Source organism: Pelophylax lessonae, assembly GCF_965119305.1.
Source record: "Pelophylax lessonae genome assembly, chromosome: 1".
NCBI classification, from domain to species: domain Eukaryota; kingdom Metazoa; phylum Chordata; class Amphibia; order Anura; family Ranidae; genus Pelophylax; species Pelophylax lessonae.
In genome coordinates this window covers 568145465-568385279 of record NC_138768.1, presented here as the reverse complement: position 1 = coordinate 568385279, position 239815 = coordinate 568145465, and the positions used below count along the sequence as shown (strand labels likewise).

The 239815-nt window shown below is 45.1% G+C and overlaps 3 protein-coding genes across 3 annotated transcripts; 2 read left to right on the top strand and 1 right to left on the bottom strand.

Moving 5' to 3' along the window:
* Positions 1-4521: 4521 nt before the first annotated feature.
* On the top strand, positions 4522-25975 carry MRPS18C (mitochondrial ribosomal protein S18C). The gene is made up of 6 exons (XM_082274397.1): positions 4522-4680; positions 10413-10459; positions 21740-21823; positions 22694-22751; positions 25721-25780; positions 25870-25975. The coding sequence occupies exons 1-6, from the start codon at positions 4572-4574 to the stop codon at positions 25932-25934; spliced, it is 423 nt and encodes a 140-aa protein (XP_082130523.1). The 5' UTR covers positions 4522-4571; the 3' UTR covers positions 25935-25975.
* Positions 25976-28212: 2237 nt separating this feature from the next.
* On the bottom strand, positions 28213-107768 carry ABRAXAS1 (abraxas 1, BRCA1 A complex subunit). Its single transcript, XM_082275822.1, has 9 exons — positions 107596-107768; positions 85204-85294; positions 65632-65668; positions 65008-65074; positions 59194-59387; positions 41385-41504; positions 40408-40492; positions 35665-35773; positions 28213-28702 (listed from the first exon to the last, which is right to left on the bottom strand). The coding sequence occupies exons 1-9, from the start codon at positions 107680-107682 to the stop codon at positions 28305-28307; spliced, it is 1188 nt and encodes a 395-aa protein (XP_082131948.1). The 5' UTR covers positions 107683-107768; the 3' UTR covers positions 28213-28304.
* An 8175-nt stretch (positions 107769-115943) lies between these two features.
* Positions 115944-226970, top strand: GPAT3 (glycerol-3-phosphate acyltransferase 3). The gene is made up of 12 exons (XM_082244193.1): positions 115944-116190; positions 129491-129557; positions 173217-173511; positions 183950-184024; positions 202405-202494; positions 205215-205308; positions 207977-208092; positions 210713-210768; positions 213455-213540; positions 221196-221324; positions 223734-223813; positions 226655-226970. The coding sequence occupies exons 1-12, from the start codon at positions 116047-116049 to the stop codon at positions 226764-226766; spliced, it is 1344 nt and encodes a 447-aa protein (XP_082100319.1). The 5' UTR covers positions 115944-116046; the 3' UTR covers positions 226767-226970.
* The last annotated feature ends 12845 nt before the right edge of the window (positions 226971-239815 follow it).

Genomic DNA, 239815 nt, shown 5'->3' with positions numbered 1-239815 from the left:
GTAAGTGCAACCCGGGACAGATCAGAGGCTAGCCATTGTGGAATGCACTAGCCCTGACTGTCCCGGGGGTATTAAAAAAAAAAAAAAAAAATCCAGGGTGGAACTCCGCTTTAAATAATAACATTCAACTTTTAGAGAAGCAGTGCTTGCTAAGCAGAACAGAAGTTTCCAACACCTGCCAAGCACCTCCAAATGGCTCGGCTTGAAAAAAAAAAAAATAAGGTGAACAGTGCACACTCGTAGGCCATACACACTACACAATTGTCTTTAGATTTTTTCCTTTAGATTTACCAAAACCATATACAGTAATGAGGTCAAATCTAAACACTTTCAATGTGTATGCAATCTGGCAGGCCTTGCACTACATAACTGTGCTGGGAACTCAGCCTGCATCCCTCCAATAATCAGACTTGTCCTGACACACCTCCCCAGCACAGCCATTTACTGGGAAGCTCAGTTTTCTGTTGCTTCTCCTCCCCCAGCTCTTATACTGCTGAGAGCAGAGGGAACGGGGGAATGTGATCACTTATACAAAAAGGAGATTCTTTTATTTATCTACAAACAAATGTTTTGCCTTTCATTTCTATTTTAACCGCTTGCCGACCAGCCACCATAGTTTTACAGCAGCAGGTTGGCTCTGTCCCGCAAAACGATGTACCTCGTGGGGGAGCGCGTGCACCCATTGACCCACTGACCAATCAGTGGGTCCGGCGGCCGCGATTGCTCCCAGTGGAGACAGAACAGCGGTCTGCCATTGTAAACCCGGCAGACCGTTGTTCAGTCAGTTATGAACACAGGGATCAGGTGTTCCTCTTATTTAGGAACACAGGTCTCTGTGTTCATGCAGAAAGCCCATACAGTTAGGAAGCACCCCTTAGGAACATATTTAACCCTTTAATTGTCCCTGGTGTCAACCCCTTCCCTGCCAGTGTCATTAGTACAGTAACAGTGCATATTTTTATTGTAGTAATGTCACTGGTCCCTCCAAAAGTGTCAAAAATGTCAGTTAGGGGTCTGATCTGTCCGTCGCAATCCCACTGAAAATCGCTGATCACCACCATTACTAGTAATAAATAAATAAATAAAATTGACATAAATCTTTCCCTAGTTTGTAGACACAATAAGTTTAGCGCAAACCAATCAATATACTCTTATTGGGATTTTTTTTTACCAAAAATATGTAGCAGAATACAAATTGGCCTAAAATGATGAAAAAATTTGATTTTCAATTTTTTTTAAATTGGGAATGTTATATAGCAGAGAGTAAAAAATATTGTTTTTTTCAGAATGGTTGCTCTTTTTTTTGTTTATAAACGCAAAAAATAAAAATCGCAGAGGTGATCAAATACCACCAAAAGAAAGCTCTATTTGTGGGAAAAAAGGACATCAATTTTATTTGGGTAAAGCGTCGCATGACCGTGCAATTGTCCGTTAAAGTAACGCAAAAAATGGCCTGGTCATTAAGTGCCGGTTCACACTTGTGCGGTTTGCGAGATTGCATGTAATTCGGAACGCACTGCTCCTTCATTACATGCAATGCTTTTTTTGAGCCGCATCAGGATCGGATCGCATAGTGGTTCACACTAGTAGGATCCGATTCTGTGAGAACTTGCAGATCGCACTGCAATGTGCAATCGCAACTGGGGGTGTCGTTAACTTTTAATTGACACCCCCTGCGTATCGCATATGGCAGTGTGAACTGCCAGATGTGCGGATGCGATGTGGGAACACACTGCATATTCGCAGCGTTCCCGCATCGCACAAGTGTGAACCGGCACTAAGGGGGTAAATCCTTGAGAAGTGGTTAAACTGAATGGGTTGTTTTACAAGGTAATTATTTGCAATCACTTTAAACCTCATTCTCATGTTTAGTTCAGTACCTAAAAGGTTTACTGCTAAAGGCAAATCTTTTTCTTTTTTTTGGACAGAGTAAGGGAGGGTTATAACTGGTGATCGACCGATATCGGTTTTTCGTTGCCGATATGTTGGCCAATGCAGATCAGTATTGGCCTATATGCGCCGATATTTTTGTACATTTAAAATAACATTTTTTTTTACATAATTATTTTTCTTTACAGGTACTCTTGTGGAGGGATCTGGGGGTCTAAAATACCCCAAACCCATCCTCCGCACTTAAAAGCATTCAAAACGCCAAGTTTGGCTGTTTTGAATGCTGTATTTTTTTTTAAATCTGGCGCCGAGTACATGGAGACTGATCAATGCGGCTTTGATCGGGTCTTCGTCGGCCATGCAGGCTGGTTGCCCGGGTCTCCCGATGGGGCGGGAGACCCGGGCAAGCTGCGGAAGGCGGCAAGAGGGGGGGGGGGTGACTTCCCCTCCCGCTCCTTGTAATGACAGCCGAGTGGCTTCTCAGCCGCATCGGTTGTCATTGCAAGACAGCCGACCGTTGGCTATGGACGTTGGTATCGGGGTGATGCCTCTAGCTGCAGGCATCACACTGGTACAAGCACTTTCGGAATCGGCCCCCGGCGGTTACCAATATTTTGGGGGAAGTGCATATCGGCTTTGCCGATAATCAGTCGATCCCTAGTTATAACCACTGTCAGATTTGTTTTGCCATCTGCTTTCCATTTGGGGAGATTTCCCTTCACTTCCTGTCCCTTGGACGAAACAGAAAGTAAAAGGAAATTCCTTCAAAGTGATTGAGTCCTGGGCTGTAGCGTTACCACCTCATCCCTTTAAACCCAAACACACAGGTTTTAAAGCTAATTTATTGCAGATAAGGCATCACGTGAGTTTATTTACCACCTTAATCAGCTGCAGAACCTGTGTAATTAATGTGTGTTCAGTTTTAAAGGGATGAGGTGCCAATAGGGTTGCCGGTGTTCTAAAATTTTGTCGGACCCGTGAAAAAAATCGGACCTCGTCACTTCCGGTGACAGAGCGTCACAAAACAGTTGATAGGAGTCGTCCGTGCGCATGCGCAGAAGACATTTTTCGAGGTTTGGCAAAATTATAACAGAGAACGGACAGCTGATTGTGAGAAGGCAGGGCTGATGTGCGACGGGACGGAGGCACATATGCAGAGCTGGCGGAGGAGGCGGGACGGAGGTGCGGCCGTGTAATATATGCAGGGCTTAAGCGACTCCCTGTTTTATTATCTTTAGTAATTATCGTATTATTTATCCTTCGGATTTCATGACATTTAGTATTTCTATAATGCAAAATAAGAAATACTAAATGTAATGAAATCCTAAGGGTAAATAATACGATAATTAGTAAAGATAATAAAACAGAAGGAGTCGCTAAAGTCCTGCATTTATTACACGGTCGCACCTCCGTCCCGCCTCCTCTATTCAGCTCTGCAGATGACGCGGCGGTGTCTTCCGTCCCACCTTAGCCCCGCCTCCTCTCATTCAACTGGTCGCTCTGTGTTATAAGTTTATCAAACCAAGATAATGTCTGGTGCGCATGCGCACTTGAGACTCCCATAACCGGAAGTGACGAGGTCCGATTTTTTCACGGGTCCGACAAAATTTTACAACACCACCTCATCCCTTTAAACAGGTTCTGCAGCTGATTAAGGTGGTAAATAAACTCACGTGGTGCCTTATCTGCAATAAATTAGCCTCAAAACCTGTGTAATTCATATGTGTTTGTGTTTAAAGGGATGAGGCGGAAACCCTACTGAGGTGTCACTAGAACTAACGTCCCCATTAGAAGATTTTCCTCTATAACTGTTCTGGGTACAACCCAAAATGTGGAATTTTCTTTTACTTTAGATCAGGGATTCCCAAACTATGGCCCTCCATTGTTCAGGAACTACATTTCCCATCATGCCTAGTCATGTATGTGAATGTCAGAGTTTTACAATGCCTAATGGGATGTGTAGTTCTGCAACAGCTGCAGGGCTGTAGTTTGGGAATCCCTGCTTTAGAAGATAACAATAAACAGATAGAGAGAGTGAATCTCCATAACAGTAGCACAGACAGCAATAAAATCTGACAGGTGTTCTAATCCCACTCCACTCCAAAACTAAAAAAAAGCAAAAGCTGTGTAGTAGTACAAGTGTCCTGTGAGCAGACACAACAGCCCTAGGGGGGCTCGGCTGCAGGTCAGATCTATAGATAAGGCCCCCTGTTCACCACCTGCTCCATGGCCATCTTTGCAGTGCTCAGAAGGGGTTAACTTCCCGCTCACATGTATTCCAGAACTTTCCTCTCACCTCTAAACACTTGCTGCCAGGCTCTAACCCCGCTTCCAAAGCCCCGTACTTCACCCTCAGCCATTGGATGATGAGGTTTGAATCTAGACAGCTGTTTCCAGGAGACGCACAAAAATGATGTCATTAACCAGGCAGCCATTTTTCATATGGGCAAGGAAAAATAGCAAAACGCAAACGATATCAATTTTAACAAGAGAATGCATTTTCTTCTCTATGTGGCCAGTTTATTTCTGCTCATTAGAGACGGTCTCGCCAGCACATTCTGACCGAGGTGGGCTGTGGCTGCGGAACTGTAGTGCACGGAGCTGTGTTGTGAGTCGGAGCGGTGCACTGACCGGAAACAGTTTGCTGCGTTTCCGCTCCCCCTGCAGGTCACAGGAGGAAGATGAAGATGCTGGTGTTCAGGTTATTGCAGGGTGCTGTGAGGAGCAGAGCGGTGTCACCGTCATGGTGCAGTCCTGTCACTTTGTACAGTACAGGGACAGCCAGCCCAGGTGAGCCTCCTCCATTCACAATCACACTGGGGTCACTGAGTACACAGGGAGTTCTGTCTGTGCCTGCAGGCTAGATCCACACCTGACCATTATGGTGCAATGTGATAAAGTGGAAGTAGAGTGACAAAATATAGAACTAGTGAGCATGCAGCTGTGTATTGTAGGTATGTATCTTAGACTTACCTGCCTTTTCACCATCTTCTGTATAATGTACACTGAGCCGCACAGCTTAGCAATCAGTCATGGCACACCTCAGTGCAGAGTGAATGGACTCTGGTGGGAGATGTTTAATTCCTATCGCCTGACGCCCGGGACATGCAGTTCTGGACATCGTGCAAGAATGAATTCTTTTACATTTAGCCCCTGCAGACAGCAGAGTTTGGAGTCGACGGTTGTCTTTCTTGTAAAAGCAATCCGAGCTGCTAATTAGCCGCTGGGTGACTTTTACAAGCAGAGGGACACGCAATCAGATTGCTCAATGCCGTCCTGACCAATTAGAATGCCTCCTATCCGTACATGCTAAAGGGTACCGATATGAAAATTAGCCACAGGGTTTTCATATCCCTGGATCGGTGAAGTGACAACCCAGAGTCTGACATCAGGTAAACACGGGACTCCGGTACAGCCAGGGGTGGACTTACCCTTTAACTGTTGATTGTAGGTGCAATTTAAGCCCAACAAAGCGTATACCACCTTGTAGACTTTTCTCTTTTATTTACAGCTATTGCTGTACTCACGGCTCTCTTGAGAGGAGAGATGTGGCTGCTGTATGACTTCCAGACTCTCTTCTCCCATTCACTTTCATTCTATCCATTTACAGAATTATTTGTATATTTTGGGTTCACATAATAGAAAGTGACAAGTGACTGGGCAGGAGGAGAGGAGGGGTGGGTAGAGTGGCTGCAGATGACTGCAGCTGTAGGATCGGAGAGACAAAGGCCCAGTGTTGGAGCACCAGGGCTAAAAGAATATCTGAACTTGAAGTGTAAATAGTAAAAGAGATCACTCAACAATATGGCATACACCTTCCTCACGATCTTAAAACTGCATTTCCTCGATTTCATACAGTGCCGAGCTGTTCTCTGCTCACTCACAGCTGTCAAATAAAAAAAAAAAAGAGCCTCCAGCAAATGTTTACTAACATTACCAAGCGCATGGAGACAACTATAAACATGATTTACAATATGGGCTCTTTGAGGCCCCGTTCACACTGGGGCGACATTGAAGTCTATGCAGGTCGCTCCGGGTCGCCCCAAAGAAGTTCAGGACCCTTTTTCTAAGTCGGAGCGACTTGTGTCGCTCCTATTAGAACGGGTCCGCACCTTCTCTATGGAAGGCGACCTGTCAGGCGACCAGGTCGCCTGACAGGTCGCCCCAGTGTGAACGGGTGCTCACACGGTCTGCCTCCGTAGGCGGATGACAGCTCCATCTCCGCTTGCAGTGCGGAGAGGGAGGTGTCACAGCCCCCGCTGCTCTCTATGGGGAATCAGATGAGAGCGGACCGCCTGTCCGCTCTCATCCGATCCCTGAACGGATGGAAAAATAGGGTTTCAATCCGTCCAGATTTCACAGACAGGATCGGATACGGATGGCAGCGGGTGTCAGCGGAGGTGTCTCCGCTGACATCCGCTGCCCCATAAAGCTGCATGGAGGATCCGATCAGATCCGCCTAAAAAACTGACAGGCGGATCTGATCGGATCGCCCGTGTGAAAGAGTCCTATATCCTTTTTTTTTAAAATTCTTTTAGATCAAAGAAATGAACTTCGGTTTGTAAATAAAGGCAGTTTAACCTCTTAGTGCGTTTGCAGAGATCGCATGTAATTCAGAGCGCACTGCTCCTTCATTACATGCGATCTCATGTGCGGATGCGAATTTAGCCATACACTTTTTACGGCTGAAATTCGCACTGTATCCGCACCAAAGATGCACAGGACCCTTTTTTTCAGCCGCATCAGGATCGGATCGCACAGTGGTTCACACTTGTGCGATCCGATCCTGTGGGAACTGTCAGTTCGCACTGCGATATGCGATCAAACTGGGGGTGTCGTTAACATTTAATTGAAATCCCCTGCGTATCGCATATGGCCGTGTGAAATGCCAGATGTGCGGATGCGATGCGGGAACAGGCTGCGAATTCGCTCAGCGGGGGATCGATCCGCCGATCCCCACTGAGCAGGCGGATGACAGCTCGGTCTCCGCTCTGTGTGCAGAGACGGAGCTGTCAGATCCCCGCTGTCCTCTATGGGGAGATCAGATGAGAATGGACCGCTGCCCCATAGGGATGCATGGAGCATCCGATACGGTCCATCAGTTTTTCAGGCGGATCGGATCACCCATGTGAAAGGGCCCTTAAAGACCAAGCTTTTTTCTGATATTTGTTGCTTACAAGTTAAAATCTGTATTTTTTGTTAGAAAATTATTTAGAACCCCCAAACAATATATATATATAATATAGCAGAGCCTAGAGAATAAAATGATGGTTGTTGCAATATTTTATGTCACACACGCAGCCGTCATTCAAATGCAATCTGTTTGGAAAAAAATACACTTTTATGAATTAAAAAAAAAAAAAAAACTAAACAGTAAAGATAGCCCGATTTTTTTGCAAGAATGTGAAAGATGATTTTACACCGAAATTTGTGATCTTTATTTTAAGCAAAAAAACCATGCTTCTCACTTTATCCAGAATCATGCAGCTTTAGCATGCCTTTTATTTATGTAAGGTACTTGTATAGCACCAACAATTTACACAGAACTTTACATATACTGTACATTGTACATTTTCATCAGTCCCTGCCCTAAAGGAGCTTACATTATAAGGTCCCTAACTCACATTCATACCATTTTAAAGACTGGAGCCAACAAACTACCTACCAGCATGTCTTTGGAGTGTGGAGAGGGCAACAGAAGTGTAAACGAGGCCTAAAAGAGTGTCTCAGTATTGGGTGTCAAAGATGTTTAATTCCTATCGCCTGACGCCCAGGACATGCAGTTCTGGACATCGTGCAAGAATGAATTTTTTTACATTTAGCCCCTGCAAACAGCAGAGTTTGGAGTCGACGGTTGTCTTTCTTGTAAAAGCAATCCGAGCTGCTAACTAGCTGCTGGATGACTTTTTCAAGCAGCAGGACACGCAATGGACCAGCTGGCGCTTTCACTGGCTGATCATAGAGGCAAACAAAGACCGGAGCTGGAAACAGGAACCAATGAACATATATCACTTCTGGATTACCTGGATGTAAACGGCACCATTTTTAAAAATGAAAAGCATTTGATCTCACTTAAAAGCATTTGATCACACCAATATAAGGGCAGAGAGGGGATCTGGGGTCTTATTGACCCCAATTAAAGAGCAAATAAAGAGTACCTGTCACTGCCTATTTCTGTCACAAGGGATGTTTACTGTCCTTGTGACAGCAATAGATGATCAAAAAAAAAAAAAAAAATTAAAGGGACAGTGTAAAAATAAAAATGAATAAATTATTTTAAAAAAGTTCTTAAAGCACCCCAGTTCAAAGGCAAACGCACCTGTCAGTCCGGCACACATACAAACAGTGATCGCCCCACACATATTCATTCGCCAGCACACTATGGATCTTCAGTTGCAGTCCAAAACTTTTATTGTAGAAAGATCTCATCACAAAAGAATCAGTGCAACGTTTCTGAGGTCAGGTATGCCAAAGGGGTCCAGTGTGACTTTCGAAACGTTGCACTGATTCTTTTGTGATGACATCTTTCTGCAATAAAAGTTTTGGACTGCAGTTAAAGATCCATGGTGTGCTGGCAAATATGTGTACTGATCTGTTATCTATCCAGTGTCCAGCTGGTAATCACTACAGCACCCGCTACTGATGAGCCTGTAATCAAGGAATGTTTGTGATTGGAATATGGACAAGATGTCCCATACATGTATCACTGCAAACATCAGATCATGGGCAGAATTCTAGCACCAGATTTCCTGTGTATATCTAAAATGGTAACCTGTAAACTGTCGCCTATCGATAGCAAAATTTACGTTGTGTGTTGCTGTTGCAGTGGCATGTGCAATTTTAAAGGTTTGATATGTTTGGTATCTATTCACTCCACGTAACATCTTTTATATTTTACCAAAGAATTGGATTATTTATTGTATTTTAGCCATTAAAATGCAAAAAAGTGTATCTTTAATAAAAAGATTATTTGAAAAAAGTATGCGCAAATACCGTGTGACAAAAATTGCAACACCCACCAATTTATTCTTTAGGACCTGTGCTTTAAAAAAATATTTAAAATTTGGGAGATCTAAGAAATTTTCTAGCAAAAAATAAAAAACATTTAAAAATTAAACAAAAGTTGTCATAAAGCCCCTTTTATTTTTAGAAGCCCCAGACATTTTAAAAGCACCTCTGCCTAATAAAAAACTTCAACCTCTGCCTAATAAAAAACTTCAACCTCTGCCTAATAAAAAAAACTTCAACCTCTGCCTAATAAAAAAACCTTCAGCCTCTGCCTAATAAAAAAACCTTCAACCTCTGCCTAATAAAAAACTTCAACCTCTGCCTAATAAAAAAAAACTTCAGCCTCTGCCTAATAAAAAACTTCAACCCCTGCCTAATAAAAAAACGTTCCCATCCTGGGAAAAATTATTTTTCTTTTATCAGGACAAGTATATTGGGACCCCGATTTAGTCTCTTGGACAAGTAGTTTAAAAAAAAAAAAAAAAAAAAAAAAAACATTTCTACACCCCTGGGTGTGTACCAATGTAAGACTCACCTGATGCTTATCGTCAAATGGACTTCATCAGGGAGAAACAAGTTTGCTTCCATGGAGGGGAGATTATGAAGTGTTGTTTGACTTGTCTTTAAAACCACATCCCGCCCGGCCTATAGCAGAATGAGGGCCGAGCAGGGGATCAGTTATCCTGACTGGGCGTCATATGATGTCCTGCAGGATAAGCCACTTGTGCGCACCCCCTGGGCCACTCTTGACACACTGCATTTTCAATCTCGGTGAAGAGCCTATGACGTAAGCTCTTTACCATTTGATCAGCTGTGACCATTCACAGCGGTAACCTGGAAGTGCTGGTAATCGGCTTCCCTCAGCGGCTCTCCTGAAAGGGGATCTGCGGTGATAATCAGCGCAGTCCCCATCAGAGGTGTCCACAACAGATGCTAATTAGTTCCCATCCGTATTGGCTGCCAGTGCTGCCTATCAGAGCTGCATATTAGTGCCACCTCATCAGTGAAGGAGAAAATGTATTTACAAAATGTTATAACAGAAACTTTTTTTTTTTTTTTCAAAAATGTTGGTCTTTTTTTAATTTGTTTAGCAAAAAATAAAAACCTAGCGGTGATCAAATGCCAGAAAAAGAAAGCTCTATTTGTGGGAAAAAATTATAAAAATGTAATATGGATACAGTGTAGCATGACTGCGCATATGTCATTCAAAATGCAACAGCGCTAAAAGCTGAAAAATAGTCTGGGCAGGAAAGGGGTGAAAGTGCCCTGTACTGAAGTGGTTTAAATAGGTTACTTCTGATGTAGTAAATTTATTTTACACTTATTTATTTTTTTCGATATTGTTATGTGCATTGCCTATTATTTCATAATTTTAGTAATACAGGAGTGTTTAAGTACATTAAGAGTATAGATCTGTGCACTGATACAGTATGGACAAAATAACATCCTTGCTCATATAACTAGAAACAAACCTTGGAATGGAATTGATAACTCTTTTTAATTTGTCTTTCTAGTAACTCAAGACACCAGCCAGAGTTCACAAAATAAAAATGATAATAGGGTAAGTATAAAGATAGTCCATCACAATACCTGTAAAGCAATGGTGGTTGTTCTTTAACCACTTAAAGCGGTTGTAAACCCTGTTAAAAAAAAAATAAAAAAATAAAAACCTGCAAGACAAAGGCATAATGAGCTAGTATGCATCGCATACTAGCCCATTATGTTTAACTTACCTTAAAACGAAGCCCCGACACGGACCCCCGGACATCGATGCGGGCGCTGCCATGATCCCTCGGCGTCTCTTCCGGGTTCGGCGGCTCCGGCGCGCTGATTGGCCGGAAGAGACGGCTCCAGCGCGCTGATTGGCCGGAGCCGCGATGACGTCACTCCCGCGCATGCGCGCGGGAGTGATTTTTCCGGCAAGCTCCCGGCAACTTAATTGAAGGTCCCCCCGGACCTTCAGAGCGCATGCGCCGCTCGCTCGAGCGGCTGCATGCACTGTAAATATCTCCTAAACCGTGCCGGTTTAGGAGATATTATTTGTACCTACAGGTAAGCCTTATTATAGGCTTACGTGTAGGTAAAAGTGTAAAAAAGCGGGATACAACCGCTTTAAGCCCCGGAAGATTTTACCCCCATTCCGACCAGGGGGTATTTTGCGATTCGGCACTGCGTGACTTTAACGGACAATTGCGCGGTCGTGCGACGCTGTACCTAAACGAATTTGACGTCCTTTTTTTCCCACAAACAGAGCTTTCTTTTGGCGGTATTTGATCACCTGTGCGATTTTTTGATCACGCGCTATAAACAAAAAAAGAGCGTCAATTTTGCAAAAATAGCAATATTTTTCACATTTTTTTATATGAAATTCCCCCCAAAAAAAATGTAAAAATCAAAATTTTTAAAAATTTTCGGCCAATTTGTTTTATGCTACATATGTTTGGTAAAAAAAATCGCAAAAAGCGTATTTTGATTGGTTTGCGCAAAAGTTATCGCGTTTACTAACAAAGGGAAAGATTTTTGTAATTTTTGTTGTTTTTTTTTTTTTAACGCGTAATGGCGGCGATCTGCGATTTTTTTTGCGGTACTGCGACATTGCGGCGGACAGATCGGACCCTTGACTGACATTTTTGACACTTTTGGGGTTACCAGTGACATTTCTACAGTAATCAGTGCTATACATATGCACTGTTACTGTAAAAATACACTGGTAGTGAAGAGGTTAACTTTATTTGGGAGGGAGGGGCTGTGTGTGTCCCTAGGGGCGTGGTTTCTACTGTGATTGGCTGTGGCTCTAGCTGTAAGGACACTGATCAACGGATCTACATACTAGATCCGAGTGATCAGTGTCTTTGCAGCGAGGAGAATGACAGGCAGTTTGTTTACACAAGCTGCCTGACATTCTCCCTCTCCCCCGCCGATCGCCGAGTGGCCGGCGGACATCGGGTCCGCTGGTCACACGCGCGGGGGGGTCCGTGACCACGCGGGAGCGGGAGCGCGCGCTCGCTCCCTAGACCCTCACAAGCAAGCAACGTAGCCCTACGTTAGTTTGCCTGTGAGGGGCTGACCGCCGACGTAGATAGTCGTGCGGCGGTCGGCAAGTGGTTAACGTGGAACTAAACTCAATTATATTAACTATTTTTAATGCTTATGCTGCCAGCATTAGTCAATTGATGGGGAGGTATATTATATTTATCTGTTCATTTTTTTTTTTTTTTTTTTTTACACTTCTTCAGTTGGTTTTCTGGCCTAGGAAAAATTGTCCTACGTCTTAGTCGTCCTTAGGCATTTTTTTTCTTTCATCTAGAGGAGGGAAGGAGGGGATTTCTCAGCTAAGGGCAGATGGATTCCAGGAAGTAAATGCTACATGAATCATCTGCCCCTACTCAAAATGTCCGTGGCCAGAAATGCTAGGGGGGTGTTTTTGGAGACATAGATGGATTGGCGAGTTTGCTTTAAATATTAAAAATGAATCAAATAGCGTTTTCAGTTTGTGGTGCTCAGATACAGTTTCGTTCCACTTTAAATGACCAGACTAACTGTAAGATGAAGGTCATTTTCATTTCCATTTCCAATGATTTTTATTAAGTATTTCAAAATACAAAAGCCATTATGAAAGCATGTGGCAAGGGAAAAATGCAAATCCATCTCCAGATACATTCTAGAGCATACAAAGGCATAGTGAACAAAGTGGAAACATTGTGGTATCCAATGATTACATAACCAACTGTAATACAATGCAATTGTCTGCAATAAGTAACTCTACAGGTGAATACAACCCAAGCAAGTATCTTCTCCGCATCACCATTGAAAACTTAGCTACGGAGGTTATAGAATAAAACCAACAAATATCAACCTTATGTCAAAAGAAAAGAGGGAAAGGACCAAAAACCTTGCTGAGAACGTTGCTTGTGGTGTGCACCACACTGGCTGTGTGGGCTAACAATGTTTTCATATTGCACACTATGTGACAAATGTTAGCCTATGTACAATATACAGCATTCAGAACAGGGAGACTAACTCAGAAAAAGAAAAGTCAGGAAAGAAATAGAATAAGGTTAGAGTAAAGAGAAAGAGGTCAAAATATAGTAATGTTATCCATCTCCATCCATCCAGTTTGTCATGTAGGATTGCCGACCAATGTTCATTTGCCATGATCCAAGTCAACTTGGCCCTCAAAAGATCAAATTTGATCACAGGGACTTCCAGGATCTTGCAATTGAGATTTTGGCTGCTGTAAAAATGAAAGGTATTAATCGATTCACATGTCTCGGTTTCCCCTCCACCATTCGTCCTAGAAGGGCCTGTTGTGGAGTTTAAATGAGGTTCACCTGAGTAAGGGAATGAGTAAAATTATTTGTGCGAATCCAAAACCGCTTCACTTTTGAGTTTGTCCACCATATGTGGAGCACCGTACCCTTCTGACCCCAGACTCTGAAACACAGTGAGGAGGCTCCCGAAACGCAGGATTCTATCCTCACCAGAACCATATACCATCTTAGGAAGACCTTATAATTCACCTCGATCAAGGCAGTGTTTATGTATGATTTAGAATTTTACTGAGCTAGTTTGCCCCATTCCTCCACTTCCATTGTCTCGCCCACATCTTGTTTTCATTTTTCCATTGAAGATAACTTGAAAGAACCAGAATGTAATATAATAGATATCTTAGAAATGTGCGCAGTGTGCTTGTCAAAATTCCTGCATAAGTATTCCACTGAAGTGGAGAGGGTCAAGTCGCTAGTGCATTTTAAAGTGGCTCAGAAATGCGTTATCTGAGAGTATTTAAACATTTCAAGGTCATTTTAATGTGATACTATCACTACAAAAAATATTGCAGTAAAAAGTATAATATTTATCTTCCTGTGTCTTGAATCTTTGCTGTCTTCAAGAGTTTCAGCCACTGAAGAAAATGTCTCATCCTACCCACTTTGGGATGTGTCAGCTGCCTGTTCCTCTGCTGCTTGCTGTGGTTACGTGTGCTGGCCCCTACATTGCTACTGTGTCCCAGATAATTCTTTGGCGGTCAAAGCGCTTTAACATAGAAAGGATTTTGGGCAGATCTTTATAAATATTGGGCTGATTAATTGAAAGATTTGAATCTTCATACAATAAATGGTGTGAATAGTCCCTTCCACATCCATTAATGTGCAGATGAAATAAGTAAACAGGAATTTGCATTTCACATGATTGGATCATTTAAAAAAATCACACAATCACTCCTATTACGTTTTAGTCTTTTTATTTATTTATGAGCTACATCAGTCAATGTGTATTATTAGAGCGGAACTTCACGCAAAAGGGGAGGTTCCTCTTTAAATTATCCCCCCTAGTTTTGATAGGTACCTGCTCGGAGGTCTCCACCCCTCAGTCTTCTGGGACCCATCACAGGTCCCAGAATACCCTGGGACCATTCACAAAGCACAGGGCAGCTTGCTGTGAAGCCGCAAGCAGCACAACTGGCTGCCCACAGTTCTGATGCTAGTGAAGAACTAGCCAAGGTGAGGATGGCACTGGATCCCTGGACATGTAACCGTCCTGCTATTAAAAGTCAGCAGCTACAGGATTTGTAGCTGCTGACTTTTTAATTTTTTTTTTCTAGATTGAAGAACCTTTTTAAAGTGTTACTAAACCCAGGACCCTGCATTCACTATATCTGGTCTCCCACACTACACAGAACATAGAAATGCAATTAGTTTCAAATATACTGCTAAATACCTTTTTCTCATTAGCAGTATATAGCAGTCTTGTGAATTCTATCAGTGTCTGGCTGAGCACTGATAAAGCTTGTAGGAGGAGTTTTTCTTCTTCTCTGACTGTCCTCTGAGGCTGCATGAACCCTGACCCTTTGTCTGGACATTGCTGATTGGACCTGTGCTGATCACATGTGCCCTCCCAAAAAAAAAAAAAAAAACTCTCTAATAATTCACACACCAAACAGAGCATGTCCAGAGTGCCTCCAAGGCTCTGTGCTATCAGCAAAGAAGACAGGATCAAAAAGCATTTTCTCTTTCGTTCATTGACGGACACAACTCTTTATCTTCTTGACCATTGGGTTATGCTCCCCCCTACAGGAGTAGGACACTAGGCAGGAAAAAGCTTGACTATGCCTATGGAGCAGTCCCAGGGGGTATACTCCCACTCTCAGCCATAGGCAGTTTATTTCTGCCTAGTCGGGAGTAAAGACCTAGTTCCTTGCTGGAATCTTTGGTCCTGGCAATTTTTTCCTTTTTAAATGGAATTTTTTCCTATCTTTGTTATTTTGTTCCTGTGAGAGAATGTTATTTTGTTCCTGTGAGAGAATCTACTATCAACTGCTGGACTGGGCGATTAACTGGATAATCTAGATCCAGAGGGTTCCTCCAGTCTGGCCAGCGAGCACGCGCAGGCCTTCCCTCCGTGCTAGGTCGGCTGTGATATAGCCCCACTGGACGGGGGTTGGCCTGCAAGTTAAAAGTCTAGCGAGGGTGCATGTGACCTGGCCTCGGCCTGGGTCGCAGCGTTCCTCCTGGCCGCCAACCTCCCCTATTCCGATGGAGCAGTGGTCTGTCAGGAGCGGTGCCCACCCTGTTTCTGGTATGGTAAGTAGCTAACCCCCCCCCCCCCCCCCCCTCTGACCCTGGAGGTTTTTGGGGTGGACGTTGGCCCCTCCCTGGGGCAGTCGGACCCCCGGGTTCCCCTCCTCACGCAGCCCCCCCCCCTTCTGGTGGTCCTCTGGGGGCTTGTTACCCCCCCTTCTGCCCACACCCCTCTCCCTCCCATGGGGTGGCCATACCTTTTAAATCAGTCTGGGTTGTCGAGCTGGCGATAGGGATGGAGGGAGGGGAGCGTGCCGTCGGCGACCGGACGATTGACCTTTGGGAGGGGGCTGTACCTGGCTTGGGGCCCCTTCCTGCTGGGATCATTTTCAGTGCTTTTGGGTCCCCCCTGGGAGCCGTGTGGCACTGCCATTTTTTTGTAGCCTTTTGTGCTGTGCCTTGGTGGACATTTTCTTGTGGTTTTTCTCATTGAAAATAGTGACGGCCATGTTTTTGAGGCTGTATGACAGGGATTTTGGGGGTGGGAGCCCCTTCTCATCCTTTAGTGCTGACTCCTGGATCTTTCTCTTCCAGATCGCCACATGTTGTGCAGTTTGCCTGGTACCTTGTCAGTGGTGGTGGGTTTTTTTGTGGGGTTTTCTTTCCTTTTCCTCTTCTCTAATGGAGTCCATGAAGCACATTTCCCCACCTGATCCCCTCCCAGAGGCTGCGGGTCCCAACCATCAATCCATCCATGCACTGACAGCGGTCCTGGGAGGTTCCTTCGGGTGATGGACTAGCAAAAGCGCCCCCCCCACCCTCATCTGCCTTTTCAGATCCTGCATCTGATTCAGCCCCCACGGATGTGGGTCACCCTGCTGGGTCTGCTACCACTCATCTGGAATCCTCTGATAGTGAGGATGATTCCTCCACGTCTGCGACCGCGCACAAGAAGGCGCTGGTGAATGCACTGATTGTATCTGTGTGGGAAACCTTAAAGATGGAGAACGCAGCTGAAGCTGCAACGGTGGTGCAAGTACCCTATGGCACTCACAAGCCATCCAGAGCAGCAAGGTGTTTCCTTTCTCTGCCTATTTTGACAGAATTGTCGCTAAAGAGTGGGGACGCCCAAACCGTCCCCATGGGATTCCTATGCGCTTTACTAGGCGTTACCCCTATGAGTCCCTTCTTAAGATGTGGCCTGTGCCCCGCCGGTGGTGGACCCTCCGGTTTCCAAATTAAACAAGGCAACCATGATCCTGGTTGAAGAGTCCCCAGGCCTTAAGGGATCCGGCTGACCGGTAGGCGGAGGCTGTGGCCCGCAATATGTACACTCTGGCTGGTTCGTCAACGAGGCCGGCATTCACCATTGCTCTAATGTCACAAACTCTGACCGAGTGGGCTAAGCTCTTACGCTGTGACCTGGAGGGGGAAAAGCTTCCCCTGCCTTTGCCGAGCTGGCGGAACAGCTGGTCCAGGGGCTGCAGTTTATCTGTGATGTCTCTTTGGCTGCGGCTCCCCTGATGGCTCTCCTCTCTGTTTTAGCAGTGGTCATTTGGCGTGTCTTTGACTCAAGTGCTGTTCTGCGGATCAGACTTCAAAAATGGCCTTGACTGATCTTCCTTTCTAAGGAGATCGCCTGTTTGGAGCTACCCTGAATGACATCATTAAAGGTCTCACAGGGGGAGAAGAGTACTTTTCTTCCACAGGCTACTAAAGGCAAGGAACCTCGTCGTAGCCGTGGGCCCTCCTTCGCTCATAAAGTTTTTTATTTTTTTGTTTGTCTCTCAGGGTCGACTGACAAGGACTCAAAGCCTTTCAGGGCCTCTTCAGGAGGTTGCAAACGAACCTGGTCTGGTAAGCCAAGCTCGGGCTTCTCCACACCAGTGGACAAGGCTCCTTCTGTATGAAGGTGCGCCCTCACCCGTATGGGCTGTGGGGGGTCCTCTTCCCTGGTTTCCAAATCTGTGGATTTCCCTGGTACAGGACAAGTTGGTCCTTGAAGTAATTCGGTCCGACTACAAGATCGAGTTTCACTCTTGTCTCCAAGCAAGGTTTTTTCCTTCCAACTTGCGCCTGTCTCTAGACAGCTTAAGGGCCTGTTTTGGAGCAGTACAAGACCTGTTCCTTCAAGGGTGATTATCCGGTTCCGACTTAGGAATGTTTTCAGGGTTTTTACTCAAACCTGTTCACAGTCCCCAGGAAGGAAGGCAAAGTGCGTATAATCCTGGACCTCAAGGCGCTAAACTGCTTTGTGCGGGTACACATTCCAATATGTGCCAGTCACCAGCGTTTTCTCACTTTGCTGTGGGAGAAGAGCATTATCAGTTTGTGGTGTTACTCTTTGGTCTCGCCTCTGCTCCTCGGGTCTTCACAAAAATGTCAGCCCCGGTGCTAGCTTTGCTACGCTAACGGGGGATCGCGTTACTGGGCTACTTGGATGATCTCCTTCTGCGAGCAGAGTCTCCCTCTGCTCTGGTGCAAAACTTGGAGATCTCAATATGAACTCAGCGAGTTTGGCTGGATTCTGAATTTTCAGAAGTCTGCTCTGGCTCCCTCCACAAAGCTGAACTATCTGGGCCTGACTCTGGACTCTGCCTTGGCCAGAGTACTCCTACCTCTGGACAAACTTCAGAAATTGCAGGCTGCGTGTCGCCTCCTGCTGTCCAACAGATGGTTGTCCCTCCGGACTTGCATGCGGGTACTAGTCCTGCTGGTGTTTACCTTCGAGGCGGTTCTGTTTGCACAGTTCCATACGAGGTCCCTGCAAGGGAGATTTTGACCAAATGGGCCAAGATTCTGCATTCTCTGGACAATCAGACCTGGCTGAGTCGGGGAACAAGGGAGTTTCTGATATGGTGGCTTTGATTTCCTTCCTCCCCTTGTATTGGACAGTGGTAAACATGGATGCCAGCCTGTCCGGTTGGGGAGGCTTCCTCGGCAAGCTTTCTGCTCAGGGGATCTGGACGCTGAAAGAGTCCAGACTACCAATCAATGTCTTGGAACTCCGAGCGATCAGACTGTGTCTGGATCATTGGATGGATCATCTTCAGGGTTGTCCAGTGTGCATTCAATCGGAAAACGCCACAGCGGTAGCTTATGTCAATCACCAAGGGGTCACAAGAAGTATCCTGGCAGCTCTGGAGGTAGCCGGCATTCTAAGGTGGGCGGAATTGTTGGTTCCAGCCCTCTCTGCCGTACACATTCCTGGGGTGGAAAATTGTCAGGCGGATTACCTCAGTCGGCAGGCGTTGGACCCAGGGGAGTGGTCCCTTTATCTGGAGGTGTTTCATCAGCTGTGTCACCAGTGGGGCACCCCCGAGGTGGTCTGTTGGCGTCTCGGCTCAACAGGTGGTATGCCGATCTGGTGCGGCTGGTTGCCGATGTTTCCTTAGAAGCTCCCCCCCGGGGAGGATCTGCTGTCCCAAGGACCGATCTTCCATCCTGCTATACAGTCGCTGGCTTTCATGGCTTGGCTGTTGAACGCCAGGTGCTGAAGGATAGGGGTTTATCTGAATTGGTGACTCCTACACTGTTTAAAGCTAGGAAATCTACTTCTAGGAAGATCTACTATTGTACGTGGAAGATTACATTGCATGGTGTGAGTCGCTTGGGGTTCATCCTTGCTTCTCGGTGGCTCAGATCTTAACCTTTCTTCAACAGGGGGGTTGAACAAAAGTTAGCCTTAAGTACCATCAAGGGCCAGGTGTCGGCTTTGGCGGTAATCTTCCAACGACCTTTGGCTACTCACTACCTGGTGCGTTCCTTTTTTTTAGGGTGTCCGACTTATGATCCCTCCAGGGCGGGCTCTGCTGTCGCCTTGGGATCTTAATTTGGTGCTTTCAGCTCTACAGAAGCCTCCCTTTGAAAATATTCGGGAGATTTCCCTGCTTACGCTGTCCCAGTAGGTGGCCTTTTTGGTGGTTATCGCCTCTGTGCACAGGGTGTCAGAACCGAAGGTGAATGACAGTATAACGCCCTTATCTGGTGATTCACAGAGATAAGGTGGTTCTTCGCCCCGTCCATCGTTTATTTCAAAGGTTGTCTCTGTTTTTCATTTGAATGAAGACAATGCGTTGCCTTCCCTGTGTCCCAGGCCTAAAAATCCAAAGGAAATTGCCTCTGATGTGGTTTGGGCAATTAGGGTGTACCTTGCAGCTACAGAGTCTTTCAGGAAGTCAGACTCCCAATTTGTGCTCGCGGACGGACCTCAAAAAGGGTTGTCCGCTTCCTCTGCGACCATTACAGATGTATCAGACAGACGGTGGTTCAGGCCTATTCCATCAGGGGTCAGGTTCCTCCTTTCCCTGTAAAGGCACTCTCTACTAGGGCGCTTAGTGCCTCCTGTGCCTTCCGTCATCAGGCATCAGTGACGCAGGTTTGCAAGGCGGCCACCTGGTTGTCTGTGCACACTTACATAAAGTTTTATGTGGTGGATGTGTTGGCAACTGCAGATGCTTCTTTTGGTCGCAAGGTTTTACAGGCTGCTGTCTAGAGGACCTGGTCCTCTTGAGGGTGTATTGTTTGTTTTTTAGGTGGGCTCCAGTTGTTTATGGTTGAGCTCCATGTTACCTGGTTGGCTATGGTTTAGCCTTGGGAATTTTTTTCTTGCTGTTCCCATCCCTCATGTTTGATACTGCTTTGGGACGTCCCAATGGTAAAGAAGTTAAAGAGCTGTGTCCGTCAATGAACAAAAGAGAACATGGGATTTTTAGCTTACCTTCAAATCCATTTTTCTGATGTTCATTGACGGACACAGCATCCACCCCTCTGTGGAGTTGGCTTTCTTCTGACGCTGCTTGTAACAAAACTGAGTGCCTATGGCTGAGAGTAGGAGTATACCCCCTAGGACTCCCCCATAGGCGTAGTCAAGCTTTTTCCTGCTTAGTGTCCTACTCCTGTAGGGGGCAGAATAACCCAATGGTCAAGAAGATAAAGAGCTGTGTTCGTCAATGAACATATGAGAAATGGATTTTACGTTAAGTCAAAAATCCAATTTTTACACAATGTGGAGGATTAACCCCTTAGGTTCCACAGCGAGTATATCAACCATGAGTTACTGCATATGCAGACTGATTTTACTGTTGTGTTTACTAAAACTGGTGCACTCAGAATCTGATGCAGCTGTGCATAGAAACCAATCCGCTTCTAGGTTTTATTGTCAAAGCTTAAATAAACATGTTGAAGTTTGAAGCGGATTGGCTACCCGCTGCCTGTTTGCTGCCACTTATTATGTGCATGCTCCTGCAGTGGCTACATGTCATTGCTTAGAGCTGGCTTGGTGATGGAGACAACAACCGAACATGCAATGAGCCTGGAGCATTTAATATCTCTGGAGGCACATGTGGTGGGGTGACAACACAGGAACGCATTTGAAAGAAAGGTCCAGAGCATTGTCACCCTAGATCAAGCCAGGCAATCAGCATTTCCATAAGGAGAAGATGACAGTTGTAGACATTAAAATCCAGCTAGCTTGATATGTGAAAGAAAAATCTTACCTTGGTGCTTCATTAGCATGAATTTAGGCTATAGTCAGCAACTTGTCATACAACCAGTGGTAAAGCAATGGTTATGTCAACTGTCAGAAGGAAGTAGGGGGTCTGAATTTTAGGCAGGGCCAGTCAGCAGTTGTGCCTGAAGAATATTCCACACCCTACTTTCAGAAACAGTAATATCTTTTAGATATATTACTGGGGTTAACAGTGGCTCTTTCTCCTGGTGGCAAACCTGCATTTCTGCTAGGCAGTAATTAAAGACATACAGCACAGATACTTCAAACTATGAAGGGTATGTAGGTTATTTTGTAGGCTGACTAGTATTTCTTAGCCTGACTGGAGTGAACCTTTGAGGCTCGGTTCACATATATGCAATGCAGGAAACGCAGCGAATCCTGTGCATTTCCCACATTGCGTTGACATCATACAGTGTTCATGCGATCTTCTGTGAGTGTCGGTTAAATTAACGACACCCCGAAAACAGCTCGCAAAATGCAGTTTGATTACCTGAATTGGATCGCATGGGTGTGAACAATTCCAATACGGCAAAAAAAAAAAAAAAGGGGTACTGCACCATTTTGGTACGGATGCAGTGCGATGCGATTTGAGCCATACAAAATGAATGGGCTCAAATCGCACTAAAAAGAATTGCTTGTGATTTGAACAGGAATGTGGTTCCCTGCACCACACTAGTGTGAACCTAGGCTGTGTCTCGGTTGCTTGCGTTTCATTATACTGAATTTGGCATGGCAGAAGCATATTCATAATGTAGAAAAGAAATATAGATTAAATAGCAGCCACAAATAAATCTCCTTGTTTTGTCTGTAGCTGGAGGCACTGGAAAATCCTTTCAAGGAGCCCCCCAAAAAATGCATCTTGTGTGATGTGCCAATCGACTACAAGAATGTACAGGTATGTTTTTTTTTTTTTTTTTTTTTTTTAAGAATAATTTGTACATTATATAACCTTAAGGCGCACATGAAGATCACTGGTTTGAACCTACTTTAATTTCAGTTTATTCCCTGCTGCCACAAGACAATTTTTAAAGTTTATTCCACCAAACCGTGAAGGTTCATTTGTTTGGCAGACAGGTAAAGGGTCAGACAAAATAAGTCCTGTTTGACTTCGTTTGACAGGCTCAGTCAGTGATCTCTTTTATATCCACATTAAAGTTTGGAGTGTTTCCACTGCTGCTATGTCATTTTCCATAATATAAAACAATTTAAAAAAAATCAGCAGAGAGTAAATGCCCCTTATAATGGCACGTGCACATGGGCAGGCTATGGAACTTGAGTGTGCAGTTGTTTCTAAAACGTTTGTTTTTTAATTAAATACATTTTATGTACATCCCCTGTTCTGGTTTGTCTGACTGCAGAGAAGTTTTGCTTTAAGCACTTTAGGTTGATTTATATAGAGCTTAGTTTGCTGTGGTCATTTTAGCCCCCCTAGTGTTCTTAGCTTGGATAAAAAATAATCTGGTTTGCAGTTGTAGAATTCAAGTGCACTGCTGCAAGCGCTCCCTCATATGCTGGGAGGATCAGGCGCTGCCTTGGTGTCTGTCTGTTATCCACACATAGCTCAGTATAATCCAAAGCAAAAATCACACACTGATGATGTCTTCACGGACAACAAGCTTCATTACATCCTTTGAATTATTCTGATATAGCTGAAGTTATTTACTCTTAGCACTTCAAATGTTATTACTGTACAATGTAGTATCACTAGGAGAATATTTTAACATTGAACTTATTTTACAATACCTTTTTCATCTTTCTTCAATAGCTGCTGTCCCAGTTTGTGTCACCACATACTGGTCGGATTTATGGAAGGCATATAACAGGTAATTATTTCACTGTAATAAATGGCTTTTAAATATAATACTTGTGCTTCTCAGAAGAAAGCCAGCAGGCTGGAGTATAAAGCTATTTTATAAAATTAGTAAAGATAACATTTCTCATGTGCTTAGAGTTTTTAAGTTTACAGTATTACAATCACCTCTATAGAAAAGGAATTCAACTGTTGTTTTACCTTACTTTGGGGGAAGGTAACAAAAAAACCTTTTGCATGTAGCTTCCCCAAGACAACCCTCCATTACTTAAAGAGGAAGTAAACCCTCCTCTGACACTTTTACCTATAGGTAAGCCTATAATAAGGCTTACCTATAGGTAGTGTAAATATCTCCTAAACATGTACCGTTTAGGAGATATTTACCTTACATGCAGCCATGACGTCACTGGCGCATGCGCTCTGAAGGAACGGCTGCTGGTGCCGTTTCTTCAGAGCCCCGTGCCATGACTGTCGGCTCCTGCACGCGTGCATACTAGCTCATTGTGTGTTTCTCTTACAGGTTGCAAGAAAAAAAAAAAAAAAAAAAAAGTTGTATGGGTTTACAACCTCTTTAAGCCCTATTGCAATCCCAGGTCTCCAATTCCTTATTGGCTGAGACACAGCAGCGGGAACCAGAGACATTGACTTTCAATCACAGCCAGAGAGTAGGGGTGGGACTGAGCCACGCTCTGTGTGTCCTATAGACTTAACTACTGGTTTGTTCACTTGGTTGCCAGTCAAGCCCTGATGAAGGGGACACTTAGTTCCCCAAATGCATTGGCTATTTTCTTGAATTGTACCCTTGACCTTTAATGGAGTAAAGTTGTATCTGTACCAGCGCTTAAATTTCAACCCTTCTTACATAGACACACAGAGGCAGCGGGCATGTGAGTACCCCCATAGCAAGCGGTCGCTGGCTATGGGGGCACTTGGCAGGGGGGGGGGGGGGGGGGGAGAGAGCCCAGGACACTGGCAGTGACCCGTGAAGCGGAGGATTGGGGCCGCTCTCTTCAAAACCACTACACAGGCAAGTATAACATGTCTATTAAAAAAAAAATGTTTTTAATTAGTTTTAGTAATTGCCTGAAATAAGTTTTAAAAATACTGGTAAATGTGTGCCTGTTCCTGGACATTTTTGTGTTGTTAGAAATCTAGATGGTGCTTTTTGGTTAACGTAAATCTACACGGTTACCACAATAATCTAGCCATGTTTGCTATCATTGCAAAGAGTTTACATTTACATATAGTATTATACTGCATGCCCACTGGGAGATAACCAACTTAACTGAGTAAGGCCCCTTTTACACTTGTGCAACTTGGGACATCAGAGTTGCACGACATGTCATTTCCCATGTTTTTCCAATGATACCCATTCTTCTATGCGCAACTTAAAGTTGTTCATGCACTACTTTGGTCCAACTTTCATGCAAATTGAGGGCCTTAGACTTCAATGTTAACCTTTAGAAGTTGCATGAAGTTGTACCTGAATGTTATACAATGCAATTTGTGTGCAACAGTTGTCCATTAACACTTATCAAAGCTAAAGAGGTATCCAAGTTGCACCCCAAAGTCGGCGCAAGTTTGGAGTCGTACAAGTGTGAAAAGGGTCTTAGCATCTATTCTGCTTATCCTCCTTCCCAAAATGACCCCAAAAAGACAATCTGCTCTGCGGATTAAGCTTGTTCTTGTGTCTTCCACAGGCAGCAATCACTAGAATGAAAATATTTTTGGGCTGTGTCAGAATTAAATCTATAACCTCCTTCAACACTTTGAGTAACAGTGCATTAAAATACATTTACAGAGAAGTCTATAATAAAGCTTTTTATTGCAGTGTCTGTAATCATTAGATGTATTTTGAAGCGGGAGCCTGTGTCTTGTCAGACACTACAGCCAGTGAGCCAATCAGGAGACTGAGGGGGTGGGGGCCGAGCCTCCGTGTGTGAATAGACACACAGAGCCACGGGCCAGGAGGGCGCCTGCTTGGGTGACCCCAGAGCAAGCAGCTTGCTCTGGGTGCACGCAGCAGGAGCGCAGGCGTGAGAAGAGGAGGATAGGAGCTGTTCTGTGCAAAATCATTGCACAGAGCAGGCAAGTATGTTTTTTTTTTTTTTTTAAATTAAACAAACACAAAACAAGGCTTTAATATAGTTTTCACCCCCTTCCTGCCCAGACCAATTTTTAGCTTTCGGTGCTGTTGCACTTTGAATGATAATTGCATGGTCATGCAACACTGTACCCAAATGAAATGTTTATCAGTTTTCTCACAGACAATCCAAGGTATTTAGTAAGAGGCATGGCGAGTTTTTTTTTTTTAAGTTTTAATTATTTTGTCACAATTTTATGGAAAACTAACTTCCCCCCCCCAGATACGGTCACTGGTACAGTACATAACTGGTGACCATGTGTATAAAGAAAAAAAAAAAAACTTTCTTTCTGTAAGATTTTTTTTTTTTAACACACTGAGCAAAGCAATACAGTGTTACCATTGTACTACTCTGGGGAAGTGATCAGAATTATTTTTGTTTTACAAATAATTGCTTATACCAGTATTTTTGCAGAATGAAATTAATTCATTCGGTGTGTATTGTGATTGACCACAGCGAATCGCATGGTAGAGATGGGCTGTGATTGGCCCTGTCTGTACCATGTGATCAGTGACCAATCACAGCTAGCAACACAATTGTATATAATGAATGGCATGAATCAACACTATTCATTGTTTACAATTGTAGTGTGATCTTCTGTGATTGGTCACGGCGATCAGTCACCAGCTGTGTTCTGGGAGAATGTCATGATGTCCACCCAGAACGCAAAGGGACCCACCCAGTTGTAATTTTAATAGGCTGGGCAGGAAGTGGTTAAAGCTCAGAGAATGACCTCAGGCTCAACATCAAGGCCATATCTGCTCTCAAAATGTATTTACTGCTGGCAAATATGCTTTTTTTTTAGTGTTGCGAATTATACATATTTTTACTTTTGCAGGGTTGTGTGGTAGAAAACAGAAAGCTATTGCAAAGGCAATTAAAAGAGCACATATTATGGGTAAGATTGTGTTTGTTTTTTACAACCCCAATTCTAGATTGTGTGTTGTACATCAAAACCTATGTAAATGTTTATTTCTTCTCTTCCAGGTTTTATGCCCGTCACATACAAGGACCCAGCATTTCTCAAAGACCCTAAGCTTTGCAATATCTGAAGCTCCTATATTTTGTGTTTTGTTAATAAAATGTTCTTTTGCCATGGTCTTCTGGCTGTTTTATTGCAAGTTTATAATACTGTGCTGCAGTGAGTGACCATTTCTTTTAAGAGGTAGTGGCATAAAAAGTGAAGAAAAGAATACGGACAAAAAGTTCTACATTTTTATTTAACCAAAAATAAATCTCACTTATTTTCTTACACTTGAAAAATATATACAACTAAAATGATTCACAAATATCCCCTTGTTAAGAACACTGTCCCAAATATCCTAATACATTACCTCATTTCACGCTGCCTGCAACTCTACATCATGTACTGTACTTTTCCCATCTCGTTTTTCAAAATGCTTATTCTTTGGCTGGATTAACACCCTTTGCATTTTGGTCACACAAGCTAAACTCGTGTATTAACATTCATTCTGAATAACACCCATTGTACAGTTGAAAGAAAAAAAAAAATTAACTATAGCAAACAAATCCAAGTTGCTCAGTGGAGCTGTACATGGGTGTTTTTTTTTTTCACTTAGTGGCAGGGATGCACTAGTGGTAAATGTAGTACAGCACAGAACGCAGAGAAAAGACTGGTTAAATGGTTGGTAAGTATTAGGCAGGGAGGCAATAAATTGAATAACCATAGATCTATTTATTAGATATTAGTGAAATTTCACAACCATGCAGTGGAAATGTAAATGATTGCAGCGATGTGTATTATTATACAGGATTTATATAGCGCCAACAGTTTGTGCAGCGCTTTACAATGTGAGGGAAGACAATACAGTTACAATTCAAAACAGGAGGAACTAGAGGGCCCCGCTCGTGTACACAGAAAACAAGACTGACTGACATGTAACATGAATAACAATACCAGCCGGTGTTTAAACAGTAGTGCAAAAAATATCTGGGGGAAAGAAAAGTTCACATGGAGTGGTTCTTTTGTAGAAATATAAATTGAGCAGTAATTCTTCCCTGATATTATCCTTATGGAAGCTCGGAAACTAGAGGATGTCTTCACTCTGATGTGAAAACGGAAGCAACCCACCACGCCAGCACCCAGCTACAGAAGTGATCAACAGCATGGGAACTAATGGTACTACAGAGGGGTGAAGAGACAGCTAATGCAGCTGTAAGGTAAATGAGCATCGTTTTTGGCAATTTGAACATTTCAAGCTGTGCAGCAGATTTAGCATATCCATTACTACATAGAAACCTTTGGGACATTCTCCAAACAGCTCATTTTACCTTCCATAAGTCCCCTAGACCGACGTACCTCCCGTTATTGACCAATTCATACCCAGCCACAATTTAGCAGCTGAACATATATACAATTCTGAGCACCACTAAGCCATTATTTCAAGTCAGCCTCCCATAATCACCAAAACCCTCCATATTGTATTCTATTAGAAACCATGGACTAACCTCACTTCCAAAATCAGTTCCCGAGCTATTTCATATGAATGCGGTATACTCAGTTATCCATCATCCATAGCCGGAATTAACAACAATGGAAGTATATTCTCAAAAGACAAGTGTCACGATCACTACACATGGTTCCTATAAGACACTATGAGAAAACTCAGCTGCACCGATATTCAACATACAATCTTGCATGTCACAGCCCACATGGGAATGAGATTGACCACTCCCATACATGTTGCAATATCGGAACTTTACATCCTCTAGTAGCCGAGCTTCCATAAGGATAATATCAGGGAAGAATTACTGCTCAATTTATATTTCTACAAAAGAACCACTCCATGTGAACTCTTTTTTTTCCCCCAGATATTTTTTGCACTACTGTTTAAACACCGGCCAGTATTGTTATTCATGTTAAGAGTCGGTTCACACTAAGGCGACACGACTCTGCACGACTTCGGGGGCGACTTGTGCATTACCATGCACCACGACTTCGGAGCGACTTGTGTCGCTCCTATTAGAACAGGTCCTGTAGTGGTCAATGGACCGGCTGACAAGTCGCGGTAATGTGAACCGAGTCTAAATGTCAGTCAGTCTGTGTACACATTGCTGCAATCATTTACATTTCCACTGCACGGTTGTGAAATTTCACTAATATCTAATAATAAATAGATATATGGTTATTCAATTTATTGCCTCTTACCAACCATTTAACCAGGCTTTTCTCTGCGTTCTGTGCAGAATATTTTTTTGATATGCATCTAGGTTAGGTTGGTACTACCCAATATACAGGGATAGGTTACCACAGATCGATCGTAATTATCCCCTAACCAACATTATTGTATATCATGGTAAATGTAGTACAGGCCTGCAGTGTGCATCTCCCCTAAACCCAACCTGACAGGTTCTCTAAATACAGTAGGGGAAATTATGTGAAATTTTGTTGAAACCAACTACTAAAATGTTGGTGATTGTGAAACTAAACAGTCCATTGTTAACTGTTGTGAATCATCTTCTGTTTCTGTACCACTATTTAATATTCTGTCATCATAGCGGTTGGCTTCCCGTGTAGAAGCTCTTGTCCTTGAAAACATTAAGCCAGCTCTCTTTTTTTGTGGTAGTCTTTTCCGCTTGCCGGCTTTCCTGAAGCTTACTTCTGGCTGGTCACATTCTTCGATCATTAAGGTAAGTTTGTCCATCTCAGTGCTTTTATGGTAAGTATTACAGTCGTGTGGTATTAGTTTCCCATTTAAAGTTAGGCAACATGACTGCAGGCGTGCAGAGTGAGGGAAAAAATGGCACAAGGCCTGACACAGGAAAGTATTTTCTTCTGGGCCTGTAGGATTTGCTTCATCTAAAAAACAAAATATATATTATTCAAAACTTTGTTTGGGTGCCTTTCAATATATAATCTACACAAAAAAAGTGATAGTTTTAGGTGGAACTTGGATTCCTTTAACCTGATTCTGGCTACTTCAACAATGAAATCTTGCAGCTCTGTTCATTAAACCTGGCCGGTGCCTATGTGTCATCTCTCGTTCATCATAATATAGCAGAAACCAATCTAGCAGAGAGTGGAATCCCACCCCCATTAATGACCACAACAGGGATGCAAATGCAACCACAAAAATCTCACCAGTAGTTTCCAAGCAATATAGTTCTGGCCAAAAATCTTGGCACCTCTGCATTTCTGTCAGATAATGCACCACTTCACCCAGAAAATTATTGCAATTACAAATGTTTAGGCATTATCATGTTTATTTCTTTTGTTTGTTTTGGTATGCCAAAAAAGTGGGGAAAAAAAAAAGCCAAAATCAAACACATTCTATGCAAAACTCCAAAAATGGACTGGACAAAATTAATGGCAACTTCTGAAAATTGTATGAAATAATTGTATTCCAAGTTTGATGCTCCCATAATTTGTAATTAAATCACTGAATTGATTAACAGGTGCTGACAATTTAGAAATCTCACCAGCAACCAGTTAATATGGTGAAAAATTGACTCTGTTGCTCGTCTCGTCATGTTCCGTATGGAGGAGAGAGAGCAAGAAAGAATTGTATGAGAACAAAAATTGTGGAAAAGCTGAAGGTTACAAGTCTATCTTTCCGTCCAAAATTCCAGTAGAGGGGTGCAAGAAACTCATTGATGATTACAGGAAGTTATTGATTTCAGTTATTTTTCCAAGGCGCACGCTACCAAATTTTAACTGGAGGGTGTCCACTTTGTCCAGTCCATTTTTGTGTCAGATTTTGCTTTGCCTCTGTGCTCACTTGGCAATACTGGCCCTATATCCTCAACTGTTTTGGGCTCCCTGTCCACAGAGGTTCTCAATATGCTCCAATGCCATCCCCTGCAGAACCTGTCTCTGACCTCCCAAGGCCTTCCCATCAGGCCAGGCCAATGGTCCTGTTACTGTTAGTAGTCTATTTCTAAAGAGCCTGTCGGAACCGCCAGTCTAATTGAGTCACCCTAGATTTGCTGTTTCAGACCTCATTGATGCAGTGCATTTGACTTTACATCTGGATCATCAACCTGTTGTCCAGATTCTTTTAGAATTTCTGTGTTAGCAGTAATTTTATTCTGTCAGTTTCAAGATGGGTAGATTCCCTCAAAAGGGATCTCTCCAAACTCCCAGTATGTTTTACTTGGTTTCGCTCTCTGTCCTGCGTTAGTGATTTCAATCTGTAAGATTGCTTCAGAATCCAATGGATTCCCTCAAAAGAGATGTCCCCTTTCACAGAGCTAGGTTCCTGTGTCCTGGAATAGTTGGAGCAAACAGCCACAGCTTTGTGATTTTAGTTCTCATGGTTTGTCACAAGCATCTAAACCTGTGTCTTATCGGATATTATTTCAGATACACAGAGGCCTCTGACTGCATAGTTTGAATGCCAATGCTGCATCCAAGCCTGGCCTTTGAAGGATATGGTTTCTAACCCTGCTCTTTACAGAGTGATCAGCAACAATCAGAGTATGCTCCTACCACAACAAAGCTGGTAAGGGGAGGGGGTTAAAATATTCCTACATTTCTCCCTCACCTACTTCCATAGTAGGTTTTCACAGGCCTTCAGGCCTGACTCCCATTCAGCACGTATGAGTTGTAGCCAGAGGGCTGTGGATCCTTCTACATGAAGGTTCTAGGGTGGATCTCCTCCCTCAAACTCAGGTGCAGGAAGCCCCCATATTAGTCCAATTGCTAATAATTTTCCTGTGATGCCCCTTCGGTTGCACTTTCTTACTTCCCATGTAAAGCTGCACAGGAACGTGCAACTTCTCCTGCTCGTTTGCATTCCTTTCCCCCTAGGACCCCTTGCTTAGGTCATTCTGAAACTGTGCTCCATCAGGCCTGCACTCCCTTTCTCAACAAGTACCCTGTCCCTGGAACAAGTAATAGTCCATATTCACATCCCACACGTTCCTGGGGAAAGCTCTAGGACAATGGGTGCTGTAGCAATCACCAGCTGGAGACTGGTTAATGAAAGTCACAATGAATATATTTGCCAGCACACCACGGATCTTCAGCCCATCACATGCTTGATAAAGGGGTACTGCGTAACTCCATATGTTGCACTCTCTTGCTTGTGATGTGCTGATGCTTTAATAAAAAAAAAACGTTTGGACTGAAGGCCTGTGCTGTGCTAGCAAATATAATTGTGGTACTAACACCTGAACCCTTGGAACAAACCATTCCCACCACATCAGGGGACCCCCCACTAGTATACACTATATTGTCAAAAGTATTGGGACGCCTGCCTTTACACACACACACACACACACACACACACACACACACACACACACACACACGAATTGTAATGGGATTCTAGTTTTTTTTTTTTCTTGTGTATATATATATATATATATATATATACAAAGTTTATTTTCAAATTATACAAAATATTCCTGAAAAGCAGAAAACACTTTCATATAATTTTAACCCTTCCTGCCCACCTCTTAACCTTGAGAAGCCTCCCTTTCCTTCTCGTCTTAAGCACCTATTAATTCAACATATCGCTTTGTACCCTTAAACTCTCTCCACCCTTTGCAGGTATTAATAAATGTTCCAGTTTTATTTTCACCCATATGATACAGTTCTTCTATGTTGTACTTGCTATCTTTCTGACCCAGTCTCTTACCATTTGGCTTTCTGGTACCTGACAACTCAATTCACCCCCGCCCCCCCACTACGCTCTCATGCCCGAATGACGCGACAGCTACTACCTGCATGCCAGAGACTTGGGATGTTTGGCTAACACACGGGCGATATCGCGGCTATCTGCGTCAGAGCTCATCTGACAGAATGGAGCCGATGCTTCCTGTGTAGTTCCGGCTCCGTTCTGTCACAGGCAGAGTGAAATCAAATGCACTCCGCCTGAGAGGAGAGCTGAGCTACAGAAAGCATCGGCTCAGTGCCACTCCTCACACTTTGCCAGCAGTTCCCACCAACCAACAGTACCCAGGGATAATCCATGACAGGGGGGGGGGGGGGTAATCCTAGGCACAGCTTTAGTTCAAATGAATAATAAAATATTATTTAGTTATTAAAATAAAAAAGATTTTGAGAATCTTGATCTTCATTCTAAGCAAAAAAATCGTGATTCTCATTTTTGTGGGAAGGCTCTCCACAAGGTTTAGAAGTGTGTCTATGGGAGCACACAGTGTGTATGTTTGAGCATTCTCCCAGAAGGGCATTTGTTAGGTCAGGCTCTGAGGTTAGCCGAGAAGGCCTGGCTCGCAGTCTCTGCTCAAATTTATCCCAAAGGGTTTCTATCAGGTTGCAGTCAGGACTGTGCAGGCCAGTCAAGTTCCTTCACCCCAAACTCGCACATCCATGTCTTTATGGACCTTGCCTTGTGCACTGGTCCAAATCATTTGATGGAGGGGGATTATGGTGTGGGGTTGGGCTTGGCCCCTTTGTTCCATTGAAAGGAAAGCCAAAGGCGTTCCCATACCCAAACATATTGGACAATTTCATGCTCCCAACTTTGTGGAAACATTTTGGGGATGGCCCCTTCCTGTTCCAACATGACAGCGCACTGCTGCAGGAGTTAGGATTAGACAGAATTATTCTGCAGACTTCAGGGTCACTTAGGAGTGGTGGAAAGGAAAAGGTGTTGGGAGTTCTCATCCTCGTTACAGTGGTGGTCACTCCCTCACCAATGAGGCCTAAGTTCTGCCTACGCTTGTGGTGGTGTCTTCCTGGCACCTTCGCCCATTCATTATATAGAATTTGTGCATTCTATAGGGTTCTCTTAATACCCTTCTAACCTTTTTTAGAATTTGTTCTAATTCAGTACATTTTCTGGTGTACCTCACTTAGCAGGTCAGATGTCTGACCAGGCAACCTCTTCCAGGTATAGAGTTTTTGTCCCCTTGCTCCTTAGGATTTCTTATGTTAGATTTCAGGCCTTTCTACATAGACCAGCATGTTTGTTTACCTATCTTTTGTGCCAAGTTCCCTTTATTTATTTTTCTTCATGTTTTTGTAAATTTATCATCTTCTCACCGACTTGAGTTCGGCTTTTTTACTTTGTGCGAGTGCCGGTTCACACTTGTGCGGCTGCCGAGATCGCATGTAATTCGGAGCGCACTGCTCCTTCATTAAATGCGATCTCATGTGTGGTACGAATTTCAGCCATACACTTTGTATGGCTGAATTCGCACTGCATCCGCACCAAAGACGCACAGGAGGCATTTTTTTGAGCCGCATCAAAATCGGATCTTACAGTGGTTCACACTTGTGCGATCCGATTCTGTGCGTACTTGCAGATCACTGCGATATGCAATCAAACTGGAGGTGTCGTTAACTTTTAATTGACACCCCCTGCGTAACGCATATGGCAGTGTGAACTGCCAGATGTGCGGATGCGATGCGGGAACACGCTGCATATTCGCAGCGTTCCCGCATCGCACAAGTGTGAACCGAGCCTGAAGTCGTTCCCCTGTGGCAGTGACCTCATTTCTGTCAAATTCAGGGATAGGTCCTTCAAAAGAGGATTGGGACTGCTAAAAAGGTCTTGGGTTGCTTCTGGACGCCCCGACTGTATCTGAATTCCTGTCTCTCTCCATGAGCATGAATGATAGAAGGAATTTTGAAGTTACTGTGAAATCTATTTCTTGTTAATTGAGAGACACAGGTAACACCCCTCTGTTTTGCCAGTGTCCAACACTCCTGTAGGCAGTAGAAAAAACTCAAAGTATCTTAATGCCTGTGTCCCGCAATGAAATCCAAGAAATGTATTTAATTTTTTTCTCTACTTGCAGAAAATGTACTACAATGTAATTAAACAAAAAAAAAAAAACAATACAGCCATCACATCCAAATACTAGTAGGCTACAATATATAACATTTTTGTTCTTGAATTTAAATAAACTTTGAAATTAGGGTGGGAGAGAATCATATTCAAACTACTACAAAAAGGATTGCATGCTACATGTTCTAAAAGTGTCTTCAGTAGGAAACCCTTATGTATCAGTTTTAGTAAATATTTACAATGCATTTAAAAAGTGTCAAGCAGATTTCTTGAAGTTCTTAAAGTGGAAGTACAGCCTAATACCTTAAATTCTCCCCTGCAATCGTTAATGTAAGCGGAGTTCAGCCTTATGTGTCAAAATGAAAAATATCTCAGTTTTTCTACCTAAATTCGTCAGTTTTCAGTGTTGTCACACGACTTCAATCCCTCTTCCTTCTGAGTCCAAGAACAGCAAGTGGGTGTGATTACTGAAAGCTAGTAACATCACTTCCAGGGAGGGACACTGTTCCTGTGTAGCCAGTGGGTGTATACAGAATGGGAGGAACTGATCATAGGTTCCTGCCTAGTGTTCTCTCATCAATAAGGATGCATTGTACATCATTCATGAGAAAATGAAGAGGAAGTACACCTATACAGTATAGCTGTCAGGGCTTTGAATGAAGACTACCATAGGAGAAGGAAGCTTGACACAGGGAGGGGGGACTGCCAGTGTATCTGGAAGTGCGACTAATCAATGACATCCATTCCCATCTATGCGACGTTGAAAATCAGCAACTTTGAAAAGGTACCTGCACTACTTTGATGCAACTTTTGATACGACTTTGATCCAGAGAGTGTAAAGTTGCATCAAAGTCGCAATAGTGGAAACATAGACTAAAGCTCTGTTTCCTCTAGTGTGTGTCCAAAGTCGCATGACAAATCACAGCCCATTGATTTCAATAGCACCCATTCCAATCTGTGACTTTGAAAAAGGTACCTGTACTACTTTGGATCAAAGTTGCAACAAAGTAGTGCAGGTACCTTTTCAAGGTTGCTGATTTTTAAAGTTGCATAGATGGGACGGGTGCCATTGAAATCAATGGGCTGTGACTCTTCAGGCGACTTTGTGTGTCCAAAGTTGCATGACAAGTCACACTAGTGGAAACGGAGCTTTAGTCTACGTTTCCACTATTGTAATTTAGAGTGCGACTTTGATGCAACTGGATCAAAGTCACATCAAAAGTGTACTCACTTTTGTTGCCATCCAGGGGTGTCAAACTGGCGGCCCTCCAGCTGTTTCGGAACTACAAGTCCCATCAGGCCATTGCCTGTGGGAGTCATGCTTGTAACTGTCAGCCTTGAAATGCCTCATGGGACTTGTTGTTCTGCACCTGCTGGAGGGCCGCTAGTTTGACAACTGTGGTTTAGACATTAATGGCTGTGTGTTGAGTTATTTTGAGGAGACAGCAAATTTACACTGTTATACAAGCTGTTCCCTCACTACTTTACATTGTAGCAAAGTGTAATTTCTTCAGTGTGGTCACATGAAAAGATAGAATAAAATATTTACAAAAATGTGAGGGGTGTACTCACTTTTGTGAGATACTGTATTTAACATACTATTAATAGGAAAAATTTCATTTTTGACTGGAGTTTCCCTTTAAAGCCCAATTCCAGGTACCTTTATTTTAATACTTTCGGAAGGTGTAATATTTTTAAAGCCCAGCCCTTTAATATTAAAAGCTCTGCCTTTGTTGTCACTACTTGTAAATAATTGTAAAGTACTGCAGAAAAGTACTTTACAGGGAAGGTAAATGGGGCATTTAGGTGGTCACAATGGAGGCACAGATTTCAGTAATAATGGGCCTGGGTTAAAAAAAAAAAAAAAAAAAAAAAAAAAAAAGCTATATAGATATTAAGCCATGGGGCTTTTAAAGCAGACGTTAGCTCCATTGTGGGAGGTCTGAATGCAGGAACCTAAGAAGTTCTGGCTGTAGCTTAAAGGCAAGCTAAAATCTACAGCCTTTTAACCCCTCTGTAAGGTTGCAGTCAATATGAGCAGTATTAGAAAATATAAAATTACCTTTGTTTAGAAGCTTTTTCTTTTCAACAATTTGCTGTTTTAGTTGGTTAACTTGTTGTAGTAGTTGCTCCACAGAATATTCACTTTCTACAACACGAGAGCAGGTTTCCTATAGACATAGCAAGCTGTTACTTTTCACCGTTTTTAATTAACACTATAAGTATTTGCTAATACACTGGCTATTTGTGCATATAAATGCGGGAATGTAGCAATCATCTGTAAGAAATTAAACACAATCCTTGCAAGAATTTAACACAATTTTCAAATTATAAAATAAAAGAATTACGGGAACTGTACCTATTTTGCCATATCAAATTGACCAAAGTAGAATTTTAATCTGACTGCTGTACTTATTGTGTATTTATTACAATTATGTGAAGTCAGGGCACATAAATAAAATGTGAATCAGAACACTATAATGACTTTAAAGTGTGTTACTATATTTGTAGATTGACCTCTAGAGGGAGCACACGCTCAATAAGTTGGCCAATGAGATAAACTGGGACATGTAGCCGTGTGTAATGAGCATATGGCTCAGTTTGCTGTAACTGAAGCTAAACTCCAGCTCACACTTTATAAGCAATTTGATAGTGTATTTAAATCAGCTAGTACATTTAACACTACCCTCCCCCCAGACTAACAATGTTGCTGTCTGTTGTGCCTCTGTGCTCATTCAGAATAGGGGCACTCCAATACAGGAGGTGTGTTACCAGCCAGATTACCAAGTTAAACCAAACCCTCCCCTTGCTTCATGTATCAAATTAGGGATGGAGGTGTGATTCACCAGCTTTTTATTACTATTCTTATTTTGCATTGCCGTTCATTTTTTACATCTTTAATATGACTTTGTTATAAGTTATATTTATCCATTTTTCCTCCTAAGGTCTTTTGCAATATATGTCCTATTTCTATTTTTCATATTACCAGTGGGGTCACGGTTAGATTCGTGGCTCTGTCCTTCCCCGGGAGCTGCGATGCGCTCCGTCCGTTTTCCTCCCCCCCTCCTCCTCTTCCTCCTCCCACTCCGGTGGGCGGGGTTGACGGCGTGGGGGTGGCTGGCGGCCGCAGCGCATCGGCGCCACACATCTCCGTGCGGGACGTTACGTCAGTATTGACGCCGACGTCCTGTCACGTGTTTTCCAACCATGCTCATAAGGGAGAGTGTCCGCCCGGCTCACTAGTTGGCCCGGCGGCTTCCCAACGTTTGAGCATTAGTGTGACGCTGGGTGCGATTCTCGCTGTGGATCTATGCAGGTGAGCACATCTTCGGCTGTTTCACTCTTTACTTTACTCCATCGTATTCTTCTCATCCTTTTCACGGCAAATTGCCACCCACTCTTAGTCTCATTGTAATTACCTATTTCAGATATCGTTCTCACCAATCACAATCTTAGTCCACGGGTCATTCCTTTTTTCCCTTTCACTATCCTGGTTGGTTTCACACGATCTCACAGTCTCACAGTCTCTTGTCTGTTCACTATGGCTATATTCAATTGGCTATTTCCTAGTCTCACCTACCCTTGATATGTTTGGCACGGCTATAATCACTACATTATACCTTATTTCACTTTTTCGTGGCTTAGGCTCTCCTGGGGTTTCTACCATATGTATCCCCATATTATCATGCATACTTTGCCTATAACATTTACCCATTTAGCGTTCATATTCTTACAGACATACCCAATTACTATGGTTAAGTTCTGGGATCCCCCCATGTTTGAGAGCCGCCTTCTACACTCTATATTATATACACCTGCACGATGCACGGGGGTTTCGCTCCCTCAGCTCCCGGGTTGGACATATTCCCGAACAATCTGGTTACCCCTTGAAAACTCAAACTGATATCGCATTGTAAGTTACATCACTGTCAGGTGCCTCAGGTCTACCTGCTCACTGGACATATATTGTTATTTACCTTATGTATTTCTTTTTTCAGATTTTTGAACTGTACTTACTTTTACTGCCTACTCCTGACGAAGTGAATTGTGTTCACGAAACGCGTTGAGTTATCTACAGGCAATCCACCAATTACAATGTTTATTATGTATCTTTATTTCTTGACCCTTTTACGAGTTCTACCATATACCAGAATGTATTAAGTCTAATTGTATTATCTGATTACCATTATTATTGTCTTTAGATCACTTATACCCATATGTATTTCATTTATGTAATTCCCACTACCATGGGATGCATGTGTATAGTGAATACTTTGGTTCTACCTATATGTGGTCCATAGACTTTTTAATAAATGATTTACTTTATCTCTACCTATCTGGTTCTTTCTACCATATATTTATAATTTAATTTTACAGCTGGACACACCTCATTTAAAGTCCCACATTGCTTTTATCTTGTGTAAACCAGAGGGAAGAAAAAAAAAAATGTAGCCACCACATCTAATGATTGTTAAGTTGCTATATATTACATTTTTGGTTTTGGGTTTAACCACTTACGGACCGCCCGCCCGCCGCAGTTTTATGTTGCTATTTTGACGTTAAATACCGGGGTTATGGCAGCAGATTTTTACAGGGAGGGCAGTCCCCTTTCACATCAAAATGGTCCCAGTGGCGGATTTGCCGCGGAATCACTTATGGGCGGGGGAAAAGGTGCCCCCCACCTGCTGCTTCCAGGTAGTTTTCCCCACTTACCGGAGCCGTCGGTAGCAGGTAAAACGATCCGGTCCTTTCCCCTCCCAGGCAGGAAGTCGAGTGAGGGCAAGCTGGCCCCTACTCGACTCTATGGCCTTGGAGGACTGGAGCAACATCATACGTAGCTTCCTCCCAATGACCTTAAAGGGCCCATTTTTTTATTTTTTTGCTTTTTAGTGTAGATGTGAGATCTGAGGTCTTTTTGACCCCAGATCTCACATTAAAGAAGTTCTGCCCTGCTTATTTCTATTACAAGGGATGGTTTGTTGTAATAAGAATAAAAGTGATTAATAAAAAAAGTTTTTAAAAAGGGACAGTGCAAAAATAAAAAAGGTAAAATATATTTAAAAAAAAAAAAATAATAAATTTAAAGCGCCCCGTCCCTCCGAGCTCGTGCACAGAAGCGAGCGCATACACAAGTCAAGCCAACATATGTAAACAGTGAACAAACCACATGTGAGGTATCACCATGATTGATTGTTCGAGCGAGAGTAATAATTCTAGCCCTAGACCTCCTCTGTAACTTTAAACTGGTAACCTGTAGACATTTTTAAAGTGTCGCCCATGGAGATTTTTAAGTACCAATTTTGAAGCATGACATGTTGGGTATCTATTTACTCGGCCTAACATTATCTTTAACACTATAGAAAAAAATTGGGCTAACTTTACTGTTTTATTATTTTTTTTATTCAAAATTGTATTTTTTCCAAAAATAAAATTGCGTTTGTAAGACCGCTGCTCTAAGGTCTCTGCTAAAAAAAAAAAACGATATGTTTGAGGGTTCTAAGTAGTTTTCTAGCAAAAAATACAGATTTTAACTTGTAAACAAGTGTCAGAAATAGGCCTGATCCTTTAGTGGTTAATACCGCTTTAAATAAGTTACAGCTGTATGTATGAAGTTATATGGGATTATAGAGTAACATTCTATATTGACAGCTTCTGCCATTTGATGACAGTTTCTTTTTTTTTTCTCAAATTATTTTTAAGCACCCCGTTCCACAGACCCAAGAGATCTATCTGCCCTAATAGCTTCCTGGGAGGCCTTCCCTCACTTCTGTAACATGAGACAAGTGGCACCCAGCTAGCTTGCAGAGGAGCCATCATGAAATTACTTAAAGTGCTTGTAAAGTCACATGCATTAATTACTTTGATTCTCCCTGGTTTAGAACCCTGTTCAGTGTGTGCGTTTCCTTAAATTATAATGCTAAACACCTTCTTTGCAGAGCTCTACTGTCCCGTCATGTGACCTCCCTCTCATTCCTTCCCAGTGACTACAGTGGGAGGGGCTGAGATTTCCCTCTGATAAATGCAAGCTGGCAGAGGGAGGTCACGTGTCTGCATGAAAAAACTCTGGGGTTGATTTACTAAAACTGGAGTGAGAATAATCTGGTGCAGCTCTGGGTAGCCAATCTTCTAACTACATCTAGTTCAAATAAGCTATGACAAAAAAAAAGAAAAAAAACCTGGAAGCCGATTGGTTTCTGTGCAGAGCTGCGCCCAATTTTGCACTCTCCCGCTATAATAAATCACCCCCTTTGTATAATCTTTTGCATTAACACTTGTGCAGATTTGCTTACAAGTTGTTGGCACACTTAACACATTCGTATACACATCCAGGTACAGATTTAGGTTTTTTAGGAGCACTGTATTTACACAGATGTCATTTTTCATTTGTTTAAGATACGAGTGGTTAACACTTCAAGTGCTGTGCTATATGAGGTTGCAGTAGGCTTCATGACTTTTACGATCATGTAAATAAATTCGATGCAAAACTACCCTTTAGTGGCCACATGCAGAAAGGCATATATATTCCATTGAGAAAAAAATACATAATTTAAGTAGGGATAAGTAAATTTAGTACATGCTGGGTAAAAAAGGATGAAAAAAAAGTCTATTGGTTAGAAGTGTAATAGAGTAAAAATCTATATAGTGTGTACACAGTCTTACACAAAATATTTCCAGTATTCTGATGACATGTCATTTTGGGATTACATGCTTTGCAAATGCTCCATATTTTTAAATCTATAGCCACCTTTAACACAGTAGTGAAAACAAAAATGGGAATCAAACTTACTTCTATGCCATAGCTTACCTTCAGTTCCTCCTGTAGACTTGTACACATTGCTGTAATTTTACTTACTTCCTTTAGAGTTCCATCTCTCTGAAAAAAATCCAACCTTTAAAGATAAAAAATAAAATTGCTTACAATATTACTTTAAAGTTAGGCTTTTCTATGTTATAAGGAACATTTAGAATTGTCAATTGTGTCTACACAGTACGCTATAAAACGTCCGCTTCTCTAGACTATATATCCCATGGTACCTTGCTGTTTGAAAGCAGTGAATCTGTACTGACTGTGCCCCCTCAAACTGCTCCTCTCAGCATGTCTGTAGGTCAGAAGACAGGTTCTGAATTCTGTGACACAGCAGTGCCTACAAACAGGGCACACAGAATGTGTGTTACAGAAATCACGGAAGTAAAGGTGTGGGATTTTTCATAAACTATATGTTCAAACTTCAAGGCCATTTAGTAGAAAATGTGTAGGCAATTCCTAACTTAAATACAGTGTGGAAAAGAAAGCTGTAATAAACCCAAAAGAAAAAAAAATGTATCTGCAGCTGACCAATTTGTAGGTGTGATGCCTGCATTCGTTTTTTTTTTTTTCGTTTTAAGGTTTTCTTTCCTTTATCTTCATCTGGTCAGTAGGTCAGTTTTTCAAAAGAACAAACTCTAAGCAGATGTAGTAGAAAGAGGGTTGAGACAAACTACTTGCCAGTGGGTGGGGGGGGGGGGGGGAGAAATCAACTTTTATTTTCGTTCAACCTTTTTTTTTAAAAAAAAAAAAATATTATAACCTTATTTGGTAATATGGGTAACATGCTAGCTGATGGCTTAATGTGCTGTATCTAAAATTCTAATGCACAAATGTGATTTGTTACCTTCAAGCAACCTAATGCTCACCTATGCTTTTTTTTTTTCAAATGGATTTTTATTGAAAATTTTGCAAAATATAAATTTAGAGCGGTACAAAGTATAGATAAAGACAAAATAACTTGATGGGATAACCACCTATGCTTTTTAACAGCTTGGTTAAATCCAAGAGACACACATGATCCAGATAAGGTTTTGTATCCTTGTTGCTCTGACATTCCAAGGTTGGAAATAATTAGAGGAATTTTCTGACAATCACTGGAAAAAATAAAAAAGTACCATTATTTTGTACATGCGGAATATATAATGTCTGCAAAACCTAAACTTGAACTTTCAAAGAGGCAAGTGGAAAGAAAAGCAGGACATGTGAACTTAAGTAAAATCACTAAAGACTGCAATTAGAAATTTGCTATGTCTAAGACACATTGATGGATACTGAAATACTGCATGGCTGATCACTGGCTCCCTCTGACATGGAATGGGAAGATAGATTTGGGATTCTTTTATAGTATACACAGCAAACAAGTGGAGAATTGAGAAATGCAGCAACAAAAGAGAATATTCAAAAGGCTTTCATAGTTGTCAGATCAGAACCAGCAAAGCAATTGTTGAAGGGAAAGTGAATTTTTTTTTTAAGCTGCAACAAACCGTTATTTTCAGAATTGATTAGTTAGCTGATGTATAACTTAGTTATTAGGTATGTTTAAAAAAAAATAGATTTTTGTCTTACCGTAAAATCCTTTTCTCTGATGTTCATTGACAGACACAGCTCCTGATCTTCCTTGACCTGTGGTGGTTATGCTGCTCTTCCTAGGAGTAGGACACTAGTCAGAAAAAGGGTCAACAAAAGTTAATAAAGCCTAACTACGCCTATAGGGCAGACCCAGGAGGTATACTCTTAGGCTACGTTCACATGTAGGCGTTTTGGGGCGTTTTTCAGCTCTAAGGATCAGCTCAAAAAACGCCCAACAAGACAAATCCTATTCATTTCAATGGCCCCTGTTCATAGCTGAGTGTTCCGACACCTTGAGCAAAACGCCCAATGCTCCAAAAGTACATGAGCTTCTTTTTGGGTAGATTACAGGTGTTTTTGCCCCATAGACTTAATGCAAACGCTGGAAAGGCGATATAGAGCATTTTACAGCCGTTTTACCTGTAAAACGCTTGTAAAAACGCCTATAAAAATGCCTGGAAAACGCCTGAAAAACACCTATAAAATAGCAACACCTAGATGTGAACGTAGCCTCACTTCCCACTCTATAATCTCAGTTTTGTAAAAAACAGTGTCAGAAGAATACAGAGGGGTGGGTGCTGTGTCTGTCAATGAACATCAGAGAAAAGGATTTTACGGTAAGACAAAAATCCAATTTTTGCTTTCGTTCGTTAACAGACACAGCCCCATATCTTCTTGGACCCGTGGGACATCCAAAAGGAGTGTCAACATGAGGGGGTGGGAAGAACACAGCAATAAATATACTTCCCAAAAGGCTAAACATAGCCAACCAGGTAAAACAGGAGCTCAACCAGGAACAACTGAAGCTCACCTGACATAAAAGTACACCCTCAAAGAGGACTAATCCTCTCCAACAGCAGCTTGCAAACCCTTGCAGCCAAAAGGAGTCATCTGCAGATGCCAACACATCCACCTTATAACATTTTGTGAAAATGTGCATGGACGACCAGGTGGCCGCCTTGCAAACCTGCACCACTGACGCCTGATGACGGAAGTCCCAAGAGGCACTAAGCGCCCATGTAAAATGCACCTTAACAGGGAAAGGAGGATCCTGACCCTTAATGGAATAGGCCTTCACCACCGCCTGCCTATCCATCTATAAAATGGTTGCAGGCGACGTGGCCAGTCCCCAACAGGGTCCATCCGTAAGGACAAATATGGAATCCGAGTTTCAGAACAGCAGTTACTGAAGAGCCAACAGCACCAAGTGGAGATCCCACAAGGGCAATGAAGACTGCATTGGCGGAGCCAAATAGCGAACCCCCCGAACAAAGGTGTGAACCACAGACAATGTAGCCATAGGACAAGAAAACCGCCAAGGCCAAACCTGGCACTCGGTGGTACCTGAGGCCAGATGCTGCTCCACACCTCGTTGGAGGAAAGCCAAACTCCGAGTCACTGAAAAGAAGCAGGGGTGGACACCAGGAGATTTACACCCACAAAGTACGCTCTTCAAACGCAATGGTAAATCAAACTAGAAGTAGATTTACTAGCTGACAGCAGCATGGGAATCACTGATTCAGTCAACCCCCTAGCCTTCAGCACCTGGCTTCTGACAGCCAAGCTGTTAGAGCCAGCAACTGTAGAGCAAGATGGAAGATTGGCCCTTGAGCCAACAGATCTCCTCTAAGAGGAAGTCTCCAAGGAGCATCGGCGACCAACCGTATCTCATCTGCGTACCAAGACTGGCAAGGCCAGTCTGCTCCTAGGATGGTCGTAATCCCTTTTGCCTCTAGCCTACACAGGGGTCTTGGCAGAAGTTCTAGAAGAGGAAAGACGTATAATCAGACAATACTGGACCCAAGGAGCCACCAGTGTCCAGACCCCCTGAGCACATTCCATGCCAAAAAACCGCCACCCCACTCGGACAGGCTGGCATCCATGGTGACCCCAGTCCAGTACGGGGGAAGGAAGATTTACCCTGTCAAAGCACTGGAGAGCGAAGCCACCGAATAAGAGACCCTCTCGTACCCTGGCTCAACAGGATCAGAGACTGTGGATTCTTGCCCCACATAGCAAGAATCTCTCTTTGCAGAGGTCTCATGTGGACAGATTTTTGAATCTCGTCCCATGGGAGGAAAACCCTGGCTGAGGCCAAGGCCAGAACAGACCCAGAGCCAATACCTGGAAATTTAATTTCCAACCGAACTCCTGCAGTCCCCACAGTAATCTCCAGGCTGTCCTTGAGGGCAGTAGGAGATTCTGCTCGCAGAAGATCATCCAGGTACTCCAGTATCGCAATTCCCCGCTGGCACAACAATGCCAACACCGGGGCCAACACATGCGAAAACCAGAGGAGGTTGAGGTAAGACCTCTTGATAATGCTCCTTGGCCACAGCGATCGGAGGAAGCAAGGATGACCGACATATTGGAATATGAAGGTAAGCTCCCTTACTCTCGATAGAGGCCAGAAGATCCCACTGATGTAGGGATGCCACTACCATACGAATGGACTCCATTCGAAACATCTGTACCCGCACAAATCGGTTCAGAGCTTGAAGTTCAAGATTGGACCAACCTCGCTCCTTCCTGTGACCTGCAAACACGAAACAAACATACCGAGATCTAAGACCGAAACAATCACCCCCTGTATTAGCAAGTCTTGCACCTCCCCGAAGAGACCTCACAGGCGGTCTTGGGATAAACACAGGTTGGAAGCAAAGAACCTCTCTGGAGGAGAAGACCAAAAACTTGATCTTGTAGCCGGGCCGAATCAGCTCGTGGACCCACTTGTCTTGAATAAAGGAGATTCACGGTTCCGGAAAGAAAACGAAGATGTCCTCCCCCCCCCCCCCCCCAGATACGGATGAGAGCACCCCTTTTAGGCAGAAGGGGTGTTTGTCTGCAGATCTGGAAGAAACCGCTCTTGGCATACCAGACCAGGTCCTCATAGAACTTTTGAAGGAGGTCTTTCCGGGGAGGCTCCGAACAGAGGATTCCCCCACAAAGGGAAGATCACATAAGGCCATGTGGAAAGTCTGGTCTGCAGACCAGCATTTTAGCCAGATCATGCGCCGAAGGATCATTGCTGCCACGGATAGCCCATAGACTAAGGGAGCCGCATCCAGAGAGGCATCACAGACTAACTGCAACCCTTGGACCAACTAGTCTACCGCAAAAGCAGGAGGAATATGTTCCCCCTCCAGATACTGGCGCAAAAGCTTTGCCCACTCAGGAAAGTCAGGGACACCATGCTATGGTGAACACCGGCCTAAGGGCCGAACCAGCCACAGAAAACATGTGATGGACCAAAGTCTCGGCTCTCCCCTCAAAAGGATCTTTTAAAAACCGGAGACTCCTCCACAGTAAATAGGGCAGAATTATTCAGTCTGGAGACCTGAGCCACAGGTGGGACTGCCCACGTACTCAACAGAGACTCTTCACAGGATACAGTCTATCGAAACGCTTAGGCACTGCCATATTGCATTTAGAACAACTCCACTGACTCACGACAATTTTGTCACAGTAGGCGAGAAAAGGAAAATACCTCCCTTTAGGGGATCTGCAGCCCCAAGGGGACCAGCGCCTCTGACGCAGCAGTAGCTGCATCCCCAATGTTTAAAGTTTTCCTGCATCGATGCAGTCAGTGCATCCACCAGTGCCCTTGCATGCGCATGTGCAGTAAAAGAGGAATCATCCTCGCTGTCAGAGAACCCAAAGTGCGTGGACGCAGACCCAGTAGAGTCGCCATATGCTAAGCTCAACCTGAGAACATAAGCAGGGGAGGTCGCCGACCACAGTCCTGCAAGGAGACCCCAGCTAAAGGTCCACAAAAGGACCACCTATTAGACCCAAGGATCACCCTCCATAGAGGACATTAGAGCTGCACAATTAATCGTATGAAAATCGCGATCTCGATTCACCCCCCCCTGACGATCTAAACCTGAAATATGCTCGATTCTTTGCATAGCTGCATAGCAGAGAGAACAGCTGTGGAAAAAAAAAAAAAAAAAAGCCTCCCGGCAAGCCTATCAGCATTAAGTCTCCCAGTAACTATAAACAAAAATGATTGCATTGTATCTTTTCCTTCCCTCTGCCGGGGAGAAAGGAAGTTTAACCTCTTAAAGACTGGACCTTTTTCTGACACTTGTTGCTTGCAAGTTAAAATCAGTTTTATTTTTGCTAGAAAAGTACTTAGAACCCCCAAACATTTTATATATTTTTTTAGCAGAGACCCTACAGAAAAAAATGGCGATTGTTGTAATATTTTATGTCACACTGTATTTGCGCAGCAGTCTTTCAAACGCAATTAATAGACTTTAATAAATAAAAAGAAAAAAACGTAACAGTAAAGTTATCCCAATTTTTTTTTTGTTACACAGAGAATCGTGATCTTTATTCCAAGCTAAAAAATCGTGATTCTCATTTTGGCCAGAATCGTGCAGCTCTAGAGTACATAATAGGACATAGCCCCCTAGAAAGGGGAAGAGGGGGCCTGCCGTGACGCAAACGCGCTGGCAGATTACCCTCACACAAAAATGGCTGCTTCACTTCGCTAAAAAATGAAGCGCCCCAAGGCACCCCCCGGTTCAGGGGGGAAGCCAGGCAGACCACATGTCAACCCCCCTGAGGGGGGGGGGGGGGGGGAGGCGTACGACTGCTCCATCAACCCGGTCAGCAGCCTAAACAGCCTGGTCATTAGCCGCCAGTAGGCCGCAAAGCCGTGGCCTAAATTTGGGGTCCGATCTGACTGCAAGAGTCCGCCGGCAACTCCGTTAGCTTGATCGACAGCTTGGTCAGTTGCCTGGAAAGCCAGCTCTGTCAGCAGCAGGTAGGCCACAAAGCCACATCCCCAACTTGCGAACCGGACCTGCCGCATGAGGCGTGCATCCATCGGCCATATCGCCTGGAATGGCACCCGGACAGCTGCGGCCTCAATTTTTTTGCGCGATCCGGCCTCGTGTTGCGCGCATCCGTCAGCAGTACCGTCCGCTATATCATCAGCTCGGTCAGGCACTTGGACAGCCTGGTCAGGTGCTCGGACAGCCGTGAGTAGGCTGCAAAGCCGCGGACTAAATTTTTGGCCCGATCCTGCCACGTGAGGCGCAGACCCGCGGATAATGAGACATCCGGTCCCCCCCACATCCCAATAACCACCACAGAGAGTCTAGAGGACATCCCTGCCCCAGTCACTAACCCCCAGGAACTTGCTCAAAGACCCCAATCCACCCCCCCTTACAGGAGCAAGGGGGGGGGGGGGGAGAGTAGGGGTAGGTTGGGCCAAAAGGCCACCGTGACTGTTAGAGGGGTTGGGGGGAATCAAAGGGAACCCGGAGGTCTGACCATACCAAGGAGGGGCCTACGTCCACCCCGAGGGGCCACAAATGGAGAAGGGGGACACTACTTACCACACCATGGAACCGGGTGGGCAGGAAGCGGAAGGGGCCGGACGGCCCTTCAGCTTCCGGGGGAGATGCGTTCCAAGGAACGTCATCTCCGGCGAAGGCCGATTGACGCACTTCCGGTGCGCCGCGGCTGACATCTGGCACCTGTGCTGATTAGCGGCCGGTGTGTGGGGGCTATTTAGGCCACTATACCACCAGGGGAGAAAATAGGACGGCTGGGATGCGGAGACAGGCAGAGCTACATGTGAGTACACCTGAACCTTGTGATTATAGCTAGCATACACTATCACTAAGTACGGCTCTGAAGCCCTATCTGGCACCAAATATCTACATGCTATCTTTCTATTTCTTGCTTTTAGCATTTGAGGATTTTTTTGCCATCCTAGTGGGACACGGGATTGCCTATTCTTTCCTAAACTAAATCTCTGGGATAATTTTAAATAAAGACACCCTATAGTGCCTAAGTTTGACCATACAAGCTATTTGTAAGTACTCAAAGTTAATAATCTTTTGGAGAAGGCTTTAATAGGACATTTTTACCTAGCTGTAAGCCATATTCTTATATGACACCTCTATACGATTCTCCCACTATAGATCTTACGGAGATAAATATCCAAAAGAATATATTCCAACAACACGGACTCCCGTTCGTCCGCTGTCACATACACACCCCCCACCTTTTCGCCTCCCCCCCCCCTTTCCTTTTCCCCTTTTGTCCCCCCTTCTTGTCCCCCCCCCCCTTTTTTTCCTCTCCCCCTCTTTCTTTTCCCTATTTGGGGTGCTATATGGAACCTACAGAACAGCTCCACTCTAATCTCCTTTAACACAACCTTCAGGTAAACATAAGTACTCAATATACCACATTAATGCGAGTAAAATTAAGAAATCACAAAAATCAAAGTACCACAAACATATTATTTATACCTAGATGTAAAGTGCTCATTTGATCCAAGTAACATCATCTGCCACCCAGCCGTCCCTTTCTTCCAATATCCACCAACTATCCTAGGTAATTACGATCTTACTATATATATATACATATATATATATATATATATATATATATATATATATATATATATATATATATATATAAAAATGAATACTTCTTTCACAAAACATATCTAATTAAGACAATCTAGAAAACTCATATAGTACTAAATATTAATTCATCAACCTAGGTGGTCTTGGTCTGCCCCCCCATCGAGTACAGCCCCCGGTGGATGGTGCGGCGCATGGCATTTGAGGAAGTGGGTTTGTGCACCGACTATTTAGTTGCTCCCACGATCACAAATGCAAAGAGTGTTTTTCTATGGAATTGATATTATAAAAATTGTATGCATGAAAAAGCAACTTACCGCATGTATTTTTGTTTTGTTAAGAGGTTACCCAACCATCTGGGGTCCTGAGGAAGCGTAATGTGAAACGCGTTGACCCTACCAGATCCGTACAACATCTGTAACTCTCGCTAATTATATACAAGGCCGCTCCAGTTGACGTCATTGTGACGAAACGCGTAGGGCGGAGTCTCCGACGTCAAACGTCACTTCCGGTTGTCGGCCGTGGAACGCGGAAGCCTCCCGGCAAACACGACTATTCTGACCCTGATCTACTGTACGAGTGAGTCTACTACGCCGCTTATTTACCACTGTATGTTACTTTTATTCACCATGGGGTTTTTTCCTTTCATGTGAGCACTCAGGGCACCCGCCGCTGACTACTCTGACTGCTCGTTCATCTCGAAAAGGAACATCTCCATACATCAACATACAGGTTGTACCAAGCTATTTGCGCCACCTAGTGGCCACTCGTGGAATTTCACTTATCCACTTTTTTATTTTAATTTATATGTTTTCTTTCACTCACGTTGTCACAGACCAAGTGGCACATTCATTTGGAAATCACTCACATATCTTCGGTTGTGGGTCTTTTGTCACAACATCGGTTTATATATATATATATATAAAATTTCTTCGCATGTATTATTTGATTTGAATATATCTTCGTTATCCATTTATTATTATTTTTAGATATTGCACCATTTGTGGGTATTATCTACCAGTACACTTCCCCTTACACTTCACAAGGGGCATTCTTTATATTTATTTTTATTTCAGAGGTAGCGCCACCACCAATCTTCACACTTCTTCTATAACACTTGCACCTTAACCCCAAGGTCTGATTGGGGCAGCTTACACCTCTATCTAATATATTTCTCTCCCAAACATCTAGTCCGTAGCGCTGGTCATATTTCTTTATAATTATATACAATGCTTGCATACTTTCTTTGAATCCACATGGAAATCTTTACTTTTTTATATGTTGTTAACGGTTTTCTTTTAATATAAATTTTCAATAAAATGTAATAATTTTAAACTATTGATTGTGCTTACTCAGTCTGTGCCTCTAAAGTCCGCCACCATATGACTGGGCAACCTAGGTTGCACCATTCATTCCCCTTTTTTTCTCTGTAACTATTAGGATTATGGCACACAAGGGGTAGCTCCCATCCCTTAGCTAGTATATCTCCTGGAACTGCCCCATAGGCGTAGTTAAGCCTTGTTAACATTTGTTAACTCTTTTTCCGCCCAGTGTCCTACTCCTAGGAAGAGCAGCATAACCACGGGTCAAAGAAGATATGGAGCGGTGTCTGTCAATGAACGAAAGAGAAAAGACAATTTTATTCTTGAATATCTATATGCAAAGGTAAATATAAATAAATAACCAGCTATTATATGGTTTGGGGAAAAAACTATCTAATAAACTCTGAGAACAACAGACAGAAGAGATGCATATACTATTCGAGGTTGAATCTGGTATTCATCAGTCGCAGATCAAATTTTTTTTTTTTTTTCTAAAAAGACCTCACTGTTTTGCAGATTTTCAGACAGGACTGTAATATAATATTATGCATGACAGACTCCCTTGATACAAGCTTCCTGCTCCTTCTGTCACTTAAGCCTGGTACACACAGGTTTTTGTTTTTTTCGCTCACCCCAGTGGACTGAACAAAAAAAAAAAAATACTGAGAGTGTGCTGTACTAAGCGATGTTAGTGCAGCGATCTTTCCATTTGTGCCTTTGTGTTCTGACAAGGTGATCCCCCCCCCACCACAATACACTAACCAATGCTTGTTTTTCCTGCATGTCCGGCCGCTATTCGGACTGTGTCCCCCAACTTTATGCTGACCATACACAAACATTTTCATTTTAAGCATTTAAATTTTTCGAATTGTTAGTGGGGTGATATTCTTTTTCAAGCACAGAGACGGGAAAATTCGGCCGAGCAGAAAACATTTCTTGATCAAACTAATTTTCGGACAGTGTATGTGGTTTTTGTTTAGAAATGACATTCATTATAAAATCAAATATTACCACTTGCCTACTGGCACTTTCACCACCTTCCTGTCCAGGCCAATTTTCACTGCTGTCACACTTTGAATAAAAAATACACGAGACATAGAGCTTTTGTTTGGTGGCATTTAAACACCACTGGCGTTTTTATGTTTTTGCTAAACAATCAAAAAATATCAAACATTTCGATAAAAAAAAGGTTACTCTGCTTCAGTCATAACATTTCGTAAAAAACTGAATTTTTGTAAAATCTTACCTGTAAAATTCCTTTCTCTGAGTCCTCCGACAGTCGCCGCCTCTTCATATTCGTCACATATGGGGTATTAGACTTTGCTCCGAAGGAGTAGCTAGGCAACAGAATATGTTAACATTAAAGCTTTTAACATATCCCACCCTCAAGGGGTGGTCCCCTCAGTCAATACCCTCCTACTTCCTGCAACCATATCTCAGTTTTAGTGGAATAGCAGTAGAGTATACAACCAAACCCCAAAAGAGGGGCGGGGGCGGCGACTGTCGGAGGACTCAGAGAAAGGAATTTTACAGGTAAGATTTTACAAAAATTCTGTTTTCTCTTACGTCCTCCGACAGTCGCCGCCTCTTCATATTCGTCACATATGGGGACGTCCCAAAGCAGTGCAAACATGAGGGGTGGGAAACGCATCCGCGCCGAAAAGGCAACGCAGTCTCCGCATCAAAGAAAGGAACCTTACCAAAGGAAGGAAACCAGCTGGGCAACAGGAAAAAACAAGTGCTCAACAGGAGCAACAACCCAGGAAAAGACAAAAAAACCAGGGGATACAAAACTTATCCCAACAGCCAGAGGTCCCCAACAAGGGACCCTAGGGAATTGCCGCACTAAGAACCTTGCGGCCAAAGGAAGCATCCGCCGATGCCTGAACATCTACTTTGTAGAATCTTGTGAACGTGTGTACGGTCGACCAGGTCGCCGCCTTACACACCTGGGCTACAGAAGCCCCATGACGACAGGCCCAAGACGTACTCAAAGATCTAGTAGAGTGCGCCTTCACAGGCACAGGGGGAACCTTCCCCTGCAAAGCATAGGCCTGTTCAATGGTCTGCCTGATCCATTTGGCGATGGTAGAGGCCGAAGCCGCCATGCCCTTCCGAGGACCCTCTGGAAGAACAAACAAGGAGTCCGTCTTTCGAAAAGACTCAGTCGATTTAAGGTAAACCCTTATCGCCCGAACAACATCCAGAGAATGCAATCTCACCTCCTTTGGATGTTTAGGCTTCGCGCACAGCGAAGGTAAGACAATATCCTCATTAAGATGGAATTCCGAAACTCGTTTCGGAAGAAAAGAAGGATTAGGTCGCAAGACCACCTTATCCAAATGAACAACCAGGTACGGAGACTTGCAGGACAAAGCTGCCAGCTCCGACACTCTGCGAGCCGAAGTGATCGCCACCAAAAAGGCGACCTTTTTGGACAACATAGACAACGAGATCTCCCTGATCTGTTCAAAAGGAGCACGTTGCAACACAGACAGAACGAGATTCAAGTCCCAAGGGGGCAAAGGATCCCTCCTAGGAGGAACCAGATGCCGCACACCCTGAACAAAAGTGCCAACCAAGGAGTTGGAAGCCACGGGACGTTGAAACAGAACGGCCAGTGCAGACACCTGACCCTTTATCGTAGCCAGCGCCAAACGCTGATCAACACCCGTTTGAAGGAAAGACAGCACACGGGAAACCGAGTACGTGCGGGGTGAAAACCCCCTGGACTCACACCAGGCAAAATAGGCCTTCCAAGTACGGTAATAAACCTTCCCCGAGGAAGACTTCCTCGCGTTGATCAAAGTATGAACGACCTCTGGAGAGAGACCCTTCTCCTTCAGGACCTCGGTCTCAACAGCCAGGCCGTCAAAGGCAGCGACTGTAAAGCAGGATGGTATATCGGTCCTTGAGACAGTAGATCGTCTCGAAGAGGCAGACGCCACGGGGCGTCGACCGCCAGATTCACGAGGTCTGCGTACCAGGACCGGCGAGGCCAGTCCGGTGCCACAAGAATCACCGTGCTGCGTTCCGAGTGTAACCTGCGAAGGAACCTGGACAGCAACTGAATCGGTGGAAACGCGTACATCAGCCTGTACTGATGCCACGGGGCCACTAACGCGTCTGCCCGAGGGTCGCGCGTCCTTGCCACGAACCTTTTCACCTTGTTGTTGAGACGAGACGCGAACAGGTCCACATCTGGAAGACCCCACTTCGCGCACAACATCTGGAAGACAGCCGGGTGGAGAAACCATTCCCCCTGATCCAGGGTCTGGCGACTCAGATAGTCCGCCTGCCAGTTCCCCACCCCCGGAATGTGAACCGCCGTTATCGCCGGGACATGAGTCTCGGCCCAAGACAGAATGTCGGCCACTTCTCGAGCCGCTCGGGCACTCCTGGTGCCCCCTTGGTGGTTGATGTAGGCCACCGCCGTGGCATTGTCCGTCTGCACCCGAACCGGGCAGCCCTGCAGCCGGTCCGTCCAGCGATGAAGACAGAGACTTATCGCACGCAATTCCAGAATGTTGATCGGAAGGGAAGACTCCCCCTCCGACCAAGTTCCCTGGGCGGATAGAACGCCCAGAACACCACCCCAGCCCGACAGGCTGGCATCCGTGGTGATCACCGTCCACGAGACAGGACGAAACGACTTGCCCCCAGACACCAACGGGGACTGGAGCCACCACAGAAGGTTTCTTCTGGTGCGATGACTCAACAAGATTTGAAGATCCAGAGATTGAGGTCGCCCGTCCCACCTGGACAGGATCTCCGCTTGGAGACCCCGCGTGTGAAACTGGGCGAAGTGAATCGCCTCGAAGGCCGAGACCATCAATCCCAGACATATCATGCACGTCCGCAGAGACGAGTGCGGAACGTCCCTGAGGGACCTGACTTCCTCCTGAAGAGTTCTGAGTTTGTCTTCCGGCAGGAAGACCTTCGCCTGCACCGAGTCCAGAATCATTCCCAGGTAGGGAAGACGAACCGACGGACTCAGTGTCGACTTTGGAAAATTTATCGTCCAACCAAACTCCTGCAGAGTTTGCATCGTGACAGACAGGTCCTTCTCCAGACCCTGGCTGGTCGCAGACCGAACCAGAATGTCGTCCAGATACCCCAGGACAGAAATGCCCTGGGCCCTCAATAATGCCAGAACCGGTGCAAGCACCTTGGTGAAGACCCGCGGAGCCGAGGCGAGACCAAAAGGCAACGCCACGAACTGGTAGTGATCCTCCGCAATGGCAAATCGAAGGAACCTCTGGTGACCCTCGAAAATGGGGATGTGAAGATACGCATCCTTCAAATCGATGGAGGCCATGAATTCCCCCGGAACCAGGGCAGCCACCACCGACCGCAGGGATTCCATGCGGAACTTGCGAACCCGCACAGAGCGGTTCAGAGCCTTCAAGTCCAGAATTGGACGAACCTTGCCCTCCTTTCTGGGCACGGTGAACAGATTGGAATAAAACCCCCGAAATCTGTCCCGATGAGGCACCGGAACCACCACTCCCTGAGCCCTCAGGTCCCGCACCGCCAGGTGCAGGTCCCGCAAACGCTCTGGAGACAGCTGAAGATTTGAGGGAAAAAATCTGCTCTCCGGCCGAGAGAGAAACTCGATCTTGTAACCAGATCGAACGATCTCCTGAACCCATCTGTCCCGCACACGGGCCAACCAGGGCTGAAGAAAACCGAGCAAGCGTCCCCCCACCCCAAAACTGGGTGAGGGTGCCCCTTCAGGCCGAACTGTTATGGGCTGCAGATCCGGATTGGCCGGACTTCTGTTTCCCAGACCAGGGCTTCTTCTGAGAGCCTTGACCTTTGAACGGCTTGCCCTTGTAGTGCGGCCGAAAGGCACGAAAGGACCCCTGAGGGGGACGAAAATTAGCATGCTTCTTCCCAGAAGCCCCCTTAGCCTTGGGGAAATGGGGCAAGAGAGTGCTCTTACCTCCGGTGATCCCCTTAATCCACACATCCAAGGACTCCCCAAAAAGGCGAGACCCATCATAAGGCAGATTGGCTAAGGTCTTACGTGAAGATTGGTCCACCGACCAACATTTTAACCAAACCAGGCGGCGAGACAACACCGCCACGCTGTGCACACGTGCAGCCAACGGAACCAGGTCCAGGTCCGCATCACACAGATACATGACACCTTGGTGTATTTGATCCACCATATCCAGGGTCGCCGGCGAGGCCGAATCGGCCACTAGGACGCGCCTAAGCATCTGCGTCCAACTTGCGATCGCCTGGGCCGCCATGAGAGAAGCAAACAGAGCCTTAAGCATAGAACCCGTAACAGAATAAGTATGACGGGCAAGAGACTCCAATCTCCTATCCGTGGCATCACGGAACACAGGGGAATCCTCTGCAGGAATCGCAGTGGCTTTGTTTAAAACCGCAATTGCGTGATCCACTGGGGGAGGCACACACCACCTTTCATCAGTGGAAGGCGAGAAAGGATAACGCAGCTTGAATCTACTTGGTACAGCAAAAGGTTTGCGCAGATTGCGCCATTGTTCCTTAACAGCGCGCTGAAAATCATCATTGCAGGGAAAAACCTGCGGCGTCCTGCGTTTTCTCTGCGTCCCATAAGCCGCCAAGGCGGCGGGGACACACACTTCATCCTGCAAACGCAGCGTTTGCTTTATGGAAGCAATCAACTCATCCATACATCTTCAGGCGAGCCAGGGGGAGAATTATCAACCCCCTCAACTTCAGCCTCCACCTCGGACCCCACTAGATCTAGGGAGGAGCGGGACCCCGATAAGGAGGCCCCCGCCATAACAGCCCCATCACCTTCACCCTCAGAATCAGAGGAAAGAGCAACTCTGGGCCTTTTAGTAGATTGAGCAGCCACCAGCATCTGTACCTGAGCAGCAAGGCCAGCCACAATAGTGGCTAAATCCCCCCCTGGGGGGGAAACAGCGGTCCCCTGGCTTTCCACCAAGGCGGTAGGAAATTTGCCCTCCTGAGAATCCATTGCCCCTGTAATGCCGGACAATAAAGGGTTAACTGCCCCTTTAAGCAAGCGCGGCAAGCGCAGCCCACCGCACCACACTCAAGCACAATGAGACCCCCACAGGGAATATGCAAACTGAACACAGGCAATGGATAGCAAGAACAGAAGGATAAAACCTGAGGAGACCCTCGCCGCTGCTGCTGCCTCGATCGGTGTTCCTGGAAAGAGGAAGTGATGCTGCCAGGGCGCTCTATGAAAGCCTATGGAGGCTACAAGAAAATGGCCGCCATGCATGTAAAACATGCGGCCGGAGCGAGTGTAGGCAAAATGGCGCCGTTTGGCGCCGAAACCGCCGCTCCACATTGCAGTATGCACACGTGACATTCCTGTATAGGAATACATGTCAGATCGCCGCAGCGATCGCTGTATATGCCCAAACATGCCAAAAAAACATGCCCCACAGCACACAGCTTCTCACACTGACCAGGCTGACACACACAGTGTCACACAGCTCCCCCCCCCCCCCTTGCAGCCCACAGCATGCAGCCGAGAGATAGGGAGACAAGCAGTGTGAATAGAGGCAGGTTACACAGTCCCAGACTGACACCCCCCCCAGACAGACAGGTCCCCACATAGATACACTTACCTCTCAATGGCGTGGGGGACCCGCACAGGCGAACAAGCCGCTGCACATGAGGCAGGGAGAGTCGCAATTCAAGACGCACAAAATGGGGGTTAAGAAACCGCACAGCGTCCAGTGAGGTAGCCACCTCACCAATCATCCCTGCACCGAACAGGGATGGGTCGTTCACTGTGCCAGGAGCGTTACCTGGCTGAACGCTCAATGGCAGGCTGGGAAGCCACTGACCCACGACCTGCGACCAGGGGGATCAGCCCGAGACCCAGCCCGCATGATCCTCTTCATCAGAAGAACTAACTAACGCTGACAAAAATAACAGCTAAGTAAAGGTAGAGAGAAAAACTCAAACAAAATTTCAAAAAGAAGAAAGAGTCTGGGGCAGAAAGCCCCAGCACAGAAAAAGCCAGCCACTCCTGACAAGCTAGACATTAAAACTGAGATATGGTTGCAGGAAGTAGGAGGGTATTGACTGAGGGGACCACCCCTTGAGGGTGGGATATGTTAAAAGCTTTAATGTTAACATATTCTGTTGCCTAGCTACTCCTTCGGAGCAAAGTCTAATACCCCATATGTGACGAATATGAAGAGGCGGCGACTGTCGGAGGACGTAAGAGAAAAGTAATTTTTCTCCTGAGGTGCGCTGAGGAGACTGCACTGAAAGGTGGCACTGGTGGGCACTTTGGGGCTGCACTGATCATCAGGACACTGATGATCAGTGCCCTGATTATCAGTGTAGATGTTCCCTGTGTGGATGCGTCGGTTAATGGCTCACTTCCCTGCTGTCAGCGTGAGGAGGGGATTGCTGATAATCAGCTAATTCTGTTTACATTGTGGTCAGCTGTGACTGCACACAGCTGATCATGTAGTAAACAGCCGCCATGATTGGCTCTTTGCCACGATCTGTGATCAGCTGCGTCTGAGGGACGCAGAGATCACAGATCACTGCCAATGAGTGCCGCGGGGGCACACAGGCAACGCGAGCACAGGATGTCATATGACGGCCTTCCGGCCAACTGCGACTGCGCTGCTGCCGTCATTTAGATATAGCGTGGTCATAAATAGGTTAAAATCAGGTGAAATTTTCAAACATTTGTTTGTTCATCGAATGCATAATTCATTTTCATACAAATCTGTGAACGAATAATCTCATACGAAAATCGATATGTGTATAGCCAGCATAAGACAATTAGTAGAAGCAGCATGCTTTTTTTTTTTTTTTTTTTTTTTTAAATCACCTGTCATGATGGGCTTAAAAAAAAAACAAAAAAACTAGCCCTTTATAGTACGAAAACAGCAGATAATCCCTTTTATATTAAAGTAGTACTTAAGGCTGAGACTTTTTTGCATGGATATAATAATTTTAAATATAATGCACAATACTGGTAACCCTTTAAATGCAATTGTAATGCCTTATATTACCTCCAGTCTATCAGCCTCCACCTTCTCTAGGTTCAGATGCTGATCCTCCCTGCACAGAGCCCCTAAAGTGTAAACAATGGCTTTTTTTTTTTTTTAAACAACAAACTTGTCATACTTACCTGCTCTGTGTAATGGTTGCACACAGAGCAGCCCAGATCCTCCTCTAGTGGGGGTCCCCCACTGGCGTATATGGCTCCCCTATAGCCAGTATAGTCTAGAGTGTCCTTATAGCAAGGTAAAAAAATAAATTTCTGCTTTTAGAATCACTCACTTCTGCTGCTCCAAGGACTATATGTCCCATGAGGCATTGCTCCTCACATTCACAGGCACTTACGTGTATGGACAGTGTACTACTGAGCTATATGTGTGCTGCACTGTGTATCCTGACATGTATGGATGGTATACTGAACTGTATATGTGCTGCACTGCATTTTCTGCTATGTAAGCAAACAATGTATTCTGTATGCAGGCCAACTAATTGGCTGACCAACTGATTATGAAAATAGTTGACAACTATTTTCATAATCGATTAGTTGTTTCAGCCCCAATACATTTTTTTTCTTATAATTTTAAACTAAACCCGTGTGTATGGAGGCCTCTTTTTACGTGGCTGTCATGCTGATCATGCTTCAGTACTTTTGTAGTCACGGACCCCCGAAGAAGCATGCATTTTAGAAGTTATCCGTCCTTGTATCCATGCTTGTTCTCTATCAGTGACAAAGTAATAAAGCCATCTGACCAGCAAAACAGCCAGGCACCTAGCACAGGTATTCTATAAGTGCATGAGTACAAGTAATGAGAGGCAGCAGGATGCCGATCCTTAAAGTGGTTCTAAAGGGATTTTTTTTTTTACCTTAATGAATTCTCTGAGTGCAGCCCTCCAGCACATTTTACCTACTTGAGCCCAATCTTGATCCAGGACTATAAATGAGAACTGCGGCTCTCTCCACTCTCTCCCTCCATATAGGCTCTTGTCTTCCGCTGCTGTCAATTAACACCAGTGAGAAAAGAGTGTAGCTGGGGAGCGAGCTTGCACGAGTGCTCCCATAGCAAGTGGCCTGCTATGGTGGGCACTCTGCAGGGAGGAAGGCGCAAGGAGCACCAGCAGGAGACCCCAAATGAGGAAGATTGGGGCTAATCTGTGCAACCATTGCAAAGAGCAGGTAAGAATGATAGGTTTGTTATTTTTAATAAGATTTACAATCAATCACTTTAACAACTTGGGAGCTGCCAAAATGTTACAACAGTCACAGTGGGTGATGACTAGGAGAAAAGCTATTCTTCTGACTGAAACAGAATGGAAACATCACCATGCTCGCAAGATGCTCTTAAACAAAGTTAATTGACTGGAGTTCAAGGAATGCTGTATATTGTGGCACCAATTTATGCACAGAGAATGACTTAGAAATAACATACAATATCAAACACTATTGTTACGCACACACAATTCTTATTGTTCGCATAAGAAAAAAAATAAACAGAACTTGCCTGTCTTGGGGTTTATGTAAAGCATACTCCATGCGATGGGTTGATTCTTTCATTGTTGTACAATGTGAGGTGACTAACAAAAATACAAGACCTGGATTTGAAAGGCTGCTTTGCAAGTTTTCATGTAAAAGTTTCTCCCTTAGAGTCATTGTCTGACTTGTGTTATCTCGAAACTTGTACCATCCAATTACATCCTGTATTAAAAACAAAGAAAATAAAGAGGGGAAAAAAAACAGTAATAGAAGAATAATTACAAGTTAGCATCATAGTTCACAAATGTTAAAGAGGAATTCCAGGTATGGATGTTTTATACAGCTTGGACCAATGTACCTTTGTATATATATATCATACCTGGCTGATGCCCCTGGAAGCTGAAAATTATTGAAGTAGACACCACATCTCCAGTGATCTACACTTGCTTCTGGGTCCCAGGCTGAGCGGCTGCTCTGCTGCATTCTAAACAAGTCAGCTGAGCATCGGTCAGAAAATGCTTTGCATCTTTTAAATAAATGCAAAGCATTCTCTGATTGGATTGATCTCTGAAAGAGTGCCATGACCGCCCCACCTCTCCACCTTGTCCATTCAGTCAATACAAAGAATTCTCTGAATGGCGTCCGTCCTGAGTGAATGACCTCCTGTGTTAAGAATGCAACATGGTAACCAGAAGCATCAGGCAGGCAACACACGGTACATAGACCTGGAATTCCTCTTCAATGCAGAAGACAATACAGTGATCACTACTCCATAAAAAGGTTGAAGCTCTGCTTTTGTAAAACATAGTAAAATGAGTTCCCTTCTTTAGTGCTATTTGACTACAGATTAAAATACAACCCCACAATGACTTCCATGGTACACAAAAGTATTAAGAGTTCATGTTTAGTATTTCCATAACTATATGCCTGCAATCATTAATATTTAGAGTAAGAATACCATCTCTGGAGTTCTGATTTTGAGCTCCTTTTTTTTTTCCCCCTTAAACGCTTTTATTGGAAACAGGTACAGTGTGTTACAAAAGATATTTGATTTTTAAGACTTTGTTCTAGAGGTTTTGTGTTGGCCATCAAATCCTCAAGCATCTACCTTTCTGTGATACATATCCTATATAGAGTGGTCTACAGTAAATCTCACACCTAGTCAATGGGAGCCAGTGGTAAAGAGTTCCCTAATGTGTAAAACTATACTATACACCCATCCACATTTACCCAAGTGGGATTTTAAGGGCAAATACTATTTTCTTCTTCTTGGACCCTAATGGAGGATTTTTGTGTCATCTACATTCTTCAATAAGAAATCTGCTTTACTGGCGAATTACTGGTTTATTTAATGATTCACCACTGACTGCTTATAAGGAAATTATAGAAAGCCAATATTTAATATTTAGAATGAACCTTCATTGGAGCTAGGTGAAGTAATAGTAGGCTTTCCTTCTCTCATCACAATCGGGTCTATCTATGCAAGATCAACTTTAGTATTAGGTATACAGCATCTCACTAATAGAAGTGTCTTAACTAGGAATAGACGATTATCGGCAAGGCTTATATATCAGTGGCCGATATGCACTTTCCCCAATTTATCGGCATCGGCCCCGGAACTGGCCGATATTTTTGTGACGTCATTCTGCTTTCTTAGGCCGCCTCCCTCACCTTGGACAGCCTCATCTGGAGTCGGGACTAGTCTCGCGGGAGTGTATCACAGCCATACACCCACCCACAGCAGCCCGGTGCCAGCCACCCACTTCCACAGGCCCTATACCAGCCAGCCACCCACAGGCCCTGTACCAGCCAGCCACCCACCCACAGGCCCTGTACCAGCCAGCCACCCACCCACCACAGGGTGCCAGCCAGCCACCCCCACAGGGTGCCAGTCAGCCAGCCACCACAGGGTGCCAGTCAGCCAGCCACCACAGGGTGCCAGTCAGCCAGCCACCACAGGGTGCCAGCCAGCCACCCACCACAGGGTGCCAGCAAGCCAGTCATTAAGCATTAAAACACAAATGAAAATGTTCAGTACCAGATTTGTGTCAAAAATTGTCTATTTTTCAAAACTTTAAATGTACAAAATATCGGCGCATATCGATACGTTGTGACCAAAATATCGGTATCGGCCCTGAAAAAATCATATCGGTCTATCCCTAGTCTTAACCAAGAACATCATCTCCTACCAAACAGATTAAAACTGTAACAGAAAATGACAAAGAATGTAAGTTTCAAACTGACAAGTTGCTAACATATAGGGGTTGTTTACTAAAACTAGAGTGTGAAATCTGGTGGAGCTCTGCATAGACACCAATCAGCCTCTAACTTCAGCTTGTTCAATTAAGCTTTGACAACAATCCTATAGGAACATTATATATTTCTTTTTAGCAGAGGCCCTAGAGAATAAAATGGAGATCGTTGCAATACTTTTTGTCACACCGTATTTGCGCGACGGTTCTACAAATGCATTTTTTTGAGAAAAAAAAAATACACTATTTGAATAAAAAAAAATAAGAAAACAGTAAAAGTTAGATCATTTATTTTTCTATAATGTGAAAGAGAATGTTATGCCGAGTAAATTGATAGCCAACATGTCATGCTTCAAAATTGCGCACACTCGTGGAATGGCAACAAACTTTGGTACTTAAAAATCTCCATATACAATTTAAAAATTTCTACAGGTTACCAATTTAAAGTTACAGAGGAGGTCTAGGGCTAGAATTATTGCTCTTGCTCTATCAATCGTGGCGATACCTCACGTGTTGTTTGAACACCCTTATACATATGTGGGCGCGACTTGCGTATGCGTTCGCTTCTGCGTGCGAGCTCGGAGGGACAGGACACTTTACATTTTTTATTATTATTATTTATTTTACCATGTTTTATTTTTACACTGTCCCTTTTAAAAAAAAAACAAATTCAACACTTTTATTCCTATTACAAGGAATGTAAACATTGTAATAGAAATAAGCAGGACAGATACAGATACACCTTAATGTGAGAACTGGGGTTAAAAAGACCTTCGATCTCACATCTACAATTAAAAACAAAAAAGTCTTTTTTTCCTGCAAGAAAAAAAATTGGGCCCTTTAAGGACGTTGGGAGGAAGCGACATATGATGTCGCTCTGGTCCTCCAAGGCCAAAGAGTCAAGTGGGGGCCTGCTTGCCCTCATTTGTCTTCCTGCCTAGGACTCCATCGGACCGGATCATTTACCCGGCTACCGACGGCTCCAGTAAGCTGGAAAAACGACCGGGAAATGGCAGGGGGGGGGGTTGGGGGGGTTTCCCCTCTCCCGCCACCCATAAAAGTGATCCTGCTTGGGCCACTTTTATGCCAAAGCGGACCGCCCACCGTTTAAAAAAAAAATACCTCGGTATTTAATGTCAAAGTACCAAAGTAAAAAGTTATAAAATAAGGCAAAATTGATTCTATGTAATTCCATCTGGTAGATTCAAAGCTATAGCAGGATTAGGTTGTATGGAAGTTTTGAACATTTTAGAAGCTAAATCAAAAACTGCCTTCCAAAATTTTGGGCTATTGGACAATCCCACCATATATGGAGTTTGGTGCCAGGATCTGAACAGCCGTGAAAACAAGCTGCAAGGTAAATCGGGATCGTATTTCTATATCCTAGCAGGAACTAAATACCAAACGAGAAAGCACCCTATAATTTGTTTCCATTGTAACAACATTAGAGGAAGCAGATTTAGTGGCTAACCATATACTGGGCCATTCAGAATCATCGAATGAGAGGTTTAGATCTTGTTCCCATTTAGAAACATAGGGAGGGGGGGGCGGGGGCTAGTATCAAAACTAGCTAGAATTTGTTTACAAAGAATCTAAACAAGTCCTCTGATATGTGGGACATAATTACATATATGCTCAAAACGCGACATCTGAGAAAACAAAGTGCCTGATTGTAGGTATGGTTGGAAACAAATTTTAATCCTTAAATAGTGAAATAATTCTGATTGAGGAAGTCCACAAGATTCATATAGAGTAGGAAAGGAGGGTAAAGAAGATGCGGACACAAATTTTTTTATATTCCAAAAAGAATAGCTGCACTCCAAGCATTAAAGAAATTACGGAGAATCCAGGCAGGGTAAAAGGCAGGGTTTTTAAAAAAATAAAGTAGTTGTATATGGGGCGATCGAAGGCCGAAAATGGTTTTGAATCTATTCCAGATGGCTAAAGAGTGATAGGATTGCGGATAGAGGTATGATCAACTCTACGTAACCATAACATATTATTTACTGAGATAGGGTCACAGTCGACAGACTCAATTGCTACCCATTGCGGAACTTCCTTTACTGCAAGGTATTTAGGTAAATGTGCAAGGTGAGCTGCATGATAATAGGCAGAAATATTGGGGAGACCCAAGCCTCCACATTGTTGTGGAAGACAAAAAGTGGATTTAGAAGTACAGGGTTTAGCTGTGCCCCAGATAAAGGAGAGAATTCTATGCTGAATAGGTCATAAGAAATGGGATGGTACTGAAATGGGCAGGTCTCTAAAAAGATAGAAGAATTTGGGTAAAATAGCCATCTTGATTATATTAATTTTGCCTATTAACCACTTGCCGACCGCCGCAAGTACATATACTGCGGCGGTCAGCCCCTCACAGGCAAAGTGACATACCGGTACGTCACTAGCCTGTGAGGCTCTGGGGAGCGGGCGCGCTCCCGCGCGGTCACGGACCCCCCGCGCGTGTGAGCGGCGGACCCGATTTCCGCCGCTCACTCACGATCGTCCGTGACAGCAGGAGAAAGGCAGGCAGCTAGTGTAAACAAGCCGCCTGTCAGTCTCCCCTGTGTAGGAATAGTGATCATACAGTTCTATGTAGGACCATTGATCATTGTTCCTACACCTCAAGCCACAGCCAATCACAGTTAGAATCACTCAACTAGGGACACACACAGCCCCTCCACCAGTGTCATTTTACAGTAACAGTGCATATATATAGCACTGATTACTGCAGTAATGTCACTGGTAACCCCAAAAGTGTCAAAAATGTCAGTCAAGGGTCCGATCTGTCCGCCGCAATATCGCAAAAAAAAAAAAAAAATCGCAGATCGCCGCCATTACGCGTTAAAAAAAAAAAAAAAAACAAAAATGACAAAAATCTTTCCCTTTGTTAGTAAACGCGATAACTTTTGCGCAAACCAATCAAAATACGCTTTTTGCAATTTTTTTTACCAAACAAATGTAGCATAAAACAAATTGGCCGAAAATGTTAAAACATTTTGATTTTTACATTTTTTTGGGGAATTTCATATAAAAAAAATGTGAAAAATATTGTTATTTTTGCAAAATTGACGCTCTTTTTTTTGTTTATAGCGCATGATCAAAAAATCGCACAGGTGATCAAATACCACCAAAAGAAAGCTCTGTTTGTGGGAAAAAAAGGACGTCAAATTCGTTTAGGTGCAGCGTTGCACGACCAAGCAATTGTCCGTTAAATTCACGCAGTGCCGAATCGCAAAATACCCCCTGGTCAGGAAGGGGGTAAAATCTTCCGGGGCTTAAGTGGTTAAGACATTTCATTTTCAGACGTTATGATAACCAGGCACATTTTAGTAAGCTAAGCTTTGAGAATAATAAAGTCATCTTGGTGAGGTAAGGTTACAAGTCTTTTTTTTTTTAATGTCTGGGTTTCACATGCAATTTGTGGTGGTTTTAATTTTAACCAATTAATCTTCAATAAAGCTATATTTTTTGCTCTGTGTGGGCCGTAGATCAAAGTCATTTTTTCAGAGTCTGTATTATATAGATCTCATGTTCTCTTTTCAAGGTTACAAGTCTTACCAACAAAACATGCCAACTTTGTATTCACGTACCTTTTCTTGGCCAGAGAGTAGATTTTGTAATGCAGTTTTGTCCACCTCACCAAGGCCACTGTAAAAACTACAGAGTTATATGCCATTAGATATAAGAGTTTGGGATAGAAGTGATTTTTAGGCAAAATATATAGGGAACCTATTATGTTTATAAAACCGTTAAAGCAATGAAGAGCAAAGGTTGCCAAACAAGTAAGCTCCTAACCGCAGTTCATGAAGAAATACAGCTCAAAGAGTAACCACCTATCCACATTCCAGTTGCTTAATACTAAGCCCTGATGAGGGGGATTTGTGTGAAATCCCCAAAATGCATTGGCTGTCAACTTTTAGGAAGATCTTGATTTACAAAAAAAAAAAAAAAAAAGATATCTGGATCAATCCCTATAGCTTAGTCCCTACAAACAAAAAAATGCAAGGGATGGAACATGCAGCTTTAAATAGAGATATAATCCCATCTGACTGACTTGTTTTCCTTCATAGAGAAGGGCACTAGCTCCAGGTCACCAGGTCTAGCTGCTTATGAAAGGAAATCAGCTGTACAGGGGACTACCAGAGGTCCATAGGCTAATGACTGAGAACAAGGCCATAAAAGAATCTCTAAAAGAGAAATCCCCAATTACCAACCTGAATAGACGATAACAGGGAACGTGTCTTTGAATATCTGTAAGATAAAAACAGAAAGTGGTCTCATTAGTGGCTGCATACAGGCATACCCCACTTTTCAGTTCATAATGGGACCAGAGCATGTATGTAAAACGAAAATGTACTTAAAGTAGGCAATACCTTTTTTTCACTTAGTGCATGTAAATACACTAGCTCTATGGGAAATCTTGGTCAGCTTGACATGGCACTGCTCCTGGATTTTAACATTGGAGTCTTTAGAAAATCTTGATTAAATTGACATGGCACTGCTCCTAAACCATAAGTGACAGGGACACCAAACTTGGGGAGCACATTAAGGGGACCCAGGACTACGACATGGTAGATTACGTGGGCAAGCTAGCGGACCTCAAAAATCTGATAGGTTGTAGTCCTTGGCCCCCGCTCGGTGCTCCCCAAGTTTGGTGTCCCGGTCACTTATGGTTCGGGACCAGAGCCATGTCAAGCTAACTAAGAATTCCCATACACGCCAACGTTAGAGACAGGGAGCAGTGCCATGTTAAGCTGATCAAGATGTCCCATAGACGCCAATGTGTCCGGACTCCCGAGTGTACGTAAACCGGGGTATGCCTGTACATGACTGCTAAACTTAATAGTATGGCTGCATCAAGTATGCTATTTTATAGTGCACAGAATGTTGAGGCTGCATTCACACCTGAACAGTGATTGTCCTTGTTTTTATCTGAGCATTTATGCCAGTGTATGAGAGTTTTACATGTGTTCAAGTTTCAGGCACCAACTCTTACAATCCAAAAAAACTGAAATATGCTTGGAAAAAAACACTCAAGTATGCTCAATTCAAGCATTTACAGATGTTTACACTTAAATCTATGGGGCCAGAAACACTCAAATCAGCCTCAAAAGTAGCTTTTCAAGCAATGGTGCCTGGACGCTCATATGGGACAGCCACAATTGAAGTACAAGCGATTTGGCATGTTGAGAATTTTGGAGTTTAGAGCTATAAAGTGCTCAAGTGTAAATGGAGCCTTAGTATACTTTGTGGGGGCAGTAAAAAAAAAAAAAAAAAGTTTACATTTCTCTATGACCAGACACCATGTGATCTATTTAACCACTTGCCGACCGCCGCAAGTAGGTATACTGTGGCGGTCAGCCCCTCACAGGCAGAGTGACGTATCGGTACGTCACTAGCCTGTGAGGCTCTGGGGGGCGGCGCGCTCCCGCGCGGTCACGGACCCCCCCGCGCGTGTGACCGGCGATCGTCGGGGGAGAGGGAGAAAGGCAGGCGACTAGTGTAAACAAGCCGCCTGTCATTCTCCCCTGTGTAGAAACAATGATCATACAGTTCTACTATGTGGGACCGTTGATCATTGTTCCTACAGCTCAAGCCACAGCCAATCACAGTAAGAATCACACCCCTAGGGGGACACACAGCCCCTCCCTCTCAAATAAAGTTAGCTCCTTCACTGCCAGTGTAATTTTACAGTAACAGTGCATATATATAGCACTGATTACAGTAGAAATGTCACTGGTAACCCCAAAAGTGTAAAAAATGTCAGTTAAGGGTCCGATCTGTCCGCCCCAATGTCGCAGTACCGCAAAAAAAAAAAAAAAAAAAAAAAAAATCGCAGATCGCCGCCATTACGCGTTAAAAAAAAAAAGACAAAAATCTTTCCCTTTGTTAGTAAACGCGATAACTTTTGCGCAAACCAATCAAAATACGCTTTTTGCGATTTTTTTTACCAAACATATGTAGCAAAAACAAAGTGGCCGAAGATGTTAAAAAATGTTGATTTTTACATTTTTTTGGGGGAATTTCATATAAAAAATGTGAAAAATATTGTTATGTTTGCAAAATTGATGCTCTTTTTTTGTTGTGCATGATTAAAAAAAAAAAAAAAAAAAAACCCACAGGTGAACAAATACCACCAAAAGAAAGCTCTGTTTGTAGGGAAAAAAAAAGGACGTCAAATTCGTTTAGGTACAGCGTCGCACGACCGCGCAATTGTCCGTTAAAGTCACGCAGTGCCGAATCGCAAAATACCCCCTGGTCTTTTAGCAGCCAAATCCTCCGGGGCTTAAGTGGTTAAAAAGCACAAAATTGGACTTTTACCACCAAGCATTCTCTGGTGGAGAATCAATGACTGTCTTAAAAACAAATCATCTCGACGATTCCCTACCAGAGAATGTTTGGCAAAAAGTCACATTCTATGCTTTATAAACATACCCCCATATGTCAAGAAACCCCTATAATTAAGCTTCTAGAGGTGAAATGAGTCAATGATTGAGGTCCTGGATTCCACCTTAACATACAAGAAAGCCTTCTACATGCTGAAAGAGGGAGCGCTAGCTGTATTATTTGTATTGTTTGATCATGGAAAAGAGTTGACATTCAATAGTTTAGCTCTCCTCACCTCCTAAAGTAGCCGGGGGTTCCTGCAAAACACGTCAACGTTTTTTACCCTTGGAAGACACCTCAAGTTTATGTTGAAATCATGGGATATGACATTTCTATTGTACTGTGATGTGCCGTGGTGTTTGTATATTTATGGGTTTGAACTTAAAGTAAAACTGCACTTCATCTGAGCACCACACAAACCAAAAACGCTGTTCAATTCATTTTTGATATTCAATGCAAACTCCCCCATCCATCCATGATTTCATGCTTTATTTTAAGAAATCACTTTGAAAAACACCTTCCTAGCACTTCTGGACATGGCCATCTTGAGCAAGGGCAGATGGTGCATGTAGAATTTACTTCCTGTAATCCATCTGTCCTTTACTCAGGCATGCAAGCAGGAGAGGGTGTGCTTAACTGAGAAAGACCCTCCTCCCCTACTGAAGACTCCAGGGATGTATAACAGTCGCCTAGGCATGGAAACCCGTAAGTAACTGAAGAAATAAAAAAATAAAAAAAAAAAACACAACAGGTGTCTGGTAACTCCTTTTCTAGGAAGTCTTCCAGAGCAGCATCTGAGAGATAGGGCTCCTCCCACCTGTAAAACAGGAAACACAATGTCCACCATTATAAAAAGATTGCACATACCTGCTTGCCACAGTAATGTAAAAGTGCTGAAGGAACAACAGGTTATTATGCCTCTTCACTGAAACCAAATAATTTCCCTCCCCACTTTATTTTTTTTATTTAGGAAGGGAACGAGTGCTGCCCTGGAAGACTTCCTAGAAAAGGAATAAACAGGCTCCTAACACATTTGAGAGGATGTAGCAAGGAATACTTACTGGGGGGGGGGGGGTCTACCGCCTTGAGAACTTTCCTACAGAAAGTTTGATCTTGGCTATACAGGCGGTCAATACAAAAGTGCCTTACGTAGGTCTTAAAGCTTGACCATGTCGCTGCCCTGCAGATCTGCTCCGGATTAGCCCCTGTTTATTCTGCAAAGGAGTGGGCCCAAGCTCTGGTAGAGTGGGCTGTGAAACCCTAAGGCGGATGTAGACTTTGGGACTGGTATGCCAGTGCAATGCCTATTTTAATCCATCCCGCTATTGAGCTCTTCGTAGCTTGATGACCTCTGTTTTTTACTGAGTATAGAACAAAGAGCGAGGAAGTCTTGCGCCAGTCTTTGGTCCTTTCCAGATAAGCTATCAGGGTTCTCCTGATGTCTAATTTGGAATAGGTTTCCCTTTTGTTGCTATGGAGGTTAGCTAGGAAGGAAGGTATAAGGGAAGGTATAATGATGCCCTGTGACCTATGGAATGTTGAGGGGACTACACCAACGACACCAATACTACAGTTTTTTAGTGTGTTGTCTGAGCATTCATCTAGAGGCTCAAAAGGAGTAGAGAAGAACCCCTTTAGAACTGTGGATAGATCCCCCCCGAGGGGAATTTCCTATAACTTGTCAGTTTTTACTTTTTTACCTATCGGAGGAAACGTTTTATGAGCAAATCTTTCGCTAGTCTTTCATCAAGAAAGGAGGATAGTGCTGCGACCTGCACTTTTAAGGTGTTATGCGATAACTTGCTGTCTGCACCGTCTTGCAGAAAGTCCAAAAGGGTTGGGTTAATTTTTTTCCCCAGATCTCCTCCATTCAAACGCCATGATACAAACTTTTTTGAATCTTCTCATAAATCGCTTGGGTGACTACTACTAGCCAAGATGGTATTCACTACTTTGGTAGGCCTTTGTTCTGTAACCTTATCCTTTTAGGAGCCAGGCTGAAAGCTTCAGTATTTTGACGCTCGGGTGCCGTATTGGCCCCCTAGTTAGTAGTTCTGTTTTACATGGCAACAGGAGGTGTGTCCCACTGCTCATATTCTTTAAATAGCTGATACATGCTTTTTGATGCCAGTAGGGGGCAATCAGGATGACCGTGGCCTACTTCTTGATTTTTTGGATGACCCTGGGGGGGGGGGGAATCAGGATTGTTGGGGGGGGGGGGAATGCATAACATAGCGGGAAAGACCAGTTTTGTGCCAGAGCATTTACCCCCATGTTCCCGGCCCTTGGGGAGAGGGAAAAGAACCTCGGGACCTTGTTATTGTGCTTGGATGCAAATGGGACTACCGATGGTACCCCCAGATCCGCACAATCCAAATCGAAGGTTGCCTGGTCTAGGGACCATTCCGCGCGTCGCACAATGTTTCTGCTCAGGTAATCTACTAGGACATTCTTTGTCCCTTTCAGGTGTATCGCAGATAACAACTAAGTATGCTTCTGCCCATGTCAGAATCGTGTCTGCTGTAGATGTGATTTGAGGGGGATCTGGTGCCCCCCCTGTCTATGTATGCTACAGTTGTAGCATTGTCCGTTTGTATTTGGACAGGTTTGTCCTTGATCAGAGCTTTGAAAAATTTTAGTGCTAGATGCACTTCTTCCATTTCCCTCATATTCAATGAGGTTAGAGACCAGTCCTGTCTCCAAGTGCCTTGGGCCAGATGTTCTGCTAAGTGCGCTCCCCAGCCTGAAGTACTGGCATCTGTGGTGATGCAGATTACATTTGTTTGTGTCCACATGCGCCCCCTGGCTGTACATGTGTGGTTTTAGCCACCACTGCAGCGACAATCTGATCTCTTGTGGGATTGTGATGCAACACTCCATGGATTGTGGGTTCCCGTCCCACTGTGCTAAAATGAAGTTCTGTATTAGTCAGTTGTGTCCACGAAGACATCACGAGGCCCAGCACCCTCATGCTTTTTCTGATGGTGACCGCGTTGGGGGAAGACATAAGGTCTCAACCTCTTCCATTAACCTTACTATCTTGACTTGAAATAAAAAAAAAAAAAATGGATTTTTGTAAAATCTTACCGTAAAATCCTTTTCTCTTAGCTCATCGACAGACGTAGTCCTCGGTGATACACCACCTTCGGGTTATGTTACCTCCGCAGGAGCAGGACTAGACAGGAAATTAAAAAGCTCTGGCCACACCCTAGGGGCAGTCCCAGAGGGTATATCCTCTCTCTCTCTGCCTCAGCAAATCAGTTATGTGAAAAAGCAGTGCTTAGAGAATTTAACCCAACCCAACTCCAAAACAGAGGGGCGGGGACTACGTCTGTCGATGAGCTAAGAGAAAAGGATTTTACGGTAAGATTTTACAAAAATCCATTTTTCTCTAGCGCTCATCGACAGACGTAGTCCTCGGTGATACACCACCTTCGGGACGTCCCAGAGCAGTATCACAACTGAGGGGTGGGAAAATGGAAATCAAATCCCAATCTAGAAGGCCCAACCGGTGCCAACTAGAAGTTTACAATGCTCATCCTTAATGATGAGACTCAACCAAAAAAAGAGAAAACAAATTTTTTTTTTTTTTTCAAACAGAAAAAAACCCTCGAGGTAGACCACCGGTCTCCTCAAATTGCGGCCTGCAAAACCTTGCGGCCAAATGAGGCATCCGCCGATGCCGTCACATCAATTTTATAGAATTTTGTAAAGGTATGTACCGACGACCAGGTGGCCGCCTTACATACCTGGACCACTGACGCCTGATGGCGAAAGGCCCAGGAAGTACTGAGCGCTCGAGTGGAGTGCGCCCTAACAGGGAACGGAGGACTCTGACCCTTAATAGAATAAGCCTGTACCACCGTTTGTCTAATCCATTTGGCAATGGTCGCGGCAGATGCAGGCAAACCCTTTCTGGGGCCATCCGTGATCACAAAAAGTGAATCCGTCTCACGGAAAGATTCCGTAGCTTTCAGGTATACCCTGATTGCCCGAACCACATCTAAGGAATGCAACGCATGTTCCCGATGATGCTTGGGCTGAGGACACAAGGAAGGTAGTACAATATCTTCATTCAGATGAAAATCTGAAACCACCTTGGGAAGAAAAGATGGCTTAGGATGAAGTACTACCTTATCCCTATGAATCACTAGGTATGGTGACTGGCATGATAATGCAGCCAGTTCTGACACCCTGCGAGCAGAAGTAATAGCCACCAAGAAGGCCACCTTCTGGGATAGAGTAAGCAAGGGAATCTCCCTGATGTTTTCAAAGGGAGGTTTCTGTAGAACCGACAAAACCAAATTAAGATCCCAGGGCGGTAAGGGCGCGCGGACTGGAGGAGCCAGGTGCCGCACCCCCTGGATGAAATTCCGCACCAAGGATTTGGTAGCTAAAGGCTTCTGAAAGAAGATTGCTAATGCTGAAACTTGACCCTTGATGGTGCTCAAGGCTAGCTTCTGCTCAACCCCTTGTTGCAAAAAGGCCAATATTCGAGTCACCGAATAGGTACGTGGAGGAAATCCTAAAGATTCGCACCACGCAATATAAGTCTTCCATGTGTGATAATAGACTTTGCTGGAAGTCGCTTTCCTTGCTTTAATAAGGGTAGGAATGACTGAAGTAGACAAACCTCTGTCCTTCAGTACTTGGGTCTCAATGGCCAGGCCATTAAAACCAGCGACTGTAAAGCACGAAGGTAAATAGGTCCTTGAGACCACAGACACTCCCTGAGACGAAGTTCCCACGGAACGTCTGCGACTAACATGTCCAAGTCGGCCAGGCCGGCTTGAGGAGGCCAGCCTAGAATTTCTAGGACCACTGGCGCTGATTGGATCTGAACCAGGCGTCCCTAGAGCTATCTGGCCCCGACCATCCGAGAAAGTCTGGTCGTTTTCTGTTCCCACACATTTATCAGATACCTGATAGTCATCAGGAAAGGTGATCTTTTCTGGTTGAACCTCAGGGACCGAAGTCACCCGACTAGAGGCTACTTGGCCTATCTGGTCAACCAGATCCGATTCCTGTGAGGTATCGGGACTAATTTTAGGAAAAGGTAAAGGAAAAGATCTTTTCAGGGAACGGTAACTACCGCTTCCTGTGGTACTTAAATGTTGGAAGGGAAGAATCGCACCGGTAGTAGTGGTTGATGCTCGATCTAATGTCCTGAATACCGGTGAAAACGTCCCCCCACCCTGAAACCGGGTGGGGGCGCACCTTCAGGCTGTGTACTCCTTTGCTTCGGGTTTGGCTGGGTTGGTCCCCTTCTTGAACCCTCCTGGAGGAGTCTTGCCTTTCCCGCTAGTACCAGCCGGGCGCCCTTTATGGGCGGTAAAGAAAGGTCCTCGCTTGTTGCGAGGTCCCTTAGCTTTTGCCGCCTGTGGCAAAAAAGTGCTCTTGCCCCCAGTGGCATCCTTAATGATTTCATCTAGGGTGGCTCCAAATAGACGATTCCCCTGAAAGGGGAGATTGGTCAAGGTCTTTTTGGAACCTAGGTCAGCTGACCAGCATTTTAACCACAGCACACGTCTGAGGATCACTGCTAACTTAGATGCATGCCCTAATAGGGGAGTAGTGTCCAAGGCTGCGTCACAGATAAACCGTAGCCCTTGTATGATCTGTTCCATCAAATCAGATGTCTCCTGGGGAATATCTTTTCCCCTAAGATCTTGGCGTACCATTTTCGCCCATTCCGTAAGTGTCTGGGAAACTAGACCAATAACGATTACTGGTCTAAATGCTGACCCTATCAGAGAAAAGATAGTGCGGGACTCTGCTTCTATCTTTCGATCCACCGGATCCTTAAAGGACGAAGTGTCCTCCACTGGAATAACCGTGGCTTTATTCAGCCTGGAAATAGGCGGATCCACGACTGGTGGTACCGTCCATTTCTTAATGATGGATTCCTCAAACGGATAGCGTCTAGCAATACGCTTGGAAATAGTAAAGGTACGTTTAGAATGCTCCCATTCTCCTTTAATCTGATTACCAAAACATTTAGGTACAGGAAAAGCCTTCGCCGTCTTGATGGGCTTATTAGTCCCAAAAGGCCTCTCTGTTTCAGTTGCCCCTGCCGGTAAAGCCTCAAGTTTTAAGGTTTCTTGCACTGCCACAACTAGTGCGTCCACCAATGCTTCTTCCTGAATTATAGCAAGAGAAGAAGCGTCCTCCTCACTGTCTGAGGGGGCTTTACCTGGGATAACAGCCCTTGCAGAGGAACCTGCAACTGCCGTGACCATCTCTGAATCTGAGTCAGAGGTGTCAGATGGTATAGGGGTAGGCGGGGGTCGCTTCCTTGACCCCCGTCCCTGACAGGCCGCCTCCACCCGAGCCACCATAGACTCCAAAATTGCTGTAAATGACTCTATATTCTGTGCACCGGCGGGTCCCGAGGCCCCCTCGAGGGAAACAGGTGGGGGAATATGTGTGGCAGGGTCCATAATAACTCCAGTTACTTCCTGGATAATATAATTCAAAAGTAAAGAAAAAAACTTTTTTTTTTTTTTTTTTTTTTTCTGACCCCCAGCGCCACAAAAAAGCCCCTTAGTGTTACCTGCTTAGGGATCCCTATCGATCGAGAGAGAGAGAGATAGACCCCCAGGCTCACCACTTGATGCTCAGAGTTAAACTGCAACAGCTTACAGCGCTGTCTTGACAAACAGGAAGTCTTTTGGCTGGCTGCCCAGGAAGAAAGGAGGCGGCTCCGCCCCTCTGCACGCCTTCCGGCGCCTCCCCCAAGCTCCACGAGGTGTAGGATCACCTCAAACATGGCCGCCCCCATGCTGGAGACACGAGGCTACGCCAAAATGGCGTCTCGTGCGATCCAGCAAAAAAAATGGCGGCGGCCTAAACTGAATAGCGGTGTGCTGCAGGGCACACAACACTCTCTCTGCATGGGGATATGGCGTGGTTGGCGGTACCGGCCCTGGCGGACCGCGTGGCCGTTCGGGAGGCCTGCTAATAACTGGAGATCTGATTTGGAAGGCAGTCTACATGTCCGTGGCTTCTGACTGGTAGGTAGCTTATACTTAACCCATAAGATTCCCAGAATGCCACAGATTACATCTTTAAAACATGTATACAATAGATTGTTAGCTCCCAAGCCAAGCCTCCTGGCTTTTGCACACATAAATCACACTCAAAGTAGGAGGATTTGTGACACGTTATAGGATAGAAAGGACTCTTTCTTACCATACAGAGAGGGGCCCGCGTTCACCACAAAACCCGTCAGGGAAAAAGGGGGAACATACTACTCACCATACCGGAACCAGGCGGGCACCAACTCCTGACAGTACCCCTCTCCACCGGGGCGGGAGGGCTGTCGACCGATACGGACGCCGTGACTCATGGTCTTTGGCGTTTCGGCGAGACGTTTAACTCGCGTGGACAGTCCTTTAATGGGACTTTTGTCGCGGCCGACCCAGCGCGGAGCTATGGCCTGCACGCGCTCGTAGGCTGAACTGGGGTGACCACCGGATCTCAACATCCAGCCCGTCGCCCAGTTCAGCTTTCTTGCTTGAAGATCTCACAGGAACACTGGAGAAAAAAGCTGTCTAAAAAAATCCTTTAAGAAAAAATTCTTGCCAGGACCTAAGATCCCAGCAAGGTGTCTAGGTCCTTACTCCTAACTAGACAGAAAATAACTGATTTGCTGAGGCAGAGAGAGAGAGGATATACCCTCTGGGACTGCCCCTAGGGTGTGGCCAGAGCTTTTTAATTTCCTGTCTAGTCCTGCTCCTGCGGAGGTAACATAACCCGAAGGTGGTGTATCACCGAGGACTACGTCTGTCGATGAGCGCTAGAGAAATCTTTGTTTTCTTCTCATCCAACACATACCCCTGATAATATACCTTTTGGCTGGGGATTAGGTAGGATTTTTGTTTGGTTATTATCCATCCTAAACTTTTTAGATAATTGATACTTAAATGGAGGTTGTCTGTCAGGGTTTCTTTTGTGCTGGCAAAAAAGAGAAGGTCGTCCAGGTATGGCATGACTCCTATGCTCTTTAGCCTTAGGCTCTTTAGTGCCTCTGCCAGGATTTTGGTAAAAATTCTGGGTGCTGACAAAATGCCGAACAGCAAGGAGGTGTACTGGAAGTGCAGGGTAGCTTTTAGCTCTTGTATCGCGATTCTTAGAAACGTATGGAGCTCTCTCTTTATTGATATGTGCAGGTAGGCATTCTGCAAGTCTACCGTTGCCACGAAGGCTTCTGGCGGTAGCAAGTTTCATACCAAAAAGATGGACTCCATCCAAAACCTTTTTGTTTTTTTTATGTTCTGGTTGAGGGGTTTTAGGTTCAAAATGCATCTGTACTTCCCGGAGGGTTTCTACCTGGCAAAGATGTGCGAGTAAACACCCTTTCCGGAGTCCGTCCTGTGGGGCCTCAACAATGACTTTGTGTTAGGAGGTTTTCCAGGGAGGACAGAAACCCCTCTGCCCTCGGTCTCTGGAAAGTGAGGTCACCAAGATACTGGTTGGGGGGGGGGGGGGGGGGGGGTGGAAAATTCTACGTTGTAACCTTGTTCTACCGTGTGAAGGACAAACTTGTTTGTGGTAATTTCTCGCCATCTGTGTGTAAATGAGGGGAGTCTGCCCCCCATCTACTGGACGTCATTGTCTTTTGGTGTTGGGCCCAGGAGGCTTACGTAAAAGGTCTTCCCTATTTTTCCACCTTGGAAAGGACCATCGCTTCCTGGTTTCGTTTTGCTTATAGCTTTTTTACAGCTGCCAAAAGGGCATCATGCTTTGTTTTTTCTTCGCCCGCAGAAACCCTTTTTTCCTTTCTGCTGACCTGTCAAGTACCCGAGTTCTTGCAGTGCATGTGGATGCAATTGCAGGGTTAGAATTTGATGCTCCTGCTTACCATGCTCGCTTTAGCAGTGATTCCACTTTTTTTATCCATGGGGTCTTTTAGGGTTCCGGAATCTTTAAAAGAAAGGTCCGACCTGTCTGCCATTCTTGCTAGTGATGCGTCTACCTTAGGGCATTTGGCCCAGGTCTGCATGTCTTCTTCTGCAACCAGCTACCTGCGTTTTATTGCAGGGTGTATGATGGTGTATTGATGGTATGAACAAATTTCCTCTCTGGTTTTTCCCATTCTCTCTTTTAAGGATTGATGTACAGGAAATGTCCTGGATTTCTTTGGTTGCAGTCCCTTGTACATTTTGCCATGTAAAGACAATTCTGGGTTTTGTTCCTTTATTCCTAGTGTGTCTGCATATGCCCTCAATAATTCCTCTGTATCCTCTGTTGGAAAGAGTAAACTTTGAGAGTCTTCATCTTCAGAATCTGAGCATATTCCTAACTTAGAGGCAGGGGATTCTGAACTTTTTTCATGGTCAGACCTGCCTGGTTGTTCTTTGCTAGTGGATGGGCTGGCTGCCTGACTGGTGGAAGAGCTGCTCACCGCCGCCAATTTGGCCAGGTGCGCAAGGGGTTAAAGTTGTCCCACATTCCTCCCCTCTTTTCCCTCCCTCCCCATCTCAATGGCCAATATGGGCTCAATGACCCCCCCCCCCCTGCTTCCCCCTTACCTATTAAGCAAAAAAAAAAAAAAAAGCATTTATTTTCCCCATGGCATTCATGTTTTGTGTTCCTTTACATGCTCAGTTTTTTTGTTTTTTTTGTTGTCCCATGCTCCCCGGTGTATTTTCTTTCAGATTACGCTTTTTTGATCTTATGCCACTGTTCTGAGAATTGCCACCCCGGTTGTGGCACCTGTTATTGACACGCCTTTCTCGTTGTTTAGTTCAGTGAGTACTTATTCTCTGTACTGTGTTGCGTTCCTTTGATACCCCTGTTTTTGTACCTTAACATAGGTTGATCCATGCCGAGTATGCTTTATGTTTGTATCTACTGCCTTTTTTACTTTAATAAAGGAAAGAATTCGAAAAAAAAGTTGTCCCACATTTCATTTTTGAAAGTTTAAAGCACCCCTGCAACTCTCTTGCTACCAGCTTGCTGATACATTTTTGGCATAAGGGTTTCATCCAATCTGACAATTTCTGATCGCATGGCTTTTCTCTCCTCTGGGGCTTTAGTCTGTAAACAATCAAAAAAAAGGACCCAGCGTGAGGAAGCTGAAGCCTGCCTGCTGCATACCACAATGCCTAGGGCGAATAGTGGTTAGTAAGAACAGAGGTGGCCTGTGCATGCTCTGGCTTACCTTGGAGCTGTCCTGTTTAGCAGATCTGCAGGGCAGGGTGATGCAGCTTTTAACATGATTAGCCCACTGAGCTTCCCCCAGGTGCTCTTTTTAAGGCTTCCTTGCCCCTGCTCCAGCCCCGTCCCTAGCTGTCCTGATAGAGGTATGAGTGGACACATACCTCTTCGGTTCAATAGTCTTTATTGAGTTTCATATAAGATAACCAGAGAATAAACAAGTGAGCATAAAGCATTGGAGTCGTGCAAGACTGCAAATGTAAGTAACGATAGAATGTATAATTGAAACAGGGGTTGACAACAATATTGTTACAGAACAATCAAAGACTGACTAATTTAACCCCACAGGGGGTCTGGTGCTCCATTTAAAATATTCATCTTAAACGTATATAAATAACACGTGTCTCCCCCCCATCAGACACCCCTACGGGAGCATACTGTGTCCAAGGGGAGAGGCCACCCGCTAGTCCATGGTTGCCAATTAGACTGCAAGTGTGCCAAGGTTCCGTTGCTGGCTGCCATCAAAGTTTCATAGGTGTAGTGAGTAAGTGAGTTCTATCGTATCCCAGAGTGTTGGGGGTGTAGGGGATTTCCAGCGTCTGGTAATGTTCAATTTTGCTGCAAGGAATATGTGTATAGTAGTATTTCGTGTGTGGGTAGGGAGAGCATCCATATCTAGATCCAGTAAGGCCATTTCCTGGGTTTAGAGGTATAGAAATGTGGACAATGCATGTCAATAGTACAAAAATGTCGTGCCAAAATTTTGAGATTAAAGGACAAGCCCAGAATTTGTGGTAGATGTCACCTCTTTGACCACAGTTCCTCCAGCATCTGTCTGAAGGATTGTCCCTGAAGTGAGAGATTTTATCAGGTGTTCGGTATCATCCAAGAAGTAGTTTTTGTGAACGTTCCCATAATTTGATGCAGCATGTAGCCTTACACATCGCCCTGCATGCTCGGGTCCATTGAGCATCAGTGTAAGTGTGCCCTAGGTTGCTTTCCCACTTGGATATAGCATCATTCCTAAAAAAACTCTTTTTTCATTTGAAATAGGTTATAAAAGAGAGATATACCTTTTTGGGAAGTTGGGGGCAGACAGTTGAAAGTGTAAGACTCGGGAAGTGCACAAGTCCAGTTGGGGATTTTGCGCAAGCAATGAAGTATATATGTATGTGTAGATAAAGATCAGTGTTTGCAATTTGGTATTCGTGCTGTAATTGTAGGAAGGTTTTGGGGTGCTTAGAAAAGAACAAGTCTTAAAGGAATTGGATGCCCTTGCAGAGCCAGGTGGCGAGAGATAAGTTGGGTGTTAGGTATTCAAGGGTTGCAAGTAGGGTTTTAAAATGGGCAAAATCCTTGTGTGTATGTGATAATTTCAATACGTTTTGCCAGGCCTTGATGGAGGCTAACATAGGAGGGAATAGGATTCCCTAATGGGTTGCTGAATAGCCAAGGGAGGAGTGATTTTTTAGGAATAAGAGAGGGTTCAATCGTACTCCATAGTGTATTCGGAGTGGGTGCAAACCAGTCTGAGTTGAGTGAGGATAGTTGCAATATAATCATCGTGAAAGTCTGTGTCCCATTCCTCCAACTGATCTATGTTTTATCAGTTCAATATGAGAGCATCTTGGCTTTTTGCCCTGCCAAATAATTTTCGTTAGGATGGATTGAAGGGATTGGAAATATGTGGGTGGAATTCAAATTTGGCTAGTTTATTTAGATTGTTTTGGAGTTTGGTTCTGAATGGGATGTAGTAATCTTGGTAGAGTCTTTTTGTGGTATCTGACAGCTGTATGCCAAGGTAGGGTATACTGTGTTAAGCCCATGAGTATGGGAATTGTTGCTGGAGTGTGTTACTAGTTATACCGTCTATACCGATGCCTAGTATGGAGGATTTGGCTTCGTTTACTTTGTAATAAGATACTGCGCAAAGCCATGATAACAATCTCTGGGCCTCAGCTAGGGAAGTTTGTGGATTCGTCAGGATAAAGGATAATGTCATCAGCAAAGAGGCTAATCTTGAGTTCCTGGGAGTCGACTAATACCGGAAATTTCGTGGTTAGTTCTAAAACGTTCAGCCAGGGGTTCCATGACAAGGTCAAAGATTAATTGGGATAGGGCGCAGCCCTGCCTGGTGCCGTTGGTGATCTGGAAGGGAGTTGATAGAATACCAGAAGTGAACACCCTGGCAGATGGGTGGGATTAGAAGGCCAATTTGGCATTGCGTAGAAACATACTTCTTCGCGTGTGTCCTTAAGAGTTGCTGTATCCAGGTTGCTGACTGCACCTGAAACGTCATTGCTGGGTCTTCATTTTCTGTCCCTTTCCACATCCTGGTGTTCACAGCAAAGATGGCGCCAGATGGAAGTGTATCACCGGAAAGTCTGCCCACCGAAGTGATACGCTCGGCATCCCAGGCTGACGCCATCTAACACCAGCAAGGTGAGGAGAGGGGAGAGCGGATGGTGGCTCGCAGACGCCCCAGGAAATGCTGCTGCATGCAAATGCTAGAGGATGACTCAGAGGCATCAAAAGATGCCTTGTCGGTTGTGGGGGGGGGGGGGGTTGCTTACCCCCCCAATGGGAGCGAAACCTTAGGCAGATGGGATCCCTGTGTGGGTCTCTGGAGGCCCTAGCCTGTGTCGCCTGACCCCTCAGAGGCAACTGAAGACGGCCAGCCAGGGAGTCCCCTGCAACTAGCACAGGGACTGGAGCTGTACTGATCCTGTTGGTCCAGATTAAACACAAGAACTGAGGCAGTCAGATATGTGCAATCTCTTTATAATGGTGGACATAGCGTCACAAGAATAAAAATAAAAACACAAGCAAATATGATACACTTTTCTATCCATTTACTAATGCTAGCAGCATAAAGATTAAACATAGTCACTGTTGATTGAGAGAGTGAAGTTCCGCTTTAAGGAAGGTATTGTATAAACATATTGCATGTACATTACTATTTTTACAATGCATTTTAATTGTCTATGTTATATGTGTTAATATAAATGTAAAATAAATCAGCTCATGGTGTAAATGGCACCTTAAAAGTTCACCTTGTTTTTCTTCCATTTCTGGCTATCATACAATCGCACCTGACAGAAACTGGTAAGCACGGGCCTTGCCTGGAGCGGTGTTCACAAGTATGCTTTGCACCATGTGCACACGAGTTTTGAACTTTGGATCACTTTGGTAGCAACCCAAGCAAAACATTTTTCTAAAGTCTTCCCTCCCCAAGTGGATTGTAATCAGTTAAACAAGTCAGTTTTACTGCACATAACACCTAAAGCTGGTTATATGTGGGTAAATTTAAAAATGCTCTAGGACATTAAAATTAGGTTGGCTATAGCGGGCTAATTTAAAGGAAACAAATGGATTCCCCATCCCCACGAGGGAGGATTGAAGAATTCTCCTTGCTGTGACATTGTATTTGGAAGCAGAGTCTCTTCCACTGTCAGAATACACCGATCAGTGCAGCAGCCGCTGATCAAATTAAAGTTTCCAAGAGTCCCATTTGACAGAAGTTGATGAACAGGGAGGGCCACACAAGTCAAAATTTTGTCCAGTCCCTGCTGAACCGGCCAAATTTTGATCCATCTATGGCAAGCTTTAAATAGGGCTAACTATTATCCTTTTTGGACAATTTGCAAAGATTTGTTTGACATACACATTTTTAGTATAATGTTTTGCTATATTATCTTAACTGTGATTTATATATATATTTTTTTTGTATTTTAACTTACAGTATATAAAAACACTGCTCAAAAAAAATTAAAGGGACACTTTAAAAACACATCAGATCTCAATGGGGAAAAATATCATGCTGGATATCGATACTGATATGGACTGGGTAATGTATTAGGAACGAAAGGATGCCACATTGTTGGAAATAAAAATGAACAATCTACAGAGAGCTGAATTCAAAGAGACCCTGAAAATCAAAGTGAAAAAAAGACATAGCAGGCTAGTCAATTCTACTGAAATTTTATTGCAGCAACTCAAAATGGTACTCAGTAGTTTGTATGGCCCCCACGTGCTTGTATGCATGCATGCTATGTCCTAATGTGACGACGGGTGGTATCCTGGGGTATTTCCTTCCCAGATCTGGACCAGGGCATCACTGAGCTCCTGAACAGACTGAGGTGCAACCTGGCGGCTTCGGATGGACCGAAAAATAATGTCCCAGAGGTGTTCTATTGGATTTAGGTCAGGCGAGCGAACTGGCTGCATACTCTCACCATACAAGGCTGGGCATTGTCGTGCACCAGGAGGAACCCAGGACCAACTGCACCAGCATAGGGTCTGACAATGGGTCATAGGATTTCATCCCGATACCTAATGGCAGTCAGGGTGCCATTGTCTAGACCCGGGGTTCTCAATAGGCGGACTCCGGGCCACCTCCGGACCCACACGGACTTAAATCTGGACCGCCGAAGCGCCTTCTGTCATCAGCGGGGGGGGGGGGGGGCAGAATGGAGAGGATCGGAGTGGCTGTGTCTTACACTGGCAGCGCTGCATGATTACAAAAAGCCGAGTTCTTCTGCTTACCCGGCGGAGAGGCTGTCATTCGAAGTCCCGCCTCCTGGGCCGGCTCTTACCTACGATAGACAGAACACTGGTGACGTCAATCATAGGAGCCGGTGTCCAGGAGGCGGGACTTTGTAGGACATCCTCTCCGCCGGGTAAGCAGAAGAACTCAGCTTTTTGTAATCATGCAGCGCTGCCAGTGTAAGACACAGCCACTCCGATCCTCTCCATTTCCCCCCCGCTGATGACTTGACTTTTTATAATCATGCGTTGCTCTAATCCGCACTGGTCACTCTTCATTAATGGGGGCATAGGTCACTGGTCACTCTTCATTAATGGGGGCATGGGTCACTGGTCACTCTTCATTAATGGGGGCATAGGTCACTGGTCACTCTTCATTAATGGGGGCATGGGTCACTCTTCATTAATGGGGGCATGGGTCACTGGTCACTCTTCATTAATGGGGGCATGGCTCACTGGTCACTCTTCATTAATGGGGACATGCACACTGGTCACTCTTCATTTATGGGGGTACGCACACTGATCAATCTGCATTAATGGGGGCATGGGTCACTGGTCACTCTTCATTAATGGGGGCATGCACACTCGTCACTCTTCATTTATGGGGGTACGCACACTGGTCAATCTGCATTAATGGGGGCACGCACACTGGTCAATCTGCATTAATGGGGGCATGGGTCACTGGTCACTCTTCATTAATGGGGGCATGCACACTGGTCACTCTTCATTTATGGTGGTACGCACACTGGTCAATCTGCATTAATGGGGGCACGCACACTGGTCAATCTGCATTAATGGGGGCATGCACACTGGTCAATCTGCATTAATGGGGGCATGCACACTGGTCGCTCTGCATTAATGGGGGCACGCACACTGGTTGCTCTGCATTAATGGGGGCACGCACACTGGTCGCTCTGCATTAATGGGGGCACACACACTGGTTGCTCTGCATTAATGGGGGCACGCACATGGTCGCTCTGCATTAATGGGGGCACGCACATGGTCGCTCTGCATTAATGGGGGCATGCACATGGTCGCTCTGCATTAATGGGGGCACGCACATGGTCGCTCTGCATTAATGGGGACACTCACATGGTCGCTCTGCATTAATGGGGACACGCACACTGGTCGATCTGCATTAATGGGGGCACGCACATGGTCGCTCTGCATTAATGGGGGCACGCACATGGTCGCTCTGCATTAATGGGGAAACGCACACTGGTCGATCTGCATTAATGGTGGCACGCACATGGTCGCTCTGCATTAATGGGGGCACGCACGCTGGTCACTCTGCATTGGATGGGGGCAAGTTTTGGGGAATGCCTTTTCTTGTTGTTGGCGTTCTGTATTTGGAATTTGACGGTCACTTTTCCGGACCTCGGACTGAATGGAAAATTAGTAAGTGGACCTTTCAAGTTTACATTTGAGTACCCCTGGTCTAGACTGTAGATGTCTGTGTGTCCCTCCAAGGATAGGCCTCCCCACACTATCCCTGACCCAACACCAAACCTGTCATGCTAAACGATGTTACAGGCAGCATAATGCTCTCCACTGCTTCTTTAGACCCTTTTAGGTCTGTCACATGTGCTCAAGGTGAACAGCACAGGGCGCCAGTAGCGGACCTGTCAATTCTAGCATTCAATGGCAAATGCCAATTGAGTGCAACGATGCCGGGAAGTGAGCACAGGGCCCACTAGAGGATGTCAGGCCCTCATGAAGTCTGTTTCTGATTGTTTGGTAAGATATTCACACCAGTGGCCTGCTGGAGGTCATTTTGTAGGGCTCTGGCAGTGCTCATGCTGTTCCTTCTTGCACAAAGGAGAAAAGTAACTGCCTGTCTCCTGGAATCGCCTCAATGCTCTTGAGACCGTGGTGGGAGACACAGCAAACCTTCTGGCAATGACACGTATTGATGTGCCATCCTGGAGGAGTTGGACTGCTTGTGAAACCTCTATAGTGTGCATATATCCCCTCATGCTAATAAAACAGGTGTGTATTATCCCACGCTCCCTAACGAATGTGTCCCTCACTTCTACCCTGTGTCTGATGGCTGCAACCAAATAATTGTGTTCCCACAACTACAAACAAAATCAAATCAAACATGTGGGCTGCGCCTATCCGTGTGCAATCCAATTCATGTTTTTAAACCAAAACCTTATTTTCAAACCACAAAACTGCTATCATTATTCAGTGACAAACCTTGTGCACAATAGAAGTTTAGGCATTATGGGCTGTGTGTTGAATTATTTTGAGGGGACAGCAAATTTACACTGTTATACAAGCTGTTCAGTCACTACTTTACATTGTAGCAAAGTGTCATTTCTTCGGTGTTGTCACATTAAAAAGATATAATAAAATATTTACAAAAATGTGAGGGGTGTACTCACTTTTGTGATAGATAGATACATACACACATTTATTTTTTTTGTATTATAGAGCCCTTTACTTTTTTTATGGTATACGAGTTTAGGAGTGTGGTGATTGCACTTTCCCAGTGGCAGCTACTGGTGTTTCAGTAATTGCACAGGGTGTTTTTTTCCTTACATTATAAAGCATGGTATACCAGAAGGGACATGCAAAAAGATACATAGACAGCAAGTGTTCCAACCCAAAATTGGCACATCTTTCATAGTGGACCTACCTGCAATCTATATTCAAGTAAGAAACATTCACTGCCACCCAAGAAGACTTACCGATTGTATAAACTACTTCAACATCACTCATTTGAGAGTCAGTTATGCAATCCTTTGCTTCCCCTTTCACATCTCCAAAAAGAAATCCTTCCTTTATGATATAAAAGAAAAAAAAAAGTTAGAAAACATTACTATATGTTCATATTTCACTAAATGTTAACCCTTTTGCTGCCAGGCCCTTTGCTCCACTTTTAAACTTAGCTGGCCAGGCTATTTTTTGCAATTTTTCCATTGCTTTTTTATTATTCCCTTACAGCTTTCAGAGTTTGTTAAAGACCCCCCAAACCATATATTTTCTGAAAGCACATGACCAGCAGAATACAAATAAGGTGCTACTGATTTTTAGGGCACAAGGATATTTGCCAAAACAATACCTACATGGATTTTAAATTGGGAGCAAGGGCTCTGTTCGTGCAGTTGCTACATCCCAAATGACATCAATGGGACTGCCTGCACAGCGATACACAGAACACCAGTGCTTCCCTGTAAAGATACGTTCTGTATGCCCGGTGTGAACAAGGCCTTAAGCCCCTTTCACACAAGCAGACAAATCGGGTCTGCCTATCTGTTTTTAAAGTTGGCCCAATCGGACCACCCATTGTTTTCTATGGAGAGGCTGATGTAAATGGACATGTGTCCGTTTACACCCACCTGCATCGGATCCACTAAAAACAGATGGATGGGGATCCCATTCCCCATCCATCTAGAAGAGGGGTCTTCAAACTATGGCCCTCCAGTTGTTGAGGAACTACAATTCCCATCATGCCTAGTCATGTGTGTGAATATCAGAGTTTTACAATGCCCCATGGGATGTGTAGTTCCACAACAGCTGGAGGGAAATAGTTTGAGGATCCCCGATTCTAGCAGATCGGGTATCTGGTAAGCAGGTATCGGGTAAACAGGTGGTCCATTTCCATCTGACCACCCCACAAGTGGGCTGTGTCCGTGTCTGTTCTGCATCAGCCATTCACCTGCTCATTGGGGATCAGCAGAGAGATCCCTTGCTGAGCAGGCGGATCTGCTTGACAAAGTCCATTCCTTTTTTTAACTTAAAATGTTTTTTGAGACAGAGAAAGGGACTTAAAGTCCCTTTCTCTGCAGCCCTTTACATGAATGAATAGGGAGTCTGTATAGACTCCATATCCATTCATAAACTGACAGCCTGACATAGTAAACTCTCAGTTTACTATGATCATCTGTCAGTGGATAAGTAGCGATGGCTGCCTTGGTCCACTGTACTACAGGGAGGAGGCTGGTAGGCACATGTTTACCAAGCCCCCCCCCCATAAGCCCCAGCTTCACCTGCACCACGCCCCTTCTCCAGCTCGCCAGAGTGCCAGTCAGCAGTTGCAGGTGGTGGTAGGGATGCCGCCAGAGGGATGGATAAATCAGGAGTGCGGGGGCCGGTACGGTGGGAGGGAGAGAAATCGCACTGGCAGGGGGGGGGACATGCTGATATCCCCTCTAAGCCCCTCCAGCACCTGGTGGGAGAGGCAGAGGAGGGATTCCGGCTTCTAGAAGTAGCTGCAGGAATGGGGTATTGGGGGGGGGGGGTGTGTGGGCGTTAAATCAGTGCTGGGGATGAAGGGGATAGGAAAAGAGGGTGGGGGGTGAGTAGTTTTAGGGGACAGGGAGCGGGCAGGAGGTGGAGGATGCTCGGGACAGGGAAGCGGCAGCATGAGGGGGCACATTTCAGGTTAATAACTCGGATCAGCAGATTGTAATCGCTGATCAGAGTTATAGAATTGTTCAGCAGTGTCTGAACAATTCTATGGGGCATCAGATGTCAGAGGAGACATGTCCGCTGACATCCGATCCATCAAATCTGGACGGATGGCAACCCTGTTTTCCATCCGTCCAGCAGATCGGATGAGAACGGACAGACGGTTCGTTCTCATCCAAATTACCCCCATAGAGAAGAATGGGGACCCGACAGCTCTATCTCTGCACACAGCGTGGAAAAAGAGCTGCCATCCGCCTGCTCAGTCCGCTGATGGACTCCCCTGTGTAAAAGGGGCCTAAGAGGTTAAACTGGCCTCACTCTGTGCCAGTGTTCCGTGAGAATAACCTACCCCGTGAGAAATGCCTACCCTCGTCACTTCCTGTCAGGAACAGCTGAGCAGCTCAAAGCCCCGGATACGTCATTGAACAGCTGAGAAATTGACAAGTGCGCATGCACGGAGGGTATGGATTGTTCACGGCAGTGTGTGTAACGTGGTTACATTAAAACAGCTCGGCTGTAATATGAATCATCTCCGCATCCACAGCACAGGCAGTTCACACTGCCATATGCAATACGCTGGGGTAGGGCTGGGCGATTTTGCCTAAAAAAAAAAATCTTCGATTTTTAAAGAAAAATTTGAGTTTCGATTAGATTTTTTTTCCAATGCACTTAAAAAATTACTGCAGAGTCTGGAGGGAGGACTGAGGAGAAGAAGAAGCGCTGTATATGTGTGTCTGACTCTGACGGACCACCGCCGTGCCTGGATGTGACGTCAGCTGCGGGCGGTGCGTCTGTACAGGGGCTGCTCTGTGATAGGTACAGTCCAGAGAACGAGTCCACAGTAAGGGCTCTTTCACACGGGCGGTCCGATCAGATCCGCCTGTCAGTTTTTTAGGCGGATCTGATCGGATCCTCCATGCAGCTCTACGGGGCAGCGGGTGTCAGCGGAGACGCCTCCGCTGACACCTGCTGCCATCCGCATCCGATGCTGTGCTGAAATCTGGACGGATGGAAACCCTATTTTTCCATCCGTTCAGTAATCGGAGCGGAGCGGATCTGCTGAGAGCGGACAAGCGGTCCGCTCTCCTCCGATCCCCCATAGAGGGCAGCGGGGGCTGAGACACCTCCCTCTCCGCTCTGCAAGCGGAGACGGAGCTGTCATCCGCCCGGCTCAGCGGGGATCGCGGATCGATCTCCGCTGAGCAACACGGATCCGCCTACGGAGGCGGACCGTGTGAAAGAGCCCTAATCGGCCACCTTTTTTAGTTTGAATTTGAAACAATTTTTTTTTTCAAACGAGTTTTTTCTACAATTGTTTTTTTTTCTGCTTTTTTCCGCCTTTTTCCGCCTGCCCCCGCGTAACTACACACACCTGGGCTCAGCCAGCTACTAGTCCGCCGCACAGGAACCGAACTCTCCCCAGTAACGGACCACCGCCGCCGCGCCTGGATGTGACGTCAGCTGCGGGCAGTGCGTCTGTAAAGGGGCTGCGGCGCGCTGTGATAGGTACACAGAGAACTCCCCGGCCTGGATGTGACGTCAGCTGCCGGGAGAGGAAGGGGGCGGTGCGTCTGTACAGCCCCTGGCCTGTACAGACGCACCGCCCCCTTCCTCTCCCGGCAGCTGACGTCACATCAAGGCGCGGCGGTCCGTTACTGGGGAGAGTTCGGTTCCTGTGTGGCGGACTAGTAGCTGGCTGAGCCCAGGTGTGTGTAGTTTCGCGGGGGCAGGCGGAAAAAGGAGGAAAAAAACAATTGTATAAAAAACTCGAGTTTAAAAAAAAAAAAAAAAGCGTTTCAAACTACAAAATCGATAAATCGATTTATCGCCCAGCCCTACGCTGGGGGTGTCAATTCAAAGTTAACGACACCCCAGATCAGTTCGCACATCGCAGTGCGATCTGACAGTTCGCACAGGATCGGATCGCACTGGTGTGAACCACCATGCGATCCGATTCTGCTGCAGACCAAAAAAAGGGTCCTGTGCGAGTTCACTGAGATTGCGGTGCTAATTCAGCCATACAAACTGTATGGCTGAACTCGCACTGCACAGACATCACATTTGATTTTAGGAGCAGTGCGCTCCGAATCATATGCGATGTCTGTGATCGCAGAAGTGTGAACCGGCACTTAGGGCCGGTTCACACTCTTGTGAGTGCGGCGATCGCATGTAATATCGGAGCGCACTGCTCCTTCCTTACATGCGATCGGATGTGCGGTGCAAATTCAGCCATACACTTTGTATGGCTAAATTCGCACTGCACCCGCACAAAAGTCGCACATGACCCTTTTTTCCAGCTGCATCAGGATCGGATCGCACAGTGGTTCACACCAGTGCGATCCGATCCTATGCGAACTGTCAGATCGCACTGCGATATGCGATCAAACTGGGGGTGTCGTTAACATTTCATTGACACCCCCTGCGTATCGCATATGGCAGTGTGAACTGCCAGATGTGCATTTGCGATGTGGGAACACACTGCATATTCACAGCCTTCCCGCATTGCACAAGTGTGAACCGGGACTTACAGACAGAAAAAGATACATTGTAAAGCATTGTGTTTATAGTAATCCAGCAGCCTTACCAATGTTGATAAACATTTGCGGGAGGCACTTTTTTTTTTTTTTGACAGCTGTGAGTGAGCAGCGAACGCTCTTTAACCACTTCCCGCGCCCTATAGGCAAATGACGGCGGTAAGGTGGTTGCTTTATCCTGGCCGGACGTCATATGACAGTGGCAGGATAATGCGGCAGAGCAGAGCGGCAATCAGTGATGCAGCGTGTCACTCTAACACACCACATCTCCGATCCAGCTGTGTCCAATCACAGCTGGTCACATAGTACACAGGAAAAGCCGTTGATCGGCTTTCCTTAGTTCATGCCTGTCTGATCTGTGGCTCTCCTGACAGGGGGGGGTCTGCACTGGTAATCAGAGCATTGATTACCAGTGCAAAGCCTTGGGGGGGGGGGGTGCCGCTAGAACCACCAGGGATGCCCACCCATGACCCCAGGGATGCCCACCATGGCCACCAGGGATGGGAATCGGGGCTCAGGGAGCCTGCCAGTGCCCTCCCCATTAGTGCTGCCCGTCAGTGCCCTCCCCATCAGTGCTGCCCACCAGTGCCCATCATTGCCATATCTATCAGTGCAGCCCACCAGTGCCCATTATTGCCCAGCAGTGCCGCCTATCAGTGCCGCCTATCAGTGCCACATATTAGTGCCACCCCATCAGTGCAGGAAAAAAACTTATCTATATACAAAATTGTATAGCATAAACAAAAAAACTTTTTTTTTTTCATTTGTTTAGCAAAAAAAAAAAACTTGCAGTGATGAAATACCACCAAAAGAAAGCTCTATTTGTGGGAAAAAATTACATAAATTTGGTTTAGGTACAGTGTTGCATGACTGCGCAATTGTCATTCAAAATGCAACAGCGCTAAAAGCTAAAAATTGGCCTGGGCAGGAAGGGGGTGAAAGTGCCCAGTATTGAAGTGGTTAAGAATGGAGAACATGCTGTTTTAAGATCATGAGGAGGGGGGGGTGAATCAAGATCACGGTTCTTTTAGCGATTAATCGTGTAGCTCTACTAAGGTCCCTTTCACACTGCTCTGTTGAAAAAATGTGGTAAAAACTCATGCATTTTTGCCACATTTTCTGGACTCCTGACTCCAACCATGCACCTGGGAATCTTGGACATGTGACTTAAAAACCCCAAATCTCTTCTTAACCTTTAAAAGCAATAATATATATATATATATATATGTAAATAAATAAGAGTGTTTGTTTTGTTTTTTGTTTCACTTCCACCCCAAACCAAAAGTGATGTCATGACGTCGCTCCGGTCCCCCAAAGGCCATAGGGTAGGGGTGATCAAAGATGATCTGGTCATTGTTTGCCTCTGTAACCAGCCAGTCGCACTGTTGGATTGTTTCTTAGGCGCGCCAGTGATTACGGTAAGCCCGACAAACACAGGCGGGGGGGGGGGGGACTTACCCTCCCATAGCTTCTGAAAGCAACCCACTTGGACAGCTTTCATAAGCCAGCCACTTGCCGAAAAAAAAAAAAATATATATATATATATATATATATATATATATATATATATATATGTTATGACTGTTCGCTTTTGCAAAACCCTGGTGAACCACTTGCAAACTGTGGCGTGTGTACGGTATATGTGTATGTGTGTGTATATATATATATATATATATATATATATATATATGTATCATGGTCAGCAAGTGGTTAAAGGAGAAAAAAAAAAACAGTGGTGCACCAAAATGAAAATTCTGGTGCCGAAACTGAAAATTCAGGATACACTTAACCAAAACTGAAATGAACAGTTTTAAAAAAAAAAAAAAAGCATCACAAATGCACCTCCCTATTGAAAACGAATCATAAACTGCACCCGTGTTGCATTTTTTGTGTCACATAACCTCTGAAAAAACACACCATAAGCACAGTAAAATCGCAGTTTCAGCAGCCATTATCGGCACAATGCTGAAAAGAGGGACTTTGTTCCAAAATCAGGGACAGTTGGGAGCTATGCTGTACTAAGGACATTGGCTGGGAAGGGGTTCACATCTGGGAGAATGCCTAACACTGTTTACTGTACTGTGTTGTGCTTATACTAAGTGACGTGCAGGAAACAACAACTGGCACATGGCTGCTGTGTGTTGTTTACATACATAAGCTCTTTCCTGTCACTTGCTCTGACAATTACTGGGTCCCAGCCATAAGCCCTCATGCACATTGAAAGCGGCTTTGAAATAATGCGATTTAATCTGAAATCACATGATTTCAAAGCCGCATGTCAGTGTGACTTCAGGTGCGACTTTGAAGACATCTATGCAGCTACATGCACATATTTCTATGAAAGTCGCACCCCAAATCACCAAAAGTAGTGCAGGAACTACTTTTTCAAATCGATGCGGCACCGCAAAGTCAGCGTTGCATCGATTTAACCATGCCCACTGTTGACGATAGGGTTAAACCTGTAATGCGATTTGACCTGTCAAATTGCATGACAAGTCACTCCAATGTGAACGAGGGCTAAATCATTGGTCAGAAACAGCTGACTGGCATGTGCTGAAGCCAGTGACAGCACAACCGGGAGGGGGCGCATGCCCCTTACCCGGAAATGCAGAATCACATATGTACGTGATTGTGCAGCTGGCCTGCACTGTAGCAGTAAAACTACCGTGTGTGGTTGGCAAGTGGATAAAAGTCTGAACCTGCCTGAGCTATCCCTCCAGGAAAATGTCACTGGGTATTGCCAATCATAAGGGGCCGAGGCTATCCCTGCAGCTGCATGCATACAAGGGACATGTGGGGCGGGAAATGTCCTTACGATTGGTGGTATGCAGTGACAGCTTCCTGGAGGGAAACTCAGGCTGGTTTGGACCGGGATCTGAACGTACCTGAGCTCATCCCTAATAGTAATATCATCCTATGTTATGAGACTCATATCATCATGCCATGCAGTGGCGTACCTGGGTTTTGTGCTGCCCTAGGAAAGACTAAAATTGGGCGCCCCCCACCTAAATTTGTCCCACCCCAGTCACGGTATACTGCTCTTGTCTCAGGGCCTGATGAGGAAGCTGCATCTGTTCACAACAAACAGCTGCGGACTTCTTCATCAGACCCTGAGACATGATTCGTCCAACTGCCACTGGCGCAATGGATAGAGTTAGCGGGACATAGGACAGGGTAAGCAGGGAAGAGGATGAGGTGGCACTGATGAAGCTGTACTGATAGGCAATAATAGGCGGCATTGAAGAGCACTGACAGGGCTGCACTGACAATCAGTGCCCTGATGATCAGTGTAGATGTCCCCTTTCACACTGGCCAGTTACCGACTCTCCTCCTCCTGTGACAGCGTGAGGAAAGGAATGCCAATAACCGGCAAGTGTGTTTACATCGTGATCAGCTGTGATTGGACACCGCTGATCATGTGGTAAGGAGCCACTGTGATTGGCTCTTTTCCCCAATCTGTGATCAGCTGTGTCATCACAGAGCGCAACAGGCGCACGGTTCAGGGAAATGTCCATAGACGCCCTTCCAGTACTGGATGGCCACCTTAGCCGTCATAGCACGGTCGGTAAATGGTTAAAGAACCACCTCTGTTTTTGCTCTGAAAAATGCTTGTTTGCCTCGAGGTATATGCCCATGATCCCGTGTCACCAGAGTACAGTCCAGTGCTGTGTGCCTGTAGTCCTGTGAGTACAGTCCAGTGCTGTGCGCCTGTAGTCCTGTGACTACAGTCCAGTGCTGTGCGCCTGTAGTCCTGTGACTACAGTCCAGTGCTGTGCGCCTGTAGTCCTGTGACTACAGTCCAGTGTTGTGCGACTGTAGTCCTGTGACTACAGTCCAGTGTTGTGCAACTGTAGTCCTGTGACTACAGTCCAGTGCTGTGCGCCTGTAGTCCTGTGACTACAGTCCAGTGCTGTGCGCCTGTAGTCCTGTGACTACAGTCCAGTGCTGTGCGCCTGTAGTCCTGTGACTACAGTCCAGTGCTGTGTGCCTGTAGTCCTGTGACTACAGTCCAGTGCTGTGTGCCTGTAGTCCTGTGACTACAGTCCAGTTCTGTGTGCCTGTAGTCCTGTGACTACAGTCCAATGCTGTGTGCCTGTAGTCCTGTGAGTACAGTCCAATGCTGTGTGCCTGTAGTCCTGTGAGTATAGTCCAGTGATGTGTGCCTGTAGTCCTGTGACTACAGTCCAGTGCTGTGTGCCTGTAGTCCTGTGACTACAGTCCAGAGCTGTGTGCCTGTAGTCCTGTGACTACAGTCCAGTGCTGTGTGCCTGTAGTCCTGTGACTACAGTCCAGTGCTGTGTGCCTGTAGTCCTGTGACTACAGTCCAGTGCTGTGTGCCTGTAGTCCTGTGACTACAGTCCAGTGTTGTGTGCCTGTAGTCCTGTGACTACAGTCCAGTGCTGTGTGCCTGTAGTCCTGTGACTACAGTCCAGTGCTGTGTGCGCCTGTAGACCCGTGACTACAGTCCAGTGCTGTGTGCGCCTGTAGACTCATGACTACAGTCCAGTGTTGTGTGCCTGTAGTCCTGTGAGTACAGTCCAGTGTTGTGTGCCTGTAGTCCTGCGAGTACAGTCCAGTGTTGTGTGCCTGTAGTCCTGCGAGTACAGTCCAGTGTTGTGTGCCTGTAGTCCCGCGAGTACAGTCCCGTGTTGTGTGCCTGTAGTCCTGTGACAACAGTCCAGTGCTGTGTGCCTGTAGTCCTGTAATTACAGTCCAGTGTTGTGTGCCTGTAGTCCTGTGAGTACAGTCCAGTGTTGTGTGCCTGTAGTCCTGTGACTACAGTCCAGTGTTGTGCGCCTGTAGTCCTGTGACTACAGTCCAGTGTTGTGCGCCTGTAGTCCTGTGACTACAGTCCAGTGTTGTGTGCCTGTAGTCCTGTGACTACAGTCCAGTGTTGTGTGCCTGTAGTCCTGTGACTACAGTCCAGTGTTGTGCTCCTGTAGACCCGTGAGTACAGTCCAGTGTTGTGCTCCTGTAGACCCGTGACTACAGTCCAGTGTTGTGTGCCTGTAGTCCTGTGAGTACAGTCCAGTGTTGTGCGCCTGTAGTCCTGTGACTACAGTCCAGTGTTGTGCGCCTGTAGTCCTGTGAGTACAGTCCAGTGTTGTGCGCCTGTAGTCCCGTGAGTACAGTCCCGTGTTGTGTGCCTGTAGTCCCGTGAGTACAGTCCCGTGTTGTGTGCCTGTAGTCCTGTGACTACAGTCCAGTCTTGTGTGCCTGTAGTCCTGTGACTACAGTCCAGTGTTGTGTGCCTGTAGTCCTGTGACTACAGTCCAGTGCTGTGTGCCTGTAGTCCTGTGACTACAGTCCAGTGCTGTGTGCACCTGTAGACCCGTGACTACAGTCCAGTGTTGTGCTCCTGTAGACTCATGACTACAGTCCAGTGTTGTGTGCCTGTAGTCCTGTGAGTACAGTCCAGTGTTGTGTGCCTGTAATCCTGTGAGTACAGTCCAGTGTTGTGTGCCTGTAGTCCCGTGAGTACAGTCCCGTGAGTACAGTCCCGTGAGTACAGTCCCGTGAGTACAGTCCCGTGAGTACAGTCCAGTGTTGTGTGCCTGTAGTCCCGTGAGTACAGTCCCGTGAGTACAGTCCCGTAAGTACAGTCCCGTGAGTACAGTCCCGTGAGTACAGTCCCGTGAGTACAGTCCCGTGTTGTGTGCCTGTAGTCCTGTGACTACAGTCCAATGCTGTGTGCCTGTAGTCCTGTGACTACAGTCCAATGCTGTGTGCCTGTAGTCCTGTGAGTATAGTCCAGTGATGTGTGCCTGTAGGCCTGTGACTACAGTCCAGTGCTGCGTGCCTGTAGTCCTGTGACTACAGTCCAGTTCTGCGTGCCTGTAGTCCTGTGACTACAGTCCACAGCTGTGTGCCTGTAGTCCTGTGACTACAGTCCAGTGTTGTGTGCCTGTAGTCCTGTGACTACAGTCCAGTGCTGTGCGCCTGTAGTCCTGTGACTACAGACCAGTGCTGTGTGCCTGTAGTCCTGTGACTACAGACCAGTGCTGTGTGCCTGTAGTCCTGTGACTACAGACCAGTGTTGTGTGCCTGTAGACTCGTGACTACAGTCCAGTGTTGTGTGCCTGTAGTCCTGTGAGGACAGTCCAGTGTTGTGTGCCTGTAGTCCTGTGACTACAGTCCAGTGTTGTGTGCCTGTAGTCCTGTGACTACAGTCCAGTGTTGTGTGCCTGTAGTCCTGTGACTACAGTCCAGTGTTGTGTGCCTGTAGTCCTGTGACTACAGTCCAGTGTTGTGTGCCTGTAGTCCTGTGACTACAGTCCAGTGTTGTGTGCCTGTAGACTCGTGACTACAGTCCAGTGTTGTGTGCCTGTAGTCCTGTGAGGACAGTCCAGTGTTGTGTGCCTGTAGTTCTGTGACTACAGTCCAGTGTTGTGTGCCTGTAGACTCGTGACTACAGTCCAGTGTTGTGTGCCTGTAGTCCTGTGAGGACAGTCCAGTGTTGTGTGCCTGTAGTCCTGTGACTACAGTCCAGTGTTGTGTGCCTGTAGTCCTGTGACTACAGTCCATTGTTGTGTGCCTGTAGTCCTGTGACTACAGTCCATTGTTGTGTGCCTGTAGTCCTGTGACTACAGTCCATTGTTGTGTGCCTGTAGTCCTGTGACTACAGTCCATTGTTGTGTGCCTGTAGTCCTGTGACTACAGTCCAGTGTTGTGTGCCTGTAGTCCTGTGAGGACAGTCCAGTGTTGTGTGCCTGTAGTCCTGTGACTACAGTCCAGTGTTGTGTGCCTGTAGTCCTGTGACTACAGTCCAGTGTTGTGTGCCTGTAGTCCTGTGACTACAGTCCAGTGTTGTGTGCCTGTAGACTCGTGACTACAGTCCAGTGTTGTGTGCCTGTAGTCCTGTGACTACAGTCCAGTGTTGTGTGCCTGTAGTCCTGTGACTACAGTCCAGTGTTGTGTGCCTGTAGTCCTGTGAGGACAGTCCAGTGTTGTGTGCCTGTAGTTCTGTGACTACAGTCCAGTGTTGTGTGCCTGTAGTCCTGTGACTACAGACCAGTGCTGTGTGCCTGTAGTCCTGTGACTACAGTCCAGTGCTGTGTGCCTGTAGTCCTGTGAGTATAGTCCAGTGTTGTGCTCCTGTAGACCCGTGACTACAGTCCAGTGTTGTGTGCCTGTAGTCCTGTGACTACAGTCCAGTGTTGTGTGCCTGTAGTCCTGTGACTACAGTCCAGTGCTGTGTGCCTGTAGTCCTGTGACTACAGTCCAGTGCTGTGTGCCTGTAGTCCTGTGACTACAGTCCAGTGCTGTGTGCCTGTAGTCCTGTGACTACAGTCCAGTGCTGTGTGCCTGTAGTCCTGTGACTACAGTCCAGAGCTGTGTGCCTGTAGTCCTGTGACTACAGTCCAGTGTTGTGCTTCTGTAGACCCGTGACTACAGTCCAGTGTTGTGTGCCTGTAGTCCTGTGACTACAGTCCAGTGTTGTGTGCCTGTAGTCCTGTGACTACAGTCCAGTGTTGTGTGCCTGTAGTCCTGTGACTACAGACCAGTGCTGTGTGCCTGTAGTCCTGTGACTACAGTCCAGTGCTGTGTGCCTGTAGTCCTGTGACTACAGTCCAGTGCTGTGTGCCTGTAGTCCTGTGACTACAGTCCAGTGTTGTGCTTCTGTAGACCCGTGACTACAGTCCAGTGTTGTGTGCCTGTAGTCCTGTGACTACAGTCCAGTGTTGTGTGCCTGTAGTCCTGTGACTACAGTCCAGTGTTGTGTGCCTGTAGTCCTGTGACTACAGTCCAGTGTTGTGTGCCTGTAGTCCTGTGACTACAGTCCAGTGTTGTGTGCCTGTAGTCCTGTGACTACAGTCCAGTGTTGTGTGCCTGTAGTCCTGTGACTACAGTCCAGTGTTGTGTGCCTGTAGTCCTGTGACTACAGTCCAGTGTTGTGTGCCTGTAGTCCTGTGACTACAGTCCAGTGTTGTGTGCCTGTAGACTCGTGACTACAGTCCAGTGTTGTGTGCCTGTAGTCCTGTGACTACAGTCCAGTGTTGTGTGCCTGTAGTCCTGTGAGGACAGTCCAGTGTTGTGTGCCTGTAGTTCTGTGACTACAGTCCAGTGTTGTGTGCCTGTAGTCCTGTGACTACAGACCAGTGCTGTGTGCCTGTAGTCCTGTGACTACAGTCCAGTGCTGTGTGCCTGTAGTCCTGTGAGTATAGTCCAGTGTTGTGCTCCTGTAGACCCGTGACTACAGTCCAGTGTTGTGTGCCTGTAGTCCTGTGACTACAGTCCAGTGTTGTGTGCCTGTAGTCCTGTGACTACAGTCCAGTGCTGTGTGCCTGTAGTCCTGTGACTACAGTCCAGTGCTGTGTGCCTGTAGTCCTGTGACTACAGTCCAGTGCTGTGTGCCTGTAGTCCTGTGACTACAGTCCAGTGTTGTGTGCCTGTAGTCCTGTGACTACAGACCAGTGCTGTGTGCCTGTAGTCCTGTGACGACAGTCCAGTGTTGTGTGCCTGTAGTCCTGTGACTACAGTCCAGTGTTGTGTGCCTGTAGACTCGTGACTACAGTCCAGTGTTGTGTGCCTGTAGTCCTGTGAGGACAGTCCAGTGTTGTGTGCCTGTAGTTCTGTGACTACAGTCCAGTGTTGTGTGCCTGTAGACTCGTGACTACAGTCCAGTGTTGTGTGCCTGTAGTCCTGTGAGGACAGTCCAGTGTTGTGTGCCTGTAGTCCTGTGACTACAGTCCATTGTTGTGTGCCTGTAGTCCTGTGACTACAGTCCATTGTTGTGTGCCTGTAGTCCTGTGACTACAGTCCAGTGTTGTGTGCCTGTATTCCTGTGACTACAGTCCAGTGTTGTGTGCCTGTAGTCCTGTGAGGACAGTCCAGTGTTGTGTGCCTGTAGTCCTGTGAGGACAGTCCAGTGTTGTGTGCCTGTAGTCCTGTGACTACAGTCCAGTGTTGTGTGCCTGTAGTCCTGTGAGGACAGTCCAGTGTTGTGTGCCTGTAGTCCTGTGAGGACAGTCCAGTGTTGTGTGCCTGTAGTCCTGTGACTACAGTCCAGTGTTGTGTGCCTGTAGTCCTGTGAGGACAGTCCAGTGTTGTGTGCCTGTAGTTCTGTGACTACAGTCCAGTGCTGTGTGCCTGTAGTCCTGTGACTACAGTCCAGTGCTGTGTGCCTGTAGTCCTGTGACTACAGTCCAGTGCTGTGTGCCTGTAGTCCTGTGACTACAGTCCAGTGTTGTGTGCCTGTAGTCCTGTGACTACAGACCAGTGCTGTGTGCCTGTAGTCCTGTGACTACAGTCCAGTGCTGTGTGCCTGTAGTCCTGTGACTACAGTCCAGTGCTGTGTGCCTGTAGTCCTGTGACTACAGTCCAGTGCTGTGTGCCTGTAGTCCTGTGACTACAGTCCAGAGCTGTGTGCCTGTAGTCCTGTGACTACAGTCCAGTGTTGTGTGCCTGTAGTCCTGTGACTACAGTCCAGTGCTGTGCGCCTGTAGTCCTGTGACTACAGACCAGTGCTGTGTGCCTGTAGTCCTGTGACTACAGACCAGTGCTGTGTGCCTGTAGTCCTGTGACTACAGACCAGTGTTGTGTGCCTGTAGACTCGTGACTACAGTCCAGTGTTGTGTGCCTGTAGTCCTGTGAGGACAGTCCAGTGTTGTGTGCCTGTAGTCCTGTGACTACAGTCCAGTGTTGTGTGCCTGTAGTCCTGTGACTACAGTCCAGTGTTGTGTGCCTGTAGTCCTGTGACTACAGTCCAGTGTTGTGTGCCTGTAGTCCTGTGACTACAGTCCAGTGTTGTGTGCCTGTAGTCCTGTGACTACAGTCCAGTGTTGTGTGCCTGTAGTCCTGTGACTACAGTCCAGTGTTGTGTGCCTGTAGTCCTGTGACTACAGTCCAGTGTTGTGTGCCTGTAGACTCGTGACTACAGTCCAGTGTTGTGTGCCTGTAGTCCTGTGAGGACAGTCCAGTGTTGTGTGCCTGTAGTTCTGTGACTACAGTCCAGTGTTGTGTGCCTGTAGACTCGTGACTACAGTCCAGTGTTGTGTGCCTGTAGTCCTGTGAGGACAGTCCAGTGTTGTGTGCCTGTAGTCCTGTGACTACAGTCCAGTGTTGTGTGCCTGTAGTCCTGTGACTACAGTCCATTGTTGTGTGCCTGTAGTCCTGTGACTACAGTCCATTGTTGTGTGCCTGTAGTCCTGTGACTACAGTCCATTGTTGTGTGCCTGTAGTCCTGTGACTACAGTCCATTGTTGTGTGCCTGTAGTCCTGTGACTACAGTCCAGTGTTGTGTGCCTGTAGTCCTGTGAGGACAGTCCAGTGTTGTGTGCCTGTAGTCCTGTGACTACAGTCCAGTGTTGTGTGCCTGTAGTCCTGTGACTACAGTCCAGTGTTGTGTGCCTGTAGTCCTGTGACTACAGTCCAGTGTTGTGTGCCTGTAGACTCGTGACTACAGTCCAGTGTTGTGTGCCTGTAGTCCTGTGACTACAGTCCAGTGTTGTGTGCCTGTAGTCCTGTGACTACAGTCCAGTGTTGTGTGCCTGTAGTCCTGTGAGGACAGTCCAGTGTTGTGTGCCTGTAGTTCTGTGACTACAGTCCAGTGTTGTGTGCCTGTAGTCCTGTGACTACAGACCAGTGCTGTGTGCCTGTAGTCCTGTGACTACAGTCCAGTGCTGTGTGCCTGTAGTCCTGTGAGTATAGTCCAGTGTTGTGCTCCTGTAGACCCGTGACTACAGTCCAGTGTTGTGTGCCTGTAGTCCTGTGACTACAGTCCAGTGTTGTGTGCCTGTAGTCCTGTGACTACAGTCCAGTGCTGTGTGCCTGTAGTCCTGTGACTACAGTCCAGTGCTGTGTGCCTGTAGTCCTGTGACTACAGTCCAGTGCTGTGTGCCTGTAGTCCTGTGACTACAGTCCAGAGCTGTGTGCCTGTAGTCCTGTGACTACAGTCCAGTGTTGTGCTTCTGTAGACCCGTGACTACAGTCCAGTGTTGTGTGCCTGTAGTCCTGTGACTACAGTCCAGTGTTGTGTGCCTGTAGTCCTGTGACTACAGTCCAGTGTTGTGTGCCTGTAGTCCTGTGACTACAGACCAGTGCTGTGTGCCTGTAGTCCTGTGACTACAGTCCAGTGCTGTGTGCCTGTAGTCCTGTGACTACAGTCCAGTGCTGTGTGCCTGTAGTCCTGTGACTACAGTCCAGTGTTGTGCTTCTGTAGACCCGTGACTACAGTCCAGTGTTGTGTGCCTGTAGTCCTGTGACTACAGTCCAGTGTTGTGTGCCTGTAGTCCTGTGACTACAGTCCAGTGTTGTGTGCCTGTAGTCCTGTGACTACAGTCCAGTGTTGTGTGCCTGTAGTCCTGTGACTACAGTCCAGTGTTGTGTGCCTGTAGTCCTGTGACTACAGTCCAGTGTTGTGTGCCTGTAGTCCTGTGACTACAGTCCAGTGTTGTGTGCCTGTAGTCCTGTGACTACAGTCCAGTGTTGTGTGCCTGTAGTCCTGTGACTACAGTCCAGTGTTGTGTGCCTGTAGACTCGTGACTACAGTCCAGTGTTGTGTGCCTGTAGTCCTGTGACTACAGTCCAGTGTTGTGTGCCTGTAGTCCTGTGAGGACAGTCCAGTGTTGTGTGCCTGTAGTTCTGTGACTACAGTCCAGTGTTGTGTGCCTGTAGTCCTGTGACTACAGACCAGTGCTGTGTGCCTGTAGTCCTGTGACTACAGTCCAGTGCTGTGTGCCTGTAGTCCTGTGAGTATAGTCCAGTGTTGTGCTCCTGTAGACCCGTGACTACAGTCCAGTGTTGTGTGCCTGTAGTCCTGTGACTACAGTCCAGTGTTGTGTGCCTGTAGTCCTGTGACTACAGTCCAGTGCTGTGTGCCTGTAGTCCTGTGACTACAGTCCAGTGCTGTGTGCCTGTAGTCCTGTGACTACAGTCCAGTGCTGTGTGCCTGTAGTCCTGTGACTACAGTCCAGTGTTGTGTGCCTGTAGTCCTGTGACTACAGACCAGTGCTGTGTGCCTGTAGTCCTGTGACGACAGTCCAGTGTTGTGTGCCTGTAGTCCTGTGACTACAGTCCAGTGTTGTGTGCCTGTAGACTCGTGACTACAGTCCAGTGTTGTGTGCCTGTAGTCCTGTGAGGACAGTCCAGTGTTGTGTGCCTGTAGTTCTGTGACTACAGTCCAGTGTTGTGTGCCTGTAGACTCGTGACTACAGTCCAGTGTTGTGTGCCTGTAGTCCTGTGAGGACAGTCCAGTGTTGTGTGCCTGTAGTCCTGTGACTACAGTCCATTGTTGTGTGCCTGTAGTCCTGTGACTACAGTCCATTGTTGTGTGCCTGTAGTCCTGTGACTACAGTCCAGTGTTGTGTGCCTGTATTCCTGTGACTACAGTCCAGTGTTGTGTGCCTGTAGTCCTGTGAGGACAGTCCAGTGTTGTGTGCCTGTAGTCCTGTGAGGACAGTCCAGTGTTGTGTGCCTGTAGTCCTGTGACTACAGTCCAGTGTTGTGTGCCTGTAGTCCTGTGAGGACAGTCCAGTGTTGTGTGCCTGTAGTCCTGTGAGGACAGTCCAGTGTTGTGTGCCTGTAGTCCTGTGACTACAGTCCAGTGTTGTGTGCCTGTAGTCCTGTGAGGACAGTCCAGTGTTGTGTGCCTGTAGTTCTGTGACTACAGTCCAGTGCTGTGTGCCTGTAGTCCTGTGACTACAGTCCAGTGCTGTGTGCCTGTAGTCCTGTGACTACAGTCCAGTGCTGTGTGCCTGTAGTCCTGTGACTACAGTCCAGTGTTGTGTGCCTGTAGTCCTGTGACTACAGACCAGTGCTGTGTGCCTGTAGTCCTGTGACTACAGTCCAGTGCTGTGTGCCTGTAGTCCTGTGACTACAGTCCAGTGCTGTGTGCCTGTAGTCCTGTGACTACAGTCCAGTGCTGTGTGCCTGTAGTCCTGTGACTACAGTCCAGAGCTGTGTGCCTGTAGTCCTGTGACTACAGTCTAGTGTTGTGCTTCTGTAGACCCGTGACTACAGTCCAGTGTTGTGTGCCTGTAGTCCTGTGACTACAGTCCAGTGTTGTGTGCCTGTAGTCCTGTGACTACAGTCCAGTGTTGTGTGCCTGTAGTCCTGTGACTACAGTCCAGTGTTGTGTGCCTGTAGTCCTGTGACTACAGTCCAGTGTTGTGCTTCTGTAGACCCGTGACTACAGTCCAGTGTTGTGTGCCTGTAGTCCTGTGACTACAGTCCAGTGTTGTGTGCCTGTAGTCCTGTGACTACAGTCCAGTGTTGTGTGCCTGTAGACTCGTGACTACAGTCCAGTGTTGTGTGCCTGTAGTCCTGTGAGGACAGTCCAGTGTTGTGTGCCTGTAGTTCTGTGACTACAGTCCAGTGTTGTGTGCCTGTAGACTCGTGACTACAGTCCAGTGTTGTGTGCCTGTAGTCCTGTGACTACAGTCCAGTGTTGTGTGCCTGTAGTCCTGTGACTACAGTCCAGTGTTGTGTGCCTGTAGACTCGTGACTACAGTCTAGTGTTGTGTGCCTGTAGTCCTGTGAGGACAGTCCAGTGTTGTGTGCCTGTAGTTCTGTGACTACAGTCCAGTGTTGTGTGCCTGTAGTCCTGTGACTACAGTCCATTGTTGTGTGCCTGTAGTCCTGTGACTACAGTCCAGTGTTGTGTGCCTGTATTCCTGTGACTACAGTCCAGTGTTGTGTGCCTGTAGTCCTGTGAGGACAGTCCAGTGTTGTGTGCCTGTAGTCCTGTGAGGACAGTCCAGTGTTGTGTGCCTGTAGTCCTGTGACTACAGTCCAGTGTTGTGTGCCTGTAGTCCTGTGACTACAGTCCAGTGTTGTGTGCCTGTAGTCCTGTGACTACAGTCCAGTGTTGTGTGCCTGTAGACTCGTGACTACAGTCCAGTGTTGTGTGCCTGTAGTCCTGTGACTACAGTCCAGTGTTGTGTGCCTGTAGTCCTGTGACTACAGTCCAGTGTTGTGTGCCTGTAGTCCTGTGAGGACAGTCCAGTGTTGTGTGCCTGTAGTTCTGTGACTACAGTCCAGTGTTGTGTGCCTGTAGTCCTGTGACTACAGACCAGTGCTGTGTGCCTGTAGTCCTGTGACTACAGTCCAGTGCTGTGTGCCTGTAGTCCTGTGAGTATAGTCCAGTGTTGTGCTCCTGTAGACCCGTGACTACAGTCCAGTGTTGTGTGCCTGTAGTCCTGTGACTACAGTCCAGTGTTGTGTGCCTGTAGTCCTGTGACTACAGTCCAGTGTTGTGTGCCTGTAGTCCTGTGACTACAGTCCAGTGCTGTGTGCCTGTAGTCCTGTGACTACAGTCCAGTGCTGTGTGCCTGTAGTCCTGTGACTACAGTCCAGTGCTGTGTGCCTGTAGTCCTGTGACTACAGTCCAGTGCTGTGTGCCTGTAGTCCTGTGACTACAGTCCAGTGTTGTGTGCCTGTAGTCCTGTGACTACAGACCAGTGCTGTGTGCCTGTAGTCCTGTGACTACAGTCCAGAGCTGTGTGCCTGTAGTCCTGTGACTACAGTCCAGAGCTGTGTGCCTGTAGTCCTGTGACTACAGTCCAGTGTTGTGCTTCTGTAGACCCGTGACTACAGTCCAGTGTTGTGTGCCTGTAGTCCTGTGACTACAGTCCAGTGTTGTGTGCCTGTAGTCCTGTGACTACAGTCCAGTGTTGTGTGCCTGTAGTCCTGTGACTACAGTCCAGTGCTGTGTGCCTGTAGTCCTGTGACTACAGTCCAGTGCTGTGTGCCTGTAGTCCTGTGACTACAGTCCAGTGTTGTGCTTCTGTAGACCCGTGACTACAGTCCAGTGTTGTGTGCCTGTAGTCCTGTGACTACAGTCCAGTGTTGTGTGCCTGTAGTCCTGTGACTACAGTCCAGTGTTGTGTGCCTGTAGTCCTGTGACTACAGTCCAGTGTTGTGTGCCTGTAGTCCTGTGACTACAGTCCAGTGTTGTGTGCCTGTAGTCCTGTGACTACAGTCCAGTGTTGTGTGCCTGTAGTCCTGTGACTACAGTCCAGTGTTGTGTGCCTGTAGTCCTGTGACTACAGTCCAGTGTTGTGTGCCTGTAGTCCTGTGAGTACAGTCCAGTGTTGTGTGCCTGTAGACTCGTGACTACAGTCCAGTGTTGTGTGCCTGTAGACTCGTGACTACAGTCCAGTGTTGTGTGCCTGTAGTCCTGTGACTACAGTCCAGTGTTGTGTGCCTGTAGTCCTGTGACTACAGTCCAGTGTTGTGTGCCTGTAGTCCTGTGACTACAGTCCAGTGTTGTGTGCCTGTAGTCCTGTGACTACAGTCCAGTGTTGTGTGCCTGTAGTCCTGTGACTACAGTCCAGTGTTGTGTGCCTGTAGTCCTGTGACTACAGTCCAGTGTTGTGTGCCTGTAGTCCTGTGAGGACAGTCCAGTGTTGTGTGCCTGTAGTTCTGTGACTACAGTCCAGTGTTGTGTGCCTGTAGTCCTGTGACTACAGACCAGTGCTGTGTGCCTGTAGTCCTGTGACTACAGTCCAGTGCTGTGTGCCTGTAGTCCTGTGAGTATAGTCCAGTGTTGTGCTCCTGTAGACCCGTGACTACAGTCCAGTGTTGTGTGCCTGTAGTCCTGTGACTACAGTCCAGTGTTGTGTGCCTGTAGTCCTGTGAGGACAGTCCAGTGTTGTGTGCCTGTAGTTCTGTGACTACAGTCCAGTGCTGTGTGCCTGTAGTCCTGTGACTACAGTCCAGTGCTGTGTGCCTGTAGTCCTGTGACTACAGTCCAGTGCTGTGTGCCTGTAGTCCTGTGACTACAGTCCAGTGTTGTGTGCCTGTAGTCCTGTGACTACAGACCAGTGCTGTGTGCCTGTAGTCCTGTGACTACAGTCCAGTGCTGTGTGCCTGTAGTCCTGTGACTACAGTCCAGTGCTGTGTGCCTGTAGTCCTGTGACTACAGTCCAGAGCTGTGTGCCTGTAGTCCTGTGACTACAGTCCAGTGTTGTGCTTCTGTAGACCCGTGACTACAGTCCAGTGTTGTGTGCCTGTAGTCCTGTGACTACAGTCCAGTGTTGTGTGCCTGTAGTCCTGTGACTACAGTCCAGTGTTGTGTGCCTGTAGTCCTGTGACTACAGTCCAGTGCTGTGTGCCTGTAGTCCTGTGACTACAGTCCAGTGCTGTGTGCCTGTAGTCCTGTGACTACAGTCCAGTGCTGTGTGCCTGTAGTCCTGTGACTACAGTCCAGTGTTGTGCTTCTGTAGACCCGTGACTACAGTCCAGTGTTGTGTGCCTGTAGTCCTGTGACTACAGTCCAGTGTTGTGTGCCTGTAGTCCTGTGACTACAGTCCAGTGTTGTGTGCCTGTAGACTCGTGACTACAGTCCAGTGTTGTGTGCCTGTAGACTCGTGACTACAGTCCAGTGTTGTGTGCCTGTAGTCCTGTGAGGACAGTCCAGTGTTGTGTGCCTGTAGTTCTGTGACTACAGTCCAGTGTTGTGTGCCTGTAGACTCGTGACTACAGTCCAGTGTTGTGTGCCTGTAGTCCTGTGAGGACAGTCCAGTGTTGTGTGCCTGTAGTCCTGTGACTACAGTCCATTGTTGTGTGCCTGTAGTCCTGTGACTACAGTCCATTGTTGTGTGCCTGTAGTCCTGTGACTACAGTCCATTGTTGTGTGCCTGTAGTCCTGTGACTACAGTCCAGTGTTGTGTGCCTGTAGTCCTGTGACTACAGTCCAGTGTTGTGTGCCTGTAGTCCTGTGAGGACAGTCCAGTGTTGTGTGCCTGTAGTCCTGTGAGGACAGTCCAGTGTTGTGTGCCTGTAGTCCTGTGAGGACAGTCCAGTGTTGTGTGCCTGTAGTCCTGTGACTACAGTCCAGTGTTGTGTGCCTGTAGTCCTGTGACTACAGTCCAGTGTTGTGTGCCTGTAGACTCGTGACTACAGTCCAGTGTTGTGTGCCTGTAGTCCTGTGACTACAGTCCAGTGTTGTGTGCCTGTAGTCCTGTGACTACAGTCCAGTGTTGTGTGCCTGTAGTCCTGTGACTACAGTCCAGTGTTGTGTGCCTGTAGTTCTGTGACTACAGTCCAGTGTTGTGTGCCTGTAGTCCTGTGACTACAGACCAGTGCTGTGTGCCTGTAGTCCTGTGACTACAGTCCAGTGCTGTGTGCCTGTAGTCCTGTGAGTATAGTCCAGTGTTGTGCTCCTGTAGACCCGTGACTACAGTCCAGTGTTGTGTGCCTGTAGTCCTGTGACTACAGTCCAGTGTTGTGTGCCTGTAGTCCTGTGACTACAGTCCAGTGCTGTGTGCCTGTAGTCCTGTGACTACAGTCCAGTGCTGTGTGCCTGTAGTCCTGTGACTACAGTCCAGTGTTGTGTGCCTGTAGTCCTGTGACTACAGACCAGTGCTGTGTGCCTGTAGTCCTGTGACTACAGTCCAGTGCTGTGTGCCTGTAGTCCTGTGACTACAGTCCAGTGCTGTGTGCCTGTAGTCCTGTGACTACAGTCCAGTGCTGTGTGCCTGTAGTCCTGTGACTACAGTCCAGTGCTGTGTGCCTGTAGTCCTGTGACTACAGTCCAGAGCTGTGTGCCTGTAGTCCTGTGACTACAGTCCAGTGTTGTGCTTCTGTAGACCCGTGACTACAGTCCAGTGTTGTGCTCCTGTAGACCCGTGACTACAGTCCAGTGTTGTGTGCCTGTAGTCCTGTGAGGACAGTCCAGTGTTGTGTGCCTGTAGTCCTGTGACTACAGTCCAGTGTTGTGTGCCTGTAGTCCTGTGACTACAGTCCAGTGTTGTGTGCCTGTAGTCCTGTGACTACAGTCCAGTGTTGTGTGCCTGTAGTCCTGTGACTACAGTCCAGTCTTGTGTGCCTGTAGTCCTGTGACTACAGTCCAGTCTTGTGTGCCTGTAGTCCTGTGAGGACAGTCCAGTGTTGTGTGCCTGTAGTCCTGTGACTACAGTCCAGTGTTGTGTGCCTGTAGTCCTGTGAGTACAGTCCAGTGTTGTGTGCCTGTAGTCCTGTAAGTACAGTCCAGTGTTGTGTGCCTGTAGTCCTGTGACTACAGTCCAGTGTTGTGTGCCTGTAGTCCTGTGACTACAGTCCAGTGTTGTGTGCCTGTAGTCCTGTTAGTACAGTCCAGTGTTGTCCTGTTTGTAGACCCCCTGGCCGGTGTCAGGTCCCTGTACTGATAGAAAGCCCTGTACCCCAGCCATATACTTTGTCCCCCTCACTCACCGAGTCTGAGGCAGAGTTAACATGGTGGAAAGCGAGGGCGCTAAACACAACCCCAGACACGAGTGCCTGCGTGCTCTCCCGGGCCATCTCCAGGCACACTCCGAACACTACAAGCGACGCACACAATGTAACAGGAAGTGTCCGGGGTGATTATTCTCCATACTGTGCTGGGAGGGCGGGCTGTCCTGTACAACTCTTCACGGAGCACCAGAGACCTCTAGTGGCCAAAACAAATACAGATTGGAGAGCGGTGTGATGACAGCTGGACAATTGCAGCTAAAAGACCTACGCACTATACTGTATACAGACAGTACATGGGTATTTATCACTGGAATCTCTATTCTAAGCACCAGTGCATAGGTGTGTGCATGAACATTGCATAAATGTGTGCGTACCACAAGCTCAAACACATGCATGTGTGTGTATATACAGTATATATATATATATATATATATATATATACACACACACACTATATTACCAAAAGTATTGGGACACCTGCCTTTATACGCACATGGACTTTAATGGCATCCCAATCTTTGTAGGGTTCAATATTGAGTTGGCCCACCCTTTGCAGCTATAACAGCTTTACCTCTTCTGGGAAGGCTGTCCACAAGGTTTAGGAGTGTGTCTATGGGAATGTTCCAGAAGCGCAATTGTGAGGTTAGGCACTGATGTTGGATGAGAAGACCTGGCCTTGCTTAGCCGTTCAGTGCCACCAGTTCCTGCTCCAGGGAGTCTCCCTGGACAGCTCGATCTAGACCCACACTCAGCAGTAAGGAGGAGAGAGATGCACAGAGGAGACTTCCTGCTAGGGGCTCCACTCTGCCCCTGCCCGCCCTTCCTAATACCCTACAGCCCCACATCTGCCCTAACCCTCCCTTCACAGCCTGCCCCTCTCCTCCCTTATCCTTTCCTCACAGAGCTGCTCCTCCCCAGCCCCGGCATCAGAAAACACATATGACACCTCTGCCAGCCGCCCTTGAATGTTGCACCTGGCTGTGCCCCCCCCCCCCCCCATGCTAGCCACTGGGCTGACAACAGCCCAGGCAGCAGGCCACATTTTCTAGTCACCATGGCGACCTAGCACCTGGGATTTGTCGATCACATATATGTATGTGTGTCAAAATGTCCAAATTGGGTCCAAAGTGTCATGGAGTTCACCGGAGCTTCACAGGTTGCCACTGGAGTTCTCTTCCACTCCTCAATGACTTCATCAGGGAGCCGGTGGATGTTAGAGACCTTGCGCTCCTCCATCTTCCGTTTGAGGATGCCCCACAGATGCTCAATAGGGTTTAGGTCTGGAGATAAGCTTGGCCAGTCCATCACCTTTACCCTCAGCTTCTTTAGCAAAGCAGTGGTCATCTTGGAGGTGTGTTTGGGGTCGTTATCATGTTGGAATACTACCCTGCGGCCCAGTCTCCCGAAGGGAGGGGATCATGGTCTGCTTCAGTATGTCACAGTATATGTTGGCATTCATGGTTCCCTCCATAAACGATAGCTCCCCAGTGTCGGCAGCACTCATGCAGCCCCAGACCATGACACTTCCACCACCATGCTTGACTGTAGGCAAGACACACTTGTCTTTGTACTCCTCACCTGGTTGCTGCCACAAATGCTTGACACCATCTGAACCAAATATGTTTATCTAGGTCTCATCAGACCACAGGACATGGTTCCAGTAATCCATGTCCTTAGTCTGCTTGTCTTCAGCAAACTATTTGTGGGCTTTCTTGTGCATCACCTTTAGAAGAGGCTTCCTTCTGGGACCACAGCCATACAGACCAATTTGATGCAGTGGGCAGCATATGGTCTGAGCATTGACAGGTTGACCCTCCAACCCCCCACCCCCACCCCTTCAACCTCTGCAGCAATGCTGGCAGCACTCATACGTCTATTTCCCAAAGACAACCTCTGGTGCGCTCAACTTCTTTGGTTGACCATGGTGAGGCCTGTTCTGAGTGGAACCTGTCCTATTAAACTGCTGTATGGTCTTGGCTGCCACACTGCAGCTCAGTTTCAGGGACTTGGCAATATTCTTATAGCCTAGGCCTGTGTTGGTGAACCTTGGCACCCCAGATGTTTTGGAACTATATTTCCCATGATGTTCAGCTACACTGCAGAGTGCATGAGTATCATGGGAAATGTAGTTCCAAAACATCTGGGGTTCCAAGGTTTGCCATCACTGGACTAGGCCATCTTTATGTAGAGCAACAATTCTTCTTTTCAGATCCTTAGAGAGTTCTTTGCCATGAGGTGCCATGTTGAACTTCCAGTGACCAGTGTAAGAGAGTGCAATAACACCAAATTTTTTTTTAATTCTCTGTTTATTTAGTCAATGAATTTGCAGTACATAGAGCAAAAACAACAGTAAAGCAAAGTGTCAACATGCAGAAAAGATAACGATACATAGGGCATTCTAACCAAAGTTGCAGAACAATCTGGTAGGACACTGGTAGGAGAAAGATTTTGCCTGCTGGGCATCTGCTGGCAATGTTAAGAAAACACAAGCATAGATAACTTAAAGGGCCCCAGCATCAAAAACAATCCCCACCCTAGTATTGTGGACCAGTAAAGTGTATCAAAATAAAAAGGACCAGGGTCACGAGAGGCCCTGGTGGCTGGAATAACCAAAGAAGTGAAGGGAATAATTTCAAGACTGAATGGCGTAATATACAACATGGGGAGAAAGAGGAGGAGAGGGAAGGTGGGACAAGATAGAGAGAGGGAGAATAGGAAGATCAAGAGGGAAGAAATGTTTTTGAGAGGAGCTTTCAGGCAGAAAAAAACGCTTAATGCTCATAAACGCTCCTAAACAGCAGGAGTAATTATGCAATCCTAATGTATAGGGTACCCCTTAATGGTAGCTAAAAGCACCTGGCGCCTAATAGTTAACATTGGCCAGCTTTTGTTTGTGCACTGTCCTTTTCAGAGATTTAGTGATGTACAGTATGTAGATCAGAAGTTGGGTAAAAGCAGTCTCTATGGCGTTGATTATGCGTGTGGCAAAAGGGTAAAACGTGTAGTTTAGCTCACTGTTCCTGGAAGGCAACTAATCCAGTCCCAATGGCTTGGTGGTCAGCAGGCACTAGAATTCTCAGGCCTCACGATCTGTTCCTGACTGGCTCACCCAGGCCGTAGTCCCTCAGTATGGCACAGATACCCAGCTTTGGGTCCGCACTGTTCCAGGTCCCCACACACACAAAAGATCCACAGCAGCTCAGCCGCTCAACCTTCTGAGGTATATGGATGCAGGCACCTTCACTGGCTCCAACCTTAGGCCCCATTCACACTTTGTGATTTGGAACCGTGTACAATTACAATCATGGTGTGGTTTTGGGTACCATTATTCCTGAATGCACCCCAAACGTGATGTGATTTTGCCGTGACAGCATCGTGTGGTAAACTGCTTCTTTAACCACTTCATACCAGTGCTATGCCTGAACGACAGCTACAGCGTGGCTCTGTTGTTCCAGGAGTGCATCCATGGAGGTCCTCCCGAAACCACGCCACCTAGGGGCACGCAGCTAGCTCACTCAGTGATCTCAGTAAAGGGCCAATCACAGTGGCCCTTTACCATGTGATTAGCTGTGTCCAATTTCAGCTTATCACATGTAAACAGACTTGCCGGTTATCAGCAGTACTTTCCTCATGCGCTGTCACAGCGTGAGGAAAGCAGAGACGGTAACCGGCAAGGTACACAGATAATCAAGGCACTGATCATCAGTGTCCTGATGATCAGTGCAGCTACATCATTATTATTATTATTATACGGGATTTATATAGCGCCAACAGTTTGCGCAGCGCTTTACAATTTGAGGGAAGACAATACAGTTACAATACAGTTCAATACAGGAGGAACTAGAGGGCCCTGCTCGTTAGAGCTTACAATCTAGAAGGGAGGGTAAAGAGAAACAAAAGGCAATAACCGTGGGGGATGGGTTGATGGAGAAAATGGAGGTACATTTATTAGGGGCTGGTAGGATAGGCTTCTTTGAAAAGGAGGGTTTTCAGAGATCGCCTAAAAGCTAATAGAGTGGGAGATAATCGCACAGATAAGGTTAAGGAGTTCCATAGGATCATTGCTGCCTATCGGTGCTGCTCATCAGTGCCGCCTATCAAGGCCCATCAGTGCTGCCTATCAGTGCCTTCTCATCAGTGCAGCCCATCAGTGCCGCCTATCAGTCCCGCCTTTCAGGGTACATCAGTGCCGCCTCATCAGTCCCCATCAGTGCAGCCTATCAGTGCCCATCAGTGTAACCTCATCAATGCACATTAGTGTAACCTCATCAATGCACATCAGTGAAGGAGAAAAATTACCGTTTTGCAAAATTTTATAACAGGAACTAAAGAAAAGTTGGTGTTTTTTTTCAAAAATATTGGTCGTTTGTTAAGGAAAAAATAAAAAAACCCAGTGGTGATTAAATATTACCAAAAGAAAGCTCTATTTGTGTGAAAAAAATGATAAATATTTCATATGGGTAAAGTGTTGCATGACCGCGCAATAGTCATTCAAAGTGCAACAGCATTGAAAGCTGAAAATTGGCCTGGGCAGGAAGGGGGTGAATGTGCCCAGTAGGCAAGTGGTTGGAAATCACGCAAAGCTTGTCATGCAAACAGAAGCAGGAGCTTCTTTTCAGGAGGAAAAAACACACATAACGCAGCCCATTCAAGTGAATAGGCTACCCTATGCAACATGCAGAATCCTGTGTCGGCTTTGTTGGGCTCTATGATATAGTAACCCAGAAGCAATGATGTCACATCACTTCCGGGTTACCCGGATGTAAACGGCGCCATTTTTAAAAATCAAAAGCATTTGATCTCACCAATCTTGGGCAGAGGAGGAATCTGGGTCTTTTAGACCTCAGATATCTCCATAAAGAGTACATCTTCACTGCCTATTGCTGTCACAGGGGATGTTTGTTTGCATTCCTTGTAACAGCAATAAAAAAACAAAAAAACAAAAAACAAAGCAACATTGTAAAAAAAAAAAAGTGTGGTGTGTGGTGTCACTGTGAACATCAGATCATGGACAGTGATTCTAGCACCAGACTTCCTGTGTAAATTTGAAGTTGTAACCTGTAAAGGCTTTCAAAACATCGGCTATAGTAGTAAAATATTGTTTGTAAATTGCATGCACAATTTTAAAGCGTGACATGTTTGGTATCTGTTTACATCATCTTTTATATTTTACCAAAATTGGGTTGGTATTATGTTTTTTTGCATTACAATCCAAAAGGTGTATTTTTACCAAACAATTGCATTTAAAAAACTGCTGCGCAAATACTGGGTCATACTGGGTCATATAAATACTGGGTCATATAAATGTAGCACAAGTATCGTTTTTGGGTCTTGCTGCTTACCAGGATGATTGTCAGGTAAACTTAAGCTGGATACACACTATACAACTTTTGTTGTTTGATTTCCTTGAGATTTACCTTCAACTATGTAGTGCAAGGGCCGGCCTGATTGCATACAAATTTAAAGTGTTTAGGTTTGACCTCATAGTCTATGGTTTTGGTAAATCTAAAGGAAAAAATCTATAGAAAATTGTATAGTTTGTATCCAGCTTTAGAGTGCTCTCTGCCTACCAGGGAGCAGGATCTATTGATAGGGTCTGCTCATGGTGCTCAGGTGCAGCTTAGCTTGTCTGAATGTTTTACACTGGTCCAATAGAGGGGGCAAATTGGACAGTCGGAGGAAACCTGACAAGTGAGGGCACAGGAATTGTTACAGCCCTGGGGATTGGCAGAGGAAAGTGCCTCTTTGCATGCTGGGTGACTGTATAAATGCCAGGGGCATATGTGCTCAGGGTCTTTGGCTGGAGAGCTGGGTCCCGGTGGGAGGGGGCAGCTGCCCCTACTCTGTAGAAGTTGCCATGCAGCCTTGGGTGGTTAGCCAGAGGGCCTGAAAGTCAGAGAGAGAGAGGCTGAACCCAGAGGTCCTGCAGAGCTGACTAGAAGGGAGACACCAGGAAGGATCTGATTCTGCCTACTGTGAGTACAGATCTGTGACATGGGGCCTGTCCTGTGAGGGCCATCCCTTCAAGCAGAAGAGTCAGTGGACGGATGTCATTCAAGGGGATGCTAGAGAGTGTCCCAAAGATAAAGTAGTTGCATAAAGTCTGCTGCTAGAGAGAACAAGAAGACTTAATTCTTCCATACAAGTGGCAGTAGGGTAAAAGCAGTGTGTCTGCTTCCACAAGTAATCTGGTGAGGCCAAGTGAGAGTTGTCCTTATCTACTGTAAATACTGTAAATAATTCAGTTGGAGTATCCCACTATTCCCTTCTCCCATACAAGTTACACAATAAATACAAAACCAAATACCCTGGACTGTTTATTGAGTAACGATTAAAGGGGACTAAAACCCCCATTAACTGTCTGCAGGTAATCAGAGGAAGGCCTAAGAAGTCAACACACAGCAAGCCCTACGGGTACAATGCTACATTTGGGGGCTCGTCCAGGATTCTCCTCTGAGTTAGGGCAGTGGTTGTTACTGCCAACGGCTGGATAGATACCCAGACTAGCCACTGCCAAAGAGTCAGCTAGTCTGGGGATGTGGGCGGAGTTGTTGCCTGCAAGCCACCAATCTTAATGGAGGAAAAAGCCGTTACTTCCGCCATCGGGTTTAGCTGAGGGGGAGACACAGATAGAGTAGCAACATGGCAGATGCCAGGGTGAGCTGGAGCGTGGAGACTATCACACGTGTTGGCGGAGAGCCTGCAAAGCAGACTAAGATGCAGAATCTGACTCTGTTGGACACAGGAGTTTGATTGATGCCCAAAGAAGGTCTGACGTTGTGCAGCAGAGGGAACATGGAGCATCTTGGACTGGTATGTGGCATGAATGTATCCGTGCTACCTTATCAATGCAGCCTATCAATGCTCATCAGTACTGTCTATCAGTGCCCATTAGTGCTGCCTATCAGTGCCCATCAGTACTACCTCATCAGTGCAGCCTATCAGTGGCAATCAGTGTTCATCAGTGTTGCCTGTCAGTGCTCATCAGTGCTGCCTATCAGTGCCCCCATTAGTGCTGCCTGTCAGTGCCCATCAGTACTATCTTATCAGTGCAGCCTATCAGTGGCAATCAGTGCTCATCAGTGTTGCCTGTCAGTGCTCACCAGTGCTGCCTATCAGTGCCCATCAGTGCTACCTTATCAATCCAGCCTATCAGTGCTCATCAGTGCAACCTATCAGTGCAAAAAAAGTATTTTTTTTTTTTCAAAATTTTTGGTCTTTTTTTTGTTTGTTTAGCAAGAAATATAAAACTCAGTGGTGATTAAATACCACCAAAAGAAAGCTTGATTTGTCTAAAAAAAAACCCCTAAAAATGTCATATGTACATTGAGTACAGTGTTGCATGACCGCACAATTGTCATTTAAAGTGTGACAGGGCTGAAAGCTGAAAATTGGCCTGGGCAGGAAGGGGGTGAATGTGCCTAGGATTGAAGTGGTTAAGCGAATGGCACTGTGTACTTTTTTTCCCCCGACTTTATTGAAATATCGAAAAGGAAAAACGAACAGTACAGCCTGTAGGTGAGCTCTGGTGTATTTCAGAAAAATGCTCTACTCTGTTGCGGTGTAAACAGGGCACAAAGAAAACAATCCTATGCCCTTATGTTGATCCAATGCAACATAACAGCAGTCATTGCACCTAGTGCGAACGAGCCCTAGTATTAATATTAATAATGATTTTTGTCGTGTTGATCAGATTGATGTTGGGATCTTGTATCCTATGTTGTTTGTACATGACGTATAACCCTAATCATGTGATTTGTACATTGCACCTAGTGAGAACGAGCCCTATTATTAATATTAATAATGATTTTAGTAGCATCGATCAGATTGATATTGGGATCTTGTATCCTATGTTGTTTGTACATCACGTATAATCCTGATCATGTGATTTGTACATTGCACCTAGTGCGAATGAGCCTTATTATTAATATTAATAATGATTTTTGTTGCGCCGATCAGATTGATGTTGGGATCTTGTATCCTATGTTGTTTGCACATCACGTATAATCCTAATCATGTGATTTGTACATTGCACCTAGTGTAACCAAGCCCTATTATTAATAATATTAATGATTTTTGTCGCGTCGATCAGATTGATGTTGGGATCTTGTATCCTATGTTGTTTGTACATCACGTATAATCCTAATCATGTGATTTGTACATTGCACAAAAAAAAAAACGAAGTGACACTGATAAGATTTAGATCATCTTCTTGTCTTGTGTGACAAGGGCAAAGATCAAAAGCATTGGCTAGGACAGAGGTGAAGGGTGGTGTGCTGCAATCAGGGAGGAGCAGAGGTGGGGTGTGACTTTGGACAGAGTAGGAAGTTAGAAAGTTCTCTGGAGAAGACTGAGTTTCCTGCTCTGCCAAATCCAGCCAGAGGAGGAGACGCACATATGTCAGCAGCAGGCTCCTAGCTGGGCTGAGCCATGGAGGACTTTAAAACCCTGGCTTATAGTATCTTTACAGTATGGCTGTCTGTCATCATCTTCTTTATCATGTTACCATCCATGTTTGGCTTTTCTATGGGCATCTCAGAGGTTTACATGAAGATCCTGGTTAAAACTCTAGAGGTAAGATTTTGTTTCCCATTTCTCAGCATTGCTGTGTGCAGAGAAAAGCTAGCCATACACTTTGCAATTTCTCTTTAATCTCTTTTTTTATCTCTAGTGAAACTATGTAGCAGAAGGCCTGCTTTAACAATCCATCCAATTTGTATCTGTTCAGGTTATCTCTCATGCTATATTATTGTTGGAAGGTTCTTTAATCTGATTTCAAGGTGCATGGCTAGATCAAAGGTGGCCAAACATGGTGCAATCTCTCCTTTTGGCTTAGAGTTCACATTAGCCCTCTGAAAAGCGATCTGCAGTGGATTGCTTTTCAGAAGATATTTGACAGTTGGTGGGGACTTGTTTTAACCCTTTCACATGTGGGCGCAGCGGATCACAGGCAGAATCACCGCGATTCTGCCTGCAATCCGGAAATCATTGCAAATCGCGGGACGCCTGTGCGATGCCCGTGATTTGCAATGGCATCCCAAACGCTGTGCGATGTTGCCGCGATTTCCGCTTGCCGAATCGCGGTATCAACGCGCAAACAGACTCGCGGGATGCATGATGCACAAAAGAAGCTCTTGTACCTTTTTTGGGCGTCATGCGTCCCATGATTCTGTTTGTGCGATGTTACCGCGATTCGGCAGGCGGAAATCGCGGCAACATCGCACAGCGTTTGGGGTGCCATTGCAAATCACGGGCATCACACAGGCATCCCGCGATTTGCAATGATTTCCGGATTGCGGGCAGAATCGCGGTGATTCTGCCCGTGATCCGCTGCGCCCACATGTGAACGTAGCCTAAACGCCTGCACCACCGTGCTCCCTTTTGGAGAGCGGTACTGCCTGCTAAACGCAACAGAAGGTCTATTTCTTGGCACAGTCTGTTGCCTTTAGGATCTACTACACATGTGCCAAACACAAGGCCCGCGGACCAAATCCGCCCCTCCAGGCCATTACTGCAGCTCTTGCTCCTCCCTCATCTCTGCCCCCACCTTGTTTCAGCAGAGCGGACAGAGCTCCTCTGCCAGATCCTCTGCTTTGCTTCCCCATGCAGCCGCTAGAAGAAGACTTATCAAATGCTGCATCTGTCCCCTGCCGCCTCTGAACTGAGTGATCAAATGCTGCTGATTGCTCAGTTCTAACATCCCATCTGAGCAGAGAGTAGTGATTGTAAAGGCCCGTACACACGATACGAAAATCGGAAGTAAAATTTCGTCCGAACGATCTGCCGATTTTCGGATTGTTAGTATAGTGCTTTTGACAGCCGATTACGTATTTTTTGGGCGACAAAATCTGGATGTGCAGGCTATCAAATTTTTATTGTACGTCAACACAACGTCTGATTTTCGTTTATTTAGTGCAGTTTTCATCTGAAAAAAATCGTAAGAGCAAGACTAGGCATGCTCAGAAACGAAAGAACACATACACAACAATTCAACACATGACATCACTTCTGAAGTTGAATTCTGTCGTACGGGAATTTTCGTATGAAAGTAACCTCTTCACTTTCCATATGACACTAGCATGCAACAAAAATCAGACGCAAGATCGTTCGATAATCTGATCGTGTGTACGAGGCTTTAGTCAATGGCTCTCTGCTCTCCCCTCCAGTGCTCACTGGACCGCTGGGGAGGGGATGGAGCAGCTGGGGAGGGGACTGCCAGTCCAGGCATCTGGGTGGACGTCAAAGACAGCTGAAAATGAGTCACAGGAGTGCATATGAACTGCACCCCTGTAATCCATAGGAGTAGGGCCAAAAAAGCCCACATTCACACTGGTGCGATTTGACAGTTCAAAATTGCATGACAAGTTACACTCCATTGTTGGCAAAGAAACCTTTCTTATAGCTGCGACTCTGGAAAAGGTTCCTGCACTACTTTTGCCGATTTCATTGCAACTTGCATAGACTTCTGTTGTATAAAGCCGCAATGAAATTGGCAGTGCCAACTAGGGTTGCCACCTCATCCCTTTAAAACAGAACACATATTAATTACACAGGTTCTGTGGCTGATTAAGGTGGTAATTAAACTCACTTGGAGCCTTCTCTGCATTAAATTAGCCTCAGAACCTGTGTAATTAATTTGTGTTCTGTTTTAAAGGGATGAGGTGGCAACTCTAGTGCCAACCGCACTGATGTACGGCTTTGAAATTGCGTGATTGCAAAGCCTCACTGTTGTGAACGGGGGTTTAAGGTAATCCCACTACTATGTAGTGCAAGGGTTGGTCTGATTCTATAGTAAAATCTAAAGTTGATTGTAACATGCATGATGACCCTAAAGCTGGCCATCGATGGATTGAAATATGGCCTGACTCATCAGGGACAGGCCGCGTATCGATCCATCTATGGCCGATCCCGTTCGAGAGGAGTCGACCTCGTGATCAGCTCCTCTTGAACAGGAATGTTGGAAAACTTGTGTCCGATCCATGCATGCAACCAATCAGCTGCAGTGCTGATCAGTGTATTCTGGCAGTGTAGAAGTCTTGCTGTCACAATATAATACAGTGGGGAGGATTCCTTTATCCACCTTGAATGTGTAGATGGAAGAATCACCTATGGCCAGCTTTAGGGCTCAACCACATATGATCTTCTGGCCACTTGTTTGTTTGATTTTCTTATTGCTTTACGCCCCTTTCACACTTATGCGACCTAAAAGTCGTGTGATTTGACTGCAATTTTTTTGCTGCAATTTTCTTGCGTTTTTTGACTGCACTTGAAGCGATGCCTATGTCTATGGACCTCAAAACGCATTAAAATCGGCCCAAAATAGTGCAGGGACTACTTTGAAGTCGCTACGACTTGAAGTTGCACAGATATGAATGGTACTCATTGGAAATCATGCGACTTTGCAGGACAAGTCGCACAAGTGTGAAAGATGCCTTTTTTTCTTTTTCACAATTGCCAAGCAAGTGTTAAATTGCTTTGCTAACAAGGTAGCACATGTAGTTGCTGACTCTGTAATCCACACCCTGTCTGCCCTAAGTTCACTGTCTCTGTATTGCACCATAGTTTGACAGGGCGCTGATTTACAGTTTTTTTTCTATACAAAAGCTCAGCCCTCACGATCAAATGACGACATGTTTTGATTTTTTTCAGTGCTAGGAGTAAACCACATTGCCTGTTTCTGCAGCTTTCAATACAAAGGATTATTCATTTGCCTATTATAACAAAGTAATAAATCCCACCTACTGCTTGACATGTACAAAAGTCATTGCTTACAAACACCCCCTTCAGACGGAGATCACAGCCTCCATGCGATTCTTCTAGTCCGCTCACACTCCCCGCTTTCGCTATTTTTGCTGCTGGAATGTTTCCCACTTTCCCTTGGCAAATATTTCTACTTCAGAAATGTTCTCAGCCTTGCCTGCACGGTTTATTGCAGATCTAACCACAGACTTTCAATTAATCCTAACTGAAAGTAATGTGCAGTTGATTTTGAATTGTGTTTTTGATTATTGGCTTGTTGGAATATCCTACCTTTTTCAATTACAGATTATTTTCTGACTTTGAGACACTGAGGTGCCACTATAGGGGCATGAAAACAGAAGCTGTGTCTGCTCTGTTGTGCTGTCTTTGACAGCTGTCAACTGTCTGCACACCTACAGCCCATTGTGTCATGAGCAGAAGATCAAAGCTTGTTGGCACAGATTTATGCCTCGTACACAACGTGCAGATTGTCGGCCGAAAAGATTCGGCCGGCGACCGATCGGCCGACTTTTGGCTTGTTAGTATGATGCTTCCGACAGCCGACAGCGCACTTTCGGCCGAAAAGAATCTGTAGTGCAAGCATTAAAATTTTTGTATGCCGACACCAGAACGGCCGATTGTTCGCCAGTCAGTACAGAATTCGGCCGACAGACAGCAGATTTGCAAGACTGGGCATGCTCAGAAAAGAAAAAACACAGGGAAAGTTAACCATCACATGACATCACTTCTGCAGTCGGCTGTAGTCGGCGGACAAAATTCTTGTGCAGTCTTTTGCACTTTTCAACAGACACGACAGCCTGGGGACAAAAGACGGCCGATCGTTCGGCCGACGATCTGCACGTGTGTTCGGGGCATTACTGGTCAGTGGGTGAAATCTACACCTTTGTGCAAAGACCCCTAAAACCTATTTTAGGCCTCATGTACATGAAGCAGGTTTTCCAGGCCTATGGCCTGATGTGGGTCTGTCATCGGTACCGGTCACCTCTCCAGCCCATGTGAGCTGCGACCCCGGGTGTGAGCACTGAGACATCGACAACTCCGGCATCTTTGTTTGTTGCTTTATTGGATTTAAAGGGGATGGGAGAAGGGAATGAGCGGGATACTCCTTTAGGCTTCAACTTTATACACTTGGGACTTTGTTCCTGAAAAATGCCCGTTGGCGCTTCCTTGACGCCGGCCATCGCGCTAGCCAACGCTCACTAACTCTGAGAGCACTCTGTCCCTCAATAGAAGTGCTGAATCCTCAACTTGAAGTCCTGAAGATACAGGACTGTGATTTATAGAACTGCTGCCCTGCAAAGTCACTGAATACTTCCCTCCTGCCTTGCTCTGGCTTGAGGTAGTAAGTTGTAGGATTCTGGAAAACCGCAACTTCCAACTGACACACTCTGTACAGTCCAGGGCCCAACCATAGCCACCCCTTTAACCTTGAACTCTTCAGGGTACACTGACTATGTACCCCCTCTGTCACTTCAGGATCCTGAAGTAAGTTGCGTCCGCAAATGAAAACGGTGTTCAAACCACACGTGTGAGGTATTGCCGCGATCGCCAGAGCGAGCACAATAATTCAAAGAAAAAGACCTCCTCTAACTCTAAACTGGTAACTGTTAAAAACGTTTAAACCATCGCCTATGGAGATTTTTTAGGTGCCATAGTTTGTCGCCCATCCACGAGTGTGCGCAATTTTAAACTATAACATGTTGGGTATCTATTTACTCGGTGTGACATCATCTTTCATAATATGCAAAATAATTGGGCTAACTTTACGGTTCAATTTTTTTTAAATGCAGTGAAATGTATTTTTTCCCAAAAAATTGCGTTTGAAAGGTTGCTTCGCAAAAATCGCGTGACAACAAAAAATATTGATGACTGCCAGAGTCTTTGCTAAAAAATATATATATATAATGTTAGGGGGTTCTAAGTAATTGCCTAGCAAAAAATACTGATTTTAACTTGTAAACATGTGTCAGAAATGGGTTTGGTCCTTAAGTAGTTAAAGCCGTCCCATTAAAGTGAATGGGACTGTCGGTGAGTCAACAGCAGGTCAGAGGAGGAGCTGCTGTGGGACAGAGATGACAGTTGCTCTTTAAAAATTATGATTAAATCGAGCCTTTTTACTAGTGATTTAAATCAAATCCACCCTGACACTACAGCTGCTAAACTGAAGTTTAGGAGCAGTTGGGCAATTTTTTGAGCAGCCCCTGAACTCTCCTCTGTTATCTTATGTGTACATGTACACTTAGTCATTTAAAGTAGTTTAGAAGCAGTTTTGGTTATAGGCATTTTTTTGAAAGCTGAAAAATCGCATTCAGGACTGGAGGTTAACAGCATTTTGAACATCAATGCTTGTAACCGCAGTAAACCGCGTTTATGTGCGTTTACATTTAGAGTGTTTAACCAGTTCTGGACTGAAAGGATTTGCCCCCTTAACCACTTTAGGACCGGAGGATTTTCCTGCTTAACGTCCAGGCCACTTTTTGCAACTTGGCATTGCGCGAATGTAACTAACAATTGCGCGGTCATGCAACGCCATACCCAAACTAAATTTACGTCCTTTTTTTCCCCTCAAACAGAGCTTTCTTTTTGTGGTATTTGATCACCTCTGCGCTTTTCATTTTTTGCGATTATTAATAAAAAAAGAGCGAAGATTTTGCAAAAAAATGACATTTTCTACTTTGACAGTTAAAAAAATATCCAATATATTCAATTTTTTCATATATTTAGGCCAAAATCTATTTAGCTACGTGTCTTTGACAAAAAATTCTCAACGAGCGTATTTTTAACCACTTTAAGACTGGAAGATTTTTCCCCATTCCTGACCAGGCTATATTTTGCGATTCGGCACTGCGTTATTTTAACGGACAATTGTGTGGTCGTGCGATGCTGTACCCAAATTAAATTTGTCCTTTTTTTTTCCCCCACAAATAGAGCTTTCTTTTGGTGGTATTTGATCACCTGTTCAATACATTTTTGAAAAAAAGAGCGACAATTTTGAAAAAAAAAAAAAAATGGCTGTTTGAGAACTCCGTGCTGTTTGCGGATCCAGAAGCAGGAAGCAGAGTGGGCAGAGCAGCGAGGGAGCAGCAAGGGAGCTGTGGAGGAAGAGCCGCGGGTGACACGTGCGGGGGGAGCCGCACTAGGAAACCGGGCGCGGAGGACCTCAGGGACCGGGGACAGAGAGCGGCGGTGGAGGACGGACACCGCACGGTACTGAGGAGGAGGAGGAGAGCGTTCCCGGAAGCAGGAGAGGAGGAGACCGTCCCGTTCGCAGTGTGTGAGGCAGCAGCTGCAAGCAAGGCAAGGGAGAAAGCTGTGTGTCTGTGCTCTGCGACTGATAGCTGTGTAACTGTGCTCTGCGACTGATAGCTGTGTAACTGTGCTCTGCGACTGATGGCTGTGTAACTGTGCTCTGCGACTGATGGCTGTGTAACTGTGCTCTGCGACTGATGGCTGTGTAACTGTGCTCTGCGACTGATGGCTGTGTAACTGTGCTCTGCGACTGATGGCTGTGTAACTGTGCTCTGCGACTGATGGCTGTGTAACTGTGCTTTGCGACTGATGGCTGTGTAACTGTGCTCTGCGACCGCTAGCAACCTGGGACTGACTGTGCCCTGCGACTGACTGTGCCCGATGGTGCCCTGCAACTGAGTGAGCGTGCTCTGCGACTGAGTACCTGGGAAGACTGGTGAGTATCTTAGTGACTGGTGAGTATCTTAGCGACTGATGAGTACCCCAGGTTTAGTACCAGGGGAGATAGAGGTAGTGTAGGTAAGGAATAGCAGGTCATTGCCATTATCCCCATAGAGTAGTGGGTAATAATGTCCGACAGGATTGCGGGTGCCACTCAGTGCACTTCTTGCTCCATGTATGCGATCCTTGATGAACCAATCGAGGGCGAATACTGCTGTGCAGGATTTGTGCGACTTGTTGCTCTGGAAGCCCAGATCCTGGATCTAGAAAACATAGTGGCAACACTGCGTAGCATCAACAACCTGGAAAGGAGCTTGGACATTACCCATCAGGCGCTGGCAGGGGCTGGCATAGAGGAGGGAGGAGTAGAGGAGACGCAGGCATCAGAGGTAGGCAGCTGGGAGACCTTTAGGAAGGGTAGAGGGATATCAGCTCAGGGGTGGAAGTGCTGCAGCAGGCGCCCTCCCCCAGCTGCCGGGGGAGTGGTGGCTCCAGAAAGAAGAGGGGCCGAGATTCAGGAAAGGTTAGACAGGTTGTGGTAGTTGGGGACTCAATCATCAAGAGGACAGAGAGGGCAATCTGATCGAAAAGATTGCGGTAGCCGGACAGTATGTTGTTTACCGGGCGCCCGAGTTCGGCACATCGCAGATCTGGCAGACAGATTATTGTGCGGGGCTGGGGATGACCCAGCGGTCATGGTGCATGTGGGCACTAATGACAAAGTAAAAGGAAGGTGGAGGATCCTTAAGAACGATTTCAGGGAATTAGGTAATAGATTGAGGAATAGGACCTCCAAGGTGGTTTTCTCTGAAATACTGCCTGTACCTCGAGTCACACAGGAGAGGCAGAAGGAGCTTAGGGAACTTAACAAGTGGCTGAGGAATTGGTGTAGGAAGGAGGGGTTTGGGTTCCTGGAGAACTGGGCTGACTTCTCATTCGGCTACCGGCTCTTTAGTAAGGATGGGCTGCATCTTAATGGGGACGGTACAGCTCTTTTGGGGAGAAAGACGGCCACCAAGTTGGAGGGGCTTTTAAACTAGGAGACGGGGGGGAGGGCTCAGAAGTAGAGTCAGGAGGGAGGGAGCAAAGGACAGAAGGCAGTAGTAGAGTCAGCAGCGACAGTAGTTCCATAACGTCAATTGGGGGTCTGTGCGGGAAAACCTCAGACCAAACAGGAATAAAAATAATCACCATTCACGATCAACTTCCACAAAACTAAGAGGGGTATATGCTAATGCAAGGAGCCTAGCTAATAAAATGGATGAGTTGGAAATGTTAGTACATGAGGAAGACATAGACCTTGTGGGAATAACGGAAACTTGGTTCGACCCCTCACATGACTGGCTGGCCAATATCCAAGGGTATTTGGTGTACCTGAAGGACAGGGTAGGAAAAAGAGGGGGAGGGGTATGTCTCTATGTCAAGAACAATGTAAGGGTGATAGAGAGGAGTGATATTACGGAAGGGATGAGTATGGAGTTAGAATCCGTATGGGTAGAACTCCATAGGGAAGAAGAAAAGGGAAAAGTAATTGTGGGGGTTTGCTATAGGCCACCCAACAAAAGGGAGGAGGTAGAGCTGGAATTTATATCACTGTTGGGTATAGTGGCAAAACTGGGATCAGTCCTCATATTGGGGGACTTCACTTATCCTGACATTGACTGGGAAGAGGGGACTGCACACTCACAGAAGGCCCGTCTATTCACGGAAACCTTACAGGACAACTACATGTCACAGTTGGTGGATTCTCCTACTAGAGAAAATGCAGTCCTGGATCTATTGATCACTAATGACCCAGACCTAATCTCGGAGGTAGGAGTCCAGGACAACCTGGGCTCTAGCGATCACAGGATGATCACATTTAGCGTAAATAACAATATAACAAGGCAAGTGGGGAACATAAGAACCCTAAACTTCAGAGACAAAGCCAAACCTGGCTGGCTAAACCATAACGTTAAACGTATTAGGGGAAAAAATTGGCCTTCAAGAATTATAAATCAAAGGGCGCAGTATCGGCTTTCAAGCAATACCAGGAGGCAAATAAGAAAAGTAAATACGAAATCAAAATGGCTAAAATCAAGTAAAAAGAACCCAAATAAATTCTTTAAATATATCAACAGCAAATAAGCTAGGGCAGAGCATATTGCACACATAATTATGATGATGGGGGGATGGTTACAGAGGACACTGAAAAAGCAACCGTGCTGAACGCTTTTTTTCTCGTCAGTCTTTACGCAGGAAAAGGAGGAGTACACTGACCACGACTATATGGTTAGTAGTAATACACAGGACTTGCCGCTATGGCTAACAGAGGGTGAAATCGGGGATAGGCTGGATAAACTTAACACAGACAAATCACCAGGCCCGGATGGCGTACATCCGAGAGTACTCAAAGAACTCCGTAAGATTATATCTAGACCACTGTTCCTGATCTTTGCTGACAGTATTAGGACAGGAGATGTACCAGGGGATTGGAGGAAAGCTAACGTGATACCGATATTCAAAAAGGGTCAGAGGCATGTCCCGGGAAATTATAGGCCTGTCAGTTTGACATCGATAGTATGTAAACTTCTGGAGGGGATAAGGGACTATATCGTAGAGTTTGCTAAAGACAACAACAACATCAGCAGTAATCAGCACGGGTTTACAAATGGGCGTTCTTGTCAAACCAATCTCTTAGCATTCTACGAGGCGGTGAGCTGTGAGTTAGATAGGGGGAGACCAGTGGATGTGGTGTACTTGGATTTCGCTAAGGCGTTTGATACAGTTCCCCACAAGCGCTTAATTTATAAAATAAGGTCTGCAGGCATCAACCGCAGGGTTTGCTCTTGGATACGGAACTGGCTAAAAGGGCGTGTCCAAAGGGTGGTAATAAACAGCGCGTACTCAGACTGGTCTGAGGTAGTAAGCGGGGTCCCCCAAGGCTCAGTCCTGGGACCAACCTTGTTCAATTTATTCATAAACAGCATTGAGGTCGGGATCAGTAGTTTGATATCATTTTTTGCAGATGACACAAAATTGGCCAGAGCAATAACTGCACAGCATGAAGCAGATATCCTACAGAATGACCTGGACAAAATAACGGAGTGGGCAACGACATGGCAAATGAGGTTTAACGTGGAGAAGTGTAAGGTTTTGCACTTGGGGACTAAAAACCTAAAAGCACAATACACGTTAGGAGGGGAACCCTTGGGGGAATCAAAAATGGAGAAAGATCTGGGAGTCTTGGTTGATGATAGACTGGGCAACAGCATGCAATGTCAAGCGGCAGCTGCCAAAGCCAGCAGAATATTGGCATGCATAAAGAAAGGGATCTGAAAAAAAAAAAAAATTTTCACATTCTGCTATATAACATTCCCAAAAAAAATTTACATTTTTCATCCTTTTAGGCCAATTTGGATTCTGCCACATATTCTTGGTAAAAAAAATTGCAATAAACGTATTTTGGTTTTTAAGTTATCATGTCTACAAACTAGGGGAAAGACTTTTGTCATTTATTTATTTACTAGTAATGGTGGCTATCTGCAATTTTTAGCGGGATTGCGACATTTCGGTGGACAGATTGGACTCCTAACTGACATTTTTGACACTTTTGGGGGGACCAGTGACATAACTACAGTAATCAGTGCTAAAAATACAGTATCTCACAAAAGTGAGAACACCCTTCACATTTTTGTAAATATTTTATTATATCTTTTCATGTGACAACACTGAAGAAATGACACTTTGCTACAATGTAATGTAGTGAGTGTACAGCTTGTATAACAGTGTAGATTTGCTGTCCCCTCAAAATAACTCAACACATAGACCTAAATGTCTAAACCGCTGGCAACAAAAGCGAGTACACCCCTAAGTCAAAATGTCCAAATTGGGCCCAAAGTGTCAATATTGTGTGTGTGGCCACCATTATTTTCCAGCACTGCCTTAACCCTTTTGGGCATGGAGTTCACCAGAGCTTCACAGGTTGCCACTGGAGTCCTCTTCCACACCTGCATGACGACATCACGGAGCTGGTGGATGTTAGAGACCTTGCGCTCCTCCACCTTCCATTTGCGGATGCCCCACAGATGCTCAATAGGGTTTAGGTCTGGAGACATGCTTGGCCAGTCCATCACCTTTACCCTCAGCTTCTTTAGCAAGGCAGTGGTTGTCTTGGAGGTGTGTTTGGGGTCGTTATGTTGGAATATTGCCTTGCAGCCCAGTCTCTGAAGGGAGGGGGGTCATGCTCTGCTTCAGTATGTCACAGTACATGTTGGCATTCATGGTTCCCTCAATGAACTGTAGCTCCCCAGTGCTGGAAGCACTCATGCAGCCCCAGACCATGACACTCCCACCACCATGCTTGACTGTAGGCAAGACACACTTGTCTTTGTACTCCTCACCTTGTTGCTTCCACACACATTTGACACCATCTGAACCAAATAAGTTTATCTTGGTCTCATCAGACCACAGGACATTGTTCCAGTAATCCATGCCCTTAATCTGCTTGTCTTCAGCAAACCGTTTGTGAGCTTTCTTGTGCATCATCTATAGAAGAGGCTTCCTTCTGGGACGACAGTGAGTACACCCCTCACAAGTGTTAGCTGAAGGTCCACTTTAAAGCAGAACTAGAGTCCTAAGTCCCTCATCAGCATCTTCTACTCGGCTTCTTTTTATTGATGTCAATTGCCTGTCTGGGGAGATTTCCTTTCCTGATTTGTCATGACTACAGAAAATCTACTGGAATAGGGAGTTATCAGAAATGTTCAGGCGGGGACACCTTTTCTGATGACCTCTTTCGAAGAGGGGATTTCCCCTCACTTTGGAGTGATTTCTTCTCACTTTCTTTGTGTCTCTAGAGGAAAAAGTTATGGGAAATACCCAACTGGAAACGGAGCACACAAAGAAAGTTTAACAGATTTTCTAACCATTCGCAAAATAAAAAAAAGTTTTGGTGTAGATGCACTTTAAAGAATATGTAATCCCGGCATTTCATATTCCTGATATGTGCCTGCTATACCATGTCCTTATATGAAAAAGTCACCTGTTCTCTTTGTATTGCTTCCTTTGTGTGAAATCCCTGATGTTCCTGCAAGTCCCTCGGCTTTCCTATTAAACAATGACCACACTAAGTCGGAGAACACAGCAAGGTCAGTTATCTAGCTGTGCTGGGAACTCAGCCTGCTCCCTCCAATGATCAGACTTGTCTTGACACACCCCCTGTATAGCCATTAGCTGGTAAGACCAATGCTCTGCTGTTTCTCCTCCCCAAGTTCGCTTACATCCTTTCATTGCTATTTTAAACTGAATGGGTTGTTTTACAAGATGAGGGTTTACATATAGCTCCGTAAGCCTGCTGACACTTTTACCTCCTTGGACTAGGTTATAGTGGGTGGTTATTGAACAATTACATGTACTAAAAAGAAATCCGAATTCAGGAAAACCTCCTGGGATAGAGATCTGCAGCTGTTTTCTCACATGCAACATACCTTGTCATTTTCGAGGACTTAAGCCTTGTAGGAATAAGTTGGGTGCAGGCTACAGGTTGGTGGGGTTAGGGTCAGGTCTGGGAAGGAAGCTGGTAACCGTAGATCCACATATGGCAGTCTTTTTGTTATGCTGATGATTGGGGAAAACAGCCATGTATTTATTTTTAAAAATGGTGATTTTTTTTTTTTTAATGTAACTATCACACTGCAATAAGGAACCGAGCGTTTGGCTCACGGTTGCGACTCAAAAAGGCCCAGTTAGACAGGTGGGATCACCTGTCAACTCAACATGCAGCGATAAATTTGCAGTTGTGACGTGAGCATCCCCCTCCAGCTGGTGATCGAATGTTAGCCTAATCATGCTTTTTATTTAATCACTTCACCATTATGCTTCAATTAAAAATTACTTAGATTTCCTTTTAATGCTCTTTTTCCATGTTCAATTGTATATTTAAAGTTCTAAAGGTACAATTTTTTTTTTTTTTAACCTGAATGCATCCTATATCTCACCCCCCCCCCCCCTATACTTACCAAAGCCTGATCTCGATCCAGTGATGTGCAGGAGAGCAGAGCTCTCTCAGCTCTCTCCCCTCAGTGGACAGAGAGGCAGGAACCATTGGTTCCTGCTGCTGTCAGTCGCAGCCAGGGAGGCAAGAGCAAGGCGGGATCCAGCCACACTTTACATATCAATGGACACACAGCCAACTCAGAAGTAAGCCTGCATGAGTGCCCCCAGAGCAGGCGGGGGAGGGGGGGGGACAGTGGGGGACCCCAGAGGAGGAGAATTGGGGCTGAAAGACCATGCCACAGAGCAGGCAAGAATGACATGTTTGTTAGTTTTAGTAGGCAAAGAAAGTTTTAACGGAATGCTGTGTTCGGTTTTATGATATAGTTTTTACATAATGGGTTTGCAGAGTTTTTAAATGTCCTTTTATTTATGTTTTTACAATTTTTAGTGGGCCACGTTGCGTATTCAGAGAGGGTTTCGGGAACAAAAGAAGCTTCGAATGGTTGCATCCAATGGTAAGAGTTATTGCACGTTGCATGTCATGTGAACATACATCTAGATCAGTGGTGTCAAACTCCACTTCCATCGCGGGCCTCATCAGCATTATGGTTTCCCTCAAAGGGCCGGTTATATCTGTAAGATTAGATGTCAAGAGCACCCCACGCCCCCTTAGACTCTTACATGAGAAGTCAAGAGTCACCCACCCTTTCCTTACATCACAATGCACCCCCTTACCATAGGGTTGATCTGGGAAGAAGTGCAGGGTCTGGAGGAGAACCAGAGGAGGGCTGGAGTCAGCTTCCAGAGTCTGCTGAATGCTGAGACCAGGGGAGGCAGAGACAAGGTGGTGATGCGGCTGCACAGAGAGGTGCAGGATCTATAGGAGGAGTTCTGCCCTCTTCTCTAATGCGGACTGCTGAGGAGGGGGGGGGGCAAAGACTAGCCTTTCTGCAGCTGCACAGAGTAGTGCAGGATCTGGCAAAGGAGTTCTGTCCTCTCTGCTGCCGACTACAGAGAAAAGGTGGGGGCAGAGACAAGGGGGCTGCCACAGCTGCATCAACCACTTAAGCCCCGGAGGATTTGGCTGCTAAACGACCAGAGGGTATTTTGCGATTCGGCACTGCGTGACTTTAACGGACAATTGCGCGGTCGTGCGACGCTGTACCTAAACGAATTTGGCGTCCTTTTTTTCCCACAAACAGAGCTTTCTTTTGGCGGTATTTGATCACCTGTGCGATTTTTTGATCACGCGCTATAAACAAAAAAAGAGCGTAAATTTTTCAAAAATAGCAATATTTTTCCCTTTTTTTTATATGAAATTCCCCCCCAAAAAAATGTAAAAATCAAAATTTTTTAATATTTTCGGGCAATTTGTTTTATGCTACCTATGTTTGGTAAAAAAAATCGCAAAAAGCGTATTTTGATTGGTTTGCGCAAAAGTTATTGCGTTTACTAACAAAGGGAAAGATTTTTGTCATTTTTGTTGTTTTTTTTTTTAACGCGTAATGGCGGCGATCTGCGATTTTTTTTTTTTTTTTGCGGTACTGCGACATTGCGGCGGACAGATCGGACCCTTGACTGACATTTTTGACACTTTTGGGGTTACCAGTGACATTTCTACAGTAATCAGTGCTATATATATGCACTGTTACTGTAAAAATACACTGGTAGTGAAGGGGTTAACTTTATTTGAGAGGGAGGGGCTGTGTGTGTCCCTAGGGGCGTGATTCTAACTGTGATTGGCTGTGGCTTCAACTGTATGCAGAGTGATCAATGGATCTACATAGTAGATCCATGTGATCATCTCTCATACAGAGAGGAGAATGACAGGCAGCTTGTTTACACAAGCTGCCTGACTTTCTCCCTCTCCCCCGCCGATCGCAGAGTGGCCGGCGGCGATCGGGTCCGCCGGTCACACGCGCGGGGGGGTCCGTGACCACGCGGGAGCGGGAGCGCGCCTCCGGCGGCGCGCGCTCGCTCCCTAAACCCTCACAGGCGAGCGACGTAGACCTACGTCACTTTGCCTGTGAGGGGCTGACCGCCGCCGTAGATAGTCGTGCGGCGGTCGGCAAGTGGTTAAAGGTGCGAGGGCCACATTAAATGGCCTGGAGGGCCGCATTCGGCCCGCGGGCCTTGTGTTTGACACCTGTGATCTAGATAATAGGGAGCCAGTCTGCCACTAGGTGGCTCTTTCCTAAAATAGTGTGGGAAAAGTGAATTATGTAATTGGGGGTTAGGTTCTGTCTAAAAGGGAACCTTCCTGTAATGATGTAATAGGTGACGTTGGTGCCTATATATAAGCTAGGGCAGGCAGAGGCTAGTGCAGTAGGGGCTTGGGAGTCAAAAACCCCTCCATCATGCAGATATAGTGAGCTATCCCAGAGGCCCTGGATAGGGCAGAAGGACAGGGTGAGATACCCCTACACCAGAAGAGCCAGCTGTCTGTCTCACTAAACATGGTCTAAATGGACTGGAATTGGGACATACCTATGTGGCAAAAAGGAGGGCTAGGAATTGGGGTGGGACTTTAATTGTACCAGGTAGTAAATAGTGCTCAAGGGCAAGATAAAATCAATACATTTTATTAAATATAAAAACATCAGAACAAAAAGACAACATACACATAAAGGATAATTGGAAATATTCATTACATGTATAGAAACCATGAAAATGATATGTCACAGGTGACCTTAAATGACTAGGCCTGGATAGTGTACCGGCTATTATCCACAGGCTGCGCCCAGCATGTTTCGCCAGTGCTTTCTCAGAGGCGTGTAGCAGCAGCAGAAATGGTCATATAGGTACTACATTGAAACATAAATTTCATGCATAGTGAACATGGGGGGAGCTCTTTCTTAGCATGGCTTCTTTTTTAATTGGTTGAGATTGTGACATCACTACTCCGTTGGAAATTCTGAAGAATCATTTGATATACTTTCCAAATTCCACAAGCTATGTGCCAGAAAGAGACATCAGAATCGTCGCTGTCGTCACTTTCCGCACCTAACGATGAATTTTCCCATAAATCGCTATCGCTCAGTTCTTTTAAGTAATTCCATTTCGCTGTCGCTGTTTTCCAGTTCGTCTAAAGGCACTTTTGCGCAAAAAGAATGCTTTTTGGGCGCCATGGGTGTTAATTTTCCAGGCACAAAGAGCTGGAAAAGCACAGGCAGGGCACTGGAAAAGTCACCAGGTGTAATCTTGTGGTGAAATGGCATGATACAGTGTAATCCGTTAGGATCACAACTTGATATCATGTCATTTAGTGTATTTACATTTTTTAATTTGCCGCCGGTTCCACCCCCCCTGCATCGCAACGCTCGCAGGGAAGGGAACCAGAAGGCAAGTGCGCAGAGAGTGCGAGGACGGCGGGGAGGACAGCGGGGTATCGCAAGGAAGGGGAGTAACATTCTTGGGTAATCCCGAGTGTGGCTCGGGATTACCGCTTTTGCTACTGAAAGTTAACCCTGAGCCACACTCGGCAATACCACCAGGGAGGTTAATTAGTGAATATGTATGGATTGTTTTGGGAGAACCATATATTGTTTAACCACTTCAGCTCCGGAAAGTTTTACCCCCTAATGACCAGGCCATTTTTTGCGATACGGCACTGCATTGCTTTAACTGACAATTGCGTGATTGTGCAATGTTGTACCCAATTAAAATTGATGTCCTTTTTTCCCCCACAAACAGAGCTTTCTTTTGGTGGTATTTGATCACCTCTGCGGTTTTTATTTTTTGCGCTATAAACAAAAAAAGACCGACCATTTTGAAAAAATAAAAAACTAATTTTTACTTTCTGCTACAAAACACATCCAATAAAAAAAAAAAAAAATTCAAAAATCAAATTTCTTTATCCGTTTAGGCCAATTTGTATTCTGCTACATATTTTTGGTGAAAAAATCCCAAAAAGCATTTGATTAGTTTGTGCAAAAGTTTTATAGCGTTTACAAACTATGGGATGTATGTCGGCGATTAGCAATTTTTAGTGGGACTGCGACATTGCGGCGGACAAATCTGACACAAATTACACTTCTTGGGGACCAGTGATACCAATACAGTGATCAGTGCTAAAAATATGCACTGTTACTGTATAAATTACACTGGCAGGGGAGGGGTTAACAGCAGGGATGATCAAAGGGTTAAGTGTGCTCCTAGGGAGTGCTTTCTAACTGTGGGAGTTATGGACTGACTGCAGGACGAGAAAGATCTGTGTTCCTGATTAGTAGGAACACAAGATCCCTCTTTTCCTGTCTGACCACACGGGGGTCTGCCTTGTTTAGAGGCAGACTGCCTTTCTGTCATTCTCCTGAATGATTGCGGGTGGCCGTTGGACTCACGGATTGGCTCCCACGATGCCCAATCACAGCGGGAGTGAACAAGCGCACCATCTAGAGATTTTCTAAAAAATCATGTACACGTACTTGATTTTGCACTTAAGGGGCGCCCTGCTGCAGTAAATGTATCTGGGGCGGTCCCTAAGTGGTTAATAGTGAATTTCCTGCACTGCTGCTTTTTTCTGGCAGTTTATACCCCCAGCCCTAGTCTCTAGTTATGTACTATGGACTATTCTGACAGGTGTGACCTGGAGTTCAGGGGATTACCTCTGTTTGTTTGTATCTCCCTCCTCTCCCGCAGTGTCTAGGCTTTACTGGGACCAGAAACCGCCGATAAAAAATTCCACTGTAGTGCCTTCAGTTTGTTTGTGAAACCTAGTACAGCATAAGCAAAGGGGTAAGAGAGCTTTTCTGTAAGAACCTTTTGTATTTCAAAGAAAAATAACTCTGTAATCGAAGTCGTGTAAACAATGGGATCAAGCATTAAGTGTAATTAATTGTATGCATTCAAGCTTCATCCTGTAGAGTCGTTTTTATAACATTTTAGCTGTGTTTGGATTGGCGATCTGCTCTAAAGTTACTGCCATGCAAATTGCAGCTTCCTAGGCTGGGCATGCAAATGAAAACTTTATGATACTTTCACACTTTTCCAGAACTGTTTTATCCACATGATCCCTTTGCTTGGCTGCGTAGTTTCAATTTTTTTGAAAAGAAGCCGGTACTACTTTTGGTACAGCATGGTGCAGCCTCTCTCAACCTTTTCAACACAGAGGAACCCTTGAAATAATTTTCAGGTCTCAGGGAACCCCTGCTAAAAATGACTAGATCTACAACTCATGATACATTAGTGTGATGGTCAGTGAGAAGAATGCTCCTTACACTCACTGGCATCGGCAGGGGGGGGGGGGGGGGGCTGACTGGGGCTATAGCCCCGAGTGTGCCCGCAAAAAGTTCTGGGTCTCGTGTGGATGATTTACAGTCATTAGCCCCGAGTGTCCGTCCACTATCTAATCTGCGTCTCCTCTCCTGCCTGGCCTGCCACACTGGTTGCTAGTATTGCCTGTCGTCTAGCAACCAGTGATGTCACTCATCACGTGACAACAGCAGCCAGCAGGAGAGGCTCCCATTGCACAGATCGGAGGAGGATTTTAAATGCCTCCTTGGCGCCACCCACCTCCCTCTTCTTCCGGCTGCAGTTCAGAGGCGGCAGCAGAGGGAAGAAGGTGAGTGCCCGAGCAAGGTCCCCCTTTGTGACTGTATAGGAGGGGCGGTGGGGCAGCTTCAAATAGAAAACTGGAAGTGTTGAAAAGGGGGTGGGGGTGCTAGACAGCACTGGGGGGCCCAGCCAGCAAAAGAAGTTGCATAGGAGGGGGATGGGGCAGCTTTATAGAGGAGTTCCCTATTTATCCTGCAGCGCTTAATGCTTAATTCTCCTCCTCTCCCTTCTGCAAGTATCCAGCAGCTGCAGGAAGAATAGGGAAAGCTCAAATCCTCTATAAAAAGCTGCCCCACGCCCCTCCTATAAAATTTATTTTGCTGGCCAGTGCTGTCTAGCACCCCCCCCACTTTCCAACACCCCCCCCCCCCAGTGCTCCTTAGCCCCCATGTGCTTTTCAGCTTCTCTCTCTGTCCCCCTGGGTTTCCCTGCCCCCCACCCCAGTGCTTTCCAACCCCCTGCAATGCTTTCCAAACCCCCCTCTTAATTTTTTCCAGTCCCCCCCCTAATGCTCTCCTGTTGCCCCCCCCCCCCCGCCCTTCAGCTTCTCCAGTGCTCTCTGCTTCCCCTGTGCTCTCCAGCCCCCCTAGTGCTTTTCTGTCTTCTATCATAACTACAGTCTCTGACCATCTCCTGTATCATCTCTGCAGTCTCTGACCATCTCTTGTATCATGTCCCCAGTCTCTGGCCATCTCCTGTATCATCTCTGCAGTCTCTGACCATCTCTTGTATCATGTCCCCAGTCTCTGGCCATCTCTTGTATCATCTCTGCAGTCTCTGACCATCTCTTGTATCATGTCCCCAGTCTCTGACCATCTCTTGTATCATGTCCCCAGTCTCTGACCATCTCTTGTATCATGTCCCCAGTCTCTGACCATCTCTTGTATCATGTCCCCAGTCTCTGACCATCTCTTGTATCATGTCCCCAGTCTCTGACCATCTCTTGTATCATGTCCCCAGTCTCTGACCATCTCTTGTATCATGTCCCCAGTCTCTGACCATCTCTTGTATCATGTCCCCAGTCTCTGACCATCTCTTGTATCATGTCCCCAGTCTCTGACCATCTCTTGTATCATGTCCCCAGTCTCTGACCATCTCTTGTATCATGTCCCCAGTCTCTGACCATCTCTTGTATCATGTCCCCAGTCTCTGACCATCTCTTGTATCATGTCCCCAGTCTCTGACCATCTCTTGTATCATGTCCCCAGTCTCTGACCATCTCTTGTATCATGTCCCCAGTCTCTGACCATCTTTTGCATCATGTCTGCAGTCTCTGACCATCTTTTGCATCATGTCTGCAGCCTTTCAACCTAATTTACTGAAACTGTACAAAGGCACCCTAAACTCTTTGACAACCAATTAGAATTCACCTTTTGCTAGTGTGATATCAGATAAGTAACACTTTAACATTTTGCTTTGTGCACGGTTTCTTGAACAAGCTCTTGATGTTCAACTTTCCCAGGAAGTCATAAAGGAACTGACTCACCATTTACTGGTTACAGTTAATTTGGAAAAGATTTGTTGTTGGTGCTTCATCTAGGCTACTGGGAAATTAATTTCTCTTGTGTGTTGTGGATGTTCTGGGACCTCTGCTATTTCGAAAATGGCTGAAGCAGTTCCAGGGGAGCCTCCAGAAAGGCTTCTGCATGGGGCACCCTGATTGCCATAATTGGTGCTCTCAATTGCTTTTATGGGAAGAGTTACAAGTAAAAGTGGAGATTTGAAAGTTGAGAGATTAACATGCGTGTGGTCACATTTTATAACATTTTATGATGGGGCATTGGGTGGAGCTTGGGCGGGACTTACTTTAAAATGTGGGCGTGGTCATCAAATTTAGGTTTGGGCTGAAGCCCCTGGTCTTTTTCTCACCTAGCAACGCCCCTGCTTACACTTGTGGACATTGGGAAGAATTTAGGGATGCACCGAAATGAAAATTCTGGGCCGAAACCGAAAATGCAGGATGCCCTTGGCCGAAAACCGAAACCGAAAATTACTTTTTCCCCCAAATTTTTTTAAAATGGATACAACAGGGGCATACACCAAAAACAGGCAGCAACGTACACCTGTCGCTGCTACCCTGTCACAGTATATGTACTGTGACGGTTTGGCAAGAGGTTAATTTAATTACCAATGGTATTTGTATTATGCAGCATGAGGGGGTTAATGTATTGTCACTGCTGGTCACTCATCTATTAGTGACCAACCAGTGGCAGTTAATTAACCCCTTTGTGCTGCATTAGTGCAACCAGTATCAGTGCAACCAGTGTTAATTAACACTGATACTGGTTGCACTAATGCAGCTCAAAGGGGTTAATTAACTGCCACTGGTCAGTCACTAATGCATCAGTGACCTGCAGTGACAATACATTACCCCCTCATGCTTCATAATACAAATACCATTGGTAAGCTGCCTCAGCTCTCCCCAATCCCCCCCCCCCCCCCCCCACTGCCTCAGCGCCCCCCTCGGCAGTACACCCTCCCCCCCTCTGGCTCAGCGTCCCTCCTCGGGTGTCCATTCAAAAGAAGCGCCTCTGGCCGGCGGCCCGCCTCCCGGTGATGTCACTACTACGATGTGTGTATGAATGAAGTGATACACCAGGCGGGAGGGCGGGGCGAGCAGCCGCTAATAGATATAACTATGTGATCCTTCCCTGTCAGCTCAGCGGGACTGTGTGTGAATGAGAACTGACCTGACACCGGGTGGGGGGAGCAGCCGCTAATAGCTGTAACTATGTGAGAGCTTCACTTCCCTGTCAGAGGAGATACATGCCTGACAGGGAAGTGAAGCTCACATAGTTACAGCTATTAGCGGCTGCTCCCCCCGCCTCACCGCCCGGTGTCAGGTCAGTTCTTATTCACACACAGTCCCGCTGACAGGGAAGGATCACATAGTTATATCTATTAGCGGCCGCTCGCCCCGCCCTCCCGCCTGGTGTGTCCCTTCATTAATGCACAGATCGTAGTAGTAGGGACGTCATTGAGAGACGGGCGGCCGGCCAGAGGCGGGACTGTTAAAACCTGCCCTGCGCTGCGCCCTCCTCCTTCCTCACGGCGGCCATATTCATTTCGGCAATGTTAACCCATTATCGGCTGAAATGGGATAGGCTCATTTTCGGCCGATAATTTTGGTGCATCCCTAGAAGAAGTCTTCTTCCAGATACCTAAAAAGATCAATGGTGTCAGTGGAAACGTATCCGAGAGGCAGAAATTGCCCATTGCTCAAGGAACCCCTAGCAACCTCAGGAGGAACCCTAGGGTTCCACAGAACCCTGGTTGAGTAATGCCCCGTACACACGTGCAGATTATCTGAAGACTTTTGTCTTCAGATTTACCTTTTCTATGTAGTGCAAGGGCCTGCCGGATTGCATACAAATTGAAAGTGTTTAGGTTTGACCTCATATTATATGGTTTTGGTAAGTCTGCAAACTAAAGTCTTCAGATAATCTGCACGTCTGTACGGGGCATAACACTGGCATAGTGCTTTTTGACCCTGTAGACGAAATGCATGAAAAAAGCATGTACATGGGTTTTTGGCAGGGTTTTCTGTTTAACAACCAGTCTTCTCCTCATGCATGATAACGCATACAAAACCTGCTACAAAAACGTACTAAAAAATGAAGCAGCGCTAGGTATTCTAGGCTAAAGCCTCATACACACGATCAGATTATCGGACAAATTTTCTTTTGTTTTTTGTTGCATGCTAGTCTCATGGAAAGTGAAGAGGTTACTTTCATACGAAAATTCTCGTACGACTGAATTCAACTTCAGAAGTGATGTTATGTGTTGAATTGTTGTGTTGTTATGTGTTGAATTGTTGTGTATCGATTCTTTAGTTTCCGAGCATGCCTAGTCTTGCTCTTATGATTTTTTTCGGACGAAAACTGTACTAATTAAATGAAAATCGTACGTTTGTGTTCATGTACGATAAAACATTTATAGCCTGCACATCCAGTTTTTGTCGTCTGAAAATTCGTAATCGGCTGTCGAAAGCACTATACTAACAATCCGAAAATCGGCATATCGTTCATCGGACGAAATTTTACTTCCGATTTTCTTATCATGTAAACGGGCCTTACATCTGGCCATAGATTACTCCAATTTTTTATTTTTTTTTTATCAGCCAGAAAGCTGATTGAAAGAAATGTATAGATTTCAAAGTGCAGCATTTGGCGGTGCGCCCTGTCCCTGAGAAACAGTGCATCACCGATCTCGGTAAAGAGCAAATGATGAGGCTCTTTACCCATGTATTGGTAGTTTGTAAATGGAGGCTAACAACTGTGTAAAATGCAAAGATTTTAATGGTAGAAAAAATTGTGATTACAAAATACAATATAAAAAGTGTCACACAAAACACCCCTATACACCACATAGACAATGTTGTATAGATGAGCACATTAAAAGGGCCCTATTCCACGCTCTCTCACATTCCACCGTGTACCTCCCATTGGTTCTAATAGGATAATTGGATAGTGGGGAATGATTACATTTTTCCAAGTTCAGGGATGCCCCTAATAAAGTGGAATCATGACCCCCCCCCCCCCCCCAATAATTATTTGTCCAAGAAAAACCCAAAGTAAAAAGGAGATGCCAGACAGGCTGGTTTCAGAAGGGTATTAATGGTAGTAAGTGTGCCTCCAAAAGGTCAGTTCATCAGTTTCTGGAACCCAGATGTTGGGGTTCAAGACAGTCAGTAATGCAATGATGTATAAATATAGTCCCAGCTTCAAAAACGATTGCCAAGCTCCCAAGATGGTAGTAGCATCAATCTCCAATGTCTGAGTATACAGTGGTGATTAAAAGTTTGGGCACCCCAGGTAAAAATGTGCATAAAGAAGCCAAGGAAAGATGGAAAAATGTTCAAAAGGCATCAAATTACAGATTAGACATTCTTATAATATGTCAACAAAAGTTAGATTTTATTTCCATTATTGACACTTTCAAAATTACAGAAAACAAAAAAATGGCGTCTGCAAAAGTTTGGGCACCCTGCAGAATTTATAGCATGCACTGCCCCCTTTGCAAGGCTGAGACCTGCCAGTGTCATGGATTGTTCTCAATCATCGTCTGGGAAGACCAGGTGATGTCAATCTCAAAAGTTTTAAATGCCCAGACTCATCTGACCGTGCCCCATCAATCAGCACCATGGGATCTTCTAAGCAGTTGTCTAGAAAACTGAAAATAGTTGACGGTCACAAAGCTGGAGAAGGCTATAAGATGATAGCAAATCGTTTTCAGATGTCAATATCCTCTGTTCGGATGTAATTAAGAAATGGCAGTCATCAGGAACAGTGGAAGTTAAAGCAAGATCTGGAAGACCAAGAAAAATATCAGACAGAACAGCTCGCAGACGCCATTTTTTTGTTTTCTGTTATTTTGAAAGTGTAAATGATGGAAATTTAATCTAACTTTTGACATATTAAAAGAATGTCTAATCTGTAATTTGATGCCTTTTGGAGATCTTTCCATCTTTCCTTGGCTTCTTTATGCACATTAATACAAATTTTTACCTGGGGTTCCCAAACTTTCGATCACCACTGTAGATATAAGCATGTGAACGCTCTAATAGCTATCTACTCTGGGCTCTTTTGTACCTAAGAGTGTCTTAGAGTTCTTCCATACCCGACCAGTCTCCTACCTCTGCCAGATGATCCAAATCCTGGTCTCACTTTGGTGCCAATAAAGCAAAAGATGCAGATTCAAAAGGGTGCTCCGTAAGTGGCTTGGCATTTCTGGCCTGTAACGTTTGTTCAGCTACTCGTTTGAAGTTCACGGCTGGCCTGCTGACGCATGACGTGAACCGGAACTGGCTGGACTCGGCCAGTGGAATACAGGCTTGGAGCGCACGGTCCTCTGCACTGCTTACGTCAACGCGTTTCGCATATATCACGTACGTGATGACGTTGTTCTTTTGCTTCCATTTATAGTGGAGACCCCACCCTTATCCAATCTAACAATTACCACGTCAGTGTCATCTGGTGGTACAGATGAAGATTTGCAGGAAGGTTTAGGATTAATACGTCTGTCAGTAGTTCATGGCATACCTAACCCGCTCACAGCAGACACATTCTCTCATCTAACACTGTGGCATTTAAGGAGACATACCGTTCTAATTATAAACTCCCAGATGATTTAGAGCTAATCCAAATAATGCATATCAGGGTTCTAAGAAGATTTTTAGACTCATTTCCACATTTAACCCTACTGGGTTTAAAGTGTTAAAGAGGTTGTAAACTCCGTTTTAAATATTTTTTTTTTTTTTTTACAACCTGTAAGAGAAACACATAATGAGCTAGTATGCATCGCATACTAGCTCATTATGAAATACTTACCTTAGAACGAGTCCCCGCCGTGCGGTCCACTTACCTGTATGACGGGCGACATGTCCAGTCGCCCGTCTTCCGGGATCGTGGCATCCGGCCATCTGATTGGCCGGAGCTGCGGTGACCTCACTCCCGCGCGCGGGAGCCGACAGTCACGGCACGGGTCTCTGAAGAAACGGCACCAGCGGCCGTTCCTTCAGAGCGCATGCGCCAGTGACGTCACTGGCTGCATGTAAGTTAAATATCTCCTAAACGGTACATGTTTAGGAGATATTTACAGTACCTATAGGTAAGCCTTATCATAGACTTACCTATAGGTAAAAGTGTCGGAGGAGGGTTTACTTCCTCTTTAAGTCTAAAAATCCACGATTTTTTACTTTTTAACAAAACCGTATCAAAGTCACCTCTGCAGCTGGGCAGTTGATGAGCAAAGAATCCCTTCACTTTAATGCCCCTTGGCTTCATGTACTTCAGGAAAATGTAGGCCAATGGGGGTTTCCTCTTTAAGCCTAATACTTTTAAGATGTTCACCGAAACGCACTCTCAACTGGCGTTTGGTTTTCCCAACTGAAAAGATTTTGCAAGAGCACTCTGATATAGAGAACTCTTGAGGTGGCACAATTTTATAAATTGTTTTATCTCAAAATTATTTACACCACTTGAATCTGAGAAAACACTCAACCTATCCACATACTTGTACATGTTACAATGGCAACAGGCAAACATTCCTTTATAAATAAATAATTTCTCTTGCGTCCTCCGACAGTCGCCGCCTCCGCAGTCATCACTATTGGGTATTGACTTCCGCTCCGCAGGAGTAGCTAGGCATAAGACTTAGTCAAAAGAACAAAGGCATTTGCATATACACACCCATGGGGGCTGTCCCACTGGTCAATACCCCCCCCTGCAGTGACACTCCCAACTCAATCTTTACTATGGGCATACATGTCTGGCTTCACTGTGGGCTACATTACATGTTGTTTTGGCGCCATCCGCCGCCATTTTGCGTGTCGCAGACGGATCGTTCTGAGCACATGTTCGGCGTCCATTTTGCCGAAGCCTCCCATTCAGTTCTATAGGCAGCCATATTCCCTGGGTCCTGCAGCTTATAGTTCAGCCTCTTCTGACCTCACTTCCTTTTCCTCTGAAGTGGCGATCGAGGTGGTAACACTCTGTGGGGCTCTGCAGACTGTCTCTTCCATAACTTTGTTTCTTCTCCTTTTTGGGGGTCTTTAGTCACTGTACATATAGCGGTGGGCTGCGCACTCCGCAGCGGTATTAAAGGTATATGTGGTGTAGGGTGCGCTAAACAACAAATAAATAATGAATATATAACATATATCTATGTGTGAACCAAATCAACAAAAGTAAATATATATAACATATATCAATCTGTGAAGCCAATTAATAATGCAAATCCATTGGTGCATAAACATAAAAGTTCATAAGTGTCCATAAATATTTTGCAGGTGAGTAGAATTGTATTCTATCCGAATAATACGTGTATCCACCACCGAGTGAAATTCATCCTTACCAAACGGAAATAAATAAGGTGCAACTATATTTTCTTGTGCTGAAAAAATATCCAATCTCCTTGTGAACAAACACCACGTGTAAATCACCAAGAATTAGCCTCTTACCAGATGGTAATAGGTATGCACTTGTTCAGTGAAACCACCGCCTTGCTTCCTCTTTAAAATCCTGAAGTGGGATGTAGAACCGCTCTACCTTTCTTTCTCCACTAGATGGCAACGAGTACCAGCAAGAAACACAGCCTCATCCTTCTTTACAAGCTCACAAAACCACCGTGTATTAAAGGAAAAAAAGAGGGCTAATAGTGTATTACCCTTGAGATTTATTCAAAAAACAGTTGATAATGCACTTACAATTAGATGTCTTGTATTCAGCATAAACATAGGCATACGAGTTCCTGCAAAGGCTTGCGGCCGGCTGCAGCACGGACCGCAAGTTGTGTGTGACGTGTGCGCCTCCTAATCTGACCGGTTTCTTCCCATAGGACTTCTACTGAGACAGGAGTACTGGCGCATCGTCACTTCCGCTTTATTTATACAGGTGGAAGCAGATTGTCTAACTTCCGGTGTCTGCAGAGCAGGTATTATAAAACATCAATCCATAGCACATCCTGGTGACACAGGAAGTAAACACTTCACTTCCTGTCTGCACAGGAAGCAAACACTTTACTTCCTGTCTGCAGAGCAAGTGTCTGCAGAGCAGGTATGCTTTGGAACTTCTGGCTGATAGCAATTTAAGGCAAATTACTTAAATATGGGTAACTTTCCTTGTGTTAAAAGGAATGTATAAAAACATACTTTATTATTTGTTAAAAACAAATGTATAAAAACATCGATCTATGGCACATCCTGGTGACACCGGAAGTAAACACTTTCCTTCCTGTCCTACAACACACTGCTTTAGGAGCGTAGTGGGAAAGGGGTGACACCGGAAATATGTGTATAATAAAATGTATTGAACTATATTAAACCATATGCTCCAATACAAATTTAAAATAAATCTTTTAACATTTATTTTAAATTTGTATTGGAGCATATGGTTTAATATAGTTCAATACATTTTATTATACACATATTTCCGGTGTCACCCCTTTCCCACTACGCTCCTAAAGCAGTGTGTTGTAGGACAGGAAGGAAAGTGTTTACTTCCGGTGTCACCAGGATGTGCCATAGATCGATGTTTTTATACATTTGTTTTTAACAAATAATAAAGTATGTTTTTATACATTCCTTTTAACACAAGGAAAGTTACCCATATTTAAGTAATTTGCCTTAAATTGCTATCAGCCAGAAGTTCCAAAGCATACCTGCTCTGCAGACACTTGCTCTGCAGACAGGAAGTAAAGTGTTTGCTTCCTGTGCAGACAGGAAGTGAAGTGTTTACTTCCTGTGTCACCAGGATGTGCTATGGATTGATGTTTTATAATACCTGCTCTGCAGACACCGGAAGTTAGACAATCTGCTTCCACCTGTATAAATAAAGCGGAAGTGACGATGTGCCAGTACTCCTGTCTCAGTAGAAGTCCTATGGGAAGAAACCGGTCAGATTAGGAGGCGCACACGTCACACACAACTTGCGGTCCGTGCTGCAGCCGGCCGCAAACCTTTGCAGGAACTCGTATGCCTATGTTTATGCTGAATACAAGACATCTAATTGTAAGTGCATTATCAACTGTTTTTTGAATAAATCTCAAGGGTAATACACTATTAGCCCTCTTTTTTTCCTTTAATACACGGTGGTTTTGTGAGCTTGTAAAGAAGGATGAGGCTGTGTTTCTTGCTGGTACTCGTTGCCATCTAGTGGAGAAAGAAAGGTAGAGCGGTTCTACATCCCACTTCAGGATTTTAAAGAGGAAGCAAGGCGGTGGTTTCACTGAACAAGTGCATACCTATTACCATCTGGTAAGAGGCTAATTCTTGGTGATTTACACGTGGTGTTTGTTCACAAGGAGATTGGATATTTTTTCAGCACAAGAAAATATAGTTGCACCTTATTTATTTCCGTTTGGTAAGGATGAATTTCACTCGGTGGTGGATACACGTATTATTCGGATAGAATACAATTCTACTCACCTGCAAAATATTTATGGACACTTATGAACTTTTATGTTTATGCACCAATGGATTTGCATTATTAATTGGCTTCACAGATTGATATATGTTATATATATTTACTTTTGTTGATTTGGTTCACACATAGATATATGTTATATATTCATTATTTATTTGTTGTTTAGCGCACCCCACACCACATATACATTTATCTATATTCAAAAGCACTGAATACCGGGAGCAGCTTCAACGCACTATCAGCGCACCCATCCCCCCTTACAACAGCGGTATTAAAGGGCCAGTACCTTTTTAATACCTGATTATACCCCCCTGTTATACCTGATTTGGCTGCTGTAGTGGCGTCTTTAGTGTCCAAAATGGAGGTACTGATGGCTGAACGTGCTGGTAGGAAAAGACCCAGATTATCTATCTCCTCTGATTCAGATGGTGATGGGGCTGCTGCGGCGGGCGTGCCCTTTTCAGGGTCTCGCTCATCCTTGGACCTTCTAGGGTCTGAGGGTGAGGCGGAGGTGGAGGGGGTTGATGTTTCTCCCCCGGGGTCGCCTGAAGAACGCGCGACCATGGATGAGTTGATTGTTTCTGTTAAAGAAACACTGCACTTGGAGGATGAGCCCAGTCCTCCAGGCATTGTGTCCTCTTTTGGTACACACAGGACCCGCAAGTCGGCGCAGGTTTTTCCCTGCCCCGCCGAGTTTCATTACACTGTGAATGAACTGTGGCGCACTTTAAAACGTCCATTCATGGTTCCTAGTCGGTTTAAACTACTTTATCCCTTTGCGCCGGCTACGGAATCGTGATGGTGTGTGCCTCCACAAGTGGATCACACTGTGGCCATCTTAAACAAGGCTACCTTGATTCCTACCGAGGAGACTCCGGTATTTCGGGATCCCACGGACAGAAGGTTGGAGTCTCTAGCCCGCCATTCCTACACGGTGGCGGGTTCCTTGCTCAAACCTGTTTTCGCGTCCGTTCTGGTGGCTCAGGCGGTGGCTGATTGGACTAAGGTGCTTAGATGCAACCTCGCGTCAGATTCCGCCCCCCCCCCGCCACGCTGGCTATGGTGGATTAAATTCACCAAGGAGTCATGTATTTGTGCAATGTGGTCTTGTATGAGGCCCCTTTGTTAGCACACCTATCTAGTGTTGCGGTGCTTAACCGTCGACTGATCTGGCTGAAGAGCTGGTCGGCTGACCAGACATCACGGAAAACTGTTGCTGATTTTCCTTATGCAGGTTCTTGCCTTTTTGGCGAGACCTTGGATACCTTGGTAAAAGGTGTCACGGGGGGGGGGGGGGGTAAAAGCACCATGCTGCCCCAGGACCCCAAGAACAAGTCCTTTCGTGTTATACGGGGTTCCACCTCTCGACCCAATCAAGGGTCCTTTCGTGCCTTTCGGTATGAAACCAAGGGCAAGCCCTTCAAGAGCCAAGGTAGCCAGAAGAAGCCCTGGGCAGGCAAGCAGAAGTCCAGCAATGCCGGTACGGCGGGTCAATCCGCCTCTGCCTGAAGGGGCGCCCTCACCCGTTTCAGGGGTGGGGGAACGCTTGCGCGGTTTCCTCCAACCTTGGCTGCTCCCAATTCCGGACAGGTGGGTTCAGAAAAATCATTCGATCAGGTTACAAGATCGAATTCCTTTACCGGCCGGCGGACAGATTTTTTCCCTCAAATCTTCATTTGACCCCGGGGCGTCTGCAGGACCTGCATGAAGCGGTGCAGGACCTCCTTGCCCAGGGGGTGATTGTCCCGGTGCCTCATCGGGACAGGTTTCGGGGGTTTTATTCCAATCTGTTCACTGTGCCCAGAAAGGAGGGCAAGGTACGTCCTATTCTGGACCTAAAAGCGCTGAACTGCTTTGTGCGCGTTCGGAAGTTCCGTATGGAATCTCTCCATTCGGTGGTGGCCTCCCTGAGCCCAGGGGAATTCCTGGCCTCTATAGACTTGAAGGATGCGTACCTGCACATCCCCTTTTTCGAGGGTCACCAGAGGTGCCTTCGTTTCGCAATCGCGGACGACCACTATCAGTTTGTGGCGTTACCTTTCGGTCTCGCTTCGGCTCCAAGGGTCTTTACCAAAGTGTTGGCGCCTGTTCTGGGCCTGCTCAGGGCACAGGGCATTACGGTCTTGGGGTATCTGGACGATCTCCTCTTAAGATCGAGTGTCAGCCAGAACCTACTGCGCGATCTGTCCACCACGGTACAGACGCTCCAGGAGTTCGGATGGACCATCAACGTACAGAAGTCGACCTTGTCTCCTTCAGTTCCTCTTCCCTATCTGGGAATGATCCTGGACTCTGCTCAGGCAAAGGTGTTCTTGCCAGAGGACAAGCTCCGGACCCTGCAGGACGAGATCAGGTCCCTAAGGGACGATCCGTCTTCGTCACTCAGGACCTGCATGCGGTCCCTGGGGTTGATGGTATCCGCCTTCGAGGCGATACCCTTTGCTCAGTTTCACACATGGTCTCTTCAAGCGGAGATCCTGGCCAGGTGGGACAGACTACCTCAGTCCTTGGATCTGAGTGTCTCATTGAGTCGCCGGACCAGAATGGATCTTCTGTGGTGGCCTCCAGTCCCCGTTGGTGTCAGAAGGAAAATCCTTCCGTTCGTTACTGTGGACGGTGATTACCACGGATGCCAGCCTGTCAGGCTGGGGTGGAGTCCTGGGACACCTGTCTGCCCAGGGCACTTGGTCGGGGGAGGAATCCTCCCTTCCAATCAATGTGTTGGAATTGAGAGCGATAAAACTCTTGTCTCCCAGTGGTCAGATCGACTTCGGGGCTGTCCTGTTCGGGTACAGACGGACAATGCTACCGCGGTGGCTTACATCAACCACCAAGGGGGCACCAAGAGTGCCCGGGCGGCCCGGGAGGTGACCGACATGCTGTCTTGGGCCGAGACTCATGTCCCGGCGATTTCAGCAGTTTACATTCCGGGTGTGGAGAATTGGCAGGCCGACTATCTGAGCCGCCAGACCCTGGACCAGGGGGAATGGTCCCTGCACCCGGAGGTTTTCCAAATGCTGTGTCCGAAGTGGGGATCCCCGGACGTGGGTCTGTTCGCGTCTCGGCTAAACCACAAGGTGGAAAGGTTCGTGGCAAGAACGCGCGATCCTCTGGCAGACTCCTCAGATGCGTTGGTGGCCCCTTGGCATCAGTATCGTCTGATGTATGCCTTTCCTCCGATTCAGTTGTTGTCCAGGTTCCTTCGCAGGTTAGCCTCGGAACCGCACCTGGTGATTCTGGTGGCGCCGGACTGGCCACGCCGGTCCTGGTACGCTGACGTTGTTCACCTGGCAGTGGCGCCTCCTTGGCGGCTGCCAATGCGGGAAGATCTACTGTATCAGGGACTGATCTTCCATCCGGCTTTACAGTCGCTGGCTTTAATGGCCTGGCTGTTGAGACCCAGGTCCTGAGACACAGGGGCCTCTCCCCTGAGGTCATTCCTACTCTGATCAAGGCTAGGAAGACCCCATCTGGTAAAATCTATTACCGTACCTGGAAGGCATACTTCGCCTGGTGTGAGTCCAGGGGGTTCTCCCCTCGCTCATACTCGGTATCGAGAGTGTTGGCTTTCCTCCAGTCTGGGGTGGACCAGCGCTTGGCGCTGGCCACGATAAAGGGCCAGGTGTCTGCACTGGCTATTCTTTTCGATTGCACTCTGGCTTCTCATTCTTTAATTCGCACCTTCATTCAAGGTGTGCGACATTTGGCTCCTCCCAGGAGGGAGCCTTTACCTCCATGGGACTTGAACTTAGTTCTGTCCGTGTTACAGCGTTCTCCCTTTGAAAACATCAAGGAGATATCGTTGTCTCTGCTGTCTAAGAAGGTTGCCTTTTTAGTGGCGATCACTTCGGCTCGCAGAGTGTCGGAACTGGCGGTGTTGTCTTGCCGCTCTCCTTGCTTGGTAATTCACAAGGATAAGGTGGTCTTGCGACCTCATTCGTCTTTTCTTCCTAAGGTGGTCTCTGAGTTCCACCTTAATGAGGACATTGTCCTGCCTTTGCATTGTACGAAGCCTAAGCATCCTAAGGAGGTTGCTTTGCATTCCTTGGATGTTGTCAGGGTGATCAGGGTTTACCTGTCGTCTACGGAGTCCTTTCAGAAGACGGTTTCCCTCTTTGTCTTTCCTGAGGGACCTCGGAAGGGCATGGCTGCGTCTGCAGCGACCATTGCTAAATGGATCAGACAGACCATTGAACAGGCTTATGCTTTGACTGAACGGGTTCCACCCTTCCCTGTTAATGCGCACTCTACCAGATCTTTGAGTGCGTCCTGGGCCTATTGGCATCGTGCCTCGTGGCCCAGGTGTGCAAGGCTGCGACTTGGTCATCGGTGCACACCTTTTCCAAATTCTATAAGGTGGATGTTCTGGCATCAGCTGATGCCTCCTTTGGCCGCAAAGTTCTCAGTGCAGCAGTGCTATAGGGGACCCTTGTTTTTTTGTGGGTCCCGGACTGTTGGGGTGTTATCCCTTGGGTTATTTGCTTTCCTGGGCTGTTGCTCCTGTTGAGCCTTGTTTTCTATTGCCCAGAAGGTTCTCTTACTGTGCTTGTAAGGTTCCTTTCTCTGATGTGGGTACTGCGTTGCCTTTTCTACGGTTGCGTCTCCCACCCCTCATGTCTACACTGCTTTGGGACATCCCAATAGTGATGACTTACAGGAGGCGGCACCTGTCAAAGGACGTAAGGGAAAACAGAATTTTTGTAAAATCCTACCTGTAAAATTCCTTTCTCTGAGTCCTCTGACAGGATTGTTTTCTTACCTACTGCTATTCTACCAAACTGAGTTGGGAGTGTCACTGCAGGGGGGGTATTGACCAGTGCGACAGTCCCCATGGGTGTGTATATGCAAATGCCTTTGTTCTTTTGACGAAGTCTTATGCCTAGCTACTCCTGCGGAGCGGAAGTCAATACCCAATAGTGATGACTTAGAGGAGGCGGCGACTGTCGGAGGACTCGGAGAAAGGAATTTTACAGGTAAGATTTTACCAAAATTCAGTTTTTTTCCAGTTCACAAACACCTACTATCAAAAGATAAGAAGCACTGCGATGGGGGCACCATGGGCACCGTTGTATGCCTTTCTACATCTGGGGTGGTTGGAAGAGGAAGTTGTGTATGCCTCCTTAAGGTACCTTGGCCACTATAGCATTCAATTTTGTCCTTTCCTCACTCCATAGCAAGGGGATGTTCTATGTCAGGGGTCTCCAAACTTTTAAAACCAAGGACCAGTTTACTGCCCTTCAAACTTTAGGGGAGCCGGTAAACAAAGCCATAGGCTTTGTGGGCAGTGGGAGTAAAAACATTAAATCATTTGTGTCAGTGGGAGGCATAGTGCCCCATAATTGGTGTCCGTGTGAGAATTGGTTCCCCCATCTCTGATGTCAGTGGGAGGAATAGTACCCCATTGTTCAGTGGAAGCAACAGTGCTATGTATCAGTGGATGGGATAGTGTCCCAAGAGCTGGCTAAATGTAAGCAAAGGGCCACAGCCAGCCCACTGGCCACAGTTTGAAGACGCCTGCTCTTTTTCATGCTTTAGTCTGCATTCATCACATTTACTGTATTCGGCTGTTTTTTTTTTTTAAACATATCTGATCTTTATAGGTTTTGATCTGCACAACTTATTTTGGATTAAAGTGATTGTAAAGTTTCTTGCAGGTTTTCCTACTTACAAAGCATGTAGAGGTCTGTAATTTGTATCATATGTACTCTTCAACTGTGAGACGGAATCTAAAACAAAAATCCAGAAAATCACATTGTATGATTTTTAAATAATTAATTTGCATTTTATTGCATGACATACGTATTTGATCACCTACCAACCAGTAAGAATTCTGCCTCTCACAGACCTGTAATTTTTTTCTTTAAGAAGCCCTCCTGTTCTCCACTCATTACCTGTATTAACTGCACCTGTTTGAACTCGTTACCTGTATAAAAGACACCTGTCCACACACTCAATAAAACACACTCCAACCTCTCCACAATGGCCAAGACCAGAGAGCTGTGTAAGGACATCAGGGATAAAATTGTAGACCTGCACAAGGCTGGGATAGGCTACAGGACAATAGGCAAGCAGCTTGGTGAGAAGGCAACAACTGTTGGTGCAATTATTAGAAAATGGAAGAAGTTCAAGATGACTGGCAATCTCCCTTGGTCTGGGGCTCCATGCAAGATCTCACCTCGTGGGGCATCAATGATCATGAGGAAGGTAAGGGATCAGCCCAGAACTACACGGCAGGACCTGGTCAATGACCTGAAGAGAGCTGGGACCAAAGTCTCAAAGAAAACCATTAGTAACACACTATGCCGTCCTGGATTGAAATCCTGCATTGCACACAAGGTCCCCCTGCTCAATCAGCTCATGTCCAGGTCCATCTGAAGTTTGCCAATGACCATCTGGATGATCCAGAGGAGGAATGGGATAATGTCATGTGGTCTGATGAGACAAATATAGAGCTTTTTGGTATAAACTCCACTTGCAGTGTTTGGAGGAAGGAGGAGGATGAGTACAACCTCAAGAACACCATCCCAACCGTGAAGCATGGAGGTGGAAACCTCATTCTTTGGGGATGCTTTTCTGCAAAAGGGACAGGACGGCTGCACCTTTTTCAAGGGAGGATGGATGGGGCCATGTATCGCAAGATCTTGGCCAACAACCTCCTTCCCTCATTAAGAGCATTGAACATGGGTTGTGGCTGGGTCTTCCAGCATGACAAAGACCCGAAACGCACAGCCAGGGCAACTAAGGAGTGGCTCTGTAAGAAGCATCTCAAGGTCCTGAACCTAATTAAAAATCTTTGGAGGGAGCTGAAAGTCCATATTGCCCAGTGACAGCCCCGAAACCTGAAGGATCTAGAGAAGCTCTGTATGGAGGAGTGGGCCAAAATCCCTGCTGCAATGTGTGCAAACCTGGTCAAGAACTACAGGAAACGTATGATCTCAGTAATAGTAAACAAAGGTTTCTGTACCAAATATTAAGTTCAGCTTTTCTGATGTATCAAATACTTATGTCATGCAATAAAATGCAAATTCATTACTTAAAAATCATACAATGTGATTTTCTTGAGTACCTATGATAAAAATTACAGACCTCTACATGCTTTGTAAGTAGGAAAACCTGCAAAATCTGCCGTGTATCAAATACTTTTTGCATATATATATATATATATATATATATATATATATATTTATATAAATATACACACAGCCCTCAAATTTTCCACTCGCCTGCTCGCATTTTGCGAGTGGAAAATTTATGTAGGGCGAGCTCCAGTCAGGGGAAGAGAGGAGAGGAAAGCCGGCCGAAGGATTGGATAATGTCAGAGCGGCGGATCATCCCGCTGTAACAGCTTTAATTGTAATTATCGGGCGCTCGATGACATACACAGTCCCGCCTCCTAGCCCGGCTTCTTTGATAGACAGACAACCAGGATGTGTTCTGTCTATCAAAGAAGCCGGGCTAGGAGGCGGGACTGTGTATGTCAGCGAGCGCCCGGCAATTACAAGCTGTTACAGCGGGATGATCCGCCGCTCCGACATTATCCGACCAGCAGTACTGATGGAGGGCGTCTGTGTCATGGGAGGTGGAGGGGGCGCTGCAAGGAGTGTTTCTGTGACTATACTGTAAGTTCACAGGAGAGAGCGGGATGTGCTCTCTCTCTCTTCTCGCCAGGCTTCACACTCCTGTCAATAGCGGTCGTCCGATCGGGACTTCTCCTCACCTTAAAGAGTCAGAGTGGAGGTGGAGCGGAGGAGAAGCCGATTCCTAAACCTTTGCACGGACAGCTGGCGGGAGAGATGCGGCTGCATAAGGGAAAGAAGATTGCGGCTCAGGAAGGACACTGGATGTCAGATCCGGACTATACAGAGTTTGTTATCCCCTCTCCTCCCAGTCAAAGCAAGCAATGTGGAAAGGGGGCGGGTAACAAACTCTGTATAGTCCCGATCTGACATCCAGTGTCATTCCTGAGCCGCAATCTTCTTCCCCTTCTGCTTCTGCAGCCGCATCTTTCCCACCAGCTGTCCGTGCAAAGCTATAGGAATCAGCTTCTCTTAGGCTCCTCCTCCGCTCTGACATATGAAGAGCAGAAGGAGCCTCCGAAGAGGAGGATCACAGAGCGATGTGCCGCGCTGTATCTGAGGTCTGCATGCTGGAGGAAAGGGAGAACTGCACTGGCGACACAAATCTTATCCTGTCACCGCCCAAATTCCCATCTCAGCACAATCCCCCCCCCCCCCTCCTAGCACAGCCCCCCCCCATCTCAGCACAGTCCCCCCCCCTCCCATATTGATCCCACCTAGAAGTAATCATCTTCTCCCCACCCCTCCTGCTACAAATTCTCTTATTCCCCCCCCCCCCAGGACAATCCCCCAAAAAGTATTTGTACTAGGAGGGGTGGGGAGAAGATGATTACTTCTAGGTGGGATCGATATGGGGGGGGGGGGTTGTGCTGGGATGGGGAATTTGAGAGGTGACAATATAAGATTTCTTCTAGCAGGGGAATTGGGGGGGGGGGAGGGTGCTGGGAGGAGTGATTCGTGCTGGGGGGGGGGGGTGGTGGGTGAGGATTTGTGCCAGGAGTTGGGATTTTGGGATCGTCCTTGAAGAGATTATTAGAATGGGGTGGGGGGATGGATTTATGCCAGAACAGGAAGTCTTGGGGCTGTTAAAAAGGAGTATTGGGGGGGGGGGGGTTGTGCCAGTAGCAATAATGTGGGTTTTTTGTGCTAGGGGGGGGGGATTTTGATGGGGGGAGGATTTGACGGGTAACATTTGTTCTAGGAGGTGAAATTTGGGGGGGGGGTACTAGGAGGGTGATTTGGGGGGCTTCCAGACCCTTGATGGGCACTGATTAGGCTGCACTGATGGGCACTGAAAACGTTAATATTTATTTTTGTAACTTCTGCATTAATGCAAAAACATTTAACTGTAATTTTATGAGATAATTTGAGGGCGTGTTTAGGGGCGGAATTAGGGGCAGGGTAGGAGTTGGGTGGGGCAACTGGTGGCGAGTAACCCTTAAGGCCTGGCTAGTAGCTCAGGACTTTAAATTTTGAGCCCTGTGTCTATATGTATTATATTTATATATATATATATATATATATATATATGTGTGTGTTATACTTACCTCCTCTTTGCAGTTAGCCAGAGTAGCCCACATCCTCCTTTTCTTGGTTCCCTCGTTGTTGCTCCTGGCCCATTCCTCCTATCGAGTGCCCCCACAGCAAGCAGCTTGCTATGGGGGCACCCGACCTGAGCTGCAGCTCCATGTGTCCATTCGGACACAGAGCTGCCGTTCGGCCTCATCCCTTCTCTCTCCTGATTGGCTGAGACAGTCAATTAGCCAATCAGGTGGGAGAGCCCCAGATGGACATCGCTAGATAGAGATGGGGCTCAGGTAAGTATTAAGGGGTGCTGGGGTGGGGGACTGCTACACACAGAAGGCTTTTCATCTTAATGCATAGAAAAAAAACCTTCTAACTTTACAACTCCTTTAAAGCTTTCAAGCCCCCGCCTCCAAGCCTTCTAGCCTGGCTCTACCACCCTGTGTGGGTGGTACACCTTGCAGGAGGATCGTTCTCTCTCTGCAGATCTGTCCCTGCCGTGAGTGAATTTTCGTATGAAAGCAACCTCTTCACTTTCGACATGAGACTAGCATGCAACAAAAAACGGACGACAGATTGTTCGATAATCTGATTGTGTGTACGAGGCTTAAGGCTCCATTTTCTAAGCTCCTGGAAGTCTGTATTAGCATTTTTTTTCTGCTCCTAGAAAATGAGGATAGTGTTATCCTGTGTGTCCATGCACACTATTTAAGGCTATTAGCATTTTTTGATCTTCAGCGTCTAGGAGCAGAAATAAAATAGTTTTTGTAGCGTTTCCTACAGCGATTTTCATCAGAAACACTTCTAAACATACTAATAGCCTTTTTTAGCTTTTTTTTTTTTTTTTTTTCTTTTTCTTTTTTTTTAAACTGCAAAAAATGCTCCTAAAATGATTCTACAAAAATCTATTACCAGTGGTTTTTATCCAGCATTGCTTAAAAATCGCTAGTGTGAATGGAGTGCTTAAACTTCTGTAAAGCAGGAACAGCTATAGATGGATCAAAATTAGTCAGGTCCTTGCTGAACGGGCCAGATTTCAATCCATTTGAAATCCAGATTCAATGGTGGGCAAATGTAGGAGAAAACCTAAGTGAAAGAGGATGTTGATGAGCAGTATGGTGGATGAGGACTGGTGGGTCTCCACACTGCGGGTTGTTATTTGATGCGGCAAAAAAATATAAAAAAAAAAAGGGCGAGGTACTAATTATTGGTATTATGTATAATTGCTGATTGGGTGTTGGAGGGAATTGACATCTGTATTATTTGTAAGCAATGAGGGGGTGAACTGGTCTTGGACTCTGTTAGACCGCATTCACACTGAAGCAGCACGACTTCAGGGGCGACTTCACAAGTCGCGTGCACCGCGACTTCGGCGCGACTTGCATGGACTTCATATAACGAGGTCGCCCCGAAGTAGTACAGGAACCTTTTTCTAAGTCGGAGCAACTTGTGTCGCTCCTATTAGAACGGGTCCTGTACCACTGCATGGACCGCGACTTGTCAGGTTGACAAGTCGCCTGACAAGTCGCGGTAGTGTGAATGGAGCCTAACTGTTATGTTTTTCATGTGAATGTTCAATAAAGTCTTTCTTGATATAAAAGAAAAGGGGGAGCTTTAGAGTAAACCACCACACACATAAAAGTAAATGACTGTATGTAATATGGATGCATTCCCTCCACAAGTGAATAAAGAAAAGGAAGGTCAATGCTCAGTCAAAGGTCGCATAGGTAAAGTACTGATGTATATATTGTGCAATATTTACATTTTTATTGATTAGATAAGGAAACTGCAGTATCACATTAGTGGACTCTAGAATATCTGTGGACATCTCTTGAGATCAGGATGACTAGCAAACCAGAATCACTGAGCAGCCAATAATATCAGATAGGAGACGAGTATGACTGTGAGGTCACTGGTAGGTTACAAAGTCCTCAAAAAAAAAAGTCTTCATAGTCTAGAAATGTAATTCCAGTCCACCCAATCTGGAAATATTTTTTCACATAGCCATGTTCCTTCTCTACAGTTGGTTTAGAGAGATCTGGCTTCCAGGTCATTCTATAGCCTTCTCTGATCCTCGTATTAAACTAACAGTGATGTTCACCCTTGCATACATTTACGCCATGACTCTGATTATACTTCACTTGCTCCCATTTACACTCACCTTTTCTATATACAGTACATTCAGTTTTTCAGAATTTACTTCAAAATCTTATTTAATTACGGAAAAAAAAGGGGGGGGGGAGGGTGAGCCTAACAAATTCATTATAGCTTCCTATTAAGTTCACAAATATTTATATATTGACAATTCAGAGTCTTTATTACATCAGATATTTTGAGTGTCGGACCTTTTTTTTTTTTTTTTTCCTCATTTTGCTCTATAGGGCAAAATGAGCTTTTCCCTTGTAAGGGTTAAATTATACCATCCATGTTCCCTCCTCTGTATTTTCTTTCCAGGTACTTAATACAATGACCTGTATATTATAGAGCAGCCTCTTTCAACCAGGGTGCCGTCAGGATTTTTTAGGGGTGCCTTGACAAAATGCATAAAGTGTATACAAGCCAGCAGGTGGATCAAGTCTACCTTTTAGTTACACAAAGCCACGGTTTTAACTGTGCACCATTACAGCCTTCTAGTCCAGCCTTTTTCAACCAGGGTGCCTTGAGGTTTCTTTAGGGGGCCTTGGCAAACTGCCTAACAATTGTCCAAAAATTGTATACAAGTCTGTGGGTGGATGAAACCTGCCTTTTAAAGCGGAGTTCCACCCGAAATTTATACTTGCCTCCATCTTCTCGCTCCCGGTCACCTGAAAAACAAATGGATAATCGCAATTTTTTTTTTTTTTCACTTACCTTTTAGAGAAAATATACTCACCTTACTTCCTTCTTCCTCCCCTCGGCGCCCACGGCGATTCGTCACTTCCTGGCTTTTGCAATGATTCCTGGGAGCTGAACGTCATCGCTCCCAGGAATCATTGCGCCTGCACCGGCCCCGACGTCAGTTCCGGGGCGCGCGCGTCATTCCCTTCTAAACAGCTTCTGGGCATGCCCAGAAGCTGTGGAGGGATGACGCGCGCGCCCCAGAAGTGACGTCGGGGCCGGTGCAGTGCATCGTGGGACCGAAGGAGGAAGAGGACCGAAGAGGATCGTGCTGGCTTCAAGCTGCCCACACCTGAGATGGCAGCGCTGGAGAAGACAATTTCAAGGTAAGTATTTCTCCTGAAAGGTAAGTGCAACCCGGGACAGATCAGAGGCTAGCCATTGTGGAATGTGCTAGCCCTGACTGTCCCGGGGGTATTTTTGTAAAAAAATGTATAACCAGGGTGGAACTCCGCTTTAAGTTACACAAAGCCATTGGTTTTCATTGTACAACCAATGACATCATCAGTTGATGAGGATGTCAGTTGCCTTCATATCATCCTTGTTTGACCCTCCCCTGCCCCTCTCTCAGCTTTGGCGTCTCATTAGTTAAGTGATGGAGAAAAATTGAGGGAGACTAGAAACGTTGGAATACTAGTCAGTACCAGTTTGCCAAAGTGTATTTGCTTTGGAAAAATAAATCACCTTTAACATTGGGTGTCCTACGTGTATTGATTTTGCTACATTATGTGAAACTATCAGAATAGTTGTTACATTTTAGAATGGGACACCTCAAGACTGTCCATAATTTTTAAGGGTGCCTTGACTGAAAAAAGGTTGAGAAACACTGCTGTAGAGGTCAAAATTAGATTTTTTTTTTTTCCTTTTAGGGGTTAAATTGTACCATCTACCTTTCCTTCTCTGTATTTCCTTTTCAGGTACTGCCACTCAAAGCAAAACATACAAGACAGATTCATACTATGTAGCACCTACATGTGTATGTTTTTTTTTGTCTTGTTTATTGTGCCCTAAATGACAGCACCTGGGAAGGAAATGCAGAGGTGGAAAGTACAATTTCACCCCTAAATCTGGTCACGAGACCACAGGTTGCAGGAAAGAAAATCGATTAATTCCCCCTTAAAGAGGAAGTAAACCCTCCCCTGAAACTTGTACCTATAGGTAAGCCTATGATCAGGCTTACCTATAGGTACTGTAAATATCTCCTAAACATGTACCGTTTAGGAGATATTCACCTTACATGCTGCTGGTGCCGTTCCTTCAGAGCCCCGTGCCGTGACTGTCGGCTCCAGCGTGCATGCGGGGGAGTGACGTCACCGTGGCTCCGGCCAATCAGATGGCCGGATGCTGCAATCCTGGAAGACGGGCGACTGGACATGTCGCCCGTCATACAGGTAAGCGGGCGGCACGGGGGGGGGGGGCTCGTTCTAAGGCAGGGCCGATCCTAGGGTAACAGACGCCTGGGTGCAGAAATATTTATGGCGCCCCCCGTGTGGGCGTGGTCATCTTACTAACTCCTCCCCTTTCCTAATGGGACCTGGAGGGGGTCTCTCCAAGGAACACAGAGAGGGCCTCTGTTAGAGAGTCTGTTAGAAAGAGCCTCCACCAGGCCCCATTAGAGACTACAATGGGGTTGTATCATGGGACCTGGAGGGGGGTCTCTCGAACAGAGGTCATCTCTGTGTGCATTTTAAAGTCTATGTTAGAAAGACCCCCCACCAGGCCCCATTAGAGACTACAACGGAGTCTAATGGGACCTGGAGGGGGGTTTATCTTACAGAGGCCCTCTCTGTGCCTATTGGAGAGTCTCTGATAGAAAGAGTCCCCTCCATCCCCGATGAGAGACTACATTAGAGTGTCACCGAACAATAGAAAAATAAACAATATTATATTAATAAATAGCACTTTGATGCCCAGGCCCAAGACTAGAAGACTTCACTTACCTTAAATAATGGGTACTGGGGCTGGCTGCTGCCTGGGGCCTGGCTTCTGGGACTGGGTCCTGGCTTCTGGGGCTTTGCTGCTGGTCCTAAGGTCTGGCTGCTGGGGCTGGCCTGCTGGTCCTGGGGTCTGGCTGCTGGTCCTCCTGATTCCTGGCTGCTGGTCCTGGTTTTTGGGGCTAGACTGCTGGTCCTGTATTCCGGCTGCTGGTCCTGGGGTCTGGCTGCTGGGGCCTTGGGGCTGGCTTCTGGTCCTGATTCTTGGCTGCTGGTCCTGATTCTTGGCTCCTCTGTGGTGTGCCGGTCTCTGTGGTATGCTGGGCCTTTGGTGCCAGTCTCTGTGGTATGCTGACTCTGTGGTGCTGGGCTCTGTGGTGTGCTGGGCTCTGTGGTGTGTTGGGCTCTGTGGTGTGCTGGGCTCTGTGGGCTCTGTGGTGTAAAGCTCTTGTGTGATATCTCAGCGGGGCTGCGGCTGTCACTGTGAGAATGGCGCCTCCATAGTCCCGGCTCACAGGTGAAGTGATATCAAATGCACTCCGCCTGTGAGAGGATGAGCCGTACAGAGAAAGCAGGCGGCTGCAGTAGAGAGCAAAGCCGCTGCTTCCTCTGTACGGCTCCTCCTCTCCAGGGCTGGTGCAAGGATTTTTGGCGCCCTAGGCAAAATAGAAATTGCCGCCCCCCACCCCCCCCCCATATGCTCGTGAATGTGCGGCACAATGCGCATTATTAGTACACATACACTTCCATAAGCCTAACATATTTTACTATGCATTAAACTTCAGTCTAAGTTACAGTCAGAGCATGTAATGTACACTACACATACACTTCCATAATTGTAATGTGACATCACCGTCATGTTTTGGAAGTGTATGTGTAGTGTACTACATAAGAGGCAACATAATGCCTCCTAAGTTACCTATAATAAGGGATATTACACTTTACTTATAACACCCCTACCCCTTAGCAGAGTCCTGTGAATTTGTGTGTGTTTGGGAAAAGGGGGGCTAGGTCTGATTAGTGAACTATAAGCCCTTTACTGCCAACCTCTCCCTGAGAATGCTAGTTAGATGGCTTTATGCTGACCCACTATCTAATACATTCTGACCTAAAACATGTCATGTATGTCAGGAAAGTCTGCTATTCACATACCACAATCTGTATACCTCCACTGAATCAGAACAATGCAGTCAGCATCCCAACCAAGCAACTAGCATTTTCAGAAAAAAAACAGCAATGACGGCCTCCCTGTTTCATGTTAGGTTTCCTATAACTTGCCTATTGTTAACTTGAATTGGTAATAAAAGAGCATTTTTTGTTGCACTGAAGAAGCTTTTTAGGAATAATGTATTTTTCCCTATCTCTGTGTAACACATAACTGACACCCTGTCCCTGCATTTCCACCCCCCCCCCCCCCTTCTAAAAATCCATGCTATCAGTCTGTATGAAGCAATATCTCCTCTGCTACAATACCATCACCCACATATCGGCTGTAGGACTCTGAAGCTGTTTCCTCCCACCTTTCAGTAACAGAGGGCAGTAGCTCAGCTTGGGTCCTCCATGCTGCTAGTCACTTCTAGGGATTCTGCCAGTCAGTTCTCTGCAGCTCTGTCCCTCCATAGGACACACATGGCTGACTGTAGAGGTTAGCAGGAGGCTGCTGGCATGTGGGGAGGGGGCGGGGGAGCAGGGATTGCACACACTTTATTTTTTCATCCTTTCATAGCCAATATACTGAATTTCTCTGCCCTTTGGAAACAAACTACAGGAGGCTCTGCCCTCACTCTGCAGTCTGCACACACTCACTTCTGTACTCATGAGCTGTTCTCTATGGCTGTCCTCCTCTCTTCCGCCCACAGGATGCTATCAGGGGAGGAGAGAGCAGTCTCCTCCCTTGGGCAGAGCTGGGAACTCCGTAGCTGCTGGACAGTAATGACACTTCTGTAAGGGAGGAAGCTTCAGAACAGAGCGGCTCCAGTGCGCCCCTCCCCCTTCATGTAATTCTCCGCCCACCACACCGGCCCTGCCTGTCTTCCTCCCCCACTGTCGCCCCTCCCTTCAGCTCACAACTACAAAAGATATAGCAGGCAGCTCCGAGACTGCAGTGAGAGACTTGCGGCCGGGAGAGGATAGTGCGCCCCCCATCAGGCGGCGCCTGGGCGCACTGCACCCTAAGCACCCGCCTCGGACCGGCCCTGTTCTAAGGTATTTCATAATGAGCTAGTATGCAATGCATACTAGCTCATTATGTGTTTCTCTTTCAGGTTGGAAAGAAAAAAATAATAGTGTTAAAGAGGTTGTAAACCCATAAAATAATTAGTGCCATTGTGTTCTCCTGGCAGGGGGAAGCTGTCCCGGACGGGAGAATAAGTGATTACTGCTAGAGGTTATAATAGCTGCTAGCTGTAGTTGCACAAAAATTCAGACAGGCTGGTTGTATCAAAGTTGATTGATCGACTCTGACAATTCATGGTTCAAATTTTGGCTGGTTCAGCAGGGACCGTCTATGACCGGCTTTAGAAAAAAAGGCTGGTTTTGTCCTCTATATTATACAGGCCATTGCAGGTGAGAGCACAACCTGGATACAGAGTCACCACCGGGTGACAGATGGAGTAATTGAAATTGGTGATGAATTATATGGAAGCTTGTATGATCTGAATATCACAGCACGGGAGGTCTTTTCAGCACGTGGGCCAATTTTTATTTTCTTTTTTATACTTGTGAAATGGAATAAGGCACACCAGTGGTGTACCAACGGGGATGGGGGAGAGAGAGGCCTGCACCGGGTGCGACACATTAGGGGGTGTCAGGCCGCTTAGAAGTGTCAGGCCAATGCTCCTTATTCAGCGGTTCTCCTTCCATTCTCGAGCATAGGGAGCTTTGACCTCTAGTAGCAGTCTCCGCAAAGATGGCGGCGGACCGCGGAGGGGAAATTACCCATATCGTCGGAAAAAGTGCCAGCTGGAATGCATTTCCAGCCCCATTTCCAATGACCTGTATAATATAGAGGACAAAACCAGCCTTTTTTTCTAAAAACCAGCCTTTTGTTTCACATTGCAGAACCACGTTTTTCTTCATGCTTTGCACCCCAGTGAACACCCCAGAAACGTTTACATCCTTATTCCACTGTCACCAAGCACATCATACGTACCACACTTTCTTGTCCTGCAAACAAGCACCCCTGTGGTAAGTGTGCGCACAGCGGCATTTCACTTATTTTATTGCCAGATGATTGGGGGGGGGGGGGGGGGTGCCAAATGTAGGATCTGTCCTGGGTACCAGATGCCCTAGGTATGCCCCTGAGGAACACAGTGTATGGACATTTGAGAACAAATTATTAATGCAAAATACCATTAATCTTAGAATGTTTGGACCCGTCAAATTTTACCATGGTAATATGTAGTCCTGTTCCACACAGATGTCCTATTGGGAGCAGTGGTTGTGTCTGTGCAGCCGCTGCATCCCAATTGACGTCAATAACACTGCCTGCATGGGGATGCACAGAACACCTGTGTGAGTAAACACGGCCTCATTCACCTAGGGCACGCAATAATACGCCACGTGTGAATGAGGCCGGTTGTCACTAGGGTCTGTTAGCTCCACAGTTTAACCTTGACGCACAAATAGCTGTCACCACGTGTTTAAATGTTTGAAAAGTTCCACTGAAGTTAAAGTGTATGTTGCCCTAAATATTTTCTTTCTATGCAGGTATTCACCTATATGTATTTTATAAGTCATAGTCTCTATAATTTGCATGTACTTCTTCCATCTGAAGTACCTGGTTGATCCTGCCAGTCACCTTTATTCCTTTTTCCAAACTGACCACACAAAGAAGCTGATCTGTGCCCATGTGGTCAGCTTGCATTCTTTGAATGGCCATTCTGAGGTACAGGATACTGTTCAGATGCACAGCATGCCTGTATTGAGTAGTTTGTACAGCCACCACGCCCCTTGACCAATCCTAGCCGTCAAAGCTTTTGAAACTATGCAAAAGCAGTTGTGGTTCCTGCATAGTTACCGTATAACTGGATTAGAAAGTGTCTCTAAGCCCTCATTCACATTGGATCGATTTGCAATGCGATTTGACAAGTCTATATTTGCATGACAAGTCGCAGCCTATTGCCGGCAATGGTGCTGGTCCAATCGGTGTGACGCTGACTTTGCGGCACCGCACCAATTTGCAAAAGTAATTCCTGAACTACTTTTGCCGATTTTCAGGTGTAACTTCAATAGACATCTGTGCATAAAGCCGAACAGATGTCTTTCAAGCAGCATAGACCTGCTACTTTGAAATCGTGCTACTTCAAGCGAAGTAGCATGATTTCAAAGTAGCATCAATGTGAACCAGGGCTAACTTTGTATGTGCAGAACTTCCTTCAGAGAAATAAAAAAGGCTACACATGCCAACAGCCGGAGCCACGATGACGTCACTCCCACGCATGCGCACGGGAGCCACTGTTCAAGGCACAGGGCTCTGTAGGAATGGCTTGAGCAGCCATTTCTTCAGAGTGCATGTGCCAGTGGTGTCACTGGTTGCATGCAAAGTAAATATCTCCTAAACGGTGCATGTTTAGGAGATATTTACAGTACCTCTAGGTAGGCCTTATCATAGGCTTACCTATAGATACAAGTTACAGAGGAAGCTTTACCTGCTCTTTTAGCTGGCCATACGTGGATCTGATTGACCAGATCGACTTAGGTTCATCTTCCCTGTTAGTATATTTTCGCTCTATCAATGCTGCAGGGCTGATCTGTGTATTCTAATGGTGAGGGGAATCTCCCCACTGTCAGAATAAAGTTACACGGCGGGGGAGGATTCCTCCATCCACCTTGAATGTGTGGATGGATGAATCGAGTAGGATTGGGCAACCTTATGGAGGTTAACTCTCCGCAAGTTCTTTTTCTTTGCTGTCTGCACCCTCCCTGATATATAGCAACTATGTTGGCCCTTAGAATGGCACCTGAAAACTGTTCTCTCCCGGACCCATGATGGCAGCGTCAAAAGCCTAGACACAAATACCCCCAGCATAAGCGCACTCTTTGGTTATCTACACAACACCGATCACAACCTTTTTTTAAAACTTAGAAAAAAGAAAAAAAAAAAAAAACAGCGCCAGGGACCAAACAGTTAAAGCTAGACAGGGCTATGTGGTGTGGTAAAGCAGGGTAAATCTCAGAACTTTATGTACAGAAATAAAACCTACTTTGGTAGATAAAACCTCTGCCTTTTTACAGTATGTTTTTTATCAATATATCTAGCTGTTTAGCTTTAAAAACTCTGCCATTGATATTGGGCTTGTTGACTTTGGCTGTCATCCTGTGGCCCAGTTTAGCATGTAACACAGGGCATTGTACCAAAGCATTGTTAACATTAAAGGCTAACAGCCAAATACACTGGATCGCACTTTCAGCAATGCTGCCATGATATAACATTGTTCAGCTACGTCCTTCAATTTGCATGCTTAAAGGACATCTTTGCTATACTACGTTAAACCTGAAATCCAGACCTCTAAAAAAGCAAGCTATTACAAACTATTATTTCCCTCAATTTAGCATTTTTTTTTAACAAGGGTTATATTTCTAAAAATCTCTATGCAACAGTCCACCAACTTCTCTGCACACACTCTTAAACTTGCATGACCGCCCAATCTATTTGAAGCTGAATGCACAGGTCTAAGGGCCTCACACTTGGTCCAGAATGGACTGCACCAATAAAGCAATGCTACCGGAGTGACCAAAGATGTGTGCTCAGCATAAAAAAAATGGAAAATTTCCCCCTCCTTGATAGCAAAATTTGATAGCAATGGGACTGTATACTTGCATTCAAGCAATGCATCACTCCTATCACAAGCAATTTTATTAGGCAAATAATTTACAGTGAAAATCCGATTACGAGGGTTGCACCGATAGTAATGAAAAAGCGGGCATAACTTTATTAACTTGCATAGCTTATTCAGATTTCACATGTTGATAGAGTAACGCTTCCTCTAGTCCAGCCTTTTTTTATAGGGTGCCTTGAGGCTTCTTCAGGGGTGCCTTGAGGCTTCTTCAGGGGTGCCTTGGCAAAATGCCTAAACATTTATCAAAAATTGTAAACAAACCAGCAGGTGGATGAAGCCTGCCTTTTAGTTACACAAAGCCATGGGTTTTCATTATGCAATATTACGACTTTCTAGACACTGGCATTTTAAGAACGAATGACATCATCCATTACTAAGGAGGATGTCTTTTGCCTCCACGGCATCCTTGTTTGACCCTCCGGTGCCCATCTCTCTCAGCAATGGAGGTGACATTAACTGACTGATGGAGAGAAATTGAGGGAGAAAAGAAACCTTGGAATACTAGTCAGTACCAGTGTGCAAAAGTGTATTTGCTTTGGAAGAATGAATCCCCTCTAATGTTGGATGTCTGACGTGTGGATTTGTTGTCCTACGTGTGGTTTTGTAAACCTATTGGAATAGTTTTTTTTACATTTGGGGCACCTTGAGACTGTCTATAATTTTAAAGGGTGCCTTGATTAATTAAAAAAGGTTGAGAAACACTGCTCTAGTCCAAATGGGGTGTGTATACCACTCAGGTGAGTGTTTGAATAACAATTCAGTGTGGGTGCCTACACTGACCGCACATCACACGGAGCTGTAGCAGATGAAAATCTTTTGTTGCCACCATAGCCAGAAAAGCAGTACAGGACCAAATGTGTATGCGTTTCACACAGACATCTCGTGCTTAATCATAACCCTAACTCTTTCTCTATACAAAGATACTAACCCACTCAACATAGTCTCCATCCCAAGCGATGCATTTGCGCCATCATTGAACCTAACTGTCAAATCCTCTTTGAAGAAATTTAGGGGTGCATTGTTGTACCCACTTCCTCAGTTACTTTCACCTCGTCTGTGTCATAAAATTGTTGTCCCCAAAGAATGTCATGTCTTTCATTGTATTAAACAAATGGAAGTTCGATTGGGCAAAATCTGCGCTGTACAGTGGATGGGGGGCCACTGAACAGCTAGGGGGCTATGGGGGTAACTGTGTGCCATTGTAGGTGTCAGTGGGAGAAATTGTGCCCCATCGTAGGTGTCAGTGGCAGGAATTGGGCCTCACTGTAGGGGTCACTGGGAGGAATAATGCCCCATCATTTGCACCAGAGGGGGTAATAGGGTGCCATTTTTGGTGTTGGTGGTAAGCAACAATATTACATTTTTATTCTTTGCTTTAGATATCCTTTACACCCCAGTCTGTTTCTCAACATGGCACTGGTGCACTTTTAAACTATCCACACAGACTGTAGGATATAGGGGTAGCGCTAATCAAGTGAATAGGAATATATGGGGACCCTATATAAAGGGTACCACTATAATTCTTGTTGGTATCACAAGTGGTTTAAGTGTGAATTCAAAAACACACAAACTAAATCTCCATAATTACAAAAAAAAAACCAGTGCAGAAATTGTGTAACAATTACTTTTTGTAAAATTTTAAAGAAAATAATCTGTGTATCAATATTGAATATTACAAGCACACGTACATTGAACATCAATGCTGGTGACTAGGACATTCATATGAATAAATAGAACATAGAGATATATACCGTGTGTGTGTGTATATATGTATATATATATATATATATATTTATATATAAATAAAACACACACACACACACACATATACATATATACATATGTATGTATGTGTGTGTGTGTGTGTGTGTGTGTGTGTGTGTGTGTGTGTGTGTTTTATATATATATATATATATATATATTGTATATCTCAAATTAACTCAAATTGTGATATGATTAAATGTAATACCTATAACCACAGAAGTATAGTGAATGACCAAAATCCCCATTAAATTGTGCTAAAAAGAAATGTGCAATCCATAAAAGGAAAATTGTGAAGAAGTCCAAACTGATGTGTTAACAAAAATCCCCAGAATATTGATCTGAAATGGATGGTTGATTATTCCGAGAACCACAACTGGGGGTCACCGCTGTGAGGGGGTTTCACCACTACCAAAAAATGATGGCTTACTGGAACAAATGGACCCAATTGGCATAATGCCTAACGGATCTGTACAGACAGGGGTGTACATTCACATAGTAAAAGGGGTTTCCACACTACTCTTGACAACTAGATCTAAAAGTATAGAGAAGAAATTATCTATGCCTGAATGTGAGGTTGGCGGCCCCTCATAATCGCCTCCTTCTAGGCTGTTGAATTGAAGGTGGAAGCCGATTGTTCCCTCACATCGTTCAATGAGAGCTTTGTGGAGAGTGTTGTGGAAACCCCCTTTTCCTAGGTGTTTATACTGCCCTGTCTGTACTAACCTATTGAACTATGAACCAGAAAAAGTAAATAAATCAGTCAAGTTGGAAAAGTGTCAAGTCCTTTATCTGCATTACTAGGATTCAAACTATTGATCCAACCTTTTACAGCTAATGTCCTGTTGTCAAAATAATGTAAAGTTCCTACCTTTCTTTCCAACGTGAATGTATTTTTGCAATCCACATAGCCCATCTTGAAGCATAACTCCAGGGAAAACCCTACAAATACATTGTTGCAATACATAGTTTTACTGTTTTAAATAGCAAAATATGTTTTTTATTGCTAAGCCAATCTTGTTCTAAATACAGTGTCCTCCTGTGAGGCCTGCCAGGTGATGTCCCTTTTTCTTGACTCAGCTTTACAGTTTGCCACGTCATGTTTCTACCGGGGTGACCGAACAATCAATACATATCTAATAATCCTCTCTTTTCCATGAACAGGGTGCAGGAAGCAGTTAAAGCTGAACAAGTCGCAGTAATCTTCCTCGATGAACATTGTTCGACGAATGTAAATCCCAAGAGTGGCTTAAAGCGGTAGTAAACCGCACCAATTTTTATTTATTTATTTTTTTTTAAAAGGAGGAACCTTATTTGTACGTAACTTGTGTGGTCCCCACTCCTTCAAAGCACTATGTGTGTGTGTGTTTTTTATTGTTACGCATTTCAGCTCCAGAAGATTAACTTTTAATTTACTTGAATTTTAATCGATCAATGACTTATAGTGGGGCTGCGATATTGCGGCATCCAAATCTGACCCCTAAGTGACGCTTGACACTTTTTGGGGACCAGTGACAATAATACAGTGATCAATGTTAAAAATATGCACTGTCACTGTACAAATGACACAGGCTGGGAATGGATTGACATCAGGGCCGATCAAAGGGTTAATGTGTTCCTAGGGAGTGCTTGCTAACTTTAGGGGAGGTGCTTTGACTGGGGGAAGGTAAAGATCCGGGTTCCTGCTTAGCAGAAACACAGGATCAGTTCATTCCCCTCACACAGAACGAGGGTCTGCCTTGTTTATATCGGCAGACTGCCGTTCTGCCTGTCTTCTGAACAATTGGTGGGTACCGGCAGACATTGCGCCCCCTGGACGCGCTGATTGGCTCCAGCTGTGTCCAATCATAGAATTCCCCAGGCATAGAAGTGTCAGATCATGTACTAGGTATGTGATCTGGCACAGAGCAGTTGCCCTGCAGCAGTATGTGGGTGGGGCGGTCCGCAAGCAGTTAAAGCTGAATTCCAGGTATGGCAATGCTAAAGGGTAAGTTCACGTTTGGTAAAATGTTACATGTTCCACCCGTTTTTAGGGTAGACACCGCTTCTCCCTGTGACAGCTGTATGAGAAGTTGAAAACAGCGCGACCGCGTCATTCAGAAAAACAAGTCTGTGTGTCTGAATCCACTACAAACCCCAAAGTCCTTTGCTGCCATTGGCTTGCAGTGCTCAATGATCTAGCACGGCGCTATGGTAGTTCATTGAGTCTTCCTCTCAGCGAGTATCAGCTTACTTGTACGGGTAAGCCAATACACTGACAGTGTGCAAGAGACTTGCATGGCACCAACAATCTGATCGCTGGTGCAATGCTTTCGAGGCTCCTGCAACACAGAATTAACAATGTACATTTTTTTTTTTTACCTTCAAAAAAATGTGCATTTATTATTCATTTATTTTTTTAAAATTAACTTATCCTTTAACAGCCTGGGCCAATGTGAGCATGTATTTGCCCTGTATGGGATCCCCACTGGAGCTGGAACCTGCCTGCAATGCTGCTTAGTGAACACAGGGGGGGTCTCTCGATCTTAGCGCCATTCAGAGAACACTTTGCATTTTCTCAGTGAAGGGAAAGTGATTGGAGTCATTGAATGATGCCTGTGCTGAACAAATGACCTCCTGTATTCACAATGCAGCAGGGCAGCCGCTGGCACAGGACCTGGAAGCAAGCGGAGATCACTGGAGGAGTGGTACCTACTACAGTGATTTCCAGCTTCCAGGGGGATCACACAGGTATGGCACATGCATACATACATTGGTTCAAGCTGGACCAATGTAACTATGCAAGAACTGTTTTTTTTTTTTTTTACCTCATTTCTCCCTCCCCTTAGCAATAAACATTTAATACCCTTTTCCCCTTATGTCTGGCAATGCAGCATAGATATTTGCACCAGCCATTGCACACCTCTAGCAAGAGTAGGGTATGAATAAAGTGATAGGGTTAAGTAGAAAAGAGCAATGCTAAACACATGCAGAACATATGCATATTTGTGAAATGTCACATGATATTTGATATGTTTGTCAGTTTTACTCCACTGTGGCAGCCAGGGGACAATGGGGACAGTGTTCAGCGATCGTATAACACAGAAAGGGTAGCCTTGTGAAGTGTACAGAATGCCAGAGACAATGGAATACAAAATTCATAACTGCGCAACAGGCAGAAGGACCAGAGGTTAAAGCAGAGTTCCAACTAAAAGTTGAACTTCTGGTTTAAGCACTCCTCACCCACTTACGTGCCACATTTGGCATGTAATTTTTTTGGGGGGGGAGGGGGGGGGGTAGCGGGTACCTAGATTTGACAGGTATCCGCTCCCACTTCCGCTCGGGCTGCCTAGGTGGCTCGAGCGAAAGTTCTCCTCACCCCCTCTCTTCCTGCAATCTTCTAGGACAAGTCACAGGTCCCAGAAAATTGCCTGGCCACTGAGGAGGGGCAGCACTTTCACCCCCTTCCTGCCCAGACCACTTTTCAGCTTTCAGCGCTGTCACACTTTGAATGACCATTGCGCGGTCATGCAACACTGTACCTATATGACATTTTTACCATTATTTTTTTCATGTAAATAGCTTTCTTTTGATTAGTATTTATTTACCACTGGGTTTTTTATTTTTTGCTAAATAAACAAAAAAAGACCGAAGTTAAAAAAATAAAAAATAGTTTGTTATGAAATTTTGCAGACAGGTAATGCTGCACTGGTGGGTACTGATAGGCTGCACTGGCGAGGCAGGCACTGATGAGAAGGTACTGGAGGGCACTGATAAGAAGGCACTGGTGAGCACTGATGAGAAGGCACTGGTGGGCACTGATGAGAAGGCACTGGTGGGACTTCACTGAAAATCAGGACAGTGATAATCAGTGCCCTCATCAGAGCTGATGTCCCTTCAACACAAGCTGGTTATCGGCTCTCCACTTCTCTTCTCCTCTCCTCACTCTGTCAGTGCGAGGAAAGAAAAGCCGATAACAGGATTGTGTTTACATTCTGTAATCCGTTGTTATTGAACACAGTTGATCACGTGGTAAAAGTCAGCTGTGATTGGCCCTTTACCCTGATTAGTGATCAGCTGAGTCTGAAGGTCTCTGCGATCACAGAATGTGCCTCGGGGCAGCGCGATCATGGGAGGACATCCATCTACACCCTCCTGGCAAACCTAGCCCATGCTGTAGCCTTCTTTCAGCTATAGTGTGGGAAAGAAGTGGTTAAATTGTCTCATTAAATATTCTTTAGTGAATTGAGCCCAGTGCTAGGTGAGACCTGCAGGAGAACCTACTGTGAACAGTCAAAAGAGCTGTCTGGGAAAATAATATAAACAGTGGGTGGATTGATGCCACACCTGTGTGAAAAGTGACAATAGCTAGAGCAAGTACTGTGGAAACACGTGCAGGAGAAAGCTACAGAGTGTTTTACAATGTGGGAAACTGCTAGGGCACTTGTGGTTAGGGCATGGATACTGATGATAAAATGTACCTATCATGATCTGGGAGGGATCACCACTGAGTGAGTATTGTTCATGCTGGGGCCATATCATTTATTCAATGCAAAACTCAGTTAAAAGTTATTGCGTTTTAATAACTACGTGGAAGATTTATGTCATTTTTATTGTGTTTTTTTTACTAGTAATGGCGGTGATCTGCGATTTGTATTTTTTTTTTTTTTCCGGGACTGCGACATTGCGGCGGACAGATCGGACCCCTGACTGACATTTTTGACACTACTACAGTAATCAGTGCTATAAATATGCACTGTTACTGTCAAAATTACACTGGCAGGGAAGGGGTTAACTTTATTGGTGATCAAGGGGTTAAGTGTGTCCCTAGGGGCATGATTCTAACTGTGGGGGGGGGGGGTGTGGCTTGTGATGTAATCACAGAGACATACGATCCTACATAGCAGGATCGTATAGCCTCTGTGCTTACATCAGGGAGAATGACAGACAGCTGTGTTTACATTAGCCGTCTGCCTTTCTCCCTCTCCTGCGGGAGATCACGAGTGACCGGCGGACATCGGAGCCGCCGGTCACTCGCGTGGGGATCTCAGTGAACGAGCGGGGGCGGGAGTGCGCTGGCCCGCCACAGGCGGCTGAGCAAGTGACGTACCCCTACGTCACTTTGCCCAGCAGCGGCTGCCTGCCGCAGTATATCTGCGGTGGGCGGTCGTTATGTGGTTAATAGATCTGATCTTAATACATTTTTTAGGGTATAATGAGGATTCTAGGACAATATCCCCCCCCCGGACAATATCCCCCCTCTAACCCTAACCCTATGTCTAGGGGGATGTTGTCCGGGGGGGGGGGGATGTTTTCCGGGAGGACATTGTCCGGGGGGATATTGTCCTGATACCATAATGAGACATCCACTATATTGTTAAAAGTATTGGGACACCTGCCTTTACACGCACATGAAATATAATAGTATCCCAGTCTTAGTCTGTAGGGTTCAATATTGAGTTGGCCCACCCTTGTGCAGCTATAACAGCTTCAACTCTTCTGGGAAGGCTGTCCACCGGGTTTAAGAGTCTGTCTATGGGAATGTTTGACCATTCTTCTAGAAGAACATTTGTGAGGTAAGGCGCTTATTTGGACCAGAAGGTCTGGCTCGCAGTCTCTGCTCAAATTCATTTGAAAGGTATTCTATCTGGTTGAGGTCAGGTCAGTCAAGTTCCTCCACCCTAAACTCACTCATCCATGTCTTTATGGACCTTGCTTTGTGCACTGGTCCAAATCATTTGGTGGCGGGGGGATTATGGTGTGGAGTTGTTTTTTCAAGGAGTTGGGCTTGGCCCCTTAGTTCCAGTGAAGGTAACTCTTAAGGCATACGAAGACATTTTGGGCAATTTCATGTTCCCAACTTTGTGGGAACAGTTTAGGGATGGCCCCTTCCTGTTCCAACATGACTGCGTACCAGTGTGCAAAGCAAGGTCACAGGGAAAAATATTTTTGTTGATAAAATTAACACACTGTATATGTCACATCCACTCTCCATGAGGCCCCACTATTAGCCACTACTTGGGATGATGTGGGGGAGAGGGAGATATGGTCTGCTAACTGCAGGCTTGGAGGGCCATGACAGACCCCTGAGCCTTTTGGTCTGTCAGTCAAACTGAGGTCATGGGAGGCAGGACAAACCAGTAGCCGCCTGGGCTGTCAATCAAACTATGCAGTTACAGTGGGTGTTCCAGGGCCACCCACCCACAGTAAACAGGGATGTAATTATGCCACTGCAAAAAGAGCTACAGTGAGGAAGTTACAAGACGAGTGATCGGGGAAGTTGAGGGCCTGGCGGCCATCGGTGTTCTGAACGGGTAGTTTAAAAAACAGGGGCTTTTACATCAGAAAAATGCATATGGAATTATCACTGTCAGCATAATAATTTTGTTGCAGTAACTTTATAAATGGGTCATAATAGTATGCACGGTTGTGCTGCAGGAAAACATGCACTCAGTTTTATTTCCTAATATGCAGTGTTTTTTTCTTTATTTGTTAAATAATCAGAATGAGGTAAATATGTAAACTCTAGCTTGATGGTTTAGTATGCTGAAGTACTCTGTATTCTTGACCAATGCACCCATCCCCCCCCCTCCCATAAAATACAGTTTTCACCTTATTTGCATTTCAGTGCTCAATATCTCCTCTAGCCTTTTCAGCCACTTCCTGTCTATGGCTGCACATCATTGCCCTTGACCCATACTCTGACAGCTGTGGACCATGCCTGTACAATATGGGACAGTACAGCTCCTTATGGTCTCCACCAAGGGTGCATGTGAAAGGATGACAACACAGGAGCACATTTGGGAGACAGTTGTCACTTCATAACAGGAAGTGCTTGAATAAGGACCTTCATTTTCATGTCAAGGCCACCAAGTATTATTTTAGTGCAATTTGCAGATTTAAAAAGAGTGGCGAAACTTTTAGAATTATATTGGAATGTTAAAGCTTATGAGTTTTTAGTGACTGCGTTTTTAAACATTCTTTGAAAAAAATGCCAGACAAATCCTAGGATCAAGAAAAACCTTTTAGCACTTTCTTTGTCCCATTCAAGAATGTTTAAATAAATGAATTGCACTATATGGGCTATTTCCATTTTACCTGTGCAGAGAACTAGTCTCAGTCTACAGAAACCACTTGACAATGTTGAGTCTAAGTGCATGCTTTTCAGACAAATGAATGTAATATTTTATTTTATGTGTTCCTCAGGCATCATACAGAGAGATGAGTCTCCCATGGAAGAAGAAATCGTAGGTTTGAGGCAAAGTCGAAGCCAGTGCCTACAGAGCGGGGATTTTGAATTGTCTGATGCCTTTTACTTTTCCAAGAAAGGGTTTGAAGCTATTGTGGATGATGAGGTCACTCAGAGATTTTCATCTGAAGAGCTGATATCTTGGAATCTACTAACGAGAACAAACTACAACTTTCAGTATATCAGCCTCCGACTCACAACTGTTTGGGTACTAGGAGTATTCATTCGATACTGCATCCTCTTGCCACTACGGTAAGAGTCTGTTTCATTTTTACTTTCTAGAAGTAATGGGTTGAGAGTAAAAACAGTCCTGGCATGCCATGCCATCTCTGGTCTTTTGTATGCAATCATATGTTTAAATAATATTTCAATATTATTGGTGCGTTATTTGGACCAAGTAAAGGATCTGTACATTAAAGTATATATTCTCAGTTTAAAACAGCCCTTTATTCCTCTCAAATTAACTAGACCTTCCTGCATTTGCCAGCCTGTCTTTTTGGGTGTCATGATTTCTTTGTTTTGCATTTTGAAATGATCCTCCTCCTTTGTCCTACTTGATGGCACACTTGTGGGAAACAAGCGAGCAACCAAAGATGCTTTTGAAGATGCTAATTTAAATCGTAGTTATGTGGTTAACGCGTACAGTGACTGTAAACCAAGAAACGTGTAAACCTTTTTCAGTACAGCTATTCCAGCCCCCTAAGTAATTTAGTACGCCCCTATTAAATTATAAAATCTCATCTCTGGTAATCCTACTGTGCAGTGGAAGGTAGCACTGTGGCTTGGGCATCTAGTGCGGTTCCTTCCTAACTATAGCAAGAATCCTTTATTAGCGAATAATTATGCAAAATATAGAGAACCCAATATTCACTGCAGTAAAATGTATCACTTTATTGATGGTTTTAGTCCATGTGCTTTCATAAACCACCAAATCCTACTTCAGTTCTATAGTGCATAGACACAATAAGGTGTACTTTTTCTTATGGAGTGGCTTGCTATGTTTAAACATGCTATGGGTAACAACTTAACAAGCTCCAATCTAGTGTTTTCTCCTTAACCACTTGCCGACCGCCGCAAGTAGATATACTGCGGCGGTCAGCCCCTCACAGGCAAAGTGACGTATCTATACGTCACTAGCCTGTGAGGCTCTGGGGAGCGAGCGCGCGCCGCCGGCGGCACGCTCCGGCACGGTCACGGGCCCCCCCGTGCATGTGATCGGCGGACCCGATGTCCGCCGGTCACTCTGCGATCGTCGGGAGAGAGGGAGAAAGGCAGGCAGCTTGTGTAAACAAGCTGCCTGTCATTCTCCCCTGTGTAGAAACACTGATCATACGGTTCTACTATGTAGGACCGTTGATCAGTGTTCCTACAACTAAAGCCACAGCCAATCACAGTTAGAATCACGCCCCTAGGGACATACACAGCCCCTCCCTCTCAAATAAAGTTAACCCCTTCACAGCCAGTGTAATTTTACAGTAACAGTGCATATATATAGCACTGATTACTGTAGAAATGTCACTGGTAACCCCAAAAGTGTCAGAAATGTCAGTCAAGGGTCCGATCTGTCCGCCCCAATGTCGCAAAAATCTTTCCCTTTGTTAGTAAACGCGATAACTTTTGCGCAAACCAATCAAAATACGCTTTTTGCGATTTTTTTTTTTTTTTTTTTTTTTTTTTTTTTTTTTTTTTTTTTTTTTTTTTAACCAAACATATGTAGCATAAAACAATTTGGCCGAAAATGTTAAAAAATTTTGATTTTTTACTTTTTTTTTTTTTTTGGGGGGAATTTCATATAAAAAAATATTGTTATTTTTGCAAAATTGACGCTCTTTTTTTGTTTATAGCGCGTGATCAAAAAATCGCACAGGTGATCAAATACCACCAAAAGAAAGCTGTTTGTGGGAAAAAAAGGACGTCAAATTCGTTTAGGTACAGCGTTGCACGACCGCTCAATTGTCCGTTAAAGTCACGCAGTGCCGAATCGCAAAATACCCCCTGGTCTTTTAGCAGCCAAATCCTCCGGGGCTTAAGTGGTTAAACTGCTGTTAGATCGGTTGGCGTGTAAATGTTAATTGGGGCCCCTGTTGGTTTGGGCTACTGCCGACCCCTTGATGGAACTAGAATCATTGTTTTCTGCAACTTTGATAGTTTTCTGGGTGCAAAACCTCTACAGAAGAGCTAAACCTGTATTTAATGTTTGTTAAGCCCTTCAGGTGTCTGATTGCTTCCAAGCTAAAATTGTGTCCACCTCTTCCTGAGGCTGACTTAATTGATCTACATGTCTGTGCTTGTTAAGACCTTCGATGCTGGGAGACTTGGATTCCCACCTGTTTGTGGGCTAACTACACCTACTCATACAATGGTAGGGTAACAGCTACTACTACTGTGGTGTATGCACCCACCTTAAGCCCCGTACACACGTACCGATGGTCGGCATACAAATGTTCCTCTTTTCTCCCCGGGATGTCGGTGTCTGTTGAAAAGTGCAAAGACAGCACAAGGACAGCACAAGAATTTTGTCTGCAGACTTCAGCTGACTGCAGAAGTGATGTCATGTAATGGTTAACTTTCCCTGTGTTTTTAATTTTCTGAGCATGCCCAGTCTTGCAAATCTGCGGTCTGTCGGCCGAATTCTGTACTGACAGGCGAACAATCGTCCGTTCTGGTGTCCGCAGACAAAAATTTTCATGTTTGCATGAAAGACTTTTGTCCGCGGATTGTGCGCAGACATCTGTCGGAGGCACCATACTAACACGCGTACAATCGGCAGATCTTTCGTCCACCGACGTTTGTATGCCGACGATCGGTACGTGTGTACGGGCCTTTAGACTTCCATTATTTGGAACTACCCTGGTTCTCCTTTGGTGAAGGAAGGTTTAGTATCTAGAGTTCAAGCTATGCCTATATAAAGCTTGCCCTCTGCTGGCTATTTTTTAGTTGAATACACCATGAGTCTTACTTCATGCCTGGTCTGGTTGTATCTCAGAAATACACAATGTGGACGTTTATTTGGGTCTTTTCTGGTTGTTTTACTGCTCATCAGAAATACACAACACTTAGGTTGTCTGTCTTTTCTGGGTTGACTGTGCCTTGTTGAGCATCAGAAATACACAATATTGAAGTTTATATTGTGCCCTTTCTGTTTGTTTTGGCTATGACTCTTTTGCTTACTAGAAATACACCACATTGAAAATTGGGAGTGTCTTTCTATTAAACCATTTTTTTCTGTACATTAGAAATGCACTACATTGCTGTTAGTAACATTTCTGTTGGTTACATGGCTGTACCCGGACTGATAAGTCAGAAATGCACAAAGGTTCCCAGTGTCATTTCTGTTATGACTAAACTGTTACTAATCAAAGTGCACAACTTTAAAGTGTTGGTAACATTTCTGTTACATGGCTGTAACAGGCTACTATTCAGAAATGCACAACATTAAGGGATTGCCAGTGCCATTTCTGTTATGACTACCCAGTTACTAATCAAGTTGCACAACGTTTCAAATTTTGTTAGTAACATTTCTTTTACATGGCTATACCATGTTACTATTCAGGAATGCACAGCATTAAAGATGGCTAGTGAGATTTCTGTTATGTCTGCTTTGTTACTAATCAAGATGCACAACATTTGACATTTTCTTAGTAACATTTATAATAAAAAAAAATAAAAATGCATAGCATTTAAGTTTTGTTAGCGACTTTTTTTTTGTTGATCTTAGGACTATACCCTGTTGCTTATCCGATATGTGCTACATTGACGTTGGCGATGTATTTGCGCTATATGACTATACCTTGTTGCTGATTGGAAACGCACAATGTTGACGTGGTTAGTGTCTTCTATTATGACTGTACCTTGTTGACAATCAGAAATGCACAACATGGAAGTCTAGCGTCTTTCTGACATATAACTATACCTTGTTGCTTATCAGAAATGCTCAAACTTTGGAGTTTGTATTATTTCTGTTAATTTTTGTTATATGAAGGTACCTTGTCAGGCATCAGCAATACACAGCACAGGAGTTCGTGTTCCTTCTGTCTTTATAATGATTTTATTGCTGATCTTGCTATACTTCAGAAATGCACAACATGGATGGTTTTTGTGTCTTTTCTCTTTACTTGCTATCCCACCATTAGTGTGCTAGCCAATTTAAGATTGGACATTTCAGAGTTGTTTTGCTCACCATGTATGAAAACGTGGATGCGGTTCACAGCTTACCCTTGGCAAATTGGTGAAAGTTAGAGACCGCTTTGGAGATGTAAAGGGAACGATCAGTAGAAAGTATACACCTAAAAATTCAATGCACAAGTCATCTGCTGAGGTGATGACATCTATTTTTGACAACATCATCCTGCGCTCACGGTGAAGAAAAGCATCAGGCCATGGGCAGCTCAACCCTGAGCAGCTCATCTCCTTGTTTAGGTGGGTGGTCACACACCCACAACACAGCTCCACTGCTTTCTTATACTGTTCTCCTGTCTGCCCATGTGAAAGCCCCGAAGGCCATGTTTCCACTTGCAGTTGTGGGGCTAGAGAGAATGAGGAGGTTGACCTGTTTTTTTTTTTTTTTTTTACTGCCTCCCAACCACCCCCTGAGCTGCATTGGGTATACACATGCACAGCAAAAACTATTCCCCATCTGTTTGATGGGTAGTACCATACTCATGGGGCTCAGCTGCCATGGCTTGCAATGCATGCAGTTTTGGTGTGGTTATGCGGGATTGTAGGGGGTTAAAACAGCCAGTGAGGAGGCTACATAGTGCAGCCTCACTGCCTCTGGAATGCCCTCTGAAAATCAATTTTCATTGTTTCACTTTTCAGAGGGCTACTGAAAGTGTAAACTAGCCCTAAAGCTCCAGTTACACCTCCGAAGATGTGACCGAGCCTGCACATTTTTTGCACAGCACTATTAGGGCAGCCATTAATTTTAATGGTCAGCCCTCCACATGCAAAAAGCAGAAAATAACCTTTTTAACCACTTAAGAACCAAGCCTTTTTCTGACACTTGTTTACAAGTTAAAATCAGTATTTTTTGCTAGAAAATTACTTGGAACCCCTATATATATCTCCATTAGGGGTGCAGAGGCGCCGCCCCCCCCCATTCCTACGTCCAGCCCCCAATCTACATGCAGGGTGCCGGATGCATGGATTCCAATGGGGGATTTTTTTTTTCTTAAGCACATGACTAGAGCCAGAGGTTCTAATAGGTTTCAAAGAAGGGTGGTCTCAATGGCGCAGAGCACTCCGCCCTGAGCCCATCCAGTTGTGTGACAATAGCGAATGAATATTCGCTATTGCCACACTGATTCTCCTTCTTCTTCGACCAATCAGGAAGTAGGTGCTGAGACCTGTTTCCCGATTGGTCGAAAGGAGAAGGCATCCTATTGGCCAAGAAGGACGGAGGAGATGGCTGCCGAGAGTGAACATGGAAACTGAGGGGAAGCCGCCGCTGCCTGTCAGTCCCGCAGAGCAAGGTAAGTAGACTGGCATGAGGGGGGGGGGGGATATGGTGGTGCAGGCTGGAGTGATGGGGGGGGGGGTCTCCGTCTGACACCCCCCCCCCCCCGACTGATGGAGCACCAGCCGCCACTGGTGGTGATAATGGGGGATTTTACCTACCCAGACATTGACTGGAGTAATGGCACTGCTGGAACAGTTAAAGGGCAAACATTTATGAACCTTTTTCAAGACCATTTTATGGTGCAGTTTGAGGCCCTGGCTAGGAAAAATGCTCTGCTGGACCTGGTTATCTCAAACCATGCAGAGCTTATTACCAATATTCATATAAGAGAACATCTGGGTAGCAGTGACCATGATATGATTTAATTTAATGTTGGCTGTAAGCAACAAACTCATACAGGACATATAAAAACATTTAACTATAAAAGAGCAAATGTTCCAAGGACGAGGGCTGCTCTCCAAGACTTAGACTGGGAGGAAATATTGGGATTGATGAACACAGAACAGAAATGGGAATTCGTAAACTTTATGCGAACTCACTGCAAAGTATATTTTCATGGGCAATACGTTTAAAAGGCTACAAATCAAACCTATGAAGCTCACAGCCAAAGTTTAAAAAAGCTATAAATAAGAAAAGCGCTTTTAAAAATATCAAAATGAAGGCACACTATCATTGTTTAATTGTTACAAAGAATGTAACAGGATATGTAAAAAGGAAATCAAGGATGCAAAAATTCAAAATGAACAACAGATTGAAAAAGATAGTAGGGCAACCCCCCAAAAATTCTTCAAATATATTACAGGCGTTCCCGGGGTTACAAACAAGATAGGGACTGTAGGTTTGTTCCGAAGTTGAATTTGTAAGTCGGAACAGGTACAGGTTAATAATAATTAGTTTTTTGGATAGCATAGGGAAGGGTTAACACCCATGTATCATTTGTTTTGCTGTCTGTATCCCTGTTCAGAAGATTTCACCTCACTTTCTTTCCCTATGATGGCTATATTTTAAAAATTTTGGGTTGTTGTGGAAACAAGGATTGGAGATAAAGCTTAAGTGGAGACACCTTTTTCCCATGAGAACTCTTACAGGAGTGAATTTCCCTTCCTATGGGTAGATTTCTTCTCACTTCCTGTTGTCTCACTCCGTTTGTAAGTAGGAGTCGTTTTTAAGTCGGATGTTTGTAACCTGGGGACCGCCTTTGAAAAGTAAAAAGGTCAGGTCGGAGCATGTAGACCCTTTACAAAATAATCTGGAGTGGGTGACTGGGGACAAAGAGAAGGCAATTTTATTAAATAACTTCTTCAGCTCCGTGTATACAAAGGAGCATGGGAGAGCTCATTACCATAATGGGGATGGAATTGGCACCGCCCCAAATGATCCACAATGGCTCAAAAGTGATATGGTCCAGAAATATTTAGGCAGAATAATTGTGGTTAAAGCACCTGGACCAGATGACATCCACCCACGCATCCTAAAGGCATTGAGATATATATATAGCAGGATCGCATAGTCTCTGTGATCATCCGAGGGAGAAGAACGGACGGCTGTGTTTACATCAGCCGTCTGTCCTTCTCGGTCAGCGGGGAGAGATCGCCGGTGTCAGGCGGCAACCTGAGCCGCCTGACACCCGCACTTGCTTCCCCGCTGACGATCGGGGGCGGGAGCGTGCCCCCGGCGACGCGCGCTTGCCCCCTAGCTCCTTCCAGGCAGATGACGTTTATTAACGTGATTCTGCCTGGGGCTGCCACTTTGCCAACATAAATATACAGTGACCGGTCGGCAAGTGGTTAATAATGGCATGCATTTCCAAGCTGCGGTTTCCAAAGCAAGCAACGTCCTTTCTTGTATTAACCGAGGCATGGACTCCAGAGAGAGAGATATCATTTTGCCCCTGTACAAATCATTAGTAAGACCGCATCTGGAATATGCAGTTCAGTTTTGGGCACCAGTTCTTAAAAAGGATATCGGGGAACTGGAGAAAGTGCAGAGAAGGGCAACCAAACTAATAAGAGGCATGGAGGACCTCCGCTATGAGAAAAGATTAGAGGAACTGAATTTATTCTCTCTTGAGAACAGGAGATTATGGGGGGGGATATGATAAATCTGTATAAATACATAAGGGGTCCATATAGTGAACTTGGTGCTATTCACTTTAAGGTCATCACAGAGGACAAGGGGGCACTCTTTACGTCTAGAGGAAAAGCGATTTTTGTCTCCAAATACGGAAAGGTTTTTTCACAGTAAGAGCTGTGAAAATGTGGGACAGACTCCCTCCAGAGTTGGTTCTGGCCAGTTTAGTAGATTGCTTTAAAAAAGGCCTGGATTTTTCCTAGGTGTACATAATATAACTGGGTACTTTTTTTAGGTAAAGTTGATCCAGGGAATATCGGATTGCCTCTCGGGGGATCAGGAAGGATTGTTTTTCCCCTGCTGTAGCACATTGGATCATGCTTTGTTGGGGTTTTTCCCCTTCCTCTGGATCAACTGTGGGTATAGGATTGTGTATATGGGCACTGACCCTTATTTTGCTTTTAAAGTTCTTTATTAAAAATGAGTTTTTTCCCGAAACTTCTTTCTTAAAATTAATGTGAGTGTTCTATGCCTGTTAGATCTGGTTATACGCCAAATAATTCAGTAATGTTTGGGGGTTCAAAGTCATTTTCTAGCAAAAAATACTGATTGTTACATGTAAACAAAACAAAAATTGCCAGAAAAGGCCTGGCCTGGAAGTGGTTAAACTTGGTATCCTTTCCACTTGTGCTGCAGGTGTTTTGGGCATGGGCATATGTCACAAGGTTGTGCAATTTTTTGCTGTTCTGCTGCTCAAAAGTTACCCAACATTAGGCGAACCAGAGTGATTTTTCAGATATAAAATGAAACAAAGGAGCAGAGTTTGTAAACTGTGTACAGTGGTGTGTGGCTTTCCTTTATGGCCCCGTTCACATAGGGGCGATCCGACTCGGGGGGGCGACCTCCGAGGTCGCGGTGCGAGCAGCGCGCCGCGACCTCGGAGCGGCCGCCACGGACTTCATAACATTGAAGTCTATGGCGGTCGCCTCCGGGTCGCCCCAAAGAAGCTCCGGACCCTTTTTCTAAGTCGGAGCGACTTGTGTCGCTCCTATTAGAACGGGTCCGCAGCTTCCCTATGGAAGGCGACCTGTGAGGCGACCAGGTCGTCTCACAGGTCGCCTTAGTGTGAACGGGGACTCAGGCAAATCTATAATCATATTACCAAGGGCCCATGCACACTGATCATTTAGCCCCCATGCATAAGGCTGGGGCATTTAGCTGTGGGCAGAGTCATTTTTAGGGCGGTACGCTTCCAGAGACAAATGCCTGGAATGCACTGGAATGCAAGAAGTCAACATGGGGCCTTAATAAATTAAATAAATATATAATTATAAACTGCCTTGATGGGATGGATACATATAAGGAGGGTTGCTTGTAAGGCTGTATAAACCATTTTATTGGGATAGTTCACTAAGTAATAGAGTGGATACATGAACTCTAACCCCCCCCCCCCTTTCAGAAAGAGATCAGATGACTAAATGACTACAGGAGACTTTTGAGACTTGGTGTTACTAAACCCACAACAGTAAAATTAGTCTGCATTTGCAGGAGAGCATGCTTGTTATACTCACTGTGGAACCTAAGGGGTTAATCCTCTGCATTGTGTAAAAAATGCTGTTTCTGATCCTCCCCTTCTTCCACTGACTCCAATATATTTCCTGATATTTACAGAGCCAGGGGACAGGCTGCACATGTTCAGTTTGGGCGAGTGCACGTGATCCGCACATCCGCCAATCAGCACTGTCCAGACTGAGTCAGGGGTCCTGTGTTTTCATAGGATAATCATGGGAGAATGAAATCTCCTACAAGCTTTAACCAGACACTCCTAAAAATCACAAGACTGCTATATACTGCTGATGAGAAAAGGGGTTTAGCAGTTTATATTTACTAAAACGATTGCATTTCCATGTTTTGTGTACTGTGGGAGACCAGATATAGTGAAGGCAGGCTCCTGGGTTTAGGAACACTTTAAGGCGGACACTAAAGGGAGCCCATATTAGCATGTTCTCCAGATAGGTAAGTATTTTAGTTCTATGATTATTTCGTTTTTGGCCACCCTACTTAGATTGTTAACACAGTTTTTTATTGGTCCACCTTAAGCCCCGGTTCACACTTATGCGATGCGGGAAGGCTGCGAAATTCGCAGCCTGTTCCCGCATCGCAAACGCACCCCTGGCAGTTCACACTGCCATATGCGATACGCTGGGGGTGTCAATGTAATCTTAACGACACCCCCAGTTTGATCGCATATCACAGTGCGATCTTACAGTTCGCACAGGATCGGATCGCACAAGTGTGAACCACTGTGCGATCAGATCCTGATGCGGCTGCAAAAAAGGGTCCTGTGCGTCTTTGGGGCGGTGCGAATTTAGCCATACAAAGTGTATGGCTAAACTCGCACCGCACAGCCGATCGCATGTAATAAAGGAGCAGTGCGCTTCGACATTACATGCGATCGCCGCAGCCGCACTAGTGTGAACCGGCACTAAAGCTATTGTTAAGTCTCCTTTTTTTTTTTTTTTTTTTTTACTTTTTATACCAAACATGTTCTACTTGCCTGCTCTGTGCTGTGGTTTTGCACAGAGTGGCCCTGATCCTCCTCTTCTTGGGTTCCTCTTTTGTGCTCCCTTCTTTTGAGTGCCCCACCGCTCCTTGTGTCCATTCAGACACGGAGCCGCGATCTGGCCCGGCCCCCTCTATCCCCTGATTGGCTGACTGACTTTGACTGCAGCGGGTGCCAATCGCACCGTGATGCTGTCTCAGCCAATGAGGCGGGAAGACCCGGTCAGCTGAGAAACTCCTGCAACATCGCTGGATAAAGATGGCCCCAGGTAAGTATTAGGGGAGCTGAGGGGGGCTGCAGCACACACAAGGTTTTTTTTTTTTTTTATCTTCATGCATAGAATGCCTTTATTAATAACCATTTCAGTTTTCTCAAATTCATGTTTTGCACAAACTTGACCCTATTTTAAAAGATTGAGACACATTTGACTGGACACAATCAAAAATTCTACCTTTTGGTTGCTCAGTTTTCCTTATTATGGTGTTATTTTTGTTCTATCCGTTGATTTTGTTTGTTTAGGTAAAAATGTGTGGTTCGATTTGTTTGCTTGCGATAAATGGTCTGTTGTTAAAAAGACTGCACCTTTCTGTGTCTTTCAGGGTTACATTAGCTACTATTGGGATCAGTTGGCTGGTCGTAGGAGCTACGCTTGTCGGACAGCTGCCAAACGGCAGGTAAATATATTAAGAACGTTTGAACTTTTGCTGTGCGGTATGTGCTGTTACTTCAGTAAGCAAAAATTTAAAGTGGCTAAACATTTGATGAGAAAAAAATTATTTTTTGGTTGATGGTAGCCTTATATAGACCAACAATTAATATTTAAATCTCCCTTCGAAGTTAATATTTTTGGATTTATATATATATATATACCTGTATTTTCCAGGAATTCCTCTTATGTACTTTACCTTATTTGAAGAGAGATAACAATTTTTGACTGTTTAGAACTCACAATACGATTGTTAAAGATTAAGCTCACCTTTTTCTGTTACTCGTGACACTTCGATAAAGGTCTGTGAAAAAAGAAGTAAGGCCTCATGCATGCTGGACGCTATCAAAACGTCAGTAGAAAGCTGTAGCTGTAGATGGCGTTTTTTCAGCATTTTTGCCGAAGTTTTTTTTTAGCTGTAGCATTTTTTTTAGATTTTTTTTTTTTTTTTTAGCAAAATTATAATCCCACAAAAGCTTATGGCTCAAAAAGGTTGATAACGGCTGAATAGCCAAGTTTTTTTTTTTTTTTTTGGCGTGTCTCAGCGTTTTTTAGCTTTTATTAGAGAGCGTTTTTACAGCTGAAAAATGCCTCCGAAAACCCACTAGTTCTGGGGGAGGGGGGGGAGTTTAACAGCCTATGTGTGCATGGACACATAGGATAACATGCTGGAAAGTTTACTGGCTGCAGAAAAAAACGTCTGACACCAAAAACAGCAGCTGTAAAAGCATCCAGTGTGCATGAGGCCTAAATGCATACTTGCCAACTGTCCCGTTTTTGCTGGGACAGTCCCGGCAAATAGGAGCCTGTCCCGGGTAATTTACATTGTCCCTGGAAGCGCCCGTTAATCAGGCTGCCCGTAAATGTTAGGCAGAAGTAGTGCAGCTGAATGGTAGACTTATTCCAACTCTGCTACTTAGGCCTTAAGTTTGAAATTCCCTTTTTTAATTTCCTGTAATTCTCTCTCTATATTGAGTAGACCCCTATATATAATCTGATAAGTAGGTGGAGATTAATTATGCGGAGTGGGCAGAGCTTTAGGGAACTGGGTGTGGTAAGTAATTGATAACTGTGCTGCAAAGTGTCCCTGGAAATTTTTTTCAAATGTTGGCAACTATGTAAATGTGATGCACCCATCCTGGCAACAGTTCTTTAGAAAACAAGTAAAGCCAAAAACCTATCTGCTTTTAAGGTGCTAAAGAAAAAGACCCTTGCTAGGTGTGGAGCAGTGGTCTCTCTGCAAAGGTCTGACCCTCTGCTGAGTCAAAACTACAGCTCTCCAATTACCAGCCAGCATGTGCTTTGCTGATTGCACAGCTATAGGTCTTATTCAGCAGGAGGTATGTTAGGCCCCTGTCAGTTTTTCAGGCAGACCTGATCCGATGCTCCATGTACCTCTATTGAGCAGCGGGTGTCAGCGGAGACATCTCTGCTGACACCCGCTGCTATCCTTTCTGTCGGACCTCAAAGCTTAGGAGGTAAAAAAAAAAAAAAAGCATTCTCCCAACAAAGGGTTTACCCTGATGGCTTGCTCTCCACTTACTTCTCCACCACTCCTCCTCCATACATCATCAAGTCAAACAGATGGCCATAAAACAGAAGGGGAAACTAGTAGTGCCCACTGATTTACTTTATTAAATAGCGAAGGTAAATACTCACACAATAAAAATGAGCTTAAAATCACATGTTATACAGCACAATCCTGTGTAGTCCAGCTCACCACAGACCCCGGCATGACAAGCGTGATGACGTCATCGGAACTAGGTTCTGTTCCTTTACATATTCCGTCCACACCAGAATTTCCTCAGTCCTGTAGGGTATTATACGGTATTGGAATAGTAATGCAAACAATTGTTATATTGTATAATCCCATACCCTCGAAAAAATATCTGCTTTCATGCTTGGTTGCTGCCTTCCTGCTGACTATCTCTTCCCACAACTGGATTCCCTGCATGCTTTGCAGCTTCTCCTCTGGTGTTTACTTTATATTTCTAAGGACTCCATTTCCCATGTTACCTTGCTGCCTGCAAGCAGTGATTCCTGTACTGACCCCACCTCCTGAAACTCCTCCCCTCAGCATCTCTGTAGTTCAGAAGGCAGGCTCTGTGAAATGTGTGACACAGCAGTGCCTCCCTACAGGGTATAGTGAATGTGTCACAAAAAAAAGGAAATGTGTGGGAATATTCACAAAGTAAGTTTACAAACTTCAAGATTGTTCAGATTAAAAGGAGTAGGCTAGAAAACTGAATTACAATGTGAAAGTGAGAAATAATGATTTTCAATTTTGACCACAGCACACATATGCTTTCAAGAGCATTTGTAAAACCTAGCTTATTTCCCAGTATGTGCTTTTAATTACATGAATACATATTCATGCTTTGATTTAGCAAGTTTCTTTTTCGTTCTTGAAGGACACAGCTCCTGGTATTCATAACAGTTGGGTTATGCCCCGGTTCACACTAGGGCGACCTGTGAGGCGACCTGGTCGCCTCACAGGTCGCCGCAGGTCGCCTCCCATAGGGAAGCTGCGGACCCGTTCTAATAGGAGCGACACAAGTCGCTCCGACCTAGAAAAAGGGTCCGGAGCTTCTTTGGGGCGACCAGGAGGCGACCGCCATAGACTTCAATGTTATGAAGTCCGTGGCGGCCGCTCCGAGGTCGCGGCGCGCTGCTCGCACCACGATCTCGGAGGTCGCCCCTGGAAGTAGCATCGCGGTAGTGTGAACCGGCGCTGAACTGCCGCTTACAGGATTAGGACACTAGGAAGAAAATAATTCTGGGTACACCCATGGGCAGTCCCAGGGGGTATACTCCCTCTCCCTGCTATAGCCATTCAGTTTTTTTCTGCCTAGTCAGGAGTAAAGACCTGGTTCCTTGCTGGGATCTTTGGTCCTGGTAAATTTTCTTTTTAGATAGAAAAAAAATATTCTATGAGATCTACAATCAACTGCCGGATTGGGCAAAGGGCTGGATAATCTAGATCCAGTGGTCACCCTAGTAACCCAGCAGCCATTTTACTGTGGTTTGCCATTGAATATAGCGGCGGCCAGGACCATAGAGCCCTTTTGGTGGCAATTTCGGCAGTTGAAGCCCCTCCTTATCCCCTGGTGCTGACTCCTGGATGATTTTAATTCCTGATCACCACACATGTGTAGTGCATTATCCTGGTGGCTGCAGGCGCTTGTTTCTGCGGGTGGGGAGTCTAGTGAGGTCCTCTCCCTCTCTTCTGAGCATCGCTTGGTGCTTTGTGTCTGGCAACCAGGTGGTGCTGCCAGCGTGGTGGGGGTTGTCCCTTAGCAGTGTTTTACAACTTTTGTGGGGTCTGCCTGGTGACTCACGGAGTCTTTGGAGCACATTTCCCCACCTGATCCCCTCTCTGAGGCTGCGGGTCTCTCAGGGTCCCAACCATCCATCCATGCACTGACGGGTGTCCTGGAGTCCCTTGTATCTTGGGTGGAGGTGGCTTGCGGGCGACAGGCTAGCAAAAAGTGAGGATTATTCCTCCACGTCTGTGACCACGAACGAAAAGGCGCTGATGGATGCACTGATTGTATCTGTGCGTGAGACCCTAAAGAGGGAGGACGCAGCTGAAGCTGCGACGGAGGCGCAGGTACCCTTTGGCACTCACAAGCCATCCAGAGCATCAAAGGGGTTTCCTTTCCCTGCCTTTTTTGACAGTATTGCCGCTAAAGAGTGGGGATGACCAAAGCATTCCCCTGGGGTTCTTAAGCACTTTACTAGGCATTACCCCCATGAGGTATACCTTCTTAAGAAGTGGACTGTGCCAATGGTGGCGGACCCTCCGGTTTTCAGATTAAACAAGGCAACCATGATTCCGGTTGAAGGGTCCCCAGCCTTTAAGGATCTGGCTGACTGGAAGGCGGAAGCTGTGGCCTCTGTATGTGGCATTTCCCTTTGGTCTCCCCTCTGTTCCTCGGGTCTTCACAAAAGTGTTAGCCCCGGTGATAGCTTTATTACGCCAACGGGAATGCGGTACTGGGCTGCTTGGATGATCTCCTTCTGCGAGCGGAGTCTCCCTCTACTCTGGTGGAAAAGCTGGAGATCACAATATGAATTCTGTGGGAGTTTAGCTGGATTCTGTATTTTCAGAAGTCTGCTCTAACTCCGTCCACGAAGCTGGACTATCTGGGCCTGACTCTGGACTTTGTCTTACCCAGAGTGGACAAACTCCAGAAATTGCAGGCTGCAATTCGACTCCTGCTGTCTAACAGATGGTCGTCCCTCCGGACTTGAATGCGGGTGGTTGGCCCGATGGTGACTACCTTCGAGGCGGTTCTGTTTGCACAGTTCCATACAAGATCCCTGCAAAGGGAGATTCTGACCAAATGGGACAAGGCTCCCCAGTTTTTTGGACAATCTGAGTCGGGGAACGAGGGAGTCTCTGATATGGTGGCTTAGTTCTCTGGCGCTTCGGCTGGGAAAATCCTTTCTTCGCATTATATTGGACAGTGGTCACCATTGATGCCAGCCTGTCCAGCTGGGGAGGCATCCTCAGCAAGCATTCTGCTCAGGAGTTCTGGACGCTGGAAGAGACTATCAATGTCTTGGAACTCCGAGCGATTAGACTGTGTCTGGATTATTGGACAGATCATCTTTAGGGTTGTCAAGTGCGCATATGGTCGGACAATGCCAGGGCTGGGGCTTATGTCAATCGCCAAGGGGGCACAAGAAGTGTCCTGGCAGCTCTGGAGGTAGCTGGCATTCTAAGGTGGGCAGAACGGTTCGTTCCAGCCCTCTCTGCCGTACACATTCCTGGGGCTCTAGGCTGACCTCCTTGGACTTGGTATGCCAATCTTTTTCGGGTGGGCGCCAATGTTCTTTGGAAGCTTCCTCTTGGAGGATCTGCTGTCCCAAGGACCCATCTTGCATCCTACTTTACAGTCGCTGGCTTTGCCTGCTTGGCTGTTGAACGCCAGGTGCAGAAGGATAGGGGTTTATCTGAATCGGTGATTCCTACACCATTGAAAATTAGGAAATCTACTTCTAGGGAGATCTACCATCGTATGTAGAAGACATACATTGCGTGGTGTGAGTCGCTTGGGGTTCATCCTCGCTCCTTCTCGGTGGTTCGGATCTTAACCTTCCTTCAACGGGGGGCTGAACAGAAGTTGGCCTAGAGTACCATAAAGGGCCAGGTGTTGGCTTTAGTGGTCTTCTTCCAATGACCTTTGGCCACACACTCCCTGGTGCGTACCTTTCTTCAGGGTATCTGACATTTGGCGCCTCCAATGCGGGCTCTGTTGCCGCCTTGGGATCTCAATGGTGCTTTCAGCTCTACAGAAGCCTCCCTTTGAAAATATTTGGGATATTTCCCTGCTTACGCCTTCCCAGAAGGTGGCCTTTTCAGTGGCTATCACCTCTGCATGCAGGGTGTCGGATCTGGCAGCGTTATCCTGTCATTCACCCTATCTGGTGATTAACAGGGATAAGGTGGTTCTTTGCCCCTGTTCATCTTTCTTTCCAAAGGTTGTCTCTGATTTTCATTTGAATGAAGACATTGTGTTGCATTCCCTGTGTCCCAGGCCTAAACATTCAAAGGAAATTGCCTTGCATACCTTGGATGTGGTCCAGGCAATTAAGGTGTACCTCGCAGCTACGGAGTCTTTTAGGAAGTCAGACTTTGTGCTCATGGACAGACCTCAAAGTGTTGTCTGATTCTACGTCCATTTGCAGGTGGATCAGACAAGGCAGTGGTTCAGGCCTATTCCATCAGGGGACAGGTTCCTCCTTTCCCTGTCAAGGCGCACTCTACTAGGGCGCTTAGTGCCTCTTGGGCCTTCCGTCATCCGGCGTCAGTGAAGCAGCCACCTGGTAGTCTGCACACTTTTAAAAGTTTAATAAAGTGGATGTGTTTCCATCTGCGGATGCTTCCTTTGGCCGCAATGTTTTGCAGGCTGCTGTTTTAAGAGGATCTGTTCCTCTTTGAGGGTGTATGCTTGCTTTTTTTTTTTTTTTTTTTTTCAGGTGGGCTCTAGTTGTTTGTTTGAGGTCCTGTTGCCTGGTTGGCTAATTTTTAGCCTTGGGAATTTTTTTGGTGGTTTCCACCCCTCGTGTTTAACACTGCTTTGGGGTGTCCCAGTGGTTATGAATACCAGGAGCTGTGTCCGTCAATGAACGAAAGAGAAAATGGGATTTTTGACTTCCTGTAAAATCAATTTCTTTAATGTTTATTGACTGACACCGCACCCACCCCTATGTGGAGGTATTATTCTCCTGACACTGCTTGTAACAAAACTGAGTGTCTATAGCAGAGAGCGTATACCCCCTAGGACTGCCCATGGGTGTAGCCAGAATTATTTTCTACCTAGTGTTTTTCTCCTGTAGGGGGTGAGATTATCCAATGGTTATGAATAGCAGGAGCTGTGTCAGTCAATGAACAAAAGAGAAATGGATTTTACGGTAAGTCAAAAATCCTGTTTTCATCTTTTGCAAAAATGTCAAACTTCCAACCGTACTAAAGTTGCATAATCAAGAGTTTGCTTATGTTCTAAAGATGTGTTAAAAGGCAAACCTGATGAAATATGTAATTTTTTACAATGTGCTGTACTTTGCTAGTGCAAGTTGAAGCAACTGTCAAACATTCTATACATTTGTCTTTCAAGGACTGAGGGCTTATAGGCTAACCCCCAACTTTTGCACCATGTTACTCCTATATTTAGGAGCAAATGTGATTTTCCCCCCAACCCATACAATGACGGTATGCAGAGGTTCTTCTTCCCCACAGCAGCCATCCTATTCCATCATTCTATTCTGTCATTCTATTTTTAAATTTGCACTGCTGTACAGGGCTCAGACCGCACAACTGTCATTTATTCACACGGATTTGTGAATGCATGAACTACAAGCCCCGTCTGCCACTGCAGCAGAGAGACTTGTAGTTCTCCATGGAACATGAGTGATCACTGCACTTGTAGTCCATTGACACTTCCTCCAGGGAGCTGGAGGAGGATTCTGCAGGAGCCTGGGTATTGCACCCACAATCCAGTGATCAGTTGCTTTGCAGATTCAATTGCAAAAAAAAATAAAAAATGAATTGACATTTTTTCCTGTAATTATATGTGCATTTATTTTTATTTTTTTTTTGTAAAAGGTGGAGTTGGCCTTTACGCAGGACCTAAACCTTGGCAACTGGGTCCAAAAAAAAAGCAGTCATAGGACAAGGGACCAGTATTTCCGTGTTGTCCATGGTCCCTGCAGCTGATATTTTTTCCTGTTACTGACTTACTATGTCTTGTTCAGTCCTAAATCTGTGTGGAGGCAACAATTTTGATTGAGGCAGGGCTTTACGTTCTCATATTGAAGCCTCCAACAAGAACAGCGACTACCACAGTAGTGACATTGTCAGATTTCGCTACCAATCTCAGACTGGCAGTGTCTTAGATCTGACACTGAAGATATACAGCTAGGAGGCTTTAGGCACAGGAGAGACATACAGTGCCTTGCGAAAGTATTCGGCCCCCTTGAACTTTGTGACCTTTTGCCACATTTCAGGCTTCAAACATAAAGATATAAAACTGTAATTTTTTGTGAAGAATCAACAACAAGTGGGACACAATCATGAAGTGGAACACAATTTATTGGATATTTCAAACTTTGTTAACAAATAAACTAAAAAAAATTGGGGCGTGCAAAATTATTCAGCCCCTTTTACTTTTAGTGCAGCAAACTCTCTCCAGAAGTTCAGTGAGGATCTCTGAATGATCCCATGTTGACCTAAATGACTAATGATAAATAGAATCCACCTGTGTGTAATCAAGTCTCCGTATAAATGCACCTGCACTGTGATAGTCTCAGAGGTCCGTTTAAAGTGCAGAGAGCATCATGAAGAACAAGGAACACACCAGGCAGGTCCGAGATACTGTTGTGGAGAAGTTTAAAGCTGGATTTGGATACAAAAGGATTTCCCAAGCTTTAAACATCCCAAGAAGCACTGTGCTAGTGATAATATTGAAATGGAAGGAGTATCAGACCACTGAAAATCTACGAAGACCTGGCCATCCCTCTAAACTTTCAGCTCCTACAAGGAGAAGACTGATCAGAGGTGCAGCCAAGAGGCCCATGTCTAAACACAGCGGGAGTGCGGCTCCAGCGGAACGCGTTCACAAAATCACGTTGATCAACGGGATTTTGCGCAGCCGATACACCCGGCCACAGTATATTTGCATGGGGCGGTCGGCAAGCGGGTTAAGAAAAAAAGCATTCCTCTCTGGGTGATCTAGGTACATTGCAAGGATTTAAAACAAAAAAAAAAACTGTTGCAGATTCCTACCATTTGTTATTCTGAAGAAACTCCTGTGTGTATCCATGTGGGAAAGGGAATCTAATGGGAGTGGTTTCATAATCGTCAATCAGCGGTGCACCAGCAGATCTCTAATGAGGAAATCTGTTGGGCCTGCATCAGTTTAGACATTATTTTCTATTGGAAGTATCTGACCAAAAATGACATTTTTGTTGCAGTGGATGCCTGAAATCTGACTTGTATCTTAGGTAGACTAATGAGGAAAATTGGTGAGCCAATCACACAAGCAGGAAATTGTTTCTTGGGGGGCGTTCTGGACACATTCTGTGTACAGAACACCTCCAGGTAGCCATATTGCATTTAATTTTCAATAAATTAGGGAGCTGCTGATTGAACAGAAAAGGTAATTTTTAATAACATTCATTTAGAAAATGACTTGTGTCGCAATTGTCTAGACTATATATTTTTTTTCGTTGTTTGCTATTTTTTTTCCCCACGAAAGTGGAGTTATCCTTTAAAATACAAGGTGACTATATAGCTTGTGCCAATTCAATCATGGAGTGATTTATACGCCGTATGAACCTCCTTGTATCATCATATTGTGTGTAACTTTCAGATTACTACCCTATACACTGATTTAGCTGAGACTCTTGAGTTTATGTTGAGTTTTTTTATGACTATGCAGTAACTCTATGGAAGCCTTGTGCTCCTGTACGTTCTATGTGATTTATTTAGATTTCCTGTTTTTGGTGCTGGGTCAACAATTTCTCTATGCAAACATCTGGTTTTCCAAAAGATTGAGATGACTTTGTTAGCTCCAGCATATTTTGTAAGAGTATGTGTCAGATTTAAATTGGGGTCTGTGATCCATCTGGTGACATTGGTCCTGTGACAAGAAGGTAAGGGATATCTTTGAAACCAGAAGACACGCAGCTATAAAAAACACAGCGGCTAAGTGGTTAGCACTAGGGTCGTCAGTTTGCTTACCAACCATGGCACTACCTGCCTGGAGTTTGCATGCTCTCACTGTGCCTGTGTGGGTTTCCTCTGGGAACTCTGATTTCCTCCCACAAATTGACCCTAGTATGTCTATGTATGAGTGTGAGTTAGGGATCTCAGATCGTAAGCTCCTTGAGAGCAAGGGCTGATGTGAATGTACAATATGTGTGTAAAGTGCTGCGAAAAATTGACAGTGCTATAGTAGTACCTGTAATAAACACTTGACAGACTTTTGCTTTTCCCCCATACTACATATGCAGTTTCGGGGGGGGGGCCCTTGTGCACTTATTTCTCTGTCTGGTGGCGCCAGCCCGACATTTGTGTGTAGCTCACGAATCAGCCATTTTCATGGGGCCATGTTTGAAGGTGGCCATTTTGTCGGGGACCGACTGATTACCATCTTAGTGGAGCCTGCACTAGAGTGGCCATTTTGATGAGGACTTTTTGCCAGTAGCTATTTTGTAAAGGTCACGCCAGTGACCATTTTGGTGTAGCCATATTGTGGTGGCTGTGTTGCAGCCCCCTAGCTGCAGGCCCTGATTTGGGGTGCTATGTCCTTTGAGCCTTGGGTCACCTTGGAGTTCGCTCTGAAAAACCCACGTGCCCTGTCCATCTCTCACTCAGTGGTTACACCTGGTGAGTCCTGCCTGGGTCCCTCTCCCTCTGTGGTAGCCATTTAAGGGGGTGGTTCTCATCGTCCACTCCATGGACATGTGGGTGCTTGGTCCCTGGCAGCATCTTGGTTGGGGGGCCAACCTATGAACTCAGTGGCACCTTTGCGGCCCCCCCCCCCCCCCACCCCAATGGAGGTAGTTGGAACCTCTGGTCCTTTTATACCATTAAATGCACTATCCGCAGTGCATGTGTAGGTTTTGTACTCAACGTGAGTAGAAAATGTCTCCTGCCCAGTACTTCCTTCACAGAAGCTTTTGAGACAAAGACCATTGCTGTCACAGATCCAGCTTTTCTTGTGTACCAGGAGAATGCAGAACCAGAGCCATTAGATAGTGAGGGTGACTTCTCTGCCACTACTATTGTGCAGCAAGGTGCTGGTGTCAACACTTATTACCCCAGTGCGAGAAACCCTCAACACTAAGGTTACTGCTGGGGCTCCCAAGGAGGTGGCGATCCCTTCTGGTACTTGCATGCCTCCACATTTGCTTAAGGTTTTTCCTTACCCTACCTACTTTGATAATTTTCTTTATAAGGAGGGACTGGGAATGTCCAAAGCGGCTTTATGTGGTCCTAAAACCCTTTCGGTGTGTTACCCCTTGAAGAGGCACCACTGATAAAGTGAACCTCCCTGCCCTCATCCCTCCTTCCTTTCTGGATTCTGCAGACAGGAAGGCGGAATCAGTCACTGGCTCCATGTTTATAGTGGCTGGCTCGACCCTTTGCCTGGTTCTGGCTACAGGCCTCCTAAACTCTCACTCTCTCTCTCAACTCTCTCTGGGGTCTGGCTAATATGGAGGTTTCCTTCGTATACATGGAGCTGGCAGGCCAACTCGTACAGGGCCTCCAGTATGTGTGTGTTGCATCCTTGGATGTGGCAACATTGTTTTTCCAGCTCTCTGTCTCAGCCGTAGTCCTGCATAGAGTTCCCTGACTTAAGGGTCGGTCACTGAACTGCAGTTTAAGCAGTGCCCCTCTTGCTCTGTGCATTAGCTTTTTATTTTTATTTTTTTCTCTCTAGGCTCTTCAGACAGGAGCTCCTGGTCCTTCAGGGCACTCTTGGAAGGCCAAAAATGCTCCTGGCCTCGCAAGTCAAATCAGCCCTCGAACAGGCCCAACAACTGGGTTAATTGCAACTGATATTATTGGGCTATAAAATTGAGTTCTTTCCTGTTCACTGGATGCGCTCTTTCCTTCCATTCTCCATCTGTCCCCTTCTCTTATATGCGATCTTTACTTTGCTGGGCGTGATAGCCCCAGTTCTGGCCCCAAGAGGTTGTGGTGATTTTATTACAGCCTCTTAATAGTTTCAAAGAGGTGGTCCAGCCAATCCTGGACTTTAGGCCCTAAATTATATTGTGAAAAGATGGAATCCATCTGTTCAACTGTGACATTTCTTCAGGGGAATCTTCTAGGCCTTCACTGATGACAGGGACATGTATTTACATGTTATCTGTGTTGGGCACCAGCACTTCTGCCCTGTGATGCTCCTTACCAATTTATTGCTGTCCCCTTTATCTAGCTTTCTCCCACCAGGTGTTCACCAAAGGGCTGGCTCTGGTCCTAGAATTAGTGAGACAAGTGAGGACTGCCATGGTAGGCTGTCTGGATGTTCACCTCCTACTAGTGGAGTCTCCCTTTTCTCTGATGGACAGCATAGTGATCACCATTTGCACTCTACCAGAGATAGGCTGGATTCTGAACTTTAAGAAGTCTGCTCGAACTCTAACCAGGCAACTGGAGTTCCTGGATCTAATTCTGGATCAGCTTGGGCTAAGCTATTTCTCCAGTCAGACAAGCTTTGTAAACTCTTGCTGTTCGATCGTACTGTCCTGCAGGTTGCCCTCTCTATGGTTCTGCATGCCAGTCCTGAGTTTTATGGTGTCCACCTTCATGGCGATCCCTTATGTGTAGTTCCACATGGGGATTCTGCAATAGGTAATCCTATCCAGATTGGAAAAATCCCCTGCTTTCCTGGACAGACAGATCTATGTGGGAAGATCAGTCAAGCCCTTCCTCCTCGGGCTGGGAACTCCCTATCCATTGGATGGTGGTCATGACAGATGCCAGCCTATTAGGATGAGAGGAAGAGTACTGGGTCTGAGGCCGATCCAGGGCTTTTAGATGATGCATGGAGGAGGAGGCTTGGCTACTCATTGTCCTGGAGCTTCCTGCAATCAGACTTGCTCCCTGGAAGGAGAGTCTGTAGGGCCGCCCAGTCAAGATCCAGTTGGACAATGCCACAGCAGTGGCCTATGACAATCACCAATGTGAACTGAGGAGCTCTGTGATGGCGCTGGAAGCTTCACACATTCTTCAGTGGGCGGAACTTCCAGCCCTCTACACAATCTACTTTCCAGGCATGGAAAACTGGCAGGTGGATTACCTCAATCATCAAATTCTGGCCCAAGGTGAGTAATCCCTGGCTCTGGATGTTTTTTCCACCAGATATGCATAAGGTGGGCACACATAATGTGCATCATCAGGCATCCCATCTCCACAGGAAGGTGCTGAGATTGGTTATAAGATCAAGTGATCCCATGGAGGATGTAACGGATGCTCTGGTGGTGCCGTGAAGCCATTACTTTCTCAGTGATGCCTTTTCCACTTTTGTGCTTCTCTTCCTCCTCTGTTGTGCAGGATAGAGGCCAAAGGGTCACTCTAGTGGCTCTATAGTGGCTGCGTCGACCCTGGTACACTGATATGGTGCATCTGGTCGTGGACACTCCCTGGCGGCTTTCTCTACAAGAGGATCATCTGTCCCAAGGACCAATCTTCCACCCTGCTTTACTGTTGTTGACTTTGATGACCTGGCATTTAAAGGCAAGGTTTCTGAGAGACCGAGGGTTGTTGGCCTCTGTTACCACCATGTTGAAGGCACGTAAATCCTATACTATTTACCATAGTACTTGGAAGATTTTACATTTCGAGGTGCAAGGTTTTCACTTTTATACTTTCTAGGTGTCTCCGGTTTTGGCCTTTTCTCCAATGTGGTATTGATCAGCAGCTTGCGTTGAGTACTCTTAAGTGCCGGGTTCTGGCCCCTGGGATTGTTTTTGGTTTTTCTTTTTTTTTTTTTTTTCATACACAATTGGACCAAACAACCTTGCCCATACCCTCCTTTGACAAGTTTGGCATATAGCCCCTCCAGTGCGATCTCCATTGCTTCTGTGGGAACTGAACTTAGTTATTTGGTCCTTCAGTAATCTCCCTTTGAGAATATTGGGGATCTTTCTTTGGTAGCTTTCTTGCGGAAGGTTGCATTTTTGATGCCCTACCCTCTGTGTGCTGGGTGTTGGAGCTGGTGGCCTTGTCTTGTAAGTCTCCTTATGTGGTCTTACACATGATTATAGTAGTTCTTCGCCCGTATCCCTCCTTGTCAGAGGTGACGTCCGGTTTTCATCTAAAGGAAAACCTTGTTCTTCTGCCCCTGAAGCATTCTTTAGATGTGGTTTGGATGTGTCTGTCTACTACAGCTTCTGTCTATAGAGGTCAGATTTCCTCTTTTGGCATCTCGGGCGGTCCATGTAAAGGTTGATGCCTTTTCTGCCACTTTTACTTGTTGCTTTGTGCCCCTTGGATTTTTTTCGGCATCGTGTCTGTGTCTCTGGATTGCAGCTTGGTAACTACCTGGTTGTCTGTTCACACTTCATGTTTTTTTTAAGTTGATGTTTGGGCATCCTTGGATGTGTGTTTTGGCCGCATGGTTTTGCAGGCAGCAGTGTCCGGTAGGGCTGCGCATCTTCACTTACCTCACGATTCGATGCGATTACGATTATTAGGGTCGCGATTCGATACGATTCGATTCCGCGATGCATCACAATTACTATGGGGACCCTTTTCTAAAGGCGGATCTATGGTGACCCTGCTCTAAAGGGGGATCTATGGGGACCCTTCTCTAAAGGGGGATCTATGGGGACCCTGCTCTAAAAAAGATCTATGGGGAGCCTGGGCCTGTCCTAAAGGGGATCCAGGGGAACTTAGCTCTAAAGGGGGATCTATGGGGACCCTGCTCTAAAGGGGGATCTATGGAATAGATCCCCTTTAGTGCAGGGTCGCCATAGATCCCCTTTTAGAGCAGGCCAGCATCCCCAGAGATCCCCCTTTAGTAGAGCAGGTCCCCTCATAGATCCCCCTTTAGAGCAGGCCACATCAGGTTAGAAGAGTTACCTGATGCTAGTTGTAGTACCGTAGGCCCTGGTAAGGAGGAATGCTGGGCTCTGTAGTCCCCCTAGTTGTAGTATAGCAGGCTCTGGTAAGGAGGAATGCTGGGCTCTGTAGTCCCCCTAGTTGTAGTATAACAGGCTCTGGTAAGGAGGAATGCTGGGCTCTGTACAGAGCCCAGCATTCCTCCTTACCAGGGCCTGTTATACTACAACTAGGGGGACTACAGAGCCCAACATTCCTCCTTACCAGGGCCTACTGTACTACAACTAGGGGGACTACAGAGCACAGCATTCCTCCTTACCAGGGCCTACTGTACTACAACTAGGGGGACTACAGAGCCCAGCATTCCTCCTTACCAGGGCCTACTGTACTACAACTAGGGGCACTACAGAGCCCAGCATTCCTCCTTACCAGGGCCTGTTATACAACAACTAGGGGGACTACAGAGTCTGTAGTAGTCCCCCTAGTTGTAGTATAACAGGCCCTGGTAAGGAGGAATGCTGGGCTCTGTAGTGCCCCTAGTTGTATTATAGCAGGCCCTGGTAAAGAGGAATGCTGGGCCCTGTAGTGCCCCGACTTACCAGGAAGCAGAACTGCAGCCAGTTGTGGATGAAGTAGCGGTAGGTGTATGGAGTAGGGCTTGGACAGGTCCTGGGTGATCAGCCTCATGTCGGGAATTTGGAGCTCGGACTAGTGCAGTGCACGGTACAGGCGGAAAGCAGGGCCCCCTCGCTCCCCTGCGGTCAACTCAGGCTGTCTGCCGAGAACCGCACCGCTACCAGAAGTGTACCGAGCTGGGAAGGCCGCGACTTCGGGCGGCCGGGCTGTCAGAGCGGGCGGTCGGGCAGCAGCGTGCTAAGTGGGCATGCCGTGTGTATCCCGGGGCCAGAGAGAGCACCGATAGCTTCGCTCTCCTCCTCTCCCGCGCCGTGAGGAGGAGCTCCGTATCCCACAAGCCCGGCCAGCGCCGCCATGTCACTTCTGTCCCCGCCCCCGGAAGTGAGGTCATTAGGTAATCGATTATTCAACCACCCCGAATCGATGCAGAATCGCGAAGGGTCGCATCGCGATGCATCGATTCGGCGATTATATTCAGCAGCCCTAGTGTCCGGTTCCTTATTCTTCAGGGGGGATCTGTTTTTTTTTTTTTTTTCCTTCGATAAAGCACTGCTTTGGGACGTCCCTATGGTAAAGAATATTTCAGAGCTGTGTTCAATGAATGTAAGAGAAAACTGGATTTTTTAATAACTTTAAAATCGCTTTCTCGAAGTACATTGAAGGACATTGCACACACACCTGTCATGTTCCATTGTACTGCTTTCTGACTAACCCAGCTGACTATTGCAGATGGGCAGTTTGATTACCAGTTAGAACTGCCCATAGGTGATGCAATGTTATTTTTTTCTGCTGAGTGTGCTACTCCTGAAGGTGGCACAATAACCCTACATTAAAGAATAATGCTGAGCTGCGTCTTTAAATTAATTCAGAGAAAGGGATTTTACAGTGAGTAACACATTCCCGTTTTTACTTAAACCTCCATTTTAGGAATTCTATAATTATTCTTTTAATTGTTCAGTTCCCAAGGATGCGCAAAAACAGAGCAGGCTTTTGTAAGTAATGGGCAGCACAGGGGCTTAGTGGTTGGAAATTCTAACTGGCAGCACCAGAGTCTTCAGTTCAACTCCCAAGCAGAACACTACCTGCCTGGAGTTTATATGTACTCCTTGTACCTGTGTGGGTTTCCGAAGCATACTCTGGCTTCCTTCTGCACTTGCAGGTAGGTTAATTGGCTTTTGTCTAAATTGGTCTTTGTGTGTATGTGAGGTAAGGACCCTACATTGAGAGCAAGGACTGCGTAAATTGTCAGAACTATAGAAATACATGTAAAAATAAATGTTTAAGAACCTGGTCAATCTCTTCCCAACCTTTGGTTGCTCTTCCCAGTCCAGTGCTTTTTTGTTGCTGATCTAGCGAGATATCCATCTGGTACCCGGAAGCTGAGGAACATGAGTACAGAGCACATATGCAGACCCTGCCGGGAGGATCTTGACAAGTGACTGTGCGATTTAGTTAGCAATTTCTTGCTGTATTAGGAATGGGGGACTAGAAGACTTGGAAAATGGGGGGACCTACAATATAAATGTAACACTTTACCAAAGTGGGGAAGAGCATAGCCAACCTCCAAACCCAATCTGATATGATCTCTAGAGGTCTGTAGACCTACCCCCAAGGAGCCACTGGAAATTGCCCAGGTTCTTTTCCCAGTAAATTTCCCTGCAGCCAGGCACACGATCAGTCACTCTTTGCCTCAAATACCAGTTTAGGGGTGGTGTTTTTATTTTTTGGTGTAACTAGGATGAAGTTTAGGGAATTGAGCAGGATACTACAAATAAGAAAACTATGTACAGATTGAGAACCATGAACTCCATTCTGTAAAGCTGAAGCAGAGATCCTTGCACAAGCAAGCTGTGGACTTGGCTTTCTAGCATAAGTGGGGTGGCAGCAGCCCAACAGTCTCTAAGATCTCTCACAGCAGTCTGTACTCACAACTGACCAGGGAAAGTTGGTTGCCTCCTTCCAACATCCATGCGACACCTTTCTTCTGTTATACCAAACTAGAACTTTGGATGACAGCCCTCAGTCAGCTCTTTGTAGCTTTAGCATCCAGGTCATCATGTCGCCCACCCGAGGTCTCACAAATCGCAAGCACATGGCAGATGCTGGCCTGGAGGGTAGCAGGCCCTACACGCTTAACTTCCCCTCTGCAGGCAAAGGCCCAGCAGCTTTGTGATGCAGAGTAGTTATACAGACTCCCAGAAACCTTCAGGGCCATCCTCCCTGGGATTAGTCAAGACTGTATAAATATTCCTACTGCTATTTGCATTGTTTCACATTTATGTTCCAGAGAATTCTCCAGTTCTCTGGAAAGCAGAGGAAACATTTAAAACTACTATCAGCTGAAGCACTGAGTATACCTAACTAATCATATGTAGCTGCACTGATTACAAATCAAAATTTCCCTAACACAACCATTACATCCACACTGGTTACAGTGAGACGAACTAAGTTTACCTGCAAACACAAATACAGCTCCACTGAACACAGTGATCCAATACTAAATCTAACTTGTTCTAGCACCTATCTAGGAGGGTGCTACAAGTCGTTACTATATGATGCCATCAATATATATCATCTTCCTAGGTAGGTGCTAGAGAATGAGTATAGTTTTTGGCTCTGTCTGCCTATCAGAGGACTAGCAGGTACGTTCTATATTGCACTCTGCTTAACAGGGAGCAGGATCTGTGAGTTAGGTCTGCTCAGTGTGCCCAGTGTGTGATTCATATGGTCTTAGGGCGTTTTCCCACTGTGCCCAATGGGGAGGCACATTGGACAGTGGAGGAAACCTGGCCAATGAGTACACAGGCTTTTGCTACAGCCCCAGGGATTGACAGAGACTGTTGTCTTGGTGCATTGTGGGTTGTGGTATAAAAAGCCAGGGGCACATGTGCACAAGGTCTTTGGCTGGAAGCAGAGTCCCGGAAGGAGGGTGGCGGCTGCCTCCTTTTCTGAAGTAGCTGGTGTGTGGTCACGGGCAGTTGACCTGGTGAGCCAGAAGTGTGGAGCTAAACCCAGAGGTCTAGGAGAAGCTAACTGGAGGAGTTGAGGCATTGCGACAACCTGGAAAGCAGTATCGGGAGTACAGAGGATTCTGCCTAAGGGCCTACCCAGGAAGGGGGCCACTCCGGAGTAGTATAGTCAGTGGATGGGTGGTAGCTGGAGGAAAGGAAAGAGGGTGCTAGATGTGTGCCCTGAATAGAAATACCTAAAGGAACATTTACCTCAGATTCATCTAGTGGCAGGATGAAAAAGCGGCCTTGCCGCATTCTCAATAAGATGTCCTCAGCATTGTGAACAGTTCGACTGTTGGAGTATCCTACTCATCCCTTCTCCCATCCCAATATAAAATAAAACCACAACCTCTAGACTGTTTATTGACTGAGCCAAGAAAGTAAAGTGCTAAGATTTCTGCAAGCAGTTGCTACGGATAACCCAGTGGAATCCAAAAGTGTGTAAAACCAGCAACCCTCAAGGGGGCAGTGCTACAAATATTCTTTCACAGTTTTTAGATTCACTTGAACAGTTACTTACCTAAATGTCTTTGAAAATGTTTCTATGTTGTTCCTATCTTAAGCTATGCTGTCTATTTATTATTTTTATGTGAAATTTTTAGAATTTTATTTTTATTACAGAGTGAAGGACTGGTTCAGTGAGAATGTGCATTTGGTTTGCTGTCGGATTTGTGCAAGAGCTCTTTCCAGTGCAATTCAGTATCATAACAAGTAAGCCAATAACACAGCCTATATAAATCCTTTTTCCCATAGTGTTGTTTTTTAATTTTTATTTTTTTAATAGGAAGACCACCCGGTCTCAGTGCCTCATAGTAAGTTTAAAGTGGATGTAAACCCTCACATATACCCAGTGAAGTGAACAGCCTCAGATTTTACACAGAAGAAACAAATCTCCCTACATAAGTTTTACATGTACAGTATATCTGCTGTCTTTAGCAGCAGATATAATGTTTAGAAAGTGCATGTCCTGTTAGAATTTTCTCTTTCTGATTCACCTGTGGGTGTGGGTTCTTGCCATGCACTGAGAGACAGCTGATTGGAGGAAAAGCACACACCCCCTCTCCACATAGGCAGAAACCTGAAGAGCTGTGCTGTGAATAGACCAGAGGTTTGCAAATCTGTTTCTATGCATCCACTCAACACAAAATTCAGGCTGGTTTTATCTCAGTTGACAGAGAACTTGTCAGAAGTTACCATGCTGATAACAGAAAAACAGAGCAGTAGAAAGCAACTTGGGGCTTTGAAGAGAGATACGTAAACACTACAGATAGATGTGCCCAGGTCAAATTTCCTGAATTGGGTTTAGAGCCATTTTAACCACTTGCCTACACGTGCACTTTCACCCCCTTCCTGCCCAGGCCAATTTTCAGCTTTCAGCGCTGTCAACACTTTGAATGATAATTGCGTGATCATGCTACACTGTACCCATATGACATTTTTATCATTTTTTCACACAAATAGAGCTTTCTTTTGGTTGTATTTAATCACCTCTGGGTTTTTTATTTTTTACAAAAAAAAGACAAAACTTTTAAGGGAAAAAAAAAAAAAGTTTTTCTTATTTTCTGTGAGTAAATGTTGAAAATAAAAATTTTCTCCTTCATTGATGGGTACTGATAGGCTGCACTGATGAGGAGGTGCTAATATGCCGCACTGATGAGCGGCACTGACGGACACTGATGGGCAGCACCATCAGTGCCCATAGTGCTGCCGGTCAGTGCCCATCAGTGCCTAGATGAGCAGGCACTGACTGGCAGTACTGTGGGCACTGATGGTAGGCAGTAATTGGCAGTTTAGTTACATTTTGTGTGATTACTTGTATTTGTCTCCCCTATGAGGAGGAGCCGCTGATCCGGCTCTCCTCTCCTCACACGCTGACAGTGTGAGGCGAGGAGAGCGGAATAACGGCACTTCCTCATTTACATGTGACCGGCTGTGATTGGACACAGCCGATCACATGGGTAAAGAATCATGTCATTGACTCTTTACCGAGATCGGGATCGCGCCGTGTCCTAGCAACGCGGCACGGTCACGATCGCCGATCCGCCTGCCCCCAGGAGCGTGCGAGAGAGATTGTTCTGGTGCGCTGTCCAATGTCCACCCCTGAAACAGTTGCTCTGCGTTGTAAGAGTAAATGCTTATGCATGTAAACAGTTGAATTACTGCCAGATGCACTTGGCACTGGAAATGTCCGGTAGTTGGTAATGCCTACATAGCATGCAGTGTGGCATGCGTGTCAGTACAAGACCTGACAATAGTAAAAGAAAAAGTACACAGCCTCCCTCGCACAACTAGGTAAACTAAATAAAGCAGTTGTACCTCTTTCCTGGAAGTTTGGTCCTTTTTAAAATGGCCTACGCCAAAAAAAAAAAAAGCCCTTCGGTAAGCTTCAGAAGCTTTACTGAAGCATTTAGCAAATTCAGGTAGTTCTTGATAACGCCACTTTTACTGCACCAAAATAAAATATAATTAATATAATGATGGAACACTATTCCTCCCACAGACATCAACAATGGGGCAGCATTTCTCCCACTGAAATCAATGATGTTGCACTATTTCTTCCACGGACACCAACAATGGGGCATAATTACTCCCACTGATATAAACGATGGAATACTATTCCTCCCACTGACCCCAATGATGGGTCTCTATTCCTCTTATTGACACCAATGATGGAGACCTATTCCTCACGCTGACACTAATTATGGGCATTGTTTCTTCCACTGACGCCAACGATGGGGCTCATGATGGTGCAACTGGCTGTACTATCCCTTTTGTGACGCTGCCCACACCCTATATTAGGGAAAGCCTCCGGTAACAACACGTAAGCCAGCCATAGATGGATTAAATCTTTGCCTCTTTAGCAGGGACTAGCTGAGATGTTATCCATCTATGGGCAGGCTGATTGTATCCAAGTCGATCCTTCGATTGACTTGGGTACAAACAGCATGTCAGATTTTTAGCATGCAATTATTGCCAGTGGCTATAGCGGCTAGCAGAAACAATTGTGTTCTCCTGGCAGAGACTGGTGGGGGAATTGACCCCCATGGGCTGTCTTAAAGTCCATCCTTGTGAGAATCCACGATTCGTTCCCATTAAAGGGTAATGCTGCTGTCAAAGTGGATTACATAATGCAACAAGTCCTCACCACAGCATTCCCATGCCCCAAACTGCATCATGATTCTCTCTTGTATAGATCACCTCACAAGGGAGGAGTGATTTACTACATCCCTGCAGCACCAGCCAAGGGTTCACATAAGTTTTAATACCCTTTATGTAAGGAACCTGCCTACACATATAATGGAATATTGGTAGCTGCAACATAAGGTTTGTACCAGTAAATGGTTTAGTCTAGTACTGCTGGTCCTTTGTTGGTTTACTATTATAACACATATATTGTTTAGCCCTTGCCTAAGCTATACATCTTTTTTCAGAGAAAACAGGCCCAAGAAAGGAGGGATTTGTGTTGCCAACCACACATCTCCAATCGATATAATTATCTTGACCAATGATGGTTGCTATGCTATGGTAAGTAGAGCCCTGGGACAGGCAGACCTGTGTGTGTGTGTGTGTGTGTGTGTGTGTGTGTATTGCTAATATTCTATTTGTTTTCAAAGGGACTCTAGCTTATTAGTACCCTCATTCAGCAGATTCCAAGCTTCTTAATGCTCCCGTTCAGCAGATCCTCTGCTCAGTAGAACCTCCAACTCTGCCAATGCTGTCTCAGTAGTACCCCCAGCTTTGCTCAATCCCCCACTTAGTAGTAACCCCCAGCTTTGCTGATCCCCTACTCAGTAGTAACCCCCAGCTCTGCTGATCATCTTGTTTTCTTATCCTCCTCTCTGGTCCCCTCTCACCTCCTGCTGTGGTGCTCCATGCTGCACACCACATGTGACGTATCTCCTGCTCTGGTCACCCATCTCTGCTGATCCTCTGTTGCTCAGTCCTTACTCTCCAGTCCCATTCATCTTATGCAGTAGCGTACTGTTGCACACCATGTGTGCCGTCTGCTAGTTGCTGCACTCCAGTCTGGACACTGCTCACCTTTCTGCTGTTCCACGCTGCACACCAAATGTGACATCTGCCCCAGACATTTCCAGAATATATGCACCTGAACCGGAACTGACTCCTGATGACGTCTTTCCAGTTCGGTTGTTGGTTTCCCAGTGCATTCTGGGATATCTTATACCTGCAATACCTCAAATCAAAGCAAATCTAAAGCCAAATAAAAGCCTCTAAGAAGCTTCAGGTGCTGTAAGTGAACTTTGTCATAGACTTCTTTGGAGGCTTTGAAGACACTTTAAAGCACCAAGAAAGCAATATGTGGTATAATTTCTGAAGCAAAGCAAACGCAACGTGCGAACAGGACTGTAAGCTAACCATTTTATTTAGTGACCGGTGCTTTGATTGAAATTCAGAGCATTTTAAAAAAGCCTGTCCAATGCCACATTTTGAAGCAAGTGTAAATGAGTCCTAACTGTAAGTGATTTCCCTTTTACCAATTTCCTACATTTTTATTATTAGTTTAACTTGAGCTTTAAGCTTTGAATGCTACTCCTTTCTTTATAATATTTTCTCTTTAAAGATCTCTTTCTTGCACATAGTTATGTAGTAAGAATTAAATGGTAGCCAATCGCAGTGATCATATGACACGATCAGCCTACCTAATGGCCTCCGACTTTAAAGGATAAACCAGAACAAAAATATAATATATATTGCAGCTTACAGTCCTTGTGATGGCGGTTTTAGTTTTTTTTTTCTCAGAAAATACTCTTAAATCTTGCCAGAAATGCAGTGTCCTGTGCTGCACTGTAGAATACCGTCCTTCCTCGCTATTTTTTGCACACTACCAATTCTCCCCCATCCCCCAATAGGGATGTAACGATATCAAAATCTCACGGTACGATACAATTTCGATATTGACCTCACGGTACGATATTTATTGCGATATTTCAAAGTGATTTTTTTTATGGGGCTTACTGGCTTTGCTTTCACATATTTGCAAACTTATTTCTTCATTGAAGAAATAAGTTTGCAAATATGTGAAAGTAAAGCCAGTAAGACACATAAAAAATCACTTTGAAATATATACAGTACAGTCACTCCTTCTCTCTAAGATTAGAAGACACCACATTTTGGGCCTCATGCTCTTGTCCACTCCCCCACTAGCACGGCACCTGATACCTCTTCTCTTCTTGGCACTGTTCTGCCTACTCTAAAAACTACTAGTACAATGCATGTCATGAATGATGACTTGAGTGGCGTCAGTGTGCACTGTTTTTTTTAAATTTCTTTCACATTATTTAATTACTCACCGGCGGTCCGGTGTCTGTGTCTTGCCGTGGTACCGCTGCCAGGGATTCAGGGAAGCTGGCTCTGCTCCGCCGAGTCCGCCGCTCGGCGCTCTCATGCGCTGGCTCCGCCCCACAAGCCGCCCACCCACACTGCTCTAACCAACTGGCAGTTGCTCGCCTCGGCTCGGCCAGTAAGCAAGCAGCACTGTAGTGTACAGCATAGTCAGACAGGAGCCGCCGAGCCACATAGAAGTAGAAGGCGGCCATACCGTGCACCCACCACGACGGTATCGGGCCATGCAAAACACCGCGTTACCGCGATAGCGGTAATATCGTTACATGCCTACCCCCCAATGTAGTAAAAATGAAAATATATGGACATGTTTGTAGTCCATATTCACAAAGCAGCCTACAGTAACAACCATGGGTCCCTCCAAAGGCACGGGAAGAGTGATATAGCCATCGTAGGACAGGAAGTGTGTTTGCAGGATTACCAGGTGAAAATAAATCAAAAGAAAAAGAAAATGAAATGAGCCACAATACAAGGACTGGTAAGCTCCAATATATTACTTTTTTGGTTTGGATTTAGATACACTTTAGGTGGGGAACCTGAAAGGGCCAGCTCCTGCCGGAAGAGAAGTTTAAAAAAAAAAAAAAAAAGGTTTATTTTTATTGTAGTAGGGTTTTTCTAGGTGATGTACGTACTGCTTTTCTTATGTGTATTCAAATAATTATTATATACTCTTGGTAGTTTTAAGCACCCAGAAAATGTTTGTTTATGGTACATTTTTTCCTTTGTGTCTTTGTTCTTGCTGCATAGCTTTAATACTCAGAACATAAATGCATATTGTTACTATTTCAGTTCTTTAGATTTTTTTTTTTTTTAATGACCTGTTATTCAGGTTGGACAGGTTCATGGAGGACTAATGGGAGTTATCCAAAGAGCTATGGCAAGAGCATGTCCACATGTGTGGTTTGAACGTTCTGAGATGCGTGACCGCCACCTAGTGACAAAAAGGTATATACATGTATTTTTACAGTATTTGCTGTTTCCTAATCCAAAAATATGCTGTAAGGTACTTAGGCCAAATGTTATTGATCACAGCCAGTACCAAGATCCTATTCGCTGTCAATTTGTTATTTGTGCGTGATGCATATTTAGGGCCACCACCCAAACATCTCCCTGCCTATTTGATCTGGAAATTTGTAGCTAGCTAAAAAGATGAATCTTTAGCTGACCACACTACACTTCTACACCGCTCCACTTTTTGCAAACAACAGCAAAAAAAAAAAAAAAAAAGCACATAATTGCTGGGAAAAAAACAAATTTATAAATTTTTTTTAAAATGATCTTGCAAAGCATTGTAATCGTGATCAGTGGATTGCAGGTGCAATGCAAGGCTCCTGCAGACTCCTCTTTAAGTTCTATGTCTATACCAAGCCTTAGACTTTAAATGGAGTAAGAGTGTGGTGATCACTGCTCTTTTGTACCATTTGAGAACTACAAGTCCACCTGCCGCAGTGGCAGACTGGACTTGTAGTTTATTCATTCCCAGATCTCTGCCAGTTTTAACTGTGACCTCTGCCGCAGGAAAGAAGAACCACCATTGTAGGGGAACCTTTTGGGTTTAGGGTGGTCCGCTTGGCACCATATTACACCCTAAATATAACAAAATATGGTCTTAAAAGTGGAGTTGGCTTTTAAATCACTGGTGTTCAGTGATCACCAGCAAGGGGCAGTAACCACTCCCCCCCCCCCCCCCCAACTGGGACGTACCCGTATGTTCTTTGGGTTCAGTGGGTATGCTAGGATGATGCCTGCAACTTCAGGCATCATCCTGGTATCATTCTTTGCAGCCCGTGATTCTGTACAAGGTAGAAGGGTTCTGAGTGGCCAATTAGCCACTCGATCACTTCTGCGGAAGGGGGTCCCACACCCCTCCCGCAGCCACCGCCACCTCTCCCAGGCTCTCTGGGCTGATTGCGGAGGCCGGGAGGGTTGTGGCTGGCAGCGATGGCTGCCCTGTACAGAGAGAGAGGAACTGAAATCATTCCCTTCTCTCTAAAATGCTGGAAACCGGGAGCGACGAGTATTTGTTACTTCCAGTTCCGCCCCTTCGTTTACCTGGCCGGCGGCGGCCAGAGAAGCAGCCGATCGGACCGATCTAAGTCTGATTGGCTGCATGGGGGGGCCAGAGGAGAGATTTGGGGTCAATCCCATGCTGTCAGGTATGGTCAGGGATGTTGTTCAGGTATTGTCGCAAGCATCAGAGCGAGAGCAATAATTCTAGCAACAAATCTTCTGCGCAACTCTAAACTGGTAACCAGTAAAGGCGTTTAAAGTGTCGCCTATAGAGAATTTTAAGCACCGTAGTTTGCCACCATTCCACCAACATTTAAGTGTGACTTGTTGGGTATCTATTTACTCGATGTAATATCATCTTTCACATTTATACAAAAAAATTGGGCTAACTTTACTGGTTTTTGTTTATGAAAGTTTTATTTTTTCCCAAAAAAATTGCGTTTGGAAAACCGCTGTGCAGATCTGTGACCTAAAAAAAAAAAAAAAATATGATAAAAAAAATATATAATGTTTGGGTGTTCGAAGTAATTTTCTAGCAAAAAAAAAGTAGATTTTCAAATGTAGGAGTGAAGTGTCAGAATAGGCTTGGGAAGGAGGTGGTTAAAAAACTCCAGTAGCTACTGAAGAGTGCAATTCTGTTTCCAGCTTCAGTGCTGCAAAAGTCAGTTGCTGAGCGGCAGATCATAAAAACGATGCTGCATCTGTGACAAATCATTGTTCTTATGAAATTATCTTTAATTTGAACAAATTCTGCATTAGCACAGTGGCTAAGTCTGCACTTCTCCCTAGCAGTTCTATGGTCATTGGTTCAAATCCCAACCATGGCACCACCTGCCTAGAATTTGCATGTTCTCCCTTCGGGTACTCCGGTTTCCTTCCACACTCCAGAGACCTGGTAGGTTAATTGGCTCCTATCTAAATTGGCCCTAGTATGTGTATGAATGGGAGTTAGAGGCCTTATATTGTAAGCTCCTTGAGGGCACGTATTGACGTGAATGTACAATATATACTGTATGTAAAGCGCTGCGTAAATTGATGGCACTTTACCTAAGTACCTGTAATAATTATAGCATTTGTATTGCTAACATGTAAGTCTTAGAATTTTCAATTCTGTTACATTTAGCTTTTAGCATATTTCAACCCAAAAACAAAAAGTACAGGTTTGGAGCTTAGGGTTCCTTAGATAGGGTGGCTGCATTATTATTTTTTTTTTTACACATTTTTTTTTTCCTTTTAATTTAAACTGGTAATCCTGCCATTTACTTGCTGTACTAAGCAGCCTTGTCACCCTAGGACAGGGAGTGTGTTAGGACTACATAACACCTCCCTGTTACTTCTATAACAAGAGAATGTATTTTGTAGTCGAAGGAGATCACCGAGAACCATGCTATCTGATAACTTATCAGCTAATAAAATTTCTGTCTTAACAGCAATTTTTTTCTCACTTGTTGAACAGCCATAATAAAATGCTTTCACAGACCAAAAGAGAAACAATAAGAGAAGTCTATTGTTGGTTTGCATAAACTTTAACTGCACTTCCTTGTTCTTCAAACAGGCTGCGAGCTCATGCTTTGGATAAGGAAAAACTACCAATTCTCATCTTCCCTGAAGGTAGGTACCATCAAATTTTCTCAGAATGCTGATTATGCTGGATGTATCAATGTGGATTTCTTTTTTGGATATTGCAGAGAATAATCCCAGAGGGCCCTGTCCAGGGTGAATTTTGGATTATGTTGTAAGATCATTCTGATTAGGGAGACTAAAGCTGTCCATAAACTTGTGACTTCCTAGTGAAAGTTGGTATTTGCATATTAGAGCTATGCTATGCTATGTGCTTAACAGCGGTAATGTGCAAGCATTTATCTTTTTAGAGATCATACTGAAAGCTTAAAGCGGAGTCCTTAAAAAATTAAGTCAGCAGCTAGAAATACTGTAGCTGCTGACTTTTAAATAGTAGAACTTACCTGTCCATTAAGCCCGCGATATCGGCACCCGAAGCCGATTTACGTATCGGCTCTCGGGTCCTGCCGCCATCCAGGGTAAGGAAACCCGGAAGTGAAGTCTTTTGCCTTCACTGCTGGTTCCCTACTGCGCATGCCCAAAGCGCGCTGCACTTTGTAATTGGCCCTGCGGCGGAGGAAAAAGGAGGGGGCCGGACTTCCGAGGGACTGCGCCGCGGAGCTGTCTCCCAGGAAGTGGGGAAGGGTAGCTGTCAAAAACAGGTACCTGTTCCCCCCTGAAAGGTGCCAAATGGGGCACCGTAGAGGGGGAGGAAGCAGATCAGCAGAATTATATACATTTTAGTGCACTCCTGGCTACTCTGGACATAAGTTCTAGAACAAAAGAGCTCCACTTTTAGAGGTCTTGCAAAGCTCTGCTGCATCAAGGTTTTAGGCTATTGCACCTGCTTTTCTGCTAAGACACCAATATGGTTAATGCTGTCTTCTCCCATCCTTCAGCCTCCACTGCTAGACTGATCCTGCAGCCTCTTCTTTCCCCATGCTCTTGTGGCCTAAGGGAGCCTTTCTCAACCAGCCTTGAGGTTTCCTCAGGGGTGCCTTGGCAAAATGCCTAAAAATGTATCAAAAATGATTTACAAGCCAGCAGATGGATCAAACTTGCCTTTTAGTTACACAAAGCCATGGGTTTTCATTATGCACCATTAGGACTTTCTAGACACTGGCATCTTAACAACCAATGATATAAGTTGATAATGTGGATGTCTGTTTCCTCCAAAGCATCCTTGTTTGACCCTCCTGTACCTCTCTCCCTCAGCACTGGGGTGACATTAGCTGACGGAGAGAAATTGAGGGAGAAGAGAATCATTGGAGTACTAGTCAGTACCAGTGTGCAAATGTTGGGTGTCCAATGTGTGGATGTTGCTGCATTATGTAAAGCTATTAGAATAGTTTTTACATTTTAGAATGGTGAGCTTTGAGATTGTCCTTAAAGCGGAGTTCCACCCTGGGAAAGTTTTTTTTTTTTTAATAAAAATACCCCCGGGACAGTCAGGGCTAGTGCATTCCACAATGGATAGCCTCTAATCTGTCCCGGGTTGCACTTACCTTTTAGAAGAAATACTGACCTTGAAAATGTCTTCTCCAGCGCTGCCATCTCAGGTGTGGGCAGCTTGAAGCCAGCGCGATCCTCTTCTGTGTCCTCTTCCGTCTTCTTCGGTCCCACGAACCCGCCGTCACTTCCGGTGCTACAGCGTCATCCCTGCACAGCTTCTGGGCATGCCCAGAAGCTGTTTAGCAAGGTATGATGGCACCTGCACCAGAACTGACGTTGGGGCCGGTGCAGACGCATTGATTCCTGGGAGCGATGACGTTCAGCTCCCAGGAATCATTGCAAGCCAGGAAGTGACGAATCACCGTGGCCGCCGAGGGGAGGAAGAGAAAGTAAGGGAAGTATATTTTCTTCTAATCCAAGGTAAGTAAAAAAAAAAAAAAAAAATTGCGATTATCCATTTGTTTTTCAGGTGACCCGGAGCAAGAAGATGGAGGTAAGTTTAATTTTAGGGTGGAACTCCGCTTTAATTTTAGAGGGTGCCTTGAGACTGTCTATAATTTTAAAGCATGCTTAACTGAAAAAAGGTTGAGAAACATTGGGCTAAGGTCCTCAGACATCAAGACCCATGCAGTGACTGCAGCCCTGTAATGGATGTGAGCATGCAAAGGGACAGTCCACTATCAGAACACGGGAGGGCGCTGTCTCCCAGGGAAGCAGAGGATTGGGTCCGTAAAACTGCTTTTACTGTCCCCTAGACTAAATGAGTAGCTAAACCTTGCAGTGCAGTTGCAGCCCAACTGCAAGGGAGGATTTTTAGGTCTCCTTGAGTTGGGCTGCATGTAAAATGTAAATAAATCTCACAACCGGCATGGTGTTTAACCAATAAACCTTGTCTGATTATGTAGATATAGTTTAATTATGTGTGTTCCATCAGTCCAATACGGTCATGATTGATTATATCCTTAAGGTAGATTAAATAGACTATTAAATAGAGTATCTAAAGCCCAAACTTTTTTTTATTTTTTCATGAATTAAAGAATAGTTAAAACCCCTGTCTATTTTTTTTTCGGCTGTCAGCGTCCTAATGGGAAGATTTTCCTACTACAATGGTAATTTATTTCCTGATTTAAAGGTAAACCTATGTAGCTGCATGATGAAGTTTGACAGAGCATTACTTTGAGCAGACAGACTCTTTAACCACTAATGTTTTATTTGATAAATATTATTTGTGTATTTTTTATTCTTATGCAAAAGACAAAGCTGAAAATATTTATTTTTTATACAGGAACCTGTATTAATAACACTTCAGTTATGATGTTTAAAAAAGGAAGTTTTGAAATAGGTGGCACAATATATCCAGTAGCAATAAAGGTAAGACTGATTGTTGTCAGAGTTTGCAAACAGTGAATGCGTATACAGAACATACATATGGGGGGGTCTTAGACAATTTGTGGGCTTGCGTTTCACTTCTCCTGTGCATGCAGTGTGCATGTAAACACATACACTATATTACCAAAAGTAACAGGACGCCTGCCTTTATACACACATGAAGTTTAATGGCATCTCAGTCTTAGTCCGTAGGGTTCAATATTGAGTTGACCCACCCTTTACAGCTATAACAGCTTCAACTCTTCTGGGAAGGTTGTCCACAAGGTTTGGGAGTGTGTCTGTGGGAATGTTTGACCATTCTTCCAGAAGGGCACTTGTGAGGTCAGGAACTGATGTGGACGAAAAGGCCTGGCTCGCAGTCTCCGCTCTTATTCATCCCAAATGTCTTCTGTCGGGTTGAGGTCAGGACTTTGTGCAGGCCAGTCAAGTTCCTCCACCTCAGTGCTTTGTGCACTGGTCCAAATCATTTGGTGGAGGGGGGATTATGGCGTGGGGTTGTTTTTCAGGGGTTGGGCTTGGCCCCCTTAGTTCCAGTGAAGGGAACTCTTAAGGCATCAGCATACTAAAACATTTTGGATAATTTCATGCTCACAACATTGTGGGAACAGTTTGGGCATAGCCACTTCCTGTTCCAACATGACTGTGCGCCAGTGATTAATTTTTGTCATAATCTTTTGGAAATTGTATATATTAAATAAAATTTGTGACAAAGTTATTTTAATGAGCTATTTCTCGCAGTATTAGCATACATGCAGTTACATGCCAAAAAACATTCTGCTATGCCTCCTGAGCATGATGATACCACATGTGTGAGACTTTTTTACAGCCCAGATGTATAGAAGGGTCTGAAATCCAAGGAGCACCTTCAGGTGTTCTAGGGGCATCAATTATGCATAATATACCCATCTAATTTCCTGACTGCCTATTCTATTTTTGGAGGCCATGGAGCACCAAGACAGTGGAAACCCCCACAAAATGACCCCATTTTGGAAAGCAAACACTCCAATATATTTTCTGAAAGACCAATTAGTCTTCTGAAAATGTAATTTTTTTTGTGGTTAATTTAATACATAATGTAATAATTTATTCAATGAGTGTGTTCAATAAAGACACAAGAAATTAGAATTGTGTGTTGTCCGCATGAGAAAATTGTTTGTGTATTTCTGCAACTTAGATGAGGATCAGATCACATTTTATGGCAAATTACTGCAGAAAGCCAGTTAATTCTAAAGGGTTCACATACTTTTTCATGCTACGGTAAATGTAAAAAAGAAATCACACATGGATAGTACAGATTCCATGAAAATGTCCATCTGGTAAAAGGGACCCTCTTTTTGTTCCAAAGCATTTTGAAGACCATCCTTACCATTTCATGCTTCACACCAAACATTATTTTAAAAATATTTAACAGGTAGATCTGTACCAAAATCAGAAGGGTAAATCACCATAAGGCAACATGTTTCCATCACTGCATCATCATTTCCTTAACCACTTCAGCCCCGGAAGGATTTGCCCCCTTTCTGACCAGGCCCTATTTTGCGATTCGGCACTGCGTTACTTTAAACTGACAATTGCGCGGTCGTGCGATGCTGTATCCAAATTAAATTTACGTCCTTTTTTTCCCACAAATAGAGCTTTCTTTTGGTGGTATTTGATCACCTGTGCGATTTTTAATTTTTGTGCTATAAACAAAAAAATAGCAACAATTTTGAAAAATATATATATATATTTTTCACATTCTGCTAAATAAAATTCCCCAAAAAAAAAAAAATGTAAAAATCAGAATTTTTTTAACATTTTAGGCCAATTTGTTTTCTGCTACATATTTTTGGTAAAAAAAAATTGCAATAAACGTATTTTGATTGGTTTGTGCAAAAGTTATCGCGTTTTATTAACTACGGGAGAGATTTATGTCTTTTTATTTATTTATTTTTTACTAGTAATGGCAACGATCTTTAATTTCTTTTGCGGGACTGTGACATTGCGGCGGACAGATCGGACCCCTAACTGACATTTTTGACACTTTTGGGGGACCAGTGACATTACTACAGTAATCAGTGCTAAAAATATGCACTGTTACTGTAATAATGACACTGGCAGGGAAGGGGTTAGGTTAACCCTATGGGTGATCAATGGGTTAAATTTATGCCTCATGCTTACTGACGTGGGAATCGCCGCCTCTCCTCTTCTGGCCCGACTCCCGCTGACTCTGAACACAGCCGGAGCGTGCCCCACTGTGAGTCCAGTGACGTAGGTCTACGTCGCTGGACCCAGGGAAGCCGCACTGCTGCAGTAATATTACTGTTGGCAGTCGGCAAGTGGTTAAAAAATGTACAACCTAGTTTATCTCCTGTTTCCCAAGCTTTTATTAAAGCGAAGTTCCAGTCTTTAAAAAAAAAAAAATATTAGCGGCTACAAATACTGCAGCTGCTAACTTTTAAAATTAGGACATTTACCTGTCCAGGGATCCTGTGATGTAGGCGCGCCTAGCAGATTAGTAAATCCGCTTCGGGTGCAGGTACCGGCATCTGTAGTAAGGGAAATAGGAAGCCTCTTTCCTACTGCACAAGCGCGAGTCGTGCTGCGCTTTGTGTTCCCACCATCTTCTGGGACCTCTGTGTGTCCCAGAAGACAACAGCGGAAGGAGGAGGGGCTGGCCATGATGTAGATCGCGCACGGCGATCATACCAGGAAGTAGGAGCGGGTACCTGTCAAAAACAGGTACCTGCCCCACCCCCAAAAAAAGTGCCAAATGTGGCAATGGAGGAAGAGGGGTGCGAACAAGCGGAGCTTCCCCTTTTGGGTGGAGCTCTGCTTTAAGATGCTGTAATTTACGGGTTAGTAATGGCATGAAAATGCATTACAAGTAAAAATCCCATGCTTTCCTATGTAGTTAATACAAAATTAATGTGCTGCACCCAAATAAGCATAAACTAGTAATTAAAAATAAATTGGCAGCTACCTCATAAATAGTGAACACTCAATGTCCAATCAATAGTAAAAGGAGTATCTATCTAAACTTGTGAACATAACACGTGGACATCACACCATGAAATATACAAAAAAATCTATCCTAAATAAAACATAGTCTATAAACCCCCCCAGATTATTGAAAGGTCTGAAATCACTTTTGTATTATCCGCACTTTAAGAAATGTGAAAGTTTTTCCTCTTTTAGAGGCCAGTGCTTTAGAGCTGCTGGCTATGTAAATCCCCGTACACACTAAGAAATATGGGCGAGCGATCAGCCGGTTTTCCTCTAAATCTCACTGCACGTTGGAACCGAGGATAGAAATAAAGTACGAAAATTCTCATATTTTTTCGAATCATTCGCAGTCTGTCGTGTCTGATATTTCTTGTATGGAAATCGTTTTTTCTGTCCCGTACAAGAAAAATATGGAGTTTGTTCCTTCTGAAAGATCGGAATCGGCTGTGAAAAGTTGCGTACACACTATCAGAAAATCATACGATCGATCCTCAGACAAAAATGTTAACCTGATTTTCCTATAGTGTGTACGAGGCATATGAGTGATGGCAATGACTTCCCATCAGCTCCTGAAGAATTTTTTAGGATGAAACGCATGTGTTTAGTGTGGGTTGTCATCACGCTTGAATGGTTTTAAAGCTATGGGAGTGCCTTGTTTGTGATGCCGGAGTGTGTGTCCATAGCATTTTGTGGGATTTATGACATGCTGACATTATTTCTGTCTATGTGAGTGTAACCTTTTATTTTGTGTAGCACTACTCCCTTGGGAGCTGCTGATTACGGGTTCCCCTGGGTTATCATTAGAAACAACATGACAGTTTGACATTTTCCCAAGTGTTTTAGCTCAGTCAGGAAACAGTCCAGTAGCTTTGGTTTTTATTTGGAACTTGGATAGGAGAAGGGATGAGTGGGATACTCCAACTTAATATAACTATGCACAATTTGCTGGGACGACTTGAAAATGCTAAGTAACGCTAGTCACGGCTAGGCCACTGCTTCACGTTGCCCTTAGCGGGGAAGTATAAGTGAATGAGCTTTCTGAGGTAATCTGTACTGTACCGCTGAACAACTTCAGGGCCCTTCCTGGCACCCCCTTTGTTCCTATTCTTCAGGGTCAACTACACGGCACCCCCTTTACTGATAAACTTCCTGTGTGAGCTAGCTCCTTGATCCCCTGACTTCTCTGGAGTGGTCCCCTCTCTTAGGCAGACCCTTAGGCAAACTCCTGGTACTCACGATACTGGTTTCCCAAAAGTCTCTGCCAGCAGCTCCACTTGTCAGTTCTCTGGATCCTCTGCAGCTCAGCTCCACACACCTGGTTCACTAGGCCGACCACCTGAACCACCTTCCTCACACCTACAGGAGGAGAGACAGCCATCCAACTCCTCCTGGGACATTGCTCCCGCCAAAAGACACCCTGCCTCATGCGCTCCCTGCTTTTATCACCAATCCCATGATGCACCTCGGCAAGTGTCAACCTACTGGGACAGTTACAAAAGCTTGTGTATTATTGGCCAGGTTTCCTCCACTATCCAACATGCTTCCCTATTGGCCACAGTGGGGACACTCCCTCAGACCAGATGAATACACTCTGAGCACAGAGTGCAGGCCTAACTAAAGATCAGGCTCCCCTGATAAGCAGCAGTAGCATTAGATGCCTTTACAATTTCCAAAGAGGGGTCATTTGGGAGGTATTTGTACTGGAAAGTTCCTCCACTCCAAATGTACTCATCCATGTCTTTATGGACCTTGCTTTGTGCATTGGTGCGCAGTCATGTTGGAACAGGAAGGGGCCATCCCCAAACTGTTCCTACAAAGTTGGGAGCATGAAATTGTCCAAAATGTTTTGGTATGCGGACGCCTTAAGAGTTCCCTTCACTGGAACTAAGGGGCAAAGCCCAACCCCTGAAAACCCTACACCATAATCCGCCCTCCACCAAATGGTTTGTACCAGTGCACAAAGCAAGGTCCATAAAGATTTAGAGGAGCGAGTTTGGGGTGGGGGAATTTGACTGGACGGCACAGAGTCCTGACCTCAACCCGATGGAACACTTTTGGGATGAATTAGAGCGGAGATTGCAAGCCAGGACTTCTCTCCAACATCAGTGCCTGATCTCACAAATGCGCTTCTGGAAGAATGAACAAACATTTCCATAGCCACACTCCTAAACCTTGTGGACAGCCTTCCCAGAAGAGTTGAAGCTGTTATAGCTGCAAAGGGGGGACCAACTCAATAATAAACCCTACGGACTAAGACTGGGATGTCATTAAGGTTCATGTGCGTGTAAAGGCAGGCTTTCTAATACTTTTGACAAAATAGTGTATGTATCATAATTTGTAGACTAACAAGCACACAAACTAAATTATACACACAGTTTTGGGTTATTTTATTTTACCAAACTAATGTAGCAGAATACATTTTGGCCTAATTTTATAAAGAGCTTATTTGCAACATTTTATAAGAAAAACAAAGTGTGTTTTTTTTTTTTTTTTTTTTTTTCCAAAATTTTTGAGTTTTGTTTATAGAGCAAAAAAACAAACTCCAGTAGTTATAACCTATTACCAAAAGATAGCTCTATCTGTCCCAAAAAAAAAATGATAAAAATGTAATTTGGGTACAGTGTTGCATGCCTGAGTAATTATCACTCAAAGTGTGACAGCGCTGAAAGCGTAAAATTGGCCTGGACTAGAAGGGGGTGAACATTCAGTGCTGGAGGAAGAAAGTAAGTGAACCCTTGGCAGCAATGACTTCAAGTAAGCAATTAGCTCTGGATCAGATCCGCACAACAATCAGAAGGCACATTGTCTTTGTCTGTTGTTGTGACTTAGATGAAGATTGGATCACTTTTTATGGCAAGTTACTGCAGAAAAACCATTCCAAGAGAATCGCATACTTTTTCTTTCCACTGTATATAATAGAGGTTATAAAAAAGAAGATGAATGGGAATACTCCAAAAATCCCAGATGAACAGGAACAAAGGGAATTCATGCAAGGAGATCTTGCTGTTGGAGTATCTAAGATGTATAAGAAACTTGGGGCTGACTGTTCATTACCTATCCAACTAAAATATCACTTTGGGTTGAGGGATTCTTTAACCACTTAGCCACCTTTCTATAGCAGTATTACTGCTACAGGGTGGTAGCTGTGCATAGGATCACATGTATATATACCAGATCCTGCACTTCTGGGTAGGGGGGTGCAAATGTGTGCCACCGCTAGCTCGCTCCCACTGTGTTTACAAACAGCAGGAGCTGCGCAATAGATGTCTGCTGGCACTCACTGATCATCAGCCAGAGAGACAGAACTTCAGTCTGCCTATGTAAACAGATTGCTGTTCTGACAGGAGGGAAGGCATGAATCCCATGTCTCTACAAAGCAGGGACTGGGATCCATGCCTTCCCCTAGTAAAAGCACCTCACACAGTTTAGAAAAATGTTAGTCAGGCACACGGGGTAAAGTGGTTGTAAAGTCAGAAGGTTTATTTTCTTAATGCATTCTATGCATTAAGATAAAAAGCCTTCTGTTTGTAGCAGCCTCCCTGATACTTACCTGAGCCCATCTCAATCCAGCAATGTTGGAGTGTCTTGGCTGCCCGGAACTCTCCCTTCTCATTGGCTAAGATGGCAGCTCAGCGCCATTGGCTCCCGCTGCTTTCAATCAAAGGCAGTGAGCCAATGAGAGGGAGCGGGGCCGCGGCTCAGTGTCTAAATGAACACAGGGAGCTGCGGATCAGCTTGGGTGCCCCCATAGCAGGCTGCTTGCTGTGGGGGAACTCAACAAGAGGAAGGGGCCAGGAGAGCCGAAGAGGGACCCGAGAAGAGGATCCCAGGTGCACTGTACAAAACCACTTTACGGTGCAGGTAAGTATAGACATGTTTGTTATTTTTAACTAAAAAAAAACCTGAGACTTAAGTATCACTTTCACCCTTTGATCACCCATAATGTTAACCCCTGCGATTAGTACACTGACAGTGTGTATTTTTAGTATTGATCACTGTATTAGTGTCACTGGTTCCTAAAAAGTGTCAGTGTCCAATTGTTCCCCGCAATATCGCAGTCCTGCTGTAAGTCACTGATCACCGCCATTACTAGTAAAAAAAAAAAAAAAAAAAAATGATAAAAATATCCCATAGGTTGTAGACGCTATAACTTTTGCTCAAAAAAAAAAATGAGTAGAGTGCAAAAAAAAAAAAAAAAAAATGGAGAGGTGATCAAAAACCACCAAAAGAAAGCTCTATGTGTTTTGGAGAATAAAGGACATACAGAGCTGAGGTGGTTAAGAAAAAAACGAAAAAACCCAAATACAGATATATTTGTAACTTTTTCATAAAATGACATCTATATTATTTTGTTTTCGTAGATGACAATCCTTTGATGTTAGTAAATTGTTATAAAGTATGAATGAAATGGACTTCACCAATGGCATTTCCTATTATATCTTGGGCTTGATAGGAAACTGTCACACAGAAATGACCAGGAATATTTTAATTCCTACATTTTCAAATGTTTTATTTTTTTAGTCATTTTGATTAAAAGTTACTACAAATAACCTTCAGTTATTTTACAAATATCTGAGGTATATAGAAACCTGATACTTTGTGATATGCTTTCTAGAGACATCTTAAAAATTGACCTGTGTTTTATATTGTAGTATGACCCACAATTTGGCGATGCTTTTTGGAATAGCAGTAAATACAGCATGGTAAGCTACCTACTGAGAATGATGACAAGCTGGGCCCTCAAGTGTAATGTGTGGTACCTGCCTCCAATGACTAGAAAGGTAATGTATGAACACTGTATTACATTCAAAATTAGGCAGGTAGTTAATGGATAGTGTGTTGAGTTAGTTTAGTGTAGTCAGGGTAGTGGAACAGGCATACTCCACTTTTAAAATGTATGAATATGTTGTATTCCTGGGTCCCCTCTCGGTGCTCCCCAAGTTTAGTGTCCCTGTCACTTATACCGTGTTTCTCCGAAAATAAGACCTACCCTGAAAATAAGACCAACTGTGATTTTCGGGGAGGGCTGCAATATAAGCTCTACCCTGAAAATAAGCCCTAGTTTAAAGTGTTTGTAAAATCCAAGAGTCCACTCTGTTACTGTTTTATATAATTTCCAATGTGTGTGTTTCTGTATTATAATTGTGTCAAATACCTTTGGTACAGCGCCGCTCAGCTGATCTCCCGCTGCTCTCCTCCTCTTCTCCCAGCTGTCAGGGGGGGATCTTGGCCCCTCCCTTCTGTAGTGCTCAGAGAGCTCCGGCGGGTCACGGAAGCGCCGAGCTGCACTGCAATGAAGGTATTCGGCACAATTCTAATACAGGAACACACGCACTGGACATGTATACCGTACTAAGAGAAGAGAGCTCTGGCGGGTCACGGAAGCGCTGAGCGGCGCTGTAACAAAGGTATTTGGCACAATTATAAAACAGAAACACACACATCGGACATGATATAATACTAATAGGCTTCTTTCACACGGCCGCTCCGTGTGAAAGGTCCGCTGCGGGACTTTTTTTTTTTTTTTTTTTTCCACGGAGCGGATGACATTTGTGTCATCCGCTCCGTGTGCCAGCATATCATCCCATCCGTTTGCAGATGATATGCGGACATAATGTAAGTATATGGCACTGCGGATGTCAGCGGATGAAACCGCTGACATCCGATTTTCCTTCCTTTCCGTTTTTTACATGGAAGAAAAAATAGGGTTCTGTTCCGTTCGAAAAAACGGAACAGAACTGAAAGGAGGAAAATCGGATGTCAGCGGATGGTATTCCGCTGACATCCGCAGTGCCATTCACTTACATTATGTCCGCAAATCATCCGCAAACGGATGGGATGATTTGCGGACACACGGAGCGGCCGTGTGAAAGGAGCCTTAGAGTGGATTCTAGGAATTTACAAACACTTCACAAAGGGTTCACACAGGGGATTCCTGACAAGACAAACAGCACATTACATGTTAAGACCTACCACGAAAATAAGCCCTGCTGTTTCTTTTTCGGGAGAGAGGGTGAGTGAGCAGGCCTCCTCTCCTGAACCATACCAGGCCGCTTGCCCTCAACATGGGGAGGGTGCTTTTGGGGGGTCACCCCCCCCAAAAGCACCTTGTCTCTATGTTGATGGGGACAAGGCCCTCTTCCCCACAGCCCTGGCTGGTGGTTGCGGGGGGTCTGTGAGCAGGGGGGCTTATCGGAATCTGGAAGTCCCTTTAACAGACAAAAACAAAAAACTTTTTTATTCATTTTTGACACTTTTTTTGTGAACGAGTATGGGTACAATGTACCCCATATTCATACACCTAGGAGGGAGCTGGGATCCCCGTTCCTGGCCTGCCAGGCTACATGCTTGGATAAAAGCTTTTTTTTTTTTTTTTTTTTTTATAATTTTGACGTGGGGTTCCCCCCATGCTGTTTTTTTTTTTTTTTTTTGCTCAGATTTTATTGCCATCAATTCTTCTGTTTAAATTCAGCTGTCAGCGGGAAAGCCCGCTGACAGCTGATGAGTCATCGCCTGTTAAGGGTGTGGCGGCTGGCTTGCCAGCCTGCTCCTTAACCAGCTATTAAGAAGGATGATGGCGCCTGCCCGCTCCTAAAATTTGCATCAGAACTGTATCTAAATTGCAGCTGAACAGCTACATTGGAAATTTTGCAGTGAAAACGGACCTGAAATTCGCACATGTGTGAACTCATTTTAGTCTTATGGATTGGGTTTCATCCTTTCCTGTCAATGCACACTGTGCTAGTTCTGTGGGTACTTCTTGGGCTTTTTCAGCATGCAACAACTATTACCTATATTTGCAAGACTTCCACCTGGTCTTCTGTTCACATGTTCTTTTAAGTTCTAACACACAACTCAATTCATAAGACATAAAATAAGATTTTTGTACTCAACGTAAACTCCCTTTCTTGGAGTCCATTGAGTGAGACAGGCCCCACTCTATTTGTTAATGATCATGCTCTTGGTACTGCTTGCTACAAAAATGAAACCTGCTGATGGGAAGCATTATCCTGGGCTGACCTTTAGTCGTTTGTTTTTTGTTTGCCAGCATCCGATACTCCTGTAGGTGGCAGTATAACCATAAGTTGTAAGAACTCGGTGTCCTTCAGTGTTCTCCAAAAAAATGAATTTGCAAGAAGTACTTTAATTACTCCATAATAAAATGAAAATTATTGTCCTTGTATTTGCAGGAAGGAGAAGATGCTGTTGAGTTTGCCAACAGAGTTAAGTCTGCAATTGCTAAACAAGGTGGACTGATAGAGTTGCCATGGTAAAATTTCTTTTTTCTGGCGCATATGTTTTTATGTAAAAAAAAAAAGGTTATTCATGTAAGATGTTCTCCTGCGGAGAACCAAGGCTCATTTTCTGCAGTGCAGTGGCACATGCTATCTCAAAATTCAACTGCTGAAATGTGTATGTTCCAGCACTCTTTGGTTGTCCAGGGCAATCATTGATAGAACAGATACATTTTGTACAGCTTCCTACTGGGGAGCTGGTTATACAGTATACAGACCTGGCAGGGGTTTTAACCTTTCTCCTCTGGAGTTTAGCTTTTAGAATGAAATCACGTATTTTCTATGTTTAAAGTTTTTACTTTAGGCTGAAAACTTCATCCTCCACAATGTCCCTGACACACATGCATTTACACCCAAGTAGTTATTCTATTAAAGCATATCTGAACCCAAAAACAAAAATGTAATATATTGCTGCTTACCAGTCTTTAGATGTAGTGGCTGCATTAATTTTCAGTTTTAGTTTTTCGCTTTTTTTCTTTAGATTTTCACTTTTGTAATCTGGCAAACATCACACTTTTAACCACTTTACCTCCGGAGGATTTTCCTGCTTTACGTCCAGGCCACTTTTTGCAGCTTGGCACTGCGCGACTTTTAACTGATAATTGCGTGGTCATGCAACCCTGTACCCAAACGAAATTTACGTCCTTTTTTTCCCACAAACAGAGCTTCCTTTTGGTGGTATTTGATCACCTCTGCGCTTTTCATTTTTTGCGATATTAATAAAAAAAGTGAAAATTTTGCGAAAAAATTGACATTTTCTACTTTGACAGTTAAAAAATATCCAATATATTAAATTTTTGTCATACATTTTGGCCTAAATGTATTTAGCTACATGTCTTTGACAAAAAAATTCTCAATGAGCCTATTTTTAACCGCTTTAAGACCGGAAGATTTTACCCCATTCCTGACCAGTCTATATTTTAGCGATTAGGCACTGCGTTACTTTAACGGACAATTGCGCGGTCGTGCGACGCTGTACCCAAATTAAATTTATGTCCTATTTTCCCCCACAAATAGAGCTTTCTTTTGGTGGTATTTGATCACCTGTGCGATTTTTTTTAATTTTTGAAAAAAAGAGCGACAATTTTGAAAAAAAAAAACAATATTTTTTACATTCTGATGTATAACATTCCCAAAAAAAATGTAAAATTTTTTTTTAACATTTTAGGCCAATTTGTTTTCTGCTACATATTTTTGGTAAAAAAAAATCACAATAAGCTTATTTTGATTGGTGTGCGCTAAAGTTATTGCGTTTACCAACTACGGGAAAGATTTGTCATTTTTTATTTATTTTTTTTATAATAGTAAGGCGGCGATCTGTGATTTTTTTTTTTTTTTTTTGCAGGACTGCGACATTGCGGCAGACAGATCGGACCCCTAACTAAATTTTTTTACACTTTTGGGGTTACCAGTGACATTACTACAGTAATCAGTGCTATAAATATGCACTGTTACTGTAATAATGACACTGGCAGGGAAGGGGTTAACTTTATTGGTGATCAAGGGGTTAAATGTATGCCTCATGCTTACTGACGTGTGTGGGGGGAGGGGACTGTGTGACACAGGCACAGATCGCAGGTTCAGCTATGCTGAATCCTGTAATCTGTCCCTGTCTGTCACATAGGAGATCCGTCCGCTTTGTTTACACAAGCGGGCGGATTTTCTCACTCGATCCCCGACGATCGGAGAAGAGCAGCGGTGATCACCGCCTCTCCTCCCCTGGCCCGACTCCCGCTGTGTCTAAATACAGCAGGAGCGAGCCTCCGGCGGCGCGCGTGTGCTGCCGAGATAGGGGAGAGTCTGGTGATGTAGGTCTAAGTCGCCAGATAATGAGCCACTTTGCCTCTGTACCAGCTCAGTGAGCGGTCAGCAAGTGGTTAAAGGAGAAGTATGGGCAAAGCAGCTTATTTGGCCCTACTTCTCCTATGGATCACAGGAGTGCACCTTGTTTTTGGGCTAAAACCTGCTATTGGCTGACATCACCCAGCCAGTCCAAACTGGGGAAAGATCCTGATTTTACTGTTCCGGATCCACCCATGGACCTGGACTGGCAGCTGGCTTAGCCTCTCAGCTGTGCCGCTGGGAGACTAAGCCAGCTGCTCCCTCCCCCTCCACAGCCCAGCACTCCAGTGAGAGCCGGAGGGGTAGAGAAGTGAGCCAGTGACTGACAGTCCTCTCCTGGAAGGAACCCGTGGTTACAGGAAATAAATCTGCACTGTGTATGGACTGCTTAGTGTCTACATTCATTTCTCCATTGTATCTATGAATAGCCATGATTGTCACACAGACTGGACTATAAAAATGTTTGCCTTTGCTCATCTCCATCACATGGTGGAATTATGAGATTTGTATTGTACACAGGAAAGATGAGCATATTTTTGCTTTCTGTTAATCTTGCTTAACAAGTGACAAGGACAGGTGCCTTCTGTACTTGCTGAAAATGTTCTTAGCCTGAAAAATAACTCTAACACTTAACACCACATCAAGGACTGATAAGTCGGGATATAGAACATTTTTTTATTTTCGGAAGAAAATAGAATAAAATGACATTTAAAATTTAAAAAATCTAAAATTTAAAGAAAAAGCAAGCAAATAAAGAGTATTATACATTGATTTGAAGAAATCGTTAAGCTTTCATCATTGCAATTGAAGTGGTATACATAAATATAGATTTAAGAAGATTTATGGACTGCTTGTGGTTTTGCAAGATTTCTCATTTCACAAACATTGTACAAAAAAGTACACTCGTTTTACCTTGATGATTGTCCTGATGAACTTCTTTTTGAATCATCATGCTGTATTTTGTTTTTCTTCAGGGATGGTGGACTAAAAAGAGACAAAGTAAAAGATTCATTCAAAGAGGAACAGCAGAAAAATTATAGCAAAATAATTTCAGGACCTAATAATGTATCCCAGAAAGATAACTGAGCCTTGTTGTGTGAAGAAGGTTTGTAGACGCCAAGGACAATGATGGCTTGTTTTGATATTCTTTGGTACTCCTTTTCTACACATTTCCATGATCTTTACACAATATAAAAAGCAACTCCAAGTGAACAGCGACAGTCCAATAAGGAAGCGATGCCACTGTATTCGCAGTCGAATCAAAGTAATTGTTCTGTAATTTTTATTTTCATTTCCAGAAAGAAGGACTTTAATTTCGTCTTGGCACGACTATTGGCACTTTTTTCATTTGGGGCTCCTTGTATACTGCAAATTTTTTCTAGTTGGGTTGCAGAGACTTTGATAAACATTGCTGGAATTGGCTGCCGTGTTCAGACTCCATTGGCTGCATATTTATTATATGTATATGGTTTACTCAACGGAGAAAGCCAAAATTAGGATAACAGCAAAAACTCAGGGGGAAGTAAGTTTTTGTAGCTTTGTAACCAAACGATTGATACTTCTGAAATGCTCAAATGACCCAAAAACATTCTGGTAGGTTAACTGACACTGCATTGGCCAAAGAGAATGTATGTATGTGTATATAAATGTGGTATTGACTTTAAATTGCAAGCTCCACTGGGAGTATGCACTGATATAAATGTTTTTATTGTGTTTGTATGAAGCTACAGAATATGGTAAAACCTAATACAGGAAATAAAATTAAACGTTTTTGACTGGAGTGCATATTTCATATTCTCTGGACTTACTGAGTATATAGATGTCACCTGAATTATTGCAAAATTAAGGTAGACTGAATTTTTTTATTTTTTTTTTACAGAAATCTATGGATTGAAATGAAAATGTGATTTTAAATGTTTCAATGACATTGTATTAAAGCCGAACTGCAGTAAGCTAAATGAACAGTTGAAATACATAGGGAGAACTTCATTACCTGTCAAACAGATTGATAGCTCTGCAGTTAACTTGTCCAGCCACCCCTACCAAAGAGCAAAGCCAGGTTTGGGACCTCTACTGCAGCCTCAGCATTATAGAAAGATCCAAAAGCACCCTTTTGTTGATTGAAGAGTAAAGGGGATGTAGCACACTGTTCCTGTGGCATATGAATTTACAAAGCTAGGACATAATAACATAACTATACATTTTTTTGAACATGCATCGTGAAACTAAATATTATGGTATGAGGTGTAAGTCTGCATTCACACTGAAGCGGCACGACTTCTGCACGACTTCGGGGGCGACCTGTGAAGTCCCGTGCACTGCGACTTCGGCGCGACTTTCACGGACTTCATATAATTAGTGTCTATGCAAGTCGCTCCGAGGTTGCCCCGAAGTAGTACAGGAACCTTTTTCTAAGTCGGAGCGACTTGTGTCGCTCCTATTAGAACGGGTCCTGTACCAGTCAATGGACCGCGACTTGTCAGGCTGACAAGTCGCCTGACAAGTCGCGGTAGTGTGAATGGAGCCTTAAATTCTCATCTTGAAAGAAAGATAGAAAGAAAGAAAAAGAAGAGCAGGACCATTTTATAAGAGATTGGATTTTGTCTTTTGCTCATTGGAGGACACAGCTTTGTTTTAGATACAGTGGGTATAGAAAAGAATCACCCCCCTTTAAAACAATCACATTTTGTTGCTTTGCAGCCTAAAACGAAGACAGACAGTTTTTATTTTATGCTGCTGTATTTATTAGTGCAACTTATAAAATCCAAGTGAAATATAGAACACCAACATGTCAGAAAAAGTCAAAAACAGAATCCCTTAGTTGGAAAAAAGCATCACCCCCCTTATGTCAGTATTTTGTTGTACCACACTTTAGTTAATTACAGCCTCATCTCACCACCTTAAATGCACCTTGAAGATTCTGAGGCCACAAAAAAGGTGTTCTGATCAGATGAGACTAAAATTGAATTATTTGGCCTCAACACCAAACAATATGTCTGACGGAAATACAATACAGCTCCCCATCCAAATAGCACTGTTAATAGAGTAAAGCATGGAGGTGGTGATATCCTGCTATGGGGGTGTTTCTCTGCAGCAGGGACTGGAGGACTTGTCAGACAGAACAAGAATGGAAAAGGGCAAAAAAACATCAAATTCTTGCGGAAAATCTGCCCTCTGTCACGTTGGAAGGTAAATCTTCTTCCCATTGACAACTTTCTGGCAAAGACCCAAAGCACACAGCAAAAATGACCCCCACCGTGGTTGAAGGAGAAAAAGGTGAATATTCTTGTATGACCTAGTCAAAGCCCAGACTTTAAACCATATTAAAAATCTGTGGAACGACTTGAAGACTGCAGTCCACAAACGGTCACCATCAAATGTAACTGAACTTGAGTAGTTGTACAAAAAACAGTGGGCAAATAGCAAATATTGCAAAGTTAGTAGAGACATATCACAACAGACTAAAAGCTGTAATTTAAGTGGTTCAAAGAAATACTGACCTAAGGTGGGGGGGGGGGGGGTAATCCTTTTTTCCAATTCAGTGATTGTGTTTTTCAATTTTTTTCCTCACACCAAGGTGTTCTATCTTTTACTTAGATGTTATAAGTTGCCCTAGTAATTACATCTGGATAAAACAAAAACTGTGTCTGTCTTCATTTCAGCCTGCAAAGCAACAAGATGTGATTATTTTAATGGGGGGTGAATCTTTCTATACCCGCTGTACCTACTGGGTATAGAACCACCTGTGAGATGTTGGGTACATCCAGAAATAAACACGAGAAAGGCCAGGGTGGTCCCTGGTGGTGGCCAGAACCCACCACACAGTTATTAGCCTAGCATGTATGTGGATTAGGCGAGCCAGGTGGTACAGGGCTTGAACTTCATTTGTGACGTGAACCTTGACTCAGGATCCCTGGTCTGTTGGAATTGGCTGTGGACCTCTACAGGTTGCTGTGGTTGAATTGTTGGTTGACCAAAACGTCTGATAAAGTACTTGCAGATCTGATATTCACGGGGGATGGATTTTTTTGGTGCGAAGCTGTATGATATCAAGAATCTTTAAAGCGCTAGTATACTCTGCTATTTGACTTTTACCTACAGGTAAGCCTGCACGGTTTAGGAGATATTCAACCTGCATGCAGCCGCTGATGTCAGCGGCGCATGTGCTCTGAAGGTCCGGCGGATCTTCAGAGCTCCTTGCCAGCTTTTGCTGGAAAGTGAAACTTCCACGCACATGCGCGGGAGTGACGTCGCACTCCCGCGCATGTAAGATGCATATTGCATTGTGTGAGTGCCTAGGGCTATGCCATCATTCCTTTCTTTCCCATCTCCTGGCTTTTCTCTAGCACTGGCTGCTTTATTTCATTGTCCTCTGGCATCACTGAAACTTGTCGGCACCTTTACTCGGCATTATGCATGTTGCCCTGTTAGTCAAGTGACCGTTTTCTCCTTTTTTCTTGTACTGCTATTGCAAAAACCACCTTTTGATCATATTGGGGAGATCCTGCTGCTAACCCTGTCCCAGAAATTGTAATTCCTAATAGGTCCTTACTTCGGTGCTGAATGTCTCTGAATTGGTGGCATGATTTTTCATATCTCTACTTTTGGTCCTTCACAAGGATAAGATGGTTCTACGTCCAAGACTCTCCTGCCCAAGGTGGTACTAGCTTTCCACTTCAATGATGACATTGCAAGTTTTAGGCTTAAAGTTGTGCAGGTAACAACTTGGCCTATAATTTTTTTCCCCTGTTTAGTCTGTTTTTCCATTTCACTTTTACCCACCCTGTTATAGCACTGCCTTGGGACATCAGCGCTGATCTAAAGCAGTTTGGTGCCTGGTCATGAACGCAGATAAAAAGATTTTAAGATCCGTGCAAAAAATATTTACATCAACGTTTAAAGATCCTTGTGATAAAGCAAATATTTGCCACTTCTATAACAAGCTTGATTAGGTGTAAGCGTAGGCAAAAATAAGACCCCTCCAACAACATTTATGTATGTAACAAAAATATGAATGTATTTTAAATAGTACAAGGAATAGTGGTGCTGCGCTTTCAGATACCAGCTCATAAGCCTTAAACTAGCAAGTGCATATAGCAGATGAAGAATGTGAAAAAGCGAGATCCCAATACGCTGTCTCCCCTGATTGGCTATATAAAAAGCTGCAAAGAGCAGAGCTGGTATAATCATGGGAGACAGCGTTGGAGGAGGCCCGGGTTGGCAGGGAAGAAGACCAGAGGCACAGAAGATTGAAAGAAGATTTATAATAAAGGACTTTTCAAAACCATCTCTTGCCATTATTTACACTACACTGCCTTTTTTTGGGGTGAATGGGTAGGGGGTACCTCCCTACTCATTCACATAGGGGGTGGGTTGGATCAGGGGCCACCCTTGTCAAAGGGGGCTTCCAGATTCCGATAAGCACCCTGCATGCAGACCCCCACAACCACCACCCAGGGTTGTTGGGAAGAGGCCCTTGTCCCCATGGGGAAAGGTGCTTTGGGGCGGGGGGGGGAAGCCCCCCTGCCCCCCATGTTGAGGGCATGTGGCCTGGTATGGTCCAAGGGGGCACTCGGGGGCATCCTTTCTTGACCTGCCGGGCTGCATGCTCGAATAAGGGTCTGGTATGGATTTGGGGGGGGGGGGGAGAATGATCCCACGCTGTTTTTTTTTTACATGGGGTTCCCTTTCAAGATCCATACCAGATTCAAAGATCCTGGTAAGGAACTTGGAGGGGACCCCATGCCGTTTTTTTTTCCCATTTTTGCGTGGAGTTCCCCTTCAAGAACCTCAGAGCACAAGTCGGATCATCATCAGACTTGGATGCGACTTCCATTCAAATCAATGGGCTCTCATAGGGAACCATTCATTTTGACATGCCCTGTGTGCATGAGGCCTAAAAGATATGTCTGTTTCTTAAACGCAAAAGGCGGTGAGGGGGGTGGAATTAGTGACAGCGGTGGTGGTGAGCAGGGGTGGGATTAGTGACAGCGGTGGTGGTGAGGGGGGATGGAATTAGTGACAGCGGTGGTGGTGAGGGGGGATGGAATTAGTGACAGCAGTGGCGGTGAGGGGGGTGGGAGTAGTGACAGCGGTGGTGGTTAGGGGGGTGGGATTAGTGACAGCGGTGGCGGTGAGGGGGGTGGGAGCAGTGACAGCGGTGGCGGTGAGGGGGGTGGAATTAGTGACAGCGGTGGCGGTAAGGGGGGTGAAATTCGTGATAGCGGTGGCGGTGAGGGGGTGGGATTACTGGCATTGGTGGCGGTGTTGCTGAGGTGATTGGGGGGAATCTGTGATGGTGGTAGTAGTGTGGAGGGGTGGGTGATCAGTAAGAGGCAGAGGGGGTGGAGGATGAGTACAGTTCCACTAGCAATTTGTCACTTACCTTGTTAGTCAGTCTATTCCCCCTCGGCATCCACTAAACGTGCCTCCATGGGGTCCCTTTGCAGAGGGGAGAGCTCCTCCCCCATCTCTATTGGTGTCAGCTGACTTTATTTTTTTTATCTCCTCCTCTTTCCTACACTGCTCCTCTCAAGCCCTGGCGAGGATAGGTGGGGAACCTGTGCTCAGCTCCACCTCCCCTCAGCAGCCAACCACACCCCCCACATGCCAGAATGAATTAACAAACGGACTGAGGAACAGACTGACAGACAGATGAACAGGTGGGACCGCTGGCCCCCCCCCCCCACAGTGGCAGAACTCCAGGGCCCAGTCGCAATGGCGATTGCTGCGACTCTGATAGGTCTGCCACTGGTTAAAGTGATACTAAAAGTACCTTTTTCCTAAGTGATATACAGCTGTCACATGACCCAGATCTTTCCCAGCTTGTCTATAGGAGGAGCTTCTAGTCTGCTGCTGCTAGTCACATGTTCAGAATAAAAAAATATATAAAAATCAGCCTTTGGAATACAGAGTAAAAATTAATACCAATAAACTTTTTAAATTTGTCATACAAATCTATATTTGAAATCAAATCTTTATTTTTTTTGGCAATAACACGGTGTGAGCAGATTTCTGCCAGCCACAGGCTCTATCATGCACCTCCAGCCTGTGTCCTAGAATAAGAGGGAGGTGAGGCCTCCATTATTCTACAAGTAGTATCCCACCTCCATTGTGTTTAGCTAGTTTAGTGGGCATGGAGGTGGAAGAGGGAGGGAGGGGGCTGCCATTTACATTGTGCATTCACCCACATGTGCGACTCTATAGTCACATGGGCTGATCAGATGCGATGGGGAGGAAATGCTCAGCATAGAAACTCATTGAAAACTGAGCAAGTGCAAAGTTGCCACCACAGCTGCAGATTTCCCTAGCTGCATTGGGGACATGAACAGATGGTGGAGATAGAGAGCAGCAGAAGGATCAACCAGGTTTTTTTGAAGAATACAGAAAACGAATCTCATAGGGATGGAGTATGAACAGCATGTAATACACCATTTATGATGTGGGTTTAGTGACACTTTAATGCTAATCACGTACTGTATATACCACATGGAAATTATGTATTTTAGCAGAGACATATAATACAGAAAAATAGAAACAAAAACATAAAATTATCAGATATTAGAGAGGTTATTTGTTTCTAGGTAAATCATAATTGAGTATCAAATTTTACTGTAGGCAGGAACATTTTTTCTTCTATTTGTGCTCTCTACGGTTTTATTAGATTTCCTTCCATTACATCTATAACTGTATTGTCATTACTGGTTAGCATTTTATGAGATTTCAACCGTTTTCCTAAGCACGTCTCTACTAATAAAACAGAATGTGAATAGAAATTCTGTATAAATCAATGATTTTAAAGCAGGGAGACTGCGAGAAGAAGCCTAATATAAGTACGTTTGTTCACATAACAAACAAGGCTTTTATTTTCTGTTAACATATTGGGGTGGATTTACTAAAGTTAAATAGACTGTACACTTTGCAAGGGCATTTGTTCCAGAAGGGAAGCTATGCTGACTTCTGGCATCCAATCATACATAAGCAAAAATGCTGTTTTTTTTTTTTACCTTGCATGTGATTGGGGATTATTTACAAAGGAAAGCTTCATCTCATTTAATAAGCTCTGGAGCAAATACACTTGCAAACGGCTCAGTGTATTTGCTTTTAGTAAATACACCCCTTTGTTTCTAGCTTTCTGCATTACAGTTATTCACAAAATATAAAGGGGAACTGTTTTTATTGTCTGGACTGGGTCATGTAACAGATGCACTTGGTAGCAGCCTGTGTGGCAAGTCTATACTTGCATTCCCCATACTTCATTATTCCAATTAGCAGGTTAAGTGCTGGTTCACACTAGGTCGCTCCGACTTAGGGGTCGACCTGTGAAGTCGCGTGCAGCGCGACTTTGGCGCGACTTGCACGGACTTCATAAAATAAATGTCAATGCAAGTCGCCTCCAGGTTGCCCCGAAGTAGTACAGGACCCTTTTTCCAAGTCGGAGCGACTTGTGTCGCTCCTATTAGAACCGGTCCTGTACTACTCAATGACCGCGACGGTGCACGACTTGCCAGGCTGACCAAGTCACCTGACAAGTCGTATTAGTGTGAACCGGCACTTACACTTTAGACTTTGTAACACAAAGGGGTTGATTTACTAAAGCCCCGTACACACGTCCCGAATGTCGGCCGAACGATCGGCCGTCTTTTGTCCGGTGCTGTCCTGTCCGCTGAAAACTGCAAAAGATTGCACATGAATTTTGTCGGCCAACAACAGCCGACTGCAGAAGTGATGTCATGTGATGGTTAACTTTCCGTGTGTTTTTTCTTTTCTGAGCATGCCCAGTCTTGCTAATCGGCTGTTTGTCGGCCGAATTCTGTACTGGCTGGCGAACAATCGGCCGTTCTGGTGTTGGCCAACAAAAATTTTAATGCCTGCACAACAGATTCTGTTCGGCCGAAAAGTCGCTGTCGGTTGTCGGAAGCATCATACTAACAAGCCGACAATCGGCCGATCGTTCGGCGGCCGAATATTTACGGCCGACAATCGCTACGTGTGTACGGGGCTTTAAACTGGTGCAGCTGTGCATAGAAACCAATCGGCTTTCAGGTGTTTTTATTAAAGCTTAATTGAACAAGCTGAAGTTAGAAGCTGATTGGCTACTATGAACAGCTACACCAGATTTTGCATGCTCCAGTTTTAGTAAATAAACCTGTCTAACCTTGCTTGGTATGCTCTTTTACAAAGATTTTTTTGAATGTCAGGCATAGGCATACAACCAGTCCATATGAATAAATGCAGCAGAAAATGGAACACATAATCAAAAATAGAAAACCGCTTGAGAAACAAATGTAAAGCATAACCACATCAAAGATGTCATAGGCATATGTATACGTACAATGGTGGACAAATGGGCGGGGGCAAATAGTCCCCCACTAGCAGGCAGCAAACATTACTTTTCCCTTCAAGCAAATGAGGAGGGTATGATAAACATACCGAAGGGAAAGAACAAACAACTTGCTTGGTATGCTCAATGTACCCCCCCCCCCCCCCTGCACAAGCTGCTGGAGCAATCCTTGCACAAATGTATCCTATTCTCCAGAAAAAGTCTTCCTGGTCTCCGAGTATGCTTTCCATCTTTGCCATTTTATGTCCTAATAAAGGGGTCCTTTGATATCCCTAAAACCTGTTTTTGAACATTCTAATCCATAAATGTTCTTGGATTATTAACCATAATATTGGGGCTATATAATTTTACCAAATGCATGGAAGTAGTAGAAGCACCATGAGAGAGTTACCCCTTATGTTCCTGTTTTTTTTTTTAGCATGTTCCCTTTTAGCACATGTTCACTACTTCAATACCAGATTGCCATTTTGTGCTGGGTCCCCTCTTCTGTTTCAAATGCAGCTGTATAGGCGTTTACATACCACCTAATGCCAGTTTAAGGGCTCTTTCACACAGGCGTTCAGATCAGATCCGCCTGTCAGTTTTTCAGGCGGATCTGATCGGATGCCCCATTCAGCCCTATGGAGCAGTGGATGTCAGCGGTGACATGTCCGCTGACACCCGCTGCCATCCGCATCCGATCCTGTCTGTGAAATCCGGAGGGATGGAAACCCTATTTTCCATCCGTCCTGGGGATCGGATCGGATGAGAGCGGACAGGCGGTCCGCTCTCATTTGATTCCCCATAGAGAGCAGCGGGGCTCTGACACCTCCCTCTCCGCACACAGTGCGGAGACGGAGCTGTCATCTGCCGGCTCAGCGGGGATCGGTGGATTGATCCCCGCTGAGCAGAGCACGGTCCGCAACGGAATGCGGACCGCGTGAAAGAGGCCTAAAAGTGCATGCAAAGCAAACATTTTTTTTCTCCAGTTTTTGATAGAATTAGGGGAAGGGGTGGTGGACCCCTATTTGCTTTTTTTTTTTTTTTGCTTTATCCTGATGCGGACGCAACTGGAAAGGTGAGTGAATAGAATTCCCAGCCTAGGGAGCTGTGATTGGAAGAGGTGTCCACATTGAAACATTTTTTTATCATTTTTTGCTCAAGTGAAAAGTCTAAAATGTTGACAACAATCATAGATGGTGATTTTTATTTATTTATTTGTTTTTTTTTCTCAATCAACCAGCAAGCTGAACAAAAAAAAAAAAAAAAAAGACTCTTCCACGCAGACAATCAACATGGACAGAAGAATTCTGTATTCTGACAGTGGGACCCGATGCTGTCAGAGTACACTGCTCAACATATTTTGTCGCCACACACAGATCGGTCAGAAATGCAGTCCCTGCTAAACCAGACTAAATTTTGATTTGTCTATGGCCAGCTTAACCCTTGGATACTAGTGTATGGTTTACCTGTAAGTTGTGCCTTATTCTTCATAGAATAGGTGGTCTATCTATATTTGATAGTCCAGTATAGAGTCTAATCCATGAAAATGATTTCATAAAATTAATGGTTGATGACAAAATACAGAGAGTCGAAATTCTTAGCAGGCAACATAAAATTGTATTTGCCATGGGATGAAGAACGATACTCGATGTTCGCAAGTTTGGAAACCATAGATTAGCTTTGATTTTCTTCTGCCTGAAAAATAGTAAAGATGATTGAAAGGTGATGTACAGTAAATCCGGAAAGTATTCACAGCGCTTCACTTTTTCCACATTTTGTTATGTTACAGCCTTATTCCAAAATAGATTACATTAATTATGTTCCTCAAAGTTCTACAAACAATACACAATGTTGACAACGTGAAAGAATTTTGTTTGAAATCTTTGCAAATGTAATAAATATAAAAATAAAAAAATAAATGACGTGTACATAATTATTCACAGCCTTTGCCATGACACTCAAAATTGAGCTCAGGTGCATCCTTTTTCCACTGATCATCATTGATGCTTCCACAACTTGATTGGAGTCCACCTGTGGTAAATTCAGTTGATTAGACATACTTTGGAAAGGCATACACCTTGTCTATATAAGGTTCCATAGTTAACAGTGCATGTCAGAGCACAAACCAAGCCATTAGGTCCAAGGAATTCGATTAGACCTCCAAGACAGGATTAGAATGAGGCACAGATCTGAGGAAGGGTATTGAAAAATGTCTGCAGCATTGAAGGTCCCAATGAGCACAGTGGTTTCCATCATCCATAAATGAAAGAAGTTTAGAACCACCAGGACTCTTCCTAGAGCAGGCCACCTGGCCAAACTGAGCGATCTAGGGAGAAGGGCCTTAGTCAGGGAGAGATCAAAAACCCAATAGTACCTTTGACAAATCACCAGCATTTGTGGGGCTCTGTGGAGAGAGGAGAATCTTCCAGAAGAACAACCCTCTCTGCAGCACTCCATCAATCAAGCCTGTATGGTAGAGTGGCCAGACAGAAGCCACTCCTCAGTAAAAAGGCACATGAAGTTTGCCAAAAGGCACCTGAAGTACTCTTAGACCATGAGAAACAAAATTCTCTAGTCTGAATGCAAATATCATGTCTGGAGGAAACCAGGCACCGCTCATCACTTGACCAATATCATCCCTACAGTGAAGCATGGTGGTGGCAGTATCATGCTGCTGGAATGTTTTTCAGCGGCAGGAACTGGGAGACTAGTCAGGATCAAAGGAAAGATGAATGCATAAATGTACAGAGACCTCCTTGATGAAAACCTGCTCCAGAGCGCTCTGGACCACAGACTGGGGAAAGGGTTCATTTTCCAACAGGACAAGGACCCTAATCACACAGCCAAGATAACAAGAGTGGCTGTGGGCCAGCCAGAGCCCAGACTTGAACCCGATTGAATATCTCTGGAGAGATCTGAAAATGGCTGTTCACCAATGCTCCCCATCCATCCTAATGTAGCTTGAGAGGTCCTGCAAAGAAGAATGGGAGAAACTGCCCACAAATAGGTGTGCCAAGTTTGTAGCATCATACTCAAATAGACTTGAGGCTGTAATTGGTGCCAAAGGTGCTTTAACGAAGTATTGAGAAAAGGCTGTGAATACTTATGTACATGGGATTTTTTTATTTTTAATAAATTTTAAAAAATGTCAAACTTCTTTCACATTGTTATTATGGGGTATTGTTTGTAGAATTTTGAAGAAAATTATGAATTTAATCCATTTTGGAATAAGGCTGTAACATAACAAAATGTGGAAAAAGCGAAGCACTGTGAATACTTCCTGGATGCACTGTATTCTAATGAACAACACCAAAAGTTTACAAATTGGCAAGGCACAAATTGGGATGTAATGATGTAAAATTAGCTTTCATGTAACACGCTGTGGGCATACGGTTAATATGTAGCAAATCTTGAATGCCACAAGCCTTTCCCTCTGAGAAAACATCCATTTCTAAGGTGGCTAATCGGTATTGAGTTTTTGTCCTACCAAAGAACCCAAACTTTGCCATTCTTGGTCCACTCAGTCCAGGCTCTATATTCGACCTATAGAGACCTGAAAGTGCACTTGAACTGCATAGGCATTTATTGTTCATGAAGTACTACAGAAGGTCATTCTCAAACTTGGTGGCACACAAGATTATTTATTTCACCAAATAAAGCAGAAATAAGGCTTCAGCTTACCACTAATGTACCAATCCATGGGTAGTTAGACATATTGGGGTTGATTTACTAAAGGTGGTTTGATTTGCATGGGATTTTCTCCAGAGCTTAGTGAGCAAGGTGAAACTCTGCTAACTTCCATCATCCAATCATGTACAAGAAAAAAATGCAATTTTTTTTTATTTTCTTGCAATTGGGTATTTCTTGCAAAGTAAAACTTCTCCGCATTTACTTAGCTCTGAGGCAACTTCCCTTGCAAAGTGCAACTTTCCTTGTGTAATGAACAGCTTTTTTGCCTTTGGTAAATCTGCATCATTATGCGATTTTATATTGTAGGGTAGGAGAAGCTATAGGTGCATTTAAACACATTAATGTCACACACAATGCCTCAGATCAAATACCATAGCTTTGAACTGGGCTAGAAACTACTAGAAGTGCACGGATATGGCCATTGTTCTTGTAGAATGCTTTCAACATTCTTTGGGGTTATCAACAATGCAAAAAATAATGCTTATGTGCAAAATGCAGTAACTAATAGTGGCCAGCCAGATTTACAGTTGTCCGTGACAGTTGATATTTGATTGGTTGCTTTCCACTTTACTCTTTTTCTTTATTGAAAAGCTTGACTTTTTGGTATGCTTACCTTGATTATTTAAAGTGATTGCAAACCTATTGTTTTTTAGTTACTAGCATGTTATACTTACCTGCTCTTTGGAATAGTTCTGCACAGAGCAGCCCCAATCCTCCTCTCCTCTGGTCCCCCGCTGGTGCTCCTGGCTCGTCCCCCATGCTTAGTGCCCCATAGCAATCCGCTTGCTATTAGGGCATTTGTGCGTGCTTGAACCTGAGCTGCACTGTGTTCATTGATACACAGAGTGTGGCTTGGCTCCGCCCCCGACTCTGCTCAATGGCTGGGATTGACAGCAGCAGGAGCCAATGGCTCCAGCTGCTGCCTCTGTTCATTGAGGGGAAAGAGAGAGCTATTGCTCATGGGCTCAGTGCTAGATCAAGATCAGGGTCAGGTAAGTATATGGGAGCTGAGGGGGGGGGGGGGGACTGCATTCAGAAGGAGTTTTTTTTACCTTAATGCAAAAAGTTCTCAGGGATATTTCTCTCACTCATTGTTAAAATAAAATAATAGTATGGTACC

Coding starts and splice junctions, on each gene's coding strand:
- ABRAXAS1 (XM_082275822.1), bottom strand. CDS start 107,682: ATGGCCCGGGAGAGCACGCAGGCACTCGTGTCTGGGGTTGTGTTTAGC. Junction 65,075..65,631: donor CCCTGTTATCGTCTATTCAG/GTTGGTAATTGG, acceptor ATAACTCTGTAG/TTTTTACAGTGGCCTTGGTG. Junction 41,505..59,193: donor TTACATAAACCCCAAGACAG/GCAAGTTCTGTT, acceptor TATTTTTTCCAG/TGATTGTCAGAAAATTCCTC.
- MRPS18C (XM_082274397.1), top strand. CDS start 4,572: ATGAAGATGCTGGTGTTCAGGTTATTGCAGGGTGCTGTGAGGAGCAGA. Junction 4,681..10,412: donor TACAGGGACAGCCAGCCCAG/GTGAGCCTCCTC, acceptor TTGTCTTTCTAG/TAACTCAAGACACCAGCCAG. Junction 22,752..25,720: donor TTATGGAAGGCATATAACAG/GTAATTATTTCA, acceptor TTACTTTTGCAG/GGTTGTGTGGTAGAAAACAG.
- GPAT3 (XM_082244193.1), top strand. CDS start 116,047: ATGGAGGACTTTAAAACCCTGGCTTATAGTATCTTTACAGTATGGCTG. Junction 129,558..173,216: donor TCGAATGGTTGCATCCAATG/GTAAGAGTTATT, acceptor TGTGTTCCTCAG/GCATCATACAGAGAGATGAG. Junction 202,495..205,214: donor GCAATTCAGTATCATAACAA/GTAAGCCAATAA, acceptor ATCTTTTTTCAG/AGAAAACAGGCCCAAGAAAG.